The sequence below is a fragment of the Indicator indicator genome, chromosome 1 (assembly GCF_027791375.1).
Source record: "Indicator indicator isolate 239-I01 chromosome 1, UM_Iind_1.1, whole genome shotgun sequence".
Lineage (NCBI taxonomy): Eukaryota > Metazoa > Chordata > Aves > Piciformes > Indicatoridae > Indicator > Indicator indicator.
In genome coordinates, this window is record NC_072010.1 from 112245622 (window position 1) to 112533979 (window position 288358).

General features: G+C 40.4%; 7 protein-coding genes across 9 annotated transcripts; 1 reads left to right on the plus strand and 6 right to left on the minus strand.

The window, feature by feature from the left end:
* Nucleotides 1–4984: 4984 nt before the first annotated feature.
* MIS18A (MIS18 kinetochore protein A) lies at nt 4985–8084 on the minus strand. Its single transcript, XM_054393439.1, has 5 exons — nt 7847–8084; nt 7680–7746; nt 7122–7244; nt 5723–5816; nt 4985–5065 (listed from the first exon to the last, which is right to left on the minus strand). The coding sequence occupies exons 1-5, from the start codon at nt 8082–8084 to the stop codon at nt 4985–4987; spliced, it is 603 nt and encodes a 200-aa protein (XP_054249414.1).
* A 23434-nt stretch (nt 8085–31518) lies between these two features.
* Nucleotides 31519–86666, minus strand: URB1 (URB1 ribosome biogenesis homolog). The gene is made up of 39 exons (XM_054391607.1): nt 86537–86666; nt 86081–86220; nt 84506–84657; nt 82456–82588; nt 80330–80426; nt 78860–78945; nt 76797–76922; nt 74912–75042; nt 72067–72262; nt 70676–70813; nt 70118–70291; nt 69344–69500; nt 66678–66800; nt 64462–64574; nt 63217–63336; nt 59348–59464; nt 58592–58730; nt 57367–57537; nt 55965–56161; nt 55195–55419; nt 54478–54657; nt 52628–53480; nt 51244–51445; nt 50870–51047; nt 49378–49436; nt 48427–48620; nt 46894–47004; nt 46734–46797; nt 45248–45419; nt 44590–44692; nt 40216–40376; nt 39738–39849; nt 38702–38808; nt 38055–38198; nt 37211–37320; nt 36034–36210; nt 34644–34885; nt 32353–32955; nt 31519–31743 (listed from the first exon to the last, which is right to left on the minus strand). Exons 1-39 carry the CDS (start codon nt 86664–86666, stop codon nt 31538–31540), a joined length of 6843 nt encoding a protein of 2280 aa, XP_054247582.1. The 3' UTR covers nt 31519–31537.
* Nucleotides 86667–96512: 9846 nt separating this feature from the next.
* On the plus strand, nt 96513–137603 carry EVA1C (eva-1 homolog C). 2 transcript variants are annotated; one of them, XM_054387364.1, is made up of 8 exons: nt 96513–96553; nt 111731–111927; nt 115286–115409; nt 118455–118607; nt 129635–129778; nt 134052–134131; nt 135234–135324; nt 137085–137603. In XM_054387364.1, the coding sequence occupies exons 2-8, from the start codon at nt 111856–111858 to the stop codon at nt 137471–137473; spliced, it is 1053 nt and encodes a 350-aa protein (XP_054243339.1). In that variant the 5' UTR covers nt 96513–96553; nt 111731–111855; the 3' UTR covers nt 137474–137603. The 2 variants fall into 2 exon arrangements, with proteins under 2 accessions (XP_054243339.1, XP_054243329.1); XM_054387354.1 differs by having other exon boundaries at nt 134052–134123; nt 135235–135324.
* Nucleotides 137604–150075: 12472 nt separating this feature from the next.
* On the minus strand, nt 150076–159171 carry CFAP298 (cilia and flagella associated protein 298). Of its 2 annotated transcripts, XM_054384749.1 has the most exons (7): nt 159030–159171; nt 157177–157344; nt 155342–155409; nt 153239–153397; nt 152636–152767; nt 150557–150652; nt 150076–150453 (listed from the first exon to the last, which is right to left on the minus strand). In XM_054384749.1, exons 1-7 carry the CDS (start codon nt 159166–159168, stop codon nt 150343–150345), a joined length of 873 nt encoding a protein of 290 aa, XP_054240724.1. In that variant the 5' UTR covers nt 159169–159171; the 3' UTR covers nt 150076–150342. The 2 variants fall into 2 exon arrangements, with proteins under 2 accessions (XP_054240724.1, XP_054240715.1); XM_054384740.1 differs by lacking the exon at nt 150557–150652 and having other exon boundaries at nt 159030–159168.
* A 2496-nt stretch (nt 159172–161667) lies between these two features.
* On the minus strand, nt 161668–229366 carry SYNJ1 (synaptojanin 1). The gene is made up of 32 exons (XM_054389419.1): nt 229344–229366; nt 227866–228011; nt 215865–215951; nt 215166–215433; nt 212237–212462; nt 210347–210430; nt 209464–209525; nt 208780–208876; nt 207012–207181; nt 204904–204985; nt 202089–202241; nt 198861–199026; nt 197153–197176; nt 192752–192943; nt 192524–192608; nt 191125–191265; nt 190575–190767; nt 189157–189315; nt 187233–187389; nt 186027–186144; nt 185696–185911; nt 184700–184778; nt 183561–183723; nt 180591–180797; nt 179517–179645; nt 178876–178914; nt 173824–173871; nt 172118–172156; nt 171958–172028; nt 167739–167847; nt 166791–167029; nt 161668–162686 (listed from the first exon to the last, which is right to left on the minus strand). The coding sequence occupies exons 2-32, from the start codon at nt 227987–227989 to the stop codon at nt 161832–161834; spliced, it is 4782 nt and encodes a 1593-aa protein (XP_054245394.1). The 5' UTR covers nt 227990–228011; nt 229344–229366; the 3' UTR covers nt 161668–161831.
* Nucleotides 229367–238111: 8745 nt separating this feature from the next.
* Nucleotides 238112–265725, minus strand: PAXBP1 (PAX3 and PAX7 binding protein 1). Its single transcript, XM_054380761.1, has 18 exons — nt 265269–265725; nt 263577–263705; nt 261814–261990; nt 260260–260481; nt 259543–259646; nt 258462–258682; nt 257296–257485; nt 252160–252283; nt 249850–249949; nt 249283–249398; nt 246230–246429; nt 244132–244276; nt 243860–243981; nt 242930–243006; nt 242601–242667; nt 240875–241021; nt 240324–240478; nt 238112–238247 (listed from the first exon to the last, which is right to left on the minus strand). The coding sequence occupies exons 1-18, from the start codon at nt 265723–265725 to the stop codon at nt 238130–238132; spliced, it is 2871 nt and encodes a 956-aa protein (XP_054236736.1). The 3' UTR covers nt 238112–238129.
* A 4241-nt stretch (nt 265726–269966) lies between these two features.
* On the minus strand, nt 269967–270641 carry C1H21orf62 (chromosome 1 C21orf62 homolog). The gene has a single exon (XM_054389911.1). The coding sequence runs from the start codon at nt 270639–270641 to the stop codon at nt 269967–269969; it is 675 nt and encodes a 224-aa protein (XP_054245886.1).
* Nucleotides 270642–288358: the final 17717 nt, after the last annotated feature.

The window sequence follows — 288358 nt, forward strand, 5'->3', positions numbered from 1 at the left end:
GATAGAAAAGTACAAACAGTGAGCAGAACAATCTACCTCACCAAGCCAGCCACTCTTGCAAGAAAGGTGGGCAGAGCTCCAGCCTCAGAAGGCTATTTAAATACCGTATAAACTGGTCTTAGTGGTCAGATTGCAGATATCTGCTTCCAAGACCAGCCATGATCAGCCTGCAGAGACAAACTGTCCCCAGGACAGTTCAGCAGAGCTCAGCAGACAGGGTCTTTATTTCCCAAATGCAGGTTACACATGGCTGTGGTGGATTGAAATTACCCCCAACTGATTTGGAGAATTATCCCCAAAAATAAATTTGCCAGACCAGCTCAGTTGGAAGCAAATGAAGCTATATTTACAAGCAAAACTACAATCTAGAAGTATGAAATGCAATGAATATGTACAAAATATACAATATTTACATATACTTACATTTTATAAACAACACAAGAACCCTCCTGGACAAAACCAGGGGGCTACCAATAGCTCTCCTCTCTCCCCTCTTCCTTCCCTGTACAAAGGAAGAAGAAAGAGAAAAGAGAAAAGCAGGGAGTAGCTTGTTAGTACTCAGCCACAACACAGAAACGCAGCCAAGGTCAGCAAGTCAGAAGAAGCAACCAGCTAGTATTTGCTAGAGCGAAGAGCTGAGGAAGAGGAAAGGATAGTTTATACCTCTCTCATGAAGACAGACAGAGAGTTGCAGTTGTTCAATTTGGAGAGGAGAAGGTTTCAAGGAGACCTTATTGTGGCCCCTTCTTAAGGGGACCTACAAAAAAGCCGGTGAGGGACTTTTTAGGGTGACAGGTAATGGTAGGACTAGGGGGAATGGAACAGTGGTAGGGCAAGGGGCAACAAATGTAAACTCAATCACACGAAATTCCATCTCAACATGAGAAAAAACTTCTTTACGGTGAGGGTGCAGGAGCACTGGAACAGGCTGCCCAGAGAGGTGGTGGAGCCTCTAGAGATCTTCAAAACCCACCTGGACACATTCCTTTGTGACCTGCCCTAAGTGGTCCTGCTTTGCAGTGGGGTTGGACTCGATCTCTGGAGGTCCCTTCTAACTCCTAGCATTCTGTGATTCTTTGGATTCTGTTGTAGGGAGCAGTAAGGTCTCCCCTTAGCCTTCTCTTCTTCAGACTAAGCAAAAACCCCATGATGATCTAGGGCCAAAACACAGTTTACCTGGCTATCCTCTATTCTCCTTTCAAAAACAGCTTATAAACACTCCAGCCTCATCTAAATTAATTTCCAGTTTTGATGTTTCCTAAGCATATACAGATCTTTAAACACACCTGTAACAGCTTGTGTGTGTTTCTTGAAGGGACAATTCTATTATGCATTTATTAATAGAAAACGCATGCAACCTTACTCATCCTTGAATACATTCTTTGTGTAGAATACAATTGTCATCCTCATTCCTTCCTTCTAGTGGTTTCTGAACAGAAAGTTATGCTTGTTATTCTTATCAGTGTTTGGGATTGTTTTCAAGTTACAGAAAAGTGTTTTAAAGTTTGAACCAGGGGATATTGAAGTCTCAATTTTAATCTTCTGGTGACATATCTTATGTGATAACACTTTCTCTCCCTCTAAAGGGCATAATTAGAGCAAGCTACAAAGTACTATTGTTCTTAAACTAAATTGCTGCTGCTATTAACTGCATATAACATTAACGAACTCACAAAAAGAAGGGTTCCCCCCCAGTGCATAATGCACAAAGAGCATAAGGAAGCATACCATAGTGCTTGCTGATTCCTCCAAATGAGAATTAAACTAATATTTATCCTGCATTCACAAGCAGAGACAGAGAAACTAGGAACAGAAGGAGCTGTCACCCAAGAATAGGTACTGCTTATTAAATAAAGCAAGGAGCAATACTTTTTACATGACTATCTATTGTATATCCTGCTGGCTTACTAGAACTTTGCTACTATATTTGGTTTGGGAAGAAATAGAGCTTTCCTTATTGTTTAAAAATTGTTCAAGTATACTACAACACACATTTATACATTTAAATAGGGAAATTATCTATTACATTACATTCAGTTAACTACACAAGACACTAGCTCCTAATTGAACTTCACAGAATTTTTTTCAGCATCTCAGAACAATGCATGTACCCAAATGCATCAATTTCCCCATGCAGATATAAATATCTCTACATCCATATGAAATCTATTCTAAATTCAAACTGTTAATTGCATACCTTAGCAAAGCAGCAGCTGGCAACCCTTGAGAGTGTGGAAATGCTATTTTAAGAGAGTCTGTTGTATTAATGCACTCAAGCTCCCACCTGCACTATGTCAAAAGCCATTGTTCTAGATATACACTGACACTGAATGCAGATATTCAACAAAGAAAAGATAAAGACCATAACACTAAACTAAGAAAAAGTTACTTAACATGCACTTTTACAACGTGTTACCTGTGTGTGCTCCATTGCAGGAACACATACTCTAATCCAGGTGTTTTGTAGTCATTTCTGCCTGTGAGTTCAGACATACTGGTAGAATTATGTTTTCTGGGTTCCTTCTTCAGCAGGCATTTTCCCACAGCAGGCAGGAAAAATCGAATAGTTACAGAACTCATGTGCTCACCTTCAGATAAGCATTTCTTACTTTCAATGCTTGCTTACATATATACACTCTCCTTCCATTACAGATAGTAAGAACACACAGGAGTCAGGTGGTGGAATATATCTAAAGAAGTCTCAGAAAGAGCTCAGCTGATGAATCTATTCAGAGGACTCACTCTGAAGCACAGTTACTGTCCAGCCGTGTTTAATAGAGAAATGTTTTTAAAGCTACAGATGCTGTTTGAGGCCAGCAAACCTGATCCTTTCCATCAGGGGTAGATCTAAAATGATTGTTTCATAATATGATTGAATAACTGAATGTTTATCGACTTGGAGGTAGTTCTTAAGTGGATTCTTGTATTTACTCAATCTCCCACTTCTGCTGTGCCAGTATTTTTGCTAGGGAAGCATCAAAAAAAGGTGCAAAGATAAACTTGCTTATTTGTGTTTTGCTATTACTTTGTTGGAATATAGATGTAAAAGATTATGCTGTCTTGTCTCAATCTTTGGTAAAAAAATAGTAACATGGTCATCTACTAGACACCAACAGAGCTACAAGGATGAGTAAGGGACTTGAACATCTCTCCTGAGACTGCAAGAACTGGGGCTATTTAGTCTTAAGAAGGCAGAGAGAGGATCTTATTAATGCCTATAAGTATCTGAGGGGTGAGTGTCAAGAGGAAGGCGACAGCCTCATTTCAGTGGTGCCCAGTAATAGGACAAGGACCAACAGGTATAGGCTGGAACAACAGGATGCTCCACCTCAACAGAACTGAGGTGTGACAAAGCACTGGAACAGGCTACCCAGAGAGGTGGTGGAGTCTTGTCCTCTGCAGACTCTCAAAACCCACCTGGATGTGTTCCTGTGTGGCCTGCCCTAGGTGATCCTGCTTTGGTAGGGTGTTTGGACTAGATGGATCTCTAGACATCCCTTCCAACCCCTAACATTCTATATTTCCATGATCTCTACAAAAAAAATAAATCTATTATAGAGATCCTTATGAGCTTGTGTCTCCTGCTCTCACAGTTGTCCTTAATAGAAAAGGAAATACACATGTTAAAAATAAAAAAATATATATGTGGAAAAAGCATTATGCCTGAAAAGGTAGAACTATCAAACCCTGAACTGTTATTCCCAACAAAAACATATTCAGTACCTAATGGAAAACTCCAACCAGCCTTCAGCTGAAGGGCACTTTATGGTTGTCTTCAGACATCCAGGAGGAAGCATATTATGTAACTCAGCAGCATTCACCAACTTAAGAGAATAAACTGCCTCAAAAATTACACTGGAGTAATTTGATTACAAGCACTAACCTTTCCAGTTCCTTTTGGCAGGTATGCAAATAACAAAATGGTTTAGCTACCTAATATGAAAGAACAACACCCACTACTATAGGCTAAGCTCAAGTACTAGTTCAAAACAAAGGAGTAAACAGAAGAAAGGTGGAGAGAAGAACCTTTTATAAGAAAAAGTGTCTACCAATAGGGAAGAACACAAGGAATTTAATTCTAAGTTTAGAGAAAGTTTAAAAAGCTTGCAGTAATAAAATTTAGTGCTGGGTAACAAAAAAAAAGCTTTTAAAAATTATTTCTTCAGAATACAAGGGCTTGTTTTATTAAAAAAAATACTTGCAACACTCACTACACAAGAAACTACAATTAGGTGAATATACAGAGGATCAAGGAAAAATAAGTGAAATATCTGCCATAAACCACCAAAATAAGTTTTCTTAACTAGCATTTTGAATTATACATACAAATATATGTATACAAATATACAAATATATTTGTATACATATACACCCAGCTTTACTTAAAGGTGTGTTCCTGTCAGCCTCATCGGTTTTCCGCCCCTTGAAACGGCAGAAGATATGACCTTCAATACTGTGTGGAAAGCCATTTATCTAATGCTTTTAAAGTCTTCTTTTACATTTTAGCCTTATGCTTGTTAAAAAAACCTCCAAAATCATATTACCCCATACAGTTATTGTAGCATTCCCACGTCTGAGCACAAGTCAAGCAAAGGCTGTGGAGACAAGAAAAAACATGTACAGCACAGGGATCTTTTTAAATTGGTTTAGGATATACATATACATTTAGGATTAGGTTTAGGATGCATATACAGTTCAATAGATATTGAACAGCAAAGAATCAGGAGAGAAATTATTTGCTTTCAGAGATAAACATTTAAATAAGCACTAACATATAAGCCAAAAGCCTACAGAAACCCAACTAAAAAAAAAAAAATTCGTCTTTCTGGGGTATCCTTTTAGCAGAAAAGAGAGGATGGAAACTCAGAATTGTTCTGCAGCAGCAAGAGCGAATATCTTTCAGTTCCTTGAGCAGCTTTTGCAATGTTCCCACGGATTCCAGAGGACTGCAAGAACAAGTTAAGCTTCCTGTGTGCAAGTTCTGTCAGACTTTACTGCGAAGAGAGGCCACGCTCAATTCAAGAGCAATCAGTCTTGTCTCCAGAGCACTTAATATAGTGTCTGTCTGCATCAGGGAAAGATAACTCGGTTATAAACAGAAATTACAATACAAAGAACAAGTGTAGACATCAGTAAGTCCTCAAATTTGATCTTGCATCACCAATCCTATTTGATTCTATTCCTGCTATTCTAACATTAACCCTCCCACACTATCTCAAATCTGTAACTGTCTGCAGCCTCAGTGTCAGACCCACAGATTCAGCTTTTTCTAGACAGCCATCAGCTTTCAGATCTTTCACGTTCTTTGCTCCCAGCACTCCTTATGTGCAGTCAGAAGTTTTCCAAAGAGCGAACTGCTAATTTTATTTATTATGTAGTATTTTGATACAAGGTTACAGCAAAAGCATTAAGTCACCTTCTCTGAAAGACAGAAGAGAACAAAGTGAAAATATGGAGAAATTAATCAGAAGTAGTTAGAAATGAAATTTCTAATTACTGACAGACATAAATAGGAATCTAATTCTATGTTTGATAAACCAAAAATGGTAGTTACCCATAAAATTAAAGGAAAAGTTACTGAAAATTTTGCATTAACACAAGATATTATTAGTATGAACTATTACAGGAAAACCCAAAGAATCAATCTTGATGGAATAAGCTGTTTCATGAAAACTATTTCAAGATATTAATGGACAAAGAATGATAGGAGGTGAAATCTTACCCTTTGTATGGTTGTTTCCAAGACAGATCGACTTTCAAGAGTTAAAGGTTCCTCATCAGTACGAGCTTGTTTTTCTGATGATCCTAGAATGTAACTGATAAACTATAGTTTAGATTGCGCACTTCTTACTCTGAAGGAAAAAGAATTGTATAAGTCATAGCAATAAGATTACATTTAATGCACTAGCAAGGTGAAAGCATGATTCTAGCGACAACAAATGCATGCATATTTGGTAGGCTTGTAAACAAACTGCATGGTGGAATGAAAACTTTTTAAGTGCAGAACTGCCAAGACACTACCACTTGATGGAAGTTAGCACTTGAAGAAGCTGTGGATTCTGGTGCTACAGAATACAGTGAAAAATTATGCAGACATTGGGAATTATGTATCACTAGCTGGGAAAACAAGCCATCACCATGATTACCCCCAAAAATGCCATTTTGTGACCATTTAAGTGTTTCAGAGAATTTACTACGACAGAAAAAAGCAAACAAACAAAACCCCCCCCAAACAAACAAAACCCCCCCCAAACAAACAAAACCCCCCCAAACAAACAAAACCCCCCCCCAAACAAACAAAACCCCCCCCCAAACAAACAAAACCCCAGAGCAGGAAGGTGAACATTCACATAAACACAGCAGAATGAACTGGAAATTGACAAAATAGAAACATTAAGATTAGCCCAGACAGAAATAAATGTAACCTATCACTATTTACTGGACTAATGTTCGGATAAAAGCACATTGGTGTGGAGAATTAATTCAAGGTACAGGTATTGAAGAATATTTTAAGACCACTTTCAAGTGCTATAAACTAATTAAAGCAAATACAACAGCACACTTTCATTTCCTACAGAGTTTTTGACTGTAAGACAGTTAAGTGAGAATGTTAAGCATGTATTTTTTAAGATTCGATTTTGCCTACCTGCAAGGAAAAAAAGCACACTTGATAGTACTGGTCAGACTTCACCTTAAATTCTACTTAAGATCATCTGCAGATATCTGCTTCTAGCAGCTTGCAGCCAGCCCTATTTGATACTACCTGTAACTGCAGGCTCATTTTATGGAATCTAAAGCAGAAGACATATGGAGTCTGTTGTCAAATGAGAAGCCAACTTTCCTGTGTTGCATACCTAGTGTTATTTTCTTGTGTGATATGCAGTTTTTTATACAAAAGGCAGCCCTGGTGTTTTTACTTGTTTTCTAGGATTTGTCTAGCATTACACAGATGCTTCTCACTTCAGCACTATGACACTAACAGTAGTAATACAGAACATCATTCTGGAACAAAGTGACAGAAAGAGCTACCTCCAGACATGCCACAAAGCAGCATCCCTTAATATGATGCCTGGTGAAGGAAATTTAGCTGGCAGGCTTACGAGTAAAAATTCTGCCTTTACCTTTCAATTGAGTCAACGCTGAAACAAAACAAATCCCTCTTGTAGTCAAGATGCTTTGGTGTGCACCTGTAGATGTGGCCAAGTGTTGTTGAGCAGCCAGAGCAAAACAATGTTTCTGTCAGACTGTAAGTAAGATACATAACATTTACTCAGAAGAAAAGAAAAAGAGCTACTTTTCCCACCCCTATCCTAAAATAAATAAATTCATTGATTCATCCTTTTTCTAGAGTGTTCGTTCCTGCTTTACACAGTATACTTATGAGCTCTCATTTATCAGCCTGTGTTCCCTGTGGTTCCTCAGGCCGGCTGACCTCGGTAAGACTTACACAAAAGCACTTTGCACCCGAAAAATGCTTTCCAGGCTCAGCTCCCCACCCTGCCCGGGAAAACATGGGCACTCCTGCCCGTCGGCCCGGGCAGCACCTGAGCAGCCTTTCATCCGTTTTTTATCTCAGCGCCTACCCCAGAGCTTCTCAGCTCACTCAGGAGGGGAAGGGCCCAAATAAGGACTCCTCCACCCCTCAGGGGCAGCAGTGGGGCTCTGGGGCCAGGCCTTACCATCCGCGTTCGCCGGGCAGCTGGGAGAACTGATGTTTCTCGTCCACCGAGACGATAGCGGACGCCCCTGCGAGGAAAGGGGAAAGAAGAAGGTGACCGAGGGCATGGGTGCAAGAAGTGACGAAGGTGAAGGGCAGGGCACTGCGCGGGGCGGGGTCAAGACTCACTGCTCAGCAGGATGCAGCCCATCTCCTCGTCGTTGCTCACCCAGCTCTCCGTGTCTCCCACCGGCCGCTTACAGCCGGTGCAGAGGAACACCATAGGCATCAGCTCCTCGTTCTTCGCGCCCACATCGTGCTGCTGCTCCGACGACAGCAGCACCATGCAGTTGCTTTCCATCTCCTGCAGCTGCGAGAAGTTCCGCCATTCCGCCATAGGGCCCCGCAGCTGCCGGCGCACAGCCATTACCGCTTTCAAACCGCCCGCGCCGGAAGCGGCAGTGACGCCCGAACCTCTGCTCCCCGCGCCTCGCCCTCTTCACCGCCCGCCGGGGAGGGGAATGCCGCTTGCTCCGCCCATGGGCGGTGCGCACCTGACACTGCTGCTCTCCGGCCGCAAGCGACGGTGGTGGGGGATGTAGCCGTACGCCGAGTAGGTTGGCGTTCTGCTGTCGTGGTCCTCAGCGGCGGGTCGCGGTGGGGAGGCACGGAAAAGATGGCAAAACATGATTTGAAAGCAGCCTTTAACCGACCTGGCACGTTTAGGGCTGTGTTTGCGTGCCTCGTTGCCAGTCCTTAAATGGCTCCTCACTCGCACTCGGTGCTGTGGAGCTGGCTCCTGCGGTCTGCCTTTCCTCCGTGAGTCCGGGGCCGGCGCTTTGATGAGCAGCCGCGGCCTCCCCAGCTGCAACCTACCCTAAGAGCTTTAGGGGTGCAGTCGAAAGCAGGCTGTGTCCCTTTTTCGCGTTTAGCATGGGCCGTTTCAATCCTGCCAACCTGCGAAACACGTCTGGGGCTGTTTGCCTAGGCACAAAATGCAATGGGCTAACCTTCCAGTGCACTGCATTTCTCTTGGTTGCGAGCCTGCCTTTCTATCCGTTGCCTTCAGAGTTGCTTTGAAGAAGTGACAAAGCACAATACTGGAATAAAACTGTTATTCCAATACACCCTTTATTTATAAAGAATTCTCTCTACTCTTTCCTACTAGTTTACATCAAGAGAGGTTCATAAATGTCTTTCAGCCCGGCTGCTTTTGGTGGCTTGAGAGAGCACACTGTTGTTGCAAGTTTCTGAGAGGGAAGGGTTTGTGATCCAGCTGGCACTTTTCCACCCCATTCTTAGGTTACTTGACATCCATCTCTGTTTAAAGTAACATAATTGGCCACCAGGAAGCAAGGATTGCATTTTAAGGGCCGTTCTTACACATTCAACAGACATTAATATTCATTCCTGCTCGATCTTTTTAGTACCAACGCAGTCCTTGAGCTGCAGGACTCCAGAGTGATTTACATAGGCATCAGTTATGCAATCTCTTTCTGAGGGTGCTGAAGTACAGTGAAAAAAAGTATTTGGTTGGAGTTCTGAGCTGGTTTTAAATGCATTACTGAAATGGCTAACAGAACAAACTCCTCTGAGTATTTCTGGTCGTATGAATATTATTGGGATTATATAGATCCAATTCCAGTAGATGGAAGCAAGTTGAAGGTTAATAAATGTAAGTATTGTAGAGTAGTAGGTGCTAATGTACAGAAAAAAAATTTTGTATAGCTTGTCTAACTGACTTTTTTTTTTGTTTTCCTTGCAATAGAGACCATGGAGAGTTAGATGTGTGGGGTTTCTATGGATGGGTGTCTGTCTTCCAAGCTGACTGTACTCTAATAGAAGTTACTACTAATACTGAAACTCTTGGATTTATCTTGCAGTATTTGCTGATACTAGCTTGTTTAGAAGGATAGGGTTGGGGTTTTTTTAGCCATTTGCTAAGCGTAAACCTAATGACTTGAAAATCTGTAGTTTGGGGTCTCAGTTACCTATATGCTACTATCAGAAAAAATTGACCAAAGGAGCAGACTTTTTCATAAGACTATTGTGTTTTCATCGTGGGATACAAGGCTTACATTACAACTGATGAACATTGAAAACATTAGTAAACAAAGGAGTTTATGTTTCTGCTAGCAAGGAGCAACAAGCTGAAAGATGTTCTGTTACCTTCTTTGATTTAGTGCTAGTGAACTGTAAGATGAAATACTTATATATATGTTACTGTCAAACTGTGTTGCCATGGAAGCTAACTCTGCTGGGCTTAGAACTTTATTTTCAAAGTATGTAGTATGAAATAACATTCACCGAAATCACTCTATGACAGTTAATTCCATTTAACACTTGATTTTTCACAATGAGATAGAAATGTCTTTTTATGGTTACTTAAAGGGGTAAGTAGTTTTTTGTTTCTAATAAATTTTGTTTTCTAATAAAAATGCTTTGCTTAGGTTTTGATAAGAAAAAATGGCAAGTTATAGCATGAGGGATTAACTGAACTGAGTATTGTTGGATGGATTGCTGAAGATCAAGGGAGAGTGGGTCAGAATGTTTGAGTCACTTAGGCTATAGGTAGCATTTTTCCTTTGAATTCTGCCAAGTCTTTACCTTTGGTTGTATGTTGTTTGAGTGACAAAGCTATGGGCTGCACTGGTTGCTATTTTCTTTATTGGAGACAACTACAGCTGTTCAGATATGGTTTCAGCGACTAAAATTGTTTTTTTCTGAGGTTATTATCATGATCTGGTCTGTAAGGAAATGTGGTTTTATTGCAAAGTATTTTCATGTATAGTTAACAATTAGAGAAACTCTGTTTCAACAATGAAGATTAAACTGGACAGTGCTAGGAGATTATGTGCTTAACTTGCATTACAAGAGCAAGAATAAGAGAAGAGATACTCTGCAGTGCCTCTAAGAAAACTTTTCTGTGCACTCTGATGAGCGTAGGATTTATTTCCTCCAAACTTAGAGCAGCATGCCTGAAAGAAGGAGGCATAAACATCCACATCTTTTCTCTATATAAAGTCTGAATACTTGAGAGCAACATTGGTGCTGCTGAGATCAAGCTGATTTGAGCAGCTTCTTATTTTATTTTGTTTTAAAGTTAGGGCAGACAACTGCCCCCAGATTCCACCAGGGAAATCCCAAACTGATGAGTTTAGCTAGCTGTAAGTCCGCAGCATGTGGCTGGGTTAGCAAAAATCAATCTAACCTCTCCCCTTTTTTCTCATTAGTTGTATCTTTCTGACATTTAAGTTGCCTGATACTAATAGAGATGGGATTTCTTTCACAGCATTTTCCTCCATGGCCATTTATGGATATTTCTCTTTACCCAGCTTCCTGTTTTCTTGATGTTTGTGGAAATTTTGCTTCTGAGCAAAGATGCTCACCTTCTGTTAAGTTTAATTCATTGGTAGTTTAATGGAGGAAATTGCCACATGCATGTGTCTGTGAATGCTTATGAGTGATCTCATACACCTTCTTTCCAAAGAAAAAATAAACCAACCTCTTACTGGTTTATATTTTTTCATTTCTTCTGTCCCCCTAATGAAATAGAGAAGTCTACCACCATACAGGTCTTTTTATATTCTAAGGAGATGATTTATACTATCATACTTTGTGTTTAAGCATTTCATCTGCTTCCACAGTAAATTCAACTTGTTGATCAAGTTACAGTAGAACAGGGGCCTCAAAGATGTGAAATATCTGCAAGCTACAACAGCTGGTGGCTGCATAATGGAGGAAGAAAATTGTGAGACTTTTACTGACAAACAGGCTGCAGGTTGAGATCATGCCTTGTTGGGCACCAAAGAAAATCACCTTTGGGAAACAAATCTTCAGTAAACCAGGTTTCTGTATTTCAGCTGCTCGTTTCCCAGGCAAAGAAGACAGGGAAGGATGCAAGTGAAGGTTTTGGGCTGTATGTTATGTACATGTAGGTCAATGTTAAGGTAATTTGAGTTCCCTGGAGTGGGTGTTTATGTAACATATTCCTAGGCAGCTTGTCCAAATGGAGTTCTTCTCCACACGTGATTTGAACCCACACTGGCTGTACCAATTTCTAAACTAAAAATGTTGGGATGGTTTTCTGATAGCCACAGAAGTAAAACTGATTAGTTTTTGGTTTGAGGTTTTTTTTCTGCTTCCTATTAAAGTAGGCATTTTTTCATACCAGCACTCTAGGAGGAATGGAAAATGTGTTAGTACATCCATTCTTCCTTCTCCAATACGAGTGGTAGAACAGTGAGTTACAAATTATAAAAACACCAATTCCACAGCTGGATAGTTTTTCCCTTGTTTTGAATAAAAGCACACTAGCCATGAAATTAATACACTCTGTAGATTTTCCTATCTTTGCATAATATTTGCATTCTTATACTTGCAAAAGTCACTGTTGGGATTATTGTCTTCATGTGCTTGGAACAAGATTATTTGGATTATTGTCTTTATGTGCTTAGCTACAAGAAAGCTGGTAAGGGACGTTTTAGGGTGTCTGGTAGTGATAGGACTGAGGGGAGTGGAGCAAAACTAGAAGTGGGTAGCTTCAGATTGGATGTTAGGAAGAAGTTCTTCATCATTAGGGTGGTAAGACACTGGATCAAGATGCCCAGGGATGTGGTAGAAGCCCCATCCCTGGAGGTTTTTAAGGCCAGGCTGTGAGCAACCTGATCTAGCGTGAGGTGTCCCTGCCCATGGCAGGGAGGTTGGAACTAGATGATCCTTGAGGTCCCTTCCAACCCTAACAATTCTATGACTCTATGACTCTTCTATGAACTGTGTAGAGTAAGTTTAGCAAGCCCTTTGTGCTGGAGATGAAATGTGATGATTTCCCCTCAGATAGTCAAATACATTCTGAGTCTGTATGTATGGATACTTCCAGGAACACAATAACCACTGATGTTTCAGAGGGCCTCTGATGATTGACTTCAATGGGACCTGGAGCATTTGTTTAGGTGCATTTCTGAATCTGACCAAATGAATCAAAATGGTCATCATGGCTATGGATTATGGCTCCCTAATTCAGTTTTGCTTGGTGTTTGGGTTTTTGGATTTGGTTTGTTTTGGGGTGTTTTGTTTTGTTTTGTTTTGTTTCGGTTGGTTGGTTTTGGTTTGATGGGGGCTTTAATTTTTTTCTTTTTTAATGTAAAACAGAGACCTGAATCTCTGTGCTTTCTTTCCTGCATTATGTTGTCTGTCCCTGAAGCATTGTGACACTGTTTTTATCCCATAAAAATGAATCTAAATCCAGCTACAAAGTCCTTGCGTTCTGTTAATTGCATTGTGCAGCTCTCTCCATTATGTATAAAACTATTTAAAATATTTGTGACCCTATGAACTAATAGGCTATTATATGCACACATACACAAAAGGTGATTGTAAAATTTAGCAATAGAAGATCTTTTTATAGGTGATTGTAATACATTTTCCGATTTAAAAAGTAAAAATAACCTTAATTGGAGAACTTTAAAAACAGGAAATTTCTGTTTGTCATTCAAGAGTCTAAACTCCCCCCTGAGACCTGGACCAAATTTGATTAGTTTCAATGAATGATATTAAAGCTACTTTTAAAAGATTAAACTAAAATAGCTCTGATGGGGAATTCTATAAATCTGAACTCTTCTTTTCCATCCAAATGGCTTTGAACAATTCAAAATTCTGAGCTTTTCAAAATATCCTTGGACCAAGAGCTTGCTCTTTTTTTTTTTCTTTTTTCTTTTTTTGTGTTTTCTTTTTTGTTTTTTGTTTTGTGTTTTTTCTTTTTTGTTTTTTGTTTTTTGTTTTTTCTTTTTTCTTTTTTGTTTTTTTTTTTGTTTTTTCTTTTTTTTCTTTTTTCTTTTTTCTTTTTTCTTTTTTCTTTTTTTCTTTTTTTCTTTTTTTCTTTTTTTTTCTTTTTTCCTTTTTTTCTTCCTTCTTCTTCCTTCTTCTTCCTTCTTCTTCCTTCTTCTTCCTTCTTCTTCCTTCTTCTTCCTTCTTCTTCCTTCTTCTTCCTTCTTTCTTCCTTCTTTCTTCCTTCTTTCTTCCTTCTTTCTTCCTTCTTTCTTCCTTCTTTCTTCCTTCTTTCTTCCTTCTTTCTTCCTTCTTTCTTCCTTCTTTCTTCCTTCTTCTCCCTTCTTCTCCCTTCTTCTCCCTTCTTTCTCCCTTCTTTCTCCCTTCCTTCTCCCTTCCTTCTCCCTTCCTTCTCCCTTCCTTCTCCCTTCCTTCTCCCTTCCTTCTCCCCTCCTTCTCCCCTCCTTCTCCCTTCCTTCTCCCTTCCTTCTCCCTTCCTTCTCCCTTCCTTCTCCCTTCCTTCTCCCCTCCTTCTCCCCTCCTTCTCCCCTCCTTCTCCCCTCCTTCTCCCTTCCTTCTCCCTTCCTTCTCCCTTCCTTCTCCCTTCCTTCTCCCTTCCTTCTCCCCTCCTTCTCCCCTCCTTCTCCCTTCCTTCTCCCTTCCTTCTCCCCTCCTTCTCCCCTCCTTCTCCCCTCCTTCTCCCCTCCTTCTCCCCTCCTTCTCCCTTCCTTCTCCCCTCCTTCTCCCTTCCTTCTCCCCTCCTTCTCCCCTCCTTCTCCCCTCCTTCTCCCCTCCTTCTCCCTTCCTTCTCCCTTCCTTCTCCCTTCCTTCTCCCTTCCTTCTCCCTTCCTTCTCCCTTCCTTCTCCCTTCCTTCTCCCTTCCTTCTCCCCTCCTTCTCCCCTCCTTCTCCCCTCCTTCTCCCTTCCTTCTCCCTTCCTTCCTCCTTCTTTTTTCTTTTTTCTTCTTCTTTTTTCTTCTTCTTTCTTCTTTAACAGAATCCTCTAATTCTCTCTTGAGGAGCTAGGGTTGGCCAATGCCACCCCATCAGTTTTTTCCATAATGATGTTTGGGAAGAGCAGGTTAGAGTATTTGCCCTCATATGCTAATTTACCTTCTGAAAAGCTCAGTAAAACTTTTTTTTTTTTTAACAGAGGAAGAGCAATATAAGCTGACCCTCCAGTTTCTTGTTTCTCAGTAGCCTGGCTAAAACAGCTTTCTGATAAGACTCTGGCTGGGTCAACTCTGCTTTTAGGTTTAAAAGGAGATGGAATAATTCCCCCTAATCTCTTTGTGGCTCTGTTGACAGCACGTTCTGAGCTTCTTCACAAAGAAATACCTAATCGAACATGTTGGACCTGTTTCAAAGAACACAGTGTTTTCTGTCCTTTCAGATGGGAGATTTATTTTATCTTGGTCAATATTTGTCTCTGGAGTCAATGACCCTTCTTTTTCATCCCAGTCTAAGTGAGTAGCCCATTATAAATCCAGGGCATTTCTTGACTTGTGCCCTGCAGAACATCTAACCTTTTCAAGGCTTTAGCTGGGACAGTCACCACACTGCACAGATCCCAGTAAGGAGCATTTTTGAAACGGTGACCAAATGTGCTGCTGGGGCAGGAACAGATTCATCCTGGCCTGTGAGTGAGGTGGTCCTTTCAGCAGCACTATAGCCTTCCAAAAAAAGCATGAAAAAGCAACTCCCAACCAGCTAATAGTCCCTTTAGCACTATTCATATAGATAAGTTAATGTTTGGGGTTTTGTGGTGGTGTTTTTTTTTTTTTCTTTTATTAATTAAAAAAACAAAAAAGAGTTTTCATCCAAATTGAGTATAACAGCAGTGGCAGGCTCTTAGGCTGCTTTAAGCCAGTTGTGAATCCATGCTTCCTTGACAGGAATCCACGTGCTTGCTCCTTAAAGAAATCACTTAGTCCTGGTAAACTAGGTTGCATTTTGAACTATTTCATGTTGCCTACAGAAGTACTGCAGCTGAACAGGAAGATTCGCGGATTTTTCCACTGGACTGGTGTGTTGTGAGGGTCACGAACACTTTTCAACACGTTTTCCTCAGTGTTTCTCTTGGTAGAAAAATGTTTTCAAGGCTAGCATTCCACCCCTAAAAGCATCCTCTTCAAGGTCATGGATTGTTGCATTTTTTTTCACCTAAGAGCAGGATTTGGATATACACTTAGCAGTAATGGTTCAGTCTTAAGTACCACACTACTTAAGGCACTGTGGTTTCATAAAAGAAATCATAGCCCCTGCAAAGAGCTGGGTGTGAAAACCATCAGTGCTCAGTATTACCTTTTAAATATACATAGTGCTAGTCACCATCACACTAGATCATTTCCCCCATTCCTGGCATACACTGTTACAATAAACTTCTAGGAGGCTTGTAAGACTTTTAACATATTGCTACTCAGTTTGCTGTCTCTCAAGGGTTGAATTCAGTTAATTAAATGACAGACCTTTCTTAGAGACAATTAATGGTATTGCTATGTTTTATATTTGCAATGGTACCTGTGACAGAGTTACTGTGTTGTGTTCACAGATTCTATTGTCATAGCCTTTTGGGTTGGGCTTGCTGCGTTTGTGACGTTTCTTTTCCTTATTTTACTGTATATGTCCCGCTCTGGATCAACTCCAGTAAAGTAAGTACAACCAGAGATAAAGTAAGTATAGATCAGTGTGATAAAGTAACCTGCATGCAACATTCATTCCCTGCTTCAAGTGATCCAGCAATTACAACATTTATAATTGCACACAGAGGTGACACTTGTTATTTCATTTGGATGTCTCTCAACCCATGGGTATTCACTGTATTAATTACCTGGATAAAATTAAATCCATAACTGATGAGGTTTGCAGGTGACAGAAAGAGGGGGCAACTAAACCATGAGGACAGGCAGAGTAGTTTGGAGTGCTTGGTATGTTGGCAAGCAACCTACATTGTTACTTACACCAGCTACCCAGGTTGCATACTATGGAAGTAAGAGAATCTGATTTACACACAGAATGGGAAAGTGCCTCTTGTAAATCACACCTGAGAAGGAAGTAGGAATCATGATGGTAAAGCATCACACAAGCTCCCGAAGCAGTTAAGAAGAACTTTATTAGTGAGATCAGGAAGGTAACAGTATGTGCACTATTGCTTACATCATCCCAAGAATGTTGTACTTATGTTAGAATGAACTCTTTAAAAGGAGTTTTAAAGAAATTGGGAAGAATCAGGAAAGAACTGATTTGAGTTCCAGAAACATCCTACAGTGAGAGAAACCAGCTCTAATGGATTAGTTTCTCAGGGAGCAATGGCTCAAAGATGCTCCTTGTGAACTGTCTGCATCTTAAAACACTGGTGTCCCATTTAAGAGCCCCATGACAACTATCAAATGGCAAAGTACCATACTAAAGTGCAATGGCTGGGAGCTGGTGCGGTGCAAACTCAGATGTATCACATATTCTATGTGAGGGTGATGATTCACTGGAACAATTGAGAGCAGAATATTAAAGGAGTTGTGATTAATCCTTTTTTTTTTTTTCACTTGATGACTGAACATCTGAAAAACACTCCATCTGTATTCATCCAGAAAGTGTTGTGAGAGGCTTGTTGTCTATCATTTTCTGGCCTGTTAAGCAGAAGGTTAGGCAAGCTTTTTTCTTGCCTCAAATAAGTGTATGACTCAGTCTCTAAACACTTTTAAAGTTCTTGTAAGTTAAATTAACTCAGTGAAATTATTGATTTATAGTTGGCTGAAGATCTGGACAAATTTTCCTTTTGTCTGCTTGTTCGTTTGGCAAATCCTGCCAGGAGTGTGACAAGATCTTCCTTCTCAAGGGTGGCCTATATTGGAACTTCTGTCCTTCAGCATAATAAGCCCACAGTGAAACTACAAATACACTCAGAGTATTAATCAGCTGGAAATGTGGTTGTGAAGTGACTTGAAACACCTGACAACCACAGATGTGAAGTCATGATACCAGCCAGCTTAGGAATGAGACAAGATGGTCAAACTGTTTTTTTCTGCTGAGTCAGGATCTCCTAGCCTTAGACCATTTCACTAGTGATTGAAGTTTACAGGAGTGATTCTGTCACTCTCACCTGCGTACCTTAATTTAAATTTCAGTAGAGTACTCTTCAGTTTTAAGGACGCAGAGTGGGTCTGGGCTAGCAAGTAGCCTCGTACAGCCCAGTAGCATCTTGAGGCTCTGTGTGCAGCGTATCTAGCTTTACAGACAGAGATCCCAGAGCCCTGTGTTCATGTCAGCCAGACTGCTGGCTTTATGTCAGCCAGCTGGGCTTGCTGAAGCAGGAAAATACCCTCCAGTGGCATTGGTGGAATAGCTAATCTGTTCCAGTAGGGTGTTTCTACCTGAAACACACATGACTGAAAAGGAGACTGCATAAATACTTCACTGTTGATAGGCATGTTGCAAGTCTCCTTAAAAGGTTATAGACACTTTCTCGTGAAGTAGGTGTAGTGGATCTACTTGATGGAGTTGCAGCACCTTCTGGGGAGGTTTAGGCTGGAGGTGAGGAGAAAGTTCTTCACAGAGAGAGTGCTTGGCCATTGGAATGGGCTGCCCAGGGAGGTGGTGGAGTCACCATCCCTGGAGGTGTCAAGAGGGGATTGGACGTGGCACTTGGAGCCATGGTTTAGATAGTCATGAGGTGTAGGGTGACAGGTTGGACTCGATGATCTTTGAGGTCTCTTCCAACCTTCTTGATTCTATGATGTGTGTCACCCACCTGTTGAATGGGAGTGTAGGTCTAACACTGCCTGTGATGTTGAACTTTGTCTAAGGACAGGTTTCTGTTTGCAGCTTTCTATATTTGGTTTACCTTGTTTGCTGCTAGTTTTTTTGGCAAACATGTTTTATGCAAACAGGGATGCATTTGCACACTGGTCCTCCTAATCTGATCAGGGTGCTGAAAATGCAGCTCAGCAGATTAGGTAGAGGTTCAAGATTAGGTCAGAAACAGGCAGAGGGAAACAAGTATAATATGGCAGTAAAAAGGAGCACTAATATTGTAATTAATTGGCATTCTAAGGACCCTGGCACGCTCACAAAAGGTAGCAACAACAATAAAAAAGGCAACTTGCCCAAATAATCACAAAGCAGAAGGCAAGCTAACAATACAAGAAACACATAGAAATGGACAAAAAAAAATAGGGTAACAGAGGTATATTCCCATTAATTTACTGTCCCTAAAAACTGGCAGGAGAAGTCTTTCTATATATCTTTCACTTTTTCATCATGTTACTGAGTGAAGGACTTGCCTTTAAAATATCCATATTTATCCCTAAAACATCTTCAATTTTGCCCATTAAAAGATCTGTTGTGAACAAAGGCAGGTCTAGGAGTGTTTTGTGGAGAGCCCAGGAATCATTAATGGAAAGCAGTACTGGATGAGATTTGCTTGGACTTCCCCGTCTTGTAATTTTTCAAGGCATGAAACATTATGTAAGAAAACAACCACTGAGCTGAAGAGATGATTCTAACCCCCCAGCCCTCCAAAAATTTGCCCTTTTTGACTGAATTCCATTTGGTTTTAACTCCCACTCTCAATTACACTTCTTCCAGTTCCAGCAATAAAATAGTGAGATGCCTGAAAGAAGTTCTTCCTGTTAACTTCCATCCTGCCTTGTCATCTGCATTGTTAGGTAACCCATCCATTAACCTTGGCATGGCAATCATCTAATTTCTGCATTGAAGTCTCCTGTCTCTTTTCCCTTGATAATTCTGATACATTCACCCAACAAGGGTGCATACATGTCACTGGTCAAGGCTGCAGAACCTTTACCTTCACTGTTTCTGTGCTCATCCATCTCTGTCAAGCCCAGGGACGTATAGGGCAGTGTGTACTCTTCCAGCTTGCTCAACTGCCTGGTGAAACAAGCGTGCTTTCAACTCTGGCAGTTCATAAGAGTGTACTTACTTGCTTCAGTTGACTGCTGAGCACCACACATCCCCCATCATCTGTCTTTATTGTCAGCTGGATCTGTCTGGAGTCCTTGAAGATCCCATTTTGGCCTTGCATACATGCAGTGATTATATATCTTCCACCACTGTGTACACCAAGGTCTTAATGTTTTGGCAAGGGGGGTGCCATCTGCCACAGTTTGGTCTGCTGATTTTTGCTTGCATATCCACACAGTAGAAAGTCAGTGTCAAAGTGTCTTCTGAAAAGCAGATGCCACAACTAGATCTACTTATGCCACAGCATAATCCTGAGGCACTGAGAGGTCCTGGACCCAAATCCATGATCTGTTTGCACCACAATTTCCCTGCAATGCAAAACAATTTGGTGCCAGGTCAGATGAGTAAGTGTGGGAGAGGAGGAGGGGGTTGATGCTTGCAAGAGAACTGCAGCAAGGAATCCATGTCCCAGTCCCTTTTGTCACCATTATGCTATCCCAAGAGAAGTAAATAAAGAAAAAATGTTTAGGGCATGGGACCAATTATTTCAAATCCATTTGCATGCCAAGGCAGTTGATTACCACACTGCTGTAATCAAGAGCCAGTATGAACATGTGCTTCAGCTGTGTTTCTTACCATCCAAAATGATACATAAAAGTAAGGGTTAGTGGATGGAGATAGTTTCCAGGCAAGGCTGGAACTTCATGCAGTAGAAGCTGGGGCAGGAAAATTCCTTCCTGGAACTTTCCAAGAGAACACACTGGTTCCCCAAGCATTTCACTAGAGGCTGTGTATTCTTGACAGATGTGACTGAGACCACTGTGGACATCCAAAATATACTGGCTATCATGTTCCTACCAGACAGTGTAATCTAGAAAAGGATATATAAATAAATCTGGCACGCAGAGAACTGGAAGATCTGTATGTCTCATCCCTTGTCCACATTTCTAGCAGTCGCAGTAGCTTCAAAGAGGCTGAATCAAGGGGCTCTGGGCTCCTTGATAGCATGAGCCTTGCTGGCTTCAGACAGATTTCTTGCAATAAAAAAACTGATTCAGTGTTCAGATAATTTTTTCCCCTGACTACCACCAACTTACACCCAATGTTTCTGGGGCATATGGAAACATAGTTTGAGGATACCACTTGACAGATAGAGCTGTGTGAGTTGGCTTGAAAACACTTGTTCTGCAGCCAGCTTTCTTAGTTTGCAGGTGAGATTTTCGCTCATGGACAGACAGATAACCAGTGATTTGGTGAACAGACTGTACAATGTCCACATGCTCTTTCAGGTTTTTTTGCTCCATCTAGATCAATTGCAACAGCTGCTTCATTCCTGGAATTGGAGAACTAATTTGGATATTTGACAGCTCAGGGGTTCTAGTCCCTAGGACACAAAAAAAAAATATCTGTAGCAATAGCCTAGATCTCACATGAGGGCAGAGAGCTTTCAGAGGCTTGGGGGCTTTTTTAGGTTAACTTCAAGATTCATTACTGAACAATATAACCACCATATGTATATGTCTCATATATATTTGTGTCACCTGTGCATGTTACCTTGTCTTTGTGGAAGGTTCTTTTTAATACTGTAGTAAGAATATCCTCATCAGAGGTAGTTCTCTGACTAAGCAGACTATTCTTCTGTCCTTCACTTTAGGGTGGCTGCTCTTGTTCTTCACTTTCTTCAGCTCCCTCTTTCCTATTACAGTACACTGTTTCCTGGAATCAAGCTAGTTGGTCTCTTCTATAAACTCACTCAAAACATACTCAACTGCAGTCTCTACCTACTTTCTCACTAGTGGTAATCCCATATTTTCACACCCAACTGTATTGAAGTTCATAGCCAAGACTGGCAAAGAGCCCAGAAATAGCATAGTTTCTCAATGGCACTTAAATCTCATGGCCAGGATGCTCACAGGACCAGTTTTTTGAGGCCTTTGTGACTTGTCTGCATAGATTACAGCATCATTCCTTGCGCTGGAAGAAGCTGAGGCAGCTAAATCTTTACAGCTAGCTTCCCATACACAGTGTTCCTGGGGATCTATCCCAATTTCTTTCCAGTTTTTGAACTTAATTTCAAAGAGCAGATAATAAATCTTGCTACTCTCAAGCCTCTGGTTTCAAGGGATAACACTGTCTGTCATACCTCCATCATTAGGAAAACTTTGTCTTTTTATGTTGACAGAACCAGTTCCCTTTCATGTAAGCAGCTGTCACAGGAGTAGAGGCTGTAAAAAGGGTTAGCTATGAACTGTCAAAGCCTGTTGTAAGACTTCAGTCACAAAAGCCCAAATTCCAATGTCTTCACAGGAAAGTGTTCTCATTTCTGTCATCTAAATAAACATGCTCCATACCTTTTAGCAGGTATCATGCCACAGGGGAGAGGCCTGGCATTGGTATCACACTTGGTAAAGTGGAGCTGAGGTTTTTCAGAGGTAGGTGATCTCCAAGTGGAAACTAAGAGGCTGAGGTTTTGTTAAGCCCCAGCCACTGCGTGAATGTACCTCAGTGCCAGGAGCAGAAGTCATTTATAAGCACCTAATGGGACTCCAGAAATCCCACGTGCCGCAGCTCTGCGATTGAGAGGGCAACGTTAGCTGAATGTGAGGTTAGGACATTCTCCAAGTTTGGTGCCACCAGCCAGGTGGGCTGTGCAGTGGACTGCACTGCTCAGGTTCTGGGAAGGAGGCTGGCTGTGTTAGCACTGAGGTGTCCTCTGTTGCTTGTATCAGCTCACTCTCAAGGGACACAAACCAAACCACAGATAACTCATGCATTGCAGGAGATTTGTGAGTGCTGCCCAATGAAGGCAGGGAAGCAGGCTCCTGAAATCTCTGCCCAGTCTCCTCCCTGCACAGGAGAACAAGTTGTTGTATGTATTAAGTTGGTCAGTATTTCTCATTTCTCTGCATAGTTAAATCACAGTGCTGTGGCACTGCATGTGCTGATCAACTGGTAAACTTCTTCAATAACATTATGGCCAAATATGCATTGTGTTTAAAAACTGCTCATTAATGAAGAGTGCCAAAAAGTGATCACTGTGGATAGACAGTGTGATAAATATATGAAATTGTGGAATCAGTATCACCTACTCCAGGCTTTCAGAAATCATATCTGTTCCCAGAAATCCATGAACATCTCAATCCGTTAATATCTCAAGCTTTTTTGTATGCAGCGATTCACTGTCTTTAGGGAGAACAGTTTATGAAAAATCTGCAGTTCTCTATGAAAAATATTATTGACAGGCTTGAGGCTTTAAATTTAGTATATTAATACTGTTTGAATAGGTTAATTTATGCAGTCTGTGCTATATGACTGTTCCTCCTTCTATAACTCTATCTGCAGCTTCCATTTGGAGTGACTTCACATTTACTTCCAGGTCACTGTTGAAATTGATGAACAGGATCAGGTGCTTATGGAGCCCTGGTAGAAATAGTATCATTTTCCAGATGCTGTCTGAGAAGCCTAATTAACACAGCACCTCTTTAATGGGGCCTGTATATAGTTATTTTTAAAGAAGGCAGTATGGAATACCAAGTCAAGCACCTTACTACAGTTTAACTACATATATGTAGCTATCTTTATCCTCCAAATTGTGTTCCTCTGAAAAAATGACATCATTTATTTTTCACCATAGATGTCTTTCTATAAAACCATACTGTCTGGAATTATTTTTTTCCTGTCCTTTGAAATGCTTTTTCAGTTGTATCTTGGCTTTAATATTAGGGGTTTTGCCCAGGGCTGAGGTCAGTTGCACCTCCTTATAGTGACCTAGCTTGACCAGTACACCCTCTTTAAGTGCTGTGACACTAGAGCTCTTCCAGCCTCCTCAAACTTACCTGCTCTTCCAGGGATGGTTAATGATTAGCAAGGGATGGTCAGAGTTCTCCTCAGATGGTTTCCAGATCTCTGGGTTGCAAGTTCTCTAGCTGATTTTAAAATATGGATAGCTAGCTGATGATAGGGAGTTACTTAACGGATTGGAAAGAAAACATCCTGGTTTGGTAAGAGAATTTTTGTCCTGCTTCTGTCAAACAGCAAGAAGAGAGATGTCTTGAATATACCTGCACCATAGCAAATAAAACCCCAAATCTGATCACCTGTGGTGGGCCTGTTGCTGAGACTTCTGGATCTTGGTTTTTTGAATTACCAGTAAGCAAATCCCTGTTGTGTTAATCTTGTCAGGCGTGGATATTGTAAGCTTCCATTAAGAGTTAGTCAATATAAATTGGAAGTTACAAAGGTTGTACTTCCCTTCCTCCAAATTACTGAAAATAATGATTTTCCACTTCATCCCATTTGCTTTATCTTGTTTTATAGGTCTTGGTTGTTAAGTTTGTCTAGACACTGAAACCCTGGCTTTTAGCCAATGATGTCTTCTTCCTCAGCTCTGAAACAATGGCTCCAGAACATTAATGAGACTTTTCATTCTTATTTTTGGGCTACATTTTTCTTCCCAATGTCATTTTCCTCCCCACCTTTGAAGCCCAAAGGATATAGTAGTAGTTGGGATCTCGTGTTCAGCCATATGGAATGGAACTTCCTGGTTCTAGTCTAGGACTCACCTGCTATTTATTTTTCAGGGGTCAAGTTTGGGAGACTACTGGGAAGAGAGCTCAGGGAGGAGGAAGGGTGTGCTCTGCTGTTCTCAAATCACTGCCCTCTCCACCTCATCACTAATTTGTTTTTCTGGCAGAACCATTCGTCTTTGTACTGTTATTATTTATACACTGGAAATTAACTGCTACTCTAGTCTTACCCACTTCTTTTTAGGTCAGTCCCATTTTTTTGTTCACATCCCCACCAGGCCATAGGGCTCTGTTGTGTCTTTTCCCAGCCCCCGTGTCAGGAAATGTCTCTCAAATATTACACATGCTTCTTGTTCCCAGTGACACCTATTCACAGTCACGTGAAGCTCTTTACCTTCTTCTTTTTCCCAAGAGCAGCCATGACAGTTCTCTTCACCCTTGGTACAGAGAAAGTCACAGCAATGTCTCGAGTTTCCTCTTTAAAAATCTAGCTAAAGAATCAAGCTTGAGGGCTGGACTGAAGTTCCCCTCTTGAGAGGGAAAGGAGGAGTCACCACAGATCAGTCACAGCTTACATTTTTGCCGTTGGTCATTCTCCACTTCCAGGCAAGGATGAGTCAGTCTCATGCTAGGTAAAGAGATCTGAAGTCCAAAAGCATCTCTCATGCTAGATTCAATGTCTTTTGTATTAGAAGAACCATCTTCTATATTTTTAAGAACTTTGGTAATGCACTTCCTTATGAAACTGCTGCTGTCTTCCGGACAGATCTCCCTCATAACTGTGCTCTTCTTCTGATTTTTTTTTTCCTTTCTCTCCACACATTACAGACAAGTGATTGTAGGGAAGCAGACAGAAGAAAGCAGTTCCAGTGGTGAGCAGCCTCACTGCAGGGATATCAGTAGCTCATACTCAGTTGTGGCTGCTTCTGAAACACCTACCTCCCTTTTGGATGAAACTGACACTCCTGGAAGCATCTGAGCCTGAGTTAACACTGGAACACATTGAGCAAAACCAGCAGTACAGTTCTGCTCACTGCAGAGAAAAGCTCAGTGCTGTGACTGCCTATTAAGCACTGCTACCACATACCTGAGTCAGTTCAGGAGAAGAAAAATGCCTTTCAACAAAGGACAAACCTGAAAAATCCTGGATGCATTAAAGGAATTCCTAACAGCCACATGTGAGCAACATTGCTGGAGTTGCATGATCAACAATTTAGATCCTGATGACTGTAAAATTTATCCCTTTTTTTTTAAAGTGGGGATTCAGACTGAAACTCTTCTCCCAGTTACATGGTGTGCTGCTGGTTGAGTGGTTCTCATTGAGACCCATTTGGCTAAGAGCAATTTACTCCTTTGGCAGTTACACCCTGGGTCCTGTAAAGAGTTCTGCCTTCCTCACCTGAATGCACACTGAGTCCTGTTATCCTCTGGGGTGCAGCATGAGTTTTCACTGAGTTGTCTTGCTGTAAAAGCAAGCACCTCGCTGATGTCACTGAACAGGCAGCATAACCAGTATGGTTATATATGAGGAAGGACACAAGTCATCTCTTTCTGGCTCTGTCCTCAGGCCACACTCACCAGCTGTATCTTAGTAACACCTTCACTTGGTCATTGTATGAAAAAATGAGCAACAATGTCAAGTGTACCATCACCAATAAAACTTTGCTTTTTACATGGGTTACAACTTGCTTCACTTATTTAAAGCTCAGCATTTCCCTCAAGGGTAGAATAACAAGCCAGCCTCATGAGGTTCAACAAGACCAAATGCAAGGTCCTGTATCTGGGTTGGGGCTATCCCAAGCACCAATACAGGCTGGGCAGTGATTGGCTTGAGAGCAGCCCTGAAGGAAAGAATTTGGGGGTGGATGAGAAGCTCAACACGAGCCACCAGTGTGCACTTGCAGCCCAGAAAGCAAATCACATCCTGGGCTGCATCAAGAGAAGTGTGGCCAGCAGGTCAAGGGAGGTGATTCTCCCTGTCTACTCCACTCTGGTGAGATCCCACCTGGAGTACTGCATCCAGTTCTGGAGCCCCTATTACAGGAAGGATCTGGACATGCTGGAAGGTGTCCAGAGAAGGGTCACCAGGATAATCAGAGGGCTGGAGCACCTCTCCTATGAGGACAGACTGAGAGAGTTGGGGCTGTTCAGTCTGGAGAAGAGAAGGCTCTGAGGAGACCTTATTGTGACCTTCCAGTATCTGAAGGGGACCTACAAGAAAGCTGGGGAGGGACTTTTTAGGGTGTCAGGTAATGATAGGATTAGGGGGAATGGAACAAAACTAGAAAAGTGGTAGATTCAGATTGAATGTTAGGAAGTAGTTCTTCCCCATGAGGGTGGTGACACACTGGAACAGGTTGCCCAGGGAGGTGGTAGAAGCCCCATCCCTGGAGGTTTTTAAGGCCAGGCTGGATGTGGCTGTGAGCAACCTGATCTAATGTGAGGTGTCCCTGCCCGTGGCAGGGGGGTTGGAACTAGATGATCCTTGAGGTCCCTTCCAACCCTAACAATTCTGTGACTCTATATCCTTTTTTATTTACTTTTTCCTTGAGAAAAAAAAATGAGTTACTTAAAATTTATTAAAACACTGTTTACCCAGAACAGCCTTTAAAAAGCTAATGGCAGCACTAATTATCTCAAGCCAGTGTCTTATTAAATAAAGACATTAGCTTTATCTACTGCAAGGAAATAGTTTTTCTACCAATAACCTATTACTTTTGGTTCCATTTGGAAATGGTAGATAGAAAATAATTTGTTGATATTATGCAATCTTGAAATTGTTTCTGCCAGTTACTAGGCATCAGGAAAAAAGTAAGTGCATTTACCATGCTTATATCCAAGGAAAATACTGGCAAACCCAGCATGAGTTTGCCTCTTGAGTTTCTGCATGAGTTGCCTGCTTTCAGCTGGGACTGACAAACAGTTTAACAGAAGCTACAGCCCTCTGAGGGTCACAGCAGCTTTTCACTGAGATCAAGAGTAGGTTAAGCTCAGCTGGAAGGGCCGCTTGCACTCCTGCCCCCTTCTGTGGCCTCTGCTCTTTCCACCTCTTCTCACCTTTGGAGCTCCACCAAACTCAGGCAGAACAAGGTGAAGGTCCATTTGAGGGTGAGAACTCCAGCAAGCACAATGCTGGGACTGGAGAGTTGAGCTGAGGAAGGCAGGGAGGGCTGGAACAGGTGTAAGACTGCACAGCTAATTGCTGGGCTAAGGACAACACAAAATTCACTTGAAACTTGAGGAGAAGCTTAGAAATTCCATGTCCCCAAGCAGGCAGCAAATGAAGTACTGCCAGAGCTGCCTTCTGCTGTGTACAGGGAGTGTAGGCTATGATGTTACCAGAGAGTGGGTGGGTTGGGCTGTGTTAAAAAATCCTGAAACACTCGAGACAGACCAAACCACCAGGCATATGTTTGTATTGTGGGTTTTTTTTTTTAATCCTCAGATTTTTTTTTAATCTGAGATAAACACTTCTGCAGTTTGCTTTTTGAGCAAACTGACTACTACTAGTGCTGGGCTTGGAAACTTGTCAAGGCATAAAGTCTGTTGAGTTAGACTGAGTCATGGGCAGATGGAGAAAACAAAGAAAGGCTGCAGGAACTGAAGGTGCAACATGGAGAGCAATATATCAGAGAACCAAACATTTCCATGAGTCAACTCAAGTCAACAAGGACCTTCCTCTCTCCTCAGATACCCTTACCTTTTGCTGAAGCTGAGGCAGTTCTCACAGGAAACACAAATCAACTTCCTTGTTGGCACCAGCTCTCCTGCTGCAAATTGGGAGTTACCTTTAACCCCACTGCAGTCACACGGTACCATCAAAGACAGTCTGAAGAGAACTTGACCATCTAGAGCCATTGTCCTCCTCAAGGGTGAAGCAACTGCACTTCAATCATACTTGACACATCCATCTACCCTAAGCTAGAACATGTCTCCTGCAACAGTTCTTCACCACCTGCCAGCACAATCTGCTCCAGTATCCTCTTCTGTGACTCATGACAGAGTCATATCACTGCTTTTCAAGAACCTCTTCTTTACAAATGGATTCCAGAGGGATTTCTGAAAGAACTGGACACTCCCATTTGTAACAACTGATGTTCTTTCATTAGTTGAACTGGAACATGCCTCACACTACACAACCCCTGAGATTATTTCCCCCCCCCCCACCTTTCAAATTGCCTGGAAATGGAAGGCACACCATATGAAGTATATAAATGGTAATAAATAATATGCAAAATGCAAGCCTATCTTACAGCACCAAACTTAGGAGGAAGGCAGTGGGGGAGGCAGAAATGCATTTCCTCTATGACATTTCTATACATACCTATTTCAAGGCCCTTCCAGTGCTTTGCTCTCCACTGGGAGCACTTTATTTCCCATTCCTTCAGAGTACTCCATTAACTCCTGTGTGGTCTGCAGCTTTCATGGATGGTTGAAAAGCAGCACCCACCAGTCAAGAAAGCATAACCAAAATCAGCTCAGTGGTGCTGGTACAAAGACATAGTTGACTTATGTGGACCCAAACCACTACCCACACAAAAGTCACATCGTGCTGCCCTGTTACTTTGTGCTATGTGAAGTCCTCTCCTGCTCATGTGCCAGATGTCCTGGTCTGAGCACTGGCACCTGGAAGTGTATCGCTGAGTCCCTAGCAACTCCTGAGGACCCTCACCTGCAACTCAAATTGTACCTGTTCCATACACCAGGTACAACAGGAAGCAAAATGGTTTTCTGGGCTGTTGACTTCACTGAGGTTTTGTGAATTTTGAGTAAAAGGCCAGTCCTGGGTGTAACTTCTGTGAGGGCAGCCCAGGCCATTGGGCCCACCGCAGAATGCTCTGGAGGTTCATCCACATGGTTCTCATCACAGTGACATCAAAGTGAGCAATTTGTGTCAAATTGCAGAAACTCCCTTGTTTTACAATGTAGGCCCATGTCTGAGCAAGTTTTCCACTTCAATGCTCTCCACAATTTATTTTAATGAAGATTAATTTCTTAAAATAATCTCTCCACCTATATAATTTATTGGGCATTTTAAATATGCTGGCAGCAGTTCACAAACACAAATCATTCAACTACTAAGCATCTATGGCTTTTAACTATACTTGACTATTATTTCCAGGAGGAGTTCATAATAATCTTTTAATGGCTAAATTGTTAAAATATACTGAAGTTCAGAGGTGGTGAGAGATAAGCACATGAGCTATGTATCTTTTACATGAACAGGCTAGTAGCTTTAAATTGTCAGTTATTTGCATTCATTTTTTTTCCTCTCTCCAGAACCACCATTAAAAAAGAAAAAAAACTGTATGAAAAATCTTCTCCTCCAACCTTGGGTATTTATTGTGCTAATAGCAGTGTTGGAGATAACTAAACATTACAAGCTAAGGAGAAAGTACTGACTGCTGGGCCTTTCTGACTACTGAAGGCCATCAGACAATCATCATTTCAGTCTGAATATATCAGGTGGATTCATGTGCAATTGGTTAGGATTTAGATGTGTTACCCTAAGGAAAGCACACCAACATACATGACTAGCCTTGATTGTAATCACGGTCTCCTGATACTAATTTCCCACTTCTATAGCATCATGCATCTCATTAACTAAAGCCCACAACAAGCTTGAAAGCTATCCTCCTTCTTTCAGCAGTGACAAAATTGCGTTCAGAAATCTGTACTTCTATCCACAGGGAGACGTTCCAAGGTGTGCAAATAGCATAAGTAATTTAGCACGCTTCAGGAGCTAGAATCAGATCTCACTCAAGAATCACTCTTCCAAATGCATGAGGTTCAATATGTGAATTCTGCTCCTGCAGGTACCATGGTTACACAATTCATTTTTTAAGCAAACACGGTCAAAGGACACATGGAAGGCTATTGCAAGGCATGCAAGTGCGTACCCAAAACCACTCTGGGCTTGCACCTTGGAGAACATGCAACTGGGTTGTGGCATTTAGGATTTGGGGTTTGCTACCTTTTTATGGGACAGGACAGAGCTGCACTATATCACATTACATATCGTGGTGTGTTGGCCTTGTATAGCTGTCAGATGCCTACCTAGCTGCTCCCTCACGTCCCTGCAGCAGGACAGAGAGGAAAATGGGCTGAAAAATGTCATGGGTCAGGATTAAGATGGGGAGATTGCTCACCAGTTACCAACATGGGCAGAACAGACTCAACTTGGGAAATATAATTTATTGCCATTTCAGATAGATTTGGACAAGTCAAACATGCTTCTGCATTACTGTCCTCAGGTTAGCTGGTGTTACCTAGTTTCCTTAATTCTCTTGAGCAAATCATACCATAAACCACTCTTAGATGTGCTCAGTCCCTCATGACAGCTGAAACAAAAATCTTCCCTATGTCATGAGTATTTTCCATTTAGATGAGATAGAAATGCATATTTTGTTTTGGAACTCCTTTGGTTTCATTTTGACTGCTTTTTCTTTTTTTTTTCATTTAAGTAAAAGACATGGCCTTTTTTCATTGCAAAGATTTCCTGATGTCAGACCCTGTATTTGTATCACACAAAAGTTACTGTTCAATGGATTTGCAGCTTTTTCAAGAGGTATTTGTTATTTTTAAATGAATTCTTGATATAGATATTATGGCTTCTTTAAGACAAGAATATTTATATGTAGAAGCAATCCTTCTTATTTGCATCTCATGTTTTATTTAAAAAACAAACAAATTAAATAAACATCACAAGGAGTGTGCATTTTGGGTTTTCTCCCTGTACAGAATTTGTACAAAGTACCTAAGCACAGCACATATTCATGATTCAATCAACTTAATAAATCCTGGTTTACATTTCAAAGGCTCAAATTCAGGCTCTGCTTGTTTGCATATTTGGCATGGTACATTAAACTGCCCCTGAGGCTACACTCAAGAAATATTTATCAGATTTCACAGAGAATTTCCAGTAAAAACCATGCATTATCAACCAGCAGCATGTCATTTGGGTTTTAGTTCCATCTCTCATCTTTTCAGAGTGGAAACAAGATGGGCCTTTGTTGTGAGCCCAAAGAGCAGTGATGGTCAGGGCTTTTTATAATGAAAAAAACCCAAACCAAACAGAAAAGGGAATAAAACCAGACAAGCCCCAATATAAATGCTTTCAAAAGCCTTTTAACTTTATAACAAGCAGAATCCACTGTTCCCAGTGTTAGGTCTTCTATTCATACTGGTTTTAGTATCATGTATCATGAAAGGAACTCAGTCCTTCAAGAAATAGTATAAATCATGGTGGCTAAACCTCTGACTACTTGGTTTTTGCCCTTATGCCACATTGTGGCAAAGTCCCAGTCTTGATTCCCCATCTTGTATTGGGGAGAGGAGGGATTTTTAACTACATAGTCACTACAGTCCAGAGGCGATGCGCTAAATCAGTCCTTTTGGTTCTTCATGAAGTTAAAAATGCCTGTAATAAAAATGATATAAATAACACTGTGTCCCATACTGTTTGAGAAAAGGGAAATGATAGCTTTAATGTTCCACCGAGAGATGATGAACACAATTTTCCCCCTGTGAGTTTGCACGCAGTAATAAAACATTGATCGTTATGACAAAACAAGTTAAATTTGTATGGAGAACAGTTCAGGAGGGTTCCATAGCTCAAAGCAACGGTGGCAGAGCACATAACATTAAAGATTAAGTGTCAGTTCATTGAATTAATGCCCCAATGTAGCCAAGTAAAGCGGTTTGCAAAGAGGCATAATCATTTCTTCTCTTTGTTGATGAGTTTCCAAGTCATCATCGTTTAATTTATTATCTGTACTGCTGCAGATCAATTTGACATGGGTTATTAACATATCTGGCTCCTGTGCTCCAAGCCATATGTTCCCAATGTAAACAGAAGTCAGGAACACACAAACAGCTGTGGAAGAAAAATTAGAGAAAAATCAGAAGAGATGTTCTTCTATTTCCACATAGTAATACAAAATCAAACCACTTTACTTCCAGATCTATCTTCTAAAATAGCTTCCTAACTGTTTTCCTTGATGGAAAATCTGTGGGGTTTTGGCCCATGTAAAGCCAATGGTTCTCATCACACTAAAGAAAGAAAATGGTTTCTTGTTAACTCAGCCTTCTGAGCACTTCAAATCTGTCCTGTGGCTCTTGTTTTCAAGTGGTAACACTGAACAACGTATCGATCAGAGCCCATACCCATGTGGACTCATTTGTTGCAGACTATTTTTCCCCTTGGAATTATCTCTCTCTGAACTCCCTTTTAATCCCAGAAAGCAAAGTTTCTTTGAGGCAGTATGACTGTTGTACTATCAGAAACCCCTACAATGTGATCCTATTCTATGCTACTAACCCCTGTGCCCATCACACTGAAGACACAGCTTTTACTTTCTGAAGTTATGAGCACCAACAGACATGGGCAAACTTCAGACTGTTTTGATGAATTAAAAAACACAAACACAGAACCATCTGCTTTCTACCATTAACACCTTGTAATGTGAGTGAAAAGACGAGTTACCTTTCTTGTTTGCATTCTCTTCTGTCATTGCTGACAGGCACAATGTTTTCACAAGTCCATGAAAGCTGTTGCTGGTCAGGCCCTGAGCATCCATTAGATGAAGCATGATTGAACTGAACAAACAGAGCTCTTGAATGAGTCCAGCTGTCCTACTGCTGGCCTCACAGATCTGGGTGTAAAACTTGAAGATGTTGTTTCTCAGCATCACATCCTTGAGTATCTCCTGCACTGCCTCTGCATGTGGCAAGATGGAATTCTGTAGCCACCGTAGAGTTAATGAAACATTTTGCATATTGAGGCTGTGCTCAACCATGGACCTTACCATCCATTTAGTTACCATGTGTGTGGATGCACAGGTAAGACCGACTGCTTCATCTGCAAGGTCAGCAGATTGCAGGGGCTCCCCTTGATGTTTGGTAGGCATCATTGGGAAAACAGGCTCCCAGTAGGTACATATGGAATTCAGGTGATCTCTGCATTTCTCCAGCTCAGACACTTCGAGGTCTGCAGCAATGTTGTCTTCTCTTTCTGCCTCATTCTTTCTCCGAAGATGATGATATGCACGAGAGGACACTTGAGATTTGTTCTTTTCTTTAATATTTTCTGCAAGAAGAAAACCACAACCAAAACAAACATCAGATAGTCCAAAGGGTTTTCTTGGTACAAAATTATGCAAGAAAGATGGCATCTGGCGTTGTTTCAGCTGCTGAAAGGGTAAGTTCTATTCTCATTTAGCAACCTCATTGAGCCTATGCAATTCAGAGCAAATTTGCTACAGGCTGCTCCCTGTGACTCACAGGCTGAAATGTTCTTCTGAATTGGATCTCCCCTGAAATTCTGAAATCTGAAACTTTGAGGTGAGCAATAATGCCACCCGGGCCCTGGCCCACAGCCCAGCAAAGCCAAGGCAGTTTTCAGAGGTCCACAAAACGCAGTGTTTCCAGTAAGCCTACATTATTTACACACCACCTCATGAGAAATATTCAAGCCACCATCCTGTGGGCCAGCAAAAGAGCAGCAGAGGCCTGCTTGTGGAAGGAGACAGAACCACAGCTATGCCACTTTGGAAGGGCACAGGCTGATGCAGCGAGGCCTGCATCCCTCTGGCACAACTGCATCCACACTGAGTGTCTTCTGGCCAGGTGCTGCCAGCCAAAGGCATGTGGATTTTCCACACTCCAAAAGGAAGAAACAGGCAGCTGAACTTTGTGATGCAGAGCTGCCCTCTCCTAGATGCTGCCTGTGACACTGGGAGCAGCAAAGCTCCTGAAGACCAACAGCCCTTTGCTACCACTATACCACAAAGCATTTTACAGCAGTCTGCTTTGGAGGAGTTGCTGAGAAAAATCATCACAAATTGCAATTATGTTGCGCTTTGCAGCTTTAAATGAAGTAAATGCACTTCAGCCTTTTTCCCTCCAGACTATGAGGGATCGAGATGACTCTTGAAACGTAACCTCAGAAACACAATGTAAGAGAAGGATTCCTTTTTGTAACTGCTTTATAAGCTCCTGACCCTTGGACCAATAGATATTTTTAAACCATATATACAGTAAGTTACAGTTGTCACTACAATAACTAAGACTAAAAGGGTGTGGAAAAAACTTTAGAAAACCTAAAGCTTTTATAGTACCCTTTAAACACTTCAATAATTAGTTTAACTGATACAGAGCCTTTAAAGAAACCTATAAAAGTTTTAATATGTACCAAGACCAGCTGCTGTATGGGCAAGTTTGTGTTTAACACCTCCCACCACAAAGCTCCTTCTACATTTTATTCTCAGAGATAAAAAGAGAGAGGTCATATAAGTCCAAATGTATTTTGCTTTCTTCCAACTCTGATGACAATAATCAAAACCAGCTATTTCATTTTTGCTTGTTTCACTGCTGACTTTTCACTCCCATCTCACTTTCAGTTCCCCAATCCACACTTGGAATGGTTTGAATCTTTGAGAGGAGAAAGCCTCCAAGCACTACTTTTTAAAAAGTTCATTTAAGAAAGTTTTTCAAAATCTGACTGTAGATCTGCAGCTAAGTTTCACTTTAGAGCTCTTTCCCTTTTATAAACTGTATTCCACCAAAGCTTCCAGAATCATGTTAAAATTAAAAATCACTACAATGAAGACTTGAAAAACGGCTTTCCATTTCTGCTCCTCCTCTCCCAAGCTACATCAGATTGTCCAACAAAATTTGCTAACGCTATTTCCTATGACCTTTGCCTCACTTCAATGTAACAACCTCAACCATATTAACTTCCACAACATAACTTTTCTGTTATGCGTTAGTACTTACTAAGCAAATCTTTGATTTGATATTTCTGAGCAAGAGCCTGCAGATCCTCTTGCAGTTGCAGGTCTTTTTGAATGATGCTCCACTTGTGCAGCAGCAGCAGGATCTCTTTGTTGGAGAGAAGGCTGTTGTTCACAGTGAAACGGCTCTTCTCTTTGAAGGCCTCAAAAACTGTAGCTCGATATTCCAGCACAGAACTGAGTGTACTGAAAAACTGAGTCAGTGTGGCTGCACCCAAATTAGTCCTATGAGAAAAAAAAACAAACACAAGACCAAAGTGCTAGGTATTTGAAGCACGTTAATTAATAAAATACAATAGGTACAGGCGCCTTCTCTTCACAGTCTCTTCCTAACTGCAGTTCATAGAATCATAGAATCACAGAATGATAGGCGTTGGAAGGGACCTCCAGAGATCACCAAGCCCAGCTCCCCTGCCAAAGCAGCATCACGTAGGGCAGTCTGCACAGGAATGCATCCAGGGAGGTTTTGAAAGTCTCCAGAGAAGAAGACTCCATAACCTCTCTGGGCAGCCTGTTCCAGTGCTCCGTCACCCTCACTGTAAAGAAGCTTCTCCTCATGTCAAGGTGAAACCTTCTATTTTTAAGTTTGTACCCCTTGTTCCTTATTACTGCACACCACCAGAAAGAAATTGGCCCCCTCTACTTGACACCCACCCCTCAGATATTTATACACTAGACATGCTTTGTTTCTTCAGTATGCCAGTAATAATTACCTTCATTCCCACTAAATCATTGCTTTTTCACTCCATTAGTGTTTGGCACAACAGACCATGAAACATAGTCTTTGCCCTCCTGCCTGTAAACATCAAAGGCAGTTGGCACACAAGGATGAGGTCAGAGGTCTGGAGCTTTACCTTGGCTTCTTTATTTTGTGTGAATTTTCAACATTTTGAGGAAATAAACATAGCTTCTCCAGGCTGTGACCCTTTTTTAACACTGCTGTGTAGAACTTTGCAGGGTCTCTCCTTGTATAATTAGCAGGCATGGTACAGACACAGAAAGTCTAAGCCTTCAGAGAGTATGAAAGATCCTTGCAGGAAACAACATTGCTAACTGCAGACTGTAATCCAGCAGCACAAAGGTAAAACATGGCAGCTTAAAAATGGCTGGTAACTAATGATATCTAACTTAACAGTAACTGTGCACCACTTGTTATTTTACTCCTCATATATTTAAGCAGCTAAACCCTCATGTCAAAGAGATCTCATCAAAATTCACTACTCTCATCAAAATTCACTATTCAGCTTTTGAAATGAAAGGGGAAAGAAGCATTAAAACTACCACAGATCAAGAAATTCTTCTGGCCTTAGTAAATTACAAATTGGACAGAGAATGAAATGCAAATTGATTAAAACGAAAATAAAAGTACTTACCGAATATATTTAATTAATGTGATCAAAACATAGAGAAATTCATTCACAATCTGAACTGGAAGAAACTTCCTGTTCTCCTTGGACTGATTCTTGCTTTTCTTCTTGCTTCCTAAGTTTGTTAGCCACAGAGTACGTAGTAAAGAAATTATTTTATTTAACAGCTTGTTTTCCAGAAGCCTGAAAAACAAAAAAAGAAAAAGCAGATTCTAATTAGGAACCATCCATCACCTAGAGGAGACAATACTCTAGTGAGCTTTTGGAGCTGTGAGTTACAAGAGGTGCCTCTTTGCCAGAGCCCCCATCAGGGCATGAGAGTGCACCCCTTTGAAGCCCCAGCCACAGAGAGGCCCTGGTTACTGCCCTTCTCTTGCCATGCTGCAGCTGAGGATACAGTGATGTATCATGGCCTCCACATGAGACTAGTGATCTCTGACTTGCATCTGACTTGCATCATTACACAGCTCTGCCAAATATTCTATTACATTGCCACCACTGCCACCATTTCTTTAGAGCAGCTACTCTGTTCAAGGCAGGTTGGTTCCTTGTGTTCCTACAGTTTTAAGTAGTGACAGCAATGCAAACAGCACAGTATCAGGAGTTGTATTTTATTTGTTAGTCTAAGGACAGAGTGGGAGCATGGGAAGCAATCCCATTCTTGCACAGAGGCTGCAGAAAGTATACTTCTCAAAAGTACAATCATCAAACAGTTATTGGGTGCCAGAGGCCAAATCCAGGCTTTTTCACTTCCAAGTGTATCAAACTGTACCAAAGAGAGGTACACAACAGGTGAGCAGTACCCAGAACTTGGTCAGGCCACTTGCGCTGTAAGACAACACTGAATTGTGCCAATTACTGTGTAGGAGGTCCTAGAACACAATATGAATTGTGGGGTTTTGAAATGAAAGCATCCCATATGCTATAACAGGGTGCCATTTTGTTTTCTAAGTTTTGCAAGGAAGTATCTTCACCCCTCCTACTAACAACCTGAAAGCATCTGAATTTTGTTTCAAGAAATGTGAGTTTGACAAGGCCTGCCAGTATGGTCCTAGGAGCAAAATGTCACAACCTCTGACAGGCCATCTCTGTATCTGCCACCCATGTTTTCATACTCAGTTGCATAATTATTCTACTTTGGACAATAAAATTGTTCCCATTTCACCAGCATTTCCCCAGTTACCTGTTTTCTAAGGTATGCACCATCCAGGTGAGGAGGCTGTGATCTTGTATCAGTTCATAGGCAGCTCTGGTGACATGGGCAGCATTTTGCAATATATCCAGAATATGACTCTAAAACAGAAAATATAATTTGACATTTTACAAAATTAGAATATAGTCAGGATCTAACTATTAGCAATCTTTCAGAAGGGTATAATTAGCCTGGGTATAATCCCAGACTAGGATCTGGGATCTAATCAACTTAAAAGTTAAAATGTATTGCCAAATGCCACATGTTCTTAGCAACCACAAGGAAGAAAAGACATTCTCTTTTGAAGGCTTCATACACAACAGAGGCTGTTCTTAAACAGAAATCTTAAAGTAGCAAGACAATCTTCTCTTTCTGTCCAAGATTTTGATAACTAATTGAGATACATGCAACAGACTGAAATTCCCAGTGTGGATGCTAATGAACAGGAGAGCTTCTGGCGTGTGAGTTTTCTTCCTGCTAAAACACTGTACAGGTAACATGCTGGTTAGGGAATAAGGAGGCTTGAAAAAGCAAAGGCCCCTGGTGACTGTATGAGCAACACAGTATGCTCCACAAAGCAGCAGAAATATGACCAGAGCCAGACCACCAGCTGATAAAACTGAGTGAGCTTCCATGATGGCAGGGACCTGTTCCAGTTTTGGGGGATTCTGGTTTAGACATAAACAATTATTACAAACTCCACACATACACAAATTCAACAGGGAACAGGAGGACAAAGGAGGAATCAACTGCTCCTTTCTGATTTATATTTGCGCAAGCATTTGTGGGTTTGGGTTTTCTGTGGTCTTGGTTTTTAAAAAAAAAAAATTCTTACCTGGGAGCCCTCATCACACAGAGGACTGCTGAAAAAAGAAAGAATGATCTGGAAAATCCTCTGGTAGTTATAAAGCTCGTAGCAATATTTATCACGCAGCCCTTCTCCAAGAAATCTGAGAACCCACTCACGTTCTTTACTGGACTAGAAGCCAAAAGCAAAGTACCACCATCAGACATTTCAAAACAATGCCTGCACATAAGAGCACAAAACAACTGGGAGTGCCAGAACATTGTTCAACAGTTTTTAATGGACTTCTCAATTTTCATCCCTATCAAATGTAATCAATAACATCTATCGGGAACAAATATGCACTGATAATGGAACTTTAAAAGTTACTGTTTCTAAAATACCTGAGTTGAGCTCAACACTAATAATCTAAACTCAAAACATGAAAGTAAGCTAGGCAGGGCAGTACATTTTGGTTGTGCTTACAGAGCATGTACAGCACAACTTATTATTTCATTAGATGCTACTAGTAAGAAAACAACAAAGAAACCCAGAAACAGTACTTCTTATTCCAATATAAAACAAAGATGCATCTAATTAATTACCTATGGAAGAAGAGATTTAATTGCATTTCTATGCCTTTTTTCTATCATTTTCTGAAGAACTAGTGGATACCTTAAATGAGGTTCTTATATTACCTCAAAATCAAAACTGTAGAAAAGCTGGAAAAACCCTGGTACTTTCTTCAGGTCCAAATACTGGTGTGATAGAAGGAATCTGTTTACTTTTATATACATGTGGTCCTCTGTGAAGGGAAGCAATGGTTATTCTGGAGGAGGACAACATTCACAATACACAACCATGCACAAAAATAAATGGAACCTGTGTTTTCCAGTGTATCAGCTAGCTGTCAGACCAGTATATTAATTACAGTCAAGGACACCTTCTGCTCTATGACTGATTATATTGCTGGCTGCCCCTCCTCTTCCCCAAAGTGAAAAGTTCATTCAGAGTATGCACAAAACAGGTGAGAAAATATTCACTGTGGCTCTGATTTCAGCAAAATCATTATTAGTTCATTGACAAAACAAAAATCTGCATGACAGTGAGAGGCAAATCTCTCCACACTTCAAGCCTAACACTTCACGTTAGGCAATCGTAATTTTTAACCAACAGACCAGATGTGTCAACAAGATGTCCCTCACCAGCAGTGGAACAAGTTTCCCAGAGGGATTATAGAGTCTCCATTCTCAGAGGCTTTCAAGGATAAAGCCCTGTGCAAAGTGGTCTGCCCTCACAGCTGACCTTGCTTCAGGCAGAGGGTTTAGCTAGAGACCTCATAAGGTCCCTTCCAAACTAAACTACTCCCTGATGCCATAATACTCCTTTGCAATGGCAACTTAGGTTGATTCAGTGTCTAAGGACAAAAGGACATTCAGGTCAGCCTACTCTTGATCTGCTGAACGGCACCGACACACTCACCCACAGTCCTCCACCTACCTCAACCCCGATATTATGAGGAGTTAGTGGCTTACTCCCTGATGGATCAGACTGGATTTATACACAGATTGAAACGGTAATTCCCAGCAGTCTACACAAGCACTGGAGGTTTGTCTTTGAAACACAGGAGACCACACTTCATGGTTCCTGCCAGTGTCACAGCTATCTCATCTTCCAGTATCAGTCAGTGACCCACCACCCCAGGAGCTCAACATGCACAGTAGATTACAGTACCTGGCTTCAGAATCTGCTGTGCCACACGAGCAATGTAAAGGCTCAAAGAGAAGGTAAATCTGAGGTTTGGCAGCTCAATTCCATTTTGCACAGAATCCAAGAGATACAGCAACTGCAGCACAGAAGCCCAGAGGAGAAAAGCTTGAACCACACCCAAACATATGTAACAACAGAGTATGAATACATTAATAAACTTCTAGGACATTTCACAGGTCATAAATTAAATAGCAACCCCATCAGGATTTACATTTCTACAAATAAAATTCCTAAGAATCTTAAAAGCACATTTTCCCCCTTTTTCTGCCCATTGATTGTAACAGGTGGAAACACGAAGTGATAGAATGGAATAGAGGATAAAAAGCTTCTTTTAGCTCTCTCCCCATGCACATGTAGATGGATGAGTAAAGCAGTGAGCAGTGACTTTCCCTTTAGTATCCATCACCTAAAGTGTCTCACTATCAACTCAGCTCAGTCTTACCTGATTCTTCTCTCGAAAGCGAGCTCCTTCCAGGTGAGAACGAAAGGAAGCCAGGACAAAGTATGCAGCTGCTCTCATGTCAGAATCATAGCTGCTGAGGGCAGCTACTGTTAAACCCAGGGCATTAACTTCAACAAACTTGTGACATGCCACTACACACTCTGTGTGGGAAAAGGGAAAAAATGAAAGAAAATCCCCCAGTGCATTATATTAACTTGTTGTAAGAGTACAAAACAGCACTATAATCTTTAACAAAACTGCTGTTCATAACTACCAATTTCTAGATCTACCCCTACTAACTATTACTTCATTGCATGCTGAAAGGTCCTTCAGCCAACAAAGGCATTCTGCAAATCACCCTGAACAGGAATTCTTTACTTGAGCTGAAATTAATGTGGTTAGTCTCATTTGCCTGAGGCAGAGGAGATTCTGCCTGCTAGACCCTTGCAAAGTTAGGAGTAAATTCTGTAATCCCACCATTTCAGGAAAGGAAGTACAAAGAACAAGAGGGAAAAGTCTCCAACTCAAAACATTTTCTAGGCACTAAGACAGGCCTGTGCATGAAAGAAAGATCGGCATAGCTAGTGAAAAGCCTATCTGAACTGAGAGCTTCTCTGTAACAGCACAGAAAAGTAACGCATAAATAAGCTATTAGCCACACCGTTGTTGTCATGCAGGCATGAGTGATTCTGCTGGTACAATCTTTTCTTTTCCAAGAAAAGTACTAAACTGCACCCCTACGCCCTTCTGGGACAAATAAAATCCAGCAGTGAACAGCAATCAGCCAAACAGGAAACACACCCTTGAACCTAACATTTATCTTGCACAGCATTTTGCCATCATGGTTTAGAGTTTCTTATTTAAAGGCTGTGTGCTTTGATTCTAGAACTTGCACCATTCCTGCTTCATGATGGCTAGAAATGACTTGATGTAAAACCTCCAGAATACCTCCCATTCACCAGTAGTGGAATAAAACAGCACCTCAGTTGCATTTTACCAATTAAAGTGCAAACGTACTGCAGTTCTGAGTTTAGCAACAATATTCACATGTTTTCTTGTAATCCACACTAAAGGTCAAGAGGAAGTTTCTGAGAAACAAATATTCCTATTTAAGAAGAAGCTGTAGTCTTACTGACAAGTACCTATATTTGGTCCACTGATTTCCTCCACCTACCACCACCCCCATGCAACTAAAATATATGTATACAGTTATGTATAAATCACAGATTATTTATGTCCCTGCACCAGCAGCTGGGCTGCTCCTCTCATCTTTTCCTCAACTGCCAGAACTCCTACTTCAGCGTCATGCCTGGCAGTTTCATAGTCAGCTCTGCTAGTTACCAGCCAGCCAGGTAGAGGCAGGGTCTCCAGCAAACAGCACTGCCCACTGCTAGGTGACCAATGCAGAGGCATCACTGAACTGCAGTAGCAGATCTTTTCAGTCAGTGGTTTTACAAGTTACATCACATCAAGCAATTCCTGTGCACTTCCCTACACCACATCTCACCAAAGCACATCAGGTTTGATTGCTGTAACGTGCAACAATCTCCTAGTGAGCAAAGAATCACAGAATGTCAGGGGCTGGAAGGGACCTCAAAGATCATCTAGTCCAACTCCCCTGCAAGAGCAGGACCACCCAGAGTAGATCACACAGGAACGCATCCAGGCAGGTTTTGAATGTCTCCATTAAAGAAGACTCCATAGCCTCTCTGGGCAGCCTGTTCCAGTGCTCTGTCACCCTCCCAGTCCGTTAGCATGAGATACCTCTCACATCACCAGAGCTCCTACTGATACAGCTCCACCCACCTCTACTTCCAGGCACTGGCTCTTCCCACCCTTCAGACATGATGCAAGGGTGCAAGGTAAGTAGTGGGAAATGGCTAGTTTCTGCTGAATCCCAAGGGAATGTGGAAAGATGACCTTAAACTCATCTGCCTGCAGAGGATTCTCCATCACTTAAGGATGTCACACACAGCTCTGGCCTACACAACTACCCCTCTCCAGTACAGGATCAAATAGGTGTTGTACATCCTTCCACAGCAAGCCACCACAGGGCTGCCCTTCAGACTGCAGTTCTTGAGAAGTATTAATGCATACCGTGGATGATTTTATGGGGTGGTAGCACATACTGAAATCCAAGGTTCTCACTTCAGCAGTGAAGTTCATGCTGGTGACAGAAAGATTTATTTGGAAAACTTTCTTCCACTGAAAACACGCAGTGGAAATATTTTCCATCCAGCTGACCTTGGAGAGTGTGTTGGACAACCAACATGAAATAACAAGCTATTATTAAAAAATCCCAAAATGTTAATTCTGTGTCGGACATACAGTTTGTTTAAAATACCTTGAAAACCATGATGGAAAACCTTTCCACTGATGCTTATCAGAGACAGAACTTCCTACCTACACTTGGCTTACCTTTTACTCAGTGAGCATTAAACACTGTGCAGTAAGTCTATGTTTATAAATTCAGCAGTTAAAATAACATCTGTGCATAGGGCACTGTGCAGCCAGTACACAGAGCAAATAAATAAAGAGGAATTGGGAATTCCAAGAGCTGCTGACATGATTTAGGAGCACCATGGGACTTCACTCGTAAATCACTTGGGCCCTTTAAAAATGGCCCTCTTAGGAGGTCTCTCACTCAGCATGGAGCAGTGAAGAGAACTATTTTTCCCCTCTCCAGTTTTAGAGCCAGTCTGTATCAGGATACATACTGCTTGAGCTCTACAAGAACATGATATGCAAGAGCTCCCTCAACCTCACCACTGCCTGCACAAGCAGTGGCCCTTGCTGGCTGACTGTAGTGCTGCTGAGGTTGCCCAATAGCCACCAAATCTCTCTCACCAGTTAAGGTGGTGACCTCCAGGTGGTGGGTGATGATGACAGGTGTGTGACAGCAGTGCTTTTCCCAGCTATTACACTCAGGTTCAAAAGACACTGGCCGGCCATGCTCTTCATCAACAACAATCTCAAAGACGTAGCATTAACTGGATCGTCCAAGATCCATCCTGCTGCAAAACACCAAATAGCTGTGGTACCTTTAGTTCCTCAGCAGACTAAAAGACAGTTCTTTTTACTGCTGCCACAATTATACAGAGCAGTTTACAACTATAGCTAAATATAGGCTAAGAGGTACTGTACTACAAGGGTATAGGAGAACAAATAAGGACTGCGTATGGTTTCACTGAAAGACAGTGATAAGCCTGCCAATTGCCTCTGCTGTTATTGCTGTGGAAAGCCAAATTCAGCTCTAAGCAGGCAGTGGTTAACCATAATCAACACAGGGAGGGAGCCAGTTATGAAATTCCTTATGACACATGTCTCTCTTTGATCTTTAAGGGCTCTCTGGGCCTGTGAAGTAAGCAGGGATGTGTGTATGCGAAGCAGGGTCACGTCAAACAAGAAAGTGAGCCTAAGTAACTAGTTTTCAAGCACCACTTATATTCTCATCAAACTTTCCAACACTCATGAGCACAGGCCTATTCATGACACATAATGGCCCCATGCACCTCAGTCTGGTTGAAAAAGAGCTGGCTGAAGTTTCCCCATACTATAACCACAGCCTATATAAGGCCAGATCTCCCATCAGTTCACTCATGGTGTCCCTCACAGAAGACAGAATCCTTGCAGAGATTCACTCTGGTCAGGAAACAACTTCAATTTTCCCCAGCAATGGTGGCTTCTGGTTTATGCCCAGGGAACTCCTTCAGCACCGCAGGACACATTCTCCAACCTGGTCGACCTCTGTCCAGCTCCCACCAAGAGCGAGGCTGAAAGGAGCTTATTACTGCTCCCACAAACTCAGCCACAAAGCAGCCCCAGATCAGAGCAGCCCTATCAGCTGCAGGTGGAGCACTGTATGTAGCAGCAGAAGGTACCATCCCTCCCACGCCTCTTTTGCCCATGACATTGCTGTGACACCATAGCTGATGCAGAATATAGCTCTACATACTCACTAGAAAAAAAAAATACAACCTTCCAATGGGGAATATTCTCTCCTGACCCTTCCTATGCTATTTTACAATTACAACACTGTTCATTTGGTCAGAGAATATAAATCTTTGGTTGCTTTATGCCTTTTCAAGCTGTTTCCAGTTCCAGTGTAAAATCCTCTCCTCATCTTAAGCAGATCAGTCCCTCTACCTAGGATTAACCCACTACATTTGAAAGAGCTATGAGGGAGCACCTAGTCATCTGGAGAAGCTTGCCAGGAATGCCTGTCAGCTGCTACTTCTGTCTAAAGCCAGGTACAAATATCTTTGTAGTATCAACTCTTGAATGGAGAAAAACAGAGCTACAGGTGGAGCCATGCAGTTCCTGAAGAGAGTAAAATGACACTAAATATTAAAAAGAAACAAACATTCACTTTACCTGGTCTGGTCAGTTCACAAAAGAGTTGAAGTAGAAAACAAGGATCATAGAAGTCATCAAGACTGTTGACATTTTCATCTCTATATATAGACTCTTGCACCTCCTGAAACCAAAACCAAACCAGTTTTTGTAAGGAACAACACCAATTTTCCAGCTTAGTTTCAAATTTCCCCAACTACCTCATCCCATTACAAAGAAGCCAACACTAAACTTTGCAATACATAATGCAATACAGGCTGAGAAACACTTGTATGTAACTCTGGCTTTCTGTATCAGGGGTCCCCCCCTGACTGGCACAAACAGGTAGAGAAGTGTGTTAGCAAACTGTGTGAAAGACTGAAGAGCCCAGTGCCAGTGCATCCTTGGACAGGCAAATTTAACAACTGTTTGAAAGTCAGATTCTGGTCTGGCTTATACTTGTCAATCTTTACAACGCTGCACAATCATACTGCTGACAAGATGTGGTCCCTATACTGCAATTCATTAGAAAAGTGCTCCTAAATAAGTAATTCCAGGCCTTCCATAAATTTAAATTATTCTCCTGATGTAAACAAATTGCAATTTATTACATGAATGCAAGAAAGAAATTACTGAACTGAAAGAACATCTCTTTTCCTGCATCAAAAGAAGGATCATTCAGCAGTTTGAACCAAATCACCTGTGATGACAGGAGACGGCGATGCTGAGGGAAAGACAGAATTGTCTTCATCATCTTTTCTTGATCTAGCAGACACAGAATCTCTTCCATGCTTGGCTGCTGCCATAGTGACTTCCCCAGACTCTTGCAAGTCTTGTGATGCTCCACAGCGGCTGGACCCCATAGCAGGATTCTTAAGCATTGTTAAAAGGCATTAGTCAACAGACTGCTATACCACTGAGTGAAAAGCTATTAGAGAGGATATAAATTAGTATTTAAAAATTCCCTTCACTGATGCTTATTATCCTGTGGGAACTTGAAACTTGAACTTGTTTCCCTGGCAACACCTTTTTCATCCATCTGAAAGCTTTTCAAATTCAGTCTGAGGGTGTCTTTCCTACTCTATTATTCTAAATCAGAACTTAACCTTGTCAGAAAAAAACAGCAAACAGCTGCAGAAAGAGACAGTGATCAAGACCTGGCCAGATAAGGCTATTTCAAATGCAGTATTTCAAAGCAGCATCACAGTGGTCCAGTAAAACATAAATCCTTATTCTCCTCCTAAGCTGCTCTTTAGACCCAACTTACTTTGCTGTTGGGTTTAAAGTGCTATTGATATTGTAATTCGTTATGTGGGTATTGCCAGCAGCACATCTGTCAGTGAGGCAGCTGAAAGGATAATGTTGGGCTTCTTAACACACAGGACCTGAAGTCTCCCATTTGTAACAGAAGTTGGGCTCTGCTGGGTTGCATCTACAGCACTTTTCCTGAATCTTCTCTATATTCATTCAAACTCTTCAGTGCTGGGATTAAGACTAACCAAGTGTCTCACTTCAGGGTTATAGTATGAAATTGTTTTTACTTTAAAAAGGCTACAAAATGTTGGGAGCTCTGAAATCAGTCTCCTCCTCCCATAACACCCTCCCATTTGCAAACACTTCCAGTAAAGATTTATGCAGGATACGACTAGTGCCAGAGCCCTGGCTTCCGAAAGCCACTTCAATTCCCTGCCAAGAAGAACCTTCATTTCCTGTCCCCCCTTTACAGCATAGAAAGATTATCTAGATTCTCAGACAAAGCTATGAGGAGTTCTTAATTTGGAGTCTAGCCCTGCCTCAACTGCCTGAGCCAGTGCTCTTGCATTGTTAACATTAATACCCACACCTTACAGAGAAGTGCATTTGAGCAAGTCAGACCAAAAGCATTGGTGTGTAAGAACTGTTAGCTCACCCCAGTAGTGAGTTCCCACTACGGAGAGTGAGGGACTACTAAAATGAGACAGTCCCTCACCCAACCCACAGCCACATAAAAGTTTGGGCAACACACAAGAATTACATTAAGAGCAGAAAACACACAAGAAAAATGTTTCCAAAACCAACATTCACCTCTAGGTTTGACCTTGCTCACTGTTTTATCTCAGTTAAAAATAAGGTCCTGGAAAAGTGCCAGTTGTGAAGACTGCTGGCTTGCAGGTAGTTAGTTGAACAAAGGAAGGTGGTCGACCTACCTGGAATTTATAAGACTTTGATTATTCTTCTCATATAACTGAAGCAACAGCAGTATCTTCTGATCTAAAAAAACAAGATGAAACCCAAAGTCAGTCAGTCACCCATGAAGATGAAAACCAGATGCAGTAGGAAGTACATTTCCCAGGCTAGCACACTTACCTACAGCACTCAGTGTAGCCCCATAAGCCCCCAGCAACACGGCAAGGTGACTGCTCTCACAGAGAGAAGGGCTGAGTTTCACAACTGTCAAGAGTATATCCACCAATGCCTCTGAAATAAACACAGAGCTTTAGCTTCATTGCTCTCACAGCTAGAGCGTATACCAACACCCCAACACAAATACAGCTTCTCTAAACATGTACACACAGAGTACTGTGCATTTTAGACCAAGATCTATCTCTGTAAATACAGAAAACCCCAAAACATTCCTTCAACTACACTAAAGGATGGTTATGATGCATTTAATTCAAGTGGAACAACTTTTTTAAAAATAAGTTAAAACAGTACACACCCTAGCTGTTGTAACTTATCAAAGTGCTTCTAGACTGGGTATTTAAACAGGGGCCATCTGTCTTGGGACAAAATTATCCCTCTTTATTTTATAACTAGCTGAGAAACAGATCAACTAAGCAATCAGGCTACTCAAAGGCTAACAAGATATCTGTGGCAGATTCAAGACCTTAATCCAAGTTTCTTTACTCCCAGTACCTGAGAAGGCATGGGCTTTTCCCCCTAGTATCTGCAGGAATATAAAATGTATGTCAAAACAAAGCAGATCATAAAGAGAACAGCCTGAATGAATGCACTCTTGACACCAAGCTTCTGAATTACTGACGTTAGCCTCAAAGAATCCATACTGTTGCTCTGCAGAAATACATTCAAAAGGTAAAGCATACATTCAGCAGCAAAACCTATTACTTGTATTTAATTTCACTAAATTTGTTATTTCACAAGATCTTTGTGCTCTTTTCAGGTGACTTAAAACTTTAAAGCGTGTTTATGTGCTGTTGGTTAATACACACAAAATCTGTTATCAAACATGGTGCCCTGAGAATTCCCTCCCCTTTTCTTACACAGCTCCTTTGATCACTGAATCTCAAAGCCATGTCCAGTGGGAAAAAGGCTGAGGTGTACGCAGATTAAATGGTTGGTCTGAGGTCAGGTAGAGTGTTTCAGTTGACAGAGAAAGAAACAAAGCCCAATCCTACACATAAACTAGCACCAAACTCATGGAAGGATATTCTTCACAAAAGGTTGCAATAGCAAAACCACATCGATTAAATTAACATTTTTCATAAAACTTGCAAAATTAACTTAAAATCCTCTGTTATCAATCTTTGTTAAAAACAGGGTTAAATACTACGTATTTTAGTGATCTTATAGCCTCATAGAAACCAAAAGAACCAATTCCATAATTTGGCAGGGTAAAAAAAACCTAGCAAACCAACAAACAAAGAAGCAAAACTTCCAAACTCACCTTTTGAGTAGTTTTAGAGATGTTAGTGTCTAAAACTGGCAGCAATAAAATGATTGCAACATTTGGATCCAAGCAGAGGTAGAATTTAAAACTAAATGCTAATATTCTTGAATTGTTTAATAGCTCTGCAAGTCTATGTAGGTGGATAGAATATAATACAAGAAAGACAAGATCACTAAATAAAATTAAAGGGAAGAAGAAGACAAAAAAAATACCTCTTGTCTGGGTGTTCGTGCCATCTTCTTCTCTTGACCTCAGTATGGCTGACAAAAATAGAGAGTGCTGCGTGACCATCATGTGAAGTTTGGAGAGCTTGACTAAGCTCTGACTAAGCTCTGAGTCTTCCTTGTATAACAACTGAATAGCAATGTTCAGGACTTTCAAAAATGCTTCATCTCTGTAGCGGTACCTTTAGAAGCAAGAATCACAGAAAAGTCAGACCCCAACCAAACCCAAGCAAACCTGCTTGGAAAAAAAAAAAAATCTGTTTAAGAAATGAGAAGTTTGCAAACTGTAAAACCAAACCAAATCAAACAAACAAAAAAACAACAAAAAAAAGAAAGCACATCCACCTCTTTCCCCAAGTTGTTTTGATTTAATCCTTTTTAAACCATACTGGTACCTAATTATAAAAAATAAAGGAGAATCGACACATAGCCACACTTGGGGCTGCACTGACCTTAATAAAGAATTTGCCTACTAACCCTTCAGACAGTAACCCTACAGATTAAAACTCCCAGCTCCACAGAAGCTAAGATTATCCTAAACTATTTCTAATGTCTTTTAGTGAAATGGTTTGCATTTAGAAGTGAAAAATCTGATTGTTTTCATATGAATTGTATTTAAGAAATATCTTACTTAAGAAGAAGTTATATGAGCATAAGGCTTCTTTATGCCAGTTGAGAAGAAGTTAGTCCAGCTAACCAGTTAGCTGTGTTAGTTATGCTAACTGAAGCACAGAATCCAAATCTACCTGCAGTTGTGCAGGTTCAGGCTCCGATGAAGCCAGTGGATGTGACATAAAGTGCATCCTGAGAAAAAAGGAGCATCATCCAATCTGACTGAATTAGTGGGAGGCAGGGTGTTACCAGTAGAATGTAGTGTAAGATCAAGTGAACAGAACTGCACCGCCTACAGCACCTTCAGCGTATGTCAAAATTACTTACTTGAGTCCTGTCTTCATAAAGCTGTACCAGTCTTCTGGATCCACTTCTTCAACAACACGCTGTTGAATGGAGTAAGTGAAAACCAATGTTTACATTTAGCACACAGAGCTTCTACAGATCATCAAGTCTAGCAATTTCTGTTCAACAGGCACGCTAACAACATGCAAGCCAAACACCAAGGTGAGATGATCAAAGGAAACAGGGAAGATGCAGTAATCCTACTTCCTGACTAAAATGAAACTTCAAGTCTTGGTTTTTGGTCTTGGGAGCATATGGGCAATTAAAAAGCAGGCTGGTCTGTAGGTACAAAAAAACCCTGGAGTCTTGAAAATCTTCATGCTCCAAAAGTGTGAAAGGAGTAAGTAGCCAGCAAATCAAAGCAAGAGATTCAGGTACTAGGTTTCTGTGTATCTACAATCCTCTTAAAGATAACCAGCCTTTGCATATGGCAAACAGCTGGGCCTGGGTTCTTTACAAAAATTGACCTTCCCTGAAATCAGTTTTAAGACAACTGTCAGCTGCACATGCCAGCACTCCTGGTAATGGTAGGTGCTTAACCTTGTCAGGCCTGTGAACACTGTTAGGATGAACACTATGAGGTGGTTCCTCAGGTCCTGCAAGACTCCTGTCCTGCACAAGTCATGTCCTAAAACGAACTCTCAACAGAAGCCAGCAAGAGGTCAAAGGCAGTCGCTGCCTGCAGAGACCTTCATTTTGCGTACACTGGTCTGCCTACCTTACTGAACTACAAAAAGAAGAAAAAAGTAGTAGAAAGGGAATGATCAAGCAGCATTCTTTATGGCCAAGGTCCAGATTTCTAATTATGATCATCTGGATTTCTGTCACAGGCTTTTAGAGGGCATGGCAGGTGGGTCACAGAATCACAGAACGTTAGGGGTTGGAAGGGACCTCCAGAAATCGTCAAGTCCAACCCCCCTGCCAAAGCAGGATCACCTAGGGCAGGCTGCACAGGAACACATAGAGGAGGGTTTTGAAAGTCTCCAGAGGAGACTCCACAACCTCTCTGTGCAGGCTGTTCCAGTGCTCTGTCACTCTCACTGTAAATAAGTGTCTCCTCATGTTGAGGTGGAACCTCCTGTGTTCTAGCTTGTATGCACTATTCCTTGTCCTGTCACTGGGCACCACCAGTAAGAGACTGGCACCCTCATCTTTTCAGTGTCTCTATGACTTTTTTTTTTTTAATAAAAACACCCATTTGCAAGCTGTGATTTGTAACTTCTGAACTTCTCAAACTCTGATTTTCAAAGGGGACTGTTAGCAGAAAGCTGTTACCAAGAACAACTCAAACCTGCTTCTTAAAAAGGATTAACAGGGTTGGAAAACTCTGCAGAAGCTTTTAAAAGCTCATAGAAGCCACAACCTACAACACATAAAATAAAGACACATCTGTATTTACCCAAGATACTAGAGCATAAGATAACACATATGCACACAGTCACATTATGGCAATGAAGATAAAAAGAAATCTCACCAGTAATTCTTCTAGCCTCAACAGCATGGACCTCTCCACTTCTTGCTTGCTTTCATCTTTACTGCTGTTGTACATGACAATTAACCCCTTCATGCAGGCTGATAACAGCCGTTTCCTCCAGGAATGCAACTCTTCAGAGTTTTCAAGCACTCTAGATATGGCATCTGCAACTGTCCAACTGCAGAAAGATATTTTTTGATGTTGTAACATGCTTTCTGTGTATGTTAAAGATGTCTCATGCTGCCAAAGCATAAAATGACAGATTCTCTGAGGAAATGATGCTATTATTGTACACAATATTTGCATTCATCAACATCTACTGTAATGTAAGAAGACAGAATGAGTCATAAAACAGGGCAACTGGATTTCCCTACCTCTCATTATTTTCTGCTTTCTCAAGAACGGCCAGAAGCTGATCAATAAGGTTTTGCAGCCTTTGGCTTCCTGAAGATGGCAACAACTTTGAAAGAACTTGCAGTTTCACAGTGGTCTCATGTGAGGCTTCTGTCTCTTGAAAAACACCACAGAGGTCCTTCCACAGAGCTTTCCTCAAGACAGGTATAACAGCTGAGACAACTGTTGGGAGAGAGCAGGGGGCACAGATTCCATCAACTAAATGTGCTGAGCAACAATAAGTTGCAATTACAAAAATCCCACATACCTTTCCTAATGAAGGCCCAGGTTGCTTAGTTTCTAGGGAGTTATACAAGACTAGCTGCTAGTCTGCTAGAAAAGCACACTCTGTATTACCCCACAGCAGCGCTAGAAGTGTTCAGCACACGCACCAGCCAGCCACTTGCTACACAGCTGAAATTGGGCAAACAATGCAGGCCTTCAAGAGGGACAACTTCCTGATAAGAAGTCTTGTCCTTGCACCTCAGGAAGGCTGAAACTTTACCAGTTCTGTGACCCTGGGCTCAAAGGAAATTTTCTCTCACAGCAACAGACAGCAAACATATTTTACAAATTAAGTCAGTCAGGCAGCAGTTTCCCCTTCTAGTGTTCAAGCACAATACCACTGGTGTGCAATAGGTGCCAGTTCTTTAACCCCTCTCTACTTTCTGTATGCTGACAGGGTCTTTTCACTACTAGATAGAGCCAGCCTTCTCCACCAGCAGCTACAGTCAACCTGTTTCTATTTACACTTCCATGCAATAAGATAAATTAAATAAAAGTGATCCTCTTCTATCAGTTGAATCCTAACTCATTTTGCTGGTAGAAGACTTAACAGTCTTGTCAATTTAATGCTGCTCTTGGTTTGGAAAGTTGTGGACTGCCAGCTTAGGAAGCATTACTGTAGGAAGCTATATTTGGAGATTTATTTTAGAAGAAAGTTTTGGACTCTTAACGCTTGTAAAAGTGAAAGCTTATGTTCTGCAAAACCATATGGCTATGGCATTCCACTCACCAGACAGTGTTCTACCTATGCCCAAGAAAAAGTTTTTACCTCCTATACTAAACCAAGATAAACATGAAGACAGATTTTCACATACACTTAGCATTAGATAAGGGTTTCAGAAGAGAAAACTGGGCAAAAGCAACTGTCAAGAGTTCTTTGCTTCAGTCTAACAGCCAACCCGCACTACAGTCCTTCATCTTATATGCTGCAGAGGTACTTACAAGAGAATTACTTTAAGTTAGACCCATAAATTTTATCACCTCTACTTATTGTGCAGAGGATACAGGACTTTAAGGCCAGCACAGCCTACACTGGGAATCTGGCTTCCCAAATCACAGAGGAATCAGCTGTGGCTTTACCTGCAGCAGGTCGGGTAAAATCATACTGGTCTCTGCACTGCAAATACAGATTAAGGAGTGGAAGAAAGCTGTCCATGTTCTTCTTGAGGTACTTTCCCATGGCACTGCTCAGACACCACAGCTCAAACTGCAGTAGGTGAGTCCTACAGTGTTTTATCAGCATGCCCACAATGGCAAGGGAGGTTTCTGACCTCTGGTTAAGGCAGTACACGTGCACATCTACGCTGATTGTGTATGCAAGGACTGGCTCACTTTGCAGAGCCTGAAGGAAAACTTTCTCCAAATCTTTGCTAGCTGATGCTGACATCAGTATTCCCAAGGCTTTCATGTGCTCTGTGGATAGCAGTAGCTCTCCCTGGGGCTGCCTCCGGTAGCTCTCTGTGAGGAGCTGCACCAAAATCTGTCCATACAAGCTTAATTCCTTCCCTTTATTAGGGGACTTTTCAGATTTCTGAGTAGTCAATCTCATCTCAGGAAGTCGCAGCATGGTTAAAGTGATCTCTTTCAGTTCGTCTGCAGCCATGTATGCATGCAACTCCTCCAGAGCCTCCAGCTGGTAAGACTTCTTGGGAGAGACCTGGCTTCTGTCTTTCCTTGCAGCCTCTAGCTCTTTCAAGACACTTTTTGTAACAGCCTCAAAGTACTTTGATAAAACACATTTCTGATCCACGCTCTGCAACATTGGGGCACCCTTTTTCAACAGCTGGAGCACACCAGAATTGAGGTGGGCTGACAGAAGCTTCACAGTGACCGGGTTTAAACGGTGCTGAGGGAGAGAACGTTGTTCTAAAGCCAGGAACCAGCTCTCCAGGGTAGGATGTCTGAAAATCAACAGGAGTGTGTCTTCCAGTGTCTGTAACAAATGGTTGTAACAGCATCACTGAGTGGAAAATCATAGGTGGGGGAGAGGTGGGAAGAGACAGGACAGAAGGACACACACAATCACCATCAAATCAATCATCTGCCTATTTTCCAGAGCTTTATAATTACAATTGTTGAACATCAAATATTCTACAAACTGTCAGAGAATAAAAATATTAATGAACTATAGGCACATAAATACCATTCTTTCATTGCTTATGGGAGGCACACCTCCACTAAACACAGGCACATTTCCAGGGGAAAACTGTGTATTCTGGGGTTTGTCAATACAATTCTCCACAAATCCAAAGAACAGATCAAAGGAGAGCACTCCTCCAACTACATGACTTTCATAACTAGGCCTTACACAGGGCTTAGAGAATAGAATTTCTTCTGCAAAGGTGTTATCTCTGCCAGGACTTCCCCTGACCGTATCCCAGCTCAGGGGTGAGACTGCAGTTGATGTAGCTTGGTCAAATCTCCAGACAGTAGTTTCATCAACTGTTGGACCACACACTCAAATTTCCTAAGTCCCCTGTCTAGACCTTAACAGCATCTTTCTGTATCAACCTGTTTCCCTTCAATACAACTCTGGGATATGCACAGTGTGTGATACTGATAACCTGCTCACTCCCTGCCCTTCTGAGGGCCTGGCAAAAGCTGCATGAATGCTTCTACAAAGCAGTAAATTCCTGTTCGAGACCTTATACAGTGAGTGTTTGACAGCTACACTTTTAATCCTAAATGAAATCCCAGAAATCCTCGTGACTATCATCACAGCCCTCACAATGCCTGATCCCCTGTTCCCTGTCATGTTTAGCCAGTTCCATGTTTTGGTGATTGATGAAAATATATCAGCATAATTTGTGCTCCAAAATCACTCATGTTTAAGGTCATCTGGTTCAGCAAAGTGTAAGACTATTTCCCTGCAGAATAAATCAGTTTACTAACAGGTGAGCTTCTGGCCTGTGTATCAAGGGATTTGGTACCTTGTCATTTGAAGACTCCTCTATAATCAGAGACTCCTCATCCATAAAGAGATCTGATTCAGCCTGATGTTCTTCCCGTTTCTGCTGATTATCCAACTCTATCTGATTTCCTCGGCACAACAAGCTGCTCAGCAGGTCCACATAGAAGTCAATAAGGCGAGGACCAAAGGTTTTGCTAAGCTGTGAAAAACAGACACCTTGGAAGTTGAGAAAATAGAAGGATGGCAGCAGATGGATAATTATCTAACAGAAAGAGGAATTAACTAAGTATATACTAGATTACAACCTTTTCTGGGGGAAGGAATCATTCTTTTCTGTAGAAACTTAATTCTAAGAAAAAGTCTCAGGGTGCCAAATAAACATTTAGAGGCTTTCATCTATCCTGTGATTTTTGATGTAACACAGGCCAGTGAATTTCATTCTCTAGGAAAAGCTTCCTATGGAGACCAAATTGCTGGATCAAAACCTGGAGTTTGTTGGCACTATGCACAGATCAGTGAGGTAACCCATGCAAAGCAAATCCAAGACTCCTCAGCAACTAGAAGGATAGACATTTGTTTACAATTCAGGTGCAGATTTGTCTGCACATCAGTGAGAGCTGAGTGCATGAAAAAGCTGGAGAACTGGATCCTTAAGTTTTAACAGACAAGTCATTTGTACTTTCTGCATGAACGTAAAACAAACAAACCCACAGCATCATCACAGTATTGCTCTTACACTGCCAAAGTTCTCCACTGTGGATTTCAGGTAGAGCAGCACATGCTTTACTCCTAATAAAAGATGTTCAGGTGGGAGCTGGGAAGCCAGATCTCTCAGTTTTGTTTGGACGTTGTCTTCCAGTAAAGCATTGCTTCCTCTCTCATAGGCTTTCTTTAGCAAAGTGGTAAATACAGAATCCAGGGCTACAGGTGGTTCTTTGCATATGTCTTCAAGTTGTTCAAACTGTTTAAAACGTGAAAAAAACACAAGAGAAAAATGAAGACAAGTATGTATCAAAATTTTTGTCAGGTACTTTTGTTCTGAAACACAATGTGTGCTGAAACCGGGACTGAAGTTCCAGGACTACACGTCATAAAGCTCATCAAAGGTGTCCCATTGGGAGACTGCACATGGTTACTGCTGGGCTAACAGAAAAACACCTAACACAGCTGGTCTGAGCCTTCCCAACCCATACCTAGGTGAACCTCAACCACTGCAAACTGGCTCCTCAGGCCATGCCACACACTATATGCCAGAATGAAGAGCTGTAGTCTAGGTGACTGCACACAACCCTTGAGCCCTAGAGCTTCACTTCCCAACCACAACAAACACCTCTTGTGTAGTTAGAAAAAAGCCCTTGAGGAAATTTGTGTCTCAATGTGATCCAGAAGCAACACAGAATCAGCTCAGTGTAAGTGCACTTCCTGACGGAAATGTAACCTTTCCACACTGTGAGGTTTTACACTAACACTGGCTCAAGAATTCAAGTGACTTCAGGTGTTCCATACCACAGGTTGCTGAGACTGCTGAGGTATCCAAAGTTTATAGTACTGGTTAAACTGGTATAGCTGAGGATAATTAGAAATTTCCAAGGACTGCAGATCTTTATCATAGAGCTGGAACATCAAACAGAGGGCAAGCGGATCTCTCTGGGAGTGCAGGAGGTCAGTGAAAACAGCAATGAGATACTCTACAATGTGTACTTCTGAAAAAAAAAATAAAAATAAAAACATTAAAATTCTGTTGACAGAAGTAATCTTCACAAACACACAACACTAGGGCAACCCTCTTTCCTTAATGGCTGGGCAACAGGCTATGTAGCATCATTTAGAAAAGTGCTGAATAGGATTAAAAAAGCCAGACAACTGTTCCTGACCCACTGAGGTCTCTGAAAAAATGCTTCATACAGTAGTCCTTGCTGAAGTAAAAAAATCACCTCACTTTTAAGATACATGCTCGGGTTGGTCTCTTTCCTTCCAGATAAGCATAACACTAACTTCACCTTTACTATGTTGTGCTAAACTTGTCTGCATTTTGGTGGATAAGGACCTCAGTCAAACATGACCTAAGAGCAGAACTGATTTGTACTGGGAGGAACACACCTAGGACAACATGCCCTGATCGAATACAGAGGATTTGCTTTCAGTCCCACCTCAGGTGGTACTCAACAGTCAAATATACACAGGACTTGGTGAGGTGCTGCAGGGTTGGTAAATCCTGCTCTGAGGCCAGCTGCTGCCCTTGTGACTCCTTGCTCCACCAAATCCTTTCCTCAAGTGAGGTTATTAGAACTTTGCAACATTCACCCCTGGAGATTCATCTCTGAAGAAGTGGGGTTGTTTGAAAATGCATCCATTTTCTAGTCAACACTCGAGTCCTTTTTCTGCTACCAACTGGTCTCAGTGGAATAGCTGCCTACAGCCACTGAAGCCACCTTTCCCTCATGCTCTGCATGTTCTGTGCTTTAAAAACTCTGTTATTGAAGGGCAACTGCTTCCAAGCCAAGACTGTCCATGCAGGGAAAATATCTTTCCACTGCTCTTCCATCTTCTATACACTGTGCTCAGAGCCCAAAGTCACTCCTCTCCTCAGAGGGGAAGGAAAGGCACTCTTTTTCTAACCTTAAGCAAGTTTGCTTTCCCACAGCAGGAGCTCCCTGGAGTAAAATGTCAGTTTATAGAATGCCTGCATTTGCATCAATTTTCCCTACTCCAGAAACCAAGAGCCATCTTCAAAGTCACAAGCACCTCAGAAGTTTTAATGCCTCTCTTATGCAGCAAACTGCACTATGGATCTGCACCTCTTTCTGCTTGCAATGGAGATAATAAAATACCTTGAGGAGCTAACTGGGTAAAAATGATCCCACTTCTACTCCACTAGTATAGACATAGAAATTAAAAAAGTCTGTACCTGTTCCATTTTCAGTCTGAAGCAACAGGTTATTTCTGGCCTCTAATGCAGCAGGTACGACAGCACTGAACGGAAATGTTTGGATAATCATGTCTTCATTTAAAGTGAAGCCAATTTCTTCATCTAATCCATCACTGCCCTCTATGAGGACATCCACCATATCCAGGACATCTAGTAAGTGAAGGGAAATTGTAAGCAGAGGATTCAGAACCAGAACACCACAGAACCGAACATTCCAGGAATACAACACAGCTTCTGAATTCCCAAAGCAGAGAAAAGGATGAAAGCCTCATTTGTCTAGCAATGTAACAGTAAATGCAACTCTAGAAATCACTGTCTCTTACTGTGTGCTTTACACTTGTTGCCTTTCAACTCCACTGTCCAGCTGATAGAAGGGAAAGAAAGAGGTGCATTACTCACTGCCACCCTGGTGGCATTAGGTAAGGACTATCGGAGCATAACCATGACAGGAAATGTGTATGGGAAAGTACAAAGGAAGCAGCCACTTCCCCATTAAAAGAACATCCTGGGCAGTCCTTGAAGAGCTTCTCAGCTCTACAGAGACAAAGAACTAAACTTTGATCATGAAAGAGTCAAAGGCAGCTTTACCATAGGAAGGAAGCATCATACCTTAGGTGGCTGGCATTACATCTCTGTAATACACTCAGCTCAAGGCAACTGATCCATCTGGTACTGAGTGTTAAACAACCTCAATTATCTTACATTTATGTACTGCAAAATCCCACACATGGACTGTTATAGCAGAACAGCCAGCACATGGAAAGCTGTCCAAGTGTCCACATCTGCAGAATACTGAGTTTGTCTGCAGTAGGGCTGATCCCAGAAAGCAGAAGCTTCCAATTGTGTGCCTGCAAGTGAGAAAGTTCCCTGGGCACCCCAAACCTCTTCTCCTGGATGAACAGATATGAGCAGCCCCAAGGAGGAACTGTAAAAGTTTGCATTTTTAGTTATAAAATGCTACTGCAGGAGCCTGAGGAGAGATTTAAAACACTGTTAAAACAGCATTACTGCATCAGAAATTACTTTTGGGGGGTACAGTGGTGACTTTGCAGTTCAGACTTCTGATATTAAACACAGCTGGAGGGCTGGGTCTTGTAGGTCTTAAGCAGGATCTGTCCAGTTACCAGTCAGTTCTGCAGATTAGGGCTTGAAACTGTAGCACAAAGCCCTGGAATTTACTCCTGTTGAGGGAATCACCACATACCATCAATGTGAGAGATGGGGATGCTGACGTTATCAGAGTCTTGTTTAAACATATTCACTTGGAGCATACTGGCTTCCTGAACAAGGTCTGCTGCTTTATCTGTATAGGAATAGGGGTTTGTCACCAGTTTCAACAGGATCTGTTAACAAAGGTTGAGAAAGAAACATAAACGCATAAGCTAGCATGTCTATGGGAACCATACCTTGTTAAGAAGGACCATGTGCTAAAAGTGGTTGGAAGCTGGGCGAGTTTGAGGAGGAAAACTTCCCACACTTCTGCAGGAGTCTCCCTAAAAATGTCCACTGCACTTTTGCACCTAAAGTGCTACCCCAGACTGAGTCCCTGGGGAAATTTCACTGAAAAGGAAACGCTGGGCATTTAACATCCTGAAAAGTAAACAGGAAATGTCAATTTTTCTTGTAAAGGATTACAATTTACTTAGGTCTGATATCACCACATAAAGAAACGAGGAGATAAGAGCTACACACACCCCCATACACACATTCTACCCTTCTATCAACAACGCTGTAATTACAACTTATCTTTCCAGATTCAATTTTCCTCCAAATCATTTCACTGTCCTCCCACCCAAACCAAGAAAGATGTCAGCTCTGTATAAAGAATTACAAACAATTGCTTTTCTCAGAATTCATTCACTGATCTTTGACAGGTTTCTCAACAATAGCAACAGAATAATTAGTTTCCATTAATGCTATTCTTGGCATTGTTTATCCAGCTAATTTGAACAGTTGTTACCCTTTCCAAAAACTGAATCACTGCTTCCTTTTTGTCTTCTTTTGTATTATCCAAGTGTTCCAGCCAAACTGAAAGTTCCTTCCACGTGTACTCAAACACCCCGCTGTCACGTAAAACCTGTCCAGAAAAATCAAAAGGGTGGTAAAAAAACCTCACAAAACAACTAAAACACAAACTCCAAAAAAAAGTACAGATCTTTTGTACAACAACTTTATGTTTCTCTCTTCTTGGAAAGAAAAGGAGCAGGTTGATGAAAAGAAATACCTGCACCTCTTTCCTTAACCCCCTCAATTCAAGAGGCCTTATTCCCACTCACACCAGGGCCACTCTAACTGCATTAATGGAGGGTAAAAGTGAATGTTTTTCAAAACAGAATCTCACAAGACTGCATCAGCTGGCCTCAGCATAACCAGGACCAAGGACTAGTGCCGTCATACTGGTTGTTTCATAGAATTATAGAATCATAGAATCAGTCAGGGTTGGAAGGCACCACAAGGATCATCTAGTTCCAACCCCCCTGCCATGGGCAGGGGCACCTCACACTAGATCAGGCTGGCCAGAGCCTCATCCAGCCTGGCCTTAAATACCTCCAGGGATGGGGCCTCAACCACCTCCCTGGACAACCCATTCCAGGCTCTCACCACTCTCATGGTGAAGAACTTCTTCCTCACTTCCAGCCTGAATCTCCCCACTTCCAGCTTTGTTTGCTTACTGCTTTCCCAGTAAAAGCTGTAAGAGGTGAGGTGTGACTGTGTGGAATACTGGAACAGGTTGCCCAGGGAGGTACTTGAGGCCCCATCCCTGGAGATATTCAAGGTGAGGCTCAACAAGGCTCTGGGCAACCTGATCTGCTTGAGGATGCCGCTGCTTACTGGCAGAGAGGGCTGGACTAGATGACCTTTGGAGGTCCCTTCCAACCCAAACCATCCTATGATTCTCTATGTTACAGCTGACAAATGAAATTCACTGAGCTCTGCCAGACGCACATACATGCTCTATAGGAAAAGGGTGAGAAGCAGCCTTGTGGCATAGAAAAAATGGCTTTAAGGATGACTAAAACAGAGGCAGAGCATGGCTTACTCTTGAACAATTGGGAAAATCAGAGAGCGACTTTTTTCTGCTTCTGTCTTCCTAGAGCCTCTCCTCCTCTCACCTGCTATCTGCAGCACAAACCCAGTACAATTCCACTTGGTTCTCACCCTCACACTGACCACGTGAATGGGACGAATCCCTCATGCACCACATTTAATCATGCTCCAAACACCTATTCACTGGACTGGGCAGCAAGCACATGGCAGTACCACTGTGAATGTTCATTCCCATGCATTTGGAATACAAAACGCCTACAAGCACTCTGGACACAGGAACCAGGCACATGCTGGGTCTGTATGCACCAAACCGAGAGACCATTGCACTACCTGCAGTGCTGCTCACTGCAGCAACCTCTCTGCCACTTCACTGCTCAAGGCCTCTGGTGCAAAGACACAGACAAAGAGAGCTGGCTACAGCACAGAGCCACAGCCAAGAGCCTTCTACGCTGGACAGCTTCAACAGAGTTAGCACGTCTCCTGTCCCATCATGTGGCCCGAAACACTAGATGTGACCCCTACAACAGAGGCTACTACAATACTGTCTCACTAGCTGGCAAGAAAAGTCTCCCTAATGCTCAGCCAAAGGTAAGAGCCTGGATAATGACTAGCAGGACTTTTGGTCCAACCACATCAAGCACTTCTGTTGTCAGCAGTCAGTTAGCACAAACCCTACTGAGGTCAAAGATGCCTGAACACAGAGCATTCATTCCCTCCACCTTTGTAAATCTTACTTTTATAATTTCAGGGGAGCAGGCTATAGTGCTTTAAGAGGGTTGTACATCTTTATACCTTTACAGAAAGAAAAAAAAAGAAGCATGCTCTTAAAAACAGCCAGTACAGGGGCTTTTGAAAGATACTGATGTAACAGAAAGGAAATAATTGCTAAATTAAATCTAAGTCAGACTATTTTTGCTTCAAAGAGTTGGGCAAAGAGTTAAATGCACAGTGGGTCATGACCCACTGTTGTATAGGCACAGTCACGGTTGCTGTGGGTGGTGAGGTAGATACAGGTAATAGGCATGAACATATTTAGAATATTTTGCCCAATTTCATGCTCTTTAAATCCAGGTCCTTATCTGAAGCACCTAAATTAGAAACTTGGTGACCCTGCACTCAAGTCTGCAAAAGAAAGGAGGGAAAGGGAAGGAAAAGAGAAGCAGGAATGGATATCTGAATGACAATTTAGATAACAGATGATTTGATCTGCACAGGGGTAGAACCATCTGCCTCTCACTCTCAACAACAGAAGAAACCTTCACCAGCTTCCTAACTCTGGCACCTATTTTAAACGACTGCTACTACCTGGGATGAATCTGTGCCTTTGTTTCTCCCCACACACAAAATATAAAAGAAGCCATCGCAGCTCATTTGCTCTACATTTACTCTGTGTACACCAGCAGCAGCTACAAAAATAACACTACTGCTTACATGAACCTGACAGGGTAATTCATTTAAAAAGAAAGGGGGGAAAAAAAAGGAAAAGAAAAAAAAAAGATACATTTTAAAATAATTTACTATTTTGGGCAGAGTCCTGAAATAGAAGTACACTTGCAGCTCTCATGAAAACAGGCAGGAACAGAATGTGAAATTCAAAAACATGCCTTCCGATTATATGTCACTGTGTTGAAAAATAAGCAAAACACACTCATTAACATCTATTCTTAGCAGCCTTTCTGCTGACATATCTGCCTGAACTTCACTGCTCCTGTATTCTCTTCGGAGAAAATGAAATGGACTGAATCTAAAAGAGGAAACAAGAATGAGTCAGGCAGCCCACATCTCCACTCAGCAAAAGAATCTAAATAGAGTAGAAAAACTATATTGGGTAGCTTTTGATTGAGATATTCATTCCTGAGACCAAGTTAACCTGACTTTAATCCCTTGCAGGGACCACAGGCAACTAAAACCTAATTCAATTGCTGTAACTTTGGTTTAGTGGATTGAACATTACAACTTCACCCTGTGATTGAAGCTAAATGCAGACATCACAAGCACAAAGCTGTATACAAACTTGCATATCACTTATTACTATGGGATACTGCACAAGGAGTCCTGCCCAGGGATTAGAACAGCTTGTTGGATTTTCTCTTGGCAGGGACAGTTGTTGGGTTGGGTTTTGTTTTTAATGTAGGTCTCTGCCCTTAGATAACTAAAAGATGCCCAGTTTTAAAAAGATGCTGTAAACAACAGCCATTGGTGTCTTCACCAGACTTGTAGTTGAAAAGCCAGATAACCTATTTAAATGCACACAAGGAGATTTTAATTCATTTTTAAGGCAAAAGTACTCCTTGCATCAGAGCTTGTACCAGACTGTACAAACAGGAGTACTTTGCAAGGCCAAAGCAAACTAGTCAAGGCTTCAGCAAGGCTAGAGGATGAAGTACAGGTAAAAAAATGAGGACAAAAAGGAAAAACCAAAACCAATCTCTTCTTGATCAATGTCAAGACCTTTTCAGGCACAAACTATATTGATTTATTACAGTACTGGAATTAATTCAACCTAGACAGGTGAGTAAACATAAAATAAATTTTCCTTACTATTTCATCAACTTTTGCAGCAATTTCAGTTGACAGCACTTACTTTCATGGAGTATTTTAGCTAATAGGTAGTTATCTGATAGCAAATTCCAAGAAGAGTCATCAAAACAAGAAAGAAGACCTTGCTGGTCAAACAGCTATCCAGTAAAGGTAGGTACTTCAAGAAAATATTTCACAATCCTGACTTTTCAGACCAACATGATATAGTGAACATCTTGGTATTTCAGATCAAATGCTTACCTTGATAATCAGTTTTTTGGTTGAAATTTTCAGATGAGAATGGTTACTTGTAACAAACATTTTCATCAGTAAATAGAATACTGATTTTTCAGTAGATACTTTCTCTGTCTCAGAGACACCCTAAAGAGAAAAATATATTAAAATTCCCCTGGTATAGCAACACTGTACAAGATAATGTTGCACTGAAGCAGAAATGCAATGTGGAGACCTACCCAAAAAACACCAAGCCCAGAAATTAGTAAGATCATTTACACTACTTTGCATTCAGTGAGACACGAGGATGGCTACCATGAGTTTTTGGAAAGTGAAAGATAAGAGAAACACCAACTCATACAAGAGCCCAAGATAAAGCTAGCTCCCTCCCCAATCATCTATTCTACTTTTATTTCTGTTGGCCCCAGGAACTCAGATTTTCTACAAGTGGTGTCTGAATAAGACATATAGTCATACAAAAGACTGATACTCAAAGAACAGGAAAACAAAATAAGTCACAGGGATGCTGAACAGCATCTGAACATCAAATAACAATCCTTCAGCAACCTCCTCTGCTTTTCTCACTGACTTGCATTTGATGTCCAACAACCATAATCCTCCGTAACATTGCCAGGTTAGCTTTTATCTTTTCTATTAAAATCTATCTACACTAGTAAAAGGCAAAGCCACAAGAAAACACTTTAGCTTTTTTGTCAATTTTCAGGTTTTCCTCTGCTTGCTGTTAACTCTCCTAGTTTGGCATGATCAAAACACCCATGAGTCTCTCAGCTTCCCCACAAAGCTAGGCTCACTTCTTTCTCCAGAAATGAAAAGCAGGCTTTCTACAGTTTTATTTTACAAGCCTGCAGAGAAAAAGAGAACAGGGACCCTAAAAGTTTCCAGTAATTATGAAGAGGAGGGACAGCCTTAACAATGTCAAAATCTTCTCTGGGAATGGGTAGGATGGGTTCCCTCAACAGCTCACTTCCCTGGTCTGAAATCTCAGGCTTTCCACGTAAGTGGAAACCAGCAAATTTTCACTTGTGCCTCCTCTTTCTTGTCCAGCCCTCATCAGGGTGGCAAAAATTCCTGTCCTTGCAGATAAACTTCTCAGTTCAGAGGGGTTCTTCACTAACACTAAGACTATAATTCCTACCAGTTTAGTGAGCCACCTCTAAAACAACTGGACTGGGACTAGTTTAAAACAGTGACAGATAAAAGGTTTCAGAACAACAGGCTAAAGAAGCATAAATCTGCCTTGAAGTCTCTTACCTGTACTTTGAACCAGGCAAATTTATTTGCAGGAAGTTCCAAAGCCACTTTCAGTATATGGTGCTGTAGAACAGGAGGGACCTCCTCTCGGAAGCCTTTTTCAGTGACGATACCTGCGGTTTGAAAGCAATACAATCAACTTTATTTGGGTATATCATCCTGAAATCACAGGAATACCAACCATTCAGGGCTTCAAACCACCTCTGGGCGATAAGCAGGCAATTCACACATTTTCATACTGTCAGATCCCCCGCTGCACTATGATTATGCCTGGTCAACCTAAGGATGGAATCCAGCCCTTAGCAGGGAAAGTGTAACACCTGCCCCTGGCACAAGCCATCACTGCTGCATGGGAATACAAAATCTCTTCTATCAGTCTCAACAACCCCAAAAAGCTGTGTCCTACGTGAAATAAAGAGGATGGATAAACTGGAGACCAAAATACAGAATTTAAATCAATAACACACCTTATACTGTTACAATATTTGCTATGGGCAATGGAATTCTGTTTCTCTCCACCACACTTCTATCATCTGCTCACAACTGCTTTGGTGCAACCTCACAATTAACATCCTGCAGGGTCACACAGCTGTGCAGAGACCCTTGTGGTGTGCTCAAAAAATTGACCTGCCCACACTTTAACTGCTCTTAAGTTACATTCAGGGATAAACTTGATAAAGTCTGAGCGTCAATGGGCTTTTCATAGTCTGTGTAGTATCTTTGTGGTCCATATTTGGGAGAGAAGATTAAATTTTTAAAAGTCAGTACAAAGTTCAACCAACAGTAAGAGCAAACAATAAAACTGTACCAGGTGTTTAAAGAACATGTTGCTCCAAGGCATTAAAATATGCTACCTTTGGAGCCTGTATTTCAATCAGGGCAAGGGAAATAATTACAGAACTCTCAGGCTGGTACACGAGAGCACAAATTTCACTACTAATTTGCATCATTATTTTCTATCATATCTTCTTTAACCAAAATTAATATTCAGGCTCACTTCTTTTCTCACTTTTCTTTTCCAGCCTGTTCAACTTTATTATTTCATACTGTAAAAAAGCAACATCAAAGAGATTTCTATCTCACAAGAAGGTGTCCTGCCTTTTATCCATTTTAAAGAAAGCAGACCAATGCAAGAAATAATGGGATAAACAGGGTATATGATTTGGTGAGTCACCAAGTATACAAACTAATTAAATATGCTTTGGCAGAGGGAGGAAAAACTTCACACATGAGACAGTTGATTTAGAAGAGGCTTTTCTTTAAAGTCCCTTTTTTCCCTGACAGACTTTAATTAAGGTATTTACATAACTCATTACATTACACATCCCAGACCCACCTAAAACACACATAGTTGATCTAGTTTGGTGGCCCACAGACATCAATGATGCCTGAACATTTTGCTCTTTGCTCCAGACTCAGATTTAAATGGCTGTATTTATTGTACCACAAATAGTACTGGAGGACCTTGCCTACGGCCCATAATTTGTGGCTCATCACCCTTGCTGCATTAAGCAGGTACAGAGCATCTCTGTTTAATTCTGCTGTCCATGAACGTCGTGTCCATCAGAGACAAAAATACAACAATATTGCTAAAGTGCTTCCTCATATAAATTTTCCACAGAAGATAATACCACACTCTGCCAAACTACGATAAAATAATTCAAAACACAGCAAATGGAAAAAATACTTGAATGTTAAAAGATTTTTCCAGAGAAGACTGGTGAATTGTTCCTTGCCTCTCTCTACCACCCAAACTTTCTGTGAACTATCTTGTTAAAAAAAGAATGTCTACCATTGTGGCTAATAAGAGTTTGGAAACAACTTACTTATGCTGGGTTGCTGATAGGCTTAGAAGGATTGTACAAACAAATCTCATTAAGAGTCAGACATCAGCCTTCCTCAGAAACATTAGGATTAATGCCCCATAAAGACCAAACATTTGCAAGAATAAGACACAATGAGGAAGACTCTACCACAACATACCACTTACAACAACTGAGTGTAGTAGAGCAGCTATGGAATTTAAGAGGGCAGAGTGCCAGAGAACTGCAGAAATAGCAATAATAAATGCCCGAACCACAAAGAAACTAAAAGGGGTTACTTTTAGAAAACAGTTCTTTCTCTAGCTACACAGAAAAGCAAACATTCCATTTTGCTGTGGATTTTGTAAATAGCCAGAGAAAACAATGAAGGCAGAAGAAATATCCACCACATACCTTTTATCAGCTTGCTAAAATCAAAGGTGCTCCGTGATACCAAGTGGGGCACGACTTTCTGATAAAGGCATACGACCTGCAGCAGTGCAGCTTTCAGAAACAGAGTCTCAGCATCATCTGAACCTAAACAAAGCATTTACATGTTTAGTTTCTCCTTCATTCATACCAAGAGTGCAGGGTATCATCTGCATTATCCAGCAGGAGAATTACTAACTCTATTTCCAAAAGATTTGCCTATGAAATGATCAGTTACCTTCCTCACTAACAAGAAACAGAAAAAAAAAGAATATAATCCCCAGTTTCCTTCCCCAGCACTCCTATGTGAACACTTTTTTAACTAAACCAGCTTATGCAATGCTTCACTTGGCAGCTACCACTTGTAATTTCATTTGGAAGTGCTCACACATATAAAATACATCCTCAGCACTTTAACAGTCACTATAGTAACCCAGTCAGTCCCAATGCTGTTTAACTTAAGGCTGAACAACAGAAACCAGTGAAGGAAAGGATATGGCCACGTTGCTATTTCCAGGGACACTGTTTTTACCTAATGCCAGGTACATTTGAGAAGTGCAGAAGACAGTATACTAACCTGTTACAAACATATTACTTCAGTTAAAGGTTTCTTTCTTTCTCCTCCTTCCTTCAAAACCAATACTTTCTCAGTGTGTGCTTTTGGCAAGAGGAAAACAAATATCTATATGATAGAAACACCAACCCCAGTTAAGGCAGCTGTTTACCTCTTTGGAAAAGCTATCTCAGCATCTAAACAGTCTTTTAGTTTATGACATGAGGACACATGAAAGCTACTTGTTATCCAGTCACTAATGAAAGGAAGCAAAATAAATGAAGGGCAGCCAAATTTTTTTTTTAACACCTACTTTTTTTCCTGTTAACTGGGTATCCCTCAGGGAGCTACAAAAAAATGGATGGATGCCATGCATAAACATTGTCTTTGTCTGCCTGGGTCTCAACTCCCATTAAAAGAGAATTCTCTAGTGGTCACACTGCAAATAAAGCTGCAAAAGGTGAGCTGAGAGTAAGGGATGCAGTATTATCACCCTGGTATGCAGAGAAACTACTTGAGAAATGAGCTGCTTCATTGGCTTTAGTAGGCACTCTACCAATGAAGAACATTGGCTTGTCAGCATTGACAACTATTTTACTGCCCAAAGCCACACACAGAAGGACATACACTGAAAATTTCTCTGCTCCAGAAAGTTTCACTGTGGAATATGCCCTGTGAAGGATATGAGACTGGCCGCAGATTTATCTTCAGTCTGCAAGTAAAATGTTGCAGGCTGAAACTAAAAGGTCCAGTTCCCTGCAATGGGACTATGAAAGCAAGTCCTTCAGGAGGACCACTGGTTTTGAGAGAGGAAAGCTGAAGCCTCTACTCCAACCCCACTCTCTCCTCCAACACTTGCATGTTTCTAATCCTGTGCTATAGCAACACAAGCATTTGTGTAGCCACAGTAACTAACTGCCTCAAAAAAGTGATCTCATGGTATAACAACCTGGCCTTCAAAATATTCTCAGGCCTACCAGTTTCCCTGCCTTTTTACTGTATGACTGACTGCAAAATACCCCTACTAGCATACGAAGGTCAAGGACAGGAGGGTTAAATTCAACAAGGGGAACTGCAGAGCCCTGTATCAGAGGTGAAATAACCCCACTTGGGAGTATATGGCATGAACCGACCACCTGGAAAACAGCTTGTCAGAAAAGGAACTGGGGGTCCTGATGGAGACCAGGTTGCACATGAGCCAGAGATGTGCCCTTGCATTAGGCAACACATTGCCAGCAGGTCAAGAGAGGTGATTTTTCCCCTCCACTCAGTGCTAGTGAGTTCACACCTGAAGTGCTGTGACCAGTTCTGGGCTCCCCAGCACAAGACAGACATGGACATGCTGGAGTCCTACCAAACCCACAAAGGTGATGGACTCAAACCTCTCCTATAAAGAAAGGCCAGAACTGTAAGAGCTGGGACTGCTCAGCCTAGAGAAGAGACAGCTGAGGGGATCTTACTAGTGTGACCTCACAATAAACACCTGGAAAGGAGAGTGCAAAGAGGACATCAGGCTCTTTCTGGGTGCAGAGCGATGGGACCAAAGGCAAAAGGAGCTTCCCTCTTAACATCAGGAAATGTTTTTTTACTGTGAGGGTGAAGGAGCATGAAGTTTGCCTAAAGAGAATCATAGAACCATAGGCTGTTGGAGTTTCCATCCTTGGAGATGCTCAAAAGCTGTCTGGATATGATCCTGGACAGCAAGGTTTAGGTAAGGCGGCTGGACAAGACGACCTCCAGAGCTGTGCTTCTGTGACAGCAAAAAGTCAAACTGCTTAGCTTCACAGCAGCAGTGACAGCCTGTATGTCAAATTGTAGCCTTAAGCAATTCTGACAGGGATTAGAATTAAATAGCCTAAAAAACTGAACAAAGCAAAGATGAACAATAAATGCATAAATGACAACTGGACTCGGCTGAAGTTAACAAGATTACACGGGATAAGGATTTCATAACCCCCATTCACATCCATGTAAGAAGGGATACATTCAATAAGAGCCAGGGCAATGCTCTGTAGCATTTTTGCACAACAATTGATATTAAGAGCTGTCATTACGTTTGACAAGTCAAAACTCTTCTGTAAAATGCTGCTTTGCCTACCATGCTGTTGCTGTTCAGTAACTTCTGCTGCCTCAGTCACTGCCTTCACAGTGGAGATACCACTTCCCTTTTTCTCCTCTTTGCATTTGTGGTGTTTAGAAGGTGGTTTCAGGAGGTACTGCCAGACAAACACTACAGTGGTCATGTCTGGTACAAGCTAAAAGGAAAAAAAGTAAATTGCAATAGCACTCCTGTATCAGACAGAGCCACTGTGAGAAAAATCTTCACAACCAACCAATATGAGGATTTGATGTTCTGCACAAAAGTTGTAACTGATGTTGTATGCAATCATAAAAAAGATCTGAAATCAAGTAGTGTACTTTCACTTCTGCAGACCATACATACTGGAAACAGTATTCATTTTACTCAAAGTTTCCTGTGAAAATTCTGTTTGTTTCTTCATCGTCATGGCATATTTTCAATTCAAGTACTACCCTGTCTAGTAATTTCTGAGTGAACTCTGCTGGGCACAATTTACTTGAACCAGGAGAATTTGCTTCCAAGCCTGCTCTTGGAATTAATTTGCAGCACAACAGCTGCCAATGTAAAAATTTTTCTCACAACAAAACTTTATTTGCACTTCTATCAGCATTAGGAGATGTAGTCTACTACCATACCTACTATTAACACCTTCTAATCCACAGCCTTCCCCTTACTCTGCCCAAAGATACCATTTCCTGGCTTCCAAGCCACCTTGGGGAGAAAGTGCACAGGAGCAGTTACCTGATGCAAAATGACTCATGCTTGACACCAATTTTGTTTTTACTTTGATACCTTGCTGATGGCTTCTTGGTACAACTGTACAAATTCCTGCATCATTGATGGTGTGTAGATTTCTGACTTTTGCCAAATTTCTTCATTCAAACAATACTCAATATTCTTCAAGGCTCTTCTCAGAATCATTGACACAAGTGACAATATGCTGTGCTTCACTACTTTGCTGGGTACCTAAAAGAAGGAAATTGAATTAATGACATTTCAGTGCTTCCTTTTGTGCTTTGTACCTAATCTGTACTCTCAAAACATCTTAAAATTTGTTAAAGAATTAATTATTTCCTAAACCTTGGCTTTCAAGATAGACTCAGATTCCCAGCCTAAACCATTAGTGAGCATTGGCAGACTTCATGCTTGTGAATGGCTCTTGGAAGCAATACCAATAGGGTTCAATTCATTTTCCCGTGCCTCCTCAAGCCAGATTTATGCTGGGACAGAGAATATAAAACATATGGAATTAACCAATCTGAGAAACTTCTTAGATTATCACACACTTAAATCAAACAGTATCAACTGGGACAGAAAAAACCCCACTGAAATACTACAGACTGCTCTTACATTTAGTCCTTGGGTGAACATTATCTTATTGCACACTGTGGGGGCTGTTGTTACCATCACCATAGAAAGCAGCCTGGGAAGAGGAATAAACTCTGGAGTCTTAAAAGAGTTGGAGATCTCTGGTTGAGCCTCGTAGATCTGAAATAAAAACAAGAATTTAATCAACATTTATACAGCCCTAAAGACAACACCTTCTTCTGGGCAGCATTTTACCAAAGGGTTTTTAACAGCAGCACTAAATGTCAGTTTTTACACAAAAATAAATCCCCCAGATTCCTATTCAACTAAATATGGCAGCTGTGTGTGGCCTGCATCCCTGCTAAAGGCCATCCCTTTTCAACAAACTACAGGTCCTACTTGCCTATTTTAAGCTAGCCATGGAACACTCAGAAAGAACAAAAGATTTTTCTAGCTGAGCTTTGATGTTGCTGCATCTTGAAAAATGTTTCAGCAACTTGTTGTATTCCATTGTATCTTATGCCAATTCCTTCTTTCCCAGTTTAGTTAAAAGTTTGTACAGTCTCCTGCTCTGAGCATGACTTTTTACCAAATGACCTTCAAACTCACTCTGTGCCTACACTTTTTAAAACAGCTGTGGCTCTGAGCCAGGGCTCATTCTCCTCAGCATCCATAGAAAACAGGATGCCACATTCCCCCTCCATTTACCATCTTTGACGTTTAACTGTTTTTTCCCTAACATACCCACAGTAGTTAATGTTATTTCAAACAGTCCTTCCTCTTTAGCTCACTTAAATCTCAGTCACCTAACTTCCCCACTGCTGGACTGGTTTGTTTTAAAATTGATTATTTATGAAATACTGTACCTCTCTTCTAATATTTTTTAATACACTCTAAAGCACTGTGTATTTACAGCTGTGAACACAACACATCTTCAGATATGTGAGTTTCCTGTAATACAGAACAGCTGCCTCTGAAACAAACAAAAAAAAAAATCCAGTCTCTGATCCTCAGTTGACTTCCTCTGAAATCAGTGAAATCTTGTTCCTTGTCACTAGGAACACCTCAGCTAAATTCATTAATTCAGAGTTGGTTTATACACATCACAGCCACACCACAGGCTGGCCAGGCTCTGTACCGCACAGTACCCAAACTGTAACAATTTTTACACAGGAATGGCATTATAATATCTATCTGTTAAAAAAAAAAGGGGGGGGACACAATCAAAGGCAGCCTTACCAACTTACTAATAATTTCCTTGGCTTGGTAACTTTTCAGTATGTCAGGGATGTTTGACTTCACCATCTTTCCTATTATGATTTTACATCATTTTGCAGCACCGTTTCACAAATTCTCTTCCATTTTTGGATTAAAAAAAACCCCAAGAGTATTGGGATTGCATATTTCTGTGGAGAGGTGGTTCATATTCTTACCTTTTTAAGTAACTTCATATTGTCTAACCAAGTAGACTTGACTCTAGGAAGAAAGGAATACTGGCTCTCCTTAAAGTATCTATTCAATAAATCTGGGCATACTTTAAGAACATTCACCACAAGATCAGCAACCATTTCATCTTCTGCTGCACTTTTTAATGCAACCAGAAAGCGCAAAAGTATGATATTTCCTCCCCTGTGGAAGACAAAAATGTATTTTAAACAAGAAATCCTTATTTCAGTACTTTACAGGTAATAGTAATTCTGCAGCTCCTCTAACTGGTAAGATCTCTCTCACTGCTGGCATAACTTCCGAGTTTACACTCAGAAAAGTAAGAACTGAATTTACCTCCAGGTCTTCTGCATGACAAAAAGTAATTGCTGTTAATTAAACCCATAATGTCTCAGAAATATTCTAGACAAACTTCACAAAGCAAAAAAATGTAGAATTACAATTTAAGATCTAACTTGGAAGTATTTTCTGTGGACTTTCAGGGGTTTTGTTGGTTTTTTTTATTTGCTTGTTTGGTTTTGTGGGGGGGTTGTTTGTTTTGTAAAGTTTTCTTCTGTCAGTCCCTGAACAAAGTGAGAATACTGCAGATACCAGACAAATACCTGGTAGAATTTTGCTCAAAGCAAGAAACAACCTGCTCTAACATCACTCAGTATCTTCTACAATCTAGTAGTACCTTCTTTGCCTAACTCACGTTATGAAGCACACCAACCTATGAGAACCCCTCCATGGAATTACAAAAGCCTCAAATATTTTGTCTATTGGTCATAATCACAGAGTGGTTTGGGTTGGAAGGAGCCTTTAAAGGTTATCTAGTGCAACACCACTGCAGTGAAGAGGGACATCTTTAACTAAATCAGGTGGCTCAGAGGCCCCACCTAACCTTGAATGTTTCCAGGGTGGGGTATCTACCACCTCTCTGGGCAACCTGTGCCAGTGTTTCACCACCCTCATCAGAAAAAATCCAATCTAAATGTCCCTTATTTTAGTTTAAAATCATTACTCCTTGTCCTGTTGCAACAGGCCCAGCTAAAAAGATTGTTGCCATCTTTTCTGTAGGTTCCCTTTAAGTACCAGAAGGCTGCTATAAGGTCTTCATGGAGCCTTCTTTTCTCTAGGCTGAACACCCCTAGCACTCTCATTCCGTCTTCACAGGAGAAGTCTTCCAGCCCTTTGATCGTTTTTATGGCCCTCTTCTGGACCTGCTCGAGCAGGTCCATGTCTTTCCTGTGCTTGGGGCTCTAGAGCTGGACACGGTACTCCAGGTGGAGTCTCTTGGAGGCAGAGTGGAGTGGCAGAATCACTTCCCTTGACCTGCTGGCCATGGTTATTTTGATGCAGCCCAGGGTATGGTTGGCCTGCAGGGCTGGGAGTGAACACTGCTGGTTCATGTCTGGCTTTTCATCCACCAGTACACCAAAGTCCTTCTCCTTAGGGTTGCCTTCAATCCTAACATCCCTCAAACTGTATAGATACCAAGGATTGCCCTGACCCAGGTGCAAGACCTTGCAATTGCCCTTGTTCAACGTTATGAGGTTCACACAGGCCCACTTCTCAGGCTTGTCCAGGTCTTTCCACAGGGTATCCTGTCCCTCAAGTGTGTCAAATGCACCACCTAGAGTGGTGCCATCTGCAAACCTGCTGAGGGTGCACTCGATCTCACTATGTCATTGATGAAGATATTAAACAGAACTGGTCCCATTACAGACCCCTGACAGACACCACTTGTCACAGACCTTCATCTGGACATTGAGCCACTGGACACTGACTCTCTGGATGTGACAATTCAACCAATTCCTTATCCACCAAACAATCCATCCATCCAATTCATCTCTCTGCAATTTAGAGAGAAGGATGTTGTAGGTGGCTGTGTCAAAAGCCTTACAGAAGTCCAGATAAATGACATCAATACCTCTTCTTTTGTCCACTGATGCAGTCTCTCCACCATAGAAGGCCACTGGGCTAGTCAGGCAGGGCTTACCCTTAGTGAAGCCATGCTGCCTGTCTCAAATCATCTCCTCAAAGTGTGTCTTAGTATCCTTTCTATGAGGATCTGTCCCATGATCTTTACAGCCACATAGGTGAGGCTGACAGGTCAGGTAGTTTCCTCACTTCTCCTTTTTACCCTTTTTTTAAAAATGGGCACAATGTCTCCATTTTTACAGTCACTAGGGACTGCCAGGACTTTTCAAAATCATGGACAGTGTCTTAGCAACCACGTCAGCCAATTTCCTCAGGACTCTGGGATGCATCTTGTCAGGTCCCACAGACTTATATACTTATAATCTTAGTTTACATATTTTAACTAGTTAGCAAACAGAAACAGTAAGGCAACTAGGTGCTTCCAGATTAGATGCTGCAGGCCAAATCCTGGCAGTACTGAAACCAGGGTCAGCATTTTGCCAAAATCTGGGAAAATCACGTTTGGTTCTACAAAATGTACATTAGACTAGGTATTTTGCCATCATGTGGTTCACACTGCAGCTTTGATGCTTTCTTCTCACAGCAAAAAATCTATGGTCCAAAAATCACATCTTACAATGTAAGTATTCAGTTACAGGGAGAGGGCTCATTGAAACACAGCCATTGCCTAAAGCCTTATGAATAAGGCAGAACACTCTGTTACACTGAGGTACAAGGAGATTCAGTAGTCTGATCCTAAGAAGTTAAAATCAAAACCAACAAAAATCCCAAATTATTTCTTCTGTCTGCCACAGAAGAGAGATGGAAGGAGAATTCAGTAAAGTTATTTGCAAAGAAAAGATAACTGGTAAGGTCCCTCTTGTTCCTAGCACAAAATTCTTATACTGCCTCAGCTGTCTAGGGACTTACTTGCCCGCAGTTCCAAGACTTGGATCATAGAAAGGTATGCCATGTTTCAGAGAGCAGCAGACCTTCATTAAGAAATTATGAACAAGTTCCCGTACCATCACCTTTCCCACCTCTTTAGAACCTTGAATCACCTATAAAAGTCAAAAAGGAGTAAAAAAGACATAGGAGTTTTGGTATCACAGAAAAAAATCTTACATCAATTTCAGTCTACATTTTATGAAGCTGCTTTTACAGAAATGCTAGAAAGCAGTTTGGCTTTTGTTCGGATTAGGAACAGAAGTTTCAGTTTCTGTATCACACACAATGTTACAATACTTTTTGTTTCAAGGAAAGACAAATCTCCCAATTTTCGTTACGTAGGTGTTATTTGCAGGGCATTAGAGACTTAGGGCATTTGCTAAGAAGACAGACAGGAAAAGACAGAGAAAAATCAAGCCAAAGAAATGTAGTGATTTGGCATAAATCGGGCAAGGCCATCCTGGGACTTTTAAGTCAAGAATCTAATATTTTATCTGGAATAACCAACTTTCAACCATATAGGCCAGGTACACAATAAGGAAGTTCATAAAGACCAATAATAAAAAAAAAAAAACAAAACACTGACGCCTTCAACATAAAGGATGTGAAACAAGCATATGTATGTCTTTTGCGCCAGTTTTGCAGAAGAAAGAACAACTGAATACAAGGCACAATAGATGGAGAGCCAACAATACACTGAATGTCAATATTTTGGGGAAAGGTGGAGTATCAATGTCTTTACAGTTACTATACAAAAATGAAAGAAGTGACCAAATACCTATGTCAAGGAAAAAGGGAAAAAAAACCCAAAAGAACACACATTCCATCAATCTTTTTCATCCAGCACAACTCAAGAGTCCTATGGATAAGAAACACTTCGACAATTATAGTTGAGAAATCACAAGTCCCATCACTCACAAGGACTGCATGGAATTGTAAGAATTTAAAATTACTCAGGACTGAAAAGCACTTTTATGAACTGCACCAGTCATTTGCACAGCTCCAAGCAGACACCTACTAGAAAGAGATCTCCTCCAAGAAGTGTTTAAAATGTATCAGGATTGGAATGGCACAGACATAAACATCCAGTATCCAGTAGAGGAAGAAGGCATTTGTTCAGTGTTAGAATTGTTCAGCTTCTAAAGATCAAGTGTCAGTCAACACAAAGGTGCAAAGTCTGCAGCCCAAACCTAGTGGAAGTATGCAATTTTTTCTACTGCTTTGCACTGAGCTTATAGGTATACTTTAGATACTCCCACAATGAAAGGGAAAACAAGAGATTAAATTATTAATAAAAATGGAAAGAAAAACTGTAAACTATTTATGAGAAGATGGCAAAACATCTGCTTTACTAACATCCCCCCCCCCCAACTGCGTCCCTGATCCTTGCCTCATCTCTTGACTTTAGGAATGTGGTTTCATGGCCTAAAAGAATCAGTAAGAGCTCAAACCTTAGAAACCCTGCTAACCTCTACAACAACGTAAGCTGAAAAGGCTGGCAACCATCTTGGGAGTTTAACTCTCATATCATACCAGTGTGTATGATGGGAATGAAGCACGTGGTAAGAACGCTGCTCCTGATATAGTCTCCTGTAGACATGAAGGTGTCCAGGAAATAGAATACAGTCCTAGCAGTCAAAAAGACCTGTTCCTCCCCAGTTAACTGATGTTCACTGCACTGCTCATCAGGGAAGGGAAGCAAACCCTCCTGCTCAAATGGTGAGAAGCAGTGGAAAGTCAGAGCTTCTCATCAAGGTTAGAGCAACTGGGAACTATTTCAAATTCTGTGGGCTGCAAGGTGGAAGGGGCAAAGGGGGGAGGAAGGCAGGACAAGGACTAGGGGTTACTAATAAATAAATTACCAGACCTTTAAATCTTCGGGGCTGACATCAGTAATCCCATTCCACTGGTAAAGTGAAGCAATGTGAATCAACACTTCTGCAGTAAAGAAGCGCACCTTCTGGGTTTTGGTGACATTTTTATTTTGAACCACCTGAAAAGAATGAGAAAAAAAAAACCTCAAACTCTTCTATTTATTTCAAGTTATCACAAAATGATGGCAAATAAGCAGCCTTCCTCTAGTACACACAGAGCTCACAAAGTTATCACAAAATGATGGCAAAGAAGCAGCCTTCCTCTAGTACACACAGAGCTCACAAAGTTACCACAAAATGATGGCAAACAAGCAGCCTTCCTCCAGTACACACAGAGCTCACTCTCCTCGCTACAGCAGACCAAAGGTTCTTCTGTCTGTCCTGTTAACACATCTTTCAGACACTCCTGCTCCCATTTTGGTATGGTTGAAGACACAGTACTATACATCAGCTTCTGCAAATATTGCACATGCTCAACAGCATGGAATTTCAAGCTCAACTAAAGAGCACTGAACATATTTAGAGTAGCACAGACACAGACTATGATTATAGAAACCTGCTGGTAGGGATGGTAGAACGTGCTACAAATTAAGTTTGAATGGAAGGGAAAACACAGTGGAGGAAGCTCTCAGAACTTCTCCTATGTTTACCTCTCTGCATTTGCTAAACTGAAGGAGTCATATAGTGCACCAGGTTTCATCAGCAATGTAACACTGCACGATGCATGACTCCCACAAGGAAAGTTTCATTTAGAAAACAAATTATCAGGGAAGTTTACACTACACTTAAAAGTTAGCTTTTTTTCTTCCATTTTTCAACCTTATTGTGTCTGAAAAATGGAAGAATATTTTTGGCTTAAATTGTCAGTTGTGAAAAGCCTGAGTCTGAGGCAGACTCTTAAGGTTACACTTGAAATTTGAAACCATCTTAAATTCACTCTCTCAGTTGGTCATACAACAGCTTCTGCAACACCTCTACAATAATTCAAAACAGAGATTCAAAAATCATAGGTAATGGAACTAAAAACATTCTGTAAAACATTTTATAGAACTAAAATAAATCACTTGTGCAGTTGCTGTACCCAAAGCAGCAACAAGTTGATCCATCACAGTGAAAGAGGCATAGCCATGCTTAGAGCTAAAGGACAATAGAGCACAGAAAAGGCAGTTGAGATTCTATCAACCCTCACACCTTTCAGCAATCCTGCTTTCAAGTTTTCTGTCTCAGCTCTGATATATCATGAGGTTATTTCTATTTGCTATGAAAGAATCAGAAAAAGCAACTTTAAAGGGAGCAGACTTACCTCTCCAACAGTACTTTCTAACAGCAGGGAGAATGTACCCTTCCTTCTTGACAAAAACAACTCTGATTTGCTGATAAGGTCTCTCTCTTCCCCTACCCCACCAAGAAATCATTTTGACTAAATTTATCTCCTGCAGCAGAAACCTTGCCATACTAACAGTAAGCAAGTCCAAAGACAAGCTAACCAGGACCACAGGATGCTGCCTCAGCTTGAGCCCTATCAAGACTTTCTGAGGAAGGGTATCACATACTCTTCAACTGCAACCAGATAGCTCCTAGAAACCCATCTTGTGTCACAGTCCCCACACTAAAAATGCATAAAATTCTTTTTCTTCTGGAGAGAAGATTGTACAGAGCTAACAAACCTACTCAATCCTAGCTGACCTTTCAGCACAAGACATACTAATTGAAGGACTAATCTTACTGTCACCAGAAGCACCAAAAAGACTCCAGTTCTTTTGACCTTCGGGCTTGGCACTGATGCAATCAAACCATAAAACAATAAAAATCTGTTGGACACCACACACTAAAGAGGAGCTGAAATTAGCATCCAAGTACAAGCCACTACAAAGACGTCCTTTAAAAAAGGGCACTGGAAAAGCTTCAGTACTGAAACAGTAATATGGCCAGGCTACTAAAAATCAAAACAAGTATTATCAAATATTACTGACAAACTTGCAGCAGCACAGTGCCAGCATCAGAAGCAAAGAAAACAGAAAACAAAGGACAACACAGTTGCAAGAACATATCATACCTTAGTTCTCAGTGTGGAAAGTATAAGATTGATAGTAGAAACTCTGTCTTCATTTATTCCAGAGCAAAGAATATCTGGAATGAAACCTAAGAAGACATTTCAAATGTTAAGTGCAAATGTGAAAGCTGTTTTCATACCAAAATGCTTCAGGGAATTCACACTCATTTCTCTGCTATGTCAAATTATTTACCTTGCTGTTACATTTAAGGATGAACCAAGGGGTTGCAATTGGAGTTCAGACAGATGATGTGTCTGTAACTACAGTGATGAGCAAGTACTGTTGCCAAACCTACTCTCATCATAACCAGCTAATTTGCCAGCTTGGTTATTAACACTTACTACAGCAGCATCTGTCAACTCCAAATATAGTTCAGGCCCCAATGTGCTATGCAGTATTCAAACTTCAGTAAATGCCATTGAAGGACTCAACAACTGTTTCACAGAGTGATTCTCGACCATTTGGAGGTTACATCTCCAACCACACGCATCATTTTTTGTGTCAGCTGTACACCCCAAAGTCAGAGAACTTCAGCTGATAGAGAACTTTGGTATCTTCAAGGGGAATGAAAGCCAGCTCTGCTGAATGGGTCTCGATGTGCACTGCCATTCTCTATCCTGAAAGAACTGAACTGCAAGCAATTAAAGGAAATCAGCGTCCCACAGGGTAGCATGAACAACAAAAGTAAATAATTATGTCTTGGTTCTCACCCCCTCACCTTAAATTAAATGAATTGGTTTTTATTTATAGATGCCTTCTGAATTCTTTCATAACCTCACCAAGGGTCACAATTCACAACTTGCCAAACATCCATAGCAGATTTCAAAACCACTGAAGTCAGCTGAAATTTTACATCACCTTCAGCATGTAAGTCATCAAATATTAACTAAATGCGTCTAAGATTCGACTTTGTGGATCAGTTCAGTTTGCCTCCCTTCTTTAAGAGACATAGGCTTAAGCTCCTACACTCCACTCCCGTGTAATGCCTCCATAAGGATGCAAAGGGCATTACACTGGTCTCCTGAATTGTTGATAAAAAGCAATCTAATGGAGTATATGACAGTTGTCCTGCATGAGGATTCAAAGGAAGCTGAGGTACACAGAGGTTTTAACTCTTCTGAAGAAACTTTTAATGCAACACACCCACTGTTACTGTGTCATGACAAAGGCTGGAGGCCTGAAGTTTTTTCCTTCTTTTTTGACTCTATGGCCTTCAAGTTATACTAAATTCATCCTTTTTACATCTATGTCACCAAGGCCTTTTTATTTTTGAAACGGCAAACATTCTCAAGCAGAAGTGGCACTCACCAGAATACTGAAGAAATTTAAATCTTTTCAGATAATAAGATTAAAACTATGTATTTTATAGTTTATTAGTGTTAACTGGTTTATATTTTGAATTAGCTCCTATTTATTATCATCTGTAAAAGACTCAGCTATCAAAAATAACAACACAAGCAACTGTGAAGTACCTTTTAATTCCAGCACCTGTGTCAAGATTGCATTGTCTCCAGCAATTAAAAAGGAGAGAGCAAACTGAATAAAGGCCACACGGACATCAGCTTTGTCCTGAAAAAGATAAAAGGCACTGTTAACATAAAGATTGTACACAACTGCAAAATTAATTCTGCAACAATTGATTAACCTTCTAAGTACCACACAGGGTTTCAGAGCGTGCCAATCTTGGGCACTCTTGCTACTCATTGCCACATTTGAGCTACAGTGTATAACACATCTCGCAGCTGCTCATGGAGCTACTCTGGTCATTAGACTTAGACCAGATTAAAAAAAACCAAACCAACAACAAACAAAAGAACCCTTAAGAAAGTGACTAATATGATGTGAAACTACAAATTCAGGCACAGTGGAAGTACTGAAAGCTTTGCCTGGAGAAGATACGTGATCATAGGATATGAAGATAGAATCATAGAATAGCTTGGATTGCAAGGGACCTTAAAGATCATCTAGTTCCTAGCCATGGGCAGGGACACCTTTCACTAGCTCAGGTTGGTCAAAGCCCCATCCAACCTGGCTTTGAACGCTTCCGGAGAGAGGGCATCCACAACATCTCTGGGCAATCTCTTCCAGGTTCTCACCACCTTCACAGTAAAGAACTTCTAATACCTAATCTAAATCTACTCTCTTTCAGTTTGAAACTGTTACCCTTTTCCCTGTCACAACAATCCTGGATAGAGTCCCACCACGATTTATGAGTTTTTGAAACTTACTGCACAAAATTAAGTTGCACATAAAAACGCTTGAAAGAAGATACTGACTTAGACTAAACATAAGGCAGAAGTGACTCATGAAAGGGTTGAAAGCATAAAGAAAGAAATCAGATGTAGCTATAAGTTTTAGGTATTTTTGTATTAAAAATTCATCTCTGATAACCAGTTGTGTCTGAAAGCTAAGCAAGGGAAAATTCTTCAATCCGCTTCTGGAAAGTTTTCCTTTACCTTGCTTGCATATCGTAATAAGCTTGTGGCCAAAAGACTATATCCAAGCACTTAAATTCAACTTCGGCAGTAGGGTCAAAAACCATAAAATCTGACATTCCTGAAACTGTAGAGGGTAGGTAGTTTCAGGGTAAAAGGTGTATGTTTGGGGGTTTTGCCACCTTCTTGATTGCTTTATATATAAACATTCTCATGTGTCACCCCAGGTGGCACAAACCCAATACAAATTTACACATTCATACTGCAAGTCATCTTTAAAAACTAGAAACAATGTATCAGTGTTGAAAACAATATCTGGAAAGATATATAAATATTTTTGTTCTAAAACACTGGAGTTTAGATCAAACCTGATTATTTTTAACTAACGAAGAGGAAACAAGAAATAAAGTTCCTCCTGAAAAAATAGGAATTACTTTTTCTGCTCACTCACATATCCTCCTTAAGGATTTCTACCAACAGAGTGTTTAAAACGTTGTTTCTATTTTCAAATGCAATTATTCTGAGTGTACTAGTACTGGGCAAAATCCTCTCTCCATTAAACAAGCTGCAGGACCTCCATTATTTCAGTGGAACCAAACTGCAGTCCTTGCACTGGAAAAAAACCTTAGTTCTTCCCAAACACATCACTGAAGTTTTTGGAACTTTACCATCACTTTCACTCCATTTTAGACCTTAAAAAGGTAGCATATAGAAACAATACATTTGTATTTCACCACATTTTATTAGAAATAGACAATGTACTTTAACATCTTGCAGTAAATTCTAAAAAGCAGTGTAAAAACAAGGTTATCCTGTGGAGCTCTGCACCCTGACACGATGAGAAAGACCAGCATGGAACACAGGTCAGCTCTCCTACTATTGCAGATAGTAGGTAAACAGGTAGGTATTGCAGATAGTAGATAAACATTCCCTGAAGATTTCTTATGTAAGTAGATGGGAAGCTCTTGTCCCATAGATCACTTCTACTGTATATTAGACACAATCAAGAAGCATTTTTCAGTCTGACACAGGACAGGAAAAAAGTTCCTGCAGACAAGGATTCAGAAAAGGGACTAAGAAACAGCTTAATTTTAAACACTTTGCAGAAGAAAACTGATGGAGCGATGGCACAGTATTTCATGCCACACAGCAGCTTAATTTACCTTCTTAGATCTTTTTTTCAGTAATCCAGGCAGAAATTTGTTATTGAAATCAAAATGGCTATACACATCCCTTGCTGAATCTGGCCCCTGAGCCACCATTGCTGACAACAAGGTAAGGCAAGCTTGGCTCATCCTAAAATGAAACACAGAGGAAAAGCTGCAGGTTATTTCCAGAACGATAGTTTTACAAACAACCAAATCAAGAGATTCAAATTTAAAGAAAGACTTTTTTCCTGTAAAAGAAATTATCTCGTTCCATCTCCAACATCCACCCAAGCCTTCAGGAGTTTCAGGCATGAAGCAGTTCTGAGTTAGTCCCAACACAAGCAACAAAGACAGCTGTTAGGAAGTATACCTGGTCACGCAAATCTGTCACTGCTGTTGATGGAGCTTTAGTTAAATATGTAACCAACCACTTTAATGACAATCACAATACAGATTTACACCAAACAGAAGTGTAATTCCACTACTCACAAACACCTTATCATCTTTGTGAACAGCCTATTTCTACAAGTATATTCCTTGGCCAGAGCCCCCAGTCCTGCAAACACCTCACACATTTTACTGCCACGAGCAAATCCATAGGAGCAACAGCTGATGCTAACGTTAAGGACATACACAGTGTAGACCACAGTACAACTGCATTTTTTGTGTTTTAGAATGACAGAGGTTTTCTTCAGTTCAAGTATGCAGCATGGTCTTTGTGATGAACTAAACCTTAAGATCTACACTCAGGTTTGATGCTTGCTCACTAAACACCAGAAAAAAATTGCCTTAGAAAATAGAAAGGAAGTTAAAACAATGAAAACCCATTATTTTAAGCAGTGATAACACCAGCTGGAAAGGAGGGGAGAGGGAATAAGGAAAAGAGGGAACACCTATTTATACTCTTCCCAAAAATTAAGCCGTAATGAAAGGCTGCATGTTCACTTTCTCAAAGGAAGAAATGAGCAAAAATTACATTCTAAATTCATGGGAGTTTGCTATTTATTTTAATGGGAATAGGACAGGACTATCAGGCACAAGTCTGCAGACCTCCATCATCTGAATAGTCACTACCCTGAAAGGGTCGTGGAATCTCTCCATCATGTTTCATTCAAATATGATTAAAGCACAGCATATACCATCGGAAATGTGCAGCCTCCTCTATGTCAGTTCTAGAAGGTTTTATCCAAAAGTTGCAATCTTTAAATGCTTAATAAGAAATGTAGATCTTGCATAGTTTCAAAATTTATTTAAAATAGACTTATCTACCCCTGCTTGGGATTCCATGTAGGGTTAAAGTGCCTATTGCTGTAGGATCAACTGCGTGGTGCAGGAAGCGTGGCTCAGTCTGTGAACTGAAAAGCAGAAAATGCTCTTCTTTTGGCATGACTGAGGGCCAAGAGACAAGTCACTGGCCTTAGATAAGTCATTTACAGTCTATTTTTTTCTCTTCCTTCCTCTTCCTCCCAGGTTTGTATTAAAATCTCCGGCACCTGGAAATTCTCTCACTGACCACACAAACTGCTGGTTACACTGGACTAGATAAACTTCAACCAGCCCAAAATGGTATTAGATTTAAGAGACAGGTAAAGTTACAGAGGAAAAAACACTCTAAAAGAACAAAATCTATCACAGATGTGGAAATCTGACTACAAAAACTACAGGAAAATAAAACATTCAAGAGCAGTTCTTCTTGCCATCACAAGACAGACTGCTTGGCATCTGTGAACTACAAGAATGCCTGTTCTCCCGTGTTTCATGCAGCACATTTCACAAATCAAGTAGCATTAAAATGATAGGACTCAAGCTACCATCAACTCTACTTCTTACGTATGAAAGCTACAGCCTCAGGAAAGCATCATATAGCATTATGTATTACATTAGAGCTTCCATCATGCAAAGACTTCCACATACAATTGTTTTATGAAAAGTGGAACGGTATTTTTGTAGTGCGATTACTACGTCAGTCAAAACAAACTTTGCAATGTCTTGAATTCATGTGCAAGACTCAGCCTCTCAAGTTCAACAGATAGAGGTTCTCTGCAACAGTAAAGAGAAGACTTACTTCTGATTTTCAGAATACAAAGCAGCATAGACCAATTTCATGTAAGAATGAATCAACTTTTTTACTATGTTCATTCCCACAACAGAAAAATGGGAGAGGTCACTGGCGGTCCTCAGTAAAATGGCTTCTAGAGCTTGAAAGATTAACAGCATCTGCGAGACACAAAAATATGTTAATATATGCCAATATTTGGACACATTTTGAAATTATTAGCTGAGCAAACAAGAGGAAGCATCACTAAAAATAGTTACCCCACCACAAGAGAAAACCTTCCACATATGAAGGCAAAATTAACTTCTGAATTCTGTCCCAAGTTAACACTTCCTCGTCTAAATAATTAGTTCTGAGAGCGTGGATTTTCAAGGAATCCCCTATACAGATATTATATAAAAGATCAGAGAAACACAGGAGGTCAGCTGAGTCCTCTCTTTTTTCAGTTGCTAAACTCATGAAATTCAGTAGTGGGGAGGGACAACCTCTGCTGGAAGCCTAAGCCAATGTGCTGACTGAAGGCCTGTACAATCCTGGACAAATAAACTGTAAAACAGGGTCCCACCTCACCCATGAACTGAGGAATCAAGACCTGCATGCATATGCATGATTTATCTGTGTACACACAACAACCACTTCTAGGGATGCAGTGCAAATCTCAGCCCAGGGTGATGGGTCTTAAAGGCCCTTTATAAGCTGGAGGGAAAGGCCCAGGGCTAGAAGCAAAGCTTTAAGAGACAACTCATAGTAAGCACACAGTGAACAATGAAAGGTGCTGGAGAAAATCACCCAAGCTGCTCTGATTTTGCAATTAATTCCTTCTGTATTAAACCAAAGCCCACACAGCACTGGGACTGTATTCATTACAAGTATTAGCCTCTACTAGTAAAAGGATCGTGAAGAAAGGATGTCACTGAACATGATGGAGGTCATCATCACACAAACAGAAATGCTCACCTAAGGCAAAGACCAACAAGTGGAGGTTAAAATAAACGCTATCCAATTATACATTGTAAGCAGATGTAAGTTAATAAAACTGCCCTAGTACTTAGAGTGAAAATTCCTTAGTCCATTCTCATATTCTGATGTGGAAAAATTGTGTCCAGATCAGATGAAGAAAATGGGCTCAACTTTAACAGTGGCTTCCTAGAAGTACTCATGTATCAGGGTGATGTCCAGTTATCTAATAATTGCTTTCACTAGAATATTTCTTTACTTTTTGCCTAACTGCTTCTCTTGATCCCTTTATTTCTTAAATAGTCTTTTCATAACATTTAAAGAACCTTGACAGCTTGATTTTGGCAGAACTACTGGTCGTGCCTATCATCTTTGTCCTGAGAAAAACTTCTCACTTGATGAGTGCTTCTGACACTGTGGCTTCCAGAAAAACAAACAAACAAACAAACAAAACCAACAACAAACAAATTAAAAACAAACAAAACCAAAACAACAAGGAAAAAAGAAAACACAAACCCATACCAAATTATCAGTTATTTACACCACAAGGCATCTGTTTGGCTGCTATTCTCCTTGTCCAGATGCCCGCTGCCAGTCACTGAATGATAAAACCCGTGGCAAACTTACTTCATTTTCAGGTTTCCTTTCGCCGTCCATAAGTTTAAATATTTCAGCACACTCCATGGAAATTTTAATGTATCCCTCCACGACATCATAGATTTCAGATGACGGCAGCCTCTTAGCAACCGAGACGAAGGTCTCCAGACCTGCAACGGGAGAATTTCACTCGGGAAGCCAGCAGAGCCGCCGACACGCCGGCCCTGCCGCACGGGGTCTGCAGCGGGCCCACGCCGTGAGGCAGCTGTACGCGCCCATGGTAAAGTAACAACACTCATCATCATCGTCACCCCCACGACGTCGCTCTGGGGGTAACGGACGCCTCCGGCTTTTGCGGGGCGCCGCTCCAGCCCAGCTGCGCCGGCAGAGCACGCTTTCACCTCACGATAGTGCCAGGCACGGGCAGATCCGAGCGATGCCTGGCACGCTGGCCAGCCCCCGCCCGGCCCCGGCATGGCCTCTCACCTTTCCCGGCAGTGGCGGGGTCCCGCAGCAGCGCCTTGAAGCGGGCGCCGTTGAACTCCTCCTTCTGGGGACAGGCTCGCTTGGCCGGCGGCGAGCCGGCCGCGGGCATGCCGCGGCGCTTCACCGCCATGCCGCTGCCGCTACCCTGACAGAGCCGCCCCGGAAGCGGCCGTCGGCAGGAAGCGGCAGAGGCGACGGCAGCAGCCTCCGCCCCGCTGCGGATCTGCTGCCAGCGAAGGCGGAGAGGTGGTGAGCCCGGCCCGGGGTGGGTAGCTGGGCCCGGGCCGGGTAGCTGGGCCCGGGCTTTGAGCGAAAGTGGCTGGCTGAGCTGAGGCCCGGGTGCAGCACGCAAGAGCCGCCTTTCCAGTCCTCGCCTGCCCCGGTCCGATCTGTCTCCGTGAGATTTGGCAGACTTGCTGCGTCTCCCGCGTCTGCCCCAGCTCGTACGGAGCCCGCTGCCCTGCAGCGCAGCCCCGCGGTGCCTCCACTTCGGGGCTTTCCCGGTGCAAAATGCCCCGCTCCCAAATCCCCCTCCACTGGCACCGGCGTAGTTTCCTGAGATAGCCTTGGGCACTCGGCTGCTGAGCAGGTTTCTGCTGTTGGGCCTGCCACTGTGATACATTATAATTGGTACTTACTTTCCCAAACAGCCCTGTGCATGCGATTAGCGCTTGCCAGGTATCTGCCCTCCCAGTGGGGCATTCAGTCCTCGGGGGCCAAAACCAAAGGCACTTCGTACGTGTGCGTGCATAACATCGCGAACTACTCTTTGCTTGTATTGTGCATATGCTATCAGAGCAATCAGTTGATAGAATGTTGTCACACCTTTTCCTTCTTCCCACTTCTCTTTCAGGATGCTTTGGTTGCCTCATTTGAAATGCAGCCACACAGACCTGACTGGTACCACCGAGGGGTGAAAGCATCTGGAGCAGAGGGACTGCAAAAGCAAGTCTCCAGTACTCTGCAATAATAGCCTGTCATCTGTTGATGTTTGCAAGGCCAAGCAGCCTTTTATGTCTACTGGCATCATAGTTTCACAGAATTTCAGTCCTACCTAGTCCTGAACTAAGGAGACACAAACTTCAGAGTGGAAGGGGAAAGCATGGAGTGGCAGGAAGGAGACAGAACTCTTAGAGGTAATAAGTAAAAGATTAAATTATTATCATTGCAGAAGCAATAGTCACAAACTGCTTTCCAGTTAACAGGCCATGTTTCCATTACACTTTAAAATTTGTTAGTTAAAATGTCTTATATAAGCAGTAACAATTATACACAAATAATTAGACACGATAGAAGGGTAATAGTTGCCTGTCAGCCTATGAAACACATTACTCAAGGTGTCCAAATACATTGTTCTCTAGAATTAAATTGAAACCAGAAGTTTTGCTTTCAGCAGGAGTTATTCCAGGAGAAACATAGGGGTAGGGAGGAAGGGAAGAAATTTTGTTCCAACAAATTGTTAGATTGGGAAAACCAACAGTTGAAACAGTTGTGGAAGATAAAGGAGATTTTTAAGAGAAAATCAAGTTAGAGATCTATCAAAGTAGATTATTTTTCCTTTTCACAAGTAATAAATAAAAGCAACACTAATATTTGTCTGTTTTTCCTAACATGAGTTTTTGTTAAAACTGTTTTTTTAACAAATACCATTTGAAAAAAGTGGCCCAGAAGAGGGCAACATTAACAGCAATTTTAAGATTTAGGATGGACAAGTGCTTTGCTGTTCATGGAAGAGGCTGTAATATTTTGAGAACAGATGGTAGAAGAAAATAAAAGAAGGTGAAGTTAGAAGGCACAAAACAATAAAATAAAAGGAGTACATGAGACTGCAAAAAAAAGTTTGGAAATATGCATTGCTAGATACTAGCTACGAGGGTTTTCAAAGTACTGTAGAAGAACAAGGTTAAAAAGCATCTTAATGATGCTAGTTACATCAAACTCTGAAAATCATTCATGATTTTTCCAGAAATAATTTTTAACACAGTAGATTTCAAGTATTTTTCTGCTTGTTTTGATGGCAGTTTCATTTGTAATTCAACTTAATATAGCAAATTCTGTTCAAAGGCAGAGACTGTTTAATTCTTCCATAAAACTTTAGTAGTGGGCTGTTCTGGATGCTGGGAATCTTTTTTTTTTTTCAGCCTTACCATTTTCTTGAAAATTAACTGTTGGTATGCAGATATGCAAATACATTTCCAGTTCTAGAAATTGAGGGGCACATAATATTGAAAGTAAATAAATATTTTGGTTCTGAGGGGACAAAACAGAAAGGAAGGGAAGGGGAAGGGAAGACCAACCAGCCAAACAAAAACCCAAACAACCAAACACAGCTTTAAAAATGCTCAAAGCACTCATGCTGATGTCATCCAGGTGAAAGTCATAGTTGTCAGACTTCCAAGCCTAGTCACTATCATCACACCATATTTCATACAATATCTAGTATAAAAATACTATTGAAAAATACTGGTGAAAATTATTTTAATTGCAACTTTAAATTCAATTATTCTCTCCCCTCACTGCCTGAATAGCTGACAGAGGCCTTAATGAGTTTCACTAAAAGACAGAGTATTTTCATGTTCTTGCTGTAGTCTACTTTGAAGCCTATGTCCTTTCTCTGTTACATCTATGACAATTTTCCTCCCCCAAGTATGTTTTTTGGCAAGCTACATTCATGAAAGCCCAATCAAAGAATGAGAGATCAAGCTCAGACAAAGTTCATCTGCTCTGTTGTGCCTGCACATTTACCAGATGTAAGCAGTAAATGAGTCGAGCATTAATTTCTGAGCTGCCCAGTTTTCAGTAAATTGAAATTTAATTCTGTGATTCTTGCCAGATGAACACACAATCAGATCCAAGATACACATTGCCCCTTTGGCATTTGCAAGTCTGAAAAATAATTCCCAGTCTCTTTCATGAACCTTAGCTCTCAGCCTTGTTCAACGAATAGTTCCAGATACAAGACTAAGAGCCAAGTGACCCTTTCCTGCACCAAATGTAATCTGACTTCTGAAGTCTTTACTGGCTTGAGCAGTATCAAAAGCAAAAAGCCCCAGCCTTGCCTAATGCAAATGCCTTTTCCTCCCACACGTGAACATTATTCCTTGCTCTGGGATTTTTAATCATGCAGTGACTAAAGACAAAATCTGATTTGGTAAATTAGGCCAGTTCTTACCCGCTAGATTTATCAAAGCCTACCTTCTGATTTCAGCCATAAACACGCCTGTCCTGCTCATCCAGCTCCTCTCTCTAGCCTTTTAACTATAGGTCAGCAGTACTTGCTGTACCAGCCCTCAAGCTTAAGTCTGTTGATATGACTTTACTTCATTCCCTAACCACGTCCTGGTGACTTTTACCAAACTCAGTCTGATCTTGTGGCCTGCAACCTCACACTACATCTGAACAACTATCCCTATGAGTAGAGCTGCTGATAGACCCATACCTAAACAGATCTATACTGCCCATGCTAATCCCAGACCAGACGTGTCCTTTAAAATCACTGATGTTTGGTTTAATGGAACCCCTGCCAGTTACAGCACCACTGTACCACTGCTGCTCTTGGTGACATTTAATGGCCATACAAGATGTGTGATCCCCTACTCCACATTACCTTTGGTCCAGAGCATGTAGGAAGTGCTGTAGTTTCTTATCATACATTTTTCATTTGATCTTTAAATTAATTATAGAGAGCATTAAGAGAGACTACATTTCCTCAAAAATCATACCTTTAAAACTGCTGTTCTCAATCTTCTTTCATGGTTTACAGATTTATTTCACAGAAGTTTCCTTCATTTTTTTCCCCCCAAATTTAAAGTTCCTCTGTATGATATAGCTGTTTGTCAGGTCTCTCTGCTTTCCAGCTTTTGATACCTGAGGCATGGAATCACAGAGGGAGAGAACTTGGACGCTGCCATATGTGTCCTCTGTTTCCTCAACACAGCCTCACAAGAAGGCCATATTCTCAAGACATCCCAACACTATCACTTCTTTGTCATCACGTGTCTTGTGCCCAGTGTCAACTCACAGAGTTGGAGATGGAGATGTTGCAGAGCTTGAATTCCAGAAACTGAGAAATGAAGGGCCTGAATGATGCACAAGAATGGTATATGGACTCAGGAACTGAGCAGGCAGGCTGGGCTAAGGCAATGAACCTCCTGAAACTGCGCTGCAATGCCAGTACTGCTCTGGCATAAGCAGTTAGACCAATTTAGTAAAACCACAAGTCTTTTTTCTTCTCATGCTGAAAAATAAACTCACCCCACCTCCTCATCTTCCCGTCTCTTCGTTATTTCAGCTAGAGCAGCACTCCTCTGAATAGCTAAAGGAGTGCATTTTAAAACCTGGCTAATGACAGTTTATCTTCCCTACCATTACACCAGAGCCCTATCAATATCAAAGGACCTATCTTGCCTGCAGAGTCAGCAGTACAAACATGCATTAGCACCAGGGTTTTGAGCCAGAGCACAGTATTGACTTGGTAATCAGGCTGCTTGCCCAGATGCTGAAGATGGATGGAAAGATCAGAAAAGAAGGGAAGAGGACAGAAGAGTGGGAATGTCAATAAGCAGGCTGGGAAGAGCTAGAGGAAGTATAAGATGGGTATCTACTTGTGATAAACCAAATAAATTCTTTAATTTCATGTACAGAACAGGACCTTTGACAGTATGGGATACCTATATTCAGAGGAATTAAAAAGGGTATCCTCCATTCATACTGAAATCTTTCACACCTTCTATACATGGAATAATCTTCAACCATCATCAAGCCTGGTTTAACACAGTCACTTCAGAATTTACCTTGAAACCCTTACAGTACTGAGAAGAAAACCAAGCTTTTAGAAACAGCAATATTATTTTTAACTTTTGTTATTTGCTCAGGTTGAATTAATGAGGTTTGGATCTCGAAACTGTCACTGATTAGATACTGATACTCTTTTGAAACACTGTCAGTTTTGCATGCCTTTGCATGCCTAACTTGAGGGACCTTTTCCAAGGCTTTTGGAAAAGCCAACACTTTTTTTCAGTGCTTTGACATCGATTCTGTGGCTTTAAAAAGCTGCAGTCTTGAATTTCAAGTACATAAAATCGTTAGTCACTTTGGAAAATCTTAGCCTAAATACATATTAAAGGAGAAACAGTGACAACAACCAGCCCAAAGGCAGGCCCATAAACTCTTAATAAGGCACTTGCACAAGTAAACAGGCTGCTTTCCAAGACTGTGGTCCAGCCAGCAGCTCTGTCCTAATGTCCTTCCTAAACTGAAAGGCAAGACACATAGTCTTTTCCAGTCCATCTTTGAAGAGTCATGTCAGGAAGTGACCAGGGATGACTTATGCGCTTTAAGAGGGCAACAACAAAGCCAGAACATTTTTGATGTGTTTGTTCTTCCTTCACCTTAGGTCTTTTTTTTTTCTCGTTTCCAGCAGCAAACTCTGTAAGATAGGGCATGCCTCTTACTTCATGTCTATACAAGTGTCCAAGTGTAATGCTAGAAAAGATAATCTGTGTACAGGAAAGATGCCAGTAAGATCAGAAGCATTCAGGATGAGCAGTGGCCTTCCTGCTGCATGTGGTAAGGAAGCTGGAATGAGAATTCATTCAGATGGAATGAAATACAAGGAGATTAATTTTACAATGGAATGAAATACAAGGAGATTAAGTTTACAAGCTCTATGAGTTACATCTTGCTTCTCTTTTTGTGAAATGGTCAGAGTCTCCATGGCATTATGATTAGTTTGACCGAGAGGTGACTATGCAGGATGCAGCTTATGACCACAAAACTCAGAAATCATTAGCTAACTTTTCTCTCTCTGAAATGAGTCAAAAACTGGCAGAAAATAGCAAGTATTTCTCAAACCTGCTGGGTGAAGTACTATACTCTGTATTCATTCAAACTTCTACTTAGATGCATGAGAATTTTTCCTAACTATGACTTGCAGAACTGGTCCTTTTCAGTTCAAATTACTGTGTGATTGAAGATCTTGTTAGAACTTAAAATCTGTAGCATCCCATAAGAATGTACAGTATCCAAAATGCATCTAGAATTAAAAAAATAAAATACAGGAAAGGCCTCTCTACCACTATTTTCATTCTTATATCCACAGAAATAGAGGTTGAATTGGGGAAAATGTACTATGTTATTTTAAATAATTGCTATATAATGATTAAAGTGTGTGCTTTGTTTTAACCAGTCTGACACTCATTTCCATAGAAACAGAGAGAGGATAGCAGCCCATTTGTTTGAACTGTGTTGTAGATTGCATCTGTGTCAGGATGTAAGATTATAAAGTATTTTAAAATGTGGGAAAAGTCTGGGGTTTTGTACTTAGGTTTTTTGTTTGGGTTTTTTTTATTCCCTTCCCTAAAAGCCAAAGAGAATGTTAGTGAACTTCTTGGAAACTTTATTCAGGGAGAAGAGAATGAAAATTACATATATCAGCTGTTAGGGAGAAAACAGGGAGAAAAAGCAGTAAGACGTATAGTGGGGGTATGTGTATATATATACACACACATATATATATATATACACACGTTTGTATATATAGAGAGAGTTTCTGAGATTATATATTTCTGATATTTTTTTGTTACTGAGCTTTAGATCTTCTTGTGATTTCTTTTACTACTAGAAAATTTTAGGGCAACTGTCTTCTATTATTTCACATTGTTTGCTTATTTCCCAACTGACAGGACTATTTTATTTTAATTTCCAAACACTAAGCCATGATATGAGTTTCAAATTGTCAGTTTGGTTGAAGTTCAAAGAAAATGAATATGAAGAAAAAAGAAATTAAGATCTCAGATTTGGGCTTTGCTCTTGCAAAGCTTCCATGCAGCAACACAGGTCCTGCATCTTTGACACTGTGAAATTATTTGTTTTCTCCCCAAGCTCAAAAGAGAGAAAGTGAAGCAGACATGATATCTTGCCTGGATTCTAACTTACAGGCTTCCATTTTTTTTCTTTGAAGAAAAAAATGAATCTCACTTCTGTTGCTCCTAAGAAAGGCCAAGGTTGAGAGATTCTGTAATTCTACATGCTGAACATGTCTAGAGTAATTCTATTGTCTTCCAACTACTGAGCTTTGCCAGTTTGTAGAAGCTGCTTTCAAGGCTATGGCAAAGAAACACATCAGAATAAATAATACCTACCTTCCTACCTTTGTGTTTTACACAGCTGTCTCTAAGTTTATTATTCAAGCACTACCCATAACAGGGAATAGCAGGGGTTACCAAAATCATTACAGATTTTAGGTTCATGTTGAATAACAAACCAGCCCTGGGTGGTAAGGGGGAATAAATAAGAACAATCAGTGTCATTTTATTGAAACTCCATTTCTTACACCACCAGAGGGCTAGAAAAAGCCATGTTGTCTCATTGGAAAGAGAAGATTTGTAAGTTCTCACTAGGAAAACAGCCCTATAGGATCTTCTGATTCAAAACCTTTCAAGCATGACCATAGGATATTTCTCAGTGATTTTTGTCATTTTATATATTCTTCTGCATTGATTGTGTACTTGTCACAGATCCTTTGTCTACTCAGACTCACACTCAGCAAGATCAGTTACATCATTGACACCTATGGTCTAGGGATTAGTGAGCAATTCAGAGAGGAGGAAGAGGTGATGAACTTCCTGTTAGAACCTTAGCAGGTGGCCTGAATATGAGGTATCACTCCATTGACTGTATAGGGAGTGAGGGTCTGCATCCGTCATCTGCACTCAACTGGAATTTATGGTAGACATGTCAATATGGTAGACATGGCAGCTAAGAAGTTAGGGTATACAAGTAAGTTTACCATAATCATGTAGGTACCTTTAGAAGACCCAAGTATGGCCCCCAAATGCTTGCTTTTATGGAGGGGTAAAAATCTGTGCTAGTTACAGCACTACCCTTGCATTCATTTCTACATTTGGTGGAACTGACCTGTAACACCAAGTGCAGAAAGTGTCAGATTAAATCACCAGGTATGGCAAGGGACAAAAATAGAGATGTAGGCAGGTGACTCCCACAAGACTCCTTCAGTATCACAGTTGAAAGGTGCGGAGTAACTGGTTCGGTTTGGAGGTAAACATTGTCCTTATCTGAAGGAGCAAGAAACAAGAGCTTCACACACCTGGCAAACCTACTGTTCTCTCTTTCCATCCATGTTTGCAGTTGCAGATGCTTCAGAGCTACTCCACTTTTATTCTGTTATTTCGGCATCTTTGATCCCATTTATCTCAGTTCAGTAAAACTTGATGGAATGTCCCTGACCTAAGCTGGTTCATTTGAAACCTGATTTGCTCTTATCTGACCAAGACTAAGGAAGCATGACTACAATGTATGTGTTACCCAGTTGTTGTTCTCTGTGTAGAGGGAGAGAGTGAGGAAAGAAAGTGGATTCTTATTCAAACATGGTCAAAGTTCAGTGTAACCTCCAGAAAAAGGTGCCAAAGTTTGGAAATTCAAATCTGGACATGAGCCAGCTTCAGTTGGAGCAGGAGGAGAGGAACGGATTTAACAGAATTAATTTGGTTCCGTCATCCCTCACCTGCTCACTCATGTTTTTTTTGGGAGAAAGATCAGTGTGAACATGTATGCCAGGATGTAAACAGCTAGATGTTCTTGCCCACCCTCCTTACACCCAAGCTCAACCCCAGGGCAGAAGACATTTTCATGCCTCGTTTCCAGTGTTGCTTTTAGGCTCTCTTTTCCGAGGGCAGCTCTTACAGGAACTAGGAAATGAGTGTCCTGATTTATTCTCTTTAGTCCTTCATACCTTAAAAGGAGCTCCACCTTATATTTGAAGGTGGCTTAGCAGGTTGTAAACGCAATTTGTTTGAACTTCCCACTGGTTTACTTTTCGGTCTTGCAAACATTTCAGGGAACAACCTGAACACTCTCAAAGTAACTTAGAGATGTTTTCTCACTTTACAGTGAAAGCTTTAAGCAAACCTACACACTTCAAACTCAGCTATGCTGAACTACGTGTGTCTTAAAGCTAAGGGCTGCAGTAAGATGATGTCAGGCAACAACAGGTGGGGAGGAAACAGCAAAAGGGAAAGTTTATTTTGCAACATGGAAGAGTCGGGGCTATTTCCTAACACGGCTGTTTGCCCACTGAAATTGCTCATCCTGAGATCCTGTCAGGCGTAGCTATTAGGAAGATTTCTCCCAGAGATCTACGAGACTTGGAGCCGAGCTGGAGCAGTAGATTTTGCAGGGTCTGGCATGCGGGGCAAAGAGATCAGAAAGAGAAAAAGCAGAGAAGTTGCAGTGCAAGGGACAGGGACTGATGGGAGCACCTTATACCTGTCTTGGTAAAAGTACAAGCAAGGAAATGTCACATATGTCAGGGGAGTTGTGTAAATCCGTGACAGTCCTCCAACCATTGCCAAGAAGGAATGAGGACGAAAAATAAGTTAAAAATAAAGCCTTTCTCACGGGGCGTGAAGGCGAATCATGCCTCTTCTCCAAGAGGGAGGTGCCGGGACCTCGAACTGCCCGGAGAGGGGTGGAGAGAGCAGGGGGAGGGCGGGTGAGGTGCAGCCGGGTCTGAGTCAGCCCGGCCCGCACGATGTGCGTTGAGGGCAGTGCCAGGCACGGCGCCGCCGAGAAGCCTCTTTCCTTCCCTGCCGCCCTCTCGGGCTCCCCCGCGGCAGCACCGACACGTCTCTCGGGGCTCCGCGCCGGACCGGACCCCTTCCCGCCGCGGCGTGGGGCGGCTCCGCTGCGGTCGCGGCCTCGGGCAGGGCTGCTCCGCCCTCCTCCTGCTCCCGCACCCCGCCGACCGAGCGGTGCCCCGTGGCGAAGGGCGCGCGGAGGGCCGGGGGTGGCTGTGCCACCAGCCAGGGCAGACTCCATAATGTGAGGCGGCGACTCTGCCCCCCCGGCCCCGAGCTGCCCTCTCCCGCACCATGAGGGACGGGGATGCGGGGCGGCACCCACGCCGGAGACAGGTAGAACCCAGGCGGCTCCTCCGCCTTCTCTTCTGCGTGATCCTCGTGTGCAGCGCCGAGGTCGCGGCGCTCGCCGACTTCTCAGGTACAGGGCGGGCCTGCTGACGACGGCGGGAGGGCCGGGACCGACTAACGGTTACCTGGGACACGGCGACGGCCGTTGGGGCAGGAGACGGGTACCTGCGCCCCACTCGCCGGGCAAACGTCTGGCGGCGCTCCCGGCTGCCCGTCCTCCGTAGTGCCCCGTGAGGGGGAGCTGCCGTATCCCTGCACCCCTGGACAGGCGCGGTCCTGAGGAGCCGGGGCTGTCCGCCTCCTTCGGTGCTCGGCGGACCCCGCCCGAAACAATTCGGAAGGCTGCGTATTGAGCGGCGAGGTCAAGGCACGTCGTGTCCCAGGGCTGGGACGCGGGCCTGTACCCAGGGGAGCACGGGCGCATGATTCAGATGTACCGTAGCTGCGGCACCGTGTGAAGGAAGGGAGGAAGGAAAAGAGGGTTAAAGGCTTGCAGGGGGTTCCTGTGGGAAGGGACGTGAGGGCTTGAACTGTCGGTTTCTTCTCAGCTGCGCGATGGGAAAGCTATGCGTGAATCGGCCAGGGCCTGACCAAAAGTGCGTGGAAGTCCCTGGAAAGATTCCCACTTTCTCCTGGAGACTTGGAATCGGGCCCTGAGTGAGCCGCCTTTAACTCCAGCAGCAAACAAATGCTTCACTTCTCTATGCTGGGAGAGTGCTTTGCCTCTTAGCGCTGGAATGATGAGAGTCGCTTTTAAGTGAGCAGAACCACTCGCGGTCATTCAGAAATCACGTATGCGATCACTGTGAAGGTGCTGTCCTTGTGCAAAATGAAAATACTGTAGAACCTGGAAAGATTTGCATGTTTCTAGCAGAATGAAGACGCAGTCTTTAATTTTTGCTTGAGAAAACTACACTCTTGCAACTTTTCTTGTGCTCCAGAACATCTCACTGCTGTTAGAAAGTTGCTTAGAAGAGTAGTTTCTCTATATATTTCACGGTAAGCACAGCATAATCCTGTCAGTTGTAAGCTTAAGGAACTGCCTGTAGGGCAAAAAAGAAACCTTACCCTTAATGAAGAGAGCAGAACTTTTCAAAAGTCGGTCAAGTGCACCGGAACAAAGTTAGGGTATAATTAATAGGTCAAATGTGTTGTTATGCATATGAATATAGTTCATGTTAATACAGTTCAAAAGCTGGTGATGGTTCTGTAGAAACTATTTTCTCAGCAATAAGAAAATACAGTTTGTGATTTCATTACTGTGTCCAACTCCTGTAAGCCTGAATGTTTCTAAGCAAGCAACCACCAAATATAAAGATAACAACTATACACTTGGATCAACTACATTTCTCCTGTTAGATGCCTTTCACATGTAAAAGGCTTTTAGATGTTTGTTATCTCATTCTTTGGTGTTTTTTTGGCTTAACTGCTGGCCTGTAGATGTTAGTTTTGGAATCACATGTTAGTTCTCCACAAGAAAATAAAATAAATGTTCAAATTTTCCCTTTCAAATAGCCGCTGAGTTAAAAAATATCCCGCTAGTTTATCTAGGAAAGTTCCTCTCACAAAAGTCCATTCACTTTTCAAATGAAGTTATTTAGATAACATTATCCAAGATACATTTCAGGAGTGCAGCTGTATTCAGTATTCATTGTGCACTGAACTTTCCAAATAGGTGGAATGACCAAGGAAAAATCTCTGTTTCACCCCAGAGATTAGTATTAAATATGTCATGCAGACAATTCTGTAAATAAATAGAAAAGAAAAATTAGCTTCCAAAATTCTTGCCAGACCGGGAAGTTTACAGACCCAAACAAATTCTGCCTTTAAAAAAACAAAGCAAAACAAAACTGACGTGGAGATCTAATCCAGAATGACAGAAAAGACCAAAATGTTACTGGAACCTTTAGGAAAAAAAAAAAGGTATCCACAGCACATGGAGACATTTTAAACTGCTTTAGAAGTAGATGTTGTGGGCCAGTAACTGGTGGATGTAAGATGACACCTTGCAGTGCCATCCCCACTCTGTTGAATACCTGTTAAGGAATTACGACAAGCTGCGTAGCTTCTAAAGTTGCTAAATTTCCTTATTTGCTCCGACCTTGAGCAGGAACAGCGACTCGATTTTCATAAGCTCTGTTGAATTTGCATGAAAACAAATCTGTCCCGTTTAAAGGGGCAGGGCCCTGCAGCTGCCAAGGTGCAGGCAGCTCCTGGGGGTTGTCTCAAGGGATGAGGAGTGGGGACGTGGCTCCCTCTGTTCACCACCTGCACTTTCTCTGTTCTGGAAAGGGTCAGGTCTAACCCTGCCCTTCTGAGGGTAAAGCTTAGAGGCAGCAGGTTAGACGTTTACATGTGCAAGCAAGCTCATGTCGTAGCAAAAGGAACTGAGATCTGCACCTTGAATGTGTTCTGCATGATTTGCTGTGATACTGGGAATTTAGCAGTACACAGAGAATTGGAAGGCCAGTTGCATAAACTTCTCCTTTTCACAGATTTCAGGCTTTTATACTCAGATTATCAGGTGCATACTTTTGTGGGTCATTGCTTTTTCCAGTCTTTGTGTTCCCAGCATCAGATCTCTACCTCAGCAGCCTGAACTCTGCTCCTCTCTCCTACTCCCACCCCCTCCTGATAGCTTTCTATAATCACTTCTCAGACTGCTGCCTGATTGCAACAGCTACACATGTAATCTTTGTTGTTCTCTTTATTTGTGTATTAAATTGTGCTAGCAATTCTAACCTGCCCAGAGCTGTTTGTTTGTTAATCACAAGATCCAGCTGCTTGCTTGTAACAGCACAAAGATGATCATCTCTTGGGTTCTGTTTGATGTCATGGAAAGGGGAGTGGGGAGCAGTCTATGTGGATAGTGAAGGGTTTTGTTTAGTCCTATTTTTTTTTTTTTTGATGCTTGACTTGTATTTACTTCCTTATTTAGAAAACTATGGTAATTTTTTATGGATCACTTCACAGAACAGAAGCAGTGAAACTGGTACATTATTTATCCTTCTCTTTTCCTAAGAGATTGGCAGCTCTGGCTATGAGCAGAATCTCTTCATTTGGTTATTGCAGATCAGTTGCTGTTGTGGTCTTGTTACTACTCTTGGCCTTATAGGATACAGAGCTGTGGGTTCTTGTTCTCATATGTTTCTCAGTCCAGCTTTTAACTATGAAAAAGATTTTTTGTTATTTTTTTGGGTGAGGTTTGGGTTTTTTTTGGAGATGTTTCTTCACTGCACAGTAACATTTTATGAATTCATATATGAAGTGGTATTTTCTAGGTAAAAAAGTGTTCTGAATCAAGACTCCAACAGCAATTCTAAATAAAACTCTGAGAACTCTGAGGAGGACTCAGTGTCTACAAACAAAGTTAGTTTCTCCTTTTAATAGAAGGAGATATTGATATATTGAGATGTTGGTACATACAATACTTAAAGACCTGTGTAATCTATTCTTCTCTAGAACTTTGGTGACAAAAAAGAATATATTTATTAATTAGACTGGTTATTGAAAGTGAAGGTTTGCTCTGAAGTCTGCGGTCCTCTGTGTAATTAATTTTTTAAAGTGGAATACAAACATTTATGCCTGAATTTGAAACTGCAAGCTGAAGATTTGGAAGAAGAGAGATTTTACCCATAGTTCTTTCCTTAGATCTTCATGCATATTGGTTTGTTGCTACACACGGAAAATTTTCTTTCCCTCATGTCTTCAAACTACATCTGAAATACCTTTTCACCAAAGTATTTATTTATGTCCACAGTTTAATTCCTCAGTGATCACTTGCAGATTTCAAATTTCAGATCAGGTCCCAATCCCAGATATTGAAGGCTGCTGTGAATTTTCCTAGTTCTCTGGTGTCTGGGAACCAAAACCCTAAATACTCTGGGCTTCCAGGAGACTGTCAGAAGTGAAGAGGGACACGGTTTTCAAGAAGTCAAGGCCACACTGAGAGCTGTTTCCTCACAACTCCTCCATGTTCAATGACATTTTCCCAAAACAGGCCAAATAAGGAGCTGGTAAACCCATCAAATTTATGTGCTGTACTTATAGTTAACTCATATACTATACCTACATACTTATGCTGACTGTCTGCTACCCATGGCAGCTGAGGGAGTGCCAGTTTTGCTGGGACTGGTGGTTTGCTCAGGAACATGTACCTTTCAAACAGCAGGAGTCACTGCTCCCTCAGCTCTCCTTGCTGGCAATAGGAAAAGTGCTTGGCTCTCCCCTTGGCTCCCTGTCCTAGTCCTGCTTTTTCTCTCACCTTTTTGCTGTTGCAAAGATTAACTGACCTCTTATCCATCTGGGAACAAATTCCTTCTCTCTGACAATGCTGAAGAACACACATTCACCTTTTTTTTTGTACCCTGTTCTTCCTTTTCTCCATGATACTTTGAGCTCAGACTTTTTTGCTTGAACCGGCCTCCTTTGCTCACTTTGTTGTCAATCTCCCTTTCTCTGTCTTAGTCTCAGCCAGCTTTTCTGGGCAGCTTTCAAGAAATGTGGCTATACCTGATTAAAAATGAAGTAACTCTGTGATTGCATAAATGGGCTGAAGAATGACTTTCTGGATGTGAACAGAAAGAATATCCACTGCTTAGATAGAACCTTTTAATCTTTGTCTGCAGGTGTCAACTTTTCTTTCTTTTTCCAGAACAGTTCAGGCAGAACTAGCATTGCTTTAACTCCATAGACTTGATCGTCTGACCCAACAATAGAAACCAAATGTCTCTAATGAAAAAGCAAGCAAGTTCACCCAAGAAATATAATCTGATTCTGTGGCCTTCCTGCATTACAAGTTTCCATTAAGTTCTGTGGCACTCACCCGTGCCAGATTCCTCCAGGCAAAAGGAAAGCAAACAAATGCTTCAAGCAAATGCTTTGTTGATGATAACATGGCAGGATCAATCATGACCAACCACAATGATGCAGAGGGTTTTTTGTTGGTTTTCTGTTGGTCAGATAAAATCCTATATATATTTTCTTGAGTGGATTCTGTTGACTCACTGTGGCAAGTGGAGCTTGTCCTTCAACCAGGATATTTGAAGAGGTGCTAAAAGGAGTGATGCCAGTGATGCATCTTCTTGATATTGCCTTTTGAAAGTCAAATTAAAATTTGGCTTGCTTTATTTAAAGAAAACCATTTTATTTTAGAAACATATTAGAAACATGTTTCATTTCAGTAATATGGGAGTTAAATTTCAAAATCTGGTTTAAATTTTCTCAAAATGGAGAGGGTTTGGGTGTGGGATTTCTTCTGTGGAACAAAAAGGTGAGTGTCAGAAATGACAGTTTAGATCAAGCTGCTGAGATCCAATATTTTTTCTTTAGTTCTGTCTCTGCAGTTCTCTCTGCTTTCCTGAGGGGGTATAGCTTATGAAGTCCTATTTTAGATATGGATTTTGCCTAATATTTCTTTGTGAAATCCACTGATCAGATTTAATCATCTTTGTTTGGGAAGTAAAAGCTTTGGACCTAATAAATTCCCACACCTTTGGTGAGCATAAACAGGTAGGCCCTACTGGCATTCCCAAAAAAAGGTGTTTCTTCAAAAGCTCTCCTGAAGTGTTAATCTACTCTTCAAAGCTCTACTCTTCAGAGCAACTTTTGAGGTGTGCAACAGATGCAGGGAAATTCAGGCACGAGACAAAAAAGGTATAGGAAACCTGACTGGTGGAGCTCCATTGCTCAGGAACCAAAGCTTGAGTTTGCCTTTCAGATTCTTAAACCTTTGGGGCAGGAACTGTCTTTGTTCCTGCTATGAACCTGACATATGATATGTTATTTTTATTCAAAATAAATAGCATAGATTAGCTCCCCCTGCCTTCTTATTCCACCTGCTGTTGCTACCCGTCTGAGTAGGAAAGAGCTTCCAGACAGTCTCAGCTTTATTAGAGAAAGGGATTACAGACCCGTTCCAAATAAATACTGAGGTTTTGATGAAAGTGTCCCCAGACAGAGAAAGCACTGTCTTACCAGTCCCCAGTTATCAGAATTCTGTCATCTGCCAACCATAATTTACAATTAAAATGGAAATATTTTGATATATTACCAAACACAGACAACGGTGTCTTAAAGGGAGTAGAAGAGCAGAAGGAGGCGTGGTTGTGCCTTAATAGTTCAGCATTGGTGAGTCATTTCATCTGAATTTCTATGCATTTTAAGAGTTTTGTTTCAAAGGTCTATTGTGTGGCTTCTGGCAACAAGTTAAATACCAGCAATGTTTGGCTCTTAATTTAGAATTAATTTTAAAGCATCACTTGTAAGACCTGATTGGAAGCCTATGGTCACTGGAAGGATTCCCAAGGATTTCACTGGGTTTTGGATGGGGGTTTCAACCCACAAATATTTATTTTTCTTCATTATATTTATTCTTGGTTGGGAAGACAAGCACAATATTTTCAGGGTAACTTTGCAATTTGGAACTTTTCATTTCTTCAAGCCAAAACTGAGCTGGGGACAATGAATCCTGTAAAGTAAATCATCAGGCTATGAGGGTAAGGTAGTGCCATTGGGTTTCCTTCCCTGGCTTGGACTCACTGTACTGTAAGCCACCATAACACTGCAGATTTGTGAGCTGCCAGAGGATAGTCATTCAATAGGCAAACTCCCTGATCTCTAATTTATTTAATTTTTTTGAGTCTCAAATATAAACAGGAATACAAAAATTACAAAGTTTAAGTCAGATTTCTGTATGCAACATGAAACCTGTATTTTGTTTTCTGAGTAGCTGGCAATGAAGAGGCTCTCCCTCTCCTCAAGTTTGAATGAAGGTTCAAGTTCATAAATCCAAGTTTTCAAAGAAATATTTTCCTCTACTCCCTGAGGTTCTCCTACTTGCAGTCTTTGGGAAGATTATGACTTTGATGTTTCTTGAGCATTATGATTCACTCATTCTATCTTCAGAAGCACTTGTCACTTGCTGAGCCCTTCTCTTGTGACTTCTTGTTAATGGCACTAGAAGAGGCTACTCTGTCTCCAGTCAAAAGAAGGACTTTTTGGCAAGGGCAGTAAAGATCCTCACAGTCTCCCTTAACAGTGTTGTACCTCTTGTCAGCATGTTAGGATAGAAGAGAGAAAATCTTCCTTTTCTACTGAAATAGTTCCTATAGTAAGTTCCGGGCCAAGTGGTTTCCCCTATGGCTTAATGGAATAGCTGAGGGGAGTGTAACTGACTGTAGCTTGGAGTGTATTATAGACCAGAGTCTTTGGGCATCAGTAGTAGTTTGCCTCTTCCTAACACAAGAAAGGAAGAAGGAAATAAAAACAGAAAGTGAGTGGGAAAAAGGAAGTAACTAGAGAGATCTCCAATTTCCTCAGAAAGCTATTCAGATACAATGAAAATAAGCATCACTCCTAGGAAACAACAAAAAGGAATACGAAACTGAAGGAAACAGAGAACAGCTGTGGGAGGGTATGACAGAATGGGCATCTGGTCTTCCAGCATAGGATTAATGGATTTTTCCACTCTACAAAAATTTATCACATAACTGGAAGTCTGAGATGAGTGGCATGGATATGAAGAGGTTATGTGGTTCTTGGAGAAAAAGTGCCCATTTGATACAACCAAAAGGTTAGAGGAGGTCTATGCTTTCTTTGTGATATCTTGGTTTTGTATTTCTAAAAAGAGCTCATGGGCTGTTTTCTTGCATGTGCCGCCACTCAGTGAATAAACTCTGTTCACATACTGGAGTTTGGATGTATTTTTGTGATTAATTATCCGCTGGTTACCTGGGTCTTTTCTCTGGCTTAAGTCAAACGAAGCAGTTACTTAATTTGACCTTCAGATTTAGCAGACAGTTAGGTTCAATAAGATGATTATGATCCATGGGGTATGACTATGAGGGAAAACAGTAAATAAGACAATTTCCTTAGGAAAGCACACACTGATAATACAGTCACTGGAAAACCTGACTGGCATCTTCGTCACTCATGTATACTTTAATTGTCATGCTATCCCAAAAGCATTTTTGCTTTTAATTTAAGCATTTTCTCATTGAAGGCTTAATATTTCATCTGTCCTTAAGGCCAGTGAAAACAAGTTGCTTCATTAGCAGCAGGATGATTGGTTCTCCAGAATATGCTGTCTCTTTGGTAGCCAGGTGACTTTTAGCATTAGTCAATTAATTGTCAGTTCTTATTCTGACTTGTCATCTCAGGCTTCGATTTTTGTGAAACTTGTAAGAACTTAGTTTCTTTGATCCCTGTATTCTGTAAGTTTGAAACTGGCCATTGAGCTTAACAGTTTTTGAGTAAAGGAATGGCAGATGGATAGAGATCATGATCTTGTAAGCTTCCTCTCCTTTAGAAATGGTTAGCAGAAGTGGTCAACAGACCAAACTTTAAAGGACGGATTTTAAGAAAATCCACAGCTTTGTATGCTCTGAAACCAAACTGATTTAGAAATGGAAGTTTATTTATGGTCACTATGATCAATGAAACTAGATTACCACTAGTTTTTCGAAATGCACGTCTATCCCCACATAAAAATATAAAGAGTGTATATAATATAAAAATTATAGTGATTATACAAAAATTATTTTATTTTCATGGAAAAACATCTTTTTGTGCCATCTCCCACCATACAGCAAAAAGATGAAGTCAGTTGGATAGCAGTCACTTGTAAAGAGTACGAATATTGAGAGGAACACTGAATAAAGGCATACTGAAAAAAAAAAAACACCGAGTTATGGAGAGAAATTAAGTCAAATTAGTGACTATTCAAGTGTGTATTCAGCAAGCATGGGTTTTTATATGTATCTGCCTAGTGAAGCTGTTATGCTTGTTTCAGAACAGTGAGTAGAATAAACAATACTTTTGCCTAAGTGTATTTCTTGCTGATAAAAGACTGTAAGACCAAGTCTGGCTACAATGACTCAAACAGTATGCTTACAAAGCACTTGGATGAAAAAAAAAAATTAAATGATAGGGTAAGAAACAGTGTGAATTTTAGGAACAGTCTCTTTCTTGGATAACATTTTGCTCTCTGTCACGATTACTAAGTCTGAAAAAGAGCTACTGCAGAAAGAACTTGCATACAACTGAGGTAAGAGACTAAAGAGAATTGTAAGATACAGATCCTTGCTTCTGTGATATTCACACACAGATCCTTGCTCTGAAAGCACTGATCATGCAGTAACCCTGAGCAGCATGGTCTGTGGCATAGCTGCCTCTTAAGACTGGTGGAGGGTATGGCAGAGAAGATGAGGTGGGAAATGTAGGGGTTAATTTCAGTGCTTCCCTCATGAGACAATGTAGAAAATACTGCTGAGAAAGTAGTGCAGCTGGATCTCAAATACCAATAAACATCAGATTGATGCTTCTAATGGTGTTTCTAGTGGAGTTTATCAACAATTCCATTATCACTGCATGAGATCTCTTCCTTCAAACTTGCCAGTCTTGCTTGTGTATTTATAATGACTGTTGGCACAATTCATCACAAAACTGCGAGAGCTGATGCAAATTTACTGAACGGATTAGCCTTCTGGGACTCCCACAACAATATCTATGCTATTTCAATCTGGTTTTATCTAAAATTGTATGTCTTTAGAACAAGCTACCAAATTGCTGTGATAATTAAGTTAGATTGAGCTATGCACAGGAACTAATATTACTAAATCTGTATCACAGTCTCACAGTATATCAGAGGTTGGAAGGGATCTCAAGAGGTCATCAGGTCAAATCCCCCTGCCAGAGCAGGATCACTTAGGGTAGTCCATACAGGAACTCATCCAGGTGGGTTTTGAAAGTCTCCAGAGAAGGAGACTCCACAACTCCCCTGGGCAGCCTGTTCCAGTGCTCTGTCACCCTCACTGTAAAGACGTTTGTCCTCATGTTGAGGTGAAATCTTCTATGGTCTAGTTTGAACCCATTGTTCCTTGTCTTATCACTGTGAACCACGTATATGGAGACCCATTTCTAAGACTCCTCAAAGGCTGTGGAGTTCACAGGTTCAGGCTCTGAAATACTACATTGCAAAGCTGCTCTCTTGCCAAAAAGACTGCTACAGCAGTCAAGGCTAAGATTGCATTTAATATGTGGTAGGCATTAGACTCACAGCTTGAAATGCTGTTCACTGTGGTATTTCCATATGGTGAGGTACATGCCAGTGCCGTGAGGCTGGACAGAATATACACATTCCTTTTTTTTACTCTAATGCTGACAACTGAAAAGGGCCTTAAGGCCTTGTAATAGCATCCTCCCAACATAAAGAATGAATCCAGCAAATCTCCTTATGCCGTAGTGTCTTCTGCCACACGTGGGGGATGTAACACATCTTTTGTCTGACCGCTTCTAGGCTTTTTGGTAAACTGAAACTTTCTAAGTTCCTAGTTTTTCAGTGTTCTTAAGAGAAAAAAAATCTGGATTTTCATACCTTCAGATTCATTACCACTGTTACTGTTGCTATTGAAAGCAATAAGACCAGAAGCATATGTGGAGTATGAAAACTACAACCTTTTAAGAGCTCTGTTTCACACAAAGAGGTATCTCTTCACAACCTTTACTCTCTTAGGGCAGCTATTTTTGCCTGTCATTGTTACTACAGTTTATCAGGCCCCCTTTGCAACAAGAAGTGATCAGCAAGGCTTAAAGCTTTGTTCAGCTGCTCAGCCTCTGTTTTGTGGGTTTTTGTGGTGCTATGTTTTTTTTCAGTTCAAGTTCTTTGTCAACACAGTAGATGCTGTGACTAATGTGGCTAATTCTGGAAGAAAGGGTTATGCTTGGATTCTGCATTGGTGTTTTGAGTCTCAGTAAAAAGTTACAATGAGTGAGTAGTCTGGGTTATGCGGACAGTTGGGTGGGATGATACCTTCTGGCCTTCAAATCAATGGGATCTGTTTATTGCCGTATGATTCAGGCTTAACTTCTGAGCCAGTCTGTAACGTCTTGTACATGATTTTGTATGCAGAGCACCCCATACATTGCTTATGAATGTGTCTCGTATAAATGGGAAAGCTTCTAATGGGGCTTTCACACAGAGGCATAGAGATGTTACTGGGACATTGCAGTATTGCCAAGTTTGTCTAATCTAGACAATTCTCACAGTAGCTGACTTTTTTTCTTTTTTAAATTATTTCATGAAGTTTCATATTGTTATAAAGAATGATGTTTATAATTTAAAAAAAAATAGAGAGGATGTCTATAATCCTTTTCATTGCAGAGTAAAACTTGAAAAAGTGACTGCTGTAGCTGAACACCACATCCCCTTCCATTACCAAACACCCCATGAAATAAAGAGAAAACCACCAATATTTGGTTTAAAATGCTGAGTCATCCAAAGAATTTTATATGATCCGCTTAAAGTTGTTTGCTCAGGATAAGAATCTCTATAACTCACAGATCTTCTGATGAAGACTCACAGTCCAGTTGTACACACAGCCGTGACCTCACTGCATCCATGTTGGGGCAAGCTGTGCTTGTGCTCCAGTTCTCCCTGTGCCCTGCTTTCCAAGGGAAGGGAATCTCCTCTCCTGCTGTCCGAAGAGGAGCTAGCGAGTATTTCCTGAGCACACAGGAGACAAGAACTGTGGTCCTGTAGTCCAGGCACAGCCTCTAGCCCCCATAGTAGATTTTTCTTTTTAAGTTTTATCAGAATTCACAATGAACAGATACTGGTTAATTAAATACAAAATGAGAGATTTTAAGCAACAAATAGTGTGCCCTGAAGTACGTGTAGCCCAGGCAATATGCTGGGCTGGTGCCTGAAAGTGACACAATCCTGCTGCCTGCTTTGGATGGTGACACAACCCTGCTGTCTATTTTGGATGACCTGATTTAATCGTGCCAGTTGAGAGAAATGCAGAAAAGGAAGCATGCATCAGGAAGAGTGACAGACCCATTCAACTGTTACAATGCCCTCCCTCCTGATAATCACGGCTGTTATTAATGGTAGAGATAAGAACACATTTCCCCCCTACCCTTACATTGTTGTTTGGCTAGATTTGCTGCCTTGAGGGAACTGTTTCTGTACAGATTTTGGTAAACAGTATAGAGATACTCATGGTCTTAAGACGAAGCTTTCTATTAGTGTGATTGCAAGGCCATGCTGACCAGTAAAGAAGTGAAAGCAGCTGAAAACTGCACCCTCCTGTGCAAGCACTATTCTGTGACTGAGGTGAGAGGCAGCGGCTGCAGAGAGAACTTAACTCCCTTGCAGGACAGGCAGTCCCCTGGTACATGAAGAGGGTCTGTACCATGAGAGGAAAGAAGCTGGAGTTGTTCACAGAAGACCAAGGGGAAAAATCATGATTTTTTGAGTGGGAATTCTTTCTGACTGTGGGCTGTGAGCTGCCTTATTGGCACCACTCTTTGCAAAGGGCTGACTGCTCCACCTGTGTCTACGTAGTTTGTGTGTATAGTAATAGAAAAAGCAAGTTTATGTGGTCTACCACATAAGACAAGTGATTTCGATACTAGTACGTCACCACTTCTCTTATCAGAGAACATTAGGTTTCAGCCAATTTCCATTACTATTTTTATCCTTTATTGTGTGCAAATGCAGAAGGATTTTAATGGCAGAGTCACTTCAAATGCCACTTGGAAGGCCAGAGAGCACGATGTCTTATTTTCAGCAGTCTACCTGATGCTATTTTATAAGTGAACCATATTGCTTGTACAGAGTCAGAGCAAGTTTTTTTATAAAGGTGGTTTTTTAAAGGATTGAATAGTTGCAATTGTTTGGGAAAGGTGCTTAGATACTGGATTAGGAATTTGCAGGATCAAAGTAGCAGTTAAGATGCCAGGGAACTCATCCAAATCACAACATAGCTGATATTCTTTAGGGAATACTGGGCTGTTTTGTATACAGCACTCTTGGCTCCAAGAAATGTAAAACCTGAGGAATTGAAATGATTACAAATATCAGGCTAAATCTTTCAAGGTGTTGAGTGCCCATAACTCATGTTGGACTGAATGCTGTTTTACACTATGGCCCTTTATGCTACGATGGCAACGTCAAAGGCATTCAGCCTCTGGAAATGCCACTGGAGGCCCCTTTGCAGTATCAGACCGTAGCAAAGTCACTTGGGTGCAGTCGGGCGTTCAGCCCATTTTTCTGACAATACTCAGCACCTTTCAGGAGCAGGCTGACAGAGTGGCTCTGGCAGGAAAGCTCAGTTATTTGTGATCTCAGTGACACAGAAATGTAAGCGATGGCTTGAGACCTAGACTGCAAATACAGACCACGAATTTCTCTCTGATTTTAGTGCCGGTGCCCAGACTGAGTTCAATGAGGTGAGGAACTCACCTACATATTTGCTTCAGTGGAGGATGCATCTAGCTGACTCCTGTCCTCTCTTAGGCTCTAGATGAGAACAGTAAAGACAATAGTGGATCAGGCTTCTCTTTTCTCCAGACTTAGTAACCGATATGGGAACTGAATTTTCCTATGCAGTTGCACAGCTGGAGCCAGAAAAATGCCAGAAAACTGAAATACTTTATTTTCTTATCTTTTGTTTGGAATGCTTAAATTTCTATTTAAAATGTTTTTTAATTTGCTCATCTTTGGTAAAAGGTTTAAAAAGGCCCAAAAGTGTAAGCATGAGCCAACTATGTTTCGATATTTTCTTTGTGAAAACTGATTTTTGTTTTAATGATAAAAACCCCTTGCCATTCTAGTTCTGATTCACCCACCAAAATAAGAAAGTATGGTTTTGTTTGTTGTTTTGGTTTTTGTTGGTTTTGTTTGTTTGTTTTGTTGGGGTTTTTTGTTTGTTTGTTTGGGGTTTTTTTCCGCTCTTGTATTTTACAGTAATAATATTGCTGTCACTGTAGTAGGGTAACAAGCAAGACTTCTGAGGAGAAGATACTAGCTTTTGTTTTTGATGAAACCAATTATATGTTTGGAAAAGAGGCAAAGATAGGAGATGTATAATTGTTTGAAATTAAAAAGATACATGTGGAATCTTGGTCTCGGTTTTAAAAGTTCTATTAGTGTTTTCTGAAATCTCATTACTTGATATGGTGCATTTGGAGAATATTGTTTGGGGTTTTTGATGTGAATGTGGATGAACTTGGTGTCCTGGAAGTTGGGAATTTATTTTAGAGATTGTAATACATGTGTAAGAATAAGGAAACTATTCGAATAGTTTGGCTAATAGTGGAAGAATTAGAAAGTGGGTTTTATTTGATTGTAGTATACTGGATTGTTATAAAACTCATGGGGGAAAAAGTGGGTTTGGGTCTAATTTTGAGGTGTTTATGGATGAGGAAGGATGTTGCTTCATTTGTTTGACTGTATCTTTGTATGTCTTCTGCCTCTACTTTCACTTCACCCACAAACCTTTTCTGCTTAAAAGTAGATTTCATTCAAGTGTGTTAGAATGGTAGAGATAGCCAAGCTTCCTAAATATAGGTGAGAAAAGTCCCTGAATTAAATTATCCCTAATAGTGTCCCACCACAGTGGCTAATTTGTAATGGTCAAAGGTAGCACTTTGCATGTTTCCATTAAAGTATTCTGCAGAACAGAGAGAAGGCCACCAGGAGATTAGATTTATAAACATTTGTGGTGATAACAGAAATCTTGGCTAAAGAGACAATATATGATGAAATACAAATCAGAAACCCAACTGTCACTAGCTCTGCTGTTCATAGACTTATTAAAAGATGCAAACTGATGGTACAGGTGGATGACTTCATACAGATCCTACCTCTCCCTCTCCTGGTAACATTGATAAACTCTCTAGCAAATACAAAATTCTGTGTCTTAATTCTGGGCTCCTGTCCAGCATCTACAGTGCTCAGCACTTACATACCATCTTTCAGTGACACAGAGAGACACTTTCATTATCCCTTATGTGAAACACAACTGCCTAGGAGCCCAGAAGTGCAAAGCATCAGTGTAAGATGGGGTGTAAGGAACGGTTTAGGAGCTGGAATGCACGAGTCTAGCCTGTAAAACCAAGTAATAGCCCTTCCAATGTCTGCAAACTCCCTGGGGATATTAGCAGCCCTGCCTGGCAAGGGCTTGAGCCCACTTATTATCTGTGAAGTGACGTTTTTGATGTGGTGCCATTGCTAGTGTGTTGGCAGGGCTCTGACTTACTGCCACCTCACCTCTTGTTTTCTAGGCCTGAGAGTTACTAGCATGTAATGGCTGACCCATTGACAGAATCATGTGGTGAGGTGGCAGGCCACAAGTACAACCTTGACTGCAGTGCCCTTTCCAGAGACTGATTGTGATTTTCTTATTATCTAATGAGCTTGTCATTTCCTGTACCAGTTGTAACAGAGCTGAATATTTTCTAGGTTACCTAACCAAACTTCTGCAAAATCATACTGCCTATGCCTGCGATGGGGAACATCTGAGTCTGCACTGTCCTCGGCATTCAACAATAAGTGTTCAGTCAGCATTTTATGGGCAAGATTACCACATGTGCAGCACTCGGGAGCCTGAAAACAGGATGACAGAACCTATAAACTGTGTGGCACCCACCTCATTGCAGGTATTGCATTGTAGAGGTTCTTAATGCACAGAATCTCTGTGACAGTTTGCACGTGGAGGGCTGTGCTGTATGAAAATGGGAAGTGTTCACAACCTTGAATGAAATGACATTGTGTCTATATCTGTTTACCATCCAAAATATTACAGTTAAAAGGATTTGTCTGGCCAGCAGGATATTAGGATACATTTGTGAAAGCTTAATAGATTGCCTTCTATTCCTGTGAGCTTTGCTTTGGAAACTCCATTCTCAAAGTTTCCTACAATAAATTCCCTTTGAAACAAGGACTGATCCTGACTGAGCAGACCAGTCTTGATCCATCACACAGGCTCTTGTCCTCAGGAGAGGATTCAAACATTGGACAGAGCTGGGTTACCAATCCACTGAATGAGATGGCATTCTGGTTGGTGTTCCATGCCTATCTTTACTTGCTGGAAAGGCACTGTGACAGCTAAACAGCAGACCCTAAACACTTCTGCACATATCTGCATTTATGTGAATACATGGTTTGTGTCAGTAATATTCTATGTCTGTGTGCTGGGCCCAGTTAAGTATAGCCTAAAATGATTTATACTTCATAAATTATTGCTTTCTGCTGTGGAGACTTCTGTAACAAGGCTTAGAAGGTCTGACTTACACTGCTGTGAAAGGTTTGTTTCCCCATAGTGAAAAGGCCTAGTGTTAGGCCAAATTCAGTAAATCACTGCAAAAATGAGTAGTCTGTGGAATCTGCACTGTTCTGTCGGTGATGCTATTGTGAATGCTCTACAGAAGCCCTGATGAAGTTTGCAACATTTGTGCTTGCTGCTGACACATTGTTGCTTGATAACAGGAATGTCTGTTCCCATCTTGAAGTTTTTCCAGAGTGATTCAGTGGTAATACCCTCTCTCCAGAAACAGTATTAGGGCGTTTTACAAGTGTGGCTTGCCCATGATGTACTGCAACTTTTAAAGACATTCCAGACATGACCTATGGGCCATGTGAAAGTACATCTCTCCACCAAAAAGGGTAGGCCAGATACATCCTTGATGTCATTTTACTGACTACAGTAAAGTGACACCAACAGTTATTTTGGGCTTGTGAGTGCCTTTGTGAGGTCTCCAATTTTTTCTTCCCCCCCCCCCCCCCCCCCCTTTGAATATAATAAACACAGCATGGGATAACTGTTGTATAAACTATCATCATCATGCAGGCACTGTCACAGATCAAAGGCATTTTGGCGAGGCCATGAACATAAGGGATACAAATGCTCTGCGTCTCAGGGAATTCCGGTTCTGTCAAGCAGAAGAAGACACATCCTGTAAATCTAATTTCTTAGAAAAGAGCACCAGTGATTTCATCCCCTCCCCTTTGGAACTGCATCTGCAGTCTGTATAATTGGGCATGATGCTACCCTGCAGCCAGGAGGAAGCATAACAGGCATTTTTTTACAGTGACCCCCTATTAGAAGGATCACTGCAAAGTTATATTTGTCTCCAGATATTAGCAGTCCAGTGCTATCTCATTATCAATATCATTGTTTGCTTTTGTGGTTGTGTGGTTTTGTACAGCAACTTGATAGAAAATGTGACTGTTGCTTACATTAAGTAGGAGAAGATACGAACAGATGCACAGGAGATGATTCAGTTCAGGTGCAAACAGAAGGTGACTCAGTAGGGGACAGCTTTCTATTCTCTGGCCTGTTCCAGAGCCATCCCAATTAAGGAAGTTACTTGTTTGACTTGCAGCTCTGTAGTAGAAGAATTGACTGATAAAGTTAAGTCTTCTGTGCTTTTCCTTCCCTTTTAAAATCTTTAGAGTGCACTTAATGCTCAGAAAGTGTTGGATCCAAGTCCTCTGTTTCTACCAAGGGAAACAAAAAGGCAAGTGTGTTACAGGATCACTGCAATGCGCTGCCAATGTGTATCATTTCTGCTTAGGAGGGATGGCTTCCAGGGATGACAGGAAGCATTCACCCACTGCCAACTCTCAGCCTGGAAGCAAGAGTGCAGCTTGTGCTATCACAGTGGTATCTTGGTATGACTGAGACCCCTTCTGAGGACAATCAAGACAAATTTTCCCATAGATGTTACAAGAATCCCTGAAACTGTCAGAGAATGGTATCTCACATCACTTCTGTTAACAGTGAGATGATCCATAGACAACACCCTCCTTATTGGAGCCTGCTGTGATTTTAAACATCAAGAACCCTGAGCACAACACCACAGACTGTCCAAAAACAGTGTATAGAAAGCCCTCTCTTTGACGGTGAATAAGAATTTCATAAGTACACCTTTACATTTAAAGTGAGGAGGTTTTAGGTGCTTTGGCTTGTGGTGGTGTTAAAAACTGGCCTCAGGCTCATCTTGAGCAATGTCTTCATATTTTCTATAGCTACAGCTCTGAAAACGCTGATGGAGTGGGAACACCAGCGGGAATGCTAGAAGTACTCAGTTCTTCTGCAGAGCTTTGAGAGGGTCCATGTGACCCTTTGCATATAACAACTTCTGATGTTTGTATTATCCTCCTCTTGTCACTGCCAGTGAAGCAGCACAGTAAGAACCATGATATATTGCTGGGCAAAAAGATCTCAGGTAGTATGGCCTTAGAAAAGCATTTTTAAAGACAAGACAAAAAAACCCCAGACAATCAGGCTTAGGATAGGCAGTCATATCTGTGCTGTCAGACTAATTCTGAATTTTGTTCAAGTGGCAAGTCATATCTGATAATATGTATAACAGCAAGCAATAAGTGCCCCTTAAACAGTAGGTCCTGCATGTGGCTTAAAGCTGGGGTTGTGCTTAAGTGTCACTAAGCACACCAGGTCATTAGAATTCTTTCAAGTGAAGGTATTAGAGAGCATGATCAGGTCAACTTAGGGAAACTGAGATTAAATGGTTAAAAATGCATTTTTTGGAGTTACTGTGCTTCACCTGGACACTGCACTTGCATAAAATCTTATCAGGAGTGTGTGAATGCCCCAGACATGTCAGCAAGAGGCTGGGGGCTAAGCATATTCCCACTTGCTCTGGGCTCCACAGAGTCGCAGGCACCACTAAGGCTGTGGTGGCACACAGCAAGATCTGTCTGACTCTCTGTGGGCAGAGGGAAAGGTGACAAAAAGCAGCAAATTGTAATATCAGTTGATAACAACATCGATTGCCGTGGGCATCACTGTGGTCAATGCGTTCCCATAAACTTGGCCGTGACATGAAGTGCAGTAGAGATGTGGCCTAAATCCAGTGATACAGATGTTTCTTACATGTTTATAGCCAGAAAGTTGTGAAGGTATGATTCCTCTGTGCAGAAAAAGAAGTGTTCTCGTTGCTGTATAGCTTCATACCTTGTTTTCAAGCCTATCCTTTTTGCCCATTGTTCTAGAAAGTACTGGATGAATGCCAAAACCTGAGATCCTGCCAGCTCCTTGTCAATAGTCGGGTTTTTGGACCTGATCTGTGTCCAGGGACCACTAAATTCCTCCTTGTCTCCTTTAAATGCAAACCTAGTAAGTAATTCACATCAGGCAAATGTGTTTTTATATCTGTTTTGTTGTTTGTTTTGGTTAAAATGCCATTGCAGATGGCTTTGCATAAGTCCATGTGAAGTTTCGAGACTTAGATTAATAGCAAATTTGGGTTTTTCTGCTTTACCTCAGTTCTTCATTGTGTTTACAACTTAAGTGTGCTTGCTGCCAATTTTGTGGCCAGTGTAGATTGGCAGAGTCAGATGTTAGACATCAGACTTGAAAGGAAAAATGTTTGGGAAATTATTTTTAAAGAGATGGCAATGATAATGTCATATTAGAAAAATAGACCTGAACATCAAAACCAGATGCTTGGGCTAAGGATCCAAGTGATGAAGAAGATACCATAATAATGAATATGCAAAAAAAGCTTAAGGAGATGGGACCAAAGCTTTCAAAGATCCTCTATTACCACCTTCTGTTTACAGAATAATGGCTGGAGAACACAAACACCTGGCTAACTTTATTATAGAATTTCCTTATGGAGTCACTTGTATCCTATGCAGGTAACTGTTGATATGTAAAGGGAAAAATCCTGACTCAAAGAGGATGTGCTTTATATACATGAGAAAAATGTAAGAAAGATTAAGGCAATCAGCATGAGGTTTTATTTATTGATGCTTTCAAATGGCTTTCTTGTTGGTATCATATATGAGAAAAAGTCCTAGTAGCCCAGGGGCTCACCTTTTTTTGGCAGCCAATGCCCAGTGTGACTGAAATGAGTCTCAGAGAAAATAGCAGAATGATGATTTAGGGGTAGGTTCTCCAGCCAACTCAGAAATACCATCCCACAACTAAAGGAGAAAGCACAAAAGAGATTTTGTTTAATGGGAGCATTAAGATAGACATCATTGGTGGAATAGGAACAGAGGTGGCAAGAAAACTGAAGGGCCAGTTCATGCAGAGTATTGAAGATAGAGCAGAGATATGGGAATAGAGTAGGCAGATATTACCTTTGGCAAAGCACTGACATAAGAACTCCCAGGAAGATCTACTGGACCAATCATCAGTGGGAAAAAGAAGTCTGAAATTTGCAGTATTAATGATCTGTTTTATTATATTAGTAGTTTAAATTTAACTTCTTACATATTACAGTTACTGCATTATTAATAATAGATGGATTAGGATATCATAGCTGTGTCTGTGTCATTAGAAGAAATCTCTTTTTACTAATCAAAAGTGGATCAGGATCCTGTTTGTTACTTTTGTAAGTTGCTTAATATTTTTCCCTCAGGGAATAAGCTACTTTGAATATATAATATTCTCTATGATATGAATTTTACAAAAGCTGGCCAGAAGTGTATTTAACAGCAAATGTTAACTGCAGAATTGAGGAATAATACAGTTCTAGTGCAAATTACACGATTTCATGTGGTGGGAAATGTATACTTGTCAGTAAGATTTTAGCCTATATATCACTAGGCTTGGCTGTGGCAAGCATCCTTACTCAGTAAATCACTTGAATGTAATTTTAAGTGTATTTTACAGCCTCCTTACCTTCAAGTAGGCACATAAACAGTTCCCTAAATCTCTTCCTTTCTCATCTGCTTAGAAATATTGTTGGTGTATCTCTGCAGAGGTCTCTGTTGTATTCTTAAGTTTGTCTTATACCACTTGCAGGTTTGTTTCTGTTTTCTGTACTGCAGTCAGGGAGCACAGTCATACAGACAGAGAGCCCAGCTTTAGCCTGTCAGCCCTTGGGTCAGAGCCTCTGTTTTCTTGGCATGATTTTCATGGGTGTACAGCAGGGCAGATGCTTCTACAGAAGTAACAATCTGCAGCAGGTCAAGTATTTTTTAAAATCATTCTTTTTAGACTTAAACTCATAACTGCTGATGAGCTTGTATGGAAGAAAGTGGATTATTACCAAGAACACTGACCCTTTTGTTTTGTTTTGTTTTCATCTGTTCTATTCTAAATGAAACAATAATATTTTCTTCATTGAACAGATAGGAAGTTTTTCTCTCTCCAGTTCCTCTACCACAAACACCCACACTTTACTCACAGGGATACTACTCAGTAACAATAAGTTTTCCCTTTCCCTTTTCTCCTGCTCGGCTCAGGATACTCCTTTTCCTGTTTTCATATTTTGGAAGGACAAAAAAATGTAGCAGAATAAACTCTTCTGCCTGGCCTTATCTGCAGTAAAAATGTTTGCTATCATACCTAGACCAGGAAGACTTGGCGGTAAAATGCTGTGGGCAGAGCAGCTGCTTAGGCCAGCAAGAAACTTCCTTGCCCAGCAGCAGATTTTAACCAGTTCCCTAGGAGGGATAAACCACGATGTCTGGAAGATGATCTCCCTGCCTTTCCCACTTCTGTGCTGAGAGCTGACAGTGTGCCTTTGCCAGCCAAGAAAGGGAGGGGGTGTATTTTTCTCAGGCTCCTGATTCACATCTCTATGTCAGCAAAACTTTAAAATGAGCCTGTGCTGGCTAGTCACGCCCAGGGAAACCCACTGACCTCAGTGGAGCCATGCTAATATAGCTGAGGCACTGTCTGGCTCAGGACACGTCGCTCGTCCCCATGCCTTTGTGCCTGCCATTCTTCAGCCCTCGCTCAGCGTGCTAAGCGGTGGCACTGGGTGATGGCAGCCATCCTCATGATTGATGAGTGGTTGGAGGCTCTCAGCACTCGGGCCAGCGTCTGAAGTAGGCATAGAATACAACATTGTCCCAGGAAGTGACAAAAGGAAAGGATGAAACTTCTCCTACTGAGCAGTGGTGGAACGCAAGCCAGGAAATCAGGCAGGAAGGGGGAAAGCTGATCTGCTGGGAGAGGAGACTGGCAAAAATTAACATTTAAATTGCCTTCAAAAAGGAGCCAGAGGCTTTAGATAGTCGAGTGAGAGCAATTTAGTTGGAGGAAACACACTACTTTGCTATTGGCTTTGTCTCTAGTTGTGATAGTGCTGCATACCACTTGCTACAGAACTTACAGAAAAGCTAGTTCCTGTCTTGATGTTGTTTGCTATTATCAGTCCAGCTGAGTAAATTGCTACCATATTGTTGTTTGCTTCTGTTTTAGCTGAATACAAAACCAAATCAGCATGTGAAAACCAGGAACTGAAACTCCACTGTCAGGAGTCCAAATTCCTTATCATCTACTCTGCCACCTATGGCAGACGGGCACATGAGGAGAATGTCTGCGCAACAGAGGTGGAGCGCGTCCCCCCCTTTGGTATGTCGTCACACTCTTGATAGACCTCCTTCAAGCAGGTGCACGGGGGGGGAAACATAGGGAGAAAATTTCAAGTGCAAGAGCAACCGTGTTTTGAAAATGCCAGTGACTGAAGTATAAGAGAGATCGTTTCTGAAACTCAAACAAACTGCACAGCATACGGGAGAAACGTAGAGTAAGAAATGAAGAAAAGTAGTAAACTTTCATAGAGTTCATCAGTCCTTAGTTCTAGTTCTGTTGGCTGTCTGGTATTTAGGTGATGTATACTAAATATCAGCTGTTTGCCTCTGTTCTTCCCCCAACTTCTGACAATAATTAGCCAACCCGAGTGTCACGATGCCATGTCTTGCTGCTCCCTTCTCCTCTGATCTCTAGTTCTGCCAACTCTTCTTTGCCTTAAATGCAGACTGTAAGGATAGGGTCCATAGATCTATCACTGTTACATGAACAGATTCCAAGACAAAGGCAGTAGAAAATTAAATGTGCCTACGACTTCTCTTTGGCACCAAATCCAGCAGGCAGAAATGCCCTTTGTGTGCAGTACTTACCCTCCAAAGCAGGATGACTGCATGCAAAATGCTTCTTAGGGCTGCTCCCTGGCCTGTGCTAGATCCTCAGCTCTGACAGAGAGTTGTTGGAGAGGATGCTGTTGGCCCCAGCCTGATGGGTGCAGGGACAATACTGGTCATAGTGTGGCATTGCATTGCAGGGCCAGAAACATGCCCCTTCGTGTCTGATCTACTAGAACAGGTGCGTGTCAATATCTAATATTGATGTCATTATATTAGTAATTAATATATAAAAAATAGATTAACATTGCTCTAACATTAATATTACTTTGGTCAGACTGTGACCACTTTCAGCCACAGATGGTTCCCTTTTGAATAGGTAAAAGACTCCAAAACATCGTAAGTGCACAGACAACCAGTCATTGACTTCACTCTGTAGTCTCAGCTGGTCTATGATTAAAGACTTAAAATTCACTTTTTATCACTAAATACCTAAATTTGTGATGGTTGTGAGTGGTTGACACTGAAGGTGTGAAGGTAAATTTTCATGCCATGGAGAAGGACAGCACTAGACATGTGCTCTTCAAATCCCTTAATACCACACATGGAATAAGTTATATGGCTGGTGCCAACCCTGTGCAAAGACTGAGCTTTACTCTTAAGAAACGTGCTACAAGTGAAATCTACAAGAAACATCTGAGAACATCAAGGAGAGATTGATAATTAAGTCTTAAAAGGCACTTGTTTGCAAGCCAATGTTTCCATTTAGTTATATAGATATTATTAAAAATGTATTGGCTGTAAATTGTAATCTGTTCTTAGGCATGAATCTGTTTAAAATTGCTGGGACTGTGTTTCACATCAGCTGCCTTGTGTGGTCCTTCACACAGACTTCAGCTCTGCCTATCCAACCCAAGCCATTCTATGTTTCTATGATTCTGTCTGTTCTATGAAGGAAACATTTTAGTAGGTTTCTGACAGGCTTGTGCATTCTTCATGAGGCAAGGCACCACAGAGACAGCACAGTTGATCTAGAAGTCTGACATCAGACTAATTTCTTGCATTTACTTCACCTCTGAAAATTACCTCTAATGTCAGCACTTAGACTTCACAGATCAGAATACTGCAGGCCCTTCTTATTGGATAAAGTTTCCCTGTATAAATAAAGAAACAATTTGCACCACCATCAAGCTTTCTGCTGTAGCCACCTGAATATGAACACCTCTTGAACAACACCCTGTCTGTTGCTGGTTTTGTGTTCTATAAAGCAGTCTAAAACTGTGATGATAGGAGAGAGCACCTAGAAATTAGATCCTTATATATATTCCCCATTACTTAATGACAGTGCTTGGCCTCTTCCTGCATAGTTGCCAGTAACCCTCTGCACTGGGTATAGTTTTCAAAAACACCTATGTCATTTGGGAGTACACATTCCATTATCACAAAAGACTTAGTACTTAGGAGCCAAATCCTGAGCAGATCTGTTCATCTTGAGCTTAAATCTTTATGTAGTTATTTAAGCACATACAGATGTGAGTGGGTACATGATGAGACTTTTAAAATGTCTGTGTATGTTTCTTTCAAGGAAAGCAATGGTAATTTGAATGTCAACATGATTTTAATTAGTTGAGACAATTTAGAAAACTTCAGCTGCTCTTGATTCTTGAATCAGAGCCCATGCACTTGTGTATTCAAACACACATCCATTGCTACTTCTACCCATGTTTTTTGCATCTCAGCCTAAAGGCAGTGCTTGAGCCTTTCCATTTCTTTCACTGCATGAGAGGGATACTGCCATTTTTTTTAGTACTATGCAGCAAAGAAGTCATCTGTAAGTCCTAATGACAGGTATAGGAAGTCTCTCTCGAGCTCAGGAGTTTTGTATCTATCCATACTTGGCATGGTCCTGCTAGGAGTACTGAGTATTGAATTAATTAGATAGTTCTGTAGGTTTTTTGTGACCTCATGTCACATGTAATACAGCTGCTAAGTAATTAATGACAAACAGCAGCTTTGGACTGAGACAGATGCATGCTGAACTATTGCTTTCTGTAAACAGTCTGTCAAATCAGCTGGCAGATTTTTGGATCTTGTTTTCAAAGGGAACACAGGAAAACATAAAATGTCCTTAGCATAAAGGCTCTTCTCCATATGGGAAACAGACTATATAAACCTATCTCTGGTTTTGGTGATGTCTGTGTGGCTTTGAAGCACTTGTAGGACCCTGAGCCTCACCTCAACACTTCACATGACTGCCTCCTCTTGGACGTAGTTTACCAAGCCCGTTTAGTAATACAAATTGGCTGCCGTTTTCAATACAGAGAAGGAAGAAGAGCAATAGCATTGTGGTGTCATTCCTGCTAGATAAAGCCTTTACAGTAGAGTTGTCATCTAGTGTGGTTCAATCTCTCTTACCCTAGGCAATGGAACAGCTTTAGCACAAGACAAAGCCAGCTGAAAAGCCCACACATGATGGGTTCTGTTCTGATTCATATAAAGAGAAGATTTAAATCTGGGTAAAGATTTGAACTACTGGGTACAAGATACTCTCTAACATGTACCATTCCTGATAAAGCAGAAGCAGCAAGACTTAAGTCCCAAGACTGATATGTGGTATTAAATGTGTGATTTGCACCTTTCGTTTCAAAATATCTCCTGCTTTTGTTGAAAATTACCAGAAAAACCAACCAACCAACCACCAAACAGGCTGCACTTAGAACAACTCATCTTGCTCCATGGAATTTGGGAGAGAGGGAGGATTTGTCAAAGAATGTGAAATTTCCATATAAGACCACTGTAAGACATTTTCCCTGTATTTTCTCATTTTTTATCACTTTCACCATCAAACTGAAGCATGATATTTTTACATGTCTTTGGGCTTGCTTTCCACCTTGTCATCAAGGCCACTCATTCCTGTGAGTGGTCATCATTACCCACTTCAAAGACCAGTGCATAATATCTTGTCTCCAGGCATTTTAGGGTATTTTGCCTTCAGACGTTTATTCTGCAAAGTAAGCTCCTAGCACAAGTAGCAAAGTTCACTGAAGCACAGGGAATTATTTCCATTATAGGATCTCTGCATCTTTGCAGGAAAATAAAAACCTGCAAGCAGGGTCTTGCTTCTGCAGCTATATTCATAGGGCTGGCACTGTTAAGACTATGCAGAATTTACAGAAAGCAACTTCCTTGTTTTACTAAGGCTATTGAAAATCTCACAATAAAGCTAAAACTTCTTTCTGGGTGCAGTTTTGTAGCAGATGGTTCTACTTTAATTGTGTCCAGCACCAAAGCAGGAAACTGTATCAGTTTGTTCCTGTGAATTGTTGGCTTTTCAGACATGCTATCTCTTTTATATTTGTACTAACATGTGCATGAGGAAAGAAAGAGAAAATTTCAAAGTTGTGCCAGAACAGGTTACCATAGAGAATACAAGGAAGATTCAGGTCAACAAACACCTCTCAATAAATTGCTCTTGTTAATACATGAAAGTACTTGGAAAAAGGCTTGCTAGTGGGTCGCTTCTAGCTGCAACTTGCAAGCTAAAACAGTAAAATGTCCTTTCCATAAATTTTGCTTGGCCAGTGAGATGTGCATTCCCTCAAGTCCTTATGACCAGTAGAACCCTGATTTATGTATCTTCATGGCTATAAGGTAGAGTACTTTCCAACACAGTCCTCTCTTTTACCTGTTCCCACTTTGGGGAGGTTGAGAATTCAGGCATTTTCTTCATGCACTATGACATGACATAACCTGGGGCTGAGTTTTGTACTAATCCCCTAATCCCAGTGAAATGGCATTCAACTAAGAAGAAGGAATTTTAGCAAGGCAAGAGAGAGAGCTTTCCAAAATCCTGTAGCGTTCCTCCCAGCCCAAGAAGGCACCATGATTTGGTTATGTAACAGTATTTTGTGATATTGCGACTCTGTTTTTTCCTTTCTTTTTCTTTCTTTTTCTTTTTTTTTTCTTCCTGTGGACAATTCAGAGGATCTGCAGCTCTTATTCAATGAACAATAATTTAAAAGCTTTTGTTTTCTTTCTCTGAGAGATGTATACTCTTCCCAGTTTGAGCCAGTCCTTTGTATAAGTCTTTTCATAGCAAATGTAAATGAAGGTACAAATGGCTATAGACAGATCTGGAAATGCTGATACACTGAAATTACTAGGTTTGTGCTAGCTATAGACATCTAGGTGTCATAAAACACAAACTTTGTAAGCTGGATATTGAAGTACAGACACTTCAAGGATCATTTAGTTAACAGAAACATTGAGCCCAGTTCTCTGCTGGGAGAAGAAGCAACAGCTTGTGGCTCAGAACTGCTACAGAGAAGGTGACTTTTTAGACTGCAAGTATCACTGGTTGAAGGCTCTTCCATTCCTGAGCATCATTGGCTTAGCAAATATATCTACTAGCTAACTATGACTCTGATTTCAAACACAAGCCCTGTGGGCAGCTGTGCAAGTAGCAGCTCCTGAATCGAGGAAACCTGAGGCTTCAGAGGAGTTTAGTAACACAGCATAGGACCACCTCCAGGGATACTGCAAAAATGTAAATGTGCTCCAGCAGTGAAGGCAGAGGGGTGGTGTGAGAGAGGTAGATGCAAAGGCACTGTTCTGTAGCAGGACCAGGGCTCAGAGACGTGGGGTAGGTTCATATAACCCTTGCAGCTTCTGCCACTAGCATCTTGCCATTCTGAGTGTGGGCAACAACAGTCAACTGAGTTTTATGGGTGCAAAAGCATGGAGAAAATTGTTTGGTTTTGCTTCCACCACTAAAAACCTTTAAGTCATCTCTTATATGTGTGTACAGGCATTAGATAAGAAACTACCTCAAGGGTGATTGTAGCTAGGTGGGGGTTGTCTCTTCTCCCAAGCAACCAGCAACAGAACAAGAGAACACAGTCTCAAGCTGTGTAGGGGGAAGTTTAGGCTTGGTGTTAGAAAGAAGTTCTTCACAGAAAGAGTCATTGCCCACTGGAATGGGCTGCCCAGGGAGGTGGGGGGGTCAGTGTCCCTGGAGGTGTTTAAGAAAAGACTGGATGAGGCACTTAGTGCTGTGGTCTAGTTGATTAGTTAGGGTTAGGTGATTGGTTGGACTTGATGATCTTGGAGGTCTCTTCCAACCTGGTTGATTCTGTGAGAAGTTCTTTGTCCATGTCAACCTGGGCCAACTGGGAAAATTAGTAGGTGTTTTGAGCTCCACAAAGTTCCAGTAGGAGCCATTGCACCCCTTGATCCCAACAAATCTTGTGAAAACAAAACAAAACAAAACAAAAGCTCCCCAAAAATAAAAAGGTATTCAAAGCAGTGACAGGATGAGAAGTGGTTGTTTGAAGGGAAGAAGAAAGCAGCCACCATGTTGAGTCCAGTTAGCTTTCTGCTTAGAAGAACAAGGAAGATCACATTTGTCTGAACAGCTGCTTGAAGCACACTCAGATGCACATCGCTTCATCCATTAATGTTTTCTTTACTAGCAATTCAGGGGTTCTCTTGCATTTTTTTCTAGCTTAATCTATCTAACTGTTGAGAAGTACACTTGTCACTCAAGTTTAAAATAAGCCAGGGAACTCCTACCTGTGTACATGCAGACTCGAGGGGTGCCAAACAAGGAATGAATGTTTGAGCAGAGGGATCACAGTATCACAGGATGTTAGGGGTTGGAAGGGACCTCTGAACATCATCACGTCCAACCCCCCTGCCAGAGCAGGACCACAGAATCTAGCACAGGTGACATAGGAACACATCCAGACGGGTCTTCAAAGTCTCTATAGACAGAGACTCCACAACCCCTCTGGGGAGCCTGTTCCAGTGCTCTGTGACCCTCACAGTGAAGAAGTTCCTCCTCATGTTGAGATGGATCCTCCTGTGCTGCAGTTTATATCCATTACCCCTTGTCCTATCACGGGGTGCAATGGAGAAGATCCTGTCCCCTCCCTCTTGACCTCCAGCCCTCAGATATTTATAAACATTTATTAAATCCCCTCTCAGTCTTCTCCAGACTAAACAGCCCCAGGACTCTCAGTCTCTCCTCAGAGGGCACATGCTCCAGTCCTTTAATCATCCTGGTAGCTCTCTCTTGGACTCTCTCAAATAGATCCCTGTCCCTCCTGAACTAGGGAGCCCAAAACTAGGCACAGTATTCCAGGTGTGGCCTTACCAGGGCAGAGTAAAGGGGGAGGAGAACCTCCCTCAATCTGCTGGACACACTCCTAGGGATCTGGGTTCCTGCTGCCCCTAGTGAATATGGAGCTCCACTTGTCTCTTGCCTTCAGCTTTTGTGCTGGCAGACAGATCCCCCACTTTGTGTGTGCTCTTGCACTTGCAAGAACGAGAGATAGACCAGGCAGAACACTGGTGCAAAATACTTACAGACTGAATCCTGAACTCAGAGCTGCTTGTAAATAAAACCCAGCAAGGGGCTTGTCTCATGCAGGCTTACAAGGGTCTCACCACAGGCTCTGCAGTGAGAGGCTCACTTCGGGAAGCTTTGGTGCTGTATTCACTCTTAAGGAATGGCCTCTGCAGGCAGCAAGTAGTATTCTCAGTGTATCACACTGCCGTATTTACCAATGATACTTGGACCTGGAATATAAAGGTATCAGCAACACTTTTCATAGGTGCTGCTGATCCTATTGTACATTTTTGCTAGAATCAGCAGTTCAGATGGCCCTTTTCTGATGCATAGGCAGCACCCTGTGTGCCATGCTCTTGCATAAATTACCATATTGTTATGGTAACTTTCTTTAGGAGTCTGCGGACTTAGCTTATTCCAAACTCTGTAGTTCCCCCTTGTCAGTTTTTATCCCCAGAGCTGATATTTGAGCTCCACAAAGCACAAGCCATGCTGATTTGGTAGTGTGAAATCTTTGCTTTCAGCTGATTTTAAAAGCAAGCTCCTTATTCTTTTGCTGGTAGGCACAGCCCAGAAAGCATAATGCAGCATAAGCCAGCAGTTTGGGATGAAAGCAAGCAGCAGCTGAGCTCCAGTATTGGAGCAACATATTGTGGAGAAGTTTCTTTTTTTGGGTGCCCTGGTCCTTCACCAGCACATTACTTTTTATGTCACGCAGGTCTACGTATGAGACACATCCCCATCATGTCCTGTTTTGGACAGGGTGTGACAGGGTACTGCTGACAGAGCTTGGCACAAGATGCTTGGAATAGCTCTGACTGCTCCATCACCAGGAGGTCTTGTGTTGCAGGGTGGAAAGAATGGGAGGGAAACCTCCTCCTGTCTGAAACTGAGAGAAGCTTTAAGAAACCAAAAGACAAATTGCTTCTCATTAAAGCCTGCATGATTTATGGCATGTTATTTGCATGCCAAAACTTCCCTAAACAAAGCTAATTAGGGAGCTGAAAGAGCCTTTCCTCCAGAAACTACTCTCACTGTTGGATAGCTGCAGTCAGATCTGATCGTTTATTACTGCTTTAGGAAGCTCTTCTTGACACTCATATCTCCGTGCCGTCCACGTGGCTGTCTGCTTCAAAACATCCACCAACAGTCTTGGTGTGTAGCAGGCAGCTTTGGGAGAAGGGCATGAAGAATGGAGTCTTTTCCCAGCCACACACTGCTGCTTTTTCTGCCACCACCCTACTAGCATGTCAGGAACTTGCTTTTCAGAGGCAGGTTGTTTTAAATGTGTGGTACCAGTTTAGCAAGCCCCATAAACCTATGTGTAGCTCAGACATTACTGATATTTAGAATGTAGACACATTGCATATTTCCATTCAGTCCTGACTGGTGTTATCTTTGGGAGTGTGCCGTGAGACCATTCACTCATTCACTCAAAATGCAGCACCAAATCCTCTCCTCATTCAGACATTGCAGTAAGGTGTTTAACCAGAAGGAGGATAAGTTACTCCTAGCCTAAGCTCTGCCTTGCTGCAGCTGTATTGCTATTGAACCCCAAGCAACTTTAGTTGAAACTAGCTTCAGTGTCCCTTCAGCACATACTGATTCCTCTGACTTCAGCGCAGACATGGTTCTGTAATGTCTGCTCGTGGGAGATTGTACAGATGAAGCTGCAGATGTTAAAAAGTGGCCTTCAGAACCAGGTATACAAAATTCTTCTGAGCTGAACTCATTGCTTAGCTGGCATCACAGCTGCTGAGAGAGCTAGTGAGGAGATAGCAAAGGTGCACATGAACGAGAGAGAAAAAAAATAGAACTTTTTTTTTGAACAAATCACTAAAAGCCAAAATCTTATTAGGCCACAGGATGCTGTTAAATAGTTTTTATGTTATAGGTCTTTCCAGTTAACGTCTGTGGTGTCCTGCAAAAGCAAGCCAGCCTTCATTTGCATTTCCTCACCTGTGACACCAGGCAAGACTTGGGAAGTTCTCCAAAACAGGCCTGCCAAGAGCCTGCAGGCATATGATGACTGACTCCTCAGGTAGAGGAGCCAAATCCAACATGAATATAGATGATAAGGAGCTATTAACTCCCAAAGAAACATGAGCAAACATCTACCAAAGGCAAAATGAAACATGTACTCACTGTATCACTGAATGTGTAGAAAACCATCAGCACAACAGCTCTGGTTTTTAAGACACTGAGTAGCTCCCAGGGCAGGAAATTTTGTAGAAGAGCATGTCAGTTTGCAGATTTCTGTTGTGCTCCCAAGCCATTCATTTATGAATCATGTGATAATTCCCGCTGATATTCTTCAGTTGTTTTTGGTTTTGCCAAAATAAGCTACGTGGCTGCCTAAAATGTCCACCCACTCATCCAAAAATTGCCAGGGAGGGAAACTAAATCACTGAGTTACTTAATCAAGTCTACATAAAGTTAGGTCAGCTTTCCCTGTCTGCTCAGCAATCAGTTGGTACACAGAAGCACTAGAATTGTAAGCCTCTGAAAAGACAGAGGAAAAGATACCAATGCCCATGCCCAAAGGTAACCTGTGAACCTTTTGCCAAACTGATCAGCCCAGTATCTCCTGATGGCTCTGCTCAAGTACATGACTTATTTAGTGCTGGTGTCAGGGCATTAACTCTAAAAATCACAAATTTGTCCTATTTTCCCTTATTAAATGTCAGTCTTTGTCAAGAACTCTGGTCTCAAACCTCCTCTTTCTTTTCAAATAAGAGATTTGGGGAACCTTTTGAGTGTTTTTGCAAACACTGTTTCTCCTCCCTCTAGAGTCACAAATTAGCTTCAGCAATTGAAAGGTGACAAGGTGCCATCCTTGTCTGAGTTTTATTATAGGAAGGACTACTTTAATGCCCAGAGAAATATGTTTTCAGACCTTTGGGGTGTCCCTGCCTCTGAAGACTAGAGTGAGAAATACCTACCATCCACAGAAAGTCACAAAATGCATTAGGTAACACTGACTGGAAACAGACAGCTTCAGAAAAGTATTGCTTTCTCCAGACTTGTAATTTCCACATAGTTTCAGTTTCAAAACCAAAACTAAGTGAAGTTTTTGCTTTGTGGTTTGGAGTTTAGCATGTGTGGATACCGTTAATTTAATCCCATCTAAAGACATTCTCTCTTTTTATTTTTTTAAAGCAGAATTTTGTCTGACACATGCTTTCCCACTCAGATAATTTCAGCTTCAGTGAAAATCTTGCTAATCAAGTTTCATTCTTATACAAATTGTAATGGAAAGCATTAAGTCTTGAATAAGGAAATTCCAGCTCTGAGTGCAGATGTTAGCAAGGCAGATTTTCACACATGATGCATGCCTCTTGCCCCGTCCACAGAGAGACGTTCAGCAATCTGGGTTTCCTTTGTGCAAAGTCAGGGAAGTTTAGGCTGCTTTGAAAATGATGTAGGTTACCTCTTGTAGTTAGGGTATGAGGGCAGAGCAGAGTAGATGCTGTTGAGGTTGCTTTAGGCATGCAAACTTGGCTTGTGGTGGCATTTTATGAGAACAGCCTGGAATTTGGCACGGGTGAAGCCAAATATTTCCCTGGTTAAATATTGAGCCCATTTTGACCTCTTCACCATGGCAGAATGGCTCCTACCAGCGACAGACATAATAAAGCAAAAACTACCTTTAATACACCAAACTTCACTATAGCCCAAGCTGTCACAACACACAAAAATTGGTCTTGCCTGACTTGAACTGAAATTAGGCATCCAGTCAAATCATCCCAATAATTCAGGGACCAAGAGAAAGACCTGCAAACAGCATTGCATCTCCCTTTATTTGCACAGTTATTTTGAGATGGAATAGATGGAGAACTATTTGGATGTGCTTTTTTTTCCCCAAGTCATCATGGAGGGAACACAGAGGTGCTACAGTGGACACCTCATTGGGAACTTGATGTGAATCTTACTGTACCTTACTATGCACCTGGAAGTCAGCGTGAGGTAGTTAGCTTGCTGCAGGTTCACATGTTGATTGCAGCTGACTTCCTTGCATTGACAGATCTTAATAGTTAATTCTGAAATCCTGCTTAGGCAAAGATATGCCTGAAATCAACAGCAGATTTGTCTCTCCAGTCATGCAAGTGGCAGCTATCATTTCTAATCGCACCAGTGTTGTATATTTATTGTATGCATTTTTCTTTCAGACTGCTTGTCATACACGGCGCTAGAGGTCTTATCAAAAAGGTGTTCTGGGAAACAGAGATGCAAAGTCATTGTCTCTAGCCAGGATTTTGGAAGTCCATGCCTGCCTGGAGTGACCAAACACCTGAACGTCAGCTATGCATGCGGTAAGAGCCAGGGCATGATCATTTTAAAGTTCCCATTCTGCTTACAAAGTAACACAATGTCAGAAGGTGCACACATATGGAGACACACACGTGCACCCATGGGCTTCCTAAATCTCCCCTTCCTTTTAACATAGGAAGTTTGTGACATAGCCATACAGGAACAACCAAAATACATGAGCAATCCCATGGGCAGAACTGCACCAAATGTAAACTCAGACATTAAGCTAGTTTTTTTCTTTTCCCCTCTAAAAATGCAATTAAGTGTTTAAATATTTTGAGAAATGTTTAAATATTTTGAGAAATACTATCAAAATAAGAGTCTGTTCTACAGAATTCACCTGCAACAGAACTAGGAAACATAGCCTGGCATTGCCTGCCATCAGTACAGGTAAAGCAGTCCAGCATAATTGAAGCACTGTGTACAAGCCCAGTCCTGAAACCTGATTCACATGAGCACACCTACAGCCTTCAGCCTTGCAGAGGGATTTCCTTTCTCATGGGCAAAGTCTCACTGTATGTAAAGGTTGGAGGTTATACATCCCTTGCAGAGCTGAAGTCTAATTCAGCTCATTCCTCAGACAAGAGGGAACAGTTTTCCATGTCCTTTACCATAGACTAGTATCATCAGAGGAAAGCAGAATTTCCTACGATTCCTCTTCTCTAAAGCAAAGGCTGTGGGAGACCAAAGTGTGGTATCAATAAAGGTGAGAGAAAAGTGGTTGCAGAACTTCTGTTCTGTCTTACTTCTATTGCACATTTTTAGGAATGGCTGCACATTTCTTAAGCCTTGAACAGATTTCCTCAGGCTTTCTGGCTAGCTCTGGGGTTGAAGCATGAGGGTCAGAGGTGATTGTCTCTCACACACACCTCAGCTCCAGCCAGAGGATGCATAATTTTTTTTTTTCACCAGGTTACTGATCTTACTGTGCACTGGTTGGAAAGCTGCCGGCTCTGCTCCTTTCTGACTCTTTCTGCTCTTTAGGGAGTCACAGCAGTAGCTCTACAGGGATGTATCAAAGAGTCCTTTTGCTGACTCTCTAGTGAGTAGTGGTTAGAGGGCACAGGTTATCTGAACGTGCTTTTGGAAACAGCAGCGCAGGATCGGTTACTAAGTCACTGTGTAGCTGAAGATCAGAGGAAAACAAACCCTTGATGCTTCCTTACCAGCATGAGATATTTTCTTTTTTCAGCTTTCTCATGAGTTAGTTGCGAGGTGAGAGGCATTGCAGTAATTCAGCTTTATATTGTTGAATAGAACTGCAGATCTGCCTTTGCACTAGTGTGTCATATTATCATGCAGCTGCCTTTGTGCTGTAGTAAATTTTTGAATGAGTTAAAGGAATTATCTTTAATTTTAGTAAGGATAGCTATAACAGAATATTCTTTCACATATATCTGTGTACTAGAAAACCAGCATAAGTTTGTTTGCAGTGAAGTTATGCATTCTGTTATTTACTGAAGTGGTTTTGCAAAAACATGTGGGTAGTAAATAGTGTTCTTGTGTGTTGCTGGCACATTTTGAAGACTTTTTTCTTCTGCCAGATTCTACTCAGCTGTGCAGTCTGAAGCATTAGCCAATGATTTGCAGGTCTAATTATTTTACAGATCATCCAGTGAACATGGGAAGAGCTTGTCCATATCTCAGAATGAGATTTCACATTCTTTCTCCTCTAGAAGATTCCTGATAACCTAATGCTTTCCAAGATGAGGTAAACAGGCCTTCCTCTGAAATTGCAGGAGCAACAGAACACAGCAGAGCAGACCACAATCTCTGAGGGCTGTGCCACACTTGAAAGTATTTCCATCATGATCAGGAATGTGAAAAAATCATACTCCCCACCTCGTGGGTCAGCAACCATTTAGGGCTAGTGTGTCTGGCTGCATTTTTATTTTTGCAGTTAATTCCTGCTAGTAGAAGCTCAGCAGGAGTCAGAACATGCTGGCTTCTAGCAGGCTGAGTGCCCCCAATAACCTGCTCAACATCATCTCGTGTCTGCAAGAGGTGGCATCTCCTGGTTCTCGTTGAGGCTGAACTTCAGGAGCCTCTCTCATTAAACACAGCTCCTGACACCCCATATTGTATCTGCACTCCCTGGATGCCATTCAGAGTCTGTCTGTGGGCTGTATTTGGCAGCTTGCTGTAGGTGACTGACTCCAGCCTTCCTGACAAAGTAGTGCTGACACAAGTTGTACTATAGATGTATTGATACAAATTCCTCATGTTACTACCAGCTTTTCTGTTTAATGACCTGATGCAGCCTAGTTATAAAGTCCTCATGTCTGAAATAAAGCCACAGCAAAAATGAACACTGCAAGCAATCAGAAGCCTTTTTTGTCCATGCCATTTTGAATTAAGTATCCCCCTACAATAAATATTTGAAAGCCAAATTAACAGCTATTCAAACACAATGGTAAGCCATGGAGAAAGGATTAGTACTGTAGCAAGCAAAGGGAAGCAAGCAAAACTTCCCAGGGAAGTTCCCTCTGGGAGAGGAGCAGAAGGAACGTAAGGCCAGGTGAAGGAGCCTTCGACTGAGCTGGTGCCCATGTGACAGAAGCTTCAGGTCACACGAAGGCACTGGGGATGGTGTGTCCTCCCAGGAGATTGTTCATAACACATGCATGTTGTTCATAACAGCCAGGCCTGCAAGTTCAGAGTGCAGTCTGAAAATAAACCATCCTGCTCACTGTCTGCCTCTTGCACCTACAAAAGTATTCAGCCACTGGAAAACAGTTAAGAATTACGATGAGGTACAAGCCAAAATAGATATGAGCTCATTCTGCCCTATCTCTGTTGGCCTTCTATTGCAAACAGGAGCTAAGAGTCTTGAAAAAATGCCTTCATCAGGAAAGAAAACAACTGTGACTTTGAGCCCACACACACAAAAGTTCTGCTCAGAAAAAAGTGCTATTTTTAGCTGTTTTTCAAATGAAAACTATGCTAAGCTACAAACTCCAGTCTCCTCTGTTCTGTTTAACTTTCCTTACCACTATTTATTTGCTGAAATTTCTTGCTTTTCCCCCCCGTCTTCACATCAGACTGAAAAAAAAAAATCAGTCAATCTGCCTTCACATAGTACAGGGGACAGGTGCCAAGATCTGAGTATCTGAAGGCCCATTCATCTAACAAGAATATGTGAACTATCACTGTCTTCATGATGCACCTGCTTTTATCTCTTATTATTTTAAGAAGAGCATGAAAACTTACCAAGGGAAAAAATGAAATGAGGAGGATGCAGCTCACTGTCACCTAAGCACCTCTCTTCCTATCCTGCACACCTTCATTCTCAGTGACCATTTGTCTCAGAGGCTTTGCAGAGGATGTGACACAAGACTTAAATTATTTTGTCTGAGAATTACAGTGAATTATCCTCATCCAAAACCAGTATCTGGATGCAGTTTAGCATCTGACTGTAGCCCATTTTTTCCTGAACTTAGAGGTCAGTTTTGTCTGCTATGCATGGGTTAGCACACCCCTTGTTGAATGGAAAACAAGGGGGCAGGTGTCACTGTATGCAGCTGTGTTAACGTTCCTGGACCTCCACACAGGCTGGTGTGTGAATCAGTCACAGGTCCAGAGCTGCCATTACTAGACACTCACAGAAAACTGCAGCATTGTATGCCTCCTTAGGTATATCAAATAATCAGTGCTATATCCATGCATTCCATCCCTCAGGCTCACTCTGCCTGCCCATGTTTATTTCACTCTTCTTCCCAGTTACTTTATTCCCTTTCCCACCTCCTTTTCCTCCCCACCAGTGCTAACCCTGTGAGCAGCATGCTCTTTGCCACCATCCCATGCCACAGCATCCAGTGCAGTGCCTCCTGGTGTGCTAGATCTGTGGGTAGTGGTGGAAGGAGAAGGACGTGGCACTGGGTGCAGCCACCCTCCTGGGACAAGCCATCAGGGTGAGAGTATAAGTTTAGGTTACTGTAAGTCAGGGCAATGCAGCAGACAGCAGCCCTAGCTGGGACTGATATGGTGGGGATAGGCAGCACCAACTCTGCAAACACTCCTGGCCTTTGGGCATGAGGCAGCATCTCTGAGCCACTGAGGAGGCTCAGGCTGATTGTAGCACTGGGGCAAGACTTGCATACTGGCAGGGCTGGCTCTTGCTTGTGCTGGCTCTGAATGCAGCCACCCACTCTGATTCCTTCTGTAGCACTTTTGAAACTGAGTTAATAAGGTGAGTGCTAGCAGCAGGATTGGTCATTACCTGAGGATCTGGTTCCTCAAACTAACACCACACAATTTGTCTTTCGTCTTTTCAAGTTCCTAAATTGATCCTCACGGCAGTCAACCCCCTGGCCACTGACAGTAAGTCTTCTGTAAAACAGAACAATGGTATGTACCATCAAAAACATATGGCTTGCTGCTCTGCTTTCTCTTTGGTTGAAATAGGAGGTTTTGCCACTGTAGATCTTGCTCTGAGGGAGGTGGGATGAGGTCATGGGAACCCTGCAGAAACAGGAGGGCAGGATGACAGGCTGGGAGCAAGGCAGGACCCATACCAGCACGACTCTGCTGTCACAACACTATGAAATCAGTGGCCCATCCAGATCTGCCTGTAACCAGTGTGATGCCTTCTAATTTCAAATGAACCATGGGAAAAGAAAAAGTGAAACTGCATTTTTTTCTGGGTGGAGAGTCTTTTAAGAATTATGCCAACACCTGCTCTTCTTAAAGGCAACAAAATTGATGATGTGGCTAATGCATATTTGCTATCATCACCAATGGGATTATACTGCAGTGACTGGACTGGGAAGTTCTTTTGAGAGCTGTGAAGCATAATGAAGTAAAATTAGTTCAGAAACTTTACTGGGAAAAGGCATGGGTAGGAGATAATTTTCTATTCATCACAGAATCATAGAATGTCTTAGGTTGGAAGAGACCTTAGAGACCATCTACTCAAACCATGGCAGGAACTCCTCTCAATTAGACTTGGTTGCTCAAGGCCTCATCCAACCTGGCCTTGAATACCTCCGGGGAGGAGGCATCCACAACCACTCTGGTCAGCCTATTCCAGAGTCTCACCAGCCTCGTACTGAAGAACTTCCCAAGATCTAGTGTAAAACTACTCTCCCTCAGCTTTAAACCGTTCCCCCTTGTCCTATCAATGGACACCCTTGTGAAAAGTCCCTCTCCACCTTTCCTATAGGCTCCTCTCAGGTATTGGAAGGTAGCTATGTGGTCCTCCTGGAGTCTTCTCTTCAGGCTTGTCTAGATACTCAGTATTTTGAATATTTCCTTATTTATAATTTGTTTACATATTTATTTTATTTATCAAACTTTTTTTTTTTGTTGTTCTAATGTTCTGCAAGGTTCCTACAGCACAACACTGGCCTGCCTGTGTTTTAGGTGCACTTTTTAGTTTAAAAGTTATTGGGTGAATATCAGTTCAGTAGCTTCATCATCAATGATACAATTCAATTTGCTTTACCTCCACATGTTGCAGGTGTTGACCTTGATCCAAAGGAATCAAGACTTCCAAAGAAAGATGGAACTATTGTTAGCAACTCCTTGGCTACATTTGCATACCTTAGAGGTAGGAAAATGAGGCTGAAATTGTTTTCTTCATTAAATCATGACATTTCTGGGGAAAAGGGAGGATCACTTCAGAAGGTCACAACTTGTATTCTCATGTTTATAGTAACAATATTATTACAATATGATCACAGTCTTGTGGATGGGACAGTCACAGCATAATTGATATTTATAGAATATTTTCCATCTTGAAGGATCCAAACTCTCTTAGAGACCGCAGCCAAGATATTTTTTAATGAATATTTTCAATGGGGACAGTCAGTTGTTCAGTATTTTTGAAAACCTGGTCCTGATCTGGGAGCAGAGCTGGAGACATCCATTTTTGGAAATGTTGGTTTGCACACATACAAGGATCATTGAGGAGCAGTGAAAAAAAAAAAGAAAAAAAAGCCAATCCAAATCCAGCCCTCTCTGGTATGGGACATGGCAGGGTTTGTGACTTAGCAACACTTAAGGCAAATTTCAGAGATTCATAGAATTGTTAGGGTTGGAAGGGACCTCAAGGATCATCTAGTTCCAACCCCCCTGCCATGGGCAGGGACACCTCACACTACATCAGGTTGCTCACAGCCACATCCAGCCTGGCCTTAAACACCTCCAGGGATGAGGCTTCCACCATCTCCTTGGGCAACCTGTTCCAGTGTCTCACCATCCTCATGGTGAAGAACTTCTTCCTAACACCCAATCTGAACCTACCCACTTCTAATTTTGCTCCATTCCCCCTAGTCCTATCACTACCTGACACCCTACAAAGTCCCTCCCCAGCTTTCTTGTAGGCTCCCTTCAGATCCTGGAAGGCCACAATAAGGTCTCTTCAGAGCCCTCTCCTCTCCAAACTCAACAACCCCAACTCTCTCAGTCTTTCCTCATAGGAGAGGTGCTCCAGTCCTCTGATCATCCTGGTGGCCCTTCTCTGGACACCTTCCCACGCATCTGTATCTTTCTTGTAATAGGGGCTCCAGACTGGACGCAGTACTCAAGGTGGGGTCTTACCAGAGTGGAATAAAATTTTGATTAGGCAAATAAATTCATGATCACCAAAACTCTTTAATATCACAAGAGAAGTCATGAATTTTGGAAGTAAGCAAAGTATGATGCTGAGAAGTGATTCTGGAGCTAAGATTTCTGCTCTTCTAGGAAACACCAAGAGCCACACAGCTGTCAAGCATCATCTCACAGTCTTTGCAAGGGTTTCCCCTGCCAGCACGAAGAGTAGCTGCAGCCCCACAAGACAAGACTCTCCTCCCTGCTGGCAGCACCCAGCTGCCACCAGCTGCTATCCCCAAATACCTAGACCCCACCAGCTTTGAGAGCCCCCAGCAACACCCCAAGTAGCCAGGGCTGGATTTTACAACCCCTCAAGAAAGGCTGTTCCACATCTGTCTCACTTGTTGCTCTACTGAAAAGTTATCTCAGGGAATGTCGAGGAAGAAAAATGCTCGCTACCCAGTCTGGCCTGGAGATGCTGCCGTGGTGCCACACAGCCCAGAGCTGTTCTTCCCATGCCCCCTCTTTGTGAGGGTAAGGCCCATTTTGGCAGGGTGGCTGGGAAAAAAAAGGGAAAAAAAAAAATGTGTGCTTCTAGTAGCTGCTTGAGAATGCTAGCAAGCTGCTAATAAAATGATGGAATAATGTTGCTGCTTTATCATGTTATTAAGAGGCAGGGATTTCTGCACTGCTTTGGAAATGGCAGCTGATGCTTTTGTAGCTAGACTTTGGCAGAGTTTGTCAAGTGTTTAAGTACAGGCTTTCTGATTTCAGATCACCCTGAAAGAGCAGCACTCCTGTTTATGTCCAGTGTTTGTGTGGGCTTAATCTTCACACTCTGTGCATTGGTGATCTGCGTGTGGTGCTCGAAGGACATCAAGAAATTGCACAGAAAGAAGAATCAATTAGTGCCAGGAAGTGACAGAGCATACGAGAACAGTGAAAATGAGGAGCAGGAGGAAGACTCCTCTGATTCGGATGTCCAGGATGAGGTAGCAGAACTTTACAGACCTTCTTACTCAGGTTATAATTCAACAGAGGCTGCAGAACTGGCCGAAAGGATAGAGCGCAGGGACCAGATCATCCAAGAGATTTGGATGAACAGTGGCTTGGATATGACACCTCCCAGAAATATGAATACATTTTATATTAATGAACCATAAATGGCTTATTTTGGATGATGCCCTAGCTGTTTTTTATAAAAAAGAAATGTACCTTCTGTGAAGGAACATTTGTATCAGTGCATATAATTATTTGTGAGGTAAGACAAAATGTATGCAATAAAAGGAGAGTTTCAAACCCTCGGCTGTCTATAAATCATTCAGCGAAAAACATGTTTGCAAGCTTTGATAGCTGCAAGTTATGTTATCTTGTGAATTATTTTTCCTTGTAATTTGGGGTCAGCTGCCATATGCATGTTAAGGAACATTAAAAGGGACAAAAATATTTAAGCAGTATAACAAGAGAAACACCTGCACTGGGACATGGTGCTTCTAACCACTTATTGTGTTGGAGCTCGTAAATGAGAAATGATGATGAGAAATGTATTTTAATAGCATGAGCAGGACAAAGCAAAAATCAACCACAGGTTCTTGAAGCTTTTCTGCTGTTCCATTAACCCAACCTTCCCCACAGAAAATCCTGTTCCCCTGGTAACAGTGTCTTGATTACAAGGGGGTTAAATTCTACCTGCTTGAGACCAGCTAATGTTATTACTTATGAAGCATGTGAAAGAAGGGTCTCTGGGCTGGGAGGTCTAGAAACTAAGCTGCAAAGAAGTGCCTGGTATTTCAGTGAAAGGGTTTATGGTTTGAGAATTAGTTTCCCTTGTAGCAGCCTCCCTACGGTAACGTAACAGCACCTGAAGTCAGGCACTCTTCAGTGTGCAGAGACTTCACAATGGCTCTCAGAGTCTACAGCTTCTTTTGTAAAGCCCAAAGCTACTAGATAAGGCCTGCCCTAAGAGGAAAAGCACTGCTGAGGCATGGACAGAAAGGCAACAATCAATCTGCGTTCAAGACCTGTTGTATTGTTAAGGGAAAGGTCACATTTCAACCATCAGAAGGTACCTGCCTGAGAGGTAATTCTACTGCTACCTGTGCTGGCAAATTTGTGAAGCACAACCTCAAAAATGGCTGCTTTCAGAAAAGACTCCTGGAGTTGGCACATACGAAGAACATTTAACTTCCTAAGTGAAATGCTCTGTTAATATTTCTGATATTAAATCGTGGTTTCGAGCCAGCACTTGACCAAAAGTTACATTCTCAGGATTTTTTTCGGTAAGTTCGCAATCTTCATCTGCAAATTGTTCAGAATGGTCAGATTCAGTTTCAGTCAGACAGAAAATTAAATCAGAGAAGTATCATATTTGAAAACACAACCTTCCTGTCTTTAAATAAAATGCCTCCAATATTTTAACTGCAGCCCATAGGGAATTCACTGAACAAAAGGAGGAAAACTGTCACTTCCTATTGGTAATACTTCGTGAGTTCATTGTGCTTTCCCGCTCAGACGCTGTGCTTCTAGGTATAGTGAAGTAGTATGAGACACTTGGAAAGACAAGAAGTGGCGTGACTTGTAGTTTCCTACTGATACAAAGTTGAATTAAGCATGGGAAAACTTTAAAGGGAGGAAGGGGGCTTGCTCAAATGACTAAGGCACTGTCCCATGCTCAACTGGAAAAATCTCAGCAGTGATTAGCATCCTATCAGCGGAAGGAAGAGAGGCTGAGGAGATGGACAGAGAGCTGAGGTCACCCATGGCACTAGGAAAGTCGAATGCTTGCCGCAGCCCAGGAGGTTGGCTGCATGCCTGCTGGGACTTGAATCTCCCCCTTTCCAACAGAAAGTCATCATAACCTGTGCCACTGCATGACATTGATGAATTAAGTTTTGGTCTGAAAAAAACCCGTGTCCTTGTCCTGAGGATGGAAGGCGGCAATTTTTCCTTTTGTTGGCCTTGTGAGTAGGTGTGGGACAGCTTTGGTCAGGAGCTGGATCATTCCTCCTGACTCATGGGAGCAGGCACCACCCATTTCCTGATCAGAAAGAAAGGGGGCTGAATTACATCCCAACAATTCCCCCTGCTGACAGACCATAGTAATAAAAAAGATGGATCCTGGTCCTCTTACTGACCCTCCAAAGGGGCTGTCATTCAATTGTAGAGAGTGGGCAGGGCTCCAACATATGGAAAGCAGGACTGAGGGCAGAGGCTCCTAGTGGCTGCTCCTTCCCCAGGGCAGGGCCCACAGACCAGTTGATCTCCAGCTGATCTCCAGCTGATCTGTTTTTGGAAATTGTCTGGTGGTTAATGTTTATAGTCACTAAAATTTGTGTATTTTCTTTCCTCATTCTTTGTCCTTATGCCTCTGTGGGGTTCCAGTCCTGAAGCTGACATCATAACACAACCTGAGAGTTAGTCTTTCCACCAGACTTTTGCTTTGCTCAAGCCTGTGTAAAAATCACATGTCCTAGGGGTGGCCACAGAATTGCAGACTAGCTGTGATTGGAAGGCACCTCTGGAGGGCATCTGGTCCAACCTGCCTGCTCAACAGGGCCACCTATAGCAAGCTACCCATGACCATGTCCAGATGGCTTTCAAATATTTCTAGGCATGGAGACTCCACAATCTGTCTGGGCAACCGGTGCCAGTGCTTGGTCAGCCTCCCAGTGATAAAGTGTTTCCTGATGTTCAGAGGGAAGCTCCTGTGCTCTTTGTGCTCATTGCCTCTGTTCCTGCATCTGGGCACCATGAGTCCTTTCCCTGCTGTTTTGTTCACTTCACCCATGTACATTTTTCCATCTCATCACCCTCCTTTGGGCTTCACAGCTGAAATCAGGAGTGTTCATTCCTAGTGATGAACCAACTGTAGTGGCACTAGATCAGCAGAAACCAGTCAGTAACTTAGACCTTAGTCGCTTCCTTGGTGCAAAAATACTTCACTTTACCCAACTCTTGAGTTCTCTCACCTACATTTACAATCCTGGAGGAACATACTGCTTTGTATTCAAGTGAAGATTATAATTTATTTTTTTTCTGCTACTTTCATATAGCTGCCAGTAGATGACTTGACAGACCTGATTCCCTCCTGATTTTTCCACTGGCACAGAGAAGAGCCTGCTTCCCAAAATGGAGCATTTCTCAGCCTCTGGGAATACATTTTGAGAAAAAAAAAGTGCACTTAATAATGCATGCCTGTTTAAATGTGTCCTCAAACATGGTGACAAAGCCCTGTGGTGAAACCCAGCACCAGGAGTAACAGAGCAGGGTAGAGGAAGTAGCTTCTGCTCCAGACAAGGAGGTCAAGCTTCACTCAGGAGCTGTTTCCTTGAGTGAATTGTTTATAGTCTGAGTTTGGGCTGCTATTTTATTCTTCTTGCAAAAACTTTTACAATCTAATTGGGGAAAGCTATCAATTAGCAGTTCACCTTTTTCCCAAATGTTCACTGTTCACAGCAGTCTGAAAGTTAAAGAGAAAACAAATAATGTTAGAGTAAAAAACAAATGAGAAAACCCCAAGAAACAGACATTTATTTCCAGAAAGATGAAAAGCAGAAAAAGCTGAACTGCAGAAAAAGCACCCTGCATGGAAAGCAGAAAATTGAGAGGAAGTGTAACTACCTGATCTGAGCCCACAAAAATCATGATTTTATGGGAAACAGCAATTAAAGAAGAAGTGTGTACAGTAGGCCAGGCTCATTTCAATGGCTTTACTGGAACAGGAACAATGGTAAGAAGCAATTGGATTTGTCTGGTTCTTAGTGGGCTGTGTAAACTCGGAAAACAAGGAGCAGAAATGCTGCAGTTGGTATTTACTGCATTTACAGGCTAAGGGCAGAAGTATCATTGAGGGTGCCACAGGGCAGCAGCAACGCTACAGGGAGGTCATTCGGTGCTAGCAGTGGGATGAAGTTTCAGCAGTAAAATCACTGCAGCTGGCCAGAAGAGCAGCCTAAGAACAAACCATTACAAAGGACAGTTTGCAAGTCACTTGGCTGTAACTGTTAGGTCCTTGTTGTGTGCATGCATGGGGGAATGCTGTGCATTAGAAAATTATATGACCCAGCATTAACACCTAACCTTGCTGGAAGGCAGTGTTCAGTGCTGGTGTGGCTGTTCTAACTCCCCATTCCTGCCTTTAAAATAACCCAGAGTTTACCACCAGGATTCCCTGGGAGAAGTTGCAGGAAGCAGTACATAAATCTGTCCAAAACTTGCACCTTTTATCAGCAGCCACTCAGGTGTGGCGCCTAATGCTTGTGTGACACTGGCCAAAAATCCCTGGCCTCACCCCAGCCATTTCATGGGAGGTGTCTGTGATCAGCCGGGCAGTGTGCTGGTGCCTGGGGTGGCCAGAGAGAGAGGGCAGCAGGGAATGAAGGTGTGAGCAGGGCTGGGAGCAACCTGGGAAAACAAAACCTGGCAAAGCAAACCTGCAGGCATGCAAGGAAGGAGTGGTGAGACCTTATGTGGAAACAATCCAGGTGACTACCTGCACGCTAGGAAGCTTGAGGGATAAACGGCCACAAATAGCAATCTTTTGCCAGTGCATAGCTGAGTGATGGAGCATTCAAGCATGGGCCGAGGCAGTGGATTGCTTGTCACCTGTGATGTCGCCTGTAATGGGTTTTCCTGGGCTCCCAGAGCCCACCCAGACCCTGTGGGGCAAACAGAGGTTACCCTCCAGTGAGCTTTGGAGTGAGCCCTTAAAAGCACCACGAAGGCAGCAGGGCTGCTGTCTTCAGAGGAGATGCCATTTCAGGCACCAGAGAGAAGAATTCCAGCTCAGGAGCATGAATGCAACACACAGACCCTGCCAAGGAGCACAGCTTGGCCCCTCTGTGTTTGCAGCATGCACAGCCCTATGCCAGCACATGGTACTGCCCAGGCCTATACCCAAAACACCCTGTCTGCTGGTGTGCCTCACCTCATAGTTTTAGTGTACTGAGGGTACTCCCTGCTCTGATGCCAAGTGTCATTTTTAGAGATTAAGAGGAAGTGGGGCTCCTGCCAGCCCCTGAGCACTGCTGCCCCAACAGAACCCCTGGGTGGTTGCCCCACAATGGTCACCTTTGATCCAGGCACTCTGAGGTACCTCTGGCAAACTAAGTCCTCCAGGGATCAACTTCAGCCTTAGGGGACTGATTTATTTTCTTGTGTTCTCATTTCTGAAAAAAACAAACAAAAAAAAACCCCACAAAACAAACTCCCAAAGGTCCCAGCATGTAGTTGGTAAAAACCTCCTTTTTCTAGCAGTGTAGAGAATGGCAGGACTTGTGGTTTGTGGAGAGACAAATCCCAGCTTGATGTTACAAACATCCTGGTTACAAAGTGGGTAGGCATCAAATACCAGGAACATGCCTTCAAACACACAGGGTACCTGACAAAGACCCATCCAAGGAGGGTGTGTGTTAGTGACCATCCCTTGGCAATCCCTGTTGTAGAGTAATTTTGGTTGCAGAGGATCACTGGTGTGCCAGCCATGGGGCGAGCACTGACTCAGCCCTACACAACTCCCCAGATTTTTTTTTTCCAGACTGCTATGTTTTTAAGATCATGTATTCTTAAGACCTGAAAACATGATGGTAACACCCACTTGCTTTCCTCCTTGGGGCAGTGAGAGCATGAAAGCATCACCCAGTGCTCATACCTTCTTTATGTAGCTGGGAGATGAAAATCTGTGGGAGACCTTGGTAGGTCAGAGCTGGCTGTTGCTTGGTTTTCTTTTGCAAAATCAGGACCCTGAGCAACATGAAGTTTGATCCAGTTCAGAATGAGGCCCTGCTCCAAGTGTGTGATAGAAGTAGCAGCTTTCAGGTGGCCCTCCCAGTCTAAATTGTGAACAGTTCTAGCCCACACCTGGAAGGCAGCCATCAGAGCTGCAAGAACTCTGCTGTCCAGCCCGCTGGCTGTGTTGCAATTCCACCACCATTGTGATCTATCAGCAGCAAAAATTTGAACTGGGGTTCCACCTTTTAAATCAGGAAAGAGGTGAAATGTCCTGAATGAGGCTGCAGGGCATTGAAGAGGGAGGGAGAGGCAGGAAGAAAGAGAGCAGTAAACTCGCAACTGACCACTGGGCTGGGACAAATACAGACTGAGTTCTTAAACTGCAGGAGCTGTCACTTGGGTGAGAGACAAAGCAAAGGTGGTATGAAATATCAGACCACTTCCATGGCAGTGCCCCTAGACCCTTAGATGATAACATGAGGGGCAGTCCTATGCTGATTGTCAGGGGAAAAAAATCCCCACACAGTAAGTACTTAGCTGTGTTAGACTTTGCTGAGAGCCACGCTCACAAACACAACCCTTGGAATAAAACTGTAATTATTTTGTCCTTGAGGAAGTGCCAAATTTCCTATTTTTGCTATAAACTTCCTCATTTTCAACACACCACTCTAGCTGCTGCACAGCCCTCAACACAGGTGAGCAGGTGGGTTTGGGTGAGGCACACTTGTGCCTCCAGCAGGTTCACATAGCTGGCGCTGTGTGGCAAGGAGCATGCAGCCCACAGGTGCCCCAGGCCACCACCACCTGTCACCCAATATTGGGCAAGAACAGGAATAGCCAGAGAAAAAGCACAGGCTCATGCCTTTGGGGACTTCTGACTAGCACACCAATGATGTAATCTTCCTCCAACACCATCATGCTAGAGCGTAGGCTTGGCAGGTCATGGACAGCTGGGAAATCCTCCCATCTGCTGGCAGGGAGACCTTGCCAGTGGTGGTGGTGGGTGTCCTCCATCTTCTGGCTCCATCATGCCAGACCTTTGCAGGCTCCCATGGCTGTTGGAGCTGATCATTAACAAGAGCTGCACCCTGACAGGATGTCAGTGCTGCCAAAAGCAGTGGCTCTAGCTCCCTGTGCCCACTGGGGCACTGGATGAGGAACCAGGTGCTCACTGCCCTGCTGGGTCAGCTCTGCAGCAGTGCCAGCTCACCACAGACACCTGCTCTCGCAGCCACGCAGACCGCAGTCCTCAGTCCTCTCCTGTCATTTGGAAAACTTGCAATAGAGCATGAGGCCTCTGTGAGCAGAAGAGGTGGGAACAGAGAGGGAAAATAATCAGGAAGTGTCACCAAAGTATTTGAAAGCCTGTTGTGTGTATCAGTCTCACCCTGCTCTAAGACCTTCCAGTACAACTGCCAAATTCCAGTTCCCCGGTGGCTTTTACTTGTGACCCTCGTGGTAAAATGATACAGGACCACACACTGGTGGAGTCAGAAGCACCCACTGGATGGCACAAGGCAGGCCCAGAGTGGTGGCGGCAGGGCAGAGCAGTGCCCTGTGGAGCAGCACCCTTACCACATGCTGGGGAGAGTAGCCCACCTCCAGCGGGGGGGTAAGTTGGCACCAGAGCCACCTCCCCACATAGCAAAGTGCCTGTGCTTTGCTTCCTCCCAGCCTTCCTATTCAAGGAAACCTCAATAGCATATTAGGGATTGTAATGGCATTAGCAATTCTCCTAATAGAAGTTTCCACTATTCAGGATGGTGATATAGAATCATAGAATCAAGAAGGCTGGAAGAGACCTCAAGGATCATCGAGTCCAACCTGTCACCCTACACCTCATGCCTATCTAAACCATGGCACCAAGTGCCACGTCCAATCCCCTCTTGAACACCTCCAGGGATGGTGACTCCACCACCTCCCTGGGCAGCCCATTCCCATGGCCAACCACTCTCTCTGTGAAGAACTTTCTCCTCACCTCCAGCCTAAACCTCCCCTGGCACAGCTTGAGACTGTGTCCTCTTGTTCTGGTGCTGGTTGCCTGGGAGAAGAGACCAACCCTCTCCTGGCTACAACCTCCTTTCAGGTAGTTGTAGACAGCAATGAGGTCACCCCTGAGCCTCCTCTTCTCCAGGCTAAACAGTCCCAGCTCCCTCAGCCTCTCCTCATAGGGCTTGTGCTCAAGGCCTCTCACTTTAGCAACATTCTGCTGTGCATGCCCTTTGACAGAGAACAGATTTTACCTCTCTGCTATCAAACTTCCAGAAACAAGCAGTTTAGAAGAAAGATAAAATGCTTTTGCAAATTTACCAACTTACATGCAGAGTTTCTATCTCAAATTCAATTATCTACAGCCTTTGCTTTGTTCCTGTACTCTTTAGTCTTTTTCCAGTAAGTTAACTCAATTTCGGCCATAATAAATGGGTGCAACAGATTCACAGACGCTGTCCTGAGAACTCAGACAAGCACTGCTCCTGTGGACAGTTTTATCAGCTAAACAAGGTCAACTGCAGCAGGGAACAGAAGCCAGAGGTATGCAGAATAAAACAGAGTTTCTTCTGTTAATTATTTTGTGCCTTCTTTTCCCTCACTTTTAGAGAGGAAATGAAAATATTATAAGCACCATAATCAAAGGTCCTGTTCAAACATCCCCTCAGAACCCTCTGTATAATGCTAATTTATCTCCCTTTTTCAGCAAGTCTTGGAGAGACAATAAAACTTCTTGTATCACATCTGCCAGTTGCAGAGAGAGCTCTGCTGGGAGGGAGGCTCTACCAATGTGTTAAGTTTTGTCATGGAAAACCAGTTACTTGTGGTCATGGATGTGCAGTGGAGTTTAATGAGCAAGATCCAGGGACTGTAGATACTTTACTGCTTATGTGAGCTTCATTTTGCCTCCTCTGCTATTGAATACTTCCCTGTTATCAAGGACGTTAAATCAAATGGCCAAAAGCCAATGATGACTTCAGTTATTCACAGGACTAGGAGCCCACAGAACAAACTCTTCGGAATAATACTAATCTAAGATGAAAGCTCTATTTGTAAGAAGGATTCAATTGGATATTTTCAAGCATTCATTATAACTGATCCAAAACATCTGGAAAGCTTCCTGCCAAGGCTGCTAAGCTCAATGCAGTTATCACAAAGTAACTAAAAAAAAACCTGCTTTCAAATGACAAGGAACAGGCAAGTAAGTACTCCTGCTAAGACATTGTTCCAGGGTGCATAAATGCTAATAAACAAGCACTACTAGGTAAGGACACATTCCAGTTTCTGATTCTGGAGTGGATCTCAAGCTGGGGTAGCTCATGGGCAGTCCGTCCTTCAGGAATCTCCCTACCAGGTTGGTAGGACAAAAACCACGTGGCAGGGCTGACTAAACTAAGCTGGCCTGTTAAACAGAAAAAATGAGATTTGAGGGAGGCAAATTATTGTTGCAAACAGCAGAGGAAACAAAGTGATCCTTGGAATTAAGTTTGGGAGCTGCCCAGTTATAATTCCCTCCTGGATACTAAATGTGCCACACAGGCTTGCTTGAGCAGCTTATAAACAGGGCTACATTTTTTTCTGCCTGCCAAAAGGACATAAATATTTTAGGATACTGCTGAAAAAGAAGAAAACAAATGAGCAACAACCCTAAGTCATCAATCTATAAACAGGAATTTGATCTTTTTGGAAGCATGTATATAACAGCCCAAACAAAATAATTACTTTCAAAGCAGAATGTGTTTTGAAATTTGGGCCCTCAGACAGCGTTTGTACACATCCCTGTGAAGCCACCAAGGAGAGCATTGCAGGGCAGAGAGGAGAATGTTTACAACTGCAGAACCCCCTTGAAAAGCCACACTACCACCTCTGGTAACCCAAGACTCTTACAATCAGTGAGACTGATCAGGAGCTGGAGGACTAACAACCTTTATACTAAATTAATGACTTTTATGATAATGGTTTTACTGAGTGCTTGTTATGGATCAAGAACATTCACCACATCAGTATTAGTTGAAATGCCAGTGATACTAAGACATAAAATATTTCCAGACTTTCTTCACCCCACTCTTTGATGACAGCACAGTAGGAAAGAATCTTTCAGCTATGGGAATGGTTAAAAATCTCCAAAGAGTCATAAAGAACACTGATTTTTATCTGATGAAGTAGCAGAACAAAGTATTCTCTTAAAAGACACTATTTTCTGGCCAAAAAATAATTCCTAGGAGTGTTTCCAATATAAAGCATTTGAAGTTTTGCTACTTAGAAAAACCCACATAGTGGGTTTTTTTTGTTTGGTTGGTTTTGTTTTGTTTTTTGTAAAAACACATTACTGTAAAGTTGATATTCAAGAAATACTACCAAACACCACACTTTCTTAAAAGTAGATGAATCAGAGACTGCAGTAAAACCCAATCAATAGTTCACTGGATGGCATTAATTCTCTTTTCTGCATTCAATCTTCCTGCTGCCGGTTCAGCAAATACTTCAGCTTAACCTGATCAGTGTCTCTTCAACCATACTAATACTTACAGAAAATGAGGATTTTTTGCACCATCAAAAAGCACCTAGTGAAACACTTTCTGTTATTTTACAATGACTCAAATGAGCAGAGATTTAAGACAGAAACATTAAGATTTGTCAGTCTGGAGAGTCACAGCAAGGTGTTTTTAGGGGACAGTCAATGATGACAAGATTCATTCCACCTTGTTGCACTGGCAGGTTTGGCAAGGCAGGAAGCTTCTGGCTGATAATCTCTCAGACGTTTGGGTTTTCAAGAGTCTGCCACTAAGCCCTCCTGGCAGGAGGATCAGAGCATGAATAAAGTGAAAAAACTATCAATGAAAAATGTCAAATGCAGGTGTAAGTTCAGACACCAAACAACTCATCTGACTTCTAGAGCTGCTGAGCAGCACCACAGTGCCCTAACCTGGCACCTAAGAAAAATATTTCACGTTAAAATTTGCCATAATCTATGCGCTGACAAGCAACTGCCTGTTCTTGAGACTGACATAGTTTGTAAACACGGTGTAGTTTGGCTTGGGTGGAAAAGAGGCAGATGTGTGCAGGTACAACTTGGTATCCTGAAGTCTACTGCAGGCTACAAACGCAGTGTCCTTACCTGGCTTGCCTTTCCGCACTGCAGAACTGAGAAGGTCAGCATTGCCAGCTCCCTGCTGCCCTAGGGACAACTGCTTTGGACTGAGACAGGGGTAACCAAAGACATCTTTGCAGTTGCCTGGGAGTGCCCACATTAGCTCATCTCTTTATAAAACACTCAGATGATACTCATGTATGATTTTCAGGGCACCCTGGCTTTCCACTGCTCAGTCATCTGACTAGGATGCATGTCCGCCTCCTTAGAAAAGCATCTCCTTTGAGGACACAAATCTAAATGTGTAAAACCTTGTTTCTAAACATTAAGTATCTACATAATGGATGAGGCCTTGAGCAACCTGCCCATGGCATGGGGGTTGGAACTAGATGATCTTTAAGCTCCCTGCCACTGCTGCATGAGATACACCTCTGGTGTCCTGGGTGCCCACCCAGAGGGGTGGACACAGGAAACGACGTATTTTTACCCATAAATCCTGCACCCTATAAGGCCATCTGCAAAGTCATTCTCTTCCTCTTTCTTCCCTCTCTGCTCCCACGGGAGATGTCCTCTCTTATCGGGTAATGCCGGGGGAGTATCCTCAAGGCCTCTTAGGCCTGTCTAGGCCTAATGCCAGGAGGAGAATGGAGGGGGGGGGCAGTCTCAGACCTGGCCAGCCTGAGACTTGCCTAGCAGTGGGAGGGGGAAGAAAGAGCCCTGGGGGGTTTGGGTTTACCCTCAGGTGGGAAGAAGGGAAGGATTGGGAAGCTTTGGGAATTCTGTGAGGGGTTCTGTACGCTTTGGGATACTCTTTGTCACTATGCTTTGTGGTTTGTAGTTCTCTGTAGCTTCACCAATTGCTTTTTCCATTTAAACTTTCCATCACTCTCCAATCCATTTGTGTGAGTCTCATTCTTTTGTCCCTTTCGGGGCAAGAGAGGATCTGTCTGGCGCCAAACCAGCACAATCCACATAATAGATGAGGCCTTGAGAAACCTGCCCATGGCATGGGGGTTGGAACTAGATGATCTTTAAGCTCCTTTCCACCCCAAACCATTCTATGAATCTACATAATTCTAGAGATTTAATTATCCACATAATAGATGAGGCCTTGAGCAACCTGCCCATGGCATGGGGGTTGGAACTAGATGATCTTTAAGCTCCCTTCCACCCCAAACAATTCTATGAAGCTACATAATAATTCTAGAGATTTAATTACCCATTAGCCATACAGTATCCAGAGTCTGCATCTTCCCTTCAGAAAAGGACACTTCATTTGCTTCAAGTCTACTAACATTTCCTTTGTTAGCCTTGAACCCAGAACTGACTGACGATACAGCTTATGAATGGTAATAGGACTGTAAATATCAAGCATGTTGAGAAAATACTCTGCAATAAATGCAATGATTTCTCATCTTAAAATGCTGATTTGTTAGAAACTAAACACTTCTAATCCACTCATAATCTTAGAAGTACTTCCACATTAGAGATCTTGCCCTATTAAATCTGGTTTCATTGTATCCCATCTACTTGCAAGTGATGCTTACTTCCATAAGCAAATTTCTGTCAAACTTCATGTGAAAACCTCAGGGCTAACGGCTTGTTAAACTGAGAAGGATCAATAGGTTGGCTTCCAATGTTAATGAAAGCTAAACCAAAAGCATGGAAATTAAGAATTCCACAAGGATTTTCATGTTACTTGTGTTTATCTAAAAATACTTCTTTTAAACAGTTGCTAAGAGGTCAACTTATTTTAAAATCATAGTTTGGAATTGGCTATGTTGAAATGCAAACAAGTACATAAACATCACTAACTTTCACTGGATTAGCCTGGGAAAACAAATTTCTTCTAAATATCTTCTGCAGACTGTCCCATCTAAAACAAATGCAGGAATCAGACTACTCCAAACAATATCAAATATCCTAGTGCACATTTACTAGATATATTACCTTTGAAATAGGTCAGTAATTCAACATTCAAATTATAAGTTTTTAGTAAAATAACAAACTCCAACAGGATTGATTTTGCCCTTTGCAGAGACAAGTTCTGCTCAAGTTACACAGAAAGGTAAACATTTACTGAAAACCTAAAGTTGAAACAGGCATCTGCTACGAAGTGACGATTTCAGCTTTCATCAGAAGAATCCACTGCACACAACTCCTCGTTGGAAATAAGTGTATCAACCAACCAGCTTCCAGAGGCAAAAAAGTGGTTGTAGGGCTTCACCTTGGCCCCCACTTGATGTCTTTTACACCATGAAATTGTCTTTTCAAAGCATGGCTGTCTGCCCATTCAGCATTTAGAAATGAGTCATCATCATCCTCTTCTAGTTTCTGTAAACAGAACCAACAGGATCTGAAGGCTGTAACGAATGCCAAGCCGTGGTAGCAGCTACAACAGCACAGCTCAGGTACAGCAAAAAGGAGACACTGTTACCTTAAGTTCCTCCTGCTTTTTGTAGTAATACAGCATCATCTGTTTTTGCTCTTCATGACTAATCAGAGGTTCACGCCCTGGAGCGCCTTGTCCTTTCTGAAAGGGAAATTGTAAATTTTATTTACAGTGGCATTTGTGATACAAAAGAGAGGCTGCTGTGCAAAGACAGTAAAATCTTTCTTCAGACAATAGGATTTCTCAAATTTAATGAGGTTCCTCAGGATAGGAAGATAAAAGTTGGAAAACTGCTGCTGCATTCAAGTGGAAATTACTTTTTCATCTCAGCATCTTAATCACACTATCAATTTTGTGACTATCAATGGAAGTTGCAAACGATTGACTATTTCACTTAACTTCTCTTAAAGTTTTATCTCTCTATTTTAAGCACACTCTGGATGTCTCAGGATGGACTCATCCATCTTTAGCTTCTCTGCTACAATTTTTTTCCCCCTTTTTTTCCATGAACTGTCCTCATGGAAGAAATTATGCACACAGTAGAAAACAGCCGATGACAGCTATTGTCAACAATAGCCAACAGCGCGATTTGAATTAGAGTTGGTGAATCCTCTCTGGAACAAAAAAGGGTCTGAGGTGGTTTAATTTAGCTCTCCAGCCCAAGAATGCAGGCATCTCTTGTCAAATAGAAAGTCACCATGCTACTTTACATTCTCTGAAAAGTTCCATCAACTAACTAAACTGTAAGACAGCTGTCCTGGGTACCTATGCTTCAACAACTGTTGAGTTGTCTCACAGTTTTTATGTCACCCTGACAGCAAAAAGAAAGAAATTCTGGTTTTCTAAATTTCAAACTCATAGATCACTTAACTGTTCTTCATCTGCAAATAAAAAGATCGGCCACAAACATTAATGCTTTCTATGGCAGAGAAGCTCTCACTGACATGGGAGTGAAATGCAGCTCCAGAATAATTCTGAGCTAAGTGCAAGAACTCTGAGACATCTGACACTTGCAAAAGCAGCCTCTGAACGTGATTTTATGTGTAGAGACACGTACACACATGAACAAAATGAACATCTTCTGACAAAGCTCTGAAAATTAATTGAAGCATCAAACATTCTCCCCCCAAGTATGGTATTTCCACTAGACATGAAAAACAACTGCACAGTTTGTACAAAATCATTTTGTCAAAAAAATAATGAACAGTTCTGGAAGCTTGGTGCAAGAACATGACCACTGTATATGCACTGGTACACACTTAGTGACTAGCTTGTGCTGAAGCATCATGCCCATATACAAGGGAAGAACAGGAGGTCTTTGCCTGATTTTAGTTCATTACTCCAGAGGATGACTCAGATCTGCATTCAAAATTAATATAGAAGGCCTCATGTGCTTCATCACATCTGACAACTGGAAAGTCTAATTTCTTTTAAAGAAATTAATCTGAAAGCTTTAGGTGAGCTACTGCTGACAGTGCAACGGGGTGGATACAGGCATAGCAGCTTGCCCTTCCCTCTAGCACTCAGTAAGTTCTCTCTTCTCAAAAAAGATGCATGTCCACATTTCCAATTGAGACAGTCTGAGGACCTGCCATTAAGACACTCAGGACATCACAGGCAGGAAATCACTGAGTTACAGACAGAGTCAGACACAGAACCGACTGAAACAGGGATGAGAGGTATCCACATCACATGCACAAAACATTAAACCTGCTCCTCAAAGGCCCTAATAGAGAGAGAAAAACATTCACAAGTACAGTGAGACAAACTGGGCAGACTGAATGACTGGGTCTGTTCAGTGATCTGCATGGAGATGGAACTGAGATTTTTAAGCTTGTCAGTTTGTATTTCCTCTATTTTTAAATACCAACTTTGTTGTACTTTAGAAAAGTGTTGTGGAGCAAGTAATAACAACTACAGTATTTAACTGACAGGTGAAGTAAGTACTAAAGTAAAATTTAAGAATATAATAAATTAAAGCTTTAAAATACATGTACAGTTTTAAAACACTCAGGCTTGGAACCACTCTAGTCCATTTCATACACGTAAAGACAATTCTCTTCCAAAGACAATTACACAGCCAAAGGTGAATAACTGGGAAAGAGATATCTCAGCAATACTTACTTTCTGTATCTTGACAATGATGGTTGTTTTCTCATTTTTGCCTACATAATCAGAGAGGACCTTTGTTTCTTTCAGCTCCTTTCCTGCCCACCACAATTGTGCTTCTGATTCTTCTATAACTTCAAGAGCAGCCTGTGACAAATAAACAAACAAGCTGAAGGCTTGGAGGAGTTAAAAACTGAGACATTTTCTTGGGGGGGGGGGGGAAATCTTTCTGGAGTTCCTAACAGAAAGGCCTGTGTAAGTTTACACTCTACTTCTGCTACATCTTTCTCCTTATACTGATTTACAGTGTTTTAATTTATATTCCACTCAATCTTGATCTAACAAAAACACTTTAGGCAATAAATTCTCAACACTGGCATTAGAAAGAAATGACAAGGTATTTAAAATTAGTCCCAGACTTAAATGAACTTTTAAAAATAAACTTAACTCATCTTATTTCTAGTTAAGCCATTAGTGTGCTTTGACACAAACGGCCAGACAAAAATACTGAACAAAATCTGTCATGCAAGTGAAAACAACTTCATTGACAAAAGGAAGAACAGCACAGATTAGATTTAGCCCAGGCACTACATATAATCCAAGTGAGCTACTGCATACTTGAGTTCCCAACAGGTCTTCTTTATTTTCAAACTCCATCCTAATTGGATCATGTGGAGGCAATCCCATTGGATACACAATCATCACAGCCCCTCGGAGCTGGTCCAATGCATCTTTCACCATCTCCATATTAACACATACGTTGGCCTGAACTTGTTTCTGAAATACAGGCAGGGATCATTGGTAATTTAAAGAAATATGCAGAAAGACTTTGCTTTGTACTCAGTTCAAAGGTTCACCAGTGGTTTATTTGAGCAAAGCTAACTGACTGCACAAAGATATCAGAAGCATGGATCTTATGATTATTGACTTCTGAATACATCACTACATTTTTGCCCCATCTACTTAGCTTGTAGACTGGGGAGGAAAAAATCAGCCAACCAACCCAACCCATTAAACGGTGCAGGAGCAATTCAGTAACAAATGTCTGTGGAATACAGGCATTCAAACAGGTACACAGAAACTAGATGGGGAGTCTTTTGTTCCAAGTACTTGTGATTCATGAACATGATTCAAAGCAGTAGAATTCAAGTGAGGGCTAGAGAATAGGTCTAAAACTTAAGGAAAAAAATTAGCACACATGAGCAGAAGAGTAAAGCTTGGCATGTTGCATGGTTTATGCAGAGATCTGCACGATCAAATACTTGAGATCATTCCAAACTCCACCACAACAGCTAGAGGTAAAACAAGACTCAACTGGAAGAGAAACAATTAAGTTTTTGCTTATGGATTTAACAGTTCAAATATTTTAAGTAACAAGATTTATATAAAAGAGAGTAAGATAATATTGCCTCCTTGTGGACATTCTTAACCTAGTTAACTGGCAAATACAATTGGTTTCCTCAATCTCAGATGATCAACCCTATCCTTACCTTCATTCACCAATGAATGTTAGTAATCTCATGAACAAGTCAGCATGGAGTGTGTCAACTTTGCAACTTTTAGTTGTAAGTGACAATACGGTTTACAGTTGGAAGTTTCACCCAGGAAGACTTGCAAAGTGGAAAACAGAGCTGCAGATATTTTTGACTCAAGTAAAACTACACATTATTGATTTCCTCCTTGTTTAGAAACAGAGCTGATGAGATGCAATCCAATAGAAAAAAAAAACAAACAAGCTTTAATCTGAAACATCTCTCATTTTGCTATGACTCAGAGTAGTCTGGCTAAAATTTTGCCTCAATTCAGGAAAGATCTGCTGCAACTCAGCTCACTGGAAGTGCTGCCAGGTGACGGGCTAGCTCCTCAGCTGCCCACTCTAAGTGACAGATATGACACTTACCTACAACAAAACAGCCATGAAGGCACATTTATGTGCAGAGAAAACACTGACAATTCAGTAATATTATCTGTTTGCCTAACTGGTTTAATGCTGTTTTAAAGTTTCACACTTAACCAATTCCAGAACTGTAAGGGCAGGGAGAAGAAAATTACTTGCACATGTTTATGAAAAAGAAATCCAATAATAGATGTTACTTAATTTATGTTTCAAAGTCAAATGAAAGCTGAGACACAATACAGAGCATTTGGTAAAGTGAAGCTGAGTAATTGTGACTATAGTCCCATCAGGGCATACCCTCATGCTTATCTTTAAACACACAAACTCATTGGGACTGACCATCAGTCTAAGTGCTTGTAAAACCAAGGCCTAATCTAAGAGATTAGAACAAAATTTTCAATTAATTATACATAAAACTCAAAAGACTATGTAAATGAACAAAAGGTATTTTATCCCAGGAACATCACAGAATGCAGTTAATTTTTTACCAGAAAACACAAGCATTCACCAAAAGAATGCATCAATAGCAAATTAAGAGCATGTGGATGCAATTAAATATGATTTAATCATTCAATGTGGTCTCAGCTGCCAGCATTCACTTGGGAGTTTAGCATCTGATTCCTTAACTTGTTGAACCAGCTTGCCAAAAGCCATTAAGAAAATCATTAACAGAAACGTCAGTTTTTATCAGACTATTTGTATCACTATGTGGTATTACTCAAAACTGTACTGAAAAAAGCTGATTTTTTTTCCCTTTAGCTGTCCAACTGCACAGCACCTATCAAGAAAGTCCCACATACCACATGCAACTTCAGGAAACTCACCCTAGAGATTAATGCCTTGGCTTCCTCTATTGTCTTCTTTATAACTTGCTGCATTTTTTCATTTGGAGCTAAAAATAAGAGACATATATTTAATAATCTACACTTACTCTAAAGAAACCAAGCAAAGACCTGTCCAGATTATTCCCTGCTGTAAGCAAATGAAACATTGTTAAATTACCAAGCAAGACAGGCACTACTAATCTGCAGTTTGATGCTTGACATATTTCTTACTAACTTCAGAAACAAAACCATATTTCTCATGTGAGGCCCAAATTACTTTTCCACAAAGACATTTGACTGGTATTTAGAACTTCATTTGGAACAAAAGTACTGAGTAGAAAGCAACAGCCATAATGTCATACCTGACACAACCAAAACCAAAACTCTCTGTCCCGTGCTGTACTTGAGACTGTTCTGAGCTGCACCAGCATGTGTGCTTTAACCAGGGACAACATCTTAGGGTTTTCTGACTTTTTTTTTTTCTAATTATGATTCCAATCTAACACCAAACGCAGTTTTGACATACAATGTGCATTTTATGTCATAGTTATCTATTCTGTTATAAAAAGCCTCTCCTCAGATACAAAAATCCAATTAAATCATACCCATTCACAGCTGAATGCTTAAATACATTACTTGATGGCATTTAGTTTGGCCCACACTTACACATTGTCCTCACTGACAAATAAAAGCCAGAGTACAGCTACAAGCAGAAGTGGTGCTGTTCTTATGTTAAAAGTTGTTTGCAACCTTCTACTGTAAGGGCCAACACTGCTAACAACCATGCTACACAGGACAGGCTCTATCAAGATGCCTACATAGAAGACACTCAGACTCTCTCTGAGAACACTTAGGAGGGAAAACATTTAGCTATAATACATGCTTTTAATTGAGTTCAGCAAAGGCTTGAATTCAGTTGGGCGTTGTGTTGTGTTAGAACAATTATCTTCAGCAAAATAAGACACTTTGAGTAAGCTGTTTGTATATGACAAGTTATTTCAACATTCCTCCTTAAATGAGCTGCCCTGCAATCAACATCTAAAGGGTTGCTGACCCGACCAGGGTTGTGGTGTCAGGAGCACAGAGCCAGACAGCAAGAAGACAATCAAGGTTGGGTCAGAGCAATCAGTCCTCGTGCTCTTGACTATAAAGCAGTGCTTGATACACACACCAAGTGGTAAGGCAAAAACCATGTGGCTGGAATTGCAGAAAGAGGAGTGCATTCAGTAAGCCTGAGTCACAGTGAATGAGAACAATGGGAGAAAACCAACCTCTGACTGTATCTTGGAGCTTCTGGAGAAAAATAGTACTTAAATTTATGAATTACGTTTACTTAAATTTACAAATGAAGAGGATAAATTGATGTTAAACAGCCAAAGTTGCTCCGATGATTGTTTACTTATCTTTTGGAGTTTAATTCCAAGTCCTGCAGCTGCAAAGTTAAACAGCATATGTGCTGAAGTGATACACTACTATTTAGACTTTAAAATCAACATTATATCAGGTTCTAATCCAGGACAGAAGAGTTACGTATGTAGTCGATAGTTTAGCTAATCTATTATGAAACAGGCTCCTGAAATAGCTCCTACTTAAAGGAAGTCATAGATTTGTTAACATAATTTATTTATAGGAAGCTATATTTAAAATTAGCAAATAAACATGAGCCAGCTCACGGGCTAGCTTGAAATCCATGTGTACTTAGTATCTACTTGTCTTTTATTTCTTCCAAGACAAGGAAGTAAAAGTGACAGGTCCAGAACTATGCTTTTTTGTGTTCCTCATTACAGTCTAGACTGTATGTCTAGGGAAGAAACAAACATTTACATCTGATTTACCATGTCCGTTTCTTCGCCCGATTTCATCCTTCTTGAAGATGCTTCCACCACTTGGTATGCACTTTTCTGCCCACTCATCCTTTAACTTCAGTTCTTCAATTTGCTCATCTGTCAGTCCTTGCATATTATAAGGCAACAAAGTACCATGCTCTGCTAGCTCCTCCATCTCTTTGAAGTGTTTAGAAAACAAGATGTAAAAAAATCTGTATTATTGAGAACATACAATTTACAAAGTTCTTTCACATTACATACATACAGGCAAATTTTACTGCTAGGTTTTAAGAGCCACACATGTAGAACAAATGATAAGGTATAAAAATACACATATATAGATGTATATGCTATAACTATATTACAATTAATGTCTTTCACATAGACATGAAACCACATACTAAACAACACAGCACAAGTACACAAACCAAGATGATACTTTCTGGCCATAAACTTTTTCATTTTGGTATTTTCTTAGCTTTAGCTGGCTATTAAAGCATACTCCTGTTTCTAAGTACTTTTGAGAAAGCAATTTTTTTCAAAATGGTAAGATATGTTATTTTTATCAATTAATTTCTTTGCAATTGAGAGTATACATAACTGGACTACCTAAAGATTTGCCCATACTACATCTAACCCAAAGAGTTCACATCCAGTATGAAATTAAAAACTAAACATAAATCACTCTATAGTAATTTACCTATTCAAGAAGCAATGGTGCAGGACAGCACTTCACAACATATATTTCTTGAAGGTCTTCCAGCCTCTTTACAATCATCATATTAATTAAAGCACATCCATCTCACAAAAGACATGCCAGAAGTACTTCAAGTCCCAAGAAATGGGAATTATGTTGCCATGGCTGGAATTATTGGCACCCACAAGAAAATATAAAGGCTAAGACTAAACTAGCAAGCATTAAAGAGCTATAGCAACAATCCATAGAGAGAGTGAGCACTGAAAACACAGTAACCATAGTTCCTGAGGTTTGGAATTTTTTTTATTTCAGGTTTGCCTCAGCATAGCTTCATACACTACATACATATTTGCAGGTAGAGCACATCAGGTGTAGCTGGGCTGCACCCCTCAGGTCAGTCTCACCTGAAGGGACCTCAGCTTATGCGTTCCCAAGCTGATCTGCAATGGAAACCGAAGCGGGTACACAGGGACAAACAGCAAATGTTTTCTTAAAAAAAGCTGTCTCCTTGAATTGAACTACAGCACTAATTTAGGCACATCCAGTGACTCTCCATCACATAGCTGGTGGACGCCTTGCACTAAGCATGCAGTAGGAAACACAAAAATTTCATTCACATGTAGGGTGCACTACTCATCGTAAAGGATCTATGCAGCCACTATGGACATGCTGCAGTTCAGTCATGCAACAGATGAATTTTCAGCCATGTACAGTGGGAATCTCAGAGCTATATGGTCTCTAAAAGAAACAAAAATCCCTATTAAAATACCAGAAGATGGGAATTCACACGTGGTTTAGCATTTGTGGTGAGTATTCTCTTAAGAGAGAATGGCTTGTCTGTTGGTAAACTAGGGGTTGCGAGGTACTTAACATCTGCTAGTGCTGAACTCTTTCGAGGTCGCGGTCCAGTAAACTCCTAGTGCTGCCCCTCAGCTCCGAACACGAGGGCCAGCGGGCCCCAAATACCCGGAGACTTGAGCAGGGCTCAAGCCCAGGGCAGCCGGACTACTACTGCTCTGAAGGCAACTCATCTCCCGGCCTCAGAGCCCCGCACCCGCCGGAGGTGCAGCCAGGCCCACGCAGGCGGCCAGCCCACCGCTGCGTACTGGGTGGCAGCACCCTGCCGCCGCCGGCTGCCCTGCGGAGGAGGCCGGAAAGCCGGTACCTGAGCAGAGACGCTGCACCTTCAGCCTCCCGTTGTAAATACGGGCGACGAGAGGCGTCAGGTCGGACAGACGCGCGCTGGCGGCCGTCTCCAGCAGGAACTGGCTCTCATCGCCGCGCTTCACATGCAACCGCACCATGGTGGAGCCGAGGCCCGCAGCAACGGCTCTAGCCTGCACGGGGAGAGGACGAGGAGGCCGTTAGTGCCACAGCCTTTCCCTCCCCCCACAGCAACCGATCCGCGTCCCTGGATACCGGCGGACGGGAACGGTCGTCCCCGACGCTTCCTGGCCGCCCGGAAGTAGCGCGACCGCCCTCTGCCCGCACCCGCCCCAGACGCCCACCAGTAGCGGCGACCAACCGTAACTGCCACCCAGTGCGCCGCTGCCCACTGGCCCGCGGTGCTTCCGCTTCCGGCCTCCCGCTTCCCCCATCCACGCGCTTGGCGGTGACTGTGAGCCCGGAAGTGTTGTGGAAAGGAGGGTGCCGAGAAGCCTCCAGGATACAAAGAGAGCCAGAGCTAAAATGTCTGAAGGGCAGGTATGTTTATTTCATGATTACACCACCGCCTTCCACAGGCTCGGCACGGAATGCTGTACGCCACTGGGTTCCAATACTGCAGCTGTTGGAAGGGTACATCCATAAATACGTGTGTGCCACAAGCGATAAAGTCGTTACATTGAAACAGAGCAGTTTACCACAGGGAACACAGAAGTCACGGATGAAGGTGTTGGGCGTTTCTAATTTTAGTTTTTAGTATTTTCAGAACTTCTGCTAGTAATTGTTTTCATTAATACACATTACAGCGGTTATCTATATACATACACTCTATACGTTTGGAGCATTTCTTTGTGATCTCTGCAGTACCGTACTCAGTATCCGTAATCCCGTAAAGTGTAGAGGTGCTGTATACCAGGTACAGTTTGGACAGTAGTTTTTAATCACTGTAATTAAATATTCAACGAGGAACATAGCTATCACGTAACTCTCACTAGCAAAAAGTTTCCCCAAAAAATTGTTTTGCTAATGTTAAGAATATACCAAACCACCAATCACACAGATGCTTATAGCAACAGTTTAAAACAAGGTAATTCACGTACTGAAGCACAAAGAGTATAAGTACCACTGCTGTTTAAAATGTACAAGTACTGGTTAATGACCTGAACAGGAAAAAAAAAAAAAAAAGCACAGTATCAAAACTCACTATCATCACTCCTCTATCCAACTGCAGGTCATGGCTAACCATACACTGTTTAAAGGAAGAGAGGATTACTTGATAAAGTTTTATAACATTTGAGAGCTTAAAAAGAGTACTGTCATTGTGTATTTTGCTATTACAGATATAATCCTAGCGAGTGTTGTGTTTTAGTTCCTGGTTTAGCAGAACCAGTACTGTTTGCTCTCAAGCCAGTGCTTGTAGGCATGTATTTGCAGTCCCCCAAGAGATGACAACGTTGTGACACGTTCAGCTTTGGATATAAGTACGCTGCTGAGCATAAGAATTATGTCCTGAAAACACTGCATAGTATAAGGGGTTTATGTAATATGTAAATGGAGATAAGGAAATCAGTTACTTTAAACTGATAATAAGAAAAAACATCATATTTTATGTAATCTGATGTGGCTTTCAGAAAATCATAACATCACAAAACGTTGCACTTTTATAGTATAAATCTGTAGAACTGTGAGTTCGCCTTCACTGGCCTCAAAGCAGCACCACACAGAGGATGGTCCCTGTCTGGGTGAAGAGTCATCACTTACTTTTAACTGTAAAAGTAACAGAAAATTACTGTTCTCCTGTTTTCTTTGAAAGATTTTAAAAACACAGCAGTAGATGGGGAGTATGCTGAGGAGACAACCCAGTCATGCAAGGTGACTTCTCCAACACTGTAATGTGGCTGCTGTTTCCCTCACACAGGTCTCTACAGGACAAGAAAGCCCTTCTAATGTGCAGAAGCAGAAGTGTGGGACAAGCCAACTCTGATATGTGGTCTGCAACTGGTAAAGACTGCTTTGTATCTCAAAACCCAGAGGGAGTTTTCTTCCAGAGGTCGAGAAAAAACTTAGTTTATTTCCAGTTTGTGGAAACAGCCTATCTTTAAAATAGTAGTGAATAAATGGATGATATGGAGCCATTATTCTGAAGTAATGCTAGTGAGTATACGTCACAATAATTTAACAGCTGAAATGTACTGACACGGAAAATTGAAGTCAAATATTGAATATATTAATACACAAATTTTTGTTTGTATTTTGAAATTAAACTATTTTTGTTGTGCCTCAAATTCAAATATAAACCTTACAAATATCCATAGCCTCTGTTATAAATTAAACCACTTCTAAACAATACTTGTCAACATTCAAATCTCAATAAACTTTGGCAGCTCTTTGGTAAATACTGATAAATATCAATTAACAAAACAGTAAAAAGGGAATGAGGAGGCTACCAGCAGGGAGCCTGTTTTTTTTTTTTTTAAATTCCACAAAGGGGAATAGAAATGTGAGAGCTCCCTAAGCAAAAACTACTTCCAGGACTGGATATTTTAATGAGATTAGTAGCTCATCCTTCTTTTCTCTTTCTATTCAAATACTATTACACTGGGACTTGAATAAATTTCAGACAATTTTTTGTGCTCTACCATATATACATATTCAAAATTTATACACAAAATAATAGTGGCCGTTTATGAGTTAAGGTTCAGTGCATTTAACAATTAATTATTGCACACAGAATAATCTCAAATGCCCAATTATCTACTGGATAAATGTAGCAACAAATATAACCTCTTATATTTTTGAACATCTATCTTTCTGTAAAATCTTGTGTGGGTGACACCTTGGGTTCCAAAGAAATGAAAGGATCTGCAGGGGATCGGTTGCTGGTTATTCTTGATGGTATAGGAGGTGCAGGTGGTCTTCTTGCTGGCATTGTATAGAAGCCCTCAGCAGAACTTCTATTACAATCATTATCAAAGTTAAAGTCTGAACCAAGAAAAGTATTTTGTCCAGTGCCCAGCAAATCTGGAGATCCAGATGACTTCCTGGAACTGATTTGCTTAAAATCTGGAACACTTTTAGATGGCTTTAGCTTTATGTTGAAATTATCATCATCATCATCGAATGTTACCCATCCTTTTGGCTGTACATTTTTTACCATGAAAGATTTACTTCGCAAACAAAAAGTGTTGTCAGATGTGCCAACAGAAAATACAGGCTTGCTTGTATTAGAACTGGGGGGATTTAGAGAAGGGAAAGGATTGCAAGCAGCATGTCCCTCTAATAAACGCGAAGTTATCCGAGGCTCTTGCATTTCCATTCTAAATGGGTTTCCAGCATTAGGAGTTCTTTCAGTGAATGGATTTGTGCAGTTCAATCCAGTAACAAATGGATTTGGAGAGCTGCGTTTATGTTCCTGGGATGCATTGAAGGTTGGAACAGGAGGCATCGGTGGCATGCAATTTACAGTATCCAAAATATCAGCATTTCTTTGTGTTGCTGAAGGCAATTGTATCAGCTCCTTTTGGTTTGAAGTCAGGACAGGTGATGTTCGAACGGGCGTCTGCATCTTTGACATAAGCAGCTTAAATGACAAATCTTCGAAAGGGTCACTGTTTAACTGTGTTTCAAGTTTAGTGCCATACGTTCCGTTTGTTTTAATCTGGAAAGAAAACAAGGTGCTTAGTAATCATGTGGCTGGCTGCTCTATCACTAACTTCCCGTTTCTCACTCCTCCGGGAGAGGGTAACAAGCTCTTAGACTTAAATTGAAACTTCCATACAATTTGGTTGTAACTCCTACAGTGCACTTGCAGTAGAATGATTGTTTCTTTTCTAGAAAACAACAACCCTTAACTCTTTCTCTGAAGTAAAGTCTGCTAGTCATTAGACACATTTTTCTCCCTTGTTGGTTGATGCAGCTTGAATTTACTTCATGCAGGACAGAATCCTAACCAAAAGCACTAGTGGACATTGTATGTAAGAAAATCTTTTAGGAAACTTAGGAAATGATGCTGTATTCTAAACAAGTGATAACCCAGCACAAATATGAAATAAAAAGCTCTAGGCTTCATTGGTTGAGAGTTTATAACTGATGTTACAAGCAGTATTTAAGCATTGCAATGAAAAGGAAAAATTAGTGTTATTAGTATATGCACTTCAGACATTTCTGTGTAGACTTATGCATCTGTGGACATCTCCAGGTATCTTTTGACATATGAATGTACAATCATCAGTTTGTAATTCTTTAAAATGGCAAGTTATCATTGTTTAGAATAATACCAAATGGAGAAGACTGTTCTCTCCATAGAGTTTCTAATCTTTTAAAAACAAAATATCCCTGGTTTTACAAATTTTGCAAACAGTGCAATTTTTATACCTTGTAACAACTGTCCAAAAAGATAGAGTATCCACCTTTGTTCAAGTCATCACACTGACAGAACAGAGTTTGGGGCTTCCCCTTAATTAAGCATATGCAAAGAATTAAAAACTGTTCAAACAGCTTCTAACAACTCACATTTCCCAGAGATTTGTCATTTCAACACATCCCCAAATAGTTTGGATATTTAGAATGAAAATTCCGTTAACAAATGTTTGCTTGAACTAGAGTACTAGCAAAAACTATCAACTAAAATGCGATATAATAGTAGCCTAACCTCAGTCTTTAAACATCTTAACTGAATTTGTTACGAATAGCTTGAAGTGTGTCTCCACATATCCACTGCCTAAGGCACTATGCCTTTACACACTCTGAGGAATAGGAAGAATAAACCAAATTTTCCCCCAGTGTATCCAGCATAGCAATTTCTTTTAAGAATTTCCAGCTGTGCTTGAATTGGTTGGCTGGAGAAACAAACTATGCTGGCAACAATGCATTTGCTCTGATGTTTTTTTGAAACAACGTCAGTCACATGCACATGGTACCCTATGTCAGACAGTTTCTAGAATAGGTGAGGCCTAATGTTACCAAACCAAAATAAAAGTAGTTCAATATTGTTATTTTTTCATGTATACACTAAGAAGTTTTAAAAAAAAAAATTAAAACACAGGTATCAAGTAACTGAAATGTGAGAAATTGAAGAAAGAATATGAATCAAATGCAGCTTGGCACCTGCTGAAAGTACAAGATCCCAAAGAAACTATGAATCTCAATTGCTCTTTACTGTAAATAAAAGTTTGCTCTGAATAATTCTGGAACCAAATGCTTTTAAAATTGTAACAAACAGTGTATTTTATTTTGGTTAATAGGAAGCTCCCTCTTCATTGAGAAATGTGAAATATGGGTTAACTTTGAAAAAAATATTGGCATTGTATTGAAGGGAAATGCTAACTCCAACACCCACTCATTTTTTTTCCAAATAGACTAAGACCAGGAGATTCAGCATTGACTAAGCAACGTATGTGAGGTTCCATTTGTTTCATAAAAGATGATGAAGCAAAATACTTACTATGGCTCTAATAAATACAGTTAACCGTATCGCTTTTAATTGCATTATGAAAGGAAAAAGCAAACTATGATATGACAGCCAATTCATTAATGCAGACAGGTGATTTTTAACATGGATGAGACTGTAGATGTATGAAAACAAGATTCATACATCTTTTCTGCTTTAATAGATGGAGACCACATACAAGATTGGTAAATAGTCAGATACCTGTTACCCTGACGGTTGCTCCTGCTTGTGAAAGAGAACAGACATCAAAGGAAAGATAATTAGGAAGAAGATCCAAGTAACAAAGCAGCCTCATATTAAAAATACTTTTAAATTTTCACAAAGCCATTTTTTGAGACATGAATACAAACCACAAAGATTTATTATACACTATACTAAATTTTAAGTTTTTGTTGTATTCTGTTGTAACACTTATAAGACCTACCATTAACTGTCAGAAACCCCAGTTCAAGCCAATTTTAGTATTATTTCCATACAGACATCCATTGTGCAGCTCATTGTGCTATTTTTTTGAAGACTGATTAAAAGACTATTGGATGGTCTAATTCATTCATTTATAGCAATAGTTTTTCAAGATAAAAAAATTACAAAGTTTCTCATTTGAACCCCCAAATACCCTTAATTTACAATTAATAACACCTATTTACAATAGCTATTTTTTTAATATATTGGTTGATAATCTATAGAGTCCTGAACATTCACACTTTATACAAAGTGAGAGAGGAAACTTTATACAAAAGGAGAGATTCAGGTTCTTAAATATCACACTCAAGCTTTGAATCAAAGTATGGACTTGGAATATACTACTTCTGAAAAGATTTTGTATTTAAAGACCTTTTCTCAGAAAACTTCATATTTACAAATTATAATCTGGAGACAAAAGCTGAAGCTTAGCATGGGCCTTTCTTGTGATTGCACAACCAATGTTAATCAAAGAAATCTGATTGCAGAGAAAATTATAGTTGCCTGAACTAGTCTTAAACTATCTGGTTTGGATACTGTAACAATAGAGCCACAGCATGACAAAGCTGCTGCTGGTGTTCTTAAGCACTTTTTTTTGATCCCTGTATATCCATACAGATAAATGTAACTTCCATAGAAATTTTGAAAGAACTGTTCACACCTCTTTCATAAAATGATCAGGTGTCAAACTGCATATAGAAGGTGTGAGGCTTTCAGAAGTGGCACAATGCAATCTCTTTCTATTCACAAAATCATTATGTTCTCAAGTACCTTATGCCTCCATGTGTATTCTTTGCTGGCAACACTTTGTACTTTCTAAGAAACTACAAGAAGTCAATATATTCTGCCTGTATATTTAAAAATATCCTCCAGTTTTTCTGTTATGTTTCCAAAATGAAAAAAGTTCACAGGCAGGAAGAGAGGTTCAGGAGAAAGAAAGGAAAAACATTTAAAGATATTTTTCAATTAGAATTCAAAATCACATCACTAAGGGCTGAATTTGGCACAATTTGGCATTAACCAATTGCTTAAGTGAAAGTGAAATTCAGATGTAGACTTCAGGTAAAATCTAAAAGAGTGATGAAAACTTACATAGTCATAAGCTGAGTATATGTTTAAAAAAACCTGAACACCAAAAAAACCCCTACAGATTTACTCTTGGTAAGAAGTGGGCACGAATAAGTTTGTGCTTTTATTCAAGTAGTATACTATCTGGCCTAGCACCTGGTACTGTGAAAACTAACAGTACTGGCCTTTAGTGAAGTACTTGAGCCTTACATACATATAAACAACACTAAACAAATGCAGTAGGTTTTCAAAAACTAGTTAAGAAACTGCAGCTTTTCCTAAAAAAAAAAAGGTGGATTTTTTTTTTTTTTTTGGAAACTAGATCTAGATGACTCCATAGAACAGAATGTTACTGCATTGAATTTTCAGGTTATATGTTTCTATATTTTAATTGACACTATGGAATGCAGAGAAATGTATTTCTATTAAGTACCTATCATGTTGTCTTCCTGCAATGAATTATCATCAACATAAAGCACAGTATCATGCATACAAAGTTGTCAAATAACAACATAATTTTAAGAACAAGCTGTCTGTAAGTTAATAGATATAAATCTAGTATAAGAAATCTTAAGTTTAGTATTTAAGATGTTAGTTATTCATCACCAATACATAAACAATTAAGTATTATCCTTCTAGAGCTGGATGATCTTTGAATGCAATCTTTTGATCTTTATTTTTGTTTGCTTCCTTGAGGAGTTTCACACGCATCTACAGCATTCAGTACAAGCTGTGTTAATTTACATAATAAAAAACCATACATACAAGTGGTTTTTTACTTACCTGCTGCTGTGAAGGAGTGGATTCAGAAGGCAAACTGTGAGATGATCGGCTACGAGGAGGCGGTTGTGGGGGTTCCAAACTTTGTGGGGCACTTGTCTGAGATGGATGTGATGCCACAGGTGTCAGAGGCTCCTGCATCCTTAGCACAGGTGGTGGCTGAGTGGTAGGCTGAGCAGGTCCAGTAGGCTGAGCAGGTCCAGCAGCCTGAGGCCTTAGTGGTTCAGGAAGCAGTGGTGAGCCTGCAAGTATATTTGCAGTGTTCTTTATTGTAAAGAAACGTAATAGAAATCTTAAGAACTGCATGAATGAGAACATGTGACTCTAGAAGCACCATGCAGAACTGCAGAAGAAAGAGCTGTAGGGACACCAGGTTTTCACAGCAACTAGATCATCAAAACCTCAGCATACCTCCATTAAAAAATTATTACTATAGATACAAACTAGAGAACCAGAAACCATGTAATTCTTAAATGTACTTCAGTTATATTGAAAAGTATTTTGGAGGTCACTATTGTAAATGCATGTTTTGATGCAAATACAATTTAAAAAACTCTTTATGTGCAGGTTTAGGAAGTAGCTTTAAGAGTCAAACATAAATGCTATTCCAGATGTTATAGTTACAGAGCAAGCAGCAGAGAGAATGTGTTGTGTGGTGATCAACAGACATGATAGGACATACCAATGTGCTCACACTAAAACACAGCAAGCTGACCAAAGTTTCTCTTTATAGCATGAAATCTTATAGGTCTGCATCTCACCTGACTGCTGCCAAGTATCTGATAAGGGTTTATTATATTTGTGGATTATTAACAAACTGCCAAATGCTACTACATTTGAGAATTTCTAGTGAAAAAACAAAGCACCTTTTGAAGACAAAGCACTCAAACCAGAGATGGCACCTGTTGACTGAACACTGACATTTAGATTTAACTTCTATAGTAAACTTACCCCTTGGGGGTTCAGCTGGTTTGGTCTGAGTTTCAGGTGCTGGTCTTCCCCCAGAGGGACGGACATGGCTTTGTGGTGCACTAATAACTCCAGCTCGAGGTGGGACAGTCTAACATAATAATTGGTAAAAGAAGTATTTTAATTGTAATTCGGATGCATAGTCACCTACAGTCATCTACTGCTAAATGATTCAGGATAATTAGGGCTCTATGAGAAATTATTTGAGAACTGTTGCTGAACTAATTTTTCATGCATATATAAAAACGACGACTGTATTCTAAAGGCATTAAGGTTCAGTTCAAAGGATTTTTACAACAGCCTTCAACAACACATTATGAGGGTTCAGTTCAAAGCAAAGCATTTTTACAAGAGTCTTCACCTTTTTATAAAACAATTATCTGTGCAACAATGTTAGAAACACTATTTTGTTAGCATTATTGTTAATTTTATATAAGCTATGAATTGCTGTAAGCAACAAAAACAACATCAGCAACTACTTTATTTGGAGATCTTGTAAGGACAAGTTGATACCCCACCATCAATGCAAACACCATCTACCTTCCATGGAATAATTATAGCCTGCCATTTGCAAAGAGCAGCTACAGTCAGTTTTATATAGTCAAAGAACAAAACTGATATATTTCAGGAAAACAAAACAAAACAAAAAAATCCAGAAAAAACCCACAAAACTAACACGATGCAAGATGGTTTCTAAGATTCGTTTCCTCTAAAATTTTCTGTACTTGGTATACTGACAAAATATTAGTAATAGTGGATGTTCTAGAAAAGGTTTTCAGAACAAGCTTTATTACACAACTCTCTATGCAAACAGGATTTAAAACCAAGCCAAGATATGTCACCACTACAAAACAAGGATCATCTTTGATTTAACTTTTACTAGTTTTATATACTCTACTTCAAAGACTATGTATAACATCTGATTCATTATGCTTGGCTGAGTCCATTTAGCAACTTTCTAAATGCTTTAAACCACCTAGCCTCTGAAATAAGTGTCCTTTCTAATTGCCAAGATGCATTTTGTCATTTCTTTGAATATTCCAGAGGTAGGCAGAAGTATGATTGGATTAAATTTCAACACGTATTTTAAGAAAACAAAAATAGATAAAGATACAGATGAATCAAAAAGGAACAGAAAAGAAACAGAAGGGAGAACTAAAATAATCCCCTGGACCTCCCAGTGGGAAGGGGAACCACTGTGGCTCCTGTCCCTGGTCCTGAAGTCCTTGAAATGCAATGCTGCTCAAAACACAACCTGAGAAAATGGACAGAATCAATGTCAGTTAGGAAATCCAAACAAGGGTTGAGCAAAGGTTTGAAAAGCCAAACAGGTCTTAGGAGGTTAATTTTTTTTCAGATATCTATTACATTTGCTTGCTTGGTTTGTTGTGTTTTGTCTTTTGTTGCTGTTTCAGGGATTTTTTGGTGTTTTTAAAGATAATCTCAATGTCTGCAAAGCGTGAGATGCAGTCAGCTTTGTCCTAACAGATTATGCTGGCAATTTTAGCAGTGTGGCTCAAAACCACTTTTTCTTTCCCTAACACAAGGCTCCTACTTGCTGTTAAGAGAAATAAGGCAGTTGTCTTCCATCTCTTGTTTTCTTACTTCTAGTGAAGCATTCAAGTGTCCATAAATCCTTCATTCACTTGCTTTGGTTTGGTTCCACAAATGAAACAATGAAATGCAGAACTAGTATTTCTTGAATGTTCAGTTGAATGTTTGAATTTTAAGTGAAGACCTTTATCAAAATTACTTTTTATAATAAGATACAAAATTTCATTACATTTCCAGTAATCAGCCATATAATACACTAACTGCCTATATAACAGAATCATAGAATAAAATCATGGGTTAGGGTTGGAAGGAACCTCAAGGATCATCTAGTTCCAACCCCCCTGCCATGGGCAGGGACACCTCACACTACATCAGGTTGCTCACAGCCACATCCAGCCTGGCCTTAAAAACCTCCAGGGATGGGGCTTCTACCACCTCCCTGGGCAACCTGTTCCAGTGTCTCACCACCCTTGTGGTGAAGAATTTCTTCCTAACATCCAACCTGAACCTACCCATTTCTATTTTTTCCATTCCTCCTAGTCCTAGCATTACCTGACACCCTACAAAATCCCTCCCCAGCTTTCTTGTAGGCTCCTTTTAGATACTGGAAGGCCACAATAAGGTCTCCTCAGAGCCTTCTCTTCTCCAGACTGAATAACCCCAACTCTCTCCTCATAGGAGAGGTGCTCCAGCCCTCTGATCATCTTTGTGGCCCTTCTCTGGACATGCTCCAGCATGTCCTGATCCTTCCTGTAATAGGGGCTCCAGATGCAGTACTCCAGGTGGGGTCTCACCAGAGTGGAGTAGAGGGGGAGAATCACCTCCCTCGACGTGGTGGCTATGCTTCTCTTGATGCAGCCCAGGCTCTGGTTGGCTTTCTGGGCTGCAAGTGCACATTGACAGCTCATGTTGAGCTTCTCATCCACCAGCACCCCCAAGTCCCTTTCCTCAGAGCTGCTCTCCAGCCAGTTGCTGCCCAGGCTATATCAGTGCTTGGGATTGCCTCAACCCAGATGCAGGACCTTGCATTTGGTCTTGTTGAACCTCATGAGGCTGTCATCGGCCCACCTCTTCAGTCTGCCAAGGTCCCTCTGGATGCCATCCCTTCCCTCCAGCATGTCTGCTGCACCACACAGCTTGGTGTCATCAGCAAACTTGCTGAGGGTGCACTCAATGCCACTGTCCATGTCGCCAACAAAGATGTTGAACAAGACTGGTCCCAGCACTGATCCTTGAGGGACTCCACTTGTCACTGGACTCCACTTGGCATGGACCCATTGACAGCCACCCTTTGAGTGCAGCCATCAAGCCAGGTCTTTTTCCACTGAATGGTCCACCCATCAAACCCAGACTTTACCAGCTTGGAGACCAGGATGTCATGGGGGACAGCATCGAAGGCTTTGCTCAGGTCCAGGTAAATGATGTCAGTTTTTCAGCCTTCATCTATTAATGTCATGACCTTGTCATAGAAGGCCACCAGGTTTGTCAGGCAGGATTTGCCCTTGGTGAAGCCGTGCTGATTGTACCCAATCACCTCTTTATTATTCTTCTGCCTCAGCAGTGCCTCCAGGAGGATCTGCTCCCTGATCTTACCAGGCACAGAGGTGAGACTGACTAATCTATAGTTCCCTGGGTCATCCCTCTTTCCCTTTTTGAAAATGGGGGTTTTTCAGTCAGTGGGGACCTCTCCATGCCATGACTTTTGGAATAGAGAGTGGTTTAGCAACCTCATCTGCCAGTTCCCTCAGCACCTGTGGGTGTATCTCATGGGGTCCCATGGACTCGAACACTTTCAGGTTCTTCAGATGGTCACAATCCTGATCTTCACTCACAATGGGCAGTTCCTTCTTCCAGTCCCTGCCATTATCTTCCATTATTCTGGGAGTGCGGCTGGAGCCCTTGCCAGTGAAGACTGAGGTAAAGAAATCATTGGGAACCTCAGCCTTCTCCATATCCTTCACCTGTTTCCTTTCTGAGGGGGCCCACACCTTCCCTAGTCTTCTTTTTACCATTAATATACCTATAGAATTTTTCACTGTTCCACTTGATCTCCCTGGCTAGACTTAATTCTAACTGAACTTTAGCTTTTCTAACCAGGTCTCTTGCTGCTTGGGCAGCTTCCTTACATGCTCCCCCCATTCTTTCTTCCACTCCTTGTAGAGTTTCTTTTTGTGTGACAGCATGTCCAAGAGCTCCTTGCTCATCCAGGCAGGTCTCCTAGCATTCTTTCTAGCATTCTAATACAGTAATTGCCTGCGAGGAATTAGCTGCCATCAGGCTACACATCTCAGCACAGAAGATAATGCATTTTATCATAACAAACCAACAATGTAGTCAACAGGAACATATGATACAAACAGTAACTTTGCACTTGGCAGGTTTTTTTTGGAAATGGACATAAAATGCAGTATTATTTGGGAGCCTGTGAAGTGAACATATAGAGCACAAAACAAAGTCATGTCCAGTAACTACATTTTAGACTATTTTTAGTAAAGAGGAATTGCTGAGGGAATTAATTCATATAAACTGTAGAATGGCCAGTCACTTTTGCAGTTTTCTTACATTGTTAGGACTGACCAAGCCCCAGTACTAGTGTAATAAACTAGAGAAACTTAGGAGGGAAATTAATTTAGGACAGAATACCTACCGGTCTGGTTGCACTGTATCCAGCAGAACCTGCGCTTGAAATTCCAGCTGAAGGTGGAGGCTGATTACGAACTGGAAAAGATATTAGAGATTGCTGACTTGGAACTTATTTCAAATTCAAATTATTTCTGTAATTAGTACAAAGCATGTATTTATATTACCTAAGTTATCTTTTCTTTGTGTTCCAGGACTTTTTTGTGCTTTGAAGCATGAAAAAAATTAGATTATCTTTGTTAGATAAACTACAAACAGGTATTACACAGCAATGGTACATTACCACTAATGGAAATGGGAGCAAAAAGACATTAGTGCTTTTTTTTTACAGTTTTTACATATTAAAGTCTATCCATCAGGTAGGCTGTTACTCTAGCACACTGTTATCCCATGGCACATGTGGTGTAATTTGACCCTTCTAATTACAAATTAAGTCAAATCACCTCCTATTTGTTGCATGCTAAAGACACCCACTTGTACAGGTACCCTGGGTTCTCAATCGTGCTAGAAGTTGTTTTCTTTTGTAGTATATTCTGAAAATATTCTAACAGCAGTCTTTAAAACAAAGAGAACTTATGTAACATGCTGACTCAAAAAAATCATGCCATCAGAAGAATACATCTGTAATTGTACAGGCTCAGCAATCTACAGGGTCTACACCAAAGTTCCTGAACTTACTAATTTTGTTTATGGGGTAGATATATTACAGCATCAACATCAACATTTACATGCTGATGCTAATGACAGCCTTGTATGCAACATTGAAGTTGTGAAGTGCAAGATAGGAAAAAATTACCTTTACCTCAGCCAAGTGCACAATTTCTAACAGGCAAAGAGGTTTAGGATTCTGGCTTGTGTTTCTGTTGCCTATTTCCCAGGAAGGTAAAATCACCGTGTCAGTTACAGTAACTGGAAGGAATACTCTGTGGTACATAAGACACTTAGTTCATCAAATTGGCTTCCAGTTGTCAGACAACCCTGTTTTCTCAGAAGTTTGGGTTTCTGGGTACAGTTCTCAGTAATGCAACTCATATCCTGAGTTTAAGCCTACTCTGAGCAGGAGGCTGGACTAGCTAACCACCAGAGGTCTCTTTCAACCTGAATTATTCTGTGCATAGAGTGATTTTGCCAACTCAGAAAAATGAACCAGCAATATAGCCAAAATTAATTGTGGCATACAGGAGGACATCCTGACTGTGAATATGTTCAGACTTTTATTGCCATACTTTTTTTTTTTTTTTTTTAATAAAAAGACACATTCCTGAAGAGACAGGAAGGAACTCAAACCCATGACTCTGCAGGCATGGCTAAAACAGGACCCATTCAACACTATGCATGTACTCCAACTAGAATAATACAAGAGAAATGGTTCTCATAAATGTATGTCACATACATTTAGGTATCAGAATCAAAATATCTACATTGTGCTCTTTAGAAAGACATAAAATATTAAATCATAGACTACATTATTTAAATGGAAGTTTCTCTCCCCAAAATATATGAACATATGTAGTTCTTTATGAAAGGTTAGGCTTCTTAGAGTCCTGATTTAGTTACAGGTATAGTATCTACTCAAGCAATCAGTCAACTACAGATTATCCTGAGAGTCAGCCTTGAAAGCATTCTTCTTGATTAGTGCAATTTACATTCTCACTTAATTTTTCATGAATCAAGACTGCCTTCTATAACAATTCACACCATCACTGCGAAACAAGAAGCAACTTGGTATTCTGAAAACTGTGTTAAATAAAAGAAGGAAGGTCATACACATTAAATACCTTCATGAAACCATCTTTAGTGTCACAAAGGCAACAATATTAGTCAGGTATTAAATTAGAAATCCATTTCCAGAATACAAAAATCATTATGTTACCTTCTACTTCTCTCCTAGCTACCCCAGGACTGGGAGGAGCTCCAAGACCTTTTCAGAGAAAGAAGAGAAGCTGTACATTGCATAAGAAAAGCAGTAGATTGAGAAAGCAAAACCAGAAAGAACACTGCCATAAGACAGCTTTGCATAATTTAAAAATGGCATAGCTAGACTGTAGTTACATGTAAGAGATGACTGTTTGTAGCAGCATGGGGAAGCCAGACCATTATGAATTAGAGGTCAGCAAGTATGATCATGTTTTACAGTACAGTTGAAAGAGAATTTAATTTCTTCAGTATTCACTTTCTACAAACTTGTCTACATTGAGAATGATATTAAACGTCAATCCTGAAACTGTTCAAAAGCAGAGCATATACTTACACTCAAATGCTTGAAAATAAACAGGTACATCAGTTACACCCTGCACCATTAATTCTGCTTCTTGTAATTTAAGAGAATACTATGTAGTATGTTTCTGCCAAGACTATATTTGAATAATTTTATGGAAGAAATATTTCCCACTTTATATAATATATTGCATCCTACAGAACTGTATCATTAAGTTATTTCCAAGAAGCACTCCATACTTGGGAAAGCTGTATCAACTGGTGCACAGTAGATGTTACAGTTCAGATTGAGAGAAAGAATATTTTCAATCATGCATAACCATGCTGAATTGTTTTATTTCTGCAATATGATCAAGCATATACTGGGTCCACAAAATTGTATAGTAAAAACGTGTCAGGACATAGATAAGACAGTATGCATGGAGGAATCCTCAAGGCATGCACACAGGAAAAAGTAACAGCAACATCAGGCAGCTCTGGAGTGGCTCAGGTATAGAGAAAGGCAAGGGAGCCAGTGTACAAGAAGCCTACCTTAAAAGCAACTTTTGCCTTAGTGATGACACAGACTCATGCTTTCTCATCATGTGCCAATGTGTGGTATCTGCTCAGGAGCTCTCTATGATCTGGAAAGAGTGCTGTGAATTTTGTCATATATGGGTGGAGGTGTCACTCAGAGTAGGAAGAGTGAAGGCTGCAGATGAGGCAGGTAGGTGATTATCTCCAGAGATGTCAGATCTCTGGTTTTGCTGAACATCTGGTTCAAAGATGTTAAATACTAGCATATGTTGTATATTCTGGGTGAGTTCCAGGCTCTGCCAATTCACATTAGAGTTTCATCACAGAAGTTTCTGACAGTGAATTTCTCTGCAACAGAATCAGCACTAAGGAGAGGTGGACAGAATGTGTTTGTAAGGAGGGGGCAGAGGAGGAGAGCACTGCCTGAGAACATTTCACTACCCTCAGGTACTAGCTCTGCCCTTCTCCCACAGAACCCAGAGTAATCCTGGGGAAGAAAGTAGTAACCCATAAGCTATGAGAAGCCTACCTGCTAACTGAAGGAAAATATATGGAGGTAGAGAACAGCCCAGCAGAGTACAGGACACACCTCTCAACCCTCTGTTGTTCCAAAGATGTAAAGCTGGCTGTTCATCTCAGTGATGATGCCCTTGAAAATGGACACACCAAAACCTCTCCAAGAGCAGGGAACTAGCCTACTCATTTCACAGACCTTCTGCACTTTCCCTTCCTAAAGCTCAACTCAGGCCATAGTTAGAACAGGGACTTTCAGGATGCTCTTAAGCAAATCTTGTTTTGTGCAAGACAACTAATAAAGTCAACTCCTTTCAGGAGAAGAAAGGCTGAGAACCTCTTTGACCATAGCACATAGACATGTTGGTGTACCATATAGAGGAAAACTTCAATGCATGAGGATTTTAAAAGGTTTTGCAAATTTAAAAATATTCATTATATGGGAGAGAAAAGGCATAAAGGTCAAATACCCTAGATTTTACTTACTAACAATACCCTTCAACAGTGATAAAACAAAATTATGGTTCTGTGATAATGCTATAAATCAGAATTACAGGAAAAAATTAATCTTAAGGACAGTGAAAGATGTACATCTAATTCTGAAGCATTTGTTATTTTAATTTTAAACTATTATTATAGTCTGTATATAGCTTGAAATCTCTATTGCAGTTTGAAACCTTATTTTGCAAGTGAAGAGGTCATACACTTGATTTAAATGCTATTTTAAGGAAAGGGGGTGGATTTACACAGAATCAACCTGTAACTTACACCCTGACATCTTTTAGACATGCAAAAGTAAATGTTTTGCAATGATTACATTTACACATTAGCTTAATGGAAAATAAAGCGATCCCAACTTCTCTTAAAGTGTGTGTATGTGTATGTAAATGTGTATGTGTAGATGTGAAATCTACACCATTTGCCTACATTTAAATAATGCATCTACTATTTTACCATTAAGGCTTCTTGTTTCCTACATTACTGAACATTCCTTCTTCGGCAGGAAAAGAAGAAAGGTGCTTTTCCCTCATATTTAAAAGAAAACCTAAAACAGCCAATATAAAAAAAGCTTTTTCAAATGACTGACATATCTTAATGCACCCAAAACTCCTGAACTCTACTCTGCCAAAAACCCCAAGCAGCGACAGGCAAAAACTAAAGATGTTAAACACTTACTGCCAGGCTAATGTGACTATAAATAACAATGTACACTAATAAGTGCTTGCTTCTTTAGTGCATGTATTTTCATAATTTAACAGATTTGCATTTCTTTTAATGTCAACTTTATTACTGTATATTCTAGGTTTCTTTTATTTGGAGGAAAATCACAATGAAAATGTAATGCATTTTCCCCAAATTATTGCATATACTGAAAATACTGTGCTTTCTCTCAATCTTAACCCCATCTTAACAGTTTGACCCAATGATAAGACAACTATAAGCCTTTTTTTTACATTATTCAGGAAAAGGATGAGTAATATTATTAAAGGAAAAAAACATAACAAATATTATTTTTAAACTTCAAGTAACTGACTATTAAGTAGCCTTTATAATTTTTCATTTTCTGTAAAAATTTACTCTGTAATGTATTTTTTTTCCATAAACAGAGTGCAACCTTTTGATTTTCAACTATAGAAAACTGACAGCTTATAAAATCCTCAGTGGAAGTCTTTCGTATTTAGCAGGCAAAAAGTATACAGTTTGCAAACTCCTGCAGTGATTACATAGCCTTGTTTGTGTGAATTCCAAGTTACTTCTGATGTACAATATGACAAAACTAAAAAACTCAAAACTTAGTTGTCTAAATCCTACTCCCATCTTCAAAGCATATTGAGAAGAAATGTTATGAGCACTGAAGGGAGGAGAGCCCTCAGGGAAAAAAGAAAAAGGTTAAAATACATGAGAGAGAAAAACAAAAAAATAAAATTTAAAATGCACAACATTTTAAGATACAGGTAAGGTCACTTTACACGTGCCACAGAAGTCTAAAAACAAAGTATGATACACAGGGATATTTTCACAGTGCTTTAGGGGAGCCTTCATTCTAGGTAAGAGAAACAGATGCCATTTCCCCAAGCATAGCAACATTTATACTGTTTCCAGTCCTGTGCTAGCTTGCTCAGAGCTGAGCTCAGGTACCACTGTAAAACAAAGCATTATGCCATGAGTGGAAAATGAAGAGGATAGAAAAAGTGGGATGAGCTTGAGGTCAGAACAGTATATAAAAAATAAATTATATATATACTACAATCCCTTTTAGAAGATTGCGTAACAAGCAAGTTTTATGCAAGTTACAATTCTTTGTGGAAAGCTATGTTGGGAAAGTGTAAAAAACCCAAAAAGAATGGAGGCTAGTCTTTGCACAACTGAGGCAAACAGGATTGTGTCAGTGCACATAAAACTACATAGGACTGAAGTAGTACAATGAATTAAATCTCAAACATATTGCACATTATATTTAAACTGGCTAGTCCCTAAAATGTAAGCATTTTAATAAATTTGAAATATTATGCCTTAGGCACAATAACCTCCTCCATTCAACTGTATGTAAGAGCCATTCACATCTCTGCCTGACAGCAGACTAAGTTAGTTGATATTTAAATACTGTGTAAACCAGTTCACTTACTTTCTGAGATCACTCAAAAGTTGTCAATTATTTCCTAAAAAAGAAATCCTCTCTCTTACCAACTGAGTGGCAGTGTCTGAACAGCCATTAAGAAAGTATTACAGGGCCACTAACTCTTCTCCCTCTATCCCATGTATTAATGAGCTGACTTACATCCAAGCAGCACAGCTCGACTATGAAGAGTGTGACAAAGAAAGACAAAGATTAGTTTCAAGCAGCAGCACTTCTAAGAATGCATGAGTTGTTATTAACATGCAAAATCAGATCAGGCTGGAAAAAAAAAAAAAACAGAGCTAGCCTGAAGGGTTCATAAGGCCCTCAGCACTATCAAAAGGGGAAAGAATTAAGGGAAAACAAAGATTTTGTTACTTTGTAAAGACCTGTAGCTTTCAAGTGCCTTCAAAGTAACTGAATAAATTGCTTTGCTAACTATGTGTTTCTGAAATACAACCCAGTTCCAAGAACTAGGGAGGATGTTTCATGTCCCTATGAATGACTTCAGAGAACATTTCGGACTTGGAAACAGGAAATAAACTACCCATATGTCAGTGTTCAGCTCAGAGACAAATATAGCTCAGTGATTTGGAGCACACTCTTAACTAGTGATCATCCAGGGGAAACTGGACCAGACCAGCAATAGTTTCAACTTGAACAACTAACGGATGATCACTGAAAGCAGCTACAATCACAATCCATTTTACAATGCTCGTTGTCATGGACTGCGAGGAAAAAAGCTAGCCTTATCAAACCAAAGGCAAGTTTCTGCTTCCACAGAAATGTTAGCTAGATATACTTTGAGCAGGACAACATAATAAAAACCTGGAATAACTTTAATCTCTCTGACTATAACGTACCAACTTCTGGATAAATATTTTTTCACTAAAAAGTCAAATGTAGTTCAGAGGGGAATACAAACTCTGAGAAAGAAATTACACTGACATTAAGAATTACCCATTTTTATACCTTTGGACATCATCATATTAATATTGTCATAACAGAGCATCATAGCAGTTTTTCTATGTAGTCATATTTGAAAACAGTTAAAATCATTACCTCCAAATTCTTTTCTAGCAGGTGCAGGACTCCTACCGCCTTACAGTATTTAAGAAATGAATGCAGCAATAATGAAAAGTATCAGTACAGTGAGAGGGAAGAAAGAGAATGAGAAAGTTAAAAATGACAAGGGTCAGTTTGTTATTAACTCTGTTGCCCATATGCTTCTGAACATCCAGTTTCTCTTAGTACTCAATTGTTCACATTTTCATATGATCCATATGAACTCTAAGAACGTGAACATGACAAAATGCATACATATTAATGCTAAACTTAAAGGAATACAAATCAATGAATGCACAAGACTTCTCTTGTATTTTAAAAATGAAGATGCTATAAAAATGAAAATGTTGAGTAAACACTTCTGTAGGAAGCCCACATTTTAATATTTTTTAGCAACATTTTTAAAACTTACTTACTAAGCAAACCTGGTGATATTCAAATGGTACGGGAAAATCTTGTTATCTCCTGCGCTGTTACTGCTATTAAAAGTACTAACTAAACATTTCAGTGAGAAAATGGTATGTTCCACTGGGCCCCAATCAACAATATAACATGTAGTTTAGGTATGGACTTCAAAGTTCATCTCACAGACTTGAAACAAAATATTCCTGTCCACTTGATACACATCACCGCATTACCTGATGGTGGAGGTGGCCTCTGTGGTGGAGCCGGGCGTGCAGGAGGAGCAACAGGGCGAGGTGGTGGAGGGCGCTTAGGCTCCAAGCTCTGAGAAGCCTCCTTCTGCTGGGCACCAAGCTGAAGTTCAGCTGGAGAAGATGAGAGAACACAATGCAAAAAAATTAATCACTTGTACATTCTAATCACAGTAAAGCAAGTTGTTTTCACAGAGACGACAGTCAGTCGCCCCAGGAAAAATTATACAAGAGAAGGAAAACAAGGGGGATAAAGTAATGGTGAAAAGAAGCAGATTTCATAAACTGAAATTTGTGTCTCATATGTTTTAATCAATATATGCTTTTCATGGAATCCTGAACACTCTTACAGATTGCAGAGTTTCAAATTTAGATTTTGATCCATATCTGTGAAGTGAGTGCTCTGGAAACAAAATGTTGCAAGAGGATTTCTGAAGGCATCTTAGCAGCCTTTGTAAAGTTACTCTAAACTGCAATGACACAAACTGTTCCAGAAGCCATTCCAAACAATGTAATTCTAAATGTTCACTATGAAGTTGAGTTTAAACAGAAGCTTTCATATTCTACACCTAATTTACAAATCTACTGATTACACATTACATATGACAGCTGATGGGAGCATTAATTGAAATGAGCTGCATTTAGAGAGTATGACTAAGGTGAACTAGGATTATACTGACCCATTGCAACAGAAATTTTGAACAACTTAGAAAGCATATTATCAGGTAACCGTCTGAGATATCTCTTTCATGAGGAAATGCTAAAGAAGTAGAGCAAGTGAGTTTGCGACAGTGTAGATCAGTGGACAGAGTACTAAATAAGACTCAGGAAACAAAGCTCTTCCACTGCCCGTGAAGAAAACTGAGACACAAAGAATGAGGTGAATTGCCCATGGCTCCTTATGCATAAAATGCTAGATAGCCTTTTGCAGCACAGCCTTTTCTATTAACCTAAAGTCTCTACTAAAAATAATCTACAAGCTAGTATTCTACCACTGGGCCATACACCTGCCAGATTGCATAGCTGTTAATAGAGGCAGTTGAGCAATGCAATACACACTGTGTGTAGAAACAGGTGGTCCAGGAGTCTTTGTGGGTGCTCGGCTTGGTCTCACTGGGAGTGTAGGTCCATCTGACAGCGTAGGGGATTGACAGGGACTGGAACGTGGTGAAGAGCTTGGGGAGGTTCCAAGACCAGAACTTGAAGTTGGCTGTAGATGCTGAGGAAGGATTTCTTCTACTTCAGCACTATAGTCATCAATGTCTCCTAAATAACAAACCCCAACCCCACCCCCACCAAAAAAGAAAAAAAAAAGCATGTAAAATAAGGAACAGGTAATTATTTTTAAAAGTGAGAAAATTACAAACTGACTCTAGGCATGGGATTTTCTGCAAAAAGTCCTCAAGTTCCAAGCAATCAGCTCAACAACCAAAGTATAATTCTTGCATCATAAAATTATGCATAAAGAATGGATATGTATTCAAACCAGCTGAAAATACTCCAAAGGCACAATATATATCATAAATATAACAGGTAATCATAATGGTGTGGTGACTGTAATGTTGCTTTATCTAAGAAACAATTAGCTTTACAAAGAAGACCTTGGGAAAGAATTATTCCCCTAGTTTGAAGTAGATGTCAAGCTTTGTTTAGCAGCCTTCAGAAGGCTGGGCAGGGGGTTTCAAGATTTGTAATACTATTTGAAAAGGTGATGTTTAAAAAAAAGTTCAGCATGGATGTGCCTTTGCAAACTAAACTGCAACTTTAGAATAGTTTATGTTGATATTACAAATGCCTAAAATAGACAATTATTCCATCACCCGCCAATAAGATCATAGTAATCCTTTCTTCCATAACTCGCAGGCTTCTATCCAGGTACATAAATGACACACAATGTTCTACAGAAGTTCCAGTTTCAACTCCGGGCTGCTCAGCAGTAACAGAGTAACTACGCTGCTAATTACAAAGTAATTCTTTGATACCAGAGTTTGTGGGATTTGAGATGTCATATTTTAAGGGAATTACACCATTTCACATGGGACTGTTAATAAAATCAACCAATCATACAGGTGTCCAAACTGTTACAATTATTCCTACCTGCACTGGAAACAGATAAAGTATCTTATGACACTGAATTTCCAACTTTTCATACAAGTGTCCCGAATATATACCCTTACCAAAATGTATTTTTCTTTATGAAACACCTGTACAAAATAACTTTAGTCTACTCTTTCCAGAAGACCTAGCTGCCATCTCTTTTCTTGAAACTTTTGCAACATAATATTTGCTACTAAGAAGTTTGGATAGAAATTCAAAGCAAGTAAGCTCACTCAGAATAAATCAATATGGATAAAATGACTACATCCATAAAGTACATCTGTTCAAGAAATGACAACCAAAACAAATCCTGAAAAATACATATGGAAATGCAATACACAGAGGAAATGTCAGCAGGTAAGGTGTAGAGGGTTGTTTTGCTGCAGTTTGAAAAACAGCTGGTTTACTTGCCAAGGATATAAGAATAAGAACAAATTTTGATGTGGTAAAGAAAGTGAAGCAGACCTTTTGTAAGAATTAAAAATAAACTGTGGCAAAGTACATAGATTAGAAAATTATTAAGTAAAGAACAGCAAAAATCCAGAGGCACAATTGCTGCAATAGTGATTCACAGAATGCATTGGGTTGGAAGGGACCTTCAAAGGTCATCTTGCCCAACCTTGCTTCAGTGAGTAGGGACACCTCCAAATAGATCAGGCTGGACAGGGCCACATCCAGCCACTTCATCTGTTTTCCAATGCAGGTAGGAAACAGGACTTGTAACAATTTGGACACCTGTATGATTGGTTGATTTTATTAACAGTCCCATGTGAAACGGTAGGATTCCCTTAAAATGTGACATCTCAAATGATCTTGAATGTCTCCAGGGACAGGGCCTCAACCACATCCCTGGGCAATGTATTCCAGTATTTTACCACTCTCATTGTAAAGAATTTCTTTATGTCCAACCTAAATCTACCCTGCTCCATTTTAAAACCATTGCCCATCATCCTATCACTACAAACCCTTCTAAATTGTTCTCACCCAGCCTTCCTGTAGGTCCCCTTCAGATACTGAAATGTAGCTATAAGGTCTCCCCAGAGCCCTCTCTTCTGCAGGCTGAACATCCCCAATTCTTTTACTCTGTCTTCACAGGATAGGTGCTGCAGCCCTCTGATCACCTTTGTGGCCTCTAGATCCGCTCCAGAAGGTCCATAACTCTCTTGTGTTGGGAGCCCCATAGCTGGACACAGTACTCCAGGTAAGGTCTCACCAGAGCAAAGTGGCAGAATCACCTCTCTTGACCTGCTGGCCACGCTTCTTTTTATGAAGCCTAGGATCCTAGGCGTGGGCAGCAGGTCGAGACAAGTGATATTCAGGAACTTGAGGATTTTGCTAGAAAAGTAGGACATGAAGAGATACAGAAACCCTTCAGAGAAAAAAACAAAACTGACAAAAATCAGGGAACAGGGAAACAGCAACTCATCAATGCCAAAGATCAGTCTGTTCCAAGGACAACAGAGGCTGGAGGCTTCCCTCCTTGAATCATATTTACCTGCCTGGCAAAGCCTGTCTTCTTGGTGAGTTGGGGGGGTGTAAGAATATCAGTGTTTAGCATGGGTGCTCATTAATGTTATTAATCTATTATGTGTATTGGAAAAAAAAAAAAATTGCACTGTGAAGTTGTATTTATCCTGCTTATAGGTGTCTTCATGAACTGTAAAAGCTGTCTGAAGGAAGTGATCCTGAGTGGGTAAGTCACAGGAGAAAGTGAGAAGAATAAAGAGAGTGTCAGCAGAGTAGTAAAACCTAGGGTGGAAACTGACACTGCTCAACAAGTTTTCACAATACTGGTGGAAATAACAGGATTTCAAATTTATCTGGTTTAGAGGAGCATAAATCTGTTAAATCAAGTTGTTGATGCATACATTAAATTAACCACATAGAGGACTGTAAGCATTTCAAAACGAGGAATACTGTATTTCCACAAACCTTCCATATCATAGTCTGCAGTAACCTCAGCATCTTCACAAAGCAAAGTGGAGCTTGTCGATGATGGCAGCCCAATATTAATCTTCTCTAGATTCATTTCATCTTCCAAAGTTCTAATCCAATCTGGATTTTTCAGGCTTATGTTTATAGTCCTTCCTAGTATCTGAATTGCCAAAAAAAAGTATGCATAAAACAGAAATTGTTAAGTGTAGGAAAATTAAATTCAGCATTCTAGACTGGAAGGAAAAAAAATGAAAATATCACAAATAAGGATTCTGGGACTAAACAATAACAGTGACACATCACAACAATAATTGTGCTTTTCACTTCGTTTTGGTAAATCAAGTACATCAGCGTAGTTTAAACTGCTAATTACAACTATTAAATATTTTCTATGGAAAACCTACCAACTTGTTTTTCCTTTTCAATTAATAGGAAAGCTTTCGATTATTCTGAGAGAAACACTACTCTTTGTCTTTAGAAAACCATATTTGCTTCTAAATGATGTTAATAGAGTTGTTTTTACAGATTGATAAAATAGCAGGCTTTGATTCTGCAAACTAACATATGAGCCCCTATCCTGTATGGACCATCAGTGAAACTTTCAGCAGATGCAGAAAATCATGTTACTGAATCTAAGCCTTGACAAGAACAAAGATCAGTGAAAATTGGAACATGACAATTAGCATTTTTACAAAGATAAAATACTGGCTGTACAAAAGTCAACGAGAGTTGAAATTTTGACATTAAGTGATTATAGTAAAAAAGTGCTGAAATGTAAATTATTGCAGGCTATAAATACAATCAAACTACAAACTAAAGCTAAAAAGTTTGCCTTTGAAATCATTAAAAAATTCAATTAAAAATCCCTCATTTGATGAAGATGCCCCAGGATATAGGATCGTCATTTCTCTAACAGTCCTCCTGAAAATAAAGTTTAATACTTCTCTCAGCTGGCTTTTGAAACTCAACATAATGTTGTGTGGTTACCAAAAGTTTAAAAAAGAAAAATTAGATGCAACAGTGTGGCACAGAATATGAAAAACTTTTAAGCATTAAAACCAACCGAATACAATCTCAACCCACCCACAAGCTGGATTTTCTCTTGCTATACAAAAGTTCAGTAATTTTTACATTACCTCAGTACCATTCAAATTCATAACATTCAAAGCAGAACTTCCTTCCAAAAATGTTACCCACATCTTGTCTTCCACGAACCTGCAAAGTCCATTGGAAACAATATTTAAAATACTTTATCCTAGCTACCAACTTTTGACTCTTAAGAGTTTTTCCTGTGTCACTTGATGGAGAAGACTTATTTTTAAGTTCATTAAAAAATATACAATTGGCTAACAAGCTTTAACTGAATGTATCCTTGCAACAACAAAAATAAATCGAAAGAGAAATGGGTAAATATCACACAGAGAAAGCATGGTCCTCTTGAAAATTATGTGACTACAGTTACACATTCAGTAGTAATTATGTGGCAACAGGTCAAGTATCTCTATTAGGTGTTCCATATTGCATCACACTATGGACTTGGGACAATGCTCCTAGTCTTCTGAAAACAAACAAAAAACCCCCAAAACACAACAACAAAAGACAAACAAAACAAACAACCCCCCTCAAACAAACATGTACAAAAAAACCCCAACGAAAAAACACAAACAACAAAAAAATCCCAAACCCAAACAACAGCCAAACAACAAAACCAAACCACCCCAAAACATCCCCAAACTACAACATTTATAGTTCAATTAACAGCTTAGTGAAAACAGAACTTTCACAGGGATTCTCTCATCTTCGGTTCACTTAAAAGTACTAACCTGGTTTTAGGATACAAAATTTGTGACACATTACACATAGAGCAAATTTTAAGTCACAATGATTTCTGACAAAGTCAGCGTGCTACTCTATTATTGATACAGAGTACCTGGAAAAATTAACTCTGAAAACTGAGACGTACAGGTATGTAAAACTATCTTTCTACTGTAAGTTGGAATTAAAGTTGGAATCTAAATGTTAAAAACGAAGCAGATCATAACTGAAATGCCTGCCAAGATAGTAAGTTTATTCAGGAAACAGGGGGGAACAATGAAGAGGAACAGAGATTAAAAGTAAAAAGTATTTTTAACCTTATAAGTATAACTGCACCATAGCTTTCAAATTTTTGAAGAAGATCCTCAATCAAATTATCATCAAAATAGTTTTCTTCTGCTGAAGAACTTCTGATGGAGACCATTACAGTACCATCAGGTGGTCCCTGTGTTGCAATCACCTCCTTATAAACTTTTTGTCTCTCTTCTGCTTCAATTTCAAATATGTCAATGTCAATCAATGCAACCACAGGCCTTTGAAAAAAAATACACAAGAAAAACTTGTGAGCAGAGCATCTTAGCAACAAAATATGTAACATAACTATTCAATCTTAATGATTAGGCAGTAACGTATAAAATAAAACTGAACCTGTGATCGGATGTTTTCAGCTCTGCTCTTCCGTAGTGCAACAAAGTACCAGGATTCCACGTATAAGGGACATTACTGTCACTGTGGAAACTAGCATTTAGTAGGTCCAGGTCTTCAGCTACATTCAGTATTAATGAAAACAGAAGAGGAGGAAACACAGTGACTGCCAAGAATACACTTAAAAACAAAAAATGTAAAAGCTGAAAAAGAAAGTAAACCAAACCTAAATTATTTACAGAAAAAACACAGAAATTCCTTAGAACGACTGAAATATCAGTGACTGATTATCTGATTCTTGATCCTCCTGGTCATAGAATCACAGAATTGTTTTGGTTGGGAAACACCTTTAAGATCATCAAGTCATCAAGTCCAACCCTAGCTCTGCCAAGTCTGGGTTCATTCTTGTGTGGCCTGCCTTAGGTGATCCTGCTTTGGACCATCCCACCTTTGGCAAAGGGGTTGGACTAGATCTCTAGAGGTCCCTTCTTAATTCAAACATGCTGTGATTAACTAAACTCTTAGCACCACATCTATGGGTCTTTTGAAAACCTCCAGACAGGGGGATTCAACCACCTCACTGGGGAGCCTACTCCCCAGTATTTGACAACCTTTTCAGTGAAGAAGTCTCTTCTAATATCCAACTTGAACCTCCTCTGGTGCAACTTCAGGTCATTTCCTCTTGTCCTGTCACTGCTACTAAGAAAAAGAGACTGACACCCACCTCACTACAACCTCCTTTCAGGTAGTTACACAGAGCTGTAAGTTCTCCCTTCAGCCCCTTTTCTTCAGACTAGACAACACCAGTTCCCTCAGCAGTTCCTTATAAGACCTGTTCTCCAGGCTCTTTGCCAACTTCATTTCCCTTTTCTGGATCCACTCCAGCTCTTCAATGTCTTTCTGGTAGTCAAGGGCCCCAAAATTGAACACAGTATTCAAAGTGTAACCTCCCCAGTGCTGAATACAGGAGGACAATCACTTCCCTGGTCCCACTTACCACAGTTCCCAACACAGGCCAGGATATGGTTGGCCGCCTTAGCCACATGGCTGTCAGTGTCACTGTATTTATTGCAGATGCTGTTATAAGCTTTTTGTTTCATACAAAGTCAGGGACAGAAGCTCACAAACACTGGTACTGTGAATGTCACTAAATGGATTCTGTAAGCCATTTAAAATAATGTTTTAAACGATTTAAAGAAGAACTCAGACCTGATCGGTCAAAAGGCCATTTTCTTCTTCTCCAAAGAATGCGATCTGTCCATGCTGGTGTGCGACATTTTTCACTGGTGTCATAGTCATCAGAAAAAAGATCATATTTGTATGTAGGAGCAAAATTTATTTTCCCTTCCAAAAATCCTCTGAAAATCTGTAAGAAACAAAGCAGTTATGTGTCATGTCAAAAGACAGAAACAGATGGGAAACAGCTTGAAACGAATCAGAATTCTCTTTTCTAACAGTAAAAATTTGTATAGGCACCTCAGGGAAAAAAAAGTAATTTGGTAACATGAATCCTTCTCCAAATGTTATCTGGTGCAAACATTCTACATTTGCCACTATGACTAAATAGTGACCCAGACAGATCATCATTAAACAGAAGTATGCCAACATTTTTATCTTTAAACCCAGGTTCATGAGCAACCTACTGTTCCTCCAATGTCATTCATAACTTGAGGTCATCCAGGACACAGATTCTGTCCACAGCACTGTCCACAGTGCTCAAGTGTTAGCAGAAGTTGGGAATTAAAGTTTGTATCTTAATGTACCTATCTGAACATGCAGAGCATTCCTCCAAATCGACACAAGATGCCCCACCAATAAGTAGGAGTCAAGGAGAAAAAAAAAAAGAGGGGAAAAAAAAAAGAGTGCTTAATATCATTACTTTGTTAGAAATATAAACTGAAATCCAATCAATTTTAAAAAATCAGTGTCAGAAGATCAATGTCAGAAGACCCACAACTTCTGATACTATATTAATTTCTTTGCCTTTGGCAATTTCTTAAACTACTTTAATGAAGAAAGTTACTATGTAAACACCGTTTCCAAACATCAGACAGACTGCTTAACAGCCACATGCAACAACGGTAGAGCCTCACTTGCTAGCCAGCTGATAGCCCCCTGCTGCCCAGCCAGTCACCTCCAAGTAATGGAATATTATCCCCAACAGTGCAATACTATACTTTCTTCTCCCCATCCACACTATTTTGAGTCTTTTTCATATTCCAGTAGTTGTTGTAGTTCTTTCCAGCTTTATAACTTCAGTAAGTGTCCCCAAGACCTCTACACCTCTCTTGCTTTAGTCAAGTTAGCAGACAATTATGCTGTTTACCCATTTGAATGCATGTATCTCCTTCTCTAGGAAGTGGCATAAAACAAAACAAAACAAAATAAAATAATCCAGTGTTTTTCACCCTGTTCTAGTGCAGAAGACAACAGCATGAAAGGAAGAGAATGCTATTTCTGAAAACACTGCATATGAGCAAAGTGTAGGCAAGCATACAAAACAAACAACAGGACTGTCTTTCATTTTACCATCTACAACATTCTGACATAAAGCTAGAAAGACAGAATACCCACTTTCACACCAAATTTGAATCATTACAAATATTCCTTTAATTGTTATGTGCTGCCTTCCAAGAAACCCTAAAAATCTAAAATTTGAAGCTTTCTTCAGACTTCCATGCTCTTTTTCTTTATAAGTAACAAGGCTACTGTTTGGACTATTTCTTTTTCCAACAGAATGACAGTAACAGCCCTAGACCTATTACTGCAGCAATTTAAAGTAAACAGTAACACTATCCAAAGAACACCTAGAAATATTTTCCAGATTAAAAAAAAAATTATAACTAAATTCCAAAATGAAGTTCTAAAATGATGATAGAGTTTTCTTTTTTATTTTCCCAAAACAAGATAAAAACTCGCTCCTACAGCTAGTCACTGTATTTATATCGCTGCCTCTTCAGGTCAGTTACTACAAATAACTTACTGAATGTCCCACCCTTCCATACTACTACTTGGATAGAAACGGTAAGTAAAACATGCTGAGGATTCAGACTTACAGAGGTACCAAAGAAAACTGCTGAAGTAAAAAAGAAAAATGAAGTAGTCCTAAGTGTGGTAACACTTTTTAAGTTACCTGTCCAGAATTTTTCTGATTGATAAGTTGGTCTCCTGCTATAAGGGCATCCCAGTTCTGTTGTCGTATTAGATCCTTAACCTCCTCATTTGGAAGATCTATTCGATAATTGAAGTCACCACACCAAAAGATGTAGTCATGGGAAAACAGCATCCTGCCCTGCAAAACAGAAGCATACAATGAAGTTAAAATCAACCCAGTGACAAATTACTCCTTCCAGGTGAAGAAGTTCAGGTTTTAGCTGTAAAATGTGCATCATTTCTAGCTGATAAGGACAACTATATGGTATTCACATATATGAACTATGAAAGAAGTAACATTTCTTATGTAGTTTGCATTTCTAAAGAAACATGAATCATCTGAATTGGATTCTAAATTTCTTCATCTTTCTACTCCTGTTTTAGAAGTCTGCTCTAGGATGACTACTACAGTCTGTGTCAAAAAGAGCAAAGGAAAGCAAAACGCTACCTTGAGATCTTGTGGCACAACATCCCAACAAACTGAAAACTGAGGCCTTTATCATTCAGATTTAATTGAAGAGTTTTCAGTTACATACAATTTTTGTGGCTAAGGAGAGACAGAAGCTCTCTGTTAGTTTAAATAAAGCCTAGGATTTAAACTGATAGCTTTTACTTCCCTCTTTCTGATTTTCCCATTGCCCTTAAGTAAACCAAAGTACACTGTCAAATTATAACAGCAGCATTTAGGAAATTGTTTCTAAGGATGATAAGAATACAGTATGTCCACAAAAAACTGAAACATGACCATGAGAACAAATTTAGAACTGTAAAATAAAAACTGTAAAATAAAAAAACTGTAAAATAAAGTGTCAGACTCCTATGCAGCACCATAGAAACTAACAGAGGACAGTTTGGCTACAAAATTTAGTAAGACTGTTTTAAGTCTCAAGGAAGCATTTTGTTGCACTGATAAAAGCACTGAGTATTTATTTGGTGTTTGATAATCTTTTATGAGAATATGGTACAGAACTGTAAAATCCAAATTGACAAAAATGAGTAAACAAGAAATTAAGATTGGCAAAAATCATTATGTATTAAAAATAGTGCATTTTTTTTCTCACAGCTGATTAACTCTGCAGCCTACAGATGTTCTGCTGCATGTCAAGAATCTGTAAGGTCTCTCTCCTATACTAAATCCTTGATGTCTAATGCAAGTGAAATCATGCTTCATCATCTCCATCAGTCATTGCACTGGAAAGGTCTATTTTTTCTGTAGTCACCTACTTTAATAAAAACGTTAGGAACTTAATTATCTCTGAGACCTCTAACACAAGGAAATTTGATTTCCAAGGGAATCTGGAGAGGGGAAAAACAATAAATAGGGCTTCTAGATGACACTGCTGGAGCGCAATGCGTTTAACTTCTCGTTCCCTACAGAATTTGAACACTGTTGCTTACCATTGGAAAGCCAAGCTTGCGAGCTATTTCTACGAAGTCTTCATTTCTCTCTTTAACTTGTGATTGCCCTGCAGCAAAATGACTGCAGACAAAGCAAAGACTGGATGTATGAAACAACATCCGAATTGCTACTGCACCTTTGTTACCAGTGGCTCCTCCCATGCCAGTCTTTACAGTATCAACAGCAACATCCCTAAAAGTTTAAAAAAAAAACACTATTAAACTTTCAAATACAATGGCAGAGAAGTTAACAGCTTTAAATATGAGCATGGCATTATATTAGTAAGAGAACAGCAGTAAGGCCACTGGGCTGTTTTCAAAAACTGCCAACAGCTATTGAGCAGGTAACAGTAAAACATTTCAGCTTTTCAAGCTTTCTTGGCAGATGAGACATTTAAAAACTACGATAGAAGAATTTAAGCAGGAGTTCCCCAGGAGAGGGACAGCTCTTTTCAAGCCCCACAGGCTTCTTAGTACGCTTGTATGTTAGCTTGCAAAACAAAGCAAACCGATGGTGACCCAACTTGGGCACAGCTGTGTGTTCACTGACCTGATAAAGGGAGCATGCTGGGGCCTGATGAACACAAAAAGGCAGACACCCACCAACTGCTCAGAGGCCAGCAGCACATACTTGTAATCTCTTGATATAGTCTTCTGCAGTTCAGCAGCCCAGAGCTTCTGATTGGTTGTGCTAGTGGAGGTTAAAAGTGCCAATTTTAAAATAAATCAAATTAAGCAGGTATCTAAACTGTTGATCTAGCTGAATAAACTTCACACTTCACCTTAACTAAACCTCATGGTAGTAAGCCAAAGCCAAGTTGTGAATGGTGTTCAAATGCCTCGTAACAGAGACACAACCTATAATCTGTTATGACATCATCATTTCAAATTCAGCCTCAAAATGCTGCTTCACTTTTCACACCACCATAGACAACGCTAGGAGGCAGAGGCTATCTTTCCTATATTTCTGAGGCTATGCCAGAGGAGCAAAGTCTAAGAATTTTTCTAGGAAATTACTTCCCAGCCTTGAGTTCAGTCAATATTGGAAAACAGAGATGTTCATGGTCTTAGATCAAGAAGAAACTTCCTCGGAGATCTAAGAGACCATGGCTTTCAGAACTAGCACTGGAAATAAATTAAGAATATCAGACCTGGAAACAGCATTAACTAGACATGGTGTGATATTAGAGGATGATGAACTATCACTTTGTCCACAAGGCATAAGCCTGTGCAACGGCTAACAGTGTTATAAGCTTTAAGTGCTTTTTTCCAATGAGTTAAAAGCTTGCTAAACAACACAAAACACGTAAAATAGAAAGAGAAAACAATGGACAAAGTGAATACAATCCTAGGACTACACAAAGACTTTATTACTGGTATCACCCACTACTGGTAAAAATACATTTTCCTAACTCACTCTGCTAGGAGTGAAAAATGCAAACTCCACAATAATACATGCATAATGCATGAACTGACACTGGAAACTGACAGTATGGAAGACAGCCTTGCTTTACACAGATCAAAATCAGATGCAAGACACAACATAAAGGCATACCTACAATTCATGCTTTCAGAAGGAACTTCACTGGACTTGCTGTTACCAGCAGTAGGAAGGCACAGAGACTAAAGAACACCATGAACACTAAATTCCTTTGAAGTGTTACATGAAGAAAAAAGTTGAAGGGCTGCTGAAGGGTACCGTCCTAAACATGGCCAAGCACTGACTGCATGGATCCTTCAGATTACATTATACCTGACCTAAGTGATCACAGTTTTGCTAGAGAAAGCTGAGATGATGTCTGCAATCCTGGCACACAAACTGGCAGAGAACTGGAATACAGTCAAAAATTAATCCAGACTAATCCCAACCATTACAAAATGGGGGGAAAAAATTACTTAAAAAATGCGATTATCAACAAAAATAGTTCTGTATAAATTATGTCACCTACCTGGCATTCACAATGTTTCCTGCATTTAACTCCACCATTTCTTCAAATCCAATAGCAAATATATCTACAGGCTTGCTTTTGCGATCTGCATTTAAATATTAAAGAAAGATATTTGTTGTTTGCAAATCATTTAAGAACCAAGACCTCATATATCTACACTAAAGATTATGATCTATTTTATGAAAAATCAGAGTTTTCAAGAAAAAATTGACAGAATACAACTCCTACCTTGGAATTCATGTATACCAGCTAACTTGGGTGCATCTAGAAGCCAGTCAGTAAGGGTCTGATTTCTGAAGGCAATACTTCGAAACTGCTTCCCTCCGTTGACATTCCAAGTCCCAACACAGACTCTGATTTTTTTCGGCTTTGCATACTTATAAAAGTTTTCACACATATTCTTTAGCACTTTTACAGATGCTGCAAAAACAATTGAAAAGGCATTATTTTTTTATGGAACGCTTCTTCAGAAAATTTGGCAATGAGATCTTTCCCTTTAAAAAAAAGGGCAACAAATTCATGCACGGACATACAGAAATGTAAACTGTGAAAGCAAGATGAATGTAGCTTTTCACATGGGAAAGTCCATTTGTGGACATATTATTTGTCTGGGTAGAATACTGACTGAAAGACAGTAGTAATTTGTTCAAAGTAATATAAATAATATATAAAAGAAACATAGAAAGTATGTTTTATAAATATTTGTCAATCTTTCACCCTATCTGTGATTCTCTATGGAAACTATTGTTTTTCATACATGCCAACAAAGACATCTACCTCATTTTCACATGTTACTTTTATGAAATTTAATCTCCATTATAAAACCCACTTACAGACATATTAATCTCTGTAAGTGCAAAAATGACTCATATACTACATTTACTAAAATAGATACTGTACATTATTTTATTGTATTAGAGTATGTCTATTTAAGCCACAAATCATAATTCTTTTTCAGTTCAGCTGAATTTCTAAAATACTGCTTTAGTGAAGAAAGTAGGCTAGGACTCAAAACAATTACACTAATTTCTCAGTCATATCAGCCTTTCTCTATGTCTTTTTTCTATCTGCCAGATGGGAGAGTAATGACCAATCTGTAAACGGCACTGTGAGAAATGAACAAACAAAAAAAGATTTTTTTCCAGTGGTCAGACACAGAGTTACAGAGATTTTAAAAGTCCTTTCATAAATTAGCTGCAAAATACACTTGTACAGATCTATTATCTCAATGAAAACAAATAGAGATGAATATTTTTTGAAATTACGCTTTTTTTTCTTTGATCTCAGTGAAATAAAAACTGCATTAGGTGCAAATTATAATTGTACTCTAAGTGATATTGATTTACCTATTTTGAATACTTTCATGGTTATGAAACTGTGAGAATCCTCCAGACAATCTTAGATGCAATTCTCCCCTTCACCATATGCTGTCTTGCAAAATGGTCAACTACTAGACACAATCTTTTCATTCAAATCCCCAAAATAGGACAATTCGTGAGCTGCTGTCTTTGCAGTTTGTTTGGGTTGTTTCGTTTTGGTTTTATGTTTACCACCTCTAATTTTGTTACAGAATCTTGGCTACCCAATTAAAACAAAAATCAGTGACACTATAGCACTCATAGCTTTGAAACAAAGTGGAAACAGTATGCTGTATTTGTTGGTTTTGAACACTTTCACCAGTGAACAAGTCCTGTTTCCATACGTCAGCTAACCACATGTAAAAGACAATGAGCTGACCGGTGTCTCCTTGGGGTACTATAAGCAGATCATGCTTGAAATGCTTTCCTAATCATAAACCAGGTAAATGAAGTCAAGAAAAGAGCAAAGAGCCAACAGAGTACCTTACACCTTGAGGTTAGAGCCAAATACTGAGTGTACTTCAGAATGTATCTACACACTAGGTAACAGTCAAGTCAAGAAGACCACCAAACACCAGAAAAGCCTCTGAGGGCCAAAGACAGAAGTTACCCCAAGGGTTTTAGCACTAAAGGGAAACCACTCCAAACAACGTTGTAGCCACAGTATATGCAAGTACTCAAATCATCCGAAGGATTATCCGAACCCAAAGAACCCAAAAGAGCATCACAGACAGCTTTGAGGTTTAGAAGCAGAGTTTGGACTTTTATTCTCTCCAGTTCCTTCTTTTTTCTTTTGAAAATGTAGTAAATTTCAGCTTAATTTTAAATAGTTATTCCAAATAATTTCTGTTTGCTACCAAGTGGACTTTTAGAAAAGCTGCAAAATTGAATTATTTCCTATTTAACTCTTGACGCTGCCCTGAACAACAAATGTGAAAAATCTTACAAGCAAATCTAACTTTAGACAACATGCTTATTACAAACATGGAATTCATATTTTAAATTAGCAAACTTTCTAAATTGTAGAATGACTTTTTATAAATTAGAAAAAATTAAAAGAGAAAAAAGATGACATTTTCATCTGTTTTCCAAAATACTGACTGAGTCAACTGTTTTTACAAAGCTCCTGGGTGTCTTGCATAATTTTCCTTCACATTTTTACCTTTGATATTTTCAACAAAATGGTGTCTCACTCAACAGCATTAAAAATTCAATTAATTCTGTTTTCTGTTATTTTGCAGCTAAAATAATTTAACTGCTACTCATACTAGGCAGGCAGATCTTCAGAAATCAGTTCTACACAGAAAGTATTAATTAAATTCTTGGTGGGATATTCTGTGCAATGGAATTTGATTGAACTCTTTTACTACAACATCCAAATTACTCTTGGTGTGTTTCAACATATGCAATTTGTATCCAGATGAAACCCACAGTGAAAGTCAAAAAACAGTTGACCTCTATTATTCTTCATGACATAGAAGCTAGACTGATACAGTATAAGTGGAAACACCATAAATGACAATGTAAATATTTGTTCCAATAAACAGTTTTAAACATTGATAAAATGTCAGTGAATCGATTAATTTCAGGTATATACTACCTGTGACTAAGATCTCTTTATTGAAGTACTCAGTAAGTTATGTAGATACAATAAAACACTTAACAGAAAAAGCAAGGCTTGAAGTGATTTTTCCAAGGGAAAAAAAAAAAAGCTTTAAACATTTCAGATGTATTTGAACTATAACATAGTCAACAATAAAGATAAATTCTCCTTCATTCTTCCAACAATCCTCCCCTGTCAATCTTCAGTACCTGGAGCTAGTGGTTAATACCTGAGCACAGAGGCTCAGGGGATATCCACCATGACTTTGTTATTCTCTTAAAGTGGGAGCCTTGTCTGAACAATTACTAAGAGCATCCTTGTTTCTTTCCCTCCTCCTCTCCCTTCATCTTCCCAGCTACTAAGAACATATATTTTTCCTCTCAACCAGAAACTAAGCATCTGATCTGTTTTCACTGAAATTACTTTCAAGTGGTAGCACAATGACTCTATTAAGGCTACAGCTCATAAACAGCCATTTCAATTTTCCCATAGTTTAAATTTCTCATTGTAAAATCTGAATATACGAGCATTAGAATTATTTCATTTAAAGTAACTGTTTCTGGGAACAAGGAGATGATGAAATATTGCACAACTGACAAGTACTCATAGCTCTCCCTTAAAAATATGGACCATGTATATATCACATCTCCCCAAACGGAGCAGCTTCATGTGAACAGCTTATGTTACAAAAAGAAAGGAGACTTTCCTCTAAGAATTAGAAAAATTTGAAAACAAAGTTGAAAGGCATTACACTGCTTATGCTACTAATTTACAGCAATAATAAGAGTTTTCAGAAGCTTCTTAAATTTGAGATACCTTTCACACAATTTTCCTCTAGCTGGCTGAACCTTGCACATTCTTATTATTATGTACCTCTTCTTCCCTGTTCACAGTATTACTGAACCTTTCAAAGCCAACCTCTCACATTTTAAGCCCAACATCACAGACAAGGGTCAAGATATTACTGCAATGTCTCAAAGCAGATGATTAGGAGTTAACTAGAAAACTCCCTCTCAGGCCTTCTCTTTACTAAGAGTTTTATCTAAACAGATGGTCTAATACCTTCATTTTCTGTCATGTGCAGAGGTAACTGTATCTCAGTGCTTCTGACTGTACTTTGCTTTACCAAAATTGCAAATGCCAGCATGTCATTTTAGATCATTTCAGTACATTAGTTTTTCCTGGGAGATATCACAAAATCGGTCTGTCTCATGCAAGAACACAAACAGGTAAAGCCTGAGGAATTTCACCTCTTTTCCTAAATACAACTTTTATACAAAACAAAAATACGAAGCTCCCAAATCAGGAAATAAACAATTGGGAAAAAAACAAAAACAAAAACCACCACCAAAAAAAAAAAAAAAAGAGGCAAATTCCCCTACAGCTAGAAGAAAACATTTGCAAAAATAAACCCAAGGTATTGGTTCCCTCTTTTCATAACTCACACCCAAGCTGAAGTGGAACACTTTTTCATCCCTTACATTTTCACTTTTCTTGGATTAAAGAGATTTTCTTGGATTAAGGGATTTTGGAACACAGGAATTCCAGATCCAAACACTACTAGGAAAATGTAAGACAATCAAGAGTTATGCAAAGAGGTACAAGACAAAGAGCCAGAGAAGAACAATAGCTGCTCAGATATTTACAGCTTAATTAACTATACTATACCTGATTGCAATGATTGCTCTGAAACTGCGGATGCAGTAAGAAGGAAATAAGAAAAAAATAATCAGTCAAATAAGTAATTTATTTGTCAAATTTTCCAGCAATATGTGAGAGAACACACTGCAATATATAATTTATTACACCTAACCATTTGCATCAGTTAAAGCACACCTTTTAAGTAGCAAAAGCTAAAAAGCTCCACATCAATATTAACAAATGCTCTTTTCCTGCTTTATTAATAATGGATTTACATGTGAATTATCACTCTAGTTAATTCACCACCTAACAGAAATGCAAAGACATTATGTTCAGTGAAGAAGGATAGGTCTTCCTCAGTTGACAGAAGCTACAAATATTAAAAGGGCAGCTTGCATTCACAGAGAAAGCGAGAAGAAATGAGAATGACTTTCAAACTATTTTGAGGTGAGACTGATTTAGCAGGTTTCAGATGCAGGAAAAGTTACATTAATACAAAACCTTGTGGTAGAGAAATGAGAGAAAATGTCTTTCAGGTTTGACATAAGAAATATATAAATACCCACAAGATGAAGACTACAATTGGGTAAGTTTTTGGTGGGTTGTTTTTTTTTTGAAGCTACAGATTTGCACTGAAGTTTAGTCACATTTTTCTCATTCTAGGTTGACAAGTGTCCAGGAGAAAAAGAGACAAAAAAATTAAGAATGTTACTAATCTCTAAACCCAGCACTATTTAGTGCACTCTTACCTGGTATCTTGGAAAGAAGACTCAAATCTAAGTTCCTTCCTTGCTCCTCCGATTTTTGTATCCCAGGAGAATACTCTAAACACAGCCCTATGCTTGGCCAACTTACTATTTCCCTGCCCACCAGATCTACAAAAGGATGGGACATGACTGTAGTCATGGAGACCATGTAGGCTGTACCTCTGCTTGGGGATGCAGAAGGCTGTGGTTCAGCTCCCTGCACTGATTAGGTGAACCACCTTCCTGCAATCAGACCATCCGAGTCCTACATGGCTACTCTGCCTAAGCAGAGTTTTTTACTAAAATCTTTCTTACTTTGATGTAGAATTTCATGCCCAGCCTGACAAACTTTTGTATAGTGCACATGTTTCTGGGAAAGACTTCTCACAAATATCCATGTTGTAATGGAAAGTCATTCATCAGGCGTTTTTCTGACAGCTCCTGTTACTTTAGATTTTCTTTCTTAACAAAACTCCTTTTCTCAGTGCCTTAGAAACCAAAATGAAGATAAATACCAATATTCTTAAGCTTGAAGGAATACTTTCTATTTAATTTAAGACCATGGTGAGAATTTCTTCACTGACATGACGGATCAAATTAGGAAGATATTTAGCAAACAATAAAAAGATGCTAATATTTTAATAATTCAGTACATTTTTTCTGAAATTCAGCAAATATTTGCCATAACTAACACTTGCTATACATGAAGAACTGCACAGAATGTATCTTTCATGCACCTACAGTAAATTCTGATAAACATGCTCCCAAATATTTACCTATTACGCCACCAGACATTAACAAAATATAAACAGTAAAGAAATTACTGCAGCATGTTAGTTTGGTAAACCAAAAGTAACTTTTGACTCTTAATAAGCCAACAGGACATAAAATAGCATTTATACTATCCAAAAGTGCTTTGAAAAACAGACTGCATACAGACTTCTTACACCAAATAGTTATCAGACATTAAAATCCTGAAAGACACATACCGCGTAAACTGCTGGTGGTTAAGAGAGCCCGTGCTTTATCTGCTAAATCACTATTTAGAGTATTTCCCAATAACAAAACATCAATGGCCTCCTGCTTGGAGCTATCAAAAAAGTTATTTTGAATCGTTCTGGTCACAGAACGAGCACCATCCTTCAGCTTTCCAGCCTGTTAGGGAGGAACACGTATAAAATATTTTATGTTGGACACTGCTCACAATAACATTGGCAATATTCAGTAACACATTTGTAAACTGCAATCTAAGGCAATTTCCTTCTTCAAGTGTTAAAAACTTCTGAGCCTCCTGTTTGTCCTTCCCCAACCTCCCTCTCTTCCCATCCCTAACCCAGTAATACCTTCAAGACAAATCTAACAACCAGATTAGTCCATTTTACAATATCAGAATTGAACAAAATACTGCAGGGAGGGGGAATATTTATTTTTTTTTCCATAAACCCTTGGTTTTCAAAAATTGAATTAATATAGTGTCACGTTTAAACCATGATACTGGATTTTGGGCTTTTCCCCAAATAGTAAGAGATGAGCAATTACTTGAGTCCAAATGTCATGACAGATGAATACATATGGATATGCACACAGAACCATATTAGTTCAGAATTCACATTCTGAAATATCCACCTTAATATAAAGACTTCAACTTACTAAGACCCCCTACCTTTCTACAATAACATGCAAGTCTCATGCAGTATTCCCAGAAGGAACATATATTCTAATCTATAGCTACATACATACGAAGAAACTGTCATTGAACACACTGCACACAAGTGACACAACTGAACAGTGCTCCAAAACAGCAGTGGCCAACTATCTGAATGAAACAAGAATCTCCAAGAGATCCACTGCTACAGATATTCCTTGTGGGTCAAACACCTAGAGGATAATGTAAATCAACATGTCATGCAGTCTCACAGTTGATTCAAAAACCAGCAGTATTAATCTATGTATGCAGCATTGGCAGTGACAGGCACAAACACATTTTCTTGATGACGTTTTGTGGTGTTTTATGCACAGAGGCGTATTCTGCATGTGAGGTATATGTCAGCACATGCTATTGCATGTATAACAAATGTAGATCATAATCCATCAGGGATGCTGCATGGTATTATCTTATTAAAAAAATCACTCCCAAGTTTACAGTTTGCATTGTTCATGAAGGTCTCTTAAATGCATAACAACAACAAAAAGACAAAAGCTTAAGAAAACTACAAAACTAACCAATCATATAGTTCTATGAATTGTACTAGACAACAAAAAAGAAACTATCCTTTTCTAAAATGTAAGTAGTAGTAAATTGGCACCATGATTTTTGGAAGACAATGTGGATGAAGTGCTGGGGAGCATACTATTGCAATAGGATTTTAATAGGATGCCACTCCCTTTCTGTCAGACAATGTATAACTTATGACATGATCCAAAAAAACACACTCACCATTCACATATCAGGCAAATTATTGAAAGGAACCCAGAGAAAGCAAAAGAAAGAGTAAGTAAGGAGTTAGATGTAACAAGTATTGTATTACTTTTAAAAGGACTGGTTTTCAGTATAGAAACGTATATTAACACACTTAAGGCAATTTTTTTTTTTTTTTTGCTATTCCAAATTTCCATATTTTTACTACTCTTGGAATTGGAAGAATCAAGCAGGACATGGAAGAATTTCAATCATCATTTTTTTCATTTGAGAAATGAGTACACAATTAACAACTTTAAAACTACATTTTAAAATACATTGTCAGAACACCCAAGAAGATATCGAGCAGTGACCTGGTCAGGTTTCAGTGAAACAATGACAAGCATTGTATGGCTTTGCAAGGATTAAAGATCTTTGAATAGATGGATTTCTGTCAGGGACACTGTGTTTGAATTATGAAATGGGGTACTCATTAAGAGTTGTACCAAAGCAGGGATCCTGTGTTATTACCAAGACAGCAGAGTAACTGTACTCTGTGTTTAAACATTAAAAATGGAAGTGCAAATGCATTTTACAAAGTAGCAAGTTTACGTAGCCGACTAAATGGCAGAGAACTATTAATTCAGGAAAAGAAACAAGTAAAGGTGAATGAGAATGTCAGGAGAATGGGAGACACTCCATAAAATACTTACTGTAGTTTTCCTGATAGTCTGGGTGACATTTTTGTAAGGAAAAACTAAAACATCTTTAACCAAATTCCACTCTATAGTACAAGAAATTCCCAAATGAAAAAGTCTTTGTATATACCAATTAAGGGTAGAATAAGCAACAAGTCTATTTTACCTTTATGTAGCTTACTGTGATGCCTTGTACACTGTGCAGAGAAGAACCCTGATATGATTTGAATGAAGTAGTGATGGAAAAAATGAAACAATCGACTACGAATACATAGTATGCAACATGGAAGGAGCAGCAGCACATTCTTGAATAAAAAGAATGGTATGAAGAGAAATTCTTGAAGGAACTGAGGGCAAAAATTGCTATGATTCCACATTTGTCTTGACAGTTATCACCAGATAAGAGAGAATTATGGACACAAAACCAAAACAACAAAAGGCAAAATTGTTAAGAAAAAACCGATGCATTAGAAAATCAGAACTCATGTATCAACACAGACAAAACAAGTTGAAGAGAAATAGAGCATTACACTGTCATGGAGTACAGAATTGTTATCACAACATTAGAAAGCAAGGTAGAAACAGAATTTGAGGACTTTTTCAGTAATTGCAAAATTAAAAAGAAGCAGCTGGGCAAGCATGAACACAAAAAACCTCACGCAGCTAGCTGCATCCTGTTTGACAGTGTTAATAAACACTAAAAGCATGAATAACAACATCCAGTGAAACATCTTAAGAATGGAGATAGAGTGAAAATGAAGTACGAAGGGAAAAATTAAAATATTTAAAGAAACTAAAGCTAATTTGTAGAAACATTTTTTTGAACAATCACCTAAAGAAATTTTGAGCCTCATCCTTTCCTACAGTATGGTGTTATCTGGAAGGCCTAAGCATAGCTGATAGATGATGTATTGAAACAAGATTCAGATAACAACATAACCAACCTTTCCATGTTGATTTTTGTTTGGTTGTTGTTGGTTTGTTATGAGGTTTTTGTTTGTTTTTAGGATTACAACAAAAGCACATTTGAAAGGATAAAAATCTCATCATTATATTAGTGATACAATTTTTTTTAAACCTATGCTGAATATTGCTGAAGTTTTTAATAAAATGTATCTTACCTTAGCTTTTCCTTCAAGGGCTCCAGTTCCAGCATAAATTTTACTAACAGAATCACCATTCACAGACCACATGGATCGGAAAACCTCCTGAAATCGAGTAACCAGCTGAGGCTTCTCAGCTAATCCTAATACCTCCAGTTGTTTTGTTAGCATCTGCAACAGTTAAAGACAAGATTTGCAAAAGAACAATATTTTAAAATGTATTTATTGAAAAGGGACATTTTATTTTCTTCAGCATATAAGCACAAAAATAAAGAAATCTTTGGTTTATGTGTATCATCCTGAACAAACTGACACTATGCCATTTTGAAAGGCTGCACTGTACGTGTAACTTCAGCACCTGCATTTAATTGTAATATAGGAAAAGAATTATGTAATTGATTTGCAAATATTTCCATTTAAAAATTCAGCAGATAACAAGGTAAGCTAGTTTTGGTTCTCAAAAGTCTTTCTACTTACATAGTTTAGAATTAGAGTTATACAATTTCTTAGGAAGAACATGAAAGATACCAAAGACACTGATCTCTACTATCAAGCACACCAGCAACAGAACACTGTGATCAGTCAATAGCAATAGCTTCCATCATTCACTCTGTTTTCACATGTCACACACTGCAATCTTTACCTTTACAATCAATATATCTGAATTAATTTTCCACAAAGCACATTCTACATCGAATGCATTTGAACTGTATACACACAACAGATATAAATGTATTCATTTACATTTAAATATATTACCATTATGCTCATGGATGTAGAAAAGGAAAGTGTACCTTGTTTGAAATCCTGGTTTGTGGAATTATGATTATTTTAAAAGTCAACTAACTAAAAAAAAAAAAAAAAAAAGCTGCTTTCTAGAGATTTAAAAAATCTTAAAAAACTTGGTGTCCAATGGCAAGGAGAATTCTAAAATTATGAACATAAAACTACATAAAGGCAAAATTTTGAAAGCTAGGCAGGAATCAGAAGTTACAAAGGGAAGCTTGCAGTCAAAATTAACTAGAGATAAAATGAAAAGAAGCTTCAGAAATTGGATGCTTTATCTTGTAATTTCAGCTAGTCTTCCAAAGGTCAGTACTTGTTATATGAGGTATCAATCATGTTAAAAAAGGTAAGAATTGAAAGATATCATTTAAATAAAAATTTAAAATTAAGCACCTCATGAGGATTTACCATTTTTCCTCTTACTAGTTTTATACTTTTAGCTCTCATATTTTAGCTGAAATCATAATTTATCTCTCACCAAGGAAAATTTTGACACACCTGGTTTAAAACTATTTAATATATTTAACCTAATTCTTGAAAGGCTAAGAAAGGAAACAATAAAGGTGCAAAGCTGATTTTGCCATATAAATACTATTTGCATTAAATGTGTAAAAAGATTTGCTCTTATGCCATAGAAAACTGCTATATTATCAGTAAATACAAGAGGCAACATTTCTCAAGGGTCATTTAAGATAATCTAATTGCTTACTACAAGCTTGTATTTTTATCTACAGTGAACTCTTAAAGCCCAGCAAACAAATTTAGGGCCAGGAAAGACTTCAATCATTTGTCTGTCCTATAGCAAGTCAATACAGATGCACAAACTATGCAGTATAATAAGTCCTGTGAGATTTTTCAATGCATGCTGCTGCTTGTTTCAAGACACAATGAAACAAAGAATTATTTTTCTTAATTTTAGTAATTAAGAAGCGTGACCCCCTCTATGGTGCACGAAGAGCTAAAACAATGGAGAAAAAAAGGCATTAGAGCTCTCAAACTGTGTAACATCCGCTACAGTATGCACTGGTGGTGAATTTTAGAGTGAAAAATGGTCAGTGTTTGCATGAGGGTAAACAGCATTCCCTTTGACAAAAATACCAGTGAACTGGCAACAGCAGTCACTTCACAGACAACAACAGCAAAACACCACCTTTTCCAGAAATAGAAATGTTTGTTCTACAGCTAAGGGACTTTGAAAGTCTCACAGAAATTCCTCCTACACCTACAGGTTCTAAAACAAAAGCATTTTAATTAAGTGCAATCCAGAAACCAAAATAATGATCCTTTTACTTAGTTTCATGTTACAGCACCCATCCTTTTTAATTTTTAAGCATTCTAAGGATTTTCTCTTTAGGAGTCAAACTTAAGTTTATTGAGTGGAGATGCTAAAAGATTTCAGAGCTACTCTTTTAGCCCAGTTAGTACTAATTTATTCCAATTCCTACCAGTTTCATATCTTCGAATTCTACTGTATAAATCTGCAGGCTAGAACCTTTGGTTGAATAGCAAGCCAGTATGCTGAAGCACAACCCTACAGGACCAAATCCCACGTTTTATTTCAAGTTACTCAATTCGAGTGTGGCCAAAAGCCTCAACCATGATATTGTCCCATGAGGAATTCATAGCACAGTGCTATGAAAATATGAGCACACAGCACTGGCAGAGGCTAAGAACAGTAATTCTGTATGCTGAAGAACTTAATGTAATAGAGTAACTGTGAATGCAAATATTTTTGTGAAGGACTGCAACACTACCTATTTTAGAATTGCAAGCCTGAACGTTATCATTCATGAAGAACTGAAATGTAAAAGACAACAAACTTTTTTTTTTTTCTTAATGCTGCATACCTACTCCTTAATTATAACTACTACACAATTACTACTTCTGTAACCGTAAAGATCTGGAAACAGAACAGGAAAAGTATCATGCTGTAAATCCAACTGCCATCCATGAAGCATCTTTCATAGGGAAGGCAATGTTACTTTTACAGCCTAATTGCTACAGAAGCAGCAGGAGCAGCTGCGTATCTGGACACTAGTTTTCCTACCTCTAAGCCAAAGAAAGCCTGCACGCTGTTTGTTCTATCCAGACAGTCCAGGCAGTTTGTTCTGACAGTACCACTCTGAGATCTGTGCCAAGAACAATGAGAGACAGAGATTAAAAACAACTGAAATAACTCATTTAAACATACATACCATCAACAAAGACAGGGACATCCAGATCTGAACCAGAATAGTAAATCAGGGTATTGTCAGTACAATGTTACTGTCATTGCAAGTAAGCTTATAAATGTGTGAGCAATAGAGGGTTAGCTCCAGTAACAGCAGTGAATTTCGCAGCAGAATTGACAATACAAAAATCATTTCCTGCAAATAAGATGAACCCTTTTCAGCTTTTCACAGTTCTCCTCGCTTGCTTGGTTAAAATGTTATGCAGAATTAAGTTTTCTTTATAAACAACCCAACTAACACACTTCCCAAGAATCTCAGGGGGAAATACTAACTCTTAGTTAAAACAAAACAAAATTAGGACAGTTCTTGGATTTGCAAAATTAAGACAGTTCTTGGATTAACTAAACTACTAGTAAAATGAATTTGTGATAAAAACTAAAGCAAATTTCAGCTCCTCAGTCTTTTCTCTTCCTCCCACTCCCCACCTCCGAGTAAAAATTAGAAAAAAATCCTTTCCCCCTTAACTCAACAGATGCTTCAAGGCCCTCAGGTACCCTGAACTTTGAAAGAAGCCCATGAACTCATGTTATACAGCTTTTGAGCTTTCGGAAGGCTCACAATAGGCCATATCCATGCTGTTGTTGCTGGCTGTAAGTACAAAATTGTGATGGTTCTCCCAATGACACACACTTATTCCTTACTTTCATCATTCCTACTACACACTTTCCACAATTAAGTCAGTAAGGCTTCATCACATTTATTGAGACATCTAACAACAAATTGTAGAAAGTTTCGAAGAACTTTCTCCAAGACTATTTTTTCATTAATATCTCTGCATTCAATATGAAATACAAAGCAACTTACTATCTTTGTTAGGAAAAAAACCTGACATTCTCCAAAGAAGATGGTACATGGTCTTATAAAAATCATCACTGTATCTTTTATTAATGCAATTCTTCAAGCTATCACAAGCCACAACCTAATTTGCTTCTGTTCTGTTGTCAGTCTTTTTGATGGGTGATATTATTTGAATCTCCATCAAGACCAAGTGGTGTTCTCCCAACACAAAATGCCACACTACTTTTAAAACCTTTGGAGAATGGTCAGTGATGTTTTGAGGTGGCAAAGGGGCCTAAGCAACCCCTCACTAAATCTAATCTTGTTCAGGCCTACTAAAGCTTACCCCTGGAAGATTTAATCCCACAGTCAGGTTTAAGCACAGACTGACATTAGAACCCTCTTCTCTCCCACTGCACATTGCACAATCCCCTCACACTCAATTCTTTCCTCACTCAGCAGTTTGCTCTGGTATTAAACTAAAAGGAAGATGGGTGTGGAAGAGAGAAGAGCAAGAATGCTGTCTATTTCTAGCCTGGCTTCCCTTTTCCTGCTGAGATAAGCACAGCCTTTGCTCTAGAAAGAGGGGTGGGGAAAGAGGGGCAGACATATAGCAGAACTGGGAAGTACAGAAGAGGGCAGAAAACATGCATCCCATTCATGCTTTGTAGAGGACTAAATCTCTCAAATGGAGGACCCAGATACAAAAAGATTTAGAAAAAGACTGCACTGAACATCATCATTCACAACAAACAGAAAATGGTAGGCTCCTTTGCTGAGAAAAACATGAGTAACATCATACAGGAAGACAGAAAAATAATCCCACATGGATGCACCCAATAAAAAAGGCCATTGTCCATTTTCACCAAAATCATGAGTTCAAAGGTCTGAAATTAAATCATGTCCCACAACTGCCACATATGTATTTTCCATTAAGATTTTTAGAGCATATTCAAAAAGAGACCAAATTTTAATAGACCAAAATAAGTGACTCATATTTTGGTTGCTATGCATTATCTTGGTTACAATGAAAACAAAATAAGAGAAGTAACATTTTTTTTCCCTCTTGTCTTCTTGGTAAGGGGAGAAAAGCACTCTGGAATAGTAATTTAATCTGAAGAAATTTACAGATGTCATATGCACAAACCTTTTCACTTCCTTTCCATCAAAATAAAAAAATCCATAATCTAAGAATTTCTGGACTTGAGGTTTAAGCACACTGTGTAGTTTTTCCGCCTTTCCACCTTTAACCATTTGATGATAGTCGAAGTTCACCATCTTGATATCAGCTGAATGTTCAGATGCTTTCAAATGACTCTGACATTGTAAAAAAGAGAAGAAAAAAAATTATAAATATACCAATATCTGAACATATCATAGAATAAACTACCCAAGAGGCTACAAATATTTTTAAAGCTGTTTCATTAGCTATGTTGTTGACTACATACTTTCTCTTAGGTAAAATGAAGCCATTCTTATCACTACTGTTCAACAAATCACTCCGAATCTATTAATATTTCACCTTTTTCTTGCCACAGCTGAAGTCAGGTTTTTCCTTACTATGTTAGGGGTCACCAACACAGTCTACAGCCTCTTCTGCTGTTAAGATGCTTGTTTTGAGGAGTTATTTCAGTGGAAATTCCTTTCACTAACAGTCACCTGTCAGCAAAGGGGACTAAGCAAACACTTCATAAACTACTACTGAAAGACAAATTATTTAGATTGCTGTGGAAGGTGGCTTAAGCAAAACCTTCTTAATATTCCCTGAAAAAATCTGGAAGTATTCACACAATCTTTGCTGGCAAAGCTATGATCTGCATTGGGTACTGATATCCATCTAATGTTTCCTACCAGGATAGCTGGATAGAGAAAAGATACTAGCGAATGGCGTAAGACACTAAAGCATTATAACACAAAGGGAAAAGGAAAATGGGAAAGGAAAATAACAGATGGCTATTGGCATGTTCTTTGGCTTCAGACAGAACTTTGTGAATTGTCCGTATTTATGGATAGCAATGTAATAGTTATTTTTAACCTGACCAGTGGGAATTCATTAAAATGGCTACTTTATCTTCTAAACAAGTATTACTATTCAATGATGAAGTAGCTTTTATGTTTAAATTGATACATTGTGATTTTAGAAAAAAATATTACAGACTATACCCAGAAGTCACAAGAAAAAGATTTTTGAAAGAAACATCATAGTATTAAATACCACAAAGTATCATTTATTTGCTCACCAATTTTGTAGTGAAAAAAAAAGATTTATTTTTTAAATAAGCCACTAATATGCATGAAACATGAAAACAGCAGCGTAGACAGTGCTGAGGGATTTTCAGTTAAGTAATCAATCAGAACATAATCAAACACTAATCGGAACATACAACAAAAGCCTTCAGAAATTAACTTAGTATTAGATATTTTGATCATTGCTTTTATGATAAATACAATTTTAACCAGAAGTGGTGGTAGTTCCAGGGCATAGCATACCAGCTTCATTGTTTGAAGGCTATATAAAAGCTTTAATGCACACAGGCAAATTTCAAGGCTATGTACAGCTGTTATAGGTTGAAGACTATGTCCTACCATAGAGATAAAAAAATCCCCCAAGAGCTAGACAGCCTAGGGGAGGCACGGGATACTGTGATTATTTTTATTCCATCCCATCCTGCATCTCCCTATATAAGGGGAATTCACAGCCAGTTCTCCCTCTTTCTCCCTTCTCTCTGCTCCCAGTGCGGCGACTGTTATCTCTTTTGGTTTGTGGGGGAGTTTGCAGCTTTCTGTGGCCTTCTGTGGCCTTGGCTGGCAAGTAAAGACAACAGCAAGAGAATTGTCATACTCACCTGAAAAGCTTTGCTCTGGGCAACTTGTGGCTCATACAAAGACAACAGCAAGAGAATTGTCATACGCACCTGAAAAGCTTTGCTGAGCATGTGCTCCCCTTCTTTTGAACCAAGTAAATTTACAATAATTTGCTTGCCATATAAATTTTTAAGAGTTTGGAAATGCCTGTTAACAGAAAAAAAAAATTCCATACTCATCATCTGGCGTGTAGAAAATTAACACGAATACCTCCAGCACTGACTGAGATGCTCCAGAAATGTCCTGGATGCTCTACTAACTGTCATAACCTGTTTGTCGTGTCATGCCCAAACAAATCTATAGAACTCAGTAACAGCATAAAGCCACTGACTGCTATTTCATCAGGATAATAGCACAACTTTAACAATATACATTTAGTTAAAAAGCTAAAGCTGTGAAGCTGAAGTGTCATGGCAAGAATAAAACAATTTGACCTTTTTTACAGCAGCTGACAAATATAGACTAGTGAACATGAGCACGTTTTTGTTTTCTATTTAACAAAGTGTTTCACCATTTTAAATTTTCTTCAAACTTTTCAACAAGGCACTCAAAGGCACAAGCAATCCTGTAAAGTCTGAAAAAGATACCCAGGCAGTTCATTGCTCTGCTGAATCACACATACTCTCTCTTGTATGGACAAAGCCTCTCATTTGGCATAACGTATCCCTCCCTTCTGATATATCACTTATCAGAGGTTCACAGTGCATTACCAAAAATATAAGACATTCTTTCACCTGTCAAAAGCTGGGGCATTTGCCTCAAAACCCCTTGACATTCTGACACGATGGGATCCCACCTGTGATAAGAAGATTACATTAAATTATCTGTCTTTACAGATTCAAATCATTCTTAAAAGACCTATTTTGATCCTAAACATGGCCTAAAAAATTCATCTCACTTTCTAAATGAAATCTCCCATATTTATTTTGCTTCCTATAGTGTCTATTCTTTTTTAAAGGCTTTTCTTAAATTCCTCTTATTTTTTCTAATTTTTTATTTCATATACTTAATCATATCATCTAACTACTACTTGTTTTGAGTAAAAGGCATTAAATGTTTCAGCAGTTCTTTTGCAAAATGCTTATATGCCTTAGACTCTAGTTTAGTATATGCCTAATACTCTAGTTTAAAGAAACTAGACTCACAGTAAGGAATGAAATTTTTTCATCTTCCCTATAAAAACTGTACCACAGTAGTAACTGCTGATATAACTCTTCTTTCAAGAAAACTGCGACGAAATTGTATTACAGTAACTCTTGATCCAAACTGACTTCTTGAAAAGACTTACTGTAAAGAAAATTTGTAAGAAAATGTTCTCTTTGGATGTCCTTAGATAACCTATTTTAAAATAGCAATTTAGATTAAAACAGATGTTTTCTTATTGACGTTCTGGGGTTTTCTAAACAGCAATGAACATTCAAATCATGTGCAAAACAGCATTCAGAGACTCAAGAGTAGCAGGTTTTGGTGGAATAAAAAAATCACATCAACTTGTTCCCAAAGGATAACTTCATCCTGACAGGTAACTGTGCAGAAGTCTAAATGCTACTGTAAGAAGTTTCAAGAAGAAACTTCTTGTAAGAATTATCTGTATAATTAAATCTATCTCCTACTTACCTGCAGGCCTGGCTGTTCCCAAAATAATGGAACAGATCCTCGGATCTGTATGAAAGATGACACAGAGTCATCTAAAAATATCACCTGTTAAGAAAAAAAAAAAGGCAAACTATTAATAGATACAACAGAGTGTAAGGTTTTGGATTTATTCCTCTTAGCTAAATATAAGTAAAATATATTTATGTATTACATAATCCACACTACAAGCTAAGATATTGTGTTCCCTGGACTTTTTTTCCTATCCTCTCTGAATAGTTCAAAAAAGAAGTTCTGGCAATGTCACACTTCCTTGCAGAACCACAATTCACAATGTCTAAGAAAATGCAGCAAGATTTTTTTTTCTGGGCCTGAATGACTTCTGTGCTAAGAGAAGCTTGTTTTAAAAAATTTGCTAAGGCCTTCCTGTAGGAACAGTTAAAATGTACAACAATGCATAGAAAATAACAATGCTGCCTACTCAGAACACCTGCACAGATTTTGTGCATCAGAATCCAAAATATAACAGTCCATTAAGCAAATAGGAAAGGAATCTAAGCAGACTGATACACCACAGTCATCTAGGGACATTAACCCGCCAGGAAACTTGGACAGAGAAACTGTTAACAGTGTTCTGAGTAAACTCCTGAAATGGGAAGTTTACAAGCAGAGCCTTTTCATGGATAAAATCCTACTCAAGTTACCTAGGTTTTGCAGAGTCAACCAAAAAATACCTACTCAGAAGAATACAGTTACAGACACATTTTGGTAACTAGGTTATTGTAAGAAGTGAGCAAAGAAAGCCTAGCAAAGAAGTACTTAATAGCTTCTTGCACTGCTGTATAGTAAGGGGAAAGATATGCAATCAAATGCAGCAGAATTACAGTGGCTTTAAAAACTGCCCTTGAGAGGAGCTGTGTTAAGTAACTATGGGAATACTTCTATCTTTCTTGTTCCACAGGGTAGGTACAATGTGTTTGCCAAAACTGTCTTTTCCTTGTTTCTATGGTCTTTTTATTTTACTGTTAACTCAGGCCAAAAGAATCAGAGAATGCTTTGGATTGGAAGGGACCTTTAAAGATCATCTAATCCAAACCCTCTGCAGTAAGCAGGGACATCTTCAACCAGATCAGGTTGCTCAGAGCCCCACCCAATCTGACTTTGAATGTTTCCAGGGATGGGGCATCCACCACCTCTTTCAGCAACCTGCATCAGTGTTTCACCAACTTCACTGCAAAAAAAATTTCCTCCTCATATCCAGCCTAAACCTACCCTCCTTAGTACCATCACTCTTTGTCCTGTTGCCACAGGCCCTGCTAAAAAAGATTGTTCACATATTTGTCATAGCCCACCCCCCCCCTTTAATTACTGAAAGGCTGCAATAAGGTCTCCTTGGAGCCTTTTCTTCTCCAGGCTGAAAAGCCCCAACTTTCTCAGCCTTTCTTTATAGAAGAGGTGTTCCACTCTCCAGTCAACTTTGTCGCCATCCTCTGAACCTGCTCAAACAAGTTCATGTCCCGCTTGTGCTGATGTCTCCAGAGCTGGACACAATACTCCATGTGGTGTCTCACTAGAGCAGTTAGAGAACAGAATCACCTCCCTCAATCTGCTCATACATTCACCAACAGCTCAGGAAGCTAAAAGGGAGTACAGACACCTACAGCAGTTCAGGAATAACAGCTTCTTAAAAGCTACTGAAACAGACCCATGCATGCCCTTACCTTAAGCCACACTAAAAACCAAGATCATCAAATTATGTAACCTACTTAAATTCCTTATTTAGCAGCAAAGGAACGATTGCAATATCTGCTGACTTGTGATCCACTGATTCAGGGAAAAAAAAAACACAACTATCCACACACATGATCATCTTGAGTTCATCAGCCAAGCAATGTGCACTGTAGCATAACATACCTGCTCTGTTTCAACAAAATTAGCCACATGACCATCATCATTTGTTCCCCGGACGTTAAATCTGGTGCCAGCCCGTTCACAGCTTAGTCGTGAAATGAGACAAGCCTTTGCCTGCTTGTGAGCTGCATAAATTGTCCTTATCTCCACTCCTCCACACATCAGACGTAACAACCAGTCATCACAGTTCACCCCGTAGTGCTTCAGATGTAAATGCAGTGACTGGTTCCTACCAGGAAAAAAGTAATACAGTAACTGGAAGGAAATTAAATACAGCTCAAATTGTTAACCCAGCTACTGACTTGTTATATTTTACACCCACTAATATAAAAAAGAGAAGTGAAATATGGATCTCTTCATTTTATGATATAAATCTTATTGAAACATACTTGAAATAGCAAAGTTTTCAAAAGAACAGCTTAAACATTTGCACGATAAGAATACGGGGTGAAACCATGAATTAGAATTGCCCTAGAAAAATAACTCTTATACCCTCTACTCTTCATCCAGCAAAAGAAACACCCCAAAACACCCCAGCCTTGTTTATTTTTCTCTACTCAGACTGGCTTTAAGAACTGAAAGATTACAGACTCTTCAGGAAAAAAAAAAAGACACACAAACATATATTCAACTGCAGGGTTACTTTTCATGGTAGGTAAAGCAGTATTCAATTTCACACCACCACAAAAGCAAGCTTGATAAAAAATTCTCGCCAACATACACTGATTATTTCTATTATATGTCACCATTTGCCCAGATAAGTTTCCAGGAATCTATCACAGCCAATTGATTTTCAAATTTCTGTAAATATCAATTTCTGGGTTAAGTGAATATTATATGCTGCATGTAGCTTTGTCTAACACCCATTACTGCTCAAATGAAAGAAAATCCACACTTTGGACATACCTCTGCTTTAAGTAGTACCAAACAACACTGTAGTAAGTAAAAAAAACAACAACAACCCCAAAAGACTAAACCTTGGGGTTTATAAGGTTTTTGTTTGTTTTTGTAAGGGTTTGTTTATTTGTTTTATCTCACTCTAATGGGGCTTGGATTTTGATCTTCTTTAGAAACATTCACTTATATAAAGAAGAACTAAAGTTTTCTGTATTGCAAAGAAAGGTAAAATCTACTAAGATGGTTGGTTTTGTCACCATCCAGAAAACTTTACCATAATAACAAGTAACATATTTGGTACAAAGGTGGAAGCTGTTTGCTTTAATTTTAGTCTTTTAATTCTGAATTTTCAATTAAAAAAAAACAAACCTTCAACTTAGCACGCACCTCAGTTCAATCATTGATGAAGACTCAAATCCTGTCAATCCATATGCATTCAAGTATACAGATGCATTACAAGAGCAGACTGAGAAAGCAAACCCTGCTCTTTCCCTATGTAATCTGAGATTGGAGCCGTTGTATTTTTTCCTACTCCAAATTTTCTATTCTATTTAGTAAGCCCAAGAAAGCTTACTAAAGTGCCTAAGCAGAATACTTTCTCTTACTGACTTTCAATGTTTACATTTCTAAATGTTGGAATGTGGTACATTGCCCATCTAGCCCCTGAGAGGACCAATTCTTACTGGAAAAAACCAACAGGTATCTTAAGAAGTTTTACAACAAGAACCAAAGTCAGTCAAACTTATTTGGACAGGGTGAAGAGGCACCATCATCATTTCTCAAGCCTTGAAATACAGATTTATCCATGGAGAGCCCAGGCTTCTTCCAGGTGCTGAGAGCTAAGCAGCCAGGTTCCTCTCAACTCCTGTAAACTTGTATCAGGGTAGATGTTTCTGAAGATTTGAGCTTATTTTCTGTCTTAATACACATATTTCTCTTCTAAAGCAAACTGATCATGCTCCTCTGTCTGACCAAAATAGTGGCAAAGAGTACAATAGCACTGGCACATATCACAGAATCATAGAATGTTGAGGGTTGGAAGGGACCTCCAGAGATCATTGAGTCCAATCCCCCTGCCCAAGTAGGATCACCTAAGGCAGGCCACACAGGAACGCATCCAGGACAGTTTTGAAAGTCTCCAGAGAAGGAGACTTCAAAATCTCTGGACTGCCTGTTCCAGTGCTCTGTCACCCTCACTATAAAGAAATGTCTCCTTGTTTCGAGGTGGTTTGGAGTCTTGTATATTGGACAGAAGAGAAGGAAAGATGTAGCTTTTCACCTCTTCTAACAGCATACTGCCAAGTCTTCAGGACCTTTCCAAGATTCATGGACACATACACTATTTTTAACAAAGGCTGAAAATATGGGAGCAGAATTTCTCATAAGACAGTATATGAATCACTGGCATTACTTAAGCTGCTTATTGGCAGAAGCAGCAGTATTCCTTTTACCAAGAATTCTCTGTGCAAAAACCTTGACTTTATTAAAAAATATTCTGTAAAAAGATACAGAGTTCAGAAGTCCAGCAATGTGCACTGCAGCTCAACCTACTTGCTCTGTTTCAACAAAATAAACAATGTGACAATTATCTGTGTAATCTGCAACAGAACTTCTAAAGCCCTTTCATATGTTGGAAATTGTATATATCATAATATTTTAGAATCCAGAATGTTTAAGAGATGAAAACTTTCTTTAAATGTCGTTTACCATACTCATTTGCAAAAACTGATATATTGATGAAGAATTAGGAGATACCAAAGCTGAAACACATCACAACAACTGTTACGATCTACATATACCATAAGCAGTGAAAATCTGTCTTCAAATTAAGAAAATGGGCATGGAAACACTATCCCTAATAACATTCTTATGTCCTTAGAATTAAAATAATGCTATTTTATCTCATCAATATTCAGGGGACAAAGGTGTTCATTTAAGAGTGGATAAAGACAAGAATAAAAACTCAGCACACGTTAGCTTGTCAAGGCATGCATTATTGCATATGATGTCTGAAAAAAACACATTATAAACTCACCAGAAAAACCTATTGTCAGTGGTGTGCTCCTGCATGCTGCGGTGAGCATTGAGGCTAAGATCTAAACTGACACCAGTTGCAGACCATGCAAAATAAAAGTTCCCCGAGTTCAAAACTTTGCGCACTTCTGAAATACGATCCTCATCTGTTGAGTCCATTCGTAAGGACACAAATTCTGTGGAAGTAACTCGAAAAACTTCAGAGTCCTGAATCTTTCCTACAGACATGCATCCTGTTACTAGAACCAGATAATGTAACAACGTGTCTCCTGTAAAAGAAGAAAAGGCACAGTTAACAGAACAAATCTCAGCGGAGGGTGATGGTGATTTCTTTGTATGTTTAAATGCACATAATCTAACCCTAGTTTGCCTGGGAAAAAAAAGGTACAAAAAGAGTGAACATCAAGAACTCACTCTCAAGTTCTACAGAAGAAAAGGAAACACAAACAGGAAAAAAATTATGCTGAAAATAACAGGGATTGTGAAAACGGAAGTTATTTTTGTCCACTCCCTCTTTTCTGGGAGTGCTCCAAACTTGCAAGTTACTCTACAAAGACAAAAATATTAAAAAAAAAAAAAAAAAACAACCAAACACAACACCCTAGTTCCTGTTGCAAAGATCCTGTCCTGCACATTTTTACAGAAGCAGTGCAAATTTCTTTACCAAATGAAAAATTAAGGTTTTATATATTTTACTTACCAAGGTTTAATCTTAATACACCCAAGAGCCCATAAGCATCCATTACTTTGGAGTAAGTATTCTTGATTGTGTCTTTTTCTGCAGAAGCTGTGAGGAGAAAATGCAAGATTTTACGATATAAAAGATCACACATTATGGCAGAGAGAATGAGTCCACTCTAAACTCAAAATCTGAGAGATTACAGAAGTGGCACTTATGTGATACTTCTGGAAAGTAATCAGAAAGTATGAGCATGTGGCATTTCACAATGGAAAATGAGCATTTGATTTTATGACAATGTATGGTCGTGCTATGTTGTTAGATAACAAAAAAAAGGACTTGCAAAGCCTGCAAGCAATATTAAAGGAGAACTTTGGTATGTTTAATATCATCTTCTACTGTAAAAAGCATCTAAATCACAAGCAAATGAGTCCTATAACAATTATTTCCTGTAATTAGTTAAAAATCAGTGTAGTGCTAAGTGATACTTTTATTTCAATAAAAATAAATTATACTCTTCCTCCAAGAAAAAAAAACAAAACTGTGATGTGGCAGCATTGTTTCCAGATAAATAAATAAGGTTACCACAAGTGAATTTTAACTAGTTTCATACATATTACAAGCAAATGAAAACTATTCTAAGCTCACAAGACAACAGTATTTAAAGGCCATGTCTTAGGATTAGGAAAACAATTTTCACAGACATTCTAAAAAAAATAATTTATAATATTTTAAAAGAAACTGAAGTATGTCTACCATTATTTACCTTGTAGTTAATGTTAGGGTAAACTTTAGAACTTTAATAAGCAGCTGAAAAAACAGGCCCACAATTTGACTGCAGAGCCAGGTGACAAAGATGCTGCAGAGCAGAAACAGGATCCCACCCATCCTGAGCTTTTGTTTACTACTGAAACTCAAATTCCAGCTGTACTACTGGATCCATAGGGATCAAGATTCCTGGGTCACCAAGGATCAGCACCTTCTCCTTCCTCAGAAATTATCTGCTAACTAATTTTCACTTTGACACATACACACAAAAAAAAAAAAAAATCAGAATTTGACGAAAGAAAAACAAAAGGCACCAACTGAAACATCTATTTCCCTGGCACTCTGCTGTTCACTCTCTCACATGAGCCATATTTTCTGTGGAATTGCTGTGTTGTGAATCATTTTGATGAGCGTTCCCTAAACTGAGCATAGCCCTGCCTGTGCACAAGCCTGTCCTTTCTGTTCAAATGTCCACCAGCTCTATTACTAAAGCGGATCCAAAACCCCAATATAGATGAAATACTTATTTAACCTCAGCTTGAAATATAAACTCCTTCAAGATTTTAAGTGCATTTAAAAAGAAGATTCATTTACTATTTGCACTGATATGCTACATACTTGTAATCCAGATGCTAAAGATAAGGTAGCTATAGCAGGCTGATTATCTCCCAAATCCTCACCCTAAAAGGTGTTAAGACTCATAACCAATCTGAGCACGCTTCTTACAGACAGTGATTCTGTATCTCCATCTCCAAACCACATGTTTCTTAATCAGATCAGCATCGGGCTGGAAAAGAACGACTTCTAAACTTCAAAACCAGGTTCTTTCAACCAATTTTTGCAGCAAGCATATCACGATGTCAATGTATTCTTCTAAACACAACTTTCAATAACCAGAGAACTGCCAAGTTCTTCTTTCACGTTTCAAATTATTAATGAAAGATGAGGCTTAGTTTCAAATTTTTTGCAATTTTTTTCTTAAAGCTTCCTGCTTCCATTTAATGACATTTCAGAACACTGGCCTTTCCATATCTTCTGTGGATTTAGAACACTGGAGCAGGTTGCCCAGGGAGGTGGTTGAAGCCCCATCCCTGGAGAAATTCAAGGTGACTCTCGACAGGACTCTGGGCAACCTGATCTCATGGAGGATGTCCCTGCTTACTGCAGCGGGGTTGGACTAGATGTCGTTTAGACATCCCTTCCAATCTAAACCATTCTATGATTCCTCTCCATTACACAGAACATCTGTTATCCTTGCTAAACCTTAATGAGTGAATGTCCAAAGTAAATTACTTACCATGGGATTTGCAAATTGAGATTAACAAAAACGGCCACAGCTTATAAAACAGCAAGGGTTGCAAAACAACCCAAAAAAAGGGAAATAGAAAAACTTACTGTGGCTAGTCAATTATGATTTTCTTAAAACACATGGTTTTCAGTTGCATTAGATCTAATGCAGTGTGAACTCTTAGCAAAGCTTTTCCACATCAGACATGTAAGTATTTCTATCTCATGCTGCCTGCACTTTTCTCATATTTTCTTTTTTTTTTCATTATTTATTTTAAGGTAAAAATTCACATGGAAAAACTGCAAACATCACACACCTCAGAAAGTTCACTTCATCCTGCCCTTGCCCATCCTCACCCTACCCCCAGATTTCAGCCATTGTCTCCACAGAACCAGATTCCAGGCATACTTAATGTTAAGGCCCTGCAGTAGGCAGCCAGAAGAGCTTACCTGCAACATGCTTCTACCACTCTCCCATAAGGCACATTATGTTATAAAGTTGTAACTCACATTAGGCATGATTTCACAAGGCAGATTCTCTTTCACTGAGGGCACCCATTTGAAGCTCTAGGCATTAGAGTTCACAAAATCTGAATAATGAAATTTTGTGATAACTGATATTACCTGATAGAAACGAAATGGTTATCGCATAAACCTCCTTTTCCTTAAACAGAGCTAAAAGACAAGCAGTCTCAAAAGCAGCACCAGTAACAGAAAAGGGAGCAACTCTACAGCTCCACACTACTGCCCCTTTCCTACCACAGCAGCACCAAGTCACACTACACAGAGATGTTTTGGATGGTCAGCTGCATTTAGTGTAACGCATGAAGGAATTCCCATGAAGTGCAACAATATTAAGGAAAAGCACTTGAGTTTTCTGAAAACCAAGAAGAGATCAGGAACAAGACACAGCTACACGGCACTCCTTCCCATTTTCTCCTACTTGAACTGCTGGGACATCATGGGGACTAGGGCACTAGTAGCCACGGGGGCTTCCCCAGGGAGGCTGGGCAACCTGGGGACATCAAGTATGTATGTGGGGATGGGCTGAGGCTGGGCCAGGATATCAGTCTGTGGGCAAGGGTCAGGCCTGATGAGGGAAACCAGGGTAAGATACGGTTGTGGGATGTCCAAGGCAAGCCATGGGTACAGACACTGGACAAGGCTGGGCTAGGACATCAGCCTGGTCTGAACAGGACTCACATCCAGGCTAGGCAGTGCTGTGGAGAGCTGGAAACCAGCACTTTGCTGCAGCATTGCTGGGGCTGTGACTGGCAGCCCTGAGGGAACTGAAATGCAGCCCTGGGCTGTGGGCAGGATGAGGGAATCCCCAGGCATCTGGGCAGGGACAGTCAGGGTTTGTGGTGACCTCACAGCCCTGACATGAACAAGTAGTAATGCTATGAAAACATGCAAATGGTTATACAGCTGGTTTAGACCAAAAGCCCCTTTAAGCTCCAAATGTTTCAAAGAATTTCCAGAACCAGCATCTCCACCAGTGCTAACCACAAGGATGCCTTTCATTTATGGATGATAAAAGAAAAAAACCCAAGCACCCAGGCCAGAATATAATCTATTACTGACTGCCACTGCATGGGGCACCTCCCATTTCTGAAGATACCAAAGTTAAATTTGCAGGTTGTCATAGCACTCCATAACAAACAGTGTGAATAACAATACAAGTGCTCTGGAACCATCCAGATTCTCCAAATAAATTATGTTTAACTCTCCCTTCTACACCAAAGCACTATGCTTTATGAAGATCTATGCTCTTTCACTTCATTCAGCATGCAAAGTCCCTGGATACAGCTAGATACACTGAAATTACAAAAATATACGGTTAAGACACCATAACTATAGTATCTTATATTCAGCATCTGAAAAACCAACTTTCAGCTTCCTCTATGAAAAGCCAAAACTACCAACTGGGTGAACTGCAGCTTAGAAGCTAAACAAGCTAAGGCTAAGGTAGTCCTGACAGAATTGAGAGAGCATTTCCAAGGGCATTTCCAAGAGCATTTCCTCATTTCCTTTGTAACATTCTTAATGAATGAGAACATCTCTTCCCCAAATAGTAGGCTGGCCTGCAGCCACAAAAACCCTTTTGACTTTGATCTACAACCTCCATGTCTTGAAAAAATGCAACATAAATATGCACTTAAGAAACAAAGTCCTACAAATTAATGAACTTACTTCTCCTTGACAAACTGACTTTTCTGTTTATTCATCCTTAAACAGCTAGAAGTAAGCAAACAGTTAAAGCTGTCTAGGAAAAAAAAATGCTGTCACTCACTAAGAAGATTGAAGTTAAGACATGCAACTTCTGAAGACAGAAATTGCCAGCTGGAATGGCAACTTTCACCCCTGTGACTGGACATAACAGATTTTAAATCATACTATAGAGAAGCACTCAACAGCAGGCAAGGCAAGCATACATATGTCTGTGTATAAAGATGGACACAATATTATGAGGCAGTACCTCTTCTATTACTTTGTGTCAGTTCAGATGTTAGGCAAAAAGGAAATTAAAAGCAGGTCCTGTTCAACCTACTACATTAATCAGATTCAAGTTGATTAATTCTGAAACAGAAATAATAACTTGCTATTTAGCAGTACCAGAAAACCCCAACAAACCCACAACACTTCTAACAGGGTTTTCCAGTCAAGCTGTACTGCATTCTTGTAGAAATCCAGCAAACCTCATTTGCTGTGTCAAGAGAAAAAGAATAAAATAATTTGAAGTCCATCTCTATTAAAAATTAAACTGCCATGGTATTTTTAAATGTCAACATCTCATTTGTTCCACGTTAAATCACAAATATACATCCGTACTAATCACACCTTATCAATCACTGATTCATTTAAGAACGGTGAATCACTATATTTTTTAAGGGATTATATCAGCCCTCAGTGCTATGCACATGGAACCCCATTAAAAATCCTATCTTCAGGACAATTTGGTTCAACAGATATTCTGCTTAATTCCAGATTAGAAATTAATTTTGCAGTCTCAACAACTGTAATGCTAAGATTATGTAGGAAATTACATTTCTACAGTTATGCTATCTTTTAGGTGGGTTCACAAAGTGCCGTAACAACACATACTCAGTTACTGGCTACAACACGGACTGGCTGAAAACAGAATCTCAGAACATTAGGGGTTGGAAGGGACTTTGAAAGACCTTTGAGTCCAATCCCCCTGCCAGAGCAGGGTCACCAGGAGTAGGTCACACAGGAATGCAAACAGTTGGGTTTTGAATGTCTCCACAGAAGGACAATACACAACCTCTATGGGCAATCTGTTCTAGTGGTTTGTCACCCTCACAGTGAAAAAGTTTTCCTTATGTTCACATGAAACCTGCTATGCTCCAGCTTGCACCCATCATCCCCCGAACTATCACTGGACATCACTGAGAAGTGCCTGGCTCCATCCTCCTGACACTCGCCCTTCACATATTTATAAACATTAATAAGATGCATTCCTGAAGTTATAAGCAGTTACATCAGAAGCAAGACTTCTCATTTAATTTAGATGAGAAAAAGTTTATGCTAACCTTAATGGCTGCCACTTTGAAAAGTTTAAAGGCCTGAAAAAATTATGAATTATTATTACACAGCTTGTTTTTGAGGTCTTCAAATTTGTCAAATTAGCACAATTATATTTTTGGTATGAAAATTAGAAGTTAACACTTCAACATTACCACACAAGTGACATGAAAATCAGAGTGGAATCACTACTTTCATTTATAAATTAACCAAGTGAAGAACCATTTTATTGCTTTTAATGCTGTGCTGACATGAATCGATGCACAAAAAACTGGACACTAATGCTATTTAAGTGTGACATAATTCATACAACATTTGCTTTGAATTAATAGGACATTTTTTCCCCACTGTGTTTGCTGGTTCAAATTATAAAGTACCATTATGCACTCCACAAAGACATTCTATGTTACTATAATTGACATGTATCTTAAGGCTACAGGGAGAAACCCTAAAACAACAAATCACCTTTATGCAGGAAGAGAAAAACCCAGACACCTCTAGAAGTTAGCAATTATATTTAAATACTACCCACCTGAAAAAAAACAAACACAAAAACAAAACCAAAACCAACACTGTTTGTAAGGGATGAGCAAATAGAAGACTTGGTTGCTTTGAAACTAGTTTTTCGATACTATGTAAATTTATTTCACAAAAATGTATCATTGCAATTAACACCACTGGAGAAAAACAAAACCAAACAAAAAACCCCCACCAAAACCAACAAACTGAAAAATAAAAATGTGAAAACAAAGCTGAGCTATGCAACAGCCTACAATTACTGCCTTTCCATCAGAATCATGCTTTCTGACCCAGCTGCATGCTCTCCACTGAAAACAAAATTTTATAGCACCAATAAACTACAGTTTCTTCTAATACAAAATGCTTTGATTAAAATAGTTATTTTACATGAATACCAACTGTCATAATTTTTCTTTGTATAAGTCAATTTGCAAAAATTACATTTTCAATTTAAATATGCTAGCATGCAAAAAAAGCTAGCAAATTATCTGAAATGAAGAAATGCTAATTAGTTTTACTACATTATGTCTGAGTAACTCCAGAAGTGTGCAAATCAGTCTTCTTAACATTTACTTGGCAAGTGCTACATTTCACTGGATGCCCAGTATGGCAAACCCACAACTTTTACTGTCACGTGTGCTACCGTGGAAATAAAAATGCACGGAAATAAAAATTCACAGAATTGGTGACATTCATAAAGAATTATTTGTTGCCAGGGAAATCCCTTGTTAAAATCATGCAAAGGGATGTGGTACACATACAGAATAGCCTTTACTATTCCTGTAAAGCTAGTTGTACCTTAAGGAGCAAAAAGATTTCAGATTCTGTTGCAAGTAACTTCTTAGTATTTCCAGAACTGTGGACCAAATTCTTGCAGATCCATTACCCAATGCAAAGAGATCACAGTCCTCCCAGGCAGGACTTACTGACTCCATCAACCTCCTGGGAAGATTCTTACTATACTCCTTGTGCTTTTTAAGGTGTGCTAGGCTAGCTACATGGTCTTTGTTTTATGTGATTTTGCTGGAAATGTCTGGAAAGCAACAAGCAAAATGCCTTCCCAGTAGATTTGACAGTGAATTCTACCAGAATCCCAAGAAAGGCATCTGATGATAGGAGGATGGGTTTCAGCCTCCTCCACTTGCACAGCTGCCCTTGGCATCCAACTTGGCTGCTGCTTTCCTGAAGTTTCTTAAGTGTTCTAAGACACTCTTTAATAGGAAGGTGTACTCCGGAAGATGACAATTAGTCAAAACAATAATAAAGACAGGAAGGTGAAATTGCTGTTTGCCTTTCCATCCTAGTCCATAACACTCAGACACTCTTTCCAAAGAATAATTACTGCTTGAAGAATTTTAATTTGTATGATTGTACCTTTATATATATAAACCACAAAAAAAAATTATATTTAACTTATCCTATAGGATCCCATAACAAAAAACAAAATGTAGTAATTTAACTTGAAATATTCTCCTTCCCTAGTTAAGGGGATGTGTTTCCACTCAAAACTCTCTATCAACATTTTTGGGGTAGTGGGAAGAATCACACAGTGACAGTTTATTACTGCTGGTGGCAAATATAAAAAATAAAAAATAAAAAACTGCTTGTAAGCATACAGAATGCTACGCTCCTTAATAAATATGTACACAGAGACATTGGATGAGCACCTGCTATATCAGTATGGCTTTTTTTTCCTGAGTGCCTATACCTCCTCAAGCACTGTATCAACTTAAAATCACTTGCAAAATTACTGTGGATAGATAATAGTGTGTTTGCTCTTCCTCCTACCACCACCCCCAAAAATGCAGTGTGGAAGAATTCTTAAAAAGAAGTGGAGTGTGAATGGGCAAGAGAGTAGCACTGCTAAACATGACTATGAATATCAGGATGCCTGCTGCATACAGGTTATTACAGCTCTTTAGCTCTGCAGAAAGCTCAGGGTGGGCATAGTGCCTCTTCCCATTCACACCTGCTCTCTTCTCACCTTTAGCATAAGACTGAAGTCAAAGGATGTGCATGCAGCTCCTGCTCTCTCCACTCATGGCTCAGTGTTTTCCCAGACAACAGAACATTCTCCTTTACTCATCACAGACAACAAGAGTAAAGACAGCTTCCCACTTACTTTATGACTCACCAGAGAGGCACAGGGAGAGAGAACACTCTCCTGCTCAGTCAATGAAATCTTTACAGGTAAGAGCTCTCATTAAAGAGTTCAATTTCAAAGAATATATATGCTATTTTATATGTCAAGTAATAAAAAAATAGATCCATGACATCCTCCCACTAAATTCTAAACAAATCATCAGTGAAGCTGCTGACATTTAAAACCAAATGCTTTTACAATGCCTTGAGAAAAAAGTTGGTAGGCTACCCTCAGAATTCAGTGTCTTGGGCTAACCCAATACCAGGAGTGAGTGAAAAAAATCAGGTGTTATGTATATAAAGACAAGCAAAGTATTTCTCAGATGTTTTGGTCACAGAAACATTAGCTAACCCAACTTTCAAGCAGTACATAGAACACTTCCAGCAGAGGCATGACTTGGGCTGCTTCTACTCTAAGACTGATTATGCAAGAATCATCTCTTCAATCCTCTTCCTTTTATCCTATTTTGTTGACTTAAGTAACAGATTCAGTGCACATACAACATGCACTGAAAATCATACAACATATGAGTTGTAGAGCATTTCATACAGAGGCCTAGCTAAACCCCCTGAATCTGCCTGCAATGCTTCAGTGAATGCAAAGCAGATGAAGGTTAATACTGTTATCCTTCCCTCAGCAAAATGACAGATGTACTTCTTTACAGATGACATTTAAAGGATCAGTAAGCTTTCACTCCTTTCTTTCAGCATATTTCAAATTCAAATTTCTATACATGGATATCTCAGAAGATGCAGATCACAAAGGCTCTGAGAACTGAACCACATGAATCATTTTTAATGGTGAAGTGCATATAGCTAGGTTGTGCCTATATTATACATTCCACATACAGGTAAGAGCTATGATGTGGCATAAGACTGAACACCTTAATTCATCTTCAGTATTTATTAAAATATTTTTTAAATGTCTGTCTTTAAGTTTGAGATCAGTATTGTCAATTGTTGTAGAGTCTAACATGTGTCAGCGCTATTCAGAAAAAAAAAAGTTTAGCAGTTTAAAGTGACACTATTTTGGATTTAAATTTCTATATATTTCGTATGACTATTTCCCTATCTGTTCACACAGACTTTACAAACATCTGTGGGATCTTCACCAGAGACCAGTTTTTCATTAACTGTGGCTTTTAATTTGTACCAATATCCAAAAATTTGTAAGGCTATAGAGTTGAATCTTCCAATCACTTTTTGTGTGCCATGACTAGTGATAGAGTAGCAGTACTTTGGAAATCTTCCCCAAACATTAATAATTGTACTCCTTCAAATATATATATTAAAAAAAAACAAAATCAAACCAACCCAAACAAACCAAACTATTAGAAGCAAGCAGCAAGCAATAAAAGAGGATAAAAAATCCTGAGCTAGGAAGCTACCTTTTTTCCTGCTGTCAGTTCAAGGATACCATTGTAACCTTTCAATCATTAATAAGAGAATCGTGTGTCAGAACCTAAAGAGTTTAAGTGCATGAAGGGAATTAAAGCAAAATGCAACAGCTAAATATGCACTGGGAAAACATGCTTGTTTATCAGGCAGAAAAACAGTAACCTTAACCAGTAATCTGGTCACTCAAAACAATATTCAGATTAACTACTTCCAGATAAGTATGAATGTTTACTATGTCGTAATCTACCAATTAGAATACCAAGGGCAAACCTTTATAGATTAATAACATGCTACTACTAAGTACAGAACCCAAGAGGAGAGGGGATTTCAAAATTCCTTCAGGTTGCACTTCTGTTTGGCAACAATGCAAGGCATAGAAGAGGGCAGGAATTTTGATGTGGTTTTTAAATTTATGCAGGTCCCTGCAGTGTATCACAGCACAAGAAGCTACTACTTTACTGTGCTTTTTGAACATTACTTTCAGGATTTTTTTTTTAATACATTGCTCCTTAAGTAGCTTAAACTTGTTCCAGAATTATTAAATACATTCTAAAATAAAGTTTTTCACAAATCTTCAAAGCATTTTTTCCTCCCTGTTTTATGGATTTCACTAAACCTGCTCACTAGCTTTATGACTGTGCACTTGTTCCCAACCCAATCCAAACTACACAATCATAGAATCACAGAATGGTTTGGGTTGTAAGGGTACTTTACTTAAAGATCACCTCCTTCCAAACACCCAGCCCAGGGCTGGGACACTTTCCACTAGATCAGGTTGCTCAAAGTTCCATCCACCCTGGCCTTGAACACTTCCAGAGAGGGGGCATTTACAACTTCTCTGAGCAATCTCTTTCAGTATCTTACCACCCTCACAGAGAATAGATGCCTTTCAAATACTGCTGGCAAAGTCAATGAGATTACTTAGACATAGTAAGAATAAACTGTATCAGAAAAACAAAACAAAACACCACAAACCAACCAAACAAAAACTCCACAAACAAAACAAACTAACAAGCAATTCCCAAGAATAGAAGTGGGGGGAAAAAAAAAAAAAATCACTTGGTGTTTTTCACCTGGGTCTTACAATTGCAGCTGTAAAGTTAGTCATGCTGGCACATCCCATTGTTAGGCATCTAACAACTAATGGCTGCCTGTTCTAACCATACATAAAAGATGCTCTTTAAGGTGTATACTACAGAGCATGTAGTTCATACAGCCTGTCCACTACAGATAGCTCTATGGTCTGACTTCCAAATCTCTTACACTGGACACAGGGGGCCTCAGAAAGAGACCACAATGCTGCCAAGGAGCACACTCGGGTATAGGAGAGCTGATTGCAAATACCAAAGAAAGGAAAAGCCTTTCAAGTCTTACTCTTCTTTGGACATCACATTTCTAATTCTTAAGTTTTGTAAGAAAACACACTCCCCATTCAGCCTACTCCACAATCTCAAAGCCAGAGCATCCCCCTCAAAGGCAGGTTTTTGAGTCTACACTCAAGCTTCAGGCAGTGAATCCAATCTCCCATTTCCTGATCGTGTTCTCAGAATAGCTAGGCCAGAAAACCACAAACAGGCATCATAAAAAATTAATCAGAAAGTTATTGACTAAAAAAACCCACCTTTTCCACAGCTGAAGCTTCTCTATGATCCAAAACCAATCTTAGAAACCATGTGCAATGAGGTGCTCAGACTACATTTTAAAAAACCATCCATAGGCTTCAAGGATCTCTTATGCACTTCTCTTTAAAGGGTCCTCCTTCAAACATGACTTTTTTTAAAAAAGGGAGGAGGGGTTGCAAAAAGAATTTCAGGGAAACATTTCATGCATTTAACACTGAAAAGGTGTAAAAATAACTTTGCAATGCAAGACATCTTGCTCCAAATATTACTCATTTTATTACATGACAAATCAATACAGAGTCTCAAAATAGGTTAAAAATACAGGGACAAAAACAAAGCTAAAAATCAAAAAGCCATCAAAAAATCATGATACAAAAAGAGGTAAATTAAGATGATATATCATTTAAGAACATAGATGGTTTTTATTATGAAATACAATGCAGAGAAGTAGCTTTTCAATGAGCTATGTATTCAAAAGAAGGCTGTTCAGAACCAAGAAACAAGCAGATGTTGGAAGCTATTAGAAAGAGAAAATTTAGTATACATGCATGATGAAAAGCAATTAAATGTGCAAAATTTTCCTCTCAACAGATGAAGATATGAAAATGTCTTTTTTCCCCCCCTCATTTAACTCAGAAACCCCTCCATCAGTAAATAATAAAATCATTGCTTCTTTATATTCCATAAATAAAGATTCTGCCAACTTTTTACATTGTAATTATCAAAACTTATCAACTTACAGAGGACAGCCACAGCTCCAGATTCAAACATAAGACATTCTTCTCTGTTTCTGGTTTCCACTATCACACTGAATGGAACTGGATCCAGCCTGTGATAGACGCGGTATCCTTTACTGAAAGCCATTTTGACTTCTTCAGAGGCAGCCCTGTCCAACACAAGATTATGTTAGTGAAACCTTCTTATGGTTCCAGATGCCTTCTGCAAAGCAGGTCTGAGTTGCATCCTTTCCTAGGGCTTTTTTACATGTTTGACAAAAGCAGCCAAAAAAACCCCACCCCAGCCTGCTGGTTCTTTTTACTTTAAGACACTTAGCTCATCTCATGTTCCAAAACAAATACAGGGACTATCTAAAGGTAACGTTTCAAAAACATAATTACCCAGAGAAACATCTTTCAAAACAGAGGATTTAGTTAAAAGCTTCTTAGAGACAAGAATTTCTTCCACAATCTTTAATAAAAAGGATTTCTTAGAAAAAAATAAACAAATAAAAAAACCCCAAACAACAAATCAACAACAACAAACAACAGAAAGAGAATGAAAATATGGTTCTCTAGCCAACACAAATATTTAAGTGTGGTAACTACATTAATCATATACATAATAATGACGAATGCAGAGGACCAGAAGCCTGGCAGGCTTCAGTTTTTAGATCTGGCTTACGGATCCTGACCTTGTACAAAAGGACAGTGTATTTTAAACACAGAGGCTTTTAAGACCTTTCAAAAGACAATAGACTGACGTTTATTTCGGTTTTCTTTTTCAAATGAAATCAGCTTTTTGCTCGGCTTTAAACCCTCCCCTGCAGTAGCTCACGACTGAAATATTGCAGTATTGTATTAGGGAAACTGCCCGTAAACCACAGAGGTGAGATCTGTTAAAACAGTAAAGAACAATAAGAAGCTATAAACAAACGCGAGACTAGCCAAATTCTATGGGCTTAAGCTCAGCAAACATACAGCGAGGAAAGATTCTTCTTGAAAGCCTGGAGCAGCGTTTTCCGCCTTCCCTTCAGCTCAGTGTCCGTAACCTCTACGGCGGACACGGACTTTATGCCCCTGGTAGCGAACGTACTGGCACCCACACTCCAGCGCACCGACCCGGGAGCAGCGGCACCGGTTCGGCCTTCACGCGAAGCCCCTCTTCCTTGCCAGGCAGGAGGAAAGGGTCACCAAACAGCTGCGAGTTTCCCACCGCTCGGCCGAGGGTCAGCCCCGGAGCCGGGACCAAGCGGGCAGATCGCCGCCCCGTTACCACCTGCCACCAGAACTGGTGCGCGCAACCATCCACCGCAGCCCGGTGCCGCCGGTACCCACGGCGCTGAAACCTCCATTTTGTCTGGCGCCAGCGGCCCCCCCGCGGCCCGAGCCCCGCAACGGCGACAGCCAGGCCGGCTCCATCGCGCACTGACAGCCACCGAGCGCCCCCAGTGTTGCTGCCGCTGCCAACCCCCTCCCAGCCCTCACAGCCACAGCGATACCAGCGTCTTCCTCACCGGCCGCGCCACCTGCCACCACCGGCCGCGCCGCTCCGCTCCCTGCCGAGGGAACCGGCGGGACCTCACTTCCGCTCCTGCCCCGCCGTCCCTTCCGCATTGCGCCTCCCGCCACCGGAAGCCGTTAGAGGGCGTGAGGGGTGGTGGCGTTCGCTGTGGCACGGGGGTATCGTTGCGGGCATGGCCTGAGGTGGAATAAGGGGCGGCTGTAAAGCGGTTGCCGGCCGCCCCGCGGGGCAGTGGTTGATGGGACGTGGGGGTGTGCGGGCAGGGGGGTGTCGACCCGCGGGAGCAGCGACAGCGGGCGGGGTGGAGGCTGCGCTCAGCCCCGGGTTCCTGTGAGCGGCGTTCCTCCCGTAGGCTGTCTCAGGGACGCGTTGAACCAGAGTGTTGGGCAGCCCCGCTGTCAGACTGGAGTTCAGCCTGAGAAAACTTGACTCCTTAATGAAAAGTAAGGGAACAGAGCTCTGAACAGAAATTCTCATTTTGAGTTGTAGAAGTGTTGGGTTGCAACCGTCGAAGTTGAAAAATGTACTACGGATGCATGGTGAGGCTGTGGTAAACAGAGTTAGTCCCATAGAATCACTGGGTTGGAAGGGACTTTTAAAGGTCATTTAGAGTGACCCCCTTGCAATGCATAGGGACGTCTTTAAACAGATCAGGTTGCTCAAAGCCCCATCCAGCCTGACCTGGAGTGCTCCCAGGGATTGGGACATCTACCTCCTTTGTAGGCAACCTGTGACAGTATTTCACCACCCTTATGGTAAAAAGTGCTTTTTACCTAACTTAAATCTGCCCACCTTTAGTTTAAACTTGTCCTGTCACAAGTGGCCCTGCTGAATAAATTGTCCCCGTGAGCCCCAGTCCTGGTTGTGTATTGGTTACAAGCGCAGCAGGGAGAAAAGGTTAGGCACGGGCTCAGGAATAGCAGTGCAAAATGAAAAACCTCCCATGTAAAATGTATGATGGGCAGGAAGCTGTCAGTGCAAATGCTCTCCAAGCGTCTTGAGTCAGGTGGGAGCACTGAATCACGGCTAAAGCCTGCCATTTTCTGTTGGGCTTCCTAAGTTTTAGAGACAGACTGTGAGCATCTCTCTGGAAATTTCCATTCAGCCTGTGCAGGCTGTTAAGTGGAGGAGGAGTAACGCTTCACAGGAGCTTTACTGTATTGTGTTAGTGATACATTGCAAGATGCTGAGCAGATTATAGAAGGCAGGTTTGAGAGCTACATGTGAAGAGAGAAGTGGGCTTTACCACATCAGATAAGGCTGGGGCCAGGATGGCAGTTTGGTTGGAGAGCTGACAATAAAATCTGAAGAGGTGTGGAGAAATTCTCTTCACTGAGACTAGAATTTGAGCTAAAGAATATGCATAAGGGCAAACATGAGAAGTATTGCTGTCTCCTGAGATAAAAGCTGGGCCATCTTTGGTTTTATATTGGAGCTTTTCTTTGCACTAGCTTCTTGCCCGCAATCAATTCCCATTGCAAAGGGTAAAAATTAAAACCTGAAAGACCTTTCCCGCTTCTTAGAAACTTTATATTGAAACACACAAAGTTATGTTTGATATATATTCATTAAATAGCTCCAATCTTTTCTGAAGAAATAATAGATTGCATACATAACCTTTTGATATTTAAATATGGTCTTACCCTCCATACCTACCATATGGTAAGTACCAGTTGAGTGGAGTACACTGGTGGAAAAGAACACAGAGCAAATATTTGTGATGTAAAATACAGTATAAGTGATCTTTGTGTATTTTTAGCTGGCCAACTTCCTACATGCATTATGATGACCCTGGTGAAAATGTTCTAGAAATGTTTTATGTTTCTAGAAAAATAAAAATACAGTATTTTAAAAGACAATATTCAAGTTTCATGGGGCTTGCAATTACTAGAATGCATAATTGCTAACAGCTTATTACAGCTTATGCTATTTCTCTCGCTGATGGTTGACACATTCAATTGGACTATTCTAGCATAGCATCAAAAAGATACTTACAAAACTTTTTTACTATTGAGAATGTTAAAAAAAAAGATGACAATGGGGCTGATATAGAAGTAAGCAGGCATGTCATGGTTTTATCCATGCATAAAAATCACTAACAGGACAGCACATTAAAGTTTGCTTGCAAGATGCACCCAAGGCTAAATTGGTAGATAAATATAGCATAAAACGATGTATCAACTTCACATTTTTTCAGCAATAGAGTAGGTTCAGATGGCATGTGTGGTTTTTTATGTAAGGTAGTTTTCTTGCCAATACGTTTTGCCTCAGGACAATACTTTTTCTTTCTTCTGATAGCTAATTGTTATTATGCAATCGAAAATTGACTACTCCACTATTTGCTTGCTGACTTTCCAATACGTGGGGGAAGTACATCAGCTGAAAGTATAACCATAGAATCATTGAATCACAGAATGGTTTGGATTGGAGGGGACCTTCAGAGGTCTTCTAGTTTCAACCCCCTGTTACAGGCAAGGACATCTTTCACTAGACCAGGTTGTTCAAAGCTCTGTCCAAGCTGGTCTTGAACATTCAATGACAGGACATCTATAACTTCTCTGGGCAACCTGTTCCAACATCTCAGCACCCTCACTGTAAATAACATATTCCTTATGTCAAATCTAAATCTATCCTCTGTTGCACATTGTCCTGTCACTACAATTCATGATAATGAGCCCCTCCCCAGCTTTCCTGTAGACTCCCTTTAAGTACTAGAAGGCTGCTATGAGGTTTCCCCAGAGCCTTCTCCAGGCTAAACAACTTCAGCTCTCTCTGCCTGTCCTCACAGGGGAGGAACTCCTGCCCTCTGATAATCTTTCTGGCCCTCCTCTGGATCTGCTCAATCAAGTCAATGTCTTTCTTACACTGGGGGGCCCCAGAGATGAACACGGTACTCCAGGTGGGGTCTCACCAGAGCAGAGCAGAAGGGGAGAATCACTTCCATTTGTATGCTGGCCATACTTCTTGTTTTCAAGGATAGAACTGGCTTTCAGGGCTGCAAATGCACATTGCTGGTTCATGTCAAGTTTTTAATCCACCACTATCAGTATCAACTGAGAATGTAAGAAATGTATTGCTGTCCACTTGTGGGAGCTTTGATAAAGCTGTTATCAACCTGCAAAAATACTGCTGTTTGTAAGTGAATGGAAAATGAGAATGAACATTTGATTCTAACTAACTGCCAATGTAACATACTGCATAATATAGCAAAGCATATTACAAGCTGTCCAAAAGCAGAGTTGACTCAAGGCTTCTCAGCAACCCCAGCGACATTTACCTTTGGTATCAAAAAGGTGAGGAAGCCCAGTGCCATGCTGTGCCTGTCACAGGGAAGACAGGTATAAAGGCAGAATTAGGATGTCTGAAGGGGGAAGAAGAAAAATTCTGGGCCTGCAGATCCTGCTGCAAAATTGGGAGGAGGGCAAAAGTGAGGAGAGGGGGAGCCTCAGCCTCACAGTGTCAGCAGCTTCACACAGCCACCTCTCCCCTTGGCAGCAGCAGCAGCCCCGCTTGCCAGGCTCTGGCATGTGCATTGCTGGCAGCAGGGCCATTCCACTAAGCGTTCACATTTTCTCAGGGACATCTGTGGTGCTGTACATTGCTGATTTGGCACATAAAATGCAAATAGATGAAAGTTTTGAAATGGTATTTAGTTCATGTATCCTTCCTAGCACTTATTATTGGCCTTACTCCTCTAAACCCCTACCAGTCATTAAAACCTTTAAAGCTTAGTTTGTTCTATCCACCATTTGTCTGCAGATGCAGGTTCTCAGAACCCTGAGGTAGTAACCATATGTGTATGTTATAATTTTAGTATCTTTAGTTCAACCAGTGTCTTATGCTGCTTGGAGCTTTTGGGTAAAACGGTAATATGTAATTTAAATTGCTTTAAATTGCAAGTCTTGTGTATTGTTTTGTCTCCATGCAATTATTTTATCCCCATTCATTTATTTTGTCCTATTTAGGGAAATAGGTTCAGTTACATAGATAAATGAAGTACCCTTGGACAAAAAATCCTACGTTATTTCACAATGCAGACAAACTAATTCAACTAAGAATTGTAAGGCTACTAAAGTTTTATGTTTGGAATACCACAAGCAGGGCAAAACCGCTCAACTCTGATCCATCCTGTTGGTTGCGTGTGACTTCCTCAAAGAACCACAATCATCTTTCTTTCTTGCATTTTTGAAGCCTCCTCAGAGTTCTCTTTTCTGTACACAGCAATACTAACTCCTGCAGGAATGTTTTGCTTGTGACTTCACAGGCAAAACCTAATGGTCAGGTCACAGGCATTGTTATTTCATTTTAGAGCACTAATCACAGAACACTTAATTTTTGCTGGCCAACTAATAAACCTAAGATGACAGGGATACTGCTTTTAAGCACCATAATGCATGTTCAGACTGTTAAATCAAACCTCTCCAAGTCATTCTACCAATGCCATACAGTACATCAAATCTGCAGGTGCATATCCTCTCACTTTGTGTATGAACCCTAAATAAATATATGTATTTAGGGTTCTTTATTTTTAGAGTTATTTTTAGAGTAACTAAGGGAGAGCTGAAAGCAGAACCATTGATTAGTAAACTTTTGCAGAAAATGAGATGTGAAAGAAAGAGGAATCATGTGGCTCTCTGCATCTGCACAATTCTTCTCCATTTCACATTTCAGATTTCACTTTGTTGTAAAGGACAGGGTTTTCCTTTCGCTGGTGGTGACCTTCAGGGTAAAGGTAATTCTGTAATAACTATATTCATACATAGCTGTACAATAAAATAATTATAATAATTAAAGAACTGTAATAGTCATGTAATATATTCTTCTGGTCATAAAAATGTCAATGGCTGACAGTTTTACATGCAGTTTTTTCTGTATATGTTCTACGTCTCCTTTTCCTTAACAACACAAACTACTAAAGAGGTTATTAGACTTTCTCTAGAGTTCTGAGAAAAGGATTGCTGTGTCACTTAATGAGTTAGTACCTTCTCACATGGGATTTCACCATCATCTAGGACATCAGTCTCTTAACATGCTATAATTATTAATTTTGATAGTGAACAGTGAGATACACACGGTAAACTGGGAGAATAATATCAATGCAGTTGGCCTTGGATTATACCTCAACCAAGCAGCAGTTGTCTACTAACCTTTAATTTGCATTAATAAATTACATACAGAGAAAGTGGTAGAAGTGAAAGTGTTTTTTTGTTTATAAATAAATTTTAGCAATATTATTGACATAAAGTCTGTAAGTGCCTATGCAACTCTAACCATTTATACATAGGAAAGTGCTGCACTGTCCAAAATGAGATGTTAGATTGCTTATCATCCAGAAGTGTTCTTTGCTGCAAGTTTCTTCATGTTATTATAGTCGAAATGTGACATTGTTTGGGGATAGGAAGGAGAAACTCCTTCCTAAGAGTGCAAGGGCTTAGGTATCACAGCCGCATGGTGTCATTATGTTAGGGGGAGGACAGGCAAAGTATAACATAGCTGGTCTTCCACAGCAGTTAATTAGGAAAATGACTACAGGCAATCTTGAAAGAAAAAAAAAATCTCTGTAGTTATAATTTATAATGAGGTTACAAGGAAGGTATTCTCTTCCTTTGCTCCCTTACAGTTCTAGCCACAATCTGAATTGGAGCAAAATGCCTGTATTTTTAATAATTAATATCTTGAGCTTTGCTGCTCTGGTAGTCTAGAGCCCCTTTAGTAGTGTGCAGACCTATTGAAACTGCAGTTACAAACCCACATTTAAGTTTTGTAGTTGTATATGTATATATATGTGTGTGTATGTGTGTACATACATACACACACATATATACACCATTACAAGAAAAGTGAAATTTGAGATGGTAGCTGATAGCTTTTCTCCTCTCTGAACTACACCCAGGTGAGAGTGAGGGAATGGCTCATTATAAGTATTTTCCTCAGAGGGGCAGTAGAGGATACACATAAAGATGATTTCCAAAACCACTGGCACACCACCACAGGGAGTTGAAGTGGACAGCAGGCTAAAGAGGCTTTCAGAGCAGACGGATTACCACTGACACCTTTCATGAACAGGCCATCATTTCCATTAGAGGCACCAGGCACTGAAAGAGAATAGTTGACTCCACCCCTTTCTGAAAAAATTCACAATAGAAAATCCAAACTCAAACACCTGGTCAAGTACTTTCCTAATTTTCCATTGCTGACATCTTTGAATCTGCCACCTTGTGGCTTCAGTGGTTAGATAGCAGTCAAAATCCCAGAAATATTAAAACCAGTGCAAAGCTGTTGCATTTGAGGCTGTAATTCCAGTGATTCTGAACAGATGTGACAGTATGCAATGTACACTTCTGTTAATATGTTCAGAGAGGACAGGCTTCTAAAACTTAACAATTATTTCAGTAATTTAATTAGAAGGAATTCCATCATCTAAGATACCCAAATAGAAGTAAAGTACATTTTCACCCTTGCAGTAATATTATCTGTTTGCATTCTTTTCTAAACAGTAACACTGCCTCTCTGGCTGAACAACCAGTCTGACTTAGCACAGGTCTTAGAACTGCTTCTGCAGGTTTTATTCTGTCCACAGAATATACCTGCCACCTGCCCGTCCCTCCCCCAATATCCAGAGGTATAAGTGTAACAGCTGTTCTGAATATTGACAGTAGTTTTGTTGTGCTATAAAAGCTTGTGTTAAAGACATTATCCTTAAGCCATGAAAATAACCTTCACTGAGCTTTATAGCTTTATACTGCAGTGGCTAGGCTAAGAAGTATAGCCAAACTAGACTGTGCAAAGGGTGTCTGAACTATGCATCCTCACCCATGGAGACAGGGTGACTAGAAGGCACCCTAAGATGCAGAGAGGTCTCTGTACAGTATTGTTCCCCCCCCAAAAAAAAAAATCCAAACCACCAAAATCAACTAATGTTGTGTATTTTTGATTACTCCTTTCCCTTCTCCCTCCCTCCCTCAACCAAACATTCCATAACTCTGAATCTCTCTGAGGATTAAGTAACTCGAGTATAAATACTCTCAGAAATGTTGGCAGCATGGATTATTTCTGTCCTCTTCAGTCTAAGAAAATATTAGTCCATGAAATTTTAAGCATGGAAAATGTAAAATCTGTCAATATTAAATCATGTACCTACCAGCATGATAATTCAAAATATCTTAAAGACTCTGGAGGAATTTCTATATTTATCCTATTGGTTTTTATAGTAAAAACACTTATGTTCACTCCAAAAACGTTCAGAGGATGACTTCTTTCTGACACAGTGAGGTAGTCAGCCAGCATGTGTACCATTTCATCACTGCATTCCTAAAGGAATAAAGCTTAACAAAGTGCACTGCAGCAGCTCCTTGATAGACAAGTTTATTGAAACAATCTCTAAAAGCAGGTATTTCTGAATGTACTCCATCAATCCCAACAGTTCAGAAAAACAGTTGTTCTGTGTCCAAATGAAGTGTGCATGTTACAAATTGTACACTTTTAATATACTCATTTATACCACATGACATGAGCATAAAATACAATGATTTCTTCCGTTATTCCATATGCCAATTTATTGCTACAGTTCCCCGAAAAAGTAGGGCACACCTAGGAATAGCTCTTAATCCAAGGCTATTACAGCTGTTCTCATGCCTTGAGCTTCAAGATCAAAGGACTAGTGTTCTGATGTAAATCACCAGGGTTTTATAAAGTGTTTTCTTTTTAATTTAAATGTAAATTGAATGCTCTTCTTGCAAGACTATTTTCAGATGTTATTTAGGGGGAACGTCTGAATATTTACTATAATATAAATACTTCAAATCATAGGATATAAAATTTTCTTCACCTTCCTTTTGCTTGACATCTTTAGCTATACCAATCAGAAGAAACAGGTTCCATGTATGAAATATAAAAAAAAAAAAAAGGAAAAAAACAAAGACAAATACAGAATTTAACCAACTTGCACAAGAAAGAAGGCTCAGAGTTCATGGGTAAACTACTACTCCTACAAAATGAAAGGTGTTTGGGACTTTGGAAGTGCTGTCATGTATACTTGTGCAATAATCACAAGTTCTCTCTGTATAGCTGTATTAAAAAATCCCAAACAACTCATTAAGCACTGATTGTAATTTTTCTTTGCGTTTTAAGAACAGTCTTAAGAGTTCCATCTTCTGAATGAAAATAATTTTTTTAGCTATTCCAATTGGAGTGCAGCACAGCTACTTTTTAAAGACCAGGTTGCATTTGAATGTGTCTCGTCTCTAGCTCAAATGATTTTGACATATTTGAATGTTTTGCCAGCCCTTTTGACCAATAATCTGATCGTTTTATTGTCAAAATAAGTACTTTTTAGCAAACGAAAACCTTATTCCAACAGTACAAGGCCTCTATACCCAGTGTGAAAGCAACATGGTGGTATAAATATATGCATACATTGCATTACACATAATATATCATAACACATTCCAGTTAGCCATGGAACAATTAACAGGAGTAGATGACTACTAATCATGGGTACAAAGTAATTTTGTAAACGAGATTTTGAGAAACTTTAAAGGAAAATCTGATTTCTGGAAAGATGACAACCTTGGGATTCCATTTTTGTTTTCCAAGTTTTTTTTTTTTTTAATTTTTTCTTTTTTTTTTAAAGGATGTGGTATATAAGAATGCACTTTGTATTAAAACAAAGATCAATACTTTACAGTTTAAGAAACTTTACATATGTACATAAATTACACATCAGGAATGGTTTTAAAGCTCAAAATGAGTTGTCAGAAAAGACTATTTTCCTTCTATTAAAATCTTTATCTCTTTTACGTTGTGATCATTCGCAACTGTCACAGCGTGATCCAGTGCTCGGACACTCGCTAGAAGCTTTATGATCTGCTTTATGTGCTCCCTGAAAATGAGGAAGGTAAAGTCAAGACAGGAATGGAACAATCATGTACAAGAATTAATATTTCAACACAAGACTACATCATGAATCCATATAGCAAGGAGTAGGAATTAATCATACAATATGGTTTAACACTAGATGCAGTATAATCCCACGAAAAAGTCTTAGATTACTAATAGTACTGTGCGATGAATCACAGTTCTCTGGGTAACCACAAAAATCAAGGAAGGCAGCAAGTATGCTTTAATGCATGCCTTAAAAAGGTATGAAGCTCAGATCAATAAACTGCATTACAATTCAGGTCACACTAGGAAGCTTAGAGTGAACAAACTGCTAACTGTACTTCTTCAGCTGCCAACAATAATTTTGGTACCTTGACAGGAGGATGGACATGAAATTTAGACCCGTCTCAAAAATATTAGAAGTTCGAAATTCATCTCACAAATGAGCCTAGCTCATCTGTGAAAAAGCATCCAACATTTGGAAAAGGAGCACCAATAGACACAGGTAAAGATATACTTCCCTCTCAGCAGAAACTACTACACTTTAATTTCAAAGAACTGTACTAGGTTTTTATATGAAAAGACCTAACATTCTTCAGTTATAAAAAAGTAGTTTTTCTACTGCAGATTTTATTTGCTTAAGGGAGGCAATGACAACAGATTTGTTAAAGCTAGGGAAAAGCAGGAGATAGATATTATATTAAAAAATATAATATATAAAAGATAGAAATTATATTAGAACTCAGTATGAAAACAAGGATTAACTGAATGATTCTCTTTATTTTCTCAATACACATTTTTATCATGTTATCATTTCAGCTGGTAAAGAAAGTTCTTACAGTTTAGAAACAGACTACCAAAAGGGAGAATGTTTAATCTCTGCTGGATTCTCTCTTAACATTCTCATTTCAGTGTTGGCATCATGCTAGGCTAGGCATTCTGGTTTCAGAAAAGGAGGAGTAACAAGTCTATTTTGAATTTGAATCATGAGGAAATTTAAATTGGCATGTGACACTATTATTCTACTTCAGACACAGAGTTCTGCAGCAAAACCTAAGAGTGGATAAAAAGTTGTCTGAACACAACCCAGCGTGGCACAAAGCTCACTGTTCTCTGAAAACAAGATGATTCATATGGCACAGCCAAAGGAGACTCTAAAGACAGAAAAATGTCCAATAACTAACACAGTAACTGGAAAAAAAAATATACCAGAAAAAGATCCCTTATCTCTTAACCAACCAAGGCTCTTCTGCTACAATTTAAGGGAAACATCTGTCCTTATGTTTCAGTGCTATGCCTAAGATCAAAACAGAAGAAGGATCTAACCCACCACAGCCTCAATAATGGAAGAGTTCATCAATGGCTCAAGCAAGTTCAGCTACCAAGAATGACTAATGCAGGCACCAAGTGAGTTCATCTTTCCAAGTTTCAGGTTCAGCACTATTGACCTTGAAACCTCTCTGTCTCATGCAACAGCACAGAAAAAATTACAGAGTATCTTTGGTTGGAGCAGACCTTCAGGATCACATAAATCTTCCAATCTTGTTATATTCCTGTTTATCAGTGCAACAGTTTTAAGCTCATTGTTGCTTAAAATGATACACCCATAGCATTTCACATGACTTGGCCAGCAGCAATATTTGTGCATCTAATCCAACTTCTAATTTTGCTGGATATCAGGTACAAGTAAAATGACTCTTCAATACAGGGAAAAACATGTTCACCTAATTGTGCATGTAAATCAAGTCAAAACTTTAGTACTACATCCAAAAGCACAGTTTGCAATTTAAAAGCCATTATGCAGGAATTGGCAAAAGGCTTACAAGGTGGAAAGTCCAAAATCAGTAGTTATAAAATTTGCCAGATTCAGTGACACTAAGCAGTAGTGCAAAAGATATTATGAATGTTTAAAGAATTCCAGCAGGTGGTGTTTTCAGATGCTATAAAAATCTCCCTATCTACCATACTGTATAACTCTAAGTTTGAATGCAGCAGTACAGAGATATCTACCCCTGTTTTCATGCATTGACAAAGTAATACAAAGCACAAGAATTGCAACTGCATCAACTCAAATTACCTTGCATTTCTTTTCTCCACATCAGAGCAACCAATGCTGTTTCTATAAATTGTATCAGCCAGATGAACAAGGTATCTACAGAAGTTTTCTAGCTGAGGGATAGTCTTCTCTCCTTTTAGATTAGCGAACCACTGCTTAGGAAAGCAAGCAATTACCTAGAGATAACAGGAAAAAGCAAATTAATAACACAATGTAACCAAATTTTAGAAGTTATCTAACATGACTTGCGTAGTCTGCCTGGAAGATTGCAGCAACAAAGCCCAAACGAGTGACGCAGTGAGAAACCCACCAAAAAAACTCCCACAAATATCCAAAAATCACAGTAAAACACTGAAATCTACACTATACCTAAACTATCTACAGGCATGAGCCAGAGAAGGCTCTTTCTTTAGTTTGTGTATTTAAAAAAAAAAGTCTATTTTTCACAGACATCACACCTTTGAGATATCAAAGCCAAGATTTTATAGTAGCCTCAAGTTTTAACTACATTTTTCCTTCAGACGAAATTTGTGAATTACAAGTGATTTTAAACATTGTTAGATTTTACTTACACTTTGAGCTTTCTTAATGCTGTCCTCTCCATACTCAGAGTTTTGAAAAGCCATAAGAATATATCTGTTTAACAGACCATCTATTGACAGTTCCTGGAGAGTTTTGTTTGAAAGGATTCCATACCACTGGAGAAAATTTCCTAATAACTGAAAATACAACACATGGGAAAAATGAAGTATTAAAAAAATGTACTGAAACCAGGAAGTTGATCAAACACTCTAGAGTCTCTTCAAATGCAAGAGCATGACCAAAGTGAGCAGTGTAAATATGCCTTCTGTTAGCTTCAAAACTATGCAGCATCCATAAAGTACCAGCCCAGAGTGCTACGAATTATTGTACAACAATCACCACAACTTAGCTCATATTTTGCACAACAAATCAGAACAAAAAAGAATTAAAGTTTTAAGCCATCTTTTCTCAGAACTTAATGTCAATTCCAAGCCAAATGAGGCCTAGCATATGCCATAGAGGGGCAAATTCACAATCCCAGACAATGAAATCTCCAGCTACTCTGTCAGCACACCCTTATCTCTGAGGCATGGTGACACAAGAGACACAGCAAGTGTCACAAGGGAGTGCTGAGTATGCCAACTGTCTAGCTGCAACTCCCCATGGGGGTATGGCCTGTGGAGAATTGCTGCCAGCCTCACACAAGTGAAGGCAGCCAGTGGTTCACTGTTGAGGCAGATCAGGAGGAAAAGGTACAAGTACTTGCCTCCCAGCTTCTATTTCTGCTCGTCTGTGATGCTATAACTGACTTGCTAGTGCAAGACAGATGCATTTTTAATTCTTGCCTAAAATAAAGCAGTGGTAACAGCGTGCATACTTCTCAAGTTCCCAGGCTCTGAGAGATTTTGCCAGAAGCAGGCAATTTCACTCTTAAAAGAGACACAAGCCCCACATAAGTGAACTGTTTCACTTTTAAGAACAGCATTTTAATAAATGAGCTTTGTGCGTTTTTTCTTCTAGATGACATTTAAGAAGTTGACTTCTATTTCTTTCAAAGTGAAAGATACCAGCACCAAATACTTAAAATAAATGAAGTGACTGCAAATCTATTCAGAATACAGTTTCCCTCACTGCTGCAATTTAAATAGAAAATTCCAGATAAGACTTTTGTTTGCATGATCATGGAGATCAGCAGTTCAATCAGCACGGGTCTCATACCTTCCTGTTTAGTTGGGAGTTTATTTTCTTCACTGCCTTTTATAGGAAATAAACTACAACAGTCATAGCTGTTGTGTGTTTTGCACACACACAGACTTTCTTTCACATTCTTCATCATTTCAATTAAACTAAGATTACAACTGCCCTTATACCCCAAATACAGCAGCGAGCTTTTCAATGGGATCAAGTCATTTTCATGAAGATTCTAACACTATCTACCCAAAAAAAACCCATAACCAAACAAACCAAGCTCTCTCATTCCCACACAAATTAAATAAAAGCAGCATATTTTATTCTGACAAGCACAATAACATTAAAAAACCCTGACCTGAGTATGCTAAGTAAACCCACAATGCAGAAGTTAAAATGATGATGCTTTCACGTGGCAATCTTTTTGAAGAGTGAACAGTGAATTATCAAACACTAAGAATCCTACCTTAGAATTCCTTTAAATGAAGTTAAAGCAATTTCCACCTACCGTTTTTCACAAATGTGATGAGGATTTTATTTCTACACTGTCTAGACCAAAAGGTTTACCAGATGTATTTACTGACTTACCTTAACAGAGGACCAAAACTGACGTTGGAAAAACAAATATGGACCAGAGTTCTTGTTTTCTAAGATGCTGGAAAGTAAGAGATTTCTTTAATGAGTAACCAAGACCACCTCTGTCTGGAGTTTGCTGGCTTCCTCCTTCCCACACACAGTTCATTCCTATAAATATTCCCTTCCATCCTGCTTGTCTTTGCTAAATCCTCACAACATAACAATGAAAGATCTCCTGCATCCAGTGAACCATATTGGGACGAAAACCCCTGTTAACTATGGACAGAAGACATTGTCCATAGTTAATAAAGGTCTAACACCATAGTTGAAAGCAAACTTACTTTTTTGGATATAAGGGCATGAATACATCATCATCTAGTGTTCTCCTCATTCTTAGCAACAATGCCTTTAAAAGCATCTGAAACAGACAAATTTTTTTTAAGTGTCCAAAGCACTGCTTAGTAGTTAACCACTCAGAGACTGATTTTCAAAGCAGCAAAGAACATTTGTGACCCCAACAGTAAAAGACATACATACTTAAGCACATACACAAATAAAGCCTTAGAGATGTCTATAATCATTAACAAAGCAGAAATTTGACAGTTTCCATTGCCTTCAGGTTTCACTGAATTGTTTTATGGGTAAGCTTGGCTACACAACTAGCTTCTGTGAAGTAAGGGCTTTTGTCATTTTTAATCTCCAGCTAACTTACTCATAGACGTGCACTTTAGCCCATCACCTGTTACTCTAAGGGCAATGCATACACTGCAGTAGCTACAGCACCTGATCTTATGATGTTTGCTCTTGTATTCATAAGAGATTAAATAAAGCAATCACATTTCAAGGCAATACATTTGATAATGTTACAAAGACCTAAAAAAAAACAAAACAAAAAAAAAAAACCCAACCAAAAAACACCACTTTACTATTTGTAGCTAATTCCTAAAGCAAAACTACAGACCAACATGTCTTAGTACATTTCATATCTCTTTTTATCTCTAGCATCTACATCAGGGAGTCTTCATCAAGTTTCTCTTCCTAATTTATCACTGTACTTGACTCTTCATAAGTCAGCTGAAGAGGATTTTAAAATTATGCAAATAATTATAAAATAAATATTTATAATATAATTACAGTAACTATAATTGCAAAATTCTCTTTCCTGCTCCTAAGCATGACGTCTTCTCCAATATAGCATATTAAAAAAATGCATTCAAATTCCTTAACTTATGCAAGATACTTACAAAACAAAACAAAACAAAACAACTTACTTGTGTATTTTTGTTTTCTGCATTCACCACTGTGGGATATCCATCTACTAGTTTCTGTACAATTGCTACCATTCTAGATGTTTGTGTTGTAGAAAAAGGATCCCATATATTTTCAGAAATTACTGTAAGAAATTAAAGAATTAGTCTACTTTGCAAATTCTTAAATACAAGTACCAAGACAGGCAACAATTTACAAAACATTACAATCTGAAAGCACAGACAAGCATTAGCTTCCACACATCTACCTTTTCTCCCATTTTCTAAGACTTTACCTGTTAATTTAGGAAGAATAACTCTCTCTACAATGGTAGGCAACAGTGAAATATCAGCATCATCTTTCACTTGTTCCTGTTCTTCACAACCATAGAACAGCAATGATTCAAACCACAACATAGTCTCAAAATCTCGACACTTGCCCTAATAAAAAAGAAGACTTGAGGTTAGATTCCTAGACAGAGATTTGAAGTCAACATATTAAAAAAAACAGTATTATATATCCAAGTTTGACATTCACAAAACAGAACAAAACTACTTTTAAAACAGTCTACCAAGTGTGCTAAGCAGGCAGGGTAAGCAGCAACTGAGCACAATAACAACTTGAAAATCTTGTCCTTGTTGTCTACATGTCAGATATTGATCTGCACTGGAAATAAAAAAAAACCAAACCTTTATATACATATATATATAGATATAGATAGATAGATAGTGCCTCAACACCAAACAGTCCCTTAATCTGGCACAAGGATTGGCAAATCACTTAACCTGCTTTGGCTTCCCTACGTCTGAAGCAGCGATACTACTTCCTTCAGAAACACAGGCAAGCCTGATTTGTGAGAAGTGAAGACAATGTTCTGCCTCTTCACCTTCACAGGTCAGATTAGTGTACATGGATAACCCAACCCTATCAAAACCAGAGAAATGAGGAGCAAAGTCAATTTTCCATAAATCAGCCAAATGAAGCAATTCATCCTACAACCAAAAAGTCTCTAGATTTAATGAAAGTGAAAATGGGTAGAAATAAGACTTTTTTTTTTTTTTTGGTAGTTGTTGCCCAGCACATTTAAACACCCGAGCCAAATAAAAGCCCACAGATTAGGCAAAAGTGACAACTATAGTGCATTTCTGCTGCATTATAAAAGTATGCTTTGTGCATTAAACACCTCTTCTTTTGAATGCCTTGTAATTTTTCTAATTTAGCAAAACGCTTAACAGCACCAGCAACACAAGAGTACTGGAAACATTTAGATTTAAGAATTCTGTGCCATGTCTCCAATTAACTTGAGGTTTGGTTTGCTAGTCTAGGAACTCACATAGAAATAGCCTGGGGGAAAGGCAAAAGTACAAAAACAGTTTTAAATTTAATGAGAACATCTTCCACAGATGTCCTTTATTCAAATTAAATACTCTGAATGCTCTCTGAAGAGAACTCATGCTTCCCTTCCTCTGCAATCAGAGCAGAGGGGATGGAAGATCCCCTTCTACAAACAGTCTCTTAATAGTTTAGAAAAGAAAAAACACAAAAACCTTCTGAATAAGGACATTCAGTCATTTGTGAGACTGTACTGTAGGTGAGCTAAGTTTTGAAAGGGAAGAAGACAATCTGCCTTATTAGCCTAGTTTCCTAAAAATACCCCAAGCTTATGCAACTGCACTCACTCTGTGCCTTGACCCACTCCCATTCCCTGGTAAAAGTCAACATGACAGAAAAAGTAAGTGCCTACCAGTACTGTCAAACACCTGACCACAGCAGAAATAATCTCACTAGAGCTTCCACTAGTAGGAAGAACAGAGTGGGAGTCAAAAGCTACCTGGACTGTCCTGATGGATTCTCACGTCAGCATAAATATGCAAGCTGGACAACGAACATGTGCCAGGGATATTGGGCTGCAACAATGCTGTCCTGCTTTTCCCATGTTCCTTCCCTAATAACTGGCCAATGAGTACGATAAGGAAGACTTGGAAGTTGCTAGACAAGACTTCTACATGGTATGAAGTTGTAAGTGAAAGAAATGTATAACGTAGAGACTTAGGTTGTAGGTGAACATAAAAACAGGCATCTTAGTTCCTCTTCTGAAGAAACAACATCTCTAGAATGACAATCTTCCCTTAAATATTTTAAAACCTAAATAATTTATTTAAGAAACCGTTTGGCTTTTTGGTCTATGCTATTCAATGAGAAGGTATTGGCAAGTGCGGAACTGCACTCTGGCCTGCTAAGAACACAGAGCACAACAATCAAGAAACTCCCCATAAAAGCTTCACTCATTTATGAGAAGCACATATCAAAAGCGTAATTTACTCTGCTCTGCAGAGGTGTGAAAGAACCACTATTTAGAAGTTGATGCAGAAGTTGCTTGCAGAGGACCTTACCTCCAAAGGAGTCCAGATAAGCAGCTGAAGTCTGATTAAAGGGTTAAACAGCTTTGGTAAACAGAGGCCAATATAAGCATCCTTGTAGGAAGCAAAGTATTTTGAGCGCCAAGCTTCAAACTGTGACTTAATGCAATCAATTGAGTAAAAGCTTTCCAGAACATCTTCGAAAACTTTGCTGGATTCTTTCAATATACGATCTGGTGGGGGAGAAATAACAGTATGAAGTTCATTACCTATTCCACATAACACCTCTTTCAAGACAGACTTTGATGCTCACTGTCAGCAGCTAACTCCTATAAATAAAACCAAAAAAACCATCTCCTTTAAAAGCATGAGCATATGAGTACTCAGTGATACACCCTTTTATCACAAGGCTTGCTTTAAACACTTCATGCAAGGATTTTCAGTTACCAGATGTTGGACTGGCAATACATTGGCCTATATTTATTGTGGATCTAACTTCAAAGCTGGCTGCCTTCTGCACAGAAGTTTGAAACAGCTGATTTCCAAGACCCTTCCAACCCAAATTAATCTACAACTGTGCTCATCAAAGCGGATAGGAAGGCATCTCAGATAAGCCAGCTGAATCAGCACTTCAGACAGAGCCAGTCCTGATGAACCACACTGAACTGCTGAACATACCATGGCTGCCAGTACCTGGCAACCATTACAATCCCTTAGCAGCTTTCTGAGATTTTGTTATATTTACAGTACTAGTAGTCTATGCAGGCCAGAGCCTTTCATCCATATATTATTTTCCCTTCATCTTTTCTACTTCTTAGGCTTAGTTTTATTTTAATAAGTTGGTTTTTTGTTGGTTTTTTTTTTTTTTTTTGCAGCCAATGTTGTAAATGTTCACTTACTGTAGTAGCCTGTAAATAACTAATATAACTAGTACACACAGCAGGTAGAGACAGGGCTGAGGGAACATGAGATTATGTCTTATAAAAACTCTTCACACTGGGATCAAAAAGAGATGCTATAAATAAAGTTAGCAGCTCCAAAGTGCATCCCTCTTGCATATAGCTCTCTGCTGATTCTGGACTAACATGAGAGCCATGAATGATAAAAAAAGCTTTAGAAATACTATGCTTACTCAAACTGATAAAACTCCTAGAAAAGGCTTTTATACACATGAAAGTACCATGTTAGAAAGAGCATTTCAGCCACACTGAATTTTAATCCAGGTAATTTAACTTCAGCAAAGTTAATTATAGCACCTAACAATCCTAAACAGGTTGCTTTATTTATCAAAGAGTTCTCTGCATCCACAATTTTGGTAAATCAGTCAGGTGGGGAAATTGTACTTCTGAAGGATCCAAATGCTAGACAGTTAACTGCTTTTTAGATCTGTCTGTACTTTGGGGCTCCACAACCACCTACAGCAATGACTTTGGCATTTTTAATTACACTCTGTGGGGAGTGACTTGTTTACTTTAAATCTATTCTACCACTTCCTTTCATGCTGTGTCAGTGTGAGCTGAAATTCCCCCCACCCCAAGAATAACCATCACACATGCCCCTTAGGCTCTCACACTGTGAAAAGTCAACATCGTTCTCTGTGATGGTTTGAAACTGTCTTTTTAATTTTTTCCTTGCAAAGTTCAGAACAGAGAAAGTGAAAGAGTGTAAATAAATCACTATTGGGTGTAAGAAAGCAAAATACTGATTGTTCTAAACACTTCCATTGGATAGATAGAAATGTTTAAGAACTATTACCCAAAACAAAGTGGGCACTCTGCACATTCTGCGTTCTGCAGTGGGGGCAGTTGCTGGGCTGTCTGGCTGCTGTTTCTTCTTCTCTTCTGGCTGAAGATAACACACGCTGACCTTGGCAGCTAAGTTAACTTTCTGATTAACAAACTCTGCTTCTCTGTCCAGGGGGGTCTGGGGGGGAAGCTGCTGGGAGAGGGAGGCCCCTTTGGGAGGGTCCCCTTGGGGGGAAGCAAAGGGAGATTGGTTGTGCTTTTCTGTTGATTGTATACATTTGTAAATGTTGTGAATTTTGTATATCTGTACATATTCATTGCATTTCTCTGCTTGTAAATACAGCCTTCATTTGCTTCCAGACTGGGCTAGCCTGGTTACTTGTTGGTGGGGGGGGAATTTCAGCTCACACCGACACACTCTCCTAGCTGAAGAGTCTAAAGCTCATATACGACATAAGTAATTCTACATAAGCGACCCTTGCTGCTCTTATTTTCCACATTTCTTCTAAACTGATTAAAACCTCTTTCATCAGAGAGAATGATGATTTTACTCAGGTTCAAAATGCAATGGTAATAGGATTACTACAGTGATGCTCTACTTTGCTGCTGTTTTCAGAGCAACCATTGGAATTGACTTTTAACTGCTACTGTAAAACACGACTATTCCATCAAACCATCCATACTTCCCCTAATCTCAGATTTCTTGTGGTTTTCCCAGTGCGTAATTTTGGTTATGCAAAATTGCGTAATACACCATATCCACCATAAATCTGCAGATAAGATTCAAGTCAAGTCAGCACCACAAGGTCTTTCTGCAATGCTTACATTCAACATGTTTTCTACCATCTGCAAAATGTGCCAGGCTGTAGCAAAAGACTATAAAACTTTTATCACTGTATTTCTAGATGCTTATATAAAATTCCAGAAAATACCTCCTACGAAGCAAAGAAAGGTTTCTACAGCACTGATGTCCTCAGACTTTCACAAGTAAAACCAACAGATATTTGATGTAACTGATTTGCTATAACAGATACATTACAAATTAGTAGGAATACTTTAGTGTCCGCTGAAGGTATAAAAATGTACTGCTTGCTAGCAAAAGGATGTTTGAATTAAACAAAAAGAATCTCACTAAGGATGGGGTATTTAGTTAGCAGCAAGCTGCACAAAAGGTTGGAAAAAGACTGTTTTGGTTACACTGGTGATCCAACGAGGAGCAGTTCCTAAACTTTCTCCAAAATATGGTGAAATACATGGATAGGGCTGCATTTGGATCTTTTTTCCCCTTCCATGCCAAATTTTCTGTATTTTTTTATGTGAAGCTTCAGTAGCTTTTCTAACCTCGCTCCATGTTGAAGTTTGTAATATCTGTTGACGTTTCCTCATCATCGCTGGAAAGGCCTTCTAGGTGATCTGCCATCTTCCCAGTTTGCTCTCTTGCTTGTCTACGACGAGTTCTGAAAGGAATCACCAGTATAAATCAGCTAATTTCACCCCTCCTATACAATGAACAGACCCATCTAAGTTTGTCATGATTTGTAATGAAAGGAAGTCCACACTGAACAAAAACCTTCAACTATGTCATCACCTCAAATATTTGCCTATGTTGCTGTCTCAAACAATGGATGGAAAATGAACCAGCAGAGATCATATAGGTATGGAAAGGGTTTACTATGCTTTATTTCAGTGATTTTAAATCAGTATCATGTTATGCTGCCTTGTTTTGTACACTTGCATGATAAGTTGGGACTTACAAGAATCCCACTGTGGGGCATACCAGCTTAAGCGTTTTATTCTCTTTGCAGGAAATGAACAAACACTACTAATTACATTAGTATGTCACACAGGACAACTGCATTCTGCAAGCAGGCAAAGATTCCTGAAGGACAAGAAATTTTAGTACTCTACCTTCTAGCCTCTCTTTCTGCAGTCCGGCGCTTTACTTGTTCTTGATAGATAACTCTGTCTCGTCCAAAAGATTCAAGATTTGGTGCCATCAGTGCTTTATCTGTAAAATTACATTGATGAAAATTAAAATCATTATCTATGATTATATAAATACGTTGTTGGCAGCTTCATAAGAGCCTTTTACCAATTTTAAACTAAGTGTAAATTGAAGTAGAGAGCCAAAGTTTTCAAAAAGATGTACTCAGAAGCCTGAATTTGCAAGAGGTTAAAGGAGGAAGTAGCGATCAGAAAAATCTCCACTTAAATGGCAAATAGTTTTCACCATACTTCACTCTTGTCCTTCTCACAACAGTGCCAAACTATATGAAAGTCAACAGTTTTTAACAAAAATTGCTTGAACTGAATGTTCCAAGACAAAAGTGGTCCTCACATAAACATGTTCACCACCTATCTTTTGAAAAGAAAATGAACAAAAAGAAAGGAAGAGAAGAGTCACTGGAGCAGGAATATATATAATTTCAGAGTTCTAGTCATAGTGGTTCCTATGTTTTAGATCACCTAAAGCTTAAAACACATGAAAATCTACAGGAAAATAAATCATCTTCCCTTCTCTTTTTAAGCTGCAGTTTATTATAGATGTTCCTGATTATAGGAAATGCAGCTAACTAGTGAAGCTGATCAGCAACCAGCATGCAAAACCAGAAGTGTTCCCAGTTCATCCTTTTCAGCTATCAGCAGACTATTAACTTTTAAATCTTAGATAGTGCTCAAGTCCACCCACTAAAATACAAACATCTAAATTTAAACAAAAGCCTACCCAAATTTCAGGAGTAAATCTGCATGTCCTAAATAAATCTATTTACAAATATGTCATTTATAATATTAATGATAATCTGTGTCAGTGTTCCAATTCTAGACCACAACTACTAAGAAGAATCTTACCACAGATGAATCCATCATCTGTCCCATTTTTTAAAATGTTATTTTAAAAAAAATACATGTCTAAGCTACATGTCTTTACACAGCAGTAAAGCAAAAGTTGGCAGACTTAAATTCACTGCTAGCTCTTTAGTGTTCTGACACAGTATGAAGAACAGCAGATCTCTGTCTATAACACACATCAAATCAAAGAGTGGCATCAATCCCTAGTTTCTGTGATGTGAGGAACACAACAGAACTATTTGTAGATGCAATGAAATTCATTCTCAAGATTCCCAGATTCTAAGTAAGACCTTAGGAAATCTGTTTCTAGTACTCTAGGTTTCTAGTTCTCATGACAGCATTCCATGGTAAAAATGTAAGGTCTACATATGATGCTCAGGGCTCCAAATACAGTCCTCAATAGAGTATTTGTGCTAATCCTTCCATAAAGGGATGACCAAGTCTGACTCTCTAAAGCATTACCACTCTTAGTAAGTTCTGTCTAATGGTGTTAACAAATTTTAATCTGTGAAAAAGTCACCACTGCGACAGAACAGGAAATGGCTTTTATTATAGGATTTTAGGTCAGTGACAGGCAGACAAGAAATTAATTTTTAAAAATGAAAACCTTTCCAAAGCCAAAGACAATTACTATTAATCTGATATTTCACTCATTATTTAATATGCTAAAGAGAACCCCCTCCAAGGAGCGTCTATTTTCACCCAAGTTAATGTTCATACTTTTGTAGAATTTTACATTCTGAAGAGTAATCACCACAAGAAAATTCCTCAATGAGAATCGCCCCATCCCCACACTCATCGTAGTAAGCAGGTATTTTAACTTGCTAATTTTAAGGTGTATCTCATTTAGGGTTACTTTTTTATTAGGGTGATTTTTAACAATGGCACTGGTGTCTTCCAGTTTTTAGCTGTACCAGGTAAGCGTCTCAAATTAAATACTTAGGCTGCCTACCAAATAGAGAATTAGAAAGAAGTCAGTTCTACCCCAGTGCTTCACAGATTTTTACGGTTAACTGTAGATGTTATGGGAAATTTATAGATTCAAGGAGGTTAAGAAAAAAAAAAAGTCTTGATTGTAAGAGGAAAATCATGAATTGCATGCTACCACTGCAACCATGCATACAGTTTCAGTGCTAGGAAAGAAAAAATATAGTTAGGAGCAACAGAAAGGAGAGATGAAGTCAGAGTTAGAGTGGCTTTGAGTTTAAAACAAAACAGATTAAAGAACTTTTATCTAAACTTCCACCTATCTCAAGAGTCAGGATAAACTTCAAGACAGGCACACTTCAAACATTTACACTTAAATTAAGCCATACTAAGTAAACAAGGTTGTTTAATGAATAATAAAAACCTTCAAGATGGACTGACTTGAATGGCTTGAAAACTCCGAAGATTCATCTTTAATATCATCTTGTCGTCTTTGGACAAGGCGGGAAGCTCGCTGTTTGTACAGCTGGTGCATTGCAGATTCAAGTTCATTAATCAGAGGCACCTGTAAAAATACAACACACTACGTAATGCCACGCTCTTTAGGTGCTTAGTTTCTGGGGTACCATACTATTCCAAAAGCACAGTGCTCTCACTGTACTTCTAGCAGCACAAACGGTTTCCTTTTACCCGCTGGTATCATTTGGGCCAGTGAAATTTTTAATGTGAAGAAAATGCATGCATTTAACAATGCTGACAGCTTTCAACCACAGTAATAGCATTCTGAAAATAACTTCTGTTGACTGAATGAGCCTACACAGTAAGACAACCACTTTAGAGAGCGTGAGATATTATTTTAAGTAATCTTGTTTACTTTACCAAGTGAGTTACATATTGTATTACAGTGCTTACAATTCTCAGACCTCATTCTTTCCTCTCTGTCTTTAAACAAGAATATAGTAGTATTTTACACTCTAATGAGAAAATAATCTGTCTGTATGAAGTGAAAAAACAAAGCATGAAGCTAACCTCCTGAAGCCAGCAGATACTGTTTTTGCTATAACTCTTAGCAGCATATGCTGAAATGCTATTGAAATTCAATAAAACACTGCATAGGCATTTTATGCCAATAGGCAATTCAAGTCAGTAAAATGCTACTCTAGCCTATCATTAAATTTAAAGTTGTACATTTCATGTGTCTTATGCATTGAGTATGTTTGAGCAATAGAGACTTAAATCAGATGTGCTACTTTTTTTTTTTGCCTCTCAAGTGGACTAAATTTCAGTAGCAACTGTAACAAAAATAGATGATGTTATAACAGCTCAGAATTTCCTGACATTAAATGGCAGGTTCACTACTCACTTTTGCAAAAAATCAGTTCCTGAGACAAGTTAAAATTAGATTGGAAATGTTAAAATGGAAACCAGAGATTTTCACAATCCCTTAATTTGGACAGGCAAGCCCTTTAATATGAACACTGAAGCCACATCTTCCTTACCTCCACGACATATGCTTAGTCCACAGTCTTCCAGCCTTTTAGCTCAGATATTTCACTGTTGCCTACTATCCGGGATTACTTTTTTTTTTTTTCAAAACAAAGATAAAAATCAGAATTTCTTTCCTGATGTAATTTAGAATGTGACTCAGCAGCTATTAAAGAATCTCCTCCAATAATATAAGATTATGAGATAACAGCTACAGGGCCATTGTAGCTGTCTGAGAATGACAATATTAGACAGAAAGAAGTTTTAGTTCTTTGTGGTATAAACTGGGCCACAGGCATTAAAATGACAATTACTCTGTACCAACTCAAAATATATACAACTTTCTTTTGGAGAAAACAGTACAGAGAAACAGGAGGAGAGAATATCTCAGCACTTGGAATGTATATTCAAAACTGAAGACTATTTTGAAAACAAGAATAGAAATTTTAAAAAAATACTAGTTTTACAGCACTTTACCACAGAAAATGTAGCTTCTTCAGCACATAAAAGGAATTCTAAAATTTAAAAGTCATAGAATCATAGAATTGTTTTGGTTGGAAAAGAACTCTAAGATTGAGCCCAACCATCAGCCTGACACTACCATGGCCATTAAACCATGCCCAGAAGTGCCATGTCCATACATTTGTTAACATCTCCAGGGATGTTGACACCACCTGCTTCCTGGGCAGCCTATTCCAATACCTGACCAAAAGTTAAATAAAAATTTTTCAAAGCATCCCCAGAGGTTCTTTCTGTAATTGCCTCAGGATTAAAAAAAAAAACCCACAAAAAACACAACAAACCAACCAAACAAAAAAATCCCACCACAGATATATATTCAGATACATGAATCCATTCAAAATATTTGCCACTTAAAAGACAGAAGTCTTACAAGTTGTTACTCTTCTGTAATCGATACTACGGTTGATGAGAGACTGACAATTTCACTAACCTCTATAAAGCTACAGCCCTCACTCATTGTGGATTTTTTATTCAATACTTTAAATTCTGTTTTGGGTTGTGGTTGGGTTGGTTTTTTTCACTTTCACCCAAACAGTGCAAGAAGAAAAGCGAAACACTCAGTGACATACAGATTGCAAGGGTAATTTTAACCTACAGTATCCCACACTGACAAACACAAGAGAGATTTGATAATTGCTTTTGCAGGTAAAATAGTGTTTCATCTAACTGTGCTGTCAAAGACACGCCCAGAACATTTTAATCTTTCTGTATCCCTTGCATATTCCTACATTCAAAACATAAAGACGCTGTTACCACTTTCTAGCCTTCTCAGAAAGCATAGTTTTGACAGTAATTGCTTGTGAAGGAAGTCATACAAGCATCTTACACTCCATTGATTTTATCATTGATGGGAACAACAAAAAAAATAAGCAGAGGATGTGACATTTCCATTGTTCGTTTCTAAAATATGCGTAATAGCTGCCTCTCCTCTGTACCTTACCAATGAGGAAAGTGTTTCTAACATCCAGAATCTCTTCAAAACAGACTACAAACAAACCAGTTTTGCTTGGTTGGGGATCACGAAGGTTTGAGCATGGTTAATAAAATGGCAGAGGGAAGAAAGCCTAATTTATGATGATGTTTTTTGCTCTCCAAAACTAAATCAATAGACACACAGGAAAATTGGAATGAACTCTTCAGGAGTGGACAAGGATATTGTGAACCCATTAGAACTTCTGCAGCAAGCCACTTTCTCATTCTGATCACTACCAGTGTTAATTGTATTAATAACCATGGCTAGTTCTAGTAAAATAATGCATCAGAGAACTGTATCTGAAAGGATAGGGAGGGACCTAGCTTTTTACATATTTATGATACGTGCTCATGTATGTGTATGTAAATATACACATACATATAACCACAGGAAATACTGTTATTACACACATGTATACACATTTTATATGCTTATGTACAACAGCTACATACATTATATGTTATAACACACATTTTGAATATGACGTAGTCGGGGCCACAGGTTTTACAAAAAAGCTGAAGGTAATTTATCCCTACACTCAACAGATAAGATGAATTTACTGTCCTGCTACGTTTTGTTATTTCATTTAAATAAAAACTGATACTGATTTTACTTTTTTTTCTCCCCTCCTCCCCTCCACCTCCTTTTTAGAAAACATTACAGTGTCCTGCAGACTCTGTTTTTGAATTTGATAGTACTTTCATCACACTGAAAGCACCTAATTCCAAAACAGATTATCTGGCCGAAAAAGGGAGCAATATATAGGGTCTCATAATAAATGAAGTGTTTCTGTTAAATTGAGTGTGTCACCTCACCTTGTAATTTTGCAACTCAGTTGCACACACAGATACTGCACCAACACCCAATTGAAAACAGCAAAACTCTGTGAGTGTCCCTAAGAAGCATGAGATGGCAAAAAAATCCTATCTTAAAAATTCAATGGACTGGCATGACAGGTGGGCTATGGCGAGGGTGAGAAGGGGGAGAAAGGTGTCCAGGTGCAGGACCCTTAAAAGACCAACTACAAGGAAAGCAAAGGTCTATTTTAAGAAAGCAACTTTAACAAGCCTTTATTTTTTTTTAATGACTGTATAACAGCTGGGTTTATTTACTAGCATAGCCAGATAGGTCAATAACCTTCCTATAGACTGAACTGAAACGGTTACGCTCTTACTTGTCACTAAGTTCTCCTGGTTTGTACAAAATTTGGAAGACTAAAAAGCTTGGTTTATACTGAGAATGGTGCATTCCAAAATAATTTGTTTAAAAAAAAATTTGAATGAGACAGCATGGGCTATAAAAGAGAACCGCCAGACACTGCCTACAGTTATCACAAAAGAAATTTAACATGAGGTCTTTAGAAAGAAGATGATGAATGAAGATACAGGTATTTAAGTTTTCTTCTGAAATATAGAAGAGATATTCTGAATTCTCTCTTTTATGGCAGAGACAAAAATGTAAGACGTTATCTTTAGCAGGAATTTAGGCATCTGGGTAACAAGCTCTAACGATGCTGCAAATGAAGGTAACTTTACCACCCTGAAACAGCTAATGCTAAGAGACTCAGGAATCCTGAGCTTCTTCAATGAACAGAAACTATTGTAACTAATCAGCTAGCTGGGAGGATTAGCTGGTCCACACTTCCTGGATTTATTCATGACATAGCTGTTCTTCAGGTTACGGGATTGAAGATGGGACTTTCCCAATAACACTAAGCCTGAAAAACTAAAATGCCTAACTGATTAGCAACCAGAATGCTTTTATACTTCTCTCCCACACCTAGCAAGCCAGATAGGCAGCAGCTTCAACCACACAAATAATTCTGACAGCTAATATATTAAGATACTACGTTACTGTATTCAAGTCAGAAGACAATAAAGAAATAGCCTATGTATCACTAACTGAATTTTACATCTCCTCTGTGTGTGTAAATATATATATACATATATATATATATGCACACACATATAAATATATGTATTCAGGAGCTCCTTATTATATTTACAGCAAAGTAATTGAAGCATAATGAGCAAGAAAAGAAAGACAGACTAGGTTTTCTTATACATATACAAAGGTAACAACTACAAGAAAGGAGCATATTTCTAAGTTTGAGTGTCCTCAAACAGCTACACTAGTTTTGTAACTTTTCTCCTTCATACACTAAAGGAATACCAAGTATGTGAAAATGCCTGGGAGGAGGAAGTTTACAGTAACATACAAAATACAAGTCTTCATAAAGCATTCCAGAAACGAGCAAACTTGTAATTCAGCCCTTATTTTTGTTGACCCTGATATCCAACACAAGTAAAAGCAGCATCTAAGGAAAGTTGAAATGCCAGGATACCTACTAAAATCCAAGAGTTTTTAGGCAGTCTAAAGTCAGTGATTTCTCACACTGTGAAAGAGAGGTTTCTGATAACCAACTTAGCATGATGAACAGTTATTTCTTCAACCTTTGAACAGCCAAACCTTTAGAAGAACATGTTGTCAAGGAATTTTTTTTTTTTTGAAAACACAAGGAGATGTGGTGGTTGGCATGTACTAAGAGTCCCCTTTTTTTATTAAAAATAATAAAATGAATGTTTTTGCATCCTTACCTTTTCACTGAAACACTCAAGCAAGTCTTGGACATACCCTCGCATTTCTTGCAAAAACTTATACTGTTCACCAATACCCCCAGAAGACCCTTCTAATCTTTCAATTGCCTTGGTAGAGTCCTCTCGGCTTTGCTGATGTTTCTCATATTGCTGCCGATTAGCTTTGTGCAATTCTTTCATAGAGTCCAACCTGAAGGGCAACGGATAAATAGCAAATTTACATCCAAAAGTCTGTATATTTCAGACCGTTGAGATATTAAACAGACAGTGCAAGTACCAAGCCTATATATAGGAAATACTACAAAGACATATCCTCTGACTTTCATTTCTCACTTTCTCTCCTCTCCACATAAACAGCAAGGCTAATGGCTCAAATTAATTTGCTGGACTACACTGAGTGCATTGCATTGGCTCAAATTAATTTGCTGGACTACACTGAGTGCATTGCATTGCCCACTCAACAGGAGCTGACAGCACTTAGAGTATTGCAAGGCTGGCCCCTAAACTAAATCTGGGAGGAAACGGGGCAGGGAAGAACTTTCTCTTATGCAAAGCAGCCTTATTGCTCTACTGACTTGATTTGCTGTCAAAGGCTGTTAACCACTACAAGGGGCATACAAACCAATTTGAAGATGTGTAAAGTGCAAGCTGTTCGTTACAAATGATTTCTCACTGCAATTAGGTTGATTAGGTTTTGCATAACTGACAAGCAGATTACAGCATTTGAACTAAAAAAAAACAAAACAAACAAAACAAAACCAAAAAAACCTGCATACACTTTATCTACTGAAGAGGAAAAATCTGATTCACACTTTAGGAGGACGTAACTTGACAAGCTAAACACCTCACTGGCCTTTCAATTCTTGACTATAAGACTGTGCAGTGTCCAGAAGATGAAACTCAGACCTGTCTTCAACAAGATCAATGGCCTCATTTTTAAAGCTTCACTTCCATAGAAGCACTCCAAGGAGATTTTCGAACAAAGTGTCAATGTCATCTTCACTTTGAGCTTTTTTGTTTGCCTTTTTATTTTTATTTTTTAATGGATGTGCCAGTCAGTACTTTTCCAGCGATGAAACTCTGTTTGCTCACCGAGACTAAAAGACGCCTGAGGAACAGAAAGCTAGGGGACAGGTCTTTAAGTCTAAAAAGATGGTCTGTCCTACCTGTCTTTAAGCTGTTTCTTTACCAAATCAATAGTAACAGGAGTCATCTCATTACTGGGAGTTTTGAAAGGAACTGTGTTATCTGTTTTTTGAGACTTGGTTTCTGATGATCCATACGCAGCATAAGTGTATGGAATGCCATATGATGAACCATAAGACAGTGTCTGGTAAGTGTTCTGGTAGTATAGATTATTCACTTCAGCAGGCTGACTTGGTTGAACCTAATGGAAGAGGAAACGTAATCGTACTACATTAGACTTTAAATGACAACTTACTACTTTTCTTCGCATCTCAAATGCCTACATTCTTCACTTTATAACAAGTACATCTACAAAATGCAATTATCAAGTGGATTTAAGCCTACAACTTCCAAGACGAAAGCTAGAAGAAACAAAGTCCCTCAGAAGCACCTTCTGAAGTGGGCAAACTCCTAGTATCACTGGAATTTTAAATATTGATACATATAACAAGTTATTAAATGACAATTTTAACCAGCCCCTAACTCCTACAACAACCAAGCCACAACAACCTCAGTCTTAGCAAAATTTCATATAATACCCTTTGAAGATGACATAAATTCTTAGAGTCAGTGTATTTGGTTGCAATTTTGCTGAAATTTTAATTAAAAAAAAAACCAAAACCCACAACTATCCTCTTCAGCTGAGCAGCAACTTCACAATGAATGCACAAGTACAACCTGCTACGAATTCCAACTCTATGCTGCACCCCAAGACACAGAAACAACAACAAAACATTCCCTGTTTACACAGACTCTACCAGGCCAATGATATACAAGAACAAAGGTCTGTTCAAAGCAGCATTATTCTATCTCCACAGTAAGGCTGCAAATAAATGCTGGTAAACAGCACCACAACCAACTAGCATCTACCTAGAACAAATATGGATGAAACTGATGCTACTGAATACTTAAAATCTTATGTCTCATTTCTCTTTAAGGAACGTTAGAAGCTACACACTGAACTCAGGTGGAAACAGCCTTCTGTAAACTACTCAAGTTTGTAATAGGTTTAGCCAACACATACAGAAACAAACCAAAAAGAGTTCACAACTAAATACATGCCTGAGGTATGTTGATTCCTTTCCGTATCTGCTCTTGCTCCCATCTACTGAGTTCTTCATCTTGTTCCCCTGCCACCAGTGCTTCATCGTCACTTCCCTCAATACCTTAAGATGAGTAAAAGAGGTAACAAAAAGGAAAAGATAATATACTCATAGTAAAGGCCACGAGTTCAAAAACCTGAGAGACCATGCTTTGGTGGGAACACCTGAATTCCTCCTCCTTTCCTCTTCACAGGAATTGAAGGATGCTAGCCTGTGAATTACTATCACAGAAGTTCCATATAAAAACATCCAATAAGCAAATTTGCAGTTAACTGCTGGTAAAGCTCTCTAATTTTAAAATCCTACATCATCCTGCCAATTCTCCTTTTCCAAATTTAACCTGCTTGTCAGCAAGAAGAATGCCATACCAAAACCTAAGGTTTTTCTTTTCACAACTACTTCCTACAAAACAAAGTACAGAAACAATACTAATAGAGGCTCAGTATAGATTTCTACCCAATTCAGCAGCATTGTGTGCTTCTAAGCACAGGAACATAGTTTGCACTCAAATTTTTACAGGCAGATTCCATTACACAGCAGTTTTTCCTCCAAAACAGAACACAAGTACAGATTCATGCCTGCTTGAAAAACGTATTGTTTAAAAACGTTGAATGGGAGCACTTGCAGTGAAAACAATGTGAACGTTTGTCAGTTGTCCCTCTAAAAAAGGTTTTACCTATTTCCTCAGCAATCTTTTGCCTTTGGGATTTTTCCTTCACTGTAAAAACTATCCTCCTCTTCTCGTCATCATCTTCATCATCACTGGCATCATTTTCATCTTCTCGAACCAGGCGGCCTTTACCTGGTTCACTGTCAACAGGGGTAAAGTCTCCAAGCTCACGAGCCATTTGACGCTTTTTCCTAGCGGCATGAATAAAAGCAGCATCTGGAATTTCTCCTAGAGATAGATGTTAGCACTGTTAAACAACCACTGCAACAAACCAAGTATTACAACTTCCTATTACTCATCTCTGCCACCCTAACAAATCATCACTGCAAACAGGAAAAAAAAAAAACAACAGAGAGAGAAAAAAAATTCCACACTCGCAGAAACATTTGCTAGCAACTTACAAGCTGCACATGCAAACTTTCTGAACAGAAACCCTTGAAACTGGGATCTTTCCCAAGTCTGGCTCTGCTTCCAGAAGCTCACGTGCCATAAGAGCAAGAGCCTCATGTTCCTACAGGAAATATTCCTAAACAAGAGGAAGCCCTTAACAGGAGCTAATTATTGAAAAGGAAGGAATAAAACAAGGTTCTTGACTGTGTCACTTTCTGTCCTGATATTGTTCCCAACTCTTCTTATTTTGGGGTAACAAAAACCATTGGCTGTTTCAACAGATGATGACAGCTCAGAGATTAAAACAACAACAAACTGGACAAAGCTCATGTGAGAAGACTGTGCAATCAAAGGGAAACAAGGAAAGCAGACCTAATGAAAAAAATCTAAAATCCCTAGCACAAAATTAATGCAGATCACCTAAGTCATAAAAACAATGGTCTTCCAAACCCAATTTTCTGAAAAAGGAATAATTTTTACCACTACTTTGATTAGTTATGCACAAAAGGTTAAATTCCAGATTTTCTTTGTACTTGGCATGAGATCCTCTATTCAAGCTAGCTAATATCTTCACAGATAACAATAACGTACATATCACATGACTTTGTAATTAGCAATATTACCCTAAAAGTGAAAATGTATTGGGAGTCAACTAGGAAATTCTTTTTCCCTTGAAATATGGCGAAGTCTGTGGAACAGGGACATCCATTTTATATTTGGGGAGCAGGCTACCATGAGTTAGCTAACAGTAACTAGTTACAAAAATACTTTCTCAGACTGATTTCTTTGTCCTCAGTGTCTGACCAGAACCTCATTAGACAAAATGAGATAACAAAACATTTAAGATATGTTGCAGATTTGTAGCTGAGACATTCACACTGAAGAGAGCATTTTAACTGAAAGCAGTTAAAATTCATGCAAAGTCACCCCTTCCAGATCTAGATATTCTTACAGTTCGTCATCATTCTGAGAGACAAATTATTCTGCAGTAAAACATTTTCTTTCATACAGCTTGTAATATTGAACAGCTTTGCAAAATGGCAGCTTCCTGAATTCTCAGATGCTAGATGCATTGCTGGAAAATATTTCCTAATCTCTCAAATACATTAATCTGCTGTAAATGCTGGATAAAGCATCTGTTAATATATCAAACATATTACAATAACCAACCTGGGCGGAGAACATTCAGTGATGACAGTGCACTTGAAAAAGCCCCACCAGCTTTTGGTTTTTCCTCTTCCTTCTCACTTTCAACTTCCATTTCTTCTTCACCGTGCTCACTGTTTGCAGTTCCATCTTCTTGACCTACATCCTTAATCTGTCCTGTCTTTTCTAGCGGTGGTTCAACTGGTAAGACAACAAAGCTCAGGTTTTAGTCTTTTTATGAGGATCACTTGGAAGTAATTTTAAGGTCTAACAACCAAAAGTAAAAATAAAATGCAAATGTTAAGTGATCATCTAGTAAAAGATGCCTTCTTCATTGTGAAGTTACCAACATCCTCACGTAATAAAATCTGACAAAGCAGACATCTCAACAACCACTGAATATTTTATATATTGCCAAGTATTTAAAAAGTGAGGGAACTCAATAATTAAGATCATATGTGCAACCCTCAAACAGCTTCTTACACAAGTAATTAGAAAGTATTACCTGTACCACACCAAATCTTTCCAAAAGAACAAACTAATTTTAAAATATCCCTTTTGTTTTCCTCTTGGGCTGGGTGCAATATTACCCTACACTGTGTGGATTACATAAATAAACAAACAACAGGTGTAAATATTACGTTAAAAAAATGCATGTTAGATCCAACTATCAAATCCAAGCTACACATATCTGTGTTTTCAGATTTTAGCACTTGTTTAGAAAATCCAGTCTAATGACTCTGTAGTAGTTGTGAGGTCTTTGCAGGTCTTTCTCAGGTAAACTACAGAAACTGCAAAGCAGACAAACAGAAAATAAGCACATGCTAGCCATGTGCACAATTCCATTTTTAAAGGATCTCTGTGACAGAACCAAGAATTTCTGTGTTTGCTCATGCCCCATACCCACTGCACAGGCAACTTAAAAGATTTGACTAAGAATCTGTGGGGTTTTTAATGCAGAAAAGGCCTCTTTAAAATCTTTTAAGATTTTTAAAAGCCTAAAAGGCAATTTTCTACATGGGAAAATGTTCAACTTTCACACATTGCAGCTATACCATTGCAATCTCCGTATCATAAGTCTCTCAGCTTGTGCCCATAGCACTGGAGGTTACTACTCCACACAAAGTCCTAACTAGAAAAGCAATCATTACACTTTAACAATGAGCTTCTCAAATCCCAATAGCAGAAGTACAATGAAAGTGCAATTCCCAGGCTCTATTCCAAGACCTGGAGAACTGCACATTGTTACAAGACCCTTCTGCTCCAAAACCTTCGTCCTGTCACCTTAATCATCAAGTCTACTCTAAGGCTGAATTCCTGAAAGAGACAGCTTTTGAATAACCTACTTAATAACCAAGAACACCACTCTGCCCATTCCAAATTCTTCCTTTTCAACATGTTACAAGGACACACCCTGTCTGATAAGCACCAGTCACATTTCTAAACCAATTTAATTCCTTCCTGAATTAATAGGAAGAAACTTGTTTCAGTTCAGCTCATAAACAGAGCAGAAACACAGAAACGACTGACATCTACTGACAACTGTATACATAGCTGAGAAGTTTCATCCTTCTGCATCTTTTCCACATGAGAAAGGATCAAAGCACTATCTACCAGCTTCTGAACAGCATTTGTAAGGTTCAAATGAACATATTTAATACATGCTTTACTTCAGTTCTAATTGCTAAACCCTCTAAAAAGACTAACAATTAATCCTGAAAACAAGCAATTTGTATTTAAAATACTTAATCTTTCCCATTACTAAAGTGATTTAGTTTTGCAGTTACCATCTGTTGGAGAATTGACCTCTGTCCTAACTTTCGATTTTTCAAGATCTTCTTTATATTCTTTCTTCAATTGTTTTACAATCTTTTTGCTGTAACTTGATTTCTTCACTTTAAAAACTTCTTCAGTTTCTTTAAAAGAGAAAACATTACATTAGACCTGCCAAGAAGTAAACTTAGCAATCAAATCTCCCAATTTTGTACCTAGAACTTAACAAAAGCCATTAACAACACAATTTAATGCAACATTTGCATTGCTGCAACAAAACCAGTCCCATATCCCTTCATGTGGACCCAAACAAACAAAAAACACAAACAACCAAACCAAACAAAAAACAGCTGATCCTTCACTGTGACCAGGAATTTGGAAGAAAACCCAAAGCTCAGTCTTCTCACAGCCAAACATATACACAACTAGAGAACAGCTAACGAGTAAGGGAATGGCTGGTTTTGCTTGTACTACCAGTTGAAATGCCTGCAACCTACCAAAAGGTATAAGGTAAGTTAAAGAACTAAAATAACCAAAATTATGTAGGAAATCCACAAGTCTTTGGGGTTTAAGTCTAGAGTGTAATTCCACATTTCCAGTATTTCTGTCAAGATTTCAAGTCACTAGTCTTAGAATGCAAGCTCTAGTGATTACAAGAAAATTCCTTCTAGGAAAATTCAAAATGCATACTAACTCTCTTGCTGAAAAAAGGTGTCACAAAAATAACCTCATTTTAGTCACCCTGAACTTCTGGGATGCAACTCTGGAGTCTGAGGAGGGAGTTTTGATATTTTAAAATAATTTTTAGTATGTAATAACTATCATCCATAAACAGATTATCTAAGTGTGAATTTGTGACTGCAGTAGCTGCTGTCACCCTTAGAATTATTATCTAAAGTCCTGTACAAGCACAACTATTGAATTTTTCTAAAAACTGAGGTTCAGAAACTGCTCAACCATTTTTTCCACTATTTGTGGAGGTTAATCTAACAAACCTTGTGGACGGCTAGATGAACTTACTCTTTGACAAAATACCAGTGCCTTCACATAGTTTGCAAGGACAACAGGTGGTCCAACGTGGCCTGTTAACACCAGCCACATCAGATGAAAACAGACCTCACATAAAGCCGCAGGAAAGATGCCCCTCAACCATTACTGATGGTTCTGGGGCGAGGCATGGGGACCTATACAGATGCTGGGCTTACTACCTGCTACCAAACCCACGTCAGGCTAAATCATATGCCCTGACCAGCAATTCACCCAGCTGGAGTGCGTACAACACGGGTGCAACAGTCACGCACCTGCAACACAAAAGCAGAGGCAATCTACCTGGCTAAACTGGAATTAAACCCGCGAAACTTCCCCCCGCTGCTCCTCGGTGCTGGAAGCACTCTGGTCCGGGATGGGAGCGGGGCCGAAGGTGGCTGCCGATAGGGCTCTCCCTGCCGGTGCATCCTTGACCCCCTACAGCGCTCTCCCAAGGGCTCTACCCGCTCTTCTGCGACCTCCCATCACCCCCACGTCACACGGGGCAACCCGACCGCCTTCAAAAATAACTCATACAAGGATGTTGTTTCTTTTGCGGACGGAGAGGTGTGCAGACGACGGGAGAAGGCCTGATGCAGGGTGCCCAGTTCCTAGTCCCTTCCACCCCTGCAAAGGCCGCGCTTCCCCAGTGCCCGCGGATGGGCAGCTCCCCGCCTCACCCTCCTCTTCGTCCTGGAAGCTCAGCAGACTGGCCCGCGGCACTTCTTTGTTCTCCCGTGACCGCTTCTTCTCCTTGGAGCGCCCGGCTCCCGGGAGCCCGTTGCCTTGCTGCGGCGGCGGTGGCGGTGGTGGCGGCAGGAGCACAGGCGCCGGCAGAGCCCCCAGGCTTGCCCTGTCGCCTCCTACTAAACCCAGCCCCAAACCGAGAGCCGCACCGTAGCTCGCCGTGCAGGCGAAGGCTGCCGGACTGCCCGGCAGGGCGAGGGGCACGCAGCCGGCAGGCAGCGGCAGGAGCCCGGGGCCCCCCGGCAGCGCCATGGAGGCCTCGCCGGGCCCTTCCCCCACGGCCTCGGCCGCCGGCGCCGGCTCCTGAGGTGGCTCTTCATCGCGCTCCTCGTCCTCCTCCTCCGAGTCGTTCCGCTTCCGCACGTTCACCCTCCGCGCCTTGCGGAACATGCCGCCGGGCACCTACCCGCCGCTCCGGCAACCGCCCGCTCCCGCCACCCCACGCCGCGTCCTAGGCCCGGCTCCCCGAGCATGATAGTCGCCGCGCCGGCGGCCACAGCGCCCCCTGCCGCCCGCCTCCCGCTGCCTCCCGCCTACCAACGGCTCTCGGCCTCCCGATCATAGAGACTCATCAAGGGCGGAGAATAGAATGTGCCCAGGTGGGAGCGTAGAGAGACGAGGCTAGAGCAGTCGCCTCACCGTCCAGCCACTCCTCTCCCCCCTTTCCCAGCGGCTGCGGCTGCCGCTGCCGCCATCTTGTGTTGAGAAAGTAGCGGGAGAGTGTTCTGGGCGTTACGGGGCTGGTCGGGCAGGAAGGAGGGGCGTACAGCGGCTGTGGAAACGTGCCGTTGCGGTGTGTGTCGTAGCTGGTGTCCCTTCGGGACCAGAGATGACGCCGAGCCTCGGCCTTTCCATCCCCGCCCCCGTTGGCTTTTCAGTCAACCTGGGGACGGGTGCAGCGCTCATCCGGAGACGGCGCAGATATCACGGAGTGCTCAGCCTCCGTCATTTCCTCGGCGGGTAGGGTGCTCACCTCAACAGGGTCTCGCTAACCGGCTGTGTCCTGTCTTATGCCAGAAAATTCCAGCCCTCCTTGAGGAAATCCTCGCTTCTGGATTGAAGGGGGGAAATACTGTGGTAGTCCTTTTCGCTACTGCTAGGTAGTAGTGCGGGTATGTGCAGGACCCTTTGGGATTCGGCTTCATTTAGACTGAGGGTACCCTCAAGTCAGTCGAGCCGGCCTCGATAGCCACTCAGTTGACAGAAACTGAAAATGCGTCTTTGGTGGCAGACTAAGATCACTGGCCTTTAAAGACAGATTTGCCAAGAACAAGTATCAGGAGCTGGAGGGACCTCTGCTCAGCCTTTGGTCATATCAGCAAGGCCAGACGCCCCTGCAGCTGTTTTTGCCAGCTGGCTCGGGGGAAGTCTGCCCAGGAGGAGATGCAAGGGGCCTGGCTGGCCTCTTGCAGCCTTTCCCTGTGCCTGCACAGTGAGATACCCCATAAAAACACGACGGTACTTCAGTGCTGTTCTCAATCTATGTTGGCTTCCCAAAGTCATGCCAGTGCTACTAGTAGTAAGAGAACTAAATTTACAGCTCCCATCTCAATTTTTTTTCTGATTGAAAAAAAAAAGGGGGGGGGGGGGAGACACTCCGATTCCATTGATTGGCATATCCAATAATCATACATCAATGTTAAAGACTGGAAAATACATACGGGTTGGACCTGACACACTGAGATTAAACCATTTTTTACATAAATATTAATTGCTACAAATGCATAGGTTGTTGAGCGTATTTAAGTGTCTCTTACACTGGCAAGTCAGCTCACAAAATCATAAATTATTTCTGCAGGATGATGCTTAATGTACCACTGTGTGTAGGTTACATGCAACCAATCAGCAAAACTAATAAAACTCACAAGATATGAAAGATATGCTTTGTATACATTGTTCTGAAGAAACTCTGCAAGCTTCTGATGCAGTACTTTAATATGGCAAAGCCATATAAAATTGAAACAGGGAGAAGCAGGTTGTTTGCTGGATAAGAACAGGGGAGCTGGAAACATCACTGCAACATTGATACTGTGGATTTCTGCTGCACATGTAATTGAGAGCATTTTTTTTCCTCATAGTCTCTGCAGTGCTTGCTTGCACACAAGAATAAGAGGTCTTTAACGTCAACCTTTTTCAGAACACTTCAGTGACAAAAGTGCCTGAACCTGTAATTTGCAGTGTTAGAAAGCCCATGGATTTATTAATCTCATGGTTTCTTCCTAACAAGGCCAGAATATGTGAATTCTCACTTAACTGCTGCACGTGTGAAGTTTGAAAAGTAACAGCAGCCAACCACTGCTGTCATGGCACTGCGGAAGTACTGCATTATTCAGCACTTCTTTTCCTAGAGGGCAGCAGAGCCTCAATGAATTTGCTGAAAATCATTTCAATTTGGTTCTCCCAGATTTTAAAAAGAGAGTTGGAAACAGCAGTATATTTGTGTGTGCCAGGTTGTGGGGGTTTTGTTTGGTTGGTTTGTTTTGTTTTCCTTATTATGCTGTGCCACTATGCTGTGGAGGACTAATGACTAGCTAGTATGTGAAGGCAAGGTTAGTACTCTTCCACAGACAGTTGGGAGCATGGGCTTCCTGGGCATTCAATATGAATTATGTCTGTGATATATTCAAGGCATGTAATGTGCTCAGAACACACACACACCCTCCACTGCTAATCCTTCTCAGCCCAGCCCCAGCTCCTAACCCTTTTGTAACTTGTAACACAATTGTGTGAGGTTTCACTAGAAATACTTGTGATTTGGAGAGAACGTTTATATAGCTTGTTGCCAAGGTGCTGACAAAGGAAACAACATCTTTACAACAACTGATTTAATAGTCCTCTGGTTGAGTTAAATCGAGTTCAAGTCCCAGCCTTCAAACACCCTTGTGCCTAAATCTGTTAAGTTTCAATTGCAGCTAGATCCCATTGATTATATAGTTACTGCATTGTTGATTTCAGTGGAAAAGTTCACAGGAGTGGAAGGTGTGCTGAAAACACCTTTTCAGTATTCTAAAAATTAAAATTTTCTTCCTAGCAAAACTGTTTTGTCATTGATTGCAATTATAGAAAAAGTCTTTAAAGTTTTGAAGCAAGCTCATTGCTCCCTCAGAATCTTGATAGCCATTCCCCTCAGTACACATATTTTATCCCAGTTTCATATAATCCTTTGCTGGCAATACAAGCCTGTTAGAACTTGATATTCCAAAACCCTTATTGGGCTATATGGATGGATCCTGACCTTGATTGTATCTCATAGAATGCAAATCCCACAGACGTGGGCAGGGAGCAGACTTTGAGCCATGTAAATAGTCCTGACATATGTTTTTCAGGGGATGATAATCTTGCTTCTGCAACACATTGGAAAATTTTTTGCTACATGTTTGCCAGAAGCCTTGTCTCCCTTATCAAATGAGTTGTTGAATGGGGTCTTTCTCCTTTCTCATAGGGGAGAACATGAGCAGAACTAGCCATTATCACAAGAGATGAAGTCAAGTTCCCTGCATTTGGGGGAAATTATGAGTGTCAGCACGCCTAACGTAGAACAGACAGGCCTTTCCCTGGGAAAAACACTTGTGAGCATGGTGTCTGACCTGTCAGGTGGCCTCTTGCCTAGTGCTTTCCCAGGATGCATGTCATGGCTTGGCAGACATTTTCCTGGTCATATCCCAAATACATCCTCAGTTGTGCACTGACTATCCTGTCCCTGCTTTTGTAAGAGGCTGTGTCACCCAGCCCATGCACAGGTTTCCCAGCTCTGACCAACTACCAGAGGGCAAGGACAACTCAACACTCATAGTTTGGGTAATCTATAACCATCTTGCATCCCTAGAACCTGACAGCAGTGGGCTGTATCAGCAGAGTTATATACAGCAGATGGAGGGAAGAGATTATTCCCCCTGACTCAGCTTTTACTAGGCTGCATATGGATTACTGCATGCAGTTTTGCCCCCCCTAGTGCAAGAAGGATATGGACCAACTGGACATGGTCCAGTGGAGAGCCACCAATATGGTCAGAGGCTGACACGTGGCTGAGAAAAATGTGAAGGATCTGTGCCTCCTTAGCTTTGAGAAGGGAAGGCTGGGGTTAATATGTGGGGGAAAAGTTTCCCCATTAATGCTGGCAGGCAGTGGAGCAGGTTGCCCAGTGAGGTGGTGCAGGCTCTTGGGGGCTTTTGGTATCTGACTGCAGAAAACCTTGAGCTGACTGGTCTGATCCCAGAGGTGGCCACACTTGGAGCAGGGGATTTGACTGGATTTCTTGAGCTACCAGCTTACCCAAGTGATTCTCCAGAAGGTCCTTATACAACTGGAGGTACATGGTTATCTTTTTCTGTGTAAGGCACAACAAAATCTATTTGCAGATTTCAATTCTTAGCTTATAGTATCTAAAAAGAATATGTATTGATGCTTTCTAAAACAGTAATTTCAAATTGTTTTTGTTCTTTAAGAAAGTGTTTGCTGAAGTAGTCTGATGAGTTTCTCTTACTTTAAAAATCGCCTTGTAAAGTGTTGTCACAGTCAGAACTGTCTATCCTGTAACAGCTTCTCTTGGCCAAACCAAACAGAATTGAAAGAAATCCCATCTCTTTCTGAGTAGTTTAACATGCCTCTGACTACTGAGTATGTTAAATAACTCAGTAAATGAACGTTACAACATAGCTCTTGTTATCTGTGGTTGAGGAAACATCAGAGTACATCAGGCTTGGAAAATGCTCTGTGATACTGGAGATGTTCTCCACACTGTATGACTTCAGCAAAGAATATCCATTGAAAAGTGAGGTATCCAGAAAAGAAAGATGCACAAGCATTTGTCTGTCTTTGTTGTGCACTGCAAGCGAGTTGTCTTTTTCATCTTTGCTGCTGCTGTAGATGGTGACACTTTGCTCTGGAAATCGTCCTTTGACCTTCTTTACTCGGAGCTTTCGAAGGCCCCAAATGGCCAAGTATTCAGTTGGGAGAGGAGTGGTGCCACAGAAGGACAGCTTCAAATCCCACACCCTTGTGAAATTGAGGAGCATCTCCAGCACAGAGGTGTCTGTGAACCAAATGGTCAGGTGGCTGTTGTAGGTAGTTTTTACCATGGTAGAAGGTAGTACTGTTTTGCAATTGCACATCAAGTTTGCCAGGCAGTAATCACAGTCACGAATATCCATTGAGCAGCTGCAGTTGCGAATTGTGTTTTCCTTGGTGAAAATTAGCGTATGGTTCTTCTGACTTCTCACAAAACTGCCACTGATTTGTATGCCAAGGAAGCCAGCCAAAAGGAGAGCCAGCCAAAAGCAGAAAGCAGAGAAGGCTATTGGCTTCATTAGTACTGGTGCCAAGCTGCCAAATGTCTCCTCTTTTTACTCAGTGAATTATATCATTTGGCTTTACCTACTGAGGAAAAACAATTTCTTTATTATACTGAAGATCACTCAGCAGTTAATATTGCTTTCCTTTTCCCACTCATTATCTTTCTCACCTATTCAGAAGCATACTGCAATTTTGCAGGTTGCCCGGTGTTGGAAGGGAAACACATCTACTCTAGTTCAGAAAGATTAATGTTGACTCATGTTTGGGATTCTTCTTTCACTCCTCTTTTGCTCTAAATGGTTTAATTTGCTAATGGGACAGCTTGGACACCCTCTTCCTTATCCAGGCAGCATCTCAGCCTGCCAGTGTGAAGGTAAGGGCAGGACTCCTGCTGCTCTTTTCTCCTTTTTGCTTTGTCTGCTTCCCAACTGATAGGAGTGACAAATGATGTGGTTCTCCACTGAGTGAGGCAGTCTGAGAAGGGCTAAAGACAAGTGTTGTGTTCTACACCTGAATTTCCAAGTAAGAGTTGCAATGACTTTCTATTTAATGTGAGTGTGAGATATACTGGGCAAAGGGAAAGGAAGAAGGGGCGGTAAAGGGCAGAAGCACTGCTGGATGCAGCACATATCCTTCAGAGTTATGTGGTATGCTAATACAACCTAGTTTTGATCCACGTGAAGCTATGTCTTCTCCAGCTTTAGCCTGTGAGTTTTGGAGACCAAGGACCATCTCTCACTATGTCTCTGCATAGCAACTAGCATAGGGTAGATCCTGGGTTTCTTAGTTCCTCCACCCCTCCTCGTTTACCCTGGCAAAGCAAGCACTTCCACACATGTTTATAACAAAGAAACAAGTTTCCATCCCAGCCATGCTCCACCTCAAGTGATGTGAAACATTTGGTGGGGACTTTTAGATTCTCAGCTACCAGACATTTGGTTTTCAAAGCAGGGTTGAATATGGAATTGACATTGCTACCAGATCCTTTCCAGGAATGAGGTCTTTAGCTTGTGATATACAGTTGTATAGAAGCATCAGCTCATTGCCTAACAGCAGTCAAAAAGTAATTAAATTGTTAAGATGTAATAGGAAAATAATTGGGGAAAAAAAAAAGAGACTATGCTATTGAATTACAGCATAAGTTGTTTGCTGATACCTACCTGTTACGTGCAGTTTGGATCCCACCATTTCAGAAAGGATACCATAGGACTGGAGTTCAGAGAAGAGCAACAAGGGTGATGAGCTGTGAAAGGATTTCCCTTTAAGTAAAGTGGAATGAGGTAAGGTTAGACTAAGTGGGAGAAGAAATGGTCAAGGCAGGGTATGGTGGTGACCTATAACGGCACAAATAATATGAAGATGGCTGGTAAAGGTCAGTTTTTCACTGTTTCCAAGAACAAGAGCAAGACATTTGAAATAAAAACACTAGAGTTGCAGCTGATGTGTTGATGTTTAGCAAAGGAAGTTGGAGGTGTGAAAAGTTTTCAGAAATTCAAGCAGGACTGAATAAGTTCAGTGAGGAGAAGTCTACTTCAGTCATCATGTACACAGGCACCACACCTGGAGGTAGAAGGCCCTGTGATGGAAAAAAATTGAAGACAAAGTTATAGCAGTAAGTATCACATGTTCTTGTACTGTTTGAAGTTTCTTCTATGCACCTTCTTATGGCTACATATGGAGATGGCCATTTAACTAAATTGAATCTTTGGTCTGATAGATTATGGCCTATATAATGTAAGTGTATGCAAACTGACTCAAAAATTATTTACTTCTGCATATACTCACTGAATTTAGTGTGTTGTTTTCTTAAATGAAGGATACAGGCATTTTAATACTTAAATATTTAATCCATGTTGCACATACCAGAAATACCAGTCCAGCTGTTAGCTAATGTTTAACTTCAAAGGTCAGACTCACCTAAACTGGAGCTGTTCTGGTATCATTACTGGTAGATTAAGTTGCTCTACAGTACCTAAGCATCTAATCACACGTCACAATGAAAATCCTATTGCAAAATCTCCACCTGGGCCCTTAACCAGGGGCTTGTGGCTAACGGTTGTGATAAATCAGAAAGCTGTAATATTGCCACTGTTTCACAAGTCAATGAGATTGAGAGATTTTAAACTGTCCTGAAGATGTTAATGATCAAGAAGGCTTTGGTGATTGGTATGATCTTCTTGATTTTCATCTGGTAAATAGGCTTCCTGAAGTCAAAAGCTACCATCCAGTTTTCCTTGTAGACTCCTTTACAGAATTCACTGTGCGGAAGCTCTTGCATCACCACAAATTGTAGGACCTTTTGTTATAAACAGATCTGTTTAGCTGAATACTTAGAGAACAGAGAAGGCCAGCTCGAAGCAGCAAGAGCAACTCCATAACAACTCTATAACAAGTCTGTAGTAAAGCCTGTTGAGGAGTACATGGACACGGTACCTAAACCCCAGAGTACAGACTCAGCATACACAGGTGGATGAGGAGGAAACCACAGGAGCCTGGTACAGTGGAACAAGAAGAGTGAAGGAGAGAGCTGTAGAGAGAAGAAGGAGGAAAAGTAGTGATAAGAGGCCATGTGGAGTAGAGGCAAATGCAACCCAGGAATGGAGGAATGAAGAAGGAAGGAAGGAATCCTTCCTCAGCGAATGGGAAAGCTTTTTAATAGGGCAGAACATACAGAAAGAATACAAAACTGAGGTCCTAGGGAAGATGTTTTGCTAGCTTTATAAACATGTCTTCCAGAAAGTAAAAGAAAAGGAATGACATTTCTCTAGAAGACCCACCAATTCTGCTTCTGCTTTGGCTCCTGGTTTCTATGGTTTATATCCAATCCAGTATTTCTTGTTCAGTAACGAGTTGTTCCTTCCATGCAGAAACTGGAGAAAAAGCAGATCCCCGCAGCTGCTTTCCAGTCCCTTCAGCCTACAGTGCAGAGTGGAAAGGCATCCACTGCTTTGGAGCTCGGGTCTCTGTGTTAGGGAAAGGAGAAGCTGAATTCTCTGCTTAGCAGCAAACAAAAATCCTAATTATTTTAGGGAAATTTTACTTGCTTCCAGTAGCAATTACCTGCTTCTGAAAAAAAAAAGTTATTTTTGATCATCTAAACCTAGCTAATAATTTGTTAATTTTTGTCCTGAGATGTGGGCCTTTCAAGTGAAAATCAGACTGGACAGAGATACCATCAGAAAATGATTGCAGTTTGATTGCTTCAGCCATGCATGTTTTTAGATATGTACTCTACCCAGGATTGAAACTTCTGCTTTATGACATGTTATCCCCAAACATGTTTTCTAGTGCAGGATTGCACCCCCACTCCTTTTTCTTCACAGGTTTTAATAGCTAAAGGAGATTTTCAATGCTTATTCAGTAATAGTGTCAGGTATCTGAATTTACTTTGATCATTAGATTTTTTTCCCCTTTTCCTAATTACAGATCTGTGTATTAAGAAAACTGGAAAAAAAAAAGACAATAAAAAGCCTTTGACTGTTGTGTGAGAATGCTACTGTCTCAAAGGAAGTTAATCCTATCCAATGGAAGTCCCAAGTCTATACAATTAATTTCTTCACAGGGTGCTTTCCTCCATTCTGTATTCAGAAAAAACACTAATTAAACCTCCTCATTGATTACGTGTGTTAGCATGTGCCTATGTGAAAGTGTTGTATTAAGAAAAGAGGAGCTTAAAGCCACATAATCTTGTGCAGCTTGAGTAATGTACACAGGATGAATACCTAAACCACCCAATTTAGATTAAAATAGCAGGAAGGGCTGGGCAATGAAAAAAGCATTTAGAGGAACTATGAACACTGCCTCTTTCTTTTCCTGCTTGCATGCAGGTATGGGAGGGATGTGTGAAAAAATATATTGCATTTCAGGGAGAATGTGACAGCAAGGAGATAGGTAGAGCAGCTGATCTCACTGGGGCCAATGCATTGCTCTCCTGCCACACAAAAACCTCAACAAGGAAGCAGGGGAAGTAGGACCTCGGACAAGCTCCCATTACTCTAAGGAGCAAAGCACACCTCAGGCTTTGCTTTATCTATGTACTCCTTTGGTGATATTTAATAGTGGTCTAACCTGTAAAATATTTGTTGACAAAGAGCTTTTTTAAAGGCTGCACAGGGCAATTATTGGGTGGCTGTAATGTGTTTGCATCATAACTAATGGGAATTTTGCTTGAGAGCTGAAAATCAGAGCTGAAAAAAACCCCAGCAAACCTTTCTAGTGTTAAATTGTAACTGAACAAAAATACTTCTGGTTTGCACATGAGAAAGAGTGAGGTTAGTTTTTAACATGTATGGAAATAAGCAGGTGATAAAACACAAGATTACAAGAAAGTGTAAAGAGTTATGTAAAACACAAAAAGTCAGTCCCTTCCTAAGTCTAGTCTTAGTTTTCACTGCAGTATTATCTGACCAGAAAGTCCAGGGAGGCTCAGGCCTTGCGATAAACAAAATGCTGGATTTGACCTTTCTACACTGTGGGAGTTTTGGGAGTTCCCTAAGAGCGCTGAGTGCAGAGAGAAAGGTATTTTGTTTTCTGTCTTTGTTGAAACAATTATCATATTTATTTAGTTATTCCAGAGATAAAAGTAGAGAATAACTTTATGATAAAAGCTGATGTTCCACAAGCTTCTAGGCTTCAGCATGGTCCATACTTACTGGCAGTAACTTCAAAATTGTATTTGCATTTGTATCGTGCAGCAGAAGCCCAGGCTGCTGTTACTAAACTGAGAACCCAGTGCTGTAGCAGTGGTGCTGTCAAGTGTAGCAGAACAAATTCCTTCTCACCAGTGATAAAAGTACAAGATAAAATAGGCAATTATGTTGCACTGAACTTGAACAGACCCTTACAAATGTTCCCATATAGGTATTTTGGTATTCAGGTGTACACAAACTCTGGGACAGACAATTCATCTAAAAACACTTCTGCAAAATCATCAAGCCTGTCCATCCCATGCAAAAATTCTGTCTATACTGGAGGCAAACATTACAGGTGGGAAGGTTGTGACATGAAGCTGCAAAGGAGGCAGATTAATAGGAGAAAACTTAAGGGAAAGGAGGAACGCTTGTCCTCCCAAAGAACTGGGGGTGGTAAATACCTCCCTTTTTCCCCTTGATGAAGGTCACCCTTTTCAGGTACAGCCTGATTATTCCCAGAGAGCAGAAAGGATGCATGTGTCTAACGCCTTCATTTTCATGCTTTGCTTCAAATATGAAGTCCACACGTTTCCTAATAGAGATGGAGGCCAAAATGAATGGCAGGATTTGCTTTGCCAGGACAGACCTGGAGCTAATCCAGGTTAGAGGGGTGCACAGTACATGCTGTCCGGGACAGGTGTCACACACCGATCTGGGTATTCACCTTTGAATTGCACCACGATAAGCATTTACATAAATGAAATGTGAAGAGAAAGTGGTTATAAAGCTTGAAGGGAGAGCACTGTTCTGCACAGCCTTATAAAGCATCAGCAGATCAAACTTACCTTACTTGAGCACCACAGGCAGGATTTGTCATTACACCTGTGTAACTGGACTGAAATCAGTGGGTTTTACTTTTTTCTTTTTTTTTTTCTGTCCCTACTGTGTCACTGACTCAATTTATAAATTAAACGGCAGAATAAAACACAGGTTCCAGCAGCTTTCTCCTATCCTCTTTTTCCAGTGTTACTCTCGAGGCAGTTTTAACTGGATAAAATGACTCAACTCTTGTCAGCTGGAATAATTCCCACCAACACTTGTCACCTTCAAAGATTTGCCTAAAGAAGTATTTACAAAATGGAGCAAAATCATTCCACTGTTCTTTGTGGTTATTATTCATAGAGTTATTAATTATTACCAAGGGATACAGATAAAGTGTATAAACAATTGCAACATATGAAAGGCAAAGTTTCCAGAATCTGTTATTTCACCATGATTACAAAACAACGAAACTGGGGAAAAAAAAAAAAACAACCCAACCCAAACCCAACCCCACCAACCCAAACCACCCAACACACAAAAACCCCAGACAAAAACAAAACCAAAAACAACCCTGCTGGGAACAGAGTTACTGACAAGGAAATGATTGTGCTGGAAGAGAAACAGCTTCATTCAAAAAAACACAGGCTATTAAACGTTCCTCTGTTATGTACCCTCCTGCTTCTCGAGCTGAAACAAAGACAGGGACTTACTTTCTCCAGATGCTGGCAGATTGATTGCTCACCACCCGTCTTCCCGCCTGGCTGAGCTTGCTGAGGCAGAGATGCTCGGCTGGGGCTGGGAGCAGGATGAGCCTGCGGGGCAGCCGGCTGTGCCTCCTCTCCCACTCGCTGCTGCTCTTTTATGTTTTCGCGGCGCCGGCAACCCCTGCCGTTCCCCTGACAACCGGGAGAGAGGCCCAAGGTCTGTCCCTATCGTTAATGCCACCGCGGCAGGATCCCTGCCTTCGTTACCTCGGCTCCCACAGGCTCAGGTGTGCCGTCGGACACCAAGGGCCTTCCTGGAAATGCTTGGAGGTGACGGAGGGCCTCCCAGCTTGCTGTAGGAGGGGTCTGGGGTGTAGCCGAGCTGTGGGAGCTGGTGACCCCTGTGTGCAAGGGGATGACCAGTGTGGTATGCAGGGAGGGAGATGGGACCTCAGGCGTGCTGTGCTTCCCCTCCAGTACTGTGCAGGTTCTTCACTTGGGAAGCCCTATGACCCTCTGCCCAGTTTGCAGGGGCTTGGTGTGTAGGCTTAAAATATAAACCCCTCAGGTGCAGTTTGAAAGCCTGCTCGCCCAACTGGTAGGAGTAACTGGAAATTTTAAGCCACAACTTAGGAGAAGCACGAAGTGACTCTCAACCATGTCTCTAAGCACTGTGGATGCCACTGCATGATCCAGCATGGGGAACGTCTTTGCATCGTGTTTTACAACACTGTTATTGCAGGAGACTACCTACCAAATAGTAGAATCTCTACAGCTAGGCTGGCACTAACTGGCCTGAATAACCAGCAGGATTCTTTGTAAGGACAGGGCAGTCATACGCAGTCACAATGAAATGCAGTAGAAGCATCCTAAAAAACACATTGAGGCAACATGCTGTAGGGTAAAGGTGCTCTGGAGCAGGACACCTGTAGGAAATACAGAGTAAGAATTGCTGTGATTCAAATTACAAGATATTTGCTGTTTTCTTTAAAGTGATGCCTCAGAGCCCTCTGGAAACTGCTGATGCTTTTACCTCAGTAAGGGCATTTGGCTAAAGCCAGGATTTAAAGTGCCTTTTAAGCACGATTCAGAGAAGTATTTGGGCATTTTATCATCACTGAAACCAATGGAAGTTAGACATCATGCTGTGGTTCAAACCCTACCTACTCAATTACAAGATGTATTACCGTCATTTACAACGCCTTATTACCACGTACCAGTACATAAAAGGTGGCCACCAGGAGGATGGAGAGTCCCTTTTTACAAGGAGTCATATGGAAAAAGCAAGGGGTAATGGGTACAAGTTAGTCCTGGGGAGATTCTGATTGGAGTCCAGAAGAAAATTTTTCACAATGAGAACAGTTAGACATTGGAATAATCTCCCAAAGGCAGTAGTGGATTCTCCTGCATTGGACAGTTTTAAGACTCAGTTTGAGAGAATGCTGGGTTATCTCATTTAAACTATACTATTACCTAGAAAAGTTGGACCAGATGATCCTTGGGGTCCCTTCTAACCTGGCATTCTGTGATTCTGTATTGCATATGCAAATGTAAAGGAAAAACCCAACCAATTACATTATAGATACTTCAGACAAGTTGTCTGATTTGTGAATTTGGGATTTGTGACTGCATGTTTTTTCCTGGAAGAGCTAGTGCATGGGGCACAGCACTCACCTCTCACCCTTATTCACAATTGCAGGAGCAGTATTTTGGTCTCTGCCTATAAGGAGTCTGTTGAGATGCCTGAATTCCTGCCCACTCAGCTCCTGAAAGTGATAGAGGTGCTCTGGGGAACTCTGTATTGTAATAAACGAGTGAGCTGTGCATCAGGCAAATACCAGGAGCACACAGGATCTACTCACTGGAGTACTTCTCTGTGGTTAATGCTACACACTAAGAGAAGCTTTGCCTTATATCATGCGGAAGATAGTGGCTAATTTGACTCTGTGTATACTTACAGAAAGTCCATTTTGCCCTTCTTGGGTGCATCTAGCAGGGGAAGACCTTCATTCACTCTTTCCTCCAAACCATCCTTATCTTCCTGTTTTCCTTTAGAGATGTCCTGGGTTGAGTTGAATGTCACAATGACACTCAATACCATGCTGCCGTCCTGACAGCTTCAAAATGAAAGCAAAGTATCATGGGGCTTGAAGTTCAGATTTTAACATGAGAGGCTTCCTGTTCTGGCTGCTGCTGTGAGTTCCCCTTTTGAGGGTGTTGGTCTTTTCTGCTGGGCAGGCTGCAGGTCAAGAGGTGGAGGGAGGTTGCTGGCTTCTGCAGCTGCTTCTGCATTTTGCTGTGCTTTTCTGCAAGTAGGCTATGGTAATTGTGCATTGTATTATCTCAGTGCCAGTAAAACTCTTTATCTGACTCCAGAGGGGGTTTTGTGTAACTTTCCCTCCCTCCTATGTGAGGAAGGGGTGTGTGTGAGAGCATTAACCCAGGACAAGAGCTTACATAAAGTGTCTTTATTTGTGGTAATTTCAATCTTCCTTTATGCCATTGGGTGCTGTCAAATACTTTAAGAAAGAGTTTTGCTGGTAGCCACTTAATAGCCCAGCTGTGGAAACTAAGTGAATCTGGTTTTGACACCTGTATGCACCTCCATCTGAGGACCTGTTGCCAACATGTTTGGAGCAACTCTGTATGAACCATCTTCAAAAAAGACCATTATTTTCTTTTGTCATTCAACAACACAAAACATGAGAAAAGGATAAACCAATAGACTCTTCCCTTAAGAAGACTGTAATATTTTCTTGCAAAATATCATCTGGCACAAGCAAAACAGAAGAAAATTATAAGTTGTTAGGGCTGGCTCATCCTTTGTGCAGAGTTGGGCTTCCCCTAGGCCAAATGGAGAGGGAGTTTGAAGTTCTGTTACTGTGAGTTTCTTGCTCTTCCACCTTGATGCACTACATTGCTTGCTTATGTTGCTACTACCATGTCATGACACAAAGAAAGAAAAGTCCTTTTTATGTGCCTCACCGTGAAAACAGAAGATGCCATCAATTGTAAAAACACAGTTTATTAAAGGCTATTAGATTTTTCTCATGCTTGTTGTATGTTGCTTTCATATGCACTACAAAATATGAATGCCATACATGCTAACTGTGAAATACAGTTTTTCTGCTTCAGTGATTTTAAAAGAAGTTTTGTATTGCAGTGTCCAAGAGGTTGACATTCAATAAAACCAGGATGAGGCCCACAGTCTTACAAGTGATTTCATCTTGCTGCTGAGAACTTGTGGATAATGTGTTTATTAGACATCACTTGCATAAAGGTTGGTGTTGCAACTTCACATTATAGTTGGGAGCACTGGGAAACCCATTTGTCTCTCACAAACTTTTGTCTGCAGGCATGACTTTTGACATTTTGAAAAAGCTTGCTCGTCTTCATCAGACCAAGCTCCTCAGGGCTTTCTCGAATTAGGTCTTAAAAACCTTCAAGGCTAGACCCTGCACAACCCTTCTGGGGAGCCTTTTCCAGTGTTTGGGGGTTTTTTGTGTTTTTGGTTTGGTTTGGTTTGGTTTTCTGTTTTTTTCTTAATCTTTTTTTTTTCTTTATATCATGTTGGGTCCTCCTGTACTTCCTGCTGTCTCTTGTTCTCCCATTCTGCACCTCAGTAACAAGCCTAGGTCTATCTATTTTGACGACTTCCTGATAGATATGAGGACATGGCTTTTAGGTCCCTGCACAGCCTTCTTTTCTCAAGGCTGAACAAGCCCCATTCCCTTTGCCTCTCCTCCCAAGATTAGTGCTCCAGCTTTGACCATCCTTGTGGCCCTTTCCTGACCTTGCTCTGGTTTACTGATGTCTTGTGTAACAAATGCCAAAACAACAAGGATTACTCCAGATACAGCCCAAGAAGTGCCAAGTAAATGGGAAAAACCCCTCCCCTTGATCTGCTAGCTGTGCTGTTGTTCAGACAGCCTAGGGTACTGATGGCCCTCTCTGCTGCTGAGGCAGGCTGCTAGCCAATGCCCAGCTTGCTGTCAGCCCAGACTCCCAGGGCCTTTTCAGCAGAGTTGTGCCCAACCAGCCAGTCCCCAGCCCTTTACCATTGCAAGAGGCTATTTCTTCTCACCTGCAGGATCTGGTAGTTGTCCTTGTTGAACTTCTTGAGGTTCTTGTCAGGCAGGTCCACCTGGTTCTGCAGCCAGGAAGCAGCTGTCAGGTCTACCCAGCTCCAGGCCTGGAAATGGCTGTCAGAGTTGGGGTTGTTCAGTTTGGAGAGGAGAAGGCTCAGAGGAGACCTTATTGTGGCCTTCCAATATCTGAAGGGGGCCTACAAGAAAGCTGGTGAGGGACTTTTTAGGATGTTGGGTAGTGATAGGACTAGGGGGAATGGATCCAAGCTAGAGGAGGGTAGATTTAGATTAGACATTAGGAAGAAGTTCTTCACCATAAGGGTGGTGAGACAGTGGAACAGGTTGCCCAGGGAAGTGATGGAAGCCTCATCCCTGGATGTTTTTAAGGCCAGGCTGGAGGTGGCTCTGGCTAGTGTCCGTGCCCATGGCAGGGGGGTTGGAACTAGATGATCCTTGAGGTTCCTTCCAACCCTGACAATTCTGTGATTCTGTGACTCCAGGACCGGGAGCGGCTGCCAGGTGTACCCTGCTCCGGCCGTTTGACGCGGGGCAAGGGGCAGACGTGTTGTCCCTGCCATTCCTCGGAGCTGTCCAAGGGGTTGCTGTTTTTCCCTGCCTCTAGTTACGTCAAAACAAACGTCGGCGTGATCGGCACGCTCCCTCGGTGGGCAGAGACATTGCTCTTGGGTTAAGGGCCGGGTACGGCGTTACCTGTCCGTACTATGGGAGCAAGCTCGACTCGTCTCCGGAGCAGGGCTAGGGAGCGGGTGCAAGTGCCGCGTCTCAGCTGGCCAAGCAGGGGGCCGGGCGGCATCACCGTGTTTTCCCTCAGGTTAGAGTCGGAGCCCGCGGGGCAGGGCAAAAGACCAGCGTCCGACGGCGGTCGCTGGCACCCGAACACAGATAGAGCCGTGGGAAAGAAGGCGAAGCCATGGCGACAGCCTTCCGCGTTGGCTTCTCCAGCCCTGTGGTCGGTACGATGATGGCAGCTTGCTGTGGGCAGCTGGCCCAAGGGTGTTGGTCCTGCCGTGGCTTCCCCTGGCCTTCCCAAGAGCCCGGTAATGGCACAGCTTAGTGAGGCTGTGCTTACCTAGCAGGGGGAGAGGGAGACGGAGATGGCCGTTGCGGGTTGGCTGTGGGTACTAGGTGCACGGCTACCATCCTGTGGCGTGCAGCCCACCTATGGGCAGCTGCAGGGCACAAGCTGGGTCTCTAACATCTGTTAGTGCCACTTATTAATATCTGAATTGGCATAACATCTTCTGACACAAGTATGTACATATATAGAACATTATACTGCTATTTATAGAAACTGCAAACCGAGAGGAGGCCCCAGCACTGAAGTGACCAGAAAGCAAGAGAGACCCAGGAGCATAGTTCCTGAAACTGTGCAGTGGAACAGAGAGGAAACTGGGGGCTCTGCCATTTAAATGACAACATCTTTCCCGTCATGTCTGCCTGGAGTATAATCCTTATCATCAGGTCTTTCCTGCCCCATGTGAAAAAAGTCTCACTATTCTGACTAAGAAATTTTTTTCCAACTATGTAAAATAGCCACATTGAAATTAATCACAGAAACCCAGAAAGCCAGAACTTCAAAAGTTCTGAAAACCTTGTATACTTCATTCCCTAGGCTGTAAAGCAGCTTCAGATCATCTTTTTAAAATCTTCACTTACAGGGATTCAGGGTTGCTGCTTACGTCTGGTATGTCTCAATACATCACCATGGGGAATGGGAACATGTTCCCGTCTGTGTGCAAAGTGGACTGCCTGCCACTAAAGCACTTGCATAAGATGAGTGATACTTTTTGGAGGAAAATAAATATACCTTTGGAGGAAAATAAATACACCTGTTGTCTGGTCTGTGTTTGTGCATATGCATGGCTTCTTGAATCAGGAAATTATTCTGAGTTTCAGTGTTCCTCCATGGAGAATGCAAAGACTTGTGACTGGGGTGCTTCTTTCCCGTGTCCTGTGCATTCTTCTCCTATGAATGTAAAGAGAAATTCTACAATGCGTTGGAAATGCTACAGCCTTGCATTAACAAAAATAAGCATCAATTCTGCAAGAGGCTAAGTAGCAGAGAGGTTTTATAGAACAAAGCATACATCTCACAGTAGGTAACAGGGTAATATCCCAGATGCTGACATAGAAGTTATGTATATTACATCAGCATCAAAACCATGTGAAATGAATGACGACTGGTCATGATAGATCAGTACTTGCTTCTGAGTTGACTAGGGTTAATCATCAGGGTTGTTAGTCACTCTTTAGTATCATCCATAAAGTGAACTGAATATTTTGTTCCACTGTCAATGGATAAACATTTCCAAACAAACACCAAAACACAGAATCACAGAATTGTCAGAGTTGGAAGGGACCCTAAGGATCATCTAGTTCCAACCCCCCTGCCATGGGCAGGGACACCCTCCACTAGATCCACCCTTGTCAGCAACCAGTGCTCATATGAGCCCACAAACCAAGAACTCTCCCTCCCTCTCCCTCCCTCTCTCTCTCTCTCTCTCTTTCTCTCTCTCTATTTTGAAGGCTTGCAAAACATGATGAAATCCAAGAAAATAAGCTAGCTGTACTAATAACCAGGTTATTTCAGAGGAGTTAGCTTTGGTTTCTTTGCAGAAGGAAGTCAAAATAGTCTGTCTAGCTCAAAATGTGGAGCCCACTGACATAATGTGCTTTTTCAAGCATAGCCATACTTGCTCCTGCAGCTCTAAGTATGGTATAAGCAATTTTACAGCACAAAAATGTCTCGACAAAAATAAATCTACTCCTTCTAAAAACACTTGCTTTGAAGACCTACACTAACTTTATCAAATCTAGCGGGTGATTTTGAGGAATATAAATCTGCAGAGCATTTTCTCTTGCATGCAGCAGGAAAAAAATAATGTTTGAAAGAGATGATCAGTGTGGGCCTCACCCATGATAGTCATTGTTCTGCTGCACTAATATGGAGTATCTAGGTTTGGGATTACATTACAGAGAGACTGTAATATTGTTTGTTTTAGAAGATATATGCCATGGGTTTCTTGTTGGCTTGGGGCTGGTCACATCCAATAATCCCCAGAGGAAGCGTGTCACCACTTCTGGCTGTAGTTTTTTTGTTGTGGAGACAGTCATCTGCTAAACAGCTGGCTGATGTTATGTATGACACCATGCAGGTGCTTGGTGGTTATGTCTAAATTTTGGCTGATGTGGCTGATCTTGACTTTGTGAATATCATTGCAGCTGAGCAGCTGGGTACAGATTCCCAATAAAGCTGGGAATTGTTAAGGGATTGTTAAGCTGGACTGCTAATGTTCAGTGATATGCCAGGCCAACTGTACCATTTCTCCATGCTCTTTTGCAGCAAGAAGCCACATTTTCCGTCTGGAGCCATTGACCTCTGAGGGGAGGAGAGGGACTGGGACCCTGTGCTTCTCAGAGAGATGCAACCTGTAGCAGGTCCATGAAATGAAGCCAGTGTGCAGTTGAGGTACAGGCTGAATTTCCCATCTTATCAACCTTTCTTTTCCCTCCTCCCCTTCTTTTAGTGCACCAGCTACCCCCTCAGGCAGTCCCTGAGTCAGTTCTACAAAGGTAAAAAACAGCTAATAACAAACCATGTCCAGAAATCAACAACCTGTTCAATCTTTAGGGAAGCAGATTGCCAGCTTATCTTGACAGTCCAAAAGCACCAGAGGGGCAGGAAAAGCTTTTAGCTGTTGCTTGCACATCTCTGTAGTCCTCCTCAGGCAACAGAGAGGTTGCCTTGCTACTGTTCCAAGGTATATTAGGGGACATGATGTGGAAGGGAGAAGGACAGAAGACAGAAAGCATACTGCTAAATTTGAATTTGCAACTGACTTCTGTAGCTGCCTGAGGGTGAGGGCAGCAGGAGCTGTACTTGCCTGCAAAAAGCTGGGTAGATATACTTGTGGTTTGGAAAACCTGCTCAGTTTATGTGGCAGACATTGCAGAGATCTATGCAATAAATGAAGAAATTAGCAACAATAGAGGGATTTCTAGTGCTGTAAGAAGAATTTATCTTACATGTGAACAAGACACAGGTGGGAGCGCGAAGCTGGGGTGGGAAGTGATCAAAAATTGGTTTGCCAAAATTTGTCCCTGACCAGGCTGCTGTTTTCAGGCTGCCTGCCTGCGTTGAAGATTAACAGCAACTACGAGCAATTGAAGAGGAACGGAGCTGGTGAGGGGCGTTGCATACAAGTCTTATGAGAGGCAGCTGAGGGAACTGGGGTTGTTTAGCCTTCAGAAAAGGAGGCTGAAGGGAGAACTCCTTGTCTTCTACAACTATCTCAAACGAGGTTGAAGCGAGGTGGGGGTTGGTCTCTTCTCACACGCAACAAGTGAGAGGACAAGAGGAAATGGCCTTACTTTGTGCCAGGAGGTTCGGGTTGGATATTAGGAAAAACTTCGTCACAGAAAAGGTTATCAGGCATTGGAACAGGCTGGTCAAGGAAGTGGTGGGGTCACCATTTCTGGAGGTATTTAAAAGATGCGTAGATGTGGTACAGAGAGTCAAATATACCTGTTGCATGCATGATGTCGGTATGCCTCTGGGGGTGGGGATGTGTGTCTGTCCGTCTGTATGCGTTTGGGGGGTGCCTCCGTGTGTGCCTCTGTGTGTGTCTGAGCGTGTGACACGAGCAGTAAAGCAGCGACCGCCAGCCACCGGGGGGTGGTGTTGCTTTTTTTTCCTGCTGGCGGCGGCACTGGCACGCTGTCAGCCCCACTGTCCCCGCCCGCGTCGATAGGCGGCGTCCGCAGCTGAAGCAGGCGGGTAGAGGCGCGCTGAGAGCCTCACGATGTTTCCTCCGTGGAGGGCGAGCGCCGCCTGGCGGAGCGAAAGGACCAGGGCAGGAGTAGGGTCCTCCGCACCCCTCCTCCGGCGCTCTAGCAGGAGTGGGACCGGCGTAGCGTTGCGATGACCTGACTTCCTCTTCAACCCTTCTCCTCCAAGTGACCTTCCTGGGCTGGTAAACAAAATGATTCAGCATGGAAGGGGCTTTTAAAGGTCATCTAGACCAACGCCTTTGCAATGCACAGGGACATCTTTATCTAGATCAGGTTGCTCAGAGCCCCATGCAACCTGTCCTGAAATGCTTCCATGGATGTGGCATCTGCCACCTCTCTGGGCAACCTGTGCAGTGTTTCCCTGTAAAAAATGTATACATTTAGTTTAAAAACCTTACCTTGTCCTATCACAACAGGCCCTGCTAGAAAGACGGTTACCATCGTTTCTCCTTTTTAAGCACTGAAAGTTTGCAATAGGGTCTTCTCCAGCCTGAACAACCCCAACTTTCTCAGCCTTTCTGCATAGGAGATATGTTCCCCTCTCTAATCAGTTTTGTGGCCCTCCTCTAGACCAGCTCATGGCTTTCCTGTGCTGAGGGCTTCAGTGCTGGATGCAGTACTCCAAGTGGGGTCTCACCAGAGCAGAGTGACAGAATCAGCTCCCTCAACCGGTTAGGCACATATTGAGCAGGTTATTTTACAGATTTCATCTCTGCCAACTTAACAAGCAATTTGAGGTGGTGCTTCATCATTTGCAATACAGAAGCCTCTTCTTTTGCTTATACTAAAGGCTGTGGGAGACATAATTCATGGCACACCTGCCCTGTGCCATGTTCCACAATGACTAACACAGCTCCCAAGAAGGAAGAAGGCCCCAAGCAGCACAGAGCAGACACAGCTACTTTCCTTCAGCTCAGCAACTCTGGTCAAGAGGAGACACAGGTGGATGAGGAGAAAGTGGAGCTGGCTTGAGTTTTACTTGTTCTGGCCATGTTTGGTATTTCCCTTCAGCTCCTGATGTTATCCCGAGGCAGCTCTGGGGCACACAAACCAGGAGGCACAATGGAGACTTGTGTCAATGAGAATGGATGCTTGGGGAACTCAGGGCAACTGCTGGCCTCCCCCAGGGCAGATCCTTGCTGGAGCCTCCCTGAGCACGGAGGCAGCAGGACAAGGGCTATGGGAGGAACAGGGAGGAGCCCTGGGGGTAACTACTACCGTGTGTATTTCTGGCAACTTTAGGCCCAGTCTGATGAGCCCCTGATTTCTATGCTGTTCCAGCCCTGGCAGGGTTGCCTTGTCTAAGATTAGATGTGCCTTTTTTGAGCTAAATACTGTGAGGGGTTCCTGAGCAATACTGCCCTTCAGGTGCCTAGTGGCCATTCCTGTAGCCAGGGGCAGAGCAGCTGGCAAGACTTCCGTATGTTGAGTGATTCTCTGCTACAAACCCTGGGGTGTGCATCATGTTGGCCATTAGGCTGTGCTGCTGATCAGGTATCTTTTCCTTCCTTCTTAATTTCACGCTCCTCCCCCTCCCCCAAGGAACGGGGAGGTTTGTGAAGCTGGGGAAACCTTACATGTTAGATCTGAGCAAGGGTAATTTTAGAAGGGGGGAGGGGGGAGGAGGATGGAGGATGGGAATCCTGTTACCAGTCTCCCTGCCTTTCAAATTACTTTAAGAGCCTTGTTCATGAAAGTTGCTGCCTTGGTTTCTATGCCCAAGAGTAATAAGGGATGAAAATAAAAGCAGGATTTATATTAAAGATGCAAGGGAAAGGTGTTATGTCTATGCAGGAAAGCAAAACAGAAGGTACTTAAAACAGCAGTTTGAATGGGAGTTAAGAAGTTGGCTTAATCAAGAGCAAGATGTTCCTGATTTCATTTTGGCTACATGCTCATGGGAAAAGTCATGGCCCATCAGATACAGTGCTGCTAGTAGAAAGCAAACAGTTTTCATTGTCATTAGAATTCCTTACAAGGAAATTTGATCAAAACCAGGACTAAATACCAAAACTGTGTCACTCATATACACTTATCTGCTATTTTTTTGAGGCTATCCTTGCTCATCCTTTCTCAGTTTTCCTAAAGTACCCCAAGTTCACCTCTAGAGTAATACATCTCATTATTGATGCTCTAAATTTCTGTTTAGTACATTTCTATGCTTGAAGTGGAACACTGGAAACAAGAATAATATCTTTATAGATGATCAGTACCTAAGAATTTCTAAATGTTGTTGCAGTACACTTGCACCAAGTATCATGCAGGATTTCTATAATGTGTCCTTCCCTTTGTGTCACACCTTTATCTCATTATCCAAGGTAGGAATGGTATTTAAATGCAGAATATTTATTTACTTAGAAATGCCTTTTTCTTTTCCTATGTAAAATGTTCCTCTTTAGGATCCTCCAGATGAATTGCTTTTCCCATATTCACCATCACAAAACAAGGCACCATCCAGTGGCAAGGATAGCTCCTAACACAAAATGAGGGAACGAAGCCTTACAGCAGAGCTTTTAATATTCCAGTCCTAACAAACAATTTGTTCAGACATCATTGAGGGCTCTGCATCAGATGAGGGAGAGTGTGGCTGAATGAACACGGTACCAACAATCTTCTGCTTACTCCTTATCCTTTTACAGAAGGCAAGAAGGCTTTCATTAACGTTGTGTTGTCA

What these genes read in the sequence shown, in the direction of transcription:
- MIS18A (XM_054393439.1), bottom strand. Translation starts at nt 8,084, where the DNA reads ATGGCTGTGCGCCGGCAGCTGCGGGGCCCTATGGCGGAATGGCGGAAC. An exon ending in GGGCTGCATCCTGCTGAGCA is followed by an intron (nt 7,747 to 7,846) that starts GTGAGTCTTGAC and finishes CTTTCCTCGCAG; the next exon opens with GGGCGTCCGCTATCGTCTCG. An exon ending in TGGAAACAACCATACAAAGG is followed by an intron (nt 5,066 to 5,722) that starts GTAAGATTTCAC and finishes TCCCTGATGCAG; the next exon opens with ACAGACACTATATTAAGTGC.
- URB1 (XM_054391607.1), bottom strand. Translation starts at nt 86,666, where the DNA reads ATGGCGGTGAAGCGCCGCGGCATGCCCGCGGCCGGCTCGCCGCCGGCC. An exon ending in TTTTAGCAAGCTGATAAAAG is followed by an intron (nt 64,575 to 66,677) that starts GTATGTGGTGGA and finishes TTCAAACCGCAG; the next exon opens with GTATCGTCACTGAAAAAGGC. An exon ending in TGAGGCTAGAAGAATTACTG is followed by an intron (nt 49,437 to 50,869) that starts GTGAGATTTCTT and finishes TCCATTCAACAG; the next exon opens with CGTGTTGTTGAAGAAGTGGA.
- EVA1C (XM_054387364.1), top strand. Translation starts at nt 111,856, where the DNA reads ATGTGCAGCACTCGGGAGCCTGAAAACAGGATGACAGAACCTATAAAC. An exon ending in CTCCTTTAAATGCAAACCTA is followed by an intron (nt 115,410 to 118,454) that starts GTAAGTAATTCA and finishes CTTCTGTTTTAG; the next exon opens with CTGAATACAAAACCAAATCA. An exon ending in GAACGTCAGCTATGCATGCG is followed by an intron (nt 129,779 to 134,051) that starts GTAAGAGCCAGG and finishes CGTCTTTTCAAG; the next exon opens with TTCCTAAATTGATCCTCACG.
- CFAP298 (XM_054384749.1), bottom strand. Translation starts at nt 159,168, where the DNA reads ATGGTGCGGTTGCATGTGAAGCGCGGCGATGAGAGCCAGTTCCTGCTG. An exon ending in AAGACCTGTTGGGAACTCAA is followed by an intron (nt 152,768 to 153,238) that starts GTATGCAGTAGC and finishes TATTTGTCACAG; the next exon opens with GCTGCTCTTGAAGTTATAGA. An exon ending in AAAAGCAGGAGGAACTTAAG is followed by an intron (nt 150,454 to 150,556) that starts GTAACAGTGTCT and finishes TTCTGTTTACAG; the next exon opens with AAACTAGAAGAGGATGATGA.
- SYNJ1 (XM_054389419.1), bottom strand. Translation starts at nt 227,989, where the DNA reads ATGGCTTTCAGTAAAGGATACCGCGTCTATCACAGGCTGGATCCAGTT. An exon ending in TGTATTAAGATTAAACCTTG is followed by an intron (nt 215,434 to 215,864) that starts GTAAGTAAAATA and finishes CTTCTTTTACAG; the next exon opens with GAGACACGTTGTTACATTAT. An exon ending in GGGAACAGCCAGGCCTGCAG is followed by an intron (nt 209,526 to 210,346) that starts GTAAGTAGGAGA and finishes TTCTTATCACAG; the next exon opens with GTGGGATCCCATCGTGTCAG.
- PAXBP1 (XM_054380761.1), bottom strand. Translation starts at nt 265,725, where the DNA reads ATGTTCCGCAAGGCGCGGAGGGTGAACGTGCGGAAGCGGAACGACTCG. An exon ending in GCAGAAAGAGAGGCTAGAAG is followed by an intron (nt 249,399 to 249,849) that starts GTAGAGTACTAA and finishes GATTCCTTTCAG; the next exon opens with AACTCGTCGTAGACAAGCAA. An exon ending in GTGGAGAAAAGAAATGCAAG is followed by an intron (nt 238,248 to 240,323) that starts GTAATTTGAGTT and finishes CCTCATTTTCAG; the next exon opens with GGAGCACATAAAGCAGATCA.
- C1H21orf62 (XM_054389911.1), bottom strand. Translation starts at nt 270,641, where the DNA reads ATGAAGCCAATAGCCTTCTCTGCTTTCTGCTTTTGGCTGGCTCTCCTT.